The sequence below is a fragment of the Acomys minous genome, assembly GCF_964271855.1.
Source record: "Acomys minous genome assembly, chromosome: 14".
Lineage (NCBI taxonomy): Eukaryota > Metazoa > Chordata > Mammalia > Rodentia > Muridae > Acomys > Acomys minous.
Window position 1 is genome coordinate 86,350,488 of NC_140496.1, and position 267,700 is coordinate 86,618,187.

General features: G+C 45.3%; 4 protein-coding genes across 10 annotated transcripts; 1 reads left to right on the plus strand and 3 right to left on the minus strand.

Moving 5' to 3' along the window:
• Positions 1-24,566: 24,566 nt before the first annotated feature.
• On the minus strand, positions 24,567-53,520 carry LOC311582923 (uncharacterized protein). The gene is made up of 5 exons (XM_084756245.1): positions 53,489-53,520; positions 52,094-52,194; positions 29,196-29,244; positions 26,506-26,640; positions 24,567-26,013 (listed from the first exon to the last, which is right to left on the minus strand). Exons 2-5 carry the CDS (start codon positions 52,161-52,163, stop codon positions 25,878-25,880), a joined length of 390 nt encoding a protein of 129 aa, XP_084612371.1. The 5' UTR covers positions 52,164-52,194; positions 53,489-53,520; the 3' UTR covers positions 24,567-25,877.
• Positions 53,521-56,451: 2,931 nt separating this feature from the next.
• LEF1 (lymphoid enhancer binding factor 1) lies at positions 56,452-171,740 on the plus strand. 6 transcript variants are annotated; one of them, XM_084756227.1, is made up of 12 exons: positions 56,452-57,824; positions 60,061-60,127; positions 61,463-61,596; positions 133,451-133,583; positions 138,906-138,996; positions 140,671-140,754; positions 142,692-142,814; positions 144,033-144,195; positions 149,196-149,303; positions 153,906-153,954; positions 154,570-154,610; positions 170,534-171,740. In XM_084756227.1, the coding sequence occupies exons 1-11, from the start codon at positions 57,618-57,620 to the stop codon at positions 154,602-154,604; spliced, it is 1,194 nt and encodes a 397-aa protein (XP_084612353.1). In that variant the 5' UTR covers positions 56,452-57,617; the 3' UTR covers positions 154,605-154,610; positions 170,534-171,740. The 6 variants fall into 6 exon arrangements, with proteins under 6 accessions (XP_084612353.1, XP_084612352.1, XP_084612354.1 ...); XM_084756226.1 differs by lacking the exon at positions 154,570-154,610; XM_084756229.1 differs by lacking the exon at positions 140,671-140,754 and having other exon boundaries at positions 56,453-57,824.
• Positions 171,741-180,884: 9,144 nt separating this feature from the next.
• On the minus strand, positions 180,885-223,982 carry HADH (hydroxyacyl-CoA dehydrogenase). The gene is made up of 8 exons (XM_084756241.1): positions 223,781-223,982; positions 202,803-202,931; positions 199,297-199,454; positions 197,103-197,229; positions 193,146-193,235; positions 190,436-190,508; positions 183,180-183,296; positions 180,885-181,768 (listed from the first exon to the last, which is right to left on the minus strand). The coding sequence occupies exons 1-8, from the start codon at positions 223,913-223,915 to the stop codon at positions 181,650-181,652; spliced, it is 948 nt and encodes a 315-aa protein (XP_084612367.1). The 5' UTR covers positions 223,916-223,982; the 3' UTR covers positions 180,885-181,649.
• Positions 223,983-236,451: 12,469 nt separating this feature from the next.
• CYP2U1 (cytochrome P450 family 2 subfamily U member 1) lies at positions 236,452-250,639 on the minus strand. 2 transcript variants are annotated; one of them, XM_084757838.1, is made up of 5 exons: positions 250,118-250,639; positions 244,533-245,171; positions 242,086-242,247; positions 240,416-240,583; positions 236,452-238,150 (listed from the first exon to the last, which is right to left on the minus strand). In XM_084757838.1, exons 1-5 carry the CDS (start codon positions 250,563-250,565, stop codon positions 238,116-238,118), a joined length of 1,452 nt encoding a protein of 483 aa, XP_084613964.1. In that variant the 5' UTR covers positions 250,566-250,639; the 3' UTR covers positions 236,452-238,115. The 2 variants fall into 2 exon arrangements, with proteins under 2 accessions (XP_084613964.1, XP_084613963.1); XM_084757837.1 differs by having other exon boundaries at positions 236,452-238,842.
• Between the last annotated feature and the right edge of the window lie 17,061 nt (positions 250,640-267,700).

Genomic DNA, 267,700 nt, shown 5'->3' on the forward strand with positions numbered 1-267,700 from the left:
CAGGCCTCAAGCTTCCTAATGCTGCAACCCTTTAGTATAGTTCCTCATGCTGTGATGACCCCAACCAAAAAATTCTTTTTGTTGCTACTTAATACTTGTAATTTTGCTACTGTTATAAATCATAATGCAAATATCTGTAAATATGAAGGATATCTGATATATGACCCCCAAAGGGTCTCAACCCACAGGCCAAGAAGCACTGCTCTAAAAGGAACAGTAACTTCCTTCCCCCAACTATGTCCCATCTTCTAACTGTCCATCCTGCCCCAATGTCATTGACTTATGACTTCCATCAGTGTTAATCCCTGGGTGAGGCCAGAGCCCTCAAGATCCAATTTCTTCTGTAAAGTCTTTATTGAGCCTCAGGGGACATGTCAAATTCAACTCATGACAAATCTAACTAGTGGGTTTTGTTTGCTTGTGTTTTGATAAGTAACAACAATAAATGGGATTTATCCACAAAATAAATAAATAAATAAATAAATAAATAAATAAATAAAAGGTTAGAAGAAGAAATTATTTTCTAATGGCAATAGTATAACTGCTATACAATAAGTTTCTCAGGAGTTCTGAAGGGTCCTTAGAATGGATCAAAAACCCAATATTCCATCACATACTGAGTCTGTTTGCATGAAAATGGTCCCATAGGCTCACAGGGTCTGGTGCTATTAGGAGGTGTGTCCTCGTGGGAGTAGATGTGACTTTGTCAAAGGAAGTGTGTCACTGGGTGTGGGCTTTGGGGTTTAAGGTGCTCAGGTCAGGCCCAGCATGACTGTTACTTTCTGTTGCCTGCTGATTCAGATGTAGAACTGTCAGCCATCTCTCCAGCACCGTGTCAGCCTGCATGCCACCATGATGACAATGGACAAACCCTTTGACGCTGTAAACCAGCCATGTTTTCTTTTTCTAAGAGTTGCCATGCCACGGTGTCCCTTCACAACAATAAAAGCCCTAACTGAGACACAGGCAACCACCACAGAAAGATGTGTCAGGTACTTTCCCTGTACTATTTTCTTCAGAGCTTACCAAATCCCTGAAAAGTTCCAACACCACTTTTAAAGGTGAGAATTCTTCCCAGAGGTGTCAGCATTCACTCAAGAACCCACCATGAGGGAGTTAGTGGTAGAACGACAGTTTGAGCCTAAGATGAGCATTTTGTCCCATTACCTAACCTCTCCACAGTGTAGTGTTTGTGGCATGTCTACACCTTCAAGGCTCCAGGCTCAGAGCCACGAGGGACAGATAGATGAATGTCACCAAGTCCCCACTCTGAAGCTATGGTCCACGAGGCACCTATTTTATGGACTTATTTTCAGAAAAAGAAAGTCAGCAGTTTTCTTCTTGTTAGTAAAATTTAATTAGACCAAGAATCCGTGAATCAGAAGAAAAATGTTCTAATCCAGGTGCATTTTCTACATTAGCATTTAGGGCAAACTGCCCAGAAATCCAATACTAATTTACCCCCAAGATCTCAGCCCAGAATTACTGTTGGAATTTTGGCAAGTAGACTTCCCTGAGGGTAACAGTCAAATTAAGGAGTCTTCTTGAAGAAAAGGTGTTAATGTCTTGGGCAACAGTTCAAAGCCTGGCGTTCAGAGGTGGGGAAGGGTCCCCACCCAGGCAGTGCTCAGTGGCAAGTGAGGTGAGCGTGCCTCTCCCTCCCCTAAGCTGCTGCCTGACAGGCTCAGTGGTGGAGTTCAGTGTGTAGTGGCAGTAAGCTTCACTTTGCACTCAAAGTTAGAGTAAACTGTATTTTAACTTTGAACTGCAGAACTATTATAGCATACTTGGGAAGCAAACTCTCTAGGGTCAAGCTTGAATTCTCTGCTGGGTACAATGCCATCATGGGCTGGGAAGCTTCGAGAAGCATCTCTATATCTCTTCCACTCATACTTTAGAACCCAAGACTGTGAGTTCTGCTCCCATTGAACTGAGAGGGAAATCATCATGCCGGGAGATGCCTTTATATATAATTTTTTAAATTAAAACTTTATTTTATATATATATATATATATATATATATATATATATATATATATATATATATATATGAGATGGAGTGGTGGCTCAGCAGTTAAGAGCACTTTCTGCTTTTCCAGAGGACCAGGGCTTGACTCCTTGCACCCACATGATGGCTCACAACCAACTATAACTCCAGTCCCAGAAAATATGATGCCCTCTTCTGGCCTTCAAGGATACCAGGCATGCATAGACATACATACAGCAAAAACTGATGCACATTAAATAAATGAATAAGCGTATTTATTTACTATTACTATGTGTGTGAGAGGTGTGTGTGTGTGTGTGTGTGTGTGTGTGTGTGTGTGTGTGTGTGTGTGTGTTGGAACTGAGAGGACAGCTCTCAGTAATCAGTTCTCTCCTACCTGTGGGTCCCAGGTATCAAAGTCAGTTCACCGAGCATGTACACCAAGCACCTTTATCTCATGCCCCACTGGTTGAGAAACATGGTTCTCAACTTGCAATACTGCAACCCTTTAATACGGTTCCTCATGTTGTAGTGACCCTCCAACCATAAAATTATTTCCATTGTTACTTCATAACTAATTTTCCTACTATTATGAATTGTAATGAAAACTTCTGTGTTTGACAATGGTCTCAGGCTACCCCTGTGAAGGGATCATTGGGCATCCCCAAATGTTCCTAACCCATAGGTTGAAAACTTTTGTTACAGAACATTGTCCATGTGGTGTGTGCACAAGGGTTTTACAATTCATTTAATCTTTTAAAAAACTCTAAGCCTATTGTATGGTATGTTATCTTATACATGAAAAACTGCGGTGCCCAGAAATCCAAGTGATTTGCCAGAGACTAACTGAGCACACACCAACCGCTGCTGATCATTTTGTCACAGCTAACCAAAAGGGGGAAATCCCCTTCATCCTTTGGTTCAGTTCTGCTCACATTGAGTGTCTGTTTCATTGAAAGAATTAACTTACCATAGGACTAGTCCCCTCAAGGTTAGCCAATGACCTTTGCAGACCCTGTGGAGATTTAAAAAAAAATGAATGAAATTTAAATGTCCAAAGAGGATATTGTAGAAACCAGTGGCAGGACATTAGGAGAAAGCTACAACTGAACAGTTTTGTCCCAAATGCAGCCAATAGCAATGAGACTAAGGCGCATCTTGTACCTGGTCAGACAAAGGTACCAAACCTGCTTACCACCCGGATTCAGGCTGCTTTAAGAATTTGGTATAGCTGGCTGTGGTGGCACATACCTTTAATCCCAGCACTCAGGAGGCAGAGGCAGGTAGATATCTCTCTGAGACAGGCCAGCTTGGTCTACAAAGCCAGCCATGACAGCTAGGGCTCTGTTACACAAAGAAACCCTGTCTTGAAAAACAGACAAACAAAAGAAAAATTGATGTGACTGGGCCTACAAATGGAACGAATTGTGAGGGAAGAGCTGAGAAGCAAGAAGCTAAATACTTAAATAAGCATAAAAGGAACAATTTTCAAGTCCATGTCTAACCCCAACCTGAGGAAACAACTAGTTATAATTTCCCAATATGAATAAAACTCCTACTGTCAGGATATCTGGTCTACCTGAATGTTTCCTTGTTTTGTGTACTGCATGGAAGAAATGCTCAATGCAAGTACTCTGATGTGTTACAAGTGCATGACAGGAGGTTAGACTGTTGTACCTCCTTTCATTTCTTCCCAGACACTCTGTCGAGGAAGCTTTCCCTCCATTTTGACCAGGATAAGAGACTCTTGCAGGTGTCCTCACTGTCAGGCTCTTGGCTGTGTCCCAACACCCTCAGGAAGAAGCAGTTCTGCATGATATCACACACACATACACACACACACACACACACACACACACACACACACACACACACCCTTCACACTCTTTAATCTTAAAACCAGAAATGCTCTTGTTATCCCAAGCTGGCCTCAAATTCCCTCTCTAACCAAGATGACCTTGACATTTTCGTCCTCCTGACATTTTCGTTCACCCCTCTGAAGTGGTAGACTTACAGACATGTGCCACCATATCTGTTTTTGCTGTTGTTTGGTTTGGTTTTGCTGTTGTCATTGTTTTGGTTTATTTTTCTTTGTCATGCTAAGGATCAAACTAGGGGCTTCAGCCAGTCTATGCAGACACTCTGTCAACTACCTCATCCAAACTGAATTTCTTAACATGGATCTTTCACCCTACACTCAAGAGCTGGTCCTCCTCTGAACTCCCCTGGAACTCTGTTTCCTACAGTCACCCACGGTTAGTCTTTGAAGCTCCCTTTCCCCACTTTCTCAGTCCTTAGAGACTGGATTTTAGACTTCCTCTGAAGTAACTGATTCCACAAGCCAGATCAACTGTCATTTCCACATTCTTTTGCATGGAAACATGGCCAAAGGACTCCGCTCTGCTTCCCATGAAGGCCCTTCAATGCTATTTTAGAATAAATATGGCTAAGGGGAGCTCCATGGCACTTAGAAATTGCACAGTTCCTGGTATAAAGCCCCCAGGGACCTTGGAGACCTGTAGGAGGGGTCAACCCACTTTTCATGATGTTTTGCTGCTTCTGTCAGTCTACAATGGTCAGTTGTCTGTACAACCTTGCCTAGGCTGATGTACTCAGTTATTAAATCAAATACAAATTCAAGGGTTATCATGAGGGTATATCCTAGACATGTTGACATTTGTAATCTACTGATGTTAAGTAAAGTAAGTCATCTTCAGTAATGTGAGTAGGCCTCACTCAATTGGTGGAGAGGCCTAATAAACAAAATCTAGTCTTCTGTAAGGGAGGACATCTCTCTCGTCATCAGCAACTGTGGCTCCTGCAGAGACTCCTTCTCCTGCTGGTCCCAGAACGGTGGAAGAACTCTGGTCCATACATTGCTTGTTGTAGAGCTTTCTCGACAGCATCCTTGTCAGGCTGGACCTGATTTATACCAACACCCATCTTAAAGACAGTGTGGAGCCATTAGGGGCAGCAATAACATTCTCTCCTCAGGCAGGATAAAGAGACTGCCTCCATTCCATAGGGAGATAATACTTCAGAACATATCAGGCTGGGCATCAGTGACAGACAAGTCCTTTACCTTCTTCCTCCCTGGGCAAACTCATGTGCATCATGGAGTCTGTTTAGTGTAGGATTGAAGGTGATTGTTCAGTGTTGGTGTATTTCTGTGCCTAGGCATCTCTTGGTGAATTAATTTCTAAAAAAATAATGCTTGCCTTCAAATTTAATTAATTTTCACAGTTTAATAGTATCTCAGGGCATTTATTTTGCATTTAAGATAGAGAGCACAGATTTGTATATATTATGGAAATAGACTGTAGTTCTTATTTTGATAAGAAAATGTAGAAGGCCAAGTTGTTCACCAGCCTTGATAAGGAGTGGTGGGATATGCTTATCCACACACACATGGGGGTATGCTTACACATATACACGGGTATTTGTCTGGTAGTATCTACAGAGGACTTTAACTTTCATAATATATGCTTAATACCTTACAGTGTGAGCATTCAGCCTTCTTACCTACTCTAATACTTTATTCTAAGGGCATATGCATTCGTAGAAGGTTTCATCTAAATGGTTAAAAATTGGAAGACATGGACTAAAAAGATGGCTCAATGGTTAAGAACACTGGCAGCATTTTCGAAGGACTGGGGTTCAAATAAAGTCCCAACACTCACACAGAGGCTTGCAACCACCTGTACCTACAACTTCAGGCGTTACAGCACTCTCTTCTGACATCTGAGGATACCAGCACACACATGGTATACAGACACATATGCAGGCAAAACCTTCATATACATAAATATATCTAAAATATTTTTAAGCTATTTTTTAAATTAGAAGGCACATGAATGTTTAATGGTAAGATATTAGTAAGCTATGGGATATTGATATGACTAATTAAGATAATATTGCTATCCTACATTGACTTGGCTGCCTAGCTTGTTGTATAGAGGCTGTGCTTACATTAACTCATTGCATTCTCACAACCCAGTGAGTTAGATCCTATCATTTCCTTCCACAGAGTCTCAGAGGAGTGGGGTAAACTGACCAATGGCCTAAGTTAGTGAGGCTAGGAGCCAGGGTCTCACATGAACTAGCTCCACAGCCCACACTATGAGCCTAGGCTATGCCATGCTCTCTAGAAGCATGAAGCCTTTTAAAACATCCACATGTCCAATTACATATACACAACATCAAGGGCAGAAATCAAGAGTCCTCAGACTGGGGAGATGGCTTTGTTGGTAAAATGCTTGCCTTGAAAGCATGAAGACCTGGGTTTGCATTCCAAGCACCCATGAAAAAAGCCAGGCATGGCAGCACAGTACCTATAAAAGCCCCAGCACTGTGAAGGCAGCAGAGCTAAACCAGTGAGCTCTGTGACCAATGAGAGACCCTGACTCAAAAAATAAAATGTAGATCAATAAAGCAAGACACCTGAAGTAGACCTCTGGATTCTACACGCACCTCACATAAACATATACAGAGGGGGGCAGTGTAAAGTTCTACACTTGAACATCAGTGATTTTCCGTTTATCTTCTTGCTTGACAATATTTATTGTTTGCTATAAAAACATCTACTATTTCATAATTCAAAAAGCAAAGACAATAACAGTGCTGTTGCTATCTTGAGTATAGCTAGTGTCTACTCAATACAGAGAATGCTCAGAGTTGCCACACAAACCATCATATCTGAGAAGAACATGCCTCAATAGCACAGAGAGACCTGCCGAAGTGTACAATTTCTAGGCTTGTTAGTTGCACACCTCCCCAGTGAGTCAGTAGGTCACCAGATTCTGGTGTGTGACAATATTCCCAGGGAGTTGTGCTGGGGTTGCTTACAGGAATATGGAGCAGAAAAGGCAAAAGCACCAAAGCCCACACCAGCACTAGTGACTGAAAGCTAGAAACTTGGGGTGCAAATGCGCAGCCTACAGACAGCCCCACAAGTTGGAGATTATCTCTTCTAAGTATGGCCGGGTCTCTGCTTCTTTTAGGCAGCTCAGCTGGTCTAAGTCTCTTCTAGGCAGCTCAGTTTGCCTGAGAATCTCTCTCTGACATCCTTACAGTTTCTATGTGCTTGGGGAGGGAGGGACTTGCTATGTGGTTAGTTTCAGGGACTTCATGAAGCATGTCGCTTGTTTAGTCTCTGTGGTGGTTAGAATGAGAACGGCTCCCTGTGGGGTCATATGTTTGAGTAATCGGTCCCCAGGTCATGGAACTGCTGGGGAAGAGGAGGATTAGGACGCGTGGTCTCGTTGGAAGGACTATGTCGCTGGGGGTGAGCTGCAAGGTTTCAGAAGCCCACAGCAGCTCGCTCGATTTCTGTTTCTCCTCTCTTTGTCTCTCTGTCTCTGTCTGTCTGTCTATCTCTGTCTGTCTGTCTGTCTCTATCTGCCTGTCTCTGTCTGTCTGTCTATCTCTGTCTGTCTCTATCTGCCTGTCTCTGTCTGTCTGTCTATCTCTGTCTGTCTGTCTGTCTGTCTGTCTGTCTGTCTGTCTCTATCTGCCTGTCTCTGTCTGTCTGTCTGTCTGTCTGTCTGTCTGTCTCTATCTGCCTGTCTCTGTCTGTCTGTCTGTCTGTCTGTCTGTCTGTCTGTCTGTCTGTCTCTGTCTACTTCCCTCCCTCCTTCCTTCCCTCCCCATCTGCTGCCTGCAGATCAGGACAGAAGGAAGCTCTCAGCTACAGCTGCAGTGCTGTGCCTACTTCCCATCATAACCATCATGGGACAATCCTCTAAAACAATAAGGAAGCCCTCAATGAAATGTTTGTGTGTTTGTTTTGTAAAAACTGCCTTGGCCATGATGTCTCTTCACAACAATTGAACAGTGACTAAGACAGTTCCTGAGTTTAGGAAACTTCCCTGCAGGATGGGATGTTCCACCTTTTTTCAAACATCCTGTGTCTTAAGGCGCTTCCCTCCAAGACAAAAGGTTTTCATCTCGGAGGCAAGTGCTATATACCGTGTTCTCCCCGTCGGTGACAAAGTCAGGCACAGAACATCTCCTGCACAGACTTTTACTTGCTCTCAGAGCTCACTTTTCTCAACCCAGCTAAGTTGCATGGTGACCGACAACTGACCATGAATTTCAAGTATACCATCTTTTCAAAAGTGAGAAAATAAAATATGTAATAAATGTGGTGGGTTTGACTCCCACAGAATTCTGTCTGTGGTGGTGCCCTGGGGCTCTCATATGCACCAGGCATATTAAAGGTGTGAAAAATAATCAGAACTGGGAAGGTGAGAGCTGCATGGACTCTTGATGCAAACATCCATGTGTCCTCTCCGAGGTTCAGGATGGATGGGTAATTTGTGCTCAGCTACTTGTTCTTCTTAGCTCAGCACTCCCTCACCTACCCATACCACCTCTGTAGTATGAGCTCCAGTAAACAAAAGGGGGGATACTGAGCTGAGAACAACAGACTTGTTCTATCTACTATTATACCAGGAGTATATTTGAAAATATAAGGTCAAGTCCATTTCCTTACAGCTACCCCTACACCCCAATGGTGATTCCACAACACTATGGGGTGTGACCTTCCAAGCCCCTTTCCACAGATGTGTGTGTGTGTGTGTGTGTGTGTGTGTGTGTGTGTGTGTGTAGGATCAATTAAACTTTCAAGAATACATAGACAAGCTATTAAAAATAGTCATTAAAATTTAAATTGGCCAGTTATATGGTGGCACATGTCTTTAATCCAAGCACTTGGGAGGCAGAGGCAAGAGGTTCTCTATGTGTCTGAGGCCAGGTTGGTCTATACAGCCAATCACACAATGAAAGCCTGACTCAAAAAGCAATCTCTCCCCCCGCCTCTCTCTCTCTCTCTCTCTCTCTCTCTCTCTCTCTCTCTCTCTCTCTCTCTCTCTCTCACACACACACACACACACACACACACACACTCTTTACATTTGAGTTGGGTGTACACACCCACAATTCCAGCTCTTGGGAGACTGAAGAAGGAGAATCATGAGTTGAAGGCCAGCCTTTGCTACATAGTAAGAATCTACGAAAGAAAAGTCTGTAAAGAAATTATAGTAAAAGCTGACGTGCCACATACACATGGCTTGGCCTTGACTTGACTCAGGCTTTGAGGAAGTGATGAAAGAACAGACAGGTGTACAGAAAAGTTGGAGTCAGGTGGGCATGTTCACTCTGCTGCTGCAGCACCAGCTACAAAAAAAACTGGAACCACGAACTCTGGTGCCCCATATTTGACCATGTCCCCTGGATGTGGGGTGGGGTGGGGCTGGTGGCACTCAGGAGGATAGCAGGCTACCAAGAAGAGACTTGATACCCTATGGACATATACAGGGGGAGGAGGTCCCCCTCAGTCACAGTCATAGAGGAGGGGAGTAAGGGGAAAATAGGAGGGAGGAAGGAATGGGAAGATACAAGGGATGGGATAACAATTGAGATGTAATATGAATAAATTAATAAAAAAATATTTTTAAAAACCGGGAACCTCGGTGGATTCATTATGTGTGCATGGGGAAAGGAGTTAGCTACTTTGGAGGTCTCTGCAGGTGAGTAAACTCAGGTTGCAGTCATCCCGGAAGAGGGAGCTGCAGTTTCTGGATTTTGTTCACACTGATTAACTCCTATTTGGACCCGAGGAAGTCTTTGCCAATTCCCTTGGGTCAGAGGCATTAGTTCTCCACATGGCTGTGACCATGTCAACAATACACATCCACTCAGTCCTTCAGCCGCTCCTTACATGTTCACTTGGGCTTCCTTGGCTCTGCACCCCCCCCCCCAACCGGTCCACAAAAGTGGACCAGTGAGATGGATCAGTAGGTAAAGGGGCTTGCTAATCAAGCCTGACAACTTATGTTCAATGACTAGAACCTGGCAGCCAGGTAAGGAGCAGGAGACTTCGAGAGGTCGGTGCTTGGCTCTAAATACAGCGAGGCCAGGTACCTGAATGGGGCTTGTGAACAGTGGGTAGCAAACAGAGTGGTTGAGGTCACCCATGCTTACTCCAGCAGGAAGACTGGCTCCAGCCTATGCCTCTAATAAAATGTACCACTTTTTTGCGTATTGCAACATAAAGCATATTACAGGTACACCACATAATCCTATAGGACAAGCATTATAGAAAGATCTAATCATACTTTAAAAGAGATGCTTAATAAACAGGAAGGGGTAACAAAGACCCCCCCCAGAGATAGATTACATAATGCTTTATTAACTTTAAGATTTTTTTTAATGTTAATGAACAAAAAACAGCATATGCTGAGATTGGATTATAGGGCGAAAACTGATGAATTAAAACAACCTATTTAAAGGATATCTTAACTTCAGAACGGAAGGCAGGAAATATATTGTGTCAGGGAAGAGGTTTTTGTCTTTGTTTCAACAGGAGAAGAAAAGCTATGGATTCCTTCAAAACTGATAAAAATTAGATTTGACCAGGGGAGACCTCCTGAAGTTCTAGAGTGCAGACATGAAGGAAGAAACCAAGAACAACAGCAAAACAGGTGACGTATGTGCTCATCTCTCTACATGGGAACAGCTCTGAGGCTGCCTGAGACATGCCTCTGCATAGCCAACAAATCTTTTGGCTACGGAGTCCTCAGGACTTATCATGCCATCTTTTCATAGGGCATGGATAAAGTTTTATATTGCAGTTTGTTTATATAGTCCAAACTGACTTCAAAGAAAGACAGATGCCTTTCACTTGCTCAAAGTCCAGAGAATCATCGTTAGCTGCTTTGTGCACACCGCACATGCCATATTCATGGTAGTGAAAAAAAATGTATATTACCTTTACAATTTTTATGTGTTTATAGAGCAAAAGGACTAGACACCAAAGAAGACAAGTAGCCCAGGTGATCCGAACTCACAGACTTCCTCATAGCTGTTTCCTTAAAAATTCTACATCATGGATAATTTCAAAAAGGCTAGCTAAAATCGCTCCGCCTCACAAACTGTTCCCACCAGGACTTCAGTTAAGCCCTGTACTTTCCCAGCATACAGAGCCTGGACAGCAAACGATACAACTAGCTCTCTTAGGGCTTGGCCATTATCCCAGTTTTCTTAGGGCTCCCCAAAAGAGAACATCACCCCCCAGACAGCAGGAAGCAATTTTAAGAGAATGACACCTCATTCTGAAAAAAGTGTGGTGGGTGGATTTTGGTCATTTGTTTGGGTGATGGATGTTTGTCCTTATTTAAGGGGGTTGGTTTCAAGTTGTTAATGGTCCTGGACAGGGAAGAAAAAAAATAAAGGCTTTTAGAGTCGGGCATTTCTTTCTATTTTTCTTTAGCCTTCTATCTCTCCTATCTAATGTTATTGGGGACGGTGGGGAGAAGGAATGGGAAGATTAAAGGGGGAATATAGGAATGATAGGATAAAAGGGTAGATTATTGAATCTACTTTTAAACTAAAGAACATCAACAAGTCAAATATTTTACATTAGTATGGATCTTTGTATATGGATACAAAGTTAAGGTTAAAAATAACCTTATGACATACTGTACTATAAGTTTCAACTGTTGTATAAGGTATTGTACCTATGCAACCCATTCAAAAATACAATGTAAAGGTCTAACCCATTTGAAAGCTACTATTATAAACTATTTAGGATAGTTAGAATTGCAGGTTAGGCTGGGCACAGTGGTACATGCCTGTAATCCCAGCACTCAGGGAGGCAAAGGCAGATGGATCTCTATGAGTTCAAGTCTACAAAGCGACTCCAGGATAGCCAAGGCTACAAAGAGAAACCCTGTCTTGAAAAACAACAAACAAATAAGCAATGTAAAAGAAATGCAAGTTAACAATTAGTCACCTATAACAATCCAACTTATGGTCATGTTAGGCACTAGTTTAGTTAATTACAGTAATAAGCTTTATTTAGCCTCCAGTAGATATTTTCAAACTTGAACAAAAAGTAAATAGCTATAGTTAGTAGTAAATAGAAACAGGCAATGTTTGCCTAATCAGATGTACTATAGACAGACAGATGGTCTTCAAAAACCTCAGAGATCTGTAGAATGTGGCATTTAAAGATATTTTGTTAATAAAGGGATTTTCATGACAGTGAGAGTTATGCTTCTGGCAGCACCCCCATTCTAATTCAAAAAAGATGATAGACATTGAAGAACCTCCTTATGGAGTTTGCTTCAAATGTGGCAAGCTACGTACCAGACCAGAAAACAAAAAAATAAACAAAAACAAAAAAAGTCCTTGTTTCAACTGCTGACAGAATACTGTCTAAGCTGTGGACAAGCAGGACATGGAAGAAGTCAACTGCCAAACCTTACAAGGACAAGACAGACCAGTTCTTTCTAATTCCTGCTTCAAAGAAAAATTGGTCATATACTGGGCCAGGAGGCTGAAGATGAGGCCTCAACATTGCTGAAGACTCTTGGGTGGCTGTCCAGGCAGCCAATAGGCTCTGTCATATCTATAGTTTTGGAAGCTGCTTGCTCTGCACTTTCTGTTTATTCATCTTCCTCAGGTCTCTGCTGGGGTTGAAGACTAGATAGTTACAATCTCACATTAAGCTTAAGTTGTTTACGATTAAAGAAAGTATTTTTAAGGCCTAAAAAGATATTTATAGGTTGATAAATGCAAGTTATGATAAAAGATGATTCAAGAACAGAACTGTGAACTCACCAAGATGGGATAAAGAGTAATATAATTTCTCCAAGGTTACCAAATACAAGTGGACTGGACATGGTAAATGTACATCTTACCTGATAGTTTTCATAATTATTCTTATTGTACACTGTTTATTAATGGATGAGAAAGAGCCTTTTCATTGGACAGAAATGGGGAGGTGTTGGAGGATGTTTTTGTGCACTGTGTATTCAAATGCTGATTTCTGTACTGAAAGATCTGGTTGCAGTCTGGCCTTTGAATTGTCATTATTATGAAGCATCTCCTGTTTTGGTATATAGTAAACACTGTTCCCCATCACCTTCTGATTGGCCAAAGAAAGAGCTGAACAGCCAATAGCTGAGCTGGAAAGATAAGCCAGGACTTCTGTGCCCACAGAAAGAGTGGGAGGGTCCCAGGTGGGGACCAGAAAAGAGGGGCGAGCAGTGACCATCAGAACAGGGGTGAAGACTTAGGTACCAGGGCGAGACAAGACAAGCAGATAACGGGCCACGTGGCTGGGAAGCAGGCTAGGCCAGTATCATTGGCTGAGTGTCTGTTGCTTGAAGCTTTTAATAAATATAAAGATCTCTGTGTCATTATTCAGAGCAGGGGTGGACATAGAAAAATTGTACTTTACAGAACTAGGCCTATAAAAGTATCCTCTGACTTCTACACATGCTGTGTTTCATACATATTTCACATCTCCACATATACAACAACAACAACAACAACAACAATAATAATAATGTTTTTTAAAAGTATATGTTACTCTTGGGGGGGAAAGAAAATAAAGGAAAACAAACAAACAAAAGGCTACTTTTTATTGTTGCTCATGTTCTTGAGGTTCTGTAGGACCACTGTGCCTCTCTGATGTGTCACTGACTTGGCTGTCTGTGATACCGTGAAAGAACGTTTACACTATGGAAGTAAACAACAACAACAAAACTACAAACCAGGTCCTCTCCTCTCCTCACAGTTAGGCAGTACCTAAATTTTTGCAAACACACCACCGTTTTCAAATTGTTGAATTTTTTTAAAACCATAAACAGATGGTTGAGTGTGATTCAAAGTCTGCTTTATGTATCCCTGGATAAAAGAGAAGTGGAAGACACTGACCTAGGAGAAACACCTTTACCGTGAACCCCCTTTTTAAGCTGCCGTTCATCGTTCCTTGGTAATCTGGTCCTCCATTGTAACTGAATCCTAATTCCTTTTAGCTTTCCTCTTTCAGGTAAGTTCTGCCTCCAGCCACTTCAGCGCCACACACCTTTCAAGAGTCTTTAATGGGAAAGGTGAGGGGTTTCTCCAGCTAATTACTTAACAGGTAACAAAGCACAGGCTCGGCCAGGGAAAGCTCTGGCTCCTTCCAGCGGCTGTGAGACCATTCTTCCCCCCATCTGAGCATCAGGGGGAGAGCCATATACTTTTATTCACACACTGAAAGATCAGGCTTGTTTAGATTCCTTGGGAATTTCAGAAGATTAACTTTTAGATAGGAAACTTCATAGGCTGAGCAGGCTGAGGAAAGGGGGAAAAAAAAACCTGTCGCCCTCCAGCAGTTTCAGCAAGGGATGAAATTTTAAGTCACATCATGTCTCACACCCATTTCTTAGTGCAAAATAAATCACTTGAACAGAGTGCAAGCCAATTTTTTTACTTTAAAAATGTTGTGTCCTAAGGCTGTCCTCTTGAACTTCAAAAGCACACTTCGTAATGACTCTACCTATCAAAGGGAACCCCACACTTCACCTCCAGTCTCTTCCAGCTTTCGTTATCATTTTTAATTGTTAATAAAACCACATTAATTTTAAACTGATTACTCTGTTTGGGAATTCAGTGTTTTCAAGTGGAATGTCCTGGATTGTATAAATAAGCTTTTTTTTTTTTTTTGTAAAGGCTAAAGCTATGCGAAGTGGTTTTTTTTTCTTCCTCTTTTACCTGTTGTTTTAGTTATTTCTGTCATCTTGAGACCCCCTCAACATTTCATGACTCAGTGTGTGTGTGTGTGTGTGTGTGTGTGTGTGTAGAAGAGGTCGGAGTCAACGAGCTGTCTTCCCCTCCCCTTCTATTCTTGAGACAGGGTCCCCTACTGAATTTGGAGTCAATATGTAGGCTAGACTGGCTGTCCTGTTGAGCCCCAGGGTCCCCACTTTCTGCACCTCTCTAGCATTAGAATTCCAGGTGCATGCTCCCGCCACGCCAGCTGTTTACATGGGTTCTGGGTGCACAAAATTTGTCTCGCACACAGCAAGCGTTTTACAGACTGAGGTCAACCCCCATCACTCTGAGAATGACGCAAGAAAGGTCAGGGACTGACCTGGGTCTGGGCCTAACGCCCACACTGTGGGTACATTGTCAGTCTGCTTGGGACTTGTTGCATTCTTGTTTTCATTTGGTTTAGCTTGGGTCTTTTTTTTTTTTAAGTTTTTTAAAGATTTATTTATTATGTATTCAGTATGCATCAGATCACATTATAGATGGTTGTGAGCCACCATGTGGTTGCTGGGAATTGAACTCGCGACCTCTGGAAGAGTAGTCAGTGCTCTTAACCGCTGAGCCATCTCTCCAGCCCCTTAGCTCGGGTCTTAAAGGAAGTAGGAAGTTAAAAGTAATAATAATTTGTTAAGACTCAGACCTCATCACCACACTGTATAATTCATTCAAATCAGCTCAGCACTTTTATGGCCAAGCATCTTCCTCGACCCAAGTTAACTGGAGAAGGGTTTCTTTGTTACCAGTCTCACTATACTCCAAGTGCCCATGACACCTACTTAACAAAAGCATTTGCTTGAAAACCGTACTTTCCCCAGCCCAGACAATTTCCCCTTGTGCTGACAAACAGAATGTTCTAGAAACAGAAGCATATCTGGTTGTTTCCTCTTTGCCATGGGGCTCTGACTTGAGTTGCTAAGAGACTTGGCATCTTGCTGGAGAGATCGCAGAGAACTCTTCTCTCCTCCCTTGCATACTTGTGTGCTAGTGCACCCCAAAGGTGTTCCCTGTCCTCTGCCAGGCCCGTTCTGCAGTGCCATCCCCACCTCCTGCTATGGCTGGCACACCTTCTTTTGCCTCCCACCTGGGAGCACCTGTCACCACCACCCCAATGAGCCTCCGTTAGGGATCTGGGGTGCAGGCAGTGCTTTAACATAGTCTAGATGTTTCAATAGTAGCAAGCCTTATCCCAGGCTGTTCAGCGAGAACCACTATCATTTTCACTTGATGGGTAAATCAAACTGAGGTTGGGGAAGATTGGTGGCAAGCTCCTTCAGCTGAAGACTGACAACAGGCCAACTCCTGGGGCTGTGCACACAAGCTCTACTGTACTGCCTCTCATGCCATGCTCTTTAGTCCCTTTCACAGTTGTTTCTGCACAGGCCCACTGCATGCCTCAGGCAGAGGCCACATCTTACTTACTCTTGATTGCCCAGAGAGCCTGTCATAGCGGCAGTAAGGTGATCATTAATCGCTTATGGAATGAATAAAGAGATCATGCTTCCACCTGTGACAAAGCTTAATCTTTCCCACATCATTCGTAGTGTTTCGATCCCATGGCCCATGTGAATTGAGAGATGTGTCCTGCAAGCAGATGGCTTTGGGTGGCCTCCAAGCAAAAGCCCACAGAGATGGTGGTCCTGGACTGCATGTGGACAAAAGGCTAGAGCTGCCCGTGCCCGAGCTGAGTAAAGTGGCCAACATAATTGATCTTGGCAGCCAGGTAAACAATGGGCAAGTATTACCTCCCCCCTAACTCCCAGAAGACGGAGGTCAGAAGGGGGTCAGGGTGGTACTTAACATACCACACGTAAGAACTGAGGTCAGCTAAGCTAACAAGGCTGCTCCTGAGTTGCCAGGAGGGAGAGAAAGGTTGATACTACACATCTCAGTTCTTTAAGCTTACAGTGAGGTAATAATGAAAACTATGTAATAGTGCCATTCTGTGTCTGTTATGGATGAAGTGAAGAGTGAAGTGAATATACGCAGTACTTTATTATGTACATCCACAAAGATGGTGCAACAAAGTGACAGAGAGACGATGCCCACAGCTAATGTGTCGATGTCTAGGTTCTATCTCAGGGCTTTCAGGGAGCTGGATTGGCCTTCCTTGATAGCCACTGTGGCTAGAACTGAGTCTGAGCTCTTTTGGGGAAGGAGCCAGTTTTATAACCTCGTGCCTGATCAGCCTCACAATTTAACCACACCTAAGCCATCTCTCCTAAATAGAAACCTTAACCACCAATGGTCAAACACTCACTTGTCCCTTTACCCTAAAGAGTACTGGAGCTTGGTGAGGTGTGGGTTTTATTCTAGAACTAGTGTTTAGGGGACTTCACAGTCATCAGCCTTCCTTCCGGGGAAGATCGCTGGCACACCAGCTAGACACAACTCTTACATTCATCCTGTCCTCCTCATACTTGAGCACTTGATACCAGCTTTCAGGGCTTTGGAGTTACAGTCGGAAGCTCACTCTGCGCTCTCAAACCTCTGGTGCCTGGGAATATACTAAAACCTCTTAGAGGGCATGGCTTGGAAGAAGGGAGTGATCCCTGGGCAGAATGGGCATCTCAGTGTACAGGACATGAGGGTATATGTAGAATAATGTTCCCACATGCATAACCCCTCCCCCATTATATTGGGACCCAAATGTGGATCAGGAGGCTTCAGAAATGGGCACCTGAAAAATGCAAGAAGCAAGCCAAAGGGATTTCTGATAAAAAAAGATTATTCACAGATAGGTAATTTCTGAGACAGTTAGGCTATCATGGTGTGTGTGTGTGTGTGTGTGTGTGTGTGTGTGTGTGTGTGTGTGTGTATGTGTGTGTGTGTGTGTATGTGTATATATGTGTGTATGTGTGTGTATGTGTGTATATGTGTGTGTATGTGTGTATGTGTGTATATGTGTGTGTGGTGTGTATGTGTGTGTGTGTGTGTATGTGTGTGTATGTGTATATATGTGTGTATGTGTGTGTATGTGTGTATATGTGTGTGTATGTATGTATGTGTGTATATGTGTGTGTGGTGTGTATATGTGTGTGTATGTGTGTGTGTGTGTGTGTGTGTGTATGTGTGTGTATGTGTATATATGTGTGTATGTGTGTATGTGTGTGTATGTGTGTATATGTGTGTGTATGTGTGTATGTGTGTATATGTGTGTGTGGTGTGTATATGTGTGTGTATGTGTGTGTGTGTGTGTGTGTGTGTGTGTGACAAACTCTGATCTCTGCCCCTTTCATTCCCTCTATTTTCAGCAGCCACCCCCATTACTACCACTGTCACCGCTATCTACCTCAGGATTGCTCCCCACAGGGACAGCCCTAAGGAGGGAGCCTTCCAGAAGTGTGCTTCTGAACCTCCCTGACATTGTCAGCATCCACAGAAGGCCCCACCGCGGGATTCCAGTCAACACCAGGAGGAAACATAATGCCATCCACTTAGATGTAGGATTAGTGTCCGCCAGACGCACTAAGGAACGAAATTCCATGGCCTCCTGCTGACTCATTGTGTGAGGGAGAAGTCCAGCAGATGCGCTAGCAATCTTCCTTGAACAATACAATCATCTAGCACTTTCTATGTGGAGACAGAATTACCACTAATGGGATTTTTGCCAGTGACACAAACGCAAATGCAAAACCCTTTTCTAACCTTCATAATGTGCCCTGTTTCTGGCTGAGATAATGTACCAACACGCACAAACATAGACACTGTCCTTTAGAAAACTAATCATAATTCCAGAAAGAAGAAAAAAAAAACCCAGCATCATTTGGAGACTATGTAGGTCCAGATACTTTGGCTGTTAACCCATCTATAACTAATAGTTTAGATTTTTTTTAAATGCCTGTGAAGGATCATAAAGTAAAGCAAAGAAATAAATACCTTTAGAAAGAAAAGACTTTTTAAAAAAAATATTCAATTGCCTTCTTGTGGAAAACTTTGACAAAACCATCACAGCAGTGCAGACAGCTCATTTTCCTGGAACAAGTTTTCATGATGCCCTAACCTTTGCTTTGCAGATAGAGACAACAAGGCCCAAAGAAATAAAATGAGTATCCAAAATTCATAGTACAAGTTAACATTTAGCCAAGAAACTGAGCAAGGCAGGCAACAGGAAAAAGAGACCACGAAAGCAGCTTGAAGAATACAAGAGTGCTGGAGTTATGCAAATCAGACGCACACCCTGTTTCCCCTCCTCGGATTCTTAAGGACTCCCCACTACCTGTCCCAATTTTGGGGCCTCTCCTGCTCACCCTCAAGAAGGGATCACTGTGCAGAACACTGTTTCTCAACCTCTTGGTCTTGACCTCCTTGGGGTCACATATCAGATATCCTGCATATCAGGTATTTACATTATGAGTCATAATGGCAGTGAAATTACAGTTATGAAGTAGCAACAAAAATAATTTTATGGGTGGGGGCCAGCACCACATGAGGAACTGCATAAAGGGCCGCAGTGTTAGGAAGGTGGAGCATCACTAGTCTAGGACAAGGACGATGGACTAGTCTTCTGAAGACCTTGCCTCACTGTCTCAATGGACCTGCCTCACTCTTTGAATGGATATAATGGTACAGCACAGGGAACAGAGGTGGTTTATTATCTTCATGTAAATATGCATACGCACATTGCAGACAGAGTTACAAGAGTTATTTTCTTAACACTTAAACAAGATATATATATATATATATATATATATATATATATATATGTTCATGTTTGTTTTGTTTTAAATGCCACAGTGAAATCTTTGCTCAGAATGTCTTCATTCTCTCTGGTTTGGGGAGGATCTCCCCGGCACCCACCCATCCTCAATAGAAAGTGAATAGCCAAGCTACCTCTTTGAGTTGTTTGCAAAAACAAAGAGGAAATTGGAAGGATTGTAGCCGATGCTATTGAGTCTTTGGTGGGTGGAATGGGGTTGGGGAATTGTTTGGTTTTGCTGTTATAGGCATAGTGGCTTAGGCCTGTAATCCCAGCACTCAGAAGGCTGAGATAGGGAAATTGCCATGGGTTTCAGCTACAGAGTGAGACCCTGTCTTTGAAAAAAATAAATCAATATTATCACTTAAGAACTAGCTGCCCGTTTACTACTGTCTGGGACCTGTAGCTTGAATTAACAGTTGGTCCTTGATGTCAGTGCTCAATAAGGAAGCCGCAGCTGCCTCTCATGATGCTCAGGGCAGCTGGAGGCCTTAAGGAAATCCCAGAGACGATTTGGATCCTAATATATTCACTGTTGACTTATTTACAGACTTTACACACACCCCCAGTCCCTTTGTGATGTTTAATGATATAAAAGTTTTACCATGGAAATTAAACTAGCCACCTTTATCAAAGGTAGCTGCTAAACTTCAAATCTTGGCCAGAAAAAAAAAGTGAGTCGTGTGTGTGTGTGTGTGTGTGTGTGTGTGTGTGTGTGTGTGTGTGTTGTGTGTAAAAGACGGGTGGGGTGTCTGCTCTGAGTATCTATTCAGCAGGACACCATAACTGAACACAGCTGGGAAAGCAGCTCACTGCAGCTTGAAAAAGCTACTCCATTCTCTATCACATCTCTGAGCAATTAACGAACCTGGTACGCAATTAAAATTCAGGTCAGCACACAGCAACAATGGAGCTCTTTGATGTGAGGGCAGCTTTGGCCACTCTCGTATACTCATTAAACAGGTTAATCAACTTAGCGCAGGATATAGGACAGGAGTAACCAAAAAAACTGTATTTAATTACCACTACCCCAAGAGTTTCTGCCTGAAGCTCTGTCTGGGTGTTCGATGCTGCAGCTACTGGTCCAGTCGTCCTGGTAGAGTAAAGGTGGCATTTCTAGAAGTTTGTAATTTTTCTAGTAAGGACATCTAGATGTTATGCAAATGTCTTTATTTTTTTTTTGTTCATTTAAATGCTACAAAATAGATGATGGTGTGTGTGTGTGTGTGTGTGTGTGTGTGTGTCTTTGCTTTCTTCCTGTGCATTTTTCTCCCTTGGTTCAGGTAACCAACTCTAGATGAGGTTTGTGCTATGTGTTCCTTTCATCCTTTGCACAGAATGAAGAAGGTGACAATGTGATACTTTGTGCTCCCCTGATCCTTGTTCCCCTAATGCACTTTCATAGGTCAAAACAGCATTGCCTGCCACAGGAGAAAAGTCCCAACATCATGAATTTTAAATGTGGATTTAAGTCCAGCTCCTGGTCCTCTGTTTAGCAGGTACTCATTTGGAAAGACAAAAACCAACCCCCCCCCTCAAAAAAAAACTGACTTTCTGGTTGTGAGCATACACACAATGAGTTCTGCAATTCAATGCCTTCAGTCCTGGGGTCAATAACACAACTTAATGGAAAGGACTCCACCATTTAGAAAATGTTTTCCTGTTACTGAGATCTAGAACACCATTAATCAGGCAGCGGTCTTTTCCTAAAACCTTTGTTCAATACTTCTTGTAATAAAGAAATTGAACACACTACATGTAAATGTGAGGCTAGAGAATAAAAATGTTGGGGCTGGAGCGATGACTTGGTGGTTAGGACCACTTCCTGCTCTTTCAGAGGATCCCAGGACCCACTCAGAGACTCATATCCACCTGTAACACCAGCACTAGATGATACAGTGCCCTCCACAGACCTCCCCGCCCCCACCCCCCCACCCCCGGCATCTGCACACATGCAGCATACATTCACACAAGCACACACATACAGATAAATAAAAAGTGCAACATTTAAAATAAAGACTAAAAGCCTCCACTGTGAAGAGCCAGCTACTCAGGACTTTGAGGCAGAGACAATAGTATCCCAAGAGTTAAAGACTTAACCAAGAAACAAAACGAAGCACCTCTCACTACTGCCTACATCACAGTCTACACAACCTCAAGAGAGAAGCAGCATAAAGGGGTGGCACATATGCTCATATGCCTCTTCTTTTGGGTTCAGAATGACACAAAAGGCCCTTTCTGTAGGCAGGGACAGATGGCATGAGTACAGTTCTGGCAAAAAAACAAAAACCACAATTAGAGCGGAGAGTAACCAGGCTCAGCAGGTATTGGCACAAGTCTGCAGACCTTGTTTGATTCTCCAGAACCCACATAGTACAAGGAGAGAACTGACCTCTGCGAGTTGTCTTTTGGCCTCCCCCATACACACCGTGGCATGTGTGTGCCCTTGTGCTAGTTGATCTTATGCCAACTTGACAGCAAATAAGAGTCATTTAGGAAGAGGGATTCACAATTGAGAAAACACCTCTATCAGATTCACCTGTGAGCAAGCCTACGGTGCATTTTCTTGATTGATAATTGATGTTGGAGGGCCTACCACATTGTGGGTGGTGTCAGCCCCGGGCTGGTGCTTCTGGGTGTTATAAGAAATCAGGCTGAGAAAACCATGAAGATCAAAGCAGCACTCCGCCATGATACTGCACCAGTTCCTGCCTCCAGGTTCCTGCCTTGCTTGAGTTCCTGTCCTGATTTCCCTCGGTGATGGACTGTTACCTAGAAGTATAAGATGAAGCAAACACGTTCCTCCCCCAGGATGATTTTTGGTCATGGTGTTTATCACAGCAGTGGAAATCCTAATGAAGACAGCTCCCCATCAAATAAGGAAATGGAGTCTTTTTAGAAATGGAAAAAAATGAACCAAATAACTCTCGAATTTCCAATAAGAAGGTGTGCTAGATTCCTTGACTATGAAATTGCTCAGTCCTTAATAGGAAAGCTAAGCAACACCTCCATCCACACACACACTGAAGACTCAAAGAACATTGTGAATGAAGGGTCCAGAAAGACAATAAGACTTGTTGCAGGAAGGAGCTGAACAGATGACTCAGTAGGTGAGAGCTGCTCTGCCGGAAGACCTGAGTCCTATTCCCATACCCGCAAGGCAGCTCAACACAATCTGTAACTCTAGTTCCAGGGGGAGTTCATGCCTTCTTCTGCCTTCAGTGGGCACCAGGCACACCCGTGGTACACAGGTATGCATGCAAGCAAAATACCTGTCTGTGCATAAAATAAAATTTTAAAATAGGAGGGAAGATAAGTTAGGGCCAGAGGGTAAGAAGAAGTGCTGTTAAGCTATCGCCCTCACAAATTCACTACCGCTGTGGTCATCTTCACACAATCTTTGGGTGATTGAGGCACTAAGATGAGTCAGCATTGCAGTAGGCTGTGCTCACTGGACACAGTGGGCTATAAAATAATAATGAAAAAAAAAAAGAGAGGGACAAGAAGGTAAGAAAGGGACCTGTTCAGGGGGCCTGGTGGGTGTGGGAAAGGAAGATTGAGGTGGGTAAGATCAGGAAACATTATATATATGTATGAGAGTGTCAATGAATAAAACAAAAAAAATTTTTTTAAAGAAAACGCATCTGATTCTTGGCCACACCAAGCACTGAATTAGTGAATACTGAGTTGTTTCTCTGAAAAGAAGTGTGGGTTAAGTTCCTTCAAGCCTCTGGGGACATCGGTCCCACCAACCCATCAAAGCACAGCGTGTCTTAAACGCACTTCTGTTTTGAGTTGCCTTGTTTAATATAAACTGTTGATTAGTGAACACCAAACTCATGGCCCACAGGAACTTACAGCTTTGGTTTACTCTGATAGTTGGTTGTTGCAGATTATTTTTGACAGCTGCGGGTATGAACATACAGTTTTCTCATTGACCGATTCATTTGCATGTTATTCACTAGCTGTGTCACAAAACCTCTTTCTTCTGTTTGCTGAGACAGGGGTTTATGTATGCCAGGCTGCTGAGGATGCCTTTGACTTAGCATGCACAGGTCTTGGGTCTGTTACTTAGCACTGACTGCCATTGCTGTGAGCAGCTTCCACGTCAGTGGTGAAAAATAAAAGATAACAGTATTGAGGTCTGGAACAATGCATGTTGGATATTTAAGAAATAATAGCTGTCATTATTAGCAAATGGATAAAAATTAGAAAGCCAATGTGTCTATTGGATTAACACGTCGATTAAATAAACCAACAGGGAACAAGGCATCCTAAGGCACTGACTCTCCCCAGCCATCCCCAGTACACACAGATGGCTGGGTCCTTATCAGTGTGACCTGACCATACAGAATCCACACTTTCTTTCTCTCTGGTTTTTGGAAGAACATAGCGCTGTGTCCAGTTGACCTTTGACCTATGCTAACCAGAAAGAACACTTTTTTTTTTTTTGGCATTCCTACATATGGAGTAACAAAATAAGTATCACCAGTGGTTGGTGGTACCAAAATAGGTCTTCCCAGACAATCCTATCCTCCCTTTGGGACACCCCAGAGCAGGGGTATGTATGGGCTTCTGGAAGGTGTGGTCTAGGCGGCGTTACTCCCTGATTGCCCTGCTAAAGCTTCCCTTATGGCAGAGTCTCCAAAGCCTGGCCTTTTTCCTCCACCTCTGCTAGCCTCTCCAAGCGTCTTTCCCACTCTCTCCCGTGTCACCACACTCCAGCCTCAAGTTTCCTCAACTGTCTCCCTCCTAGGTTCCCAGGGTGATGTCCTTGGCTATGCATTAATTAATTCCCACTCTCCTGCTAAGTGACGTTAATCTCCCTGCCCCCGAGATCAGATCTTGCCTTGCTTTCCCATAGCACCCACCACTGAGTCCACTGGAGTGACTCACTTAACACCCATCCTTTCTAGATAGAGTGTAACACTATGGTCCTCCATCGTATCTGTTTAGGGCATGACCGTATGTATCCTTAGCAGCATCCTCTCATAGGATTTCTCAGAACATACTTTTTGACTGAAGGAACAGTTTAGTCTCCAAGGGAGAAGTAGAGTGTGGATGTGGAATGTCCTCCAAAGGTCCTTGTGGTCCTCGTTGGTAGTGCTGCTAGGAGGCAAGAGGGACTTGGGGAGGGTGTTAGGGCTTTGTAAGCACAACCTTTCATTGCTATTTCATTTTTTAATTAATTATTCAGATTACATCTCAACTGTTATCCCCTCACTTTTGACTTTCCATTCCTCCCTCCCTCCCTCTTTCACCCTTTTCCCCTCCCCTAGGTGTGTGACTGAAGGGGACCTCATTCCCCACCATATGGTCCCAGCCTATCACTTCTCATCTTGGTAGCCTGCTGATCTTTTCCCTGAGTGCCACCAGGCCTCCTCACCAAAGGGAAGTGGTCAAATATGAGGCACCAGAGTTCATGTCTGAGTCAGTCCTCACTCTCCACACAACTGTGAAGAATGTCCTGTCCATTGGCTAGATCTGAGTAGAAGTTCAATGTTTACTGCGTGTATTGTCCTTGGTTGGTACAGTAGGTTGAGCAGACCCCTGGGGTTCAGATCCACCCGTCATGATGTTTTTCTTGTGGGTTTCTAGGACCCTCTGGATCCTTCTGTTTCGCCATTCTCCCATATTTCCCTCACCTAGAATCCCAGTAGGAAGTCCCCTCATCTATCCTGATCTCCTGGTAAGTGAAGACTTTCATTGGACATTCCTTTTGGGATAGTGTCCAATTATAAGTGAGCATATACCATGTGAGTCTTGGAACATATCTAGAAGATGTTCCACCACACAATAAGGTCATATGTCCAACCATGTTCATAGCAGCCTTATTCGTAATAGTCAGAACCTGGAAACAACCTAAATGTCCCTCACTCGAAGAATGGATAAAGAAACTGTGTAAGCACCACCTTAAATGAGACTTCCAACCCTTGCCCCACCTCCTCCATTTTTCGCTTCCTGACTAACTAGGTAAATGCCACACACTCGCACCATGGCATGTGGCCTCTCCTTAAACCCACAATAACAGGGCACAAATGATCACAAAATGTGGAACCTCCCAAACCGTGAGCTAAAACAACCCCTAGGTTAATTACCTAGGGTATTGCCACTGTGAGGCGAAAGCTGACTAACATAATGACAGATAAAACGCAGAACTACAACTCAGTATCAAGAATCATCCTCATTAACTAAAACAGTGTGGCTTTGGGGCCTGAGGGAAACAGTGCACAGCTAGCTACTGTGTGCCTCGGTTGCTTGTCTGTGAATTGGGCTGGGAAACCCACGTGACATGGTTTGCTGTGTGTGCTGGGGGGTGGGGTGCTAATGCAAAGAAAGCACCAGAATGGTGCTTGGTGGGGGTGGGAGGGTTGGAGGGGTGGGAGGGGAGGGAGGGGTGGGAGGGTCCCCTCACACTGTGTAAGCACAGCATTTGGTCGCTCACTTTGGCTGTTTTTCCTGGAAAGTGTAATGCCATGCTACACCGTGGGAAGGGAACTGCTGAGCCAGACATGTGTTGGAAGGGACATCTGTGGGCTGGGATTCCCATGCCTTGGTCTGGAGGGGCTACAATGGGAAGGGCTAAGGCCGCTACTCTGATGTTTCTGTCACCAACACCGTGATGCAGAGGAGAGGGTCTTGTGGAGAAGTGCACGAACCATCAGTGCAGTTTTCAGCCGTCTGCAGAGGCTGGCCAAATGAGTGTTTCATCTTTATCCCCAAGTCCCTAAGAAAAACACATCAAAGAGCATGTTTGCAACCTTACAACAGATAACAGCCCTGCCACAAGCTTCGGGGTCCATACATGCTACAGATAGAATGAATTAATCATTCCATGTGTTTATAAAATATGAATTAACCCCGGAAATATACAACTCCAAGTAATATCCCTGCTTTTAAAAACGAAGAGGAGAAAAGCATTTTGAAAAATGAAAGTCTAGTAAATTTCCATTTATGTGGTGTTACCAGGCTGGCATTTCTCACATAGAGTGAATCATTCCTGTGTGACAGGTACGTGCTTATACAACAGAAGTAACCAGGCAATTGCAAGGGAAGGGGATTCAGACAACTGACTTTTTAATTACATTTTCTTAGTTGGCTTTATTATTTTTTTTTAAACAAAAGAGAAATAAGAAAATAGGATCAATGAAAATTGTAGACAGCCTAGTGCCTTTCTTTAAGCAGAGTAAATTACTCTTGAAAACCATGGTGCATTTACCTCCATCTTTGTGTATAATACCCCATGCCTGTGTGGATGCAGTCTCTTTGATGGTAAACAGCTCTCCTCTCGGAAACATTGCCTGATCTTGCTCGGCTGCACTGAGTGGTCCCCTTAATAGCCGAACTGGTTTTCCTGGGGGGCTGGGGGGGGGGGGTGGGGGGAGAAAGAAGAAGAAAAGAAAGCATTGCAGGAAATGTATGTATTAGACTCCTTTCTCTTCCGTAATATTGTAATGGTAATTTATATTCACACTGGGAGATAGAAAGAGCCATATACTGGCTCTGCAGAGAAGTGGTGAAAATGTTAAACAATGCATTATATACATGTATGAATCTGTCAATGAACAGATTAACTAAAAAAGCAAAAGTATATCATACCAAAGATATCACATCAAAGATAAGAAATCATTCCACCATCTCCTGACCATGTTACACGATGTGTGTGTGTGTGTGTGTGTGTGTGTGTGTGTGTGTGTGTGTGTATAAGGATGTGGTATGCACAGACACCATTTATGACTGGCCTTTGGGATTGTTTTGCTGCTGAGTGGGCCTGTGATGCTGTGGGCTCCCACCAGATGTTCCCACGCATGAAGAAGAGAGTCATCACGAGAGAAAACAGCTCTTGAGCTCCAGGTGCTGGCTTTCTCACTGGGATTTCCTACTTGTCAACTGGAATAACACTTTAAGAAAACTGCCTACATGGGGCTGGAAAGATGGTTCAGCTGTTAAAAACACTGGCTGCTCTTACAGAGAACCTAAGTCCAGACCCCACCACCCACAAGGCAGCTCATGACCATCTGTAACTTGAGCTCCAAGGAATCTGGCCTCCTCTTCTGGCCTTCATGGGTACCAGGCATGCGTGTGGTATTCATACATACATGCAGACAAATATTCATACAGACACACACACAGAGAGAGAGAAAGAGAGAGACAGACAGACAGAGAGACAGAGACAGACAGAGACAGAGACAGAGACAGAGAGACAGAGAGAGAGCAAAACAGAAAGGAAAGAAAGGAAGGAAGGAAGGAAGGAAGGAAGGAAGGGAGAAAGAAAGGATGCTGGGCAGTTTGCTCAGCGCCTAAGAACACTGGCTGCTCTTGCGGAGGACTCAGGGTCAGTTCTCAGCACTGACATGACTCACAACCAGTTCCAGTTCCAGGGAACCCAACACCTTCTCTAGCCTCTGTGTGCACCAGGCACACAACTGTCACACATAGATACATGCAGGCAAAACACTCATGCACATAAAATAAGAATAAAGTAATGTTTTTTTTAAAAAAAGAAAATTCTGCATATCTGTATATAGAGATATATAGTATAGGATTTTATAATCGTGGTAGGAAAAAGATTATAAAAAGTCGTCATCGGGTCACCCCCAGGTAAAGAAGTATGTGAGCTGAGATGGAGTGCTTCTCTGTGGAAAGCCAGGGACATTTATTTTCATATTGTAAAATCTGTCAAGTTTTGCAGAGATAATGGTATTGACTGAAAAATGTTAATTACAGTAAATCTCCCAGAAACACCTTGGGCTAGAACAGCCCAGAGACCGGGCCTAAGCCACCCCTTCTCACACCCTTGCCAAGTGTCCTCAGGTACACTAAAAAGTTTCCCTTTCGTGTCAAAGCCTAGAAGTAGCATCCTGGACTGTTGGCAAAGCCCATCACGATAGATGTGCAGGCAGCGATACACACAGCCACCTGAGAGAAGGGAGGTAACACTTATTGTCCTTCCCTCTGGCCCGTCTGAGAAACCATCTACAAATAGAAATATGTAGAAACAAGTTAGAAGTAGCAGTGTGTGGACGGAGAAGCCAGAGGAATGGATAGGCTCCCTGCTTGTCTGGAACCAGTGCTACCCTAAATCAGTCCTTTTACAGCCCAGTGTTTGCACTGCCAGTCTCCAGGCTGTACTCCGAGCGGATGTTAGGAGAAAGCTGACCCGAAAAGAGTCAGTGATGGGCATTAAGTACGGTAAAGTTTTTTTTATTAGAAATTTCTATTGTTCGACAGGCAGCATGCAAATCATCTCCATTCTGCAGGAGATGAAGCTATAGGTGGCCGTGTACAGTAACTTGTCCTGGTTTGCATAGCTGGCACCTGAGCTAGGAATAGAACGCCCTTCCTTTAACCACCAGCCAAACTGTAACTGCTCATCTGTACCACTCAGGCCAAAGTACACAGAATGAAAAAGAACACTGGGACCCTTCCACTTAGAAGGCAGGAGGATCTGAAGTTGAAGGTCATCAGTTTTGTTTTTAAGGTTTTTGAGACAGGGTATCCCTGTATAGTCCTATCTGGCCTGGAACTCACTATGTAGACCACATGGACTCAGTCTCACAGGCATCTTCCTGGCTCTGGAGTGCTGGACTTAAAGACATGTACCGCCTTACCCGTTAACTTGCCAATGGCTTCATCCTAGTACTTGTAAGAACCTCGTCAATAGTGTTTAAAAGACAGCCATCTCAAAGGCATAGAAAGCACATTGGTTTCACACACACACACACACACACACACACACACACACGCACGCACGCATGCACATGCACACTTGCACACATGCACACTTGCACACATGCACATGCACACCTACAGACATGGAACTGATGAGGCAGTACACCCAGAACATCATGTAAGGTGAGTTGATGGGACAGTGCAAGCACGCGAAGGCGCAGGTAGTGGTACTGATACCCTGCAATCACGTGACGGGATTCTGCGGTTGTCTGGGTTTCTTCTGGCCCTGTGGATGCAGACATGTACAGTTAACCCCGGGGGCTGCAAAGAGCTGCTTCTCTGTGTAAGGTAACGGCAAAGTAATATTGCCAACGGTGATGTGGCAATCTGACTCAATCCTGGAACAGAAAAGGGGCGTGGATGGAAACACTAATGAAACCTGTCCGATGTCTGAAAACTACTGTGCCTAGAAATAAACCAAACTCATGATGTAATTTAATATATCATACCAAGTAATCAAGACATTAATTACAAGGTGTCTTATCCAATATTGTTCTGAGGCTAGTGAGTGGCAGCTGGGGACAGACCACTAAGACTGGTGTTTTATTTAACCTTCCACCAAGACAAATTCCAGATATTTAAAAAACTTTATAGACAAAGTAGATAAAATATGAAAAAAAAGTTTAAATAGTCTGTTTTGGAAAATTCAGCTTTCTTATATATGGTGGGAAATTTCTAAGTCATAAGAGGTATGAAAAACAGTTTCTGCATGGAAAAAAATCTAAAAACAAATAGAAACCACAAACTGGAAAATATGTTTAAGATTATAACTCAGGGAAAAATAGTATTCTTAATATAAAAAGAGCTTGGCAAATCAATAAGAAAGAATAGTAACTCAATTTTTATTATTTGTTTGTTTGTTTTTTGAGACAAGGTGTCTCTGTGTAACAGCCCTAGAACTCACTCGTTAGACCAGGCTGGTCTCGAACTCACAAAGATCTGCCTGCCTCTGCACTCCGAGTGCTGGGATTAAAGGCACACACCACCATGCCTGGTTAGTAATCCAATTTTTAAAATTGGTAAAGACGCTAAACAGGTTATAGAATATAAAATACAAAGGGCTTTTCACACTTATGCAAAAAAGTACATTCTTCTAAAAAAATAATGCAATAAAAACATTAAGGCAGCGTTTCAGACTGGCCAAGGTTTTGAAGTTTGATAAATTGTGTTATCAAGAAATGAGCACTCTGAGGCCGGCTGGCAGAAGCGTTATTTTGAGCTGTGTGGAAAACAACTTAACAGTGTAATTTCAACCCAGAATACACATGCCCCTCCCATCTGACCGAGTAGTTTAAATCAAGCACAGTCTCATAATCATAAAAGCATGCAAACAGAATAATTAATTGCCATATTCTTGGTGAGAGCAAAACTGTAAAAATCTCTAAAGGATATATTAAGAAGGTAGGAGAGATAACCTAGGGAACACTGCTACACACACACACACACACACACACACACACACACACAGTGACTATACTGATCAAGAGTGGAAGGCAGATCTAGACTGGGGGGGGGGGGCCCAACTACTGCAAAAGTTGCTGCAGTTCCAAGGAACCCAATGCTCTTCTCTGGCACCCGAAAGCCCTGACATGACTATGTGCATGCACACACACACACACACACACACACGTACAACCATACACACAAACACAAATAATAATAGTAACAAGATAGTGGATGAATATTGACATTTGGTGTGTAGGGCCACTCTGTGTGTTGTGTGCACATGTGCACGTGTCTGTGTGTGTGTGTGTGTGTCTGTCGTCTGCATTTGTCTGAGCGTGTGTGCCTGTGGTGTGTGATTGTAATTGGATATAGAAATCTGCGTAGGGGACATTTCCTGGGGAGAAATATACAGAATAAGGCTCAGGGATGGAATGTGTAAGTTTTTCCCATTTGGTCTTATTTATATAGAGAAATGAACATTAATTTCATTTGAGATGAAGAAAATAAACAAAGTTAATTTTAAGGAACTCGATCAAAAGCCTCCCAACTACTCAAACTCATTTCTGGGATGAGAAAAAGTGAAAACAAATAGAGCCACCTGGTTCATAGCCCTTTGCTGTGATCCTAAGCAGTCCCCGCCCGCCTGCTAGGAAAACAGTGTGTTAAACCCCCTAAACCCTCAAAGCCTCCGAGCTCTGTTGTTAAGGTAATTGTGTTTACTGTTTTCCAAACAGAGTAATTTGAATCAGAAAAGTAAATGTGCTCTGTCTTCAGGTTCTTTGATGTCATCTTCCTCCTTGCCGGAGTGCGAGTGTGGGTCCACGGCTCCACAGCCGGCTGCCCTGGGCGGGACACACAGATTCTTTAAGCAGTGGCATAGCCACACCATTCTGCGTGAGATAATGATGCAAACCAAGTTATAAGGAAAACCAAATTGGAAATGGAACTGCGGGCGAACCCTAGGGAACACAAGCTGTTTTCGCTGTTTCGTTTTTTTCCTTTGAATATGTGTATGCTGGTACACATGGGAGCCTTGTAAAAAAAGAAAAGAAAAAAAAAACTTAGCACGTTTTCACTGTGGGTGAGATCTTCCCCGAAAATAACAGCTGATCGCGGCGGATGGTACGTCTGAGACTTTGAGAGCCAGGCTCTGACCCTCTAAGCCTATCAGGTGATTTCCCTCCCCCATGACCCTTGCTCGACCTCATATTAGCTCTAAATGTGATTTTAGGATTTCAAGTCCCTAAGACTCTGAAGTTGGTAAGTGCTTAGTCATTGGCCAGATCTCCAGGCAAAAGCCTGAGCCACCAGCGGCGTTAGAGGAGCAGGCTGAGTCAGCCCAACACATCCCTCCAGAGAGGAGGTCAGCTAACCATCTCCACTGGCCCCAAAACCACCCACAGTCACTCCGTTCTCAGTGATGTCACCTAAAGCTAACTCCCTTTTAAACAACCCCCACCTCCTGCCCTTTCAAACTCTCCTTGCCCCCTATTTTCTCGTAATTACAAATTTGGATTTGGAAATTATCTTAAGAAGAAAAGAAAATAGAAAAAAGGTTTAAGAGAAATTTGCTAAGTTAGCCTTTGCTCATTTCATGCCCGAAGTCTAAGCTTCTATAATGGTGTCCAAATCCTTGGTGGCTTTTTCTTTTTCTTTTCTTTTCTTTTTTTTTTTTTTCTCCCATTACTGTGTGTACTTGCTATAAAAACATTCCTTTAGACTTTAGAAATTCTAAATAAAACAAGAACAAAAGAGTACTCCTTCTTTTTAACTCTCCACCCAAATGTTACCATTGTAAATCAAGGTAGCCAAGTAAATTAACCACTGGCATTTAAATGCTTGCTGTCCCAAATATTTATTCCTTCCCACTCCCCCAAATTTGTTTTATATAAAACAATGATCATAAAAACAATAAATATTCATTCTTTGTCTACTTAAATTTTTAGATCAAAGCACTGTGTGGCCCAAATCCTGAACAGGATTTGGCAACAGGAAGCCGTCCACTTCCCCACAGCAACCTGACCAAATTTGGTTTCCATTTATCTGTGCCCATCGGCAGTGCTAAGTGTACACATAATAGTGTGCCTAACCCTGTACATGTGCAGGGCACACCTCACAGTGGGTAGTTCATTCACCTCCCCTGACTGATGAGTGGGCTAGAATCGGACACATTTGGCATCCAACAGACCCGTATTTGCATTGAGGCACTGTCACCGATGGCCAGAGCTCATAGGAAGCTACAATTTAGTTTAGTCTTGAGTATGAAAAACAAGTGTCCACTTCATGGAATTTCAAGAACAGAAAGGTGACCTGTGCCCCTACAGGCATGCTTGGTCCTAGCTAAGAGTGCTTTTTTGGGAAGTTCAGGGACAGTTAGGATATGGGGCCCAGCTGCAAGTAGGAGGTCACAGAAAGAGGTACACTTACCTGTCATATCTTGACAATCTCCTTTTCCACTTGTTCCTGCCATCACGACATTCTGGTTTGCCATGGGCCCCAAATCAATGGAACCAAAGCAGATGGATGGATGGGACCCCCTGAACCAGGGGCAACCTTGACAATTCTTCCTTGTAAGCTGTGTAGTCTAATACTTTGGTGACACAGGAGTCACTGAGGCGGGAGCACACACTACTCTGTTGTTTTTCTGTGTTCTGTGCGTTCGCTTCCTTCTGCGACCAGTGTCAGCTTCTCTCAGCAAGTCCCAGGTCTTCGCGCTCTGTAGCCTTCAGACAGGTTCCACACGAGCTTTTGGTCAATTTGAGAGTCTTCCTCTTTCCTGGAACTCACAATCCTGCTTCTGTGCCCCAACCCTTGTTCCCCAGGAAGAAGTGACTAGACCCTTCATTTCCCCTACAATATTACTACTTTTCCTTAGCATCAATCCAACTCTCTTCCATCATTTGTACTCCTCATCAGCTCTCACATAAGAAACATGAACATACCCAGGCAACACACACACACACACACACACACACACACACACACACACACACACACACAACCTCCCAGTCTTAGAGCACTGTTGGCTGGTGAGAAAGATTCCTATGGCATTCATACTTTTGTACTGAGCCAGGGCCATCCCCACCCAGAAGCTTGGCCTTCCTCTTAGCCTTGTTTAGAAAGAACATTTCTGTCCCTGGGGGACATGATCCTGGGTAATGAACTTGGTAGACAGCTTTAAAGTGACTCCCAGTAGAGCCTTCAAGAGGGTGCGCTTGCCTCCAAGCCAAACAGCCTAGGTCAATCCCCAAGACCCATATGGTAGAAGGACAGAACCAACTCCTTCAAATTGCCCTCTGACCTCCAAATGTAACACACACACACACACACACACACACACACACACACACACACACACACAGAAGAAACGAACAAACAAACGTTTAAGAACTTTGAAATGCAGGTGAGCTGGCCCCACAACTCATCTGCATGAGGGAAAGAGAAAGGCCTCCCTTCACCCTTTACCACCTGTGGCAGGAGGAAGAACTGGCCCTGAGGTCATGAAAGCAGGCACTGGTGGTGCATGACTTTAATCTGAGCACTAAAGAAGCAGAGACAGGCCGATCTCTGTGAGTTCGAGGGCAGCATGATCTACAAAGAGCCAAAGCTGCACAGAGAAATCCTATGTCAAAACCAAAAATTTAAAAGGGGGGGAGCAGCAATGAAATTGAGAGGAGTACATGTGGGGTAAAGGCCGAGGGAGATGAGAGGCAGCTATAAGTCAAGATACATTGCAAACACGTGTGTGATATTATACTAAAATGATGCCATGACTTGACTGTATGTTCATGACATCAGATACAAATGAGTATGACAAATTTATAGGAGGAACATAATTTTGGGCATGGACAGGATTTCCAGACTCTAGAGCTGAGGAGAGAAATGGCGTTCAAAGAAGTAGGTGTGGAGGAGAGACGTGAGCAAGGCTAAGACAGCTTCCTGGCGTGATGCAGGAGCACCCTGGGGGTGGAATAGGGCTGGGGTGCGACCAGCCAATCAGAGAACACATGGAAGGAAAATGTCTCAGACACTGTTCTAGTAACAGGGAAACTTATTAAAGGAAACCAGCTTTTCTGGTGGACATCATAGCCAAATAGGGAGCTACCCTGATATGAGTTCCATGTGTCATTTATATGTATTATTTATGTATAATAATATGTATATTATTATGTGGAGCCAGGAAGGAGACATAACACAATGCCAACATAATTATTTTGGACTGATAGGGTTTGGGTGATTGCTATTTTCTCCTTTTCCTAGAAAATGGTGGGATAATGGAGGAAGAGAGTGCACTAGTTCAAGAGGAAACTCTGCGAGGCAGACAAAAAAAAAAACATTAATGCTCAAGACACTCAAAAATTTAAACTCATAAGGGTGAGGTCAGCTTCATGAGGATGTGGCATAAAATACTAACCTGGCTACCACTATTACTGCTTGCATTTGGAAAATATACCACATGTAACATGGTGTGGAAATCACACCCCATCCCATGCCCCAAACCCCCAGAATCCAGCAATGCCAGCTCAGAATGCAATGGCAGCGTGGTCTCCAAATGCAAACCACTGATTCAGTGCCTTTTGCCAAATATTTTCCCCACCAGCTCCGCTATCTAACAAATGTTTTGTTTAAGCCAACTCTTTGTTTTGTTTTGTTTTTTAAACACAGTAGTACGTAGAAAGTTATAACAAAAGGAAAGCCAGTAAGGATATATAGTGTAGAAAAAGGAGCTGTAGTTCTAGCAAGATGGCGCTCGACAGCTCAAGCTCTTTAGTGTGGGGCTGGGTACCACTAGCCTAGTGAAGGCGGATATGAACAAGCAGTGGGGATGGTTAAAGGTTAGGTCCTGTGGAGTTTGAATCTCTCCAGACCTGAAGGCTGAGGTTAGACGACTCACCAAGGTAGGAAAGATGTTTTCTTCAAGGCTGTCAGATATAAATAGCCAAAAAACACTACGAATGTAACGTGTATATAATTCCTGATTGTTTCGTGGTTCTTCTTGCTGTAGGTGGTTTATTGTATATATGTGTAATAATATAAATGTATATGTAAAAATATTTAATAAATATGTAAAAAAAAGAAAGCTATCAAGAGCAACATTTAAAAGAAAAAAGTTTTATATATATATATAAGAACTCTTGTGCGAGTAGTTAACTTGGTAAGAGTAAGAAGCTAGGAAGAGAGGTGGGGAAAAAAGCAAGATGATGATTCCTGTACAGACTCCTGGGAAGCCAATATCAAGCACAGCTCAGAGACAGCCTATGCAGAGGGCCAGAGAGCAAGGTGTTCACAAGCTATCTGCTGTCAGCCAAAGGCTGGAGGTTCATTTCTGGAGCAATATTAATTTTTCAGCACTCATGGGCTCCCTTGCCTTAGAAAGCAGGGCCTCAGAGGCAAGAGCCAGCAGCCACTGACAGACTCACCAGCAATGGAGAAATGTGGGCCAGGGCTCCAGCACAGGCTTAACTCTAGGCCTAAACCGAGACTCAAAGACAGAAGGAAATGGCTTTCTCGTTATTCGAGTCAAAGGAATTTATGGCTGGGTCTGTAAACCTCTCAAAAGCATCTCCTGTACTAGCCGAGGTTCCCTGACCCCAGAACCACGCAGACACTGGGAGGCCTGGAGCAGCTCAGCAAGAAGAGAGCCTGTCCTGAGGGGCCTGGCTTACTTCATCTACACCAGGCTACCTTTTAAGATATCAGTAAGGGAAAGACCCATCAAGCTAGTGTGGCGGCACATGTTTGTGACCGGAGCACTGCAAGGCTAAATAAAAGCAAGGCGATTTTGCTTTGAAAGTTTGAAGATGGCTATGGGCTACACAGCAAGTTCAAGGCCAGGCTAGGGCCTCGGGAGACTCATCATGATGCTTTCTCAAAGGTGTTTCTTTTCTCTTTTATTATGGTGTGTGCATGCATGTTCATGGGGGTGGGGCGGGGGGACATCTGCCTTTTCTTTTTCCGTTTCAGGCTCTGGCATAGACACCTCTGAGTGGCCTAGGCAGAGAGGCCCAGGACTCATCTCCCTCTGCCTCCTTAAGTGCTGGGATTATAACAGCATGCTGCCATGCTTGGCCTTTTTTTTTTTTTTTTTTTTTTTTAGTTCTGGGGACTGAACCACGATTTTTAAGTTTACAAAGCAAATGCTTAACAACTTAGCTCTCTCCAGGCCCCGATGAAGTTTCTAAAAGACTCAGCTCCATGGAAGCCAGTCATTAAAATAAAAACATATTATTTACAACACAGACAAATACAAGTATACTTTATGATTATTAATAATTAGGCCTGGCGTGGTGGTGCACGCCTTTAGTCCCAGCACTCGGGAGGCAGAGGCAGGCACATCCCTGTGAGTTCGAGGCCAGCCTGGTCTACAAAGTGAGTCCAGTACAGCTATGCAGAGAAACCTTGTCTCGAAAACAAACAAACAAACAAACAAATAAATAAATAAATTAGTGTATGTGTCTGATATCTTCATGTAAGTGCGGGTGCCCAAGTGACAATTCTCTCCTTCTTATAGGAAATCTGGAAATCAAACTCAGGTATCAGGATTCCTTGCTTGTCTAGCACTTTAACCCACTAAGCCATCTTGCTGGACTGAGAGCTCCATAACCCTTAAGAAAAAAAATTTTAGGAGCCAAGTGGTGATGGTGCACACCTTTAATCCCAGCACTGGGGAGGCAGAGGTAAGTGGATCTTTGAATCGGAGGCTGGCCTGGTCTACAGAGGGAGCTTCACAAGAGCCAGGGTGACACAGAGAACCCCTGCCTCTAAAAATAAAAACAAAAAAGAAAAAGAAAACGTTGTAGGATTTTAAAAAGGATCTGTGGATGTTTGTCTGTGTGTCTGTTTGTGCACATCTGTGCAGGTGCCAGACAAGGCCTTTGGATTCACTGGAGCTGGAGTTAAAGGCAGTTGTGAGCCACAAGGTGTGGGTGATGGGGACCAAAATCAGGCCCTTTGGAAAAGCGGCAAACATTCATAACTGCTGAGCCATCTCTATGGCGCCCTAACTTTTTGAGATATAATATGAGTATAACATCTTTTCCTTCCTTCCCACTCTCCAACCTTTCCTGTACATCCCTCCTTGCTCCCTTTCATATTCATGGTTTTTTAAAAAATTGATTGTTATTTCATATATATATATACATACATATATATACATATTGCATTTATATATATATATATACATACATATATATACATATTGCATTTATATATGCAATACGGCCTGAATATACGTTACTTGTATGTATGTTTTCAGGGCTGACCACTTGGTAATGGATAACTAATTGGTGAGCTCTTCCTTGGGGAAGATAATTTCTCCCGCTGTCAGCATTCATTCATTGCCTGTAGCAATGGCGCTTCGAAAAAATAATCTTTACCCTTCTAAAACGGCCATCAGGTTCCTTCTAGTAATAGTATCCCTGGTGCATTTGGAATGACTTATTGTTGGGAGTTTTAGGGATCACAGTGTTAACAGGGAACAAAAGTATCTTGGTCCCATTACTATATTTATATACTCATATTTTTGTAGATATTCTTTAGTTCAAAAAACCATTTATTTGACTTTGTTTACATGTCAGGAACTGTTGTGGGTACCTGAATTTACAGTAATGAAGGCAGAACAACAACAAGAATTTACCTCCAGGGAGCTGCAATCTAGAGGGTGAGGTAATCAATAAATACATTAATAATGCATATGTGATGTCTGCTAGCTGTAAGTGCTGGACTTAAAGCAGGGACAGGAGATAAGAGATACCACTGCTGGGGGGCAGAGGGGTACTCTGTTCAAAGAGTGTGAATAGATAGGATCTTACTGGGAGGGAAGTTGGCAAGGTCCGAAGGAGGTGAAGGAGAAAGCCTAGGGAAGATCTCAGAAAATCTACATATGGAGAAGATCTGATACAGGGGCATTCCTGAATGAGAGGTGCAACAAACACGCTCACGTGGCTAGGCAGAAGGCTGGAGAGACTGCAGCCCACACAGAGCCTTGCTAACCACGGGGGAAATGGTAAGTTTCTAGAGAGCTGAGGGAGGAGGCCAGCCGTGAACTGACTTAGGTTTGAAAAGGTCCCCGGTGGCTCTTCAGACAAGAGGCAGGAGGGGTAGGTGGAAACTGGGAGATCAGAGAGGTGGCTGATAGTAAAATCCAGAAAGAAGCTGAGGGAGCTTACACTGAGTCAGATGGAAGTGGCTGACACATCTTGCAGGTAAGTGTTTTTGATAGACTGTTTTGGGTGAGTGAAAGACGTGGAAAGGTGAACTGTGCTTCTGGCCTGAGCAAATGAGAGACTGGATCTCCTATTTCTGGAGACAGAGAAGACCATGCATGGACAGACTGAGGAAAAGACTCGAAGCTGCATTTGCACACAAAGAGCATTGTTTTCTTGGGAAAGGGTCTTCGTCTACAGCCCAGGCTAGACTGAGCCTGCTACACACTCCCTGCCTCTGCAACCTAGGAGCTTGGATTACAGGGCTGTGTCAAACTTCCTGGCTTAGGAGTTGGGTTATAAACATGCGAAGTTTCAGGCAGTTATTGGACACTCAAATGGGGAGGTGGTCACCAGCTGGAGAGAACTCTCGGGTGGTGTTAGCAAATACAGAGCACATGGAAGCCACCAGAGTGGACGAAGTCATCAGGGGGAATGGAAGGTACCAAGCTGAAGGTGATCCACCTACTGACGTGCAGGGGATGGGGAGAAAACAGTGGCCCAAAGAGAGCAGGGAGGATCCCCAAAGCTGTGATAGAGCCCAGGAGCAAGGGTAGAAAGTAACCTGCTATGTGAAATGCTAGTGGTGGGTTAGCTGGTGGGTCCACAGCTGATCAGCTGACTGGGAGTAGGAGTGAAGAGGGACAGCCCCGGGTCATTTAGATCTTGCTCAGGGAAAAAGAGAGAAATGCACACTCCCTTGCTGTCTTCTTCTTGCCACTGGTTTCAGTTCTGCTTAAAACCTAAAGAAGTGTCTAGTTTTCGGGGCGGGAGACAGGGAGGCTAATTTCATAGAACTCTACTTAATTGAATGGGTCAAGCTCACTCTTTTCACAATATGGCATCCTATTTAGTTAGTGAGGGGCTGGGGCTGGGGCACACTTCAGGCGTTGGCACATTTGGAACACGCCACTGGGTTATACTTCCACCTCTGCATAAATTATGTTATTCATATATCTATTTCTTTCACTTTGTGATATTGGGGCTTGCACCCAGGGCCTCATGCATCCTGGGCAAGTGTCTATCACTGAGCTATATCCATGTTTAACTTTCCTTTTTTAAAAAATTTGCGAAGGGCTCTAACTTAGTTGCTGAGACTGGCCTTGGACTCACTACCTGGCTCAGGCAGGCCTTGAACACGAAGGGATTACAGACCTACACCACAGGCTACTTACAGTTCTTGGCTCTCCTCTTTAAACACTGGACTTGCTGATTTTCAGCTAATTTGGGGCTGAGGGGGGTGGGCATTGGAGGTTGAACCTCCTGCCTCGTATATGGCAGGCAGATGCTCTATCCCTGAGCTACAACTGCAGCCCTCTGCTTTACTTTTTTTTTTTCTTTCTTCTTCAAGACAGGGTTTCTCTGTGTAGCCTTGGCTGTCCTGGACTCACCTAGTAGACCAGCCTGGCCTCGAACTCACAGAGATTCACTTGCCTCTCCCTCCAGCATGAATGAGACATTGGCTATGTCCTACAGCATGTGAACTGTTTGGTAGCCTTTGTGTCTGGTCTACATGGTAAGCAAATGATTTGTAGTAAGTACAATAGTAAGTTTCTCCCTTCTTTCTCTGTCAAGCACAAGTTATGAAGAAAGCAGGCTAAAAGGAGAGACCATAGGAAGAAAGGGAGGAGCCTGCGGGCACCCCAAGCCACCTGAGTGATGTAGTCCTGTTTGGATCTAGTCGCAACGGGAACGGAGACATGAGGTCAAGTCACTTTGTCAGCGTTCACAGGGAGGCTGGCAGCACAATTACCAAGTCATGGCACAATATAAATTGAGTTAGCAAAATGAAAGGAGAAACTGCCCCCTTTTCCTTTTAAATTAAATCTTGTGTCATGTTCCCAGTCAGATTTGAATACAATCCTGGGATTTTAACTATATAAATTAGTCGTAATGTTTGCAGTGCCACTTTCATTTGATTATGAATTTCTCTTTCATCTCAAACGGGAAAAAGCTACAAGGAAATACAGCACCAGCCATCCCTATTAACAACGGGTGTGAGGGCAGTTTTACTCACAGCCTCATGGGACCAAGGTATGGTGAAATTGCCATTTCTTTTCTTTCTTTCTTTCCTTTTTTGTCATTTCTTTTCTTTTTCCTGTTCTTTAATAATAAACAAACAAACAAATAAATAAATAAATGAGTAGGAAGAGAAGTTATGGCTGAAGTAGTGCTTCTTTCATGAAATGTTCCTTCCACAGTGCTGGAAACCATAAGATAACAGCCTTGTATTCAAATATGAGAGGCAGAAAATGTAATTTACTTGATGCATTAAGTGAAACAGAATAGAAGATTTAAAAAAAAAATCCATAGTAAGTGAAATGTTCGCAGTAGCTAATGTACAATGTTCACTTGATTTTTTGTAGTTTTCAAATTTTAGTAACCAAAAATAAATAAATAAATAAAATACAGCAGCGATTTCCGATTAAAGATCATTTCTGCTGCCATTGCTAGAATAAGAAACGTAGCTAATCACGGGGGATGGCTCCTGTGTGGAAGGCAGACACTGTCTCGGCTTACTAGGAGAGAAACAACAGCAAATATGTAGTTGCATCACTTCTCTCTGCTGCTTTCCCTCTAAGGCTATGGTAGGACGTGTTGTTCATCTCTGTCCAGTCAGTCTTTGCAAGAAAGTGATCATTTTTATCCTAACTTTCAGCTTCATTGTCGCTGATTTCTCTAGATATCCTACGATGGTGCTTCCCCCTTAGGTGTCTTTTTGGAGACTAATTCACCTCTAAGGGCACCAAATCATCCCCAATATCAGTTTTAATTCCTTCCATTTTCAGGGGTCAAACTATGAAAAATCTCATAGCACACCAGTGGAAACAGTTTATCAAGTGATTTCACACCTTGCATGCTGCGGGGCCCACAGAGATGTGTGGGCAGGGATGGGTTGAAAAAGCTGAAAGCAAGACTCAAGTGCTGCCTGCTCGGAAGGCCACATATGAAGTAAATCCTTAAGGCTGATATCAGTGTTTTTATTTCCCTCACAGCATGCAATGGTCTTCAGGACTCGGGAGAGTAGCCCAAGAAATTCTGACACCGAGTTAAGATATTTTTTTTTCTGATCTTACCCCACGCTTCAGTTTCTCCTACAGTCAGTCCCCTCCTGGACAATTCCGATATATGTATTGATCAGATGTTTGGGGATGAACCTCTGAGGCCCCATTTAATATTTAAGCTGCTTGGTTTTGCACTTGTTTGGGACTGGAGAACTCCTGGAAGTGGTGGAAAAGAGAGGGAGGAACTTTGGGTAATTTATAATGTGGGCGAGGGCCAAGACTCCATTGTATCTGTATTTTTTTTTTAGCACTTCCCTTAAGAGAAATTCAGAAAATGCTTTTTTTTAAAAATGAGTACAGTTTTGTGCTGTAGCCAAAGACCTTTGCTGTCGCTCTGTTTAACGGGCTGCATGTGTGCACTTGAAGGAGAGGGCGGCTAAGCCTAGGTGTGCTGTGGCCTGCCATAGCTCACTCTCTTGGCCCAGTCTATTCCGCATGCCCCAGAGTCCCACAGTTCTATCTCTGAGATGTAGTTACCTCTGGAAATCACCTCCTCACTTGCTGCCAGAGCTTTCGTCCTCCAATGCCCACGTCAGGAGAGCCTAAGACCTCTTCTAACTGTTGGTATCTGGGGCCCACTGCCATTTTTTCATCTATTCTACTGTAAACACTTGGTAATACTTATTATCTCACTGAATTGACTTGGCTGGTGTTTCAACACGTCAGCTGCCAAGCCAATAACCTGATTTCCACTGCTGCCTTCTCTATAAAATATATGATTAGAATAGTTTCTAAGAAGACAGACTTTACTTCCACAGGCTTTTTCAAATAGAGACGAGAAATTATAGAATTAAAAGGATCTATTCAACGCAACCAGAGGTTCGCATCAGGGACATCTTTCTTAATCACAACTCTGCTTTAATTTTGTAAAAGTCTCTCACAGAACCTAGAGCTCAGATTAGACTAAGTTGGCTGATCAACAAGCCCCAAAGATCTACACATCCCCACTGGATCTGTCACTGGTGTCAGAGACATGAGCCACCATGACCAGCTTTTATGTGGGTGCTGAGGATCCAAGCTTATGTCCTCATGCTTGTAAAGCAAGCATTTGCCCATTGAGCCATCTCCTCAGCTCAATTTCTATATTTCATATGAAAGAATCTATAGTTTATTCTAATAGCTGTTATTGTTGTTGTTGTTATTATTATTATTATTATTATTATATGATGGTTTAAATGAGAATTTCCCCACATAGGCTCATGTATTTGAATACATGGTCTCCGGTTGGTAGTATTGTTTGGGGACACTTAGGAGGTATATGGCCTTGCTGAAGGAAGTGTGTCATTTAGGGTGGGCTTTGAGCTCTTAAGGCTTCTCTCTACTCCCAGCTTGCCTTCTCTGTTTTGTGCTTACAGTTCAAGATGTGAGCCTTCAGCTTGCTGTTCTAGCAGCCATGCTTGCTGCCTGCTGCCGTGCAGTTCCTGCTATCTGGAACCATAAGCCAAAAATAAACTTTTTTCCATAAGTTGCCTTGGCATCTTACTGCAGCAACAGAAAAGTAATCTGTAGGTGCTACTTTTTAACTCTATTTTATTTGAGGTTCCTTATTCCTCCACCTCCCTTCCAACCTCCAGGACCGAGGTAGGAGAGAAAGGTTAGAATAGACAGGGGATGTAGACCTCTTTAGACTTAGTTCTCGCTGCTTAGAGTCATCGGGTTCTTTGGGAAAATACCAATCTCAGTCGTCAGGATATCCAGGATATGCAGCAAGACAAACAAGCAGCCTTCTTGCTCACTCCTCCTTCCGTCTCTTCAAAGTGTTCTTCCTCTCTTTGGCCTCTGATATTTATACTCTCCCAGAGTCCTCAGAATTACACTAACTCCAGCTGGCAAAGACCACGCCCCTCTCTGAACTGCACAAGGCAATTATCAGCTATGGATCAACTAAACGCAGCCCATATCCCACACTCGGGATTAAAACAAAAACATAACATAACTGGTTTTTTTTTTTTTTTAAAGAAACCAAAACTTCCACTACAGTAACTGATATTATGTCTGTGTCTATCATCCTGATGTGGGTCCCAGGAATCAACTCAAGTTATCAGACTTGCCTTTACAGCAAGCACTCTTGCTTGGTGAGCCATCTCACTGGTCCCTTTTAAGTCATTTTTAATGTCACAGTAAAGGATGACACACATCTAGTTCTCTACTGTAAAGGTAAAGCCTTAGGAGTAGCCTTCTCCTACTCTTCTTCATCTTCTTCCTCCTCCTTCTGTTTTTCCAGACATGGTCTCAAAATGTAGCCTGTGTTGTCCTTCAACTGACTTTCCTCCTTCCTCAGTCTCCAAGTGCTTGAATTATAGGTATACATCACCAGGCCTGGCACAAAGCTTTTTGGTCTTTTTTTTTTTTTTTTTTTTTTTTTTGGTCAGAAATGACCCTGCTTTCTTTTGCTTACCTTCATCTTATTTCACCGAGTTGATATCTTTGAAATGGGGAAAAATGGTTTATGAAGGAATTCTGGTGAAAACTTCCGGCACAGGCCAGAGGAAATCTACTCCCTCACCTACACATACATACTAAGACACGGATGAGAAAGTGTAGCTGAATATGGATGGATTCTGGAGAGGGGAACAGATACCCTCCATGGTATAGATTCCCTGAGAAAACTTTCATCCCAAAGGACTCACAGAGCTGTGAGTTTGGCAGTTTTTGCAGGGCAGAAAAAAACTTATCCTAGAATATATAATACAGAACACCATCAGGTTCTATGCTGCCTCACATTCAATCATAAATTCATTATTTAATATGTGGAAGACATACTCAAGCAATCCAGCAGCACACTGAACCACAAATACTTGTCTCACATCTTTTACGGGTACAGTCCTGTTATAATACTTTTAGACAATTATTACAAAAGCTAGGCATGGTGGTGCATGCCTGTAATTCCAGTGGGAGGCTGACACAGAAAGATCACGAACCAAAGGTCAGCCCAGGTTACATAGTGAGACTCCATTTCAAACAAAAAGCAAACCCAAAAAAATCCATAAATGATTATTGCAATTTTGAGCTATTCACAGAAAATTATTTTGCTTTCTTTTTTTGTTTGCTTGTTTTTTAATTTTATTAATTTATTCAGATTACAACTCAATTGTTATCCCATCACTCCTATCTGCCCATTCCTCCTTCCCTCCCGCTTTCACCCAATTCCCCTCCCCTAGGTCTATGATCGAGGGGGACCTCCTCACCTACTATATGGTCATAGGCTATCAAGTCTCATCTTGGTAGCCTGCTTATTCTTTCTTTGAGTGCTTTCTAATGAAACAGAAATTCAAGTAAATAGTATATAAGAACATACTGGGGCTCCAATTATAGGTGGAAATATTCTGTGTCTGTATTGAATATGCAAAGGTTTGTTTTCTTGTTATTTCCTAATCAATACAATATAACAGGTATTTACATAATCTAGAACTATTTAAAGCACATGAGAGCAACCAAGTTTGCTTTATTCCAGGATGCAAAGATGGTTCAATGTGCTCAAATCCATAAATACCTTAGCCTATAGACTTGGGGACAGAAATCACATTATCTTATGAATAGATTCAGTAAAAGCCTTTGGTAAAGCTCAACATTCCTTCCTGATAAAAGCCCTGAAGAAAGTAGAAAAAGAAGGGACACACCTCAACATAGTAAAAGCTATATACAAATCTCTGGCCTGCATTACACCTAATGAGGAAAACTTGAAAACAGCCCCTCTGAAATCAGGAAGGAGACACTCTCACCTCATTTAAAACAGCACTTGAAGTCTTAGCCACATCGATAGGGAAGAGAAAAAAAAAGGTAAATGGTAAAAAGTCAAATTATTTCAATTGCAGACCATCTGATTCTATTCTTAGAAGACTGTCAAGACCCCATCAGAAGGAGTCGAGCTGTTGAGTCCACTCCTCAAGGAAGTAGGACACAAAACCAACATATAAAAATGAGTATCTTCTTTTAAATCCTAGCAAACACACTGAAAAAGAAATCATGAAAGCATTCCATTCAAGACAACAAAAACAACAAACTACCTAGGAATAAACCTAACAAAGAAGATTTAAAAGAAAAAAAACTCTACTGTTAATGTTATTTTATATAACTGTGTTTGTTTCTCAATTTCTCTCTTAACCTAGCTATCCCATAAATAATTGAGACTATTATTTAAACAAGTTTCACAGCACAAGAACTGAGCAGTTATTACTCTATTCTTAACCCTCTAAGCTAATATGGCTTCCTCCCAGCTTACATCCCAGAGATACTTGCACTTTGTAGCTTTTCCTTTCTTTCTCTCCGTCTCTCTCTCTGTCTCTCTCTGTCTGTCTCTCTGTCTCTCTCTGTCTCTGTCTCTGTCTCTCTCTGTCTCTGTGTCTCTGTCTCTCTCTCTGTCTCTCTCTGTCTCTCTCTCTCTCTCTCTCTCTCTCTCTCTCTCTCTCACTCTCTCTCCCACCTGATGTCTCCTGGACCTCTCTCATGGCTGTATCTTCTAATTCCTCTTCCTCTAGCTGGCAGGAAGTCCAGGCCTACTCTCTTTCCTGCTCAGTGATTAGCTGTAAGCTGCTTTATTGTCATACCAAGGGACAATTGAGGCACAGTGTTTATCCAACACTGAAACAGGAAAACTCTCAGAACAAGGATTGCAACTAGATATGGAGGGTACAGAAGTTAGCATTGGAATTACACAGTAACCTATGTCTACACCCTACAAAACTTCAAACTGAAATTGACACTAGATAATGAAAAGACCTCTCCCCCCATTTGGGGATTAGCAGATTAATTTTTCATGGGAGGGTAATGGCTATGATACCAAAAGTGATCTAGAGATTCAAAGCGATCTCTACCAACATTCCAGTGGCATTCTACAAAGAAAGAGAAAAACAACCATGCATTGTTATAGAAGCACAAAAGACCCTGGGTACCAAAGCAATCCTGGGCAGAAAGAGCAGCACTGGAGGCAGCATGATGCCAGACTCTCAGGTTATACTACAGAGCTAGTATCAAAATGCTGTAGCACTGACACCATAAGGCAGACACACGGACCAATGGCATAGGGAAAAAGCCTATAGCTACAACTCCTTTTTTTTTTTTTTATAACAAAGGTGCTAGGAAACTGGATAGTCACATGTAGACAAATCAAACTACATCCATATTTCTCATGCCATACAAAAGCCAACTCAAAATAGATAAAAGTTCTTTATTCGAATTCTGAAACTGACAGAAGAAAACACAGAGAAGATATTTCAAGATTTAGACATGGTCAGGGACTCTTGGAAAAGGAGGCCAACAGCTTGGGAACTTAATAGCAAGGCTTGAGGGGTGGGATTGCATGGAATCTAGTCACTTCTACACAGCAAAGGACAATGCGGAGGGAAGAGGCAGGCCACAGAATGGGTGGAACCTTTGGCCAGGCGTACGTCTCACAGGAGATTAATATCCCTAGACAGTTAATGAAAAAAAAAAAAAAACTGAGACAAACCAAGTCTAGACCATCCAGTCAGGAAACAGGCAAACAAGCTGACCAGGCAGCTCTCAAAAGGTGAGGTACGATGGCAAGTAAATACATGAAAGAAGGTTCAACATCTTTGGCCATAAGGAAAATGCAAATCAAAATACAGTGCAATTTCAGAATGGATCAAAACACACACACACACACACACACACACACACACACACACACACACACACACACACACCCCAAACAAAAACAGCAACAAATGCTGGCCAACATCAGGGGTTGGAGGATGAACCTGCTGGTGGGAACTAAATTAGTCTTTGAAAATCAGTATGGCGGACCCCCATGGGGAATCCACTCAAAGGAATGTACAACAGCACGCTACAGGGACACCTGTGCGTCCATGTCTGATGTTACTGCTCCTGAGGAAACATCCCAGGTATCCACCAGTGACCGAGTGGGAAAAAGAAAAATATAGCATGCATAAACAATGTGGGTTTATTCTGCCACCAAGAAGTTATGTCCTTAGCAAGAAAATGGGTAGAACTGGATAGAACCAGACTAGATAAAGCCAGCCAGCATCAAGAAGACAAACACCGCATGCTTTCTTTCAGAAACGGGATCTAGACAAGCAGACTGTTTGGGAAGCCGGAAGGGAAGAGCAGTGGGAGTGGGCAGGAGAGGGTGACACGATGGTGCACGTGCTAAACGGCCATGGCATTCTTCAGAGAATTTGCCGCGAGGAAGCGCATCACTTTGTACAATGAGTTTCTGCTCATTGACTTTTTTTTTTTTTTAAATAAAGCAATATGGAAGGATGCATAGTGTTAAGTTTCAAACCAGACAAATGGGCGAGGTGCCTATTTAACATTTCAAAGTGACCTGGCCTCCAGGTTTTCCCAGCATCCCAAACTGGGATGCTATTGCCCGGGTATGGATAGCATGCCTGGCCTCTACCCTGAACCCTACACCAAGAGGCTCTTCCTTTTGGTTACCTGCCCTTTTCATACCTTTGGGCTCCTGGCTGCTGCACCTGGTTCTGCTCTTTCTTTCCCCTCCCCCTCTCCCCACATGGCTCAGGGTCACTCTGGACTCTCTGGACTCTCCCAGATGTCCCTGCCTCTGGCTATGCCCTCTCACATATCTACAGTAAATGTTTTTCTCCACCATACCTAGGAACAGTCATGTCCTTTCCTTTTTATTTCTTTTTATCATTCACATAGGTTGTATGTAAGCACACCAAGCAGTTGTTTTTTATACAAGGCCATGAGCATCCTTGGATTTTTTGGGTACTGGTGGGGGAGGTGGAGGTCGACAACAGGGACACTCCAACCAATCTCTCCTGGAAACAGAGGAATAGATGCACTTTGGATATTTGATTTAAGTAAACTATATTATTAAAGTTAATTTGATGTGTTGCTTTCTGGATTTTTAGTGTAAAACTATATCTGTACCTTTCATCTGTATGTGCACTCGTGGTAAGGATCAAGTTAATTGTGGTTACTATCAACTGCATGCTGGGTAACTTTGTATTGCCTTTCTAGTTTAATTTCCGTGATGTTGAAGACGCAGCAAAACAAAGTGCCCGCTTCATGAAACACGTGCTCCAAGGGGAGGGACAGCTAATAAATGAGGACGAAAAAGATGCTGGACAGTGAAGGGAACAGAGGGATAAAGGCAGTGCTTCTCAACCTGTGAGTCACCACCCCTTTGGAGTCGACCAACCCTTTCACAGGGGTTGCCCAAGACCATCCGAAAACACAGATATTTGTGCTATGATTCCTAACAGTAGCAAACTTACAGTTAGGAAGTGGCAACGAAAATAATTTTACGGTTGAGGGTGACCGCAACATGAGGAGCTGTATTAAAGGGTGGTAGCATTAGGAAAGGTGAACACCACTGGATAAATCCCAAGTTTCTGCTCCTGTAATGCAAAGCAAAAGCAGTCTAAAGGCCACCCCCTGGAACCTGAGGGACAAAGACCACGTGTCTGCTTACGTGACGCCCTAAAATTCACTGAGGAGTCTGGAGAGTTATTGGAACTGGCAGTCGAAATTTACTGCCTAACGTGATAGGAGAGTAACCAATCTCTCTGCTTCGTCCTCTGCCAAGTCCACCTAAGGGAAGTGGGCTTGGGATCTGGAATTGGCAGAGTAGGGTACAGGACCTTTTCAGTCAAATCCAGACAAGGCAATTAGACTTATTCTGCCAAATAAATGTTTGCTCGCGCCAGATGACAATGATGCGATCTAAACTATTTGTATTGGCACCTTCAGCCTTCTGAATTCTCTCCCTAATTGATCATTCTGAGCGCTGAGTGTAGCTGCGCAAGACGCCATCAAGAGCTAGAAACAGTATTTCATCCGGTGAGTCTGCTTGTATTGGACAGGAGCAGAACAAAAGCTTTCTCCAGGTCAAATGTTAGAGAGGCTGGCTTCCCCCTTTGGAGAAATAAATACTTTGGAAAAGTTACCCAATTTCTAACAAAAACAAGCACCAACTAAGGGCAAGGATTCGCCGCCGCACCACCCCCCCCCCCAAGTCATATTATGAAAAACTGGAGGCTTGATCCCAGGCTTCCAGGTTAGTTTATTGACTTTGATGAAACCCATTCAAAAAGCTGCTCTGATATCGTATAAAGCAGTGCCTGTGGAGATGTGTTTTCTAAGCATTGGATGTTGAGCCTGTCAGTCAGGCACTTTCCCAGAACACCAAACTGTACAGATCATACACATCAAAGGCAGGCTGACAACCCCTGTAGGTGAAATTCCTATCACTGTGTGCTAAGAGTAACTGGGTGGACAATGAGCCTAATGACCTTCTGCAGTAATCTCCCCAGGGTTCAGTTGGGTTCCACTGCTGCCCTTAGGCAAGAAGGCTGTGGCTCTGGCTTCAATCTTCAAACCAGGGATTAGGGCCTTGCCCAATGCTGACAGAGCCCTGGAAGCCACAGAATACAAACTAAGGCTGACCATCCTGTGAAGCACATTTACCAACATCTAACAGGCCCCTCCATTACTGTGTCCACCAAGGAAACAGATTGACAGTACGAAGTAAATCCCCTTAGCCACCTTGCCTTCTTCACAGTTTCTTTCCTTAAGGGGAAAGCCAATTTTTGTTGTTGTTGTTGTTGTTGTTGCTGCTGCTGCTGCTGCTGTTTTAGTATTTTCAGGGCTTCCCTACTGCCCACTCAAATAAGAGAGTCCTAGGATTCTCAGTACTTCGGTGAGATTCCTCCTCTGGCAAAAACTAAATTTTCAAAAAAGTGTGTGTGTGTGTGTGTGTGTGTGTGTGTGTGTGTGTGTGTGTGTGTTTAAGGAAAGATTGCTGTTGGTACCACTTCTAATTTGTTCTAATTTGTGACTTTTGGGGAAAGGTACTTTGTACAAATAGAAGACACCTCCTACGTGCCAATCAACCCAGATAGCTGGGGTGGGGTGGGGTGGGAGCTGAGGGGGTGGAGGGGTTGGGGGAGGTTGGGGGGTGGGGGGTGGGGTCTCCCTTCAGGGAGGCTTTTCAACGCTGGAGGCTGGAATGGCAGGCAGCAGAAAGCTGAGCATCTCAGGATCGCGGTTCCTTTGCCCTGGAAGTCCCCAGCCGTTGGACCACACTGTCATCCATCTGAACACAGTCTCCTTTGAAAAGTTTATACTGAGAAACTGAGCCCAGAAAATGACTCCACTGGTGGGTCTCCTCGGGATTAGTTAGCGTCTTAAGTACTACGCTTGTCCTCCTGCCATTTCCTAGTCAGCATCTTCACTGCACTATGAACTTGGGATGCTGAGGCCTGTGACACCATATTCTAAAACACAGCTGATGGTGAGGTTTACACAGTTTCTCAAAACACCTCTTGCATGTCTTTCTGCACTTCCTCCCACCACTGTGCCTGAATTCTTACTGCTGATCTTCCCGAGTGTTTTCTCCATGTGTTCATTGTCCCCACATACACAGTTTGACTCCATTCAGGTAAAAGTTCCCAGGGCTTTTTAAATTTTGGTTTTGTAAATAATCAGCATTCCCCTTAAATAAGTATTTTTCATCCTAATAGCTTCCTTTTGGCATATTTTCATATGAGTTATCTCACTGATTACTACACACCTATTTGCAGAGAACATGAATATTATGAGCGGTTAGATGCCATATCTAACCTCACCCTTGGCAAGGGAGGCAGGGGCTGAGCCTGTCTTGGGCCTGGGATGTCTTGGTTCTGCATGACACTGTTGGGAAATTGTCTCTGTAGGGAACACCTTTCAAGAAGTGAAAACTTACAGGCTTTTCGCCATAGACACAAACGTTTCACGTGGGCAGACCCATCAACACAATAACTTCACATCATCTAGACCAACCAACCGGGAAAGCGATTAAAAATGGCATTCACATCGGATTTCATGAATCTAATTTCTGTGGAAGAGATATGCAGTTTTCCGTAGCTGTGTGTTCAGGGGTTAAAAAAAAAAAACCCGTGTGTAGAGAGGTTAAGGAGCAGGACACACAAACAGCACGGCCACACGTGTTGTGTCAGCGCTCCCTCACAAATGTGGCCACAAAAGAAAGTGTGAAGCATGCTGGAAGAAGACAATATTTATGGCTGAAGAAATTCGGCCTCACATAACGGTAATTATGAACAAGATATTTTCCCTAATAAAATTACTGCAAAACAAAATCTGGAGAATATAAGTGCTTCCCTATGTTGTCTTTATTTTATCCCATGTGCTCAAGAGTGATTTCGAGAAGAAAAAAAAAGAAAAAGAAAAAAAGAAAAAAGGGGGCTGGGGCAAAACGGAGCTGAAAGAAAGAGCACCATAGTGAGATGAGCTCTGCAGAGGGTTGGTTTTGCTTTAGAAACTGGAATGTGTCCAGGCTTGATTTTTATTTTCAATTCACATTTCAGATCCAGCTCCCCAAACTCTTTGATCTTTCTCCCTGTCTCCTTACCCGGAAGAGAACCCTTGGCCTTCTCAGCTGGGAGCTGGGAGCACACGTGGAAAGACTGGCTGGGATCCATATTCTTGCCAAATTTAGTCACACAAAGGGGCCTGAGAGGGAAAAAAGAAAGGATGAAAGCAGGAGCCGCCGCGACTTCAAAGGCCGCGCCGCCGCGCCGGGCCCTGCGCAGGCGCCGCCCTTAGCCGATATAAGGCGAGACCAGCGGGCGCGGGTGGCCCTTCCGCGCGCGTCCCGACTCCAGGATGGACGGAGGGGGCTGCAGGGTCCGCGGGTGAGGGGCTGAAAGGGCGCGCGTGTTTTCCAGAAATCGCTGTCCGCGCCACATTAAGGCGTAGGAGAAAAGTTTTGAGAAAGGGAGAAAAAGAATGTGATGTTTGCGCCCCCTAAACTAACGGTTCTTCGGCCGGCACGTGTATTCAAGAAGCCCACGTTTGGCATCCCCCCTGTCCCGATGTCACGCTGGCTTCTCGGTGCGGGATCTCGGATTCCCGATACAGAGCCAAACCTCTGCACCCCCTTGGGGTCATTCTGTTCCCCTGAGATCATCCCCGGTCCCATCCACTGCCCGTCCTCAGCCACCCTCAGGTCCGCGCTGCTATGACGTTGGGACGGGCATTCCCTCCTGCGGTTGACAATCCACAGAGCAGAGTGGACCGTGCTTCCTCCACCTTGCGAGGCGGGCGCACAGGACTGACCAGGCTGCCGATCCCACGCTGGAATCGTCCGCCCGGGAGACCGCGCCAACGGGCGCCGGCCGCGCGGAAACCGGGCGTCTACGGGCACCGGATTGAAGAAGGTTTTCACGGTCCCACGAGTTCCCTGACCCTGGAGGAAGGGGCTTGGGGTTTGTTTGTTTAAAGCGGAAGAACCCCTGGGACACAAACTGCCACTTCCCTCGTCCCCTTTCTCCGTGACGTCGGTTAAACTGAAGGTGCCCACAGATTTAGACCCCTGCTGAAGCTACGGTGGGAAACCGGGGTCTCGGTTCCGCCCCTGGAATCACATGAGTTCGTTTTTCTAGTCCTTTCTCGGCTGTCTGGCGGAGCATCCTCTTCCGTAGGCCCCGCCACCTCCTTCCTTTGGGATCCCACCTAGGTTGCAGCTGGCAGAGAATCTAGGCCACACAAAGGAAAGACTTGGGGCCTGGGCTGGGGTTAGGACCTAGGGGGCGGAGAGGCTATGCGGGGGCACTGCGTTTCTCATCCCTGTAATTAAGGACTCTCTGGACCGTCTGCAGCGGACTCCACTTGGCTGCAAAATCGCTAAGTGGGGGAGGGAGGGTCTTCTTGTGTGGGTATGGGTCAGTCCCTCTGTTCCCTGCCCCGCCCCCAGCTCCCACCCCCATCCCCAACCCACCCGCGCGGCGCACTGGGCTATGCTCACCTCGGGGCAGTGGGGCCAACTCTGCTCCCCGCAGCCTGGGTTCCGGCTGGGGTTGGGCGCCTCGCCCCTCTACGCCCCCCCCCCTCTATCCCCACCCCCACCCAGAGGCACAGCACGGGAGACAGCGCCTTGTGCAAAAGGAAGTGTTGATGATAAAACAAGTTCACTCACAAACTAAACCCAAAGCCACCAGGAGGGGGGAAAAAAAACAGCAACGCAACCAGCCCCTAGCAATTGTTTCACGGTCGGAATTAAATCACATCAAAACGCCCCCCTGAAACCCACATCCTGAAGGAGTAAGCCTACTACAGCCAACCTCCAGTGGTTCGCTAGAGTTCACACGAACAACCTGCCTCTACATCCGAGGAAAGGGGGCGGCAGGGCTGCTCCTGCACCGCACCCACCACATCCCAGACTTAGGATCCCACTCGCCTAACCCCGAGAAGCGGAGAAGCTGATGCTTATGCTAATAACAGCCCAACAGGAATTAGGAGAGACTGCCCGGCGACTGGAATGCTTTTGCCAGGAAGGCGAAGTCCAGAGACACCACTTCCTGGGGTTACTTTGCCCCTCCTGTGTCTCCTTGCTTTTCTCTCTTAAGAGAGACTTCACAGGGAAATGCCAATCCCCCTTTACCGACAAGCTTTAAAACGTGTGGGCGCATGGTTTTAAGGGTAGCCCCCATTTAAGATTTGCAACACTGCTAAAGACAGCACACTGAGGAGACCACTCACCGCCAGGCGAACAGGGCGAAGCCATTAGGTGATTTCGTTAGAACCAATGTTTCCAAAGAGGGTTATAGCAAGGTATCAAACGCAGCCACCTATCCCAAGCCCTTTACTAAACCATTCTCACTAGGTTTTGCTCCAAATATCTCCATCTTCTTGAGCTCCTAATCTCTGGGACACCTGGAGCTGAGCTCCGTATGACTCACAGAGTCCAGATAATTAACGCGAAGGAGAAAATGGGAATCCGAATTAGTTGCAACACTTAAACAGGGGAGATGTAGAGTCGTCATTTAATCTCCTCTTGGCTTTCAAAAAATACCCTCTGGCTATTCTTCTTGCCCCCTCCCCCTTCTGGGATTGATGAAAAGGACTCGTCTACTCTGGCTGCTTAGAGGAAACTGCATCTTCCAGGGTTCTTTTGCTCAGACAAATTGGCGCACTCGGAGGAGGAATTCTGACTCTGTTAAATGTATGCTAGCAGGAACTCTGAATGTCTGAAACTGGTCCCTCTCTCCTCGCCTGCCACGTTAATAGCAATGGAGGTTGCATAGCATCACTATAAAAGTGAATTTAGTCCCAACCTTTCTATTATTCTCCCTGACACCCTGAAGTAAAATGTCATTTAGGGCTTCTGTAAATTATAGCTTTGGCAATTATTTAAATTTAAAAAACAGTTTTCGTTATTCTGAGTTCTTTAGCCAGCTCCTTTATTGCGCCTAAATCTATCGGATTACATATGACCAACTAGGTCCTGTGGGGCCACCTGAACTGATAACTATGAAAACCACATCCTAGCAAGCTCCCAAACTGGCAGTTATCAGTAAGCAAAGTTTTAAATGTTTACTTAAATAACAGTTAAAGTCTACAATGTTCAATAGCCCACAATTTCACCTTTAAAGGAGAGACCTTTGCCTAAGCGTTCTTATGTAATGTCACTAAGACATGATTCTGTGGCGTTTTATTTTCAGTTTAGGGAAGACGGAGGTACAATTCTGTCTCCTGTTTACTGCTCCCAGGCTTTTACAGATGGCTGCCGCATTGGTGTAATAATTTTGCCTGAATATTTGACTTGAGGGGAGGGGTTGAACGCCAAGGGACAGAATGTAACGTGTTCCCTTAAGCCTCACTTACACGGTAACTTTCACAAAGCATCGCCCTTAAGAGTTCTGCCCTTTTACAAAATGCATCAAAGAGACAGTGGGAACCGAGGAATTTTTGAGGTTGGATTCCGATTTACGTCCTCAAGGGTCCTTTTCAGCGGAGTGTCCAGGATGTCAGCAACTGCCCAGCCCTGTTTCCCTCTCCTAGGTCCTTTTGCATCCTTTTGGGAGGACACACTGAGTCGTGAATGTACGTTCATTCGGTAGTAAGGACACAAAGCAATGGTTTTTTTTTTTTTAAGCGATAATTAAGGCTGTCTTCATTCCCTTCTTCCCGGTCTTTTCCCCTTTGGTAAGCCTGGAGATTTTATTTTCGCTAGCGTGTGCGCCCTTGTCTCCGAAGAACGTGTGATACACGTTAGTACAGCCACAACTCTGCTTCCTTGAGCTTGCTGTGCCTCTTCTCTTTGGTTAGGTAAGCAATGTGTTACATTTTCTCCCTTTCCTTCTCCTAGTCCCTAATTCTCGCCTCGTCCCCTGTCAGAGCATCTATCAATGTGGTGTCGACCACAGTGCCGGCGGCTTTCTCTTTCATCTTCCTCCCCTTGCCTGAGTGGGGGGCGGGGGGGGGGAAGCTAGAGTGGGCAGCGGAAAGGAGGTTGAAGAGAGACTGGCAAAGGAGAAGAAGTGAGTGGGGGCAAGAGAAGAAGAGATGCTTGGATGATGAAGTTAAGTCATTCCGGCAGAGTTTCTCGCCAATTTCACGTCTGCAACAGCTTGCCTTGGAGTGGGTTACAAGCAGCACCTGGTCCTTCTCTAGGTTGTTTTTTTCCCAACCAGGGATGAGCGCGCACGCACACTCAACATACACATACACACACACACACACACACACACACACACACACACACACACACACACACACACACACACATCCCCACGGCGCCCCTCAAACTATGACTCGCCCTCCAGGCGCTAGGAAATGAACTAGGGCTAGGGAAAAACCTGGATCTCCTCCTCCTCCTTCTCCAAGCAGACTCCCATCTCCCCACCCCTCCAGCCCTCAGCCAAGGAGATCAGGAGGCGGGGGAGGGGCGGGGGAGGAGAAGCGACGCAATTGAATAGCTTTGCAGCGCCGGCTAGGCGCGGTGAGGAGAAGCGGTGGGAAGGCGCAGCCGCTCACCTGCGGGGCAGCGCTCACAGGAGGGACCCGGCTGCGCTCTCGTGGGCCCTGGCATTTGGACTCGCCCGGAGCCTTGCAAGCGCCCCACGCTCCGGGTGTTCCCCTCCGGTCGGGCTCGGAGGAGCCGAGGGGCCACCAGCAGCTCTTTGCTTTGACAGAGGGGAGGCGGGGAGAGAGGCGAGTAATAGCTCCAGCGAGCCAAGCAGAAACTCGAGCCGGGAACAAAGAAGGATCGGGCTCGAGTGTGTGTGTGTGCGCGCGCGGGTGTGTGCGTGTGTGTTTGTGTGTATCGGCCGGAGCTGCGGGCTGGACCATTTGGGCCCAAGGCTCCTGCTGTGACTCTCCAAGACTCTGCAGTGCCAGCCACTGCCGATTCCCAGCGCTCACCAGCACAAACTTTATTCTTGGCAAACTTCTCTTTTTCTCCCCTCCTCCTCCGCCCCCCCCCCTTCCTTTAGCAGATTAAATGCTTCTCCAGAAGGAACACCAAAGCGAAAGGAAAGGAAAGAAGCTCTAACACAGACGTCTGCAGCTCTGGTGGCTCTTTATTGTTTACCCTTCAGGAAGTGGACTTTTCGGTATTTTCTGATTCTCCTCGCACCTCGGCTGGGCAAACGGAGCCTTTTGGCCCACTTCTCCTCTTCTCAAAACAAACACCGAAATCCACATCCGAGGAATCCACGGTAGAGAGGTTTTGCACGACGCGCCACGGGATCCTCCTTTGCACTTTGGAAAATCGTGTCCCCTCCAGAGCCGGCGTTCGCGGCACACAGACTCGGGCAACGAGGGCCGCGTGGGGTGGCCACCCAGTCCTGGCAGCCTAGCCTAGTGCACGCGGAGCGGCGCAGACGCTCCCAGAGGCGCCGGCGGCTGCCGCCCTCGCAGTCTGGTGCCCTTCGCCCCAGGGCCGGGCGCCGGCGTCCTTCTAAGTGAAGAGGGAAAGCGCGGCAATCGCAGCGGCTCCTGCAGCTGCTCTGGCCGTGGGCCCCACATTTGCCCAATCCGCCTCCAGTCGTAGTCCTCCGGCACACAGTCTTCTTACTCTCACTCCCCCCGCCCCCTTCTCCTGCTGTCGCCGAGCGCCCCTGCAGCGGAGCGGAGATTACAGAGCCGCCGGGATGCCCCAACTCTCTGGAGGCGGCGGCGGAGGGGACCCGGAACTCTGCGCCACCGATGAGATGATCCCCTTCAAGGATGAGGGCGATCCGCAGAAGGAGAAGATCTTCGCCGAGATCAGTCACCCCGAAGAGGAGGGCGACTTAGCCGATATTAAGTCATCCTTGGTTAACGAGTCTGAAATCATCCCAGCCAGCAACGGGCATGAGGTGAGTGGGCCACTGTCCCGAGAGGCGTGGCGGGTCTGAGGGGCGCAGAGAGGAAGCAGGCAGAGCGCGCGGCCACTGTGGCCGCTGCGCCCCGGTCCCTCGCGGGCTGGGCGGGGAATAACGGCCGCTGGTCCACAGTGCGCACGTGTGTGAGCAGCGGGCAGGGAAATTATTCCAAGTGGGTCTGTGGCTAAATGGTGAAGAATATGCAGGAAACACTGGCCTTAGCCCGTCCCGTTTAGTCCTCTGATGTTTCAGCTGGTCTGAGGGGCCGATACATTAAAGCAGTCATGTCTAAACACAACTGCGAAGTCCATCCTTGAGTGGAAAACAAAGTGCATCCGCTAGCTCTCTCGGTACAATGTGCAAAAGTGCGTTACACCACCGAGGGCTCCAAGGAGAGAAGTCCCAGGCGGGAGGAAGGAGAGGCGGGCGTGGGCCTGGCAGAAGGGGCCGCCCCAACCGCCGTGGAGTAGAGCGCGCGCCCGGACTGCGGGGGCGTTGCGGGACCCGGTCCCCACACCGGGCGAGGCTGCTGCGGGGAGCCGTGGGCGAGCCGAGCGGAGCCGCCCAACGGCACAGGCACCGCAGTCCTTCCGCCTGCAACCCGGGCATTTAAAGTGGAAAGAAAAGCGTTTATTTGGGGTTAGGCTGGGTTGGAATCAGGCCCTGGATCTCTGCTGAAGAAAGGCAAGCCCTCGGCGGAAGCCCGGCCGCGGCTGGGGAGGAGGGACGCACTTTATCAGATCTCCGGGCCAGCTGCAGGCGAGCGCGCTGGTAACCGGAGTAGAGTAAATAGAGACACGTGGGTGCCGGCGCGAGGGAGCGGAGAGCCGGGCCACGCGCTAGCTTAGGATGCGGATGGGCGTAGAGCCCCAAAGCCCACACTTTAGCGGCCACCCTGGCTCAGCAGCTGGGTAAATCTCAGGGGAACATCCAGTAGAAAAGTTCCATACCCAAATGATGTCCCTAACGTTTTTCCGTCCCAGAGAAACTTAAAGAGTTTACCCTTTTCCTTAAATGGCAGCCTTCTGCCCTCATCCCCACCCCCACCCCAAAGAAAGGGTGGTTTCGGGGGCGGGGCATTTTGGGTTTAAAGAGTACTTTTAAGAAACACCTCAGAGTTACCTTCTCTATCCCGATGGCAGGGGTGAGTACGCATCTAAGAAGACTGGGGGCCCGATTCCTAGCATATAAGGGGCTCTCTGTTCCCAAAGTCCAGCAAAAAGTAGAAAGGGGGAGGGAGGGTGCAGTCAAAGTCAGGTAAAAGGAAAAAAAAAAAAGGTTTGTGTGCCCCGAAGAATGAGGTCGTCTGGAGGGCACTGGTCCAAGGAATCAAATACCATGTAAACTCTGGGACTTCTGGCATACTGTAGAATAGCCTCTTTCCATCTACTGGAGTAGTTCACACATCTCCATCCACCTCACATTTCTATGGTTTCCTAGTCTGAAGAAAGAAAGAAAGAAAGAAAGAAAGAAAGAAAGAAAGAAAGAAAGAAAGAAAGAAAAAGCAGTGCTTTAGAAACCGAAAACTACCTGGGTTGGGAGTTTGAACTGTTCATCCTTCCTCCTCGGTGGAAGTGGATCAAGCAGCCCCACAGAAGATGGTGAGGGGTGATACCACTGATTGACACGTGGTTGAGTTTGGTTGAGTCGGGTCGGTGGCGCTTACCAAAACGGATATTAACTGGGCTACCTTTTAGGTATCTATTACTGGACTCTCAATTTACCCTCCCTTTAACCACAGACCAGTTCAACTCTGACAGCCTACTAGCACTGAGGCCTGTAAAAGTGGAGGCAGTTCCAGCCGGGACCCTCTCAGGCAATTTCTCCAAGACCTCATCAAAATGGTCCTTTTGTGTATGTTCCCAGATCTTATTTTCAGTTACAAAATGTTTCTGGGGGCGTTTTTAATCAGCTCTTGTCAAAGTGAACTGAGGTTGAAGGGGCTCAACTTGTCCTTGAAGTTGGGCACCCAAGAAGCATTGATGGATTGGTAGAGCATCACCAATTCACTTCCCCCCCCCCAACATTCATTTGATCTGAGTATTTAGTAATCACTCAAAGAGACATCCTGATTGGGAGATTTTCCAGTACTCAAGCCTAGCTTGTGTTTAATTTTAACCAAATGGGTAGACTGGGTTTTACTTAAATCTTGTGCCTTGAATTACCACAGACTCATCACAACGGTTACAAACTCTAAAATGGTCTTCTTTCTTTTGGGGGTGGCCATTAGGTGGTGAGACAAGCACAGTCCTCTCAGGAGCCCTACCATGACGAGGCCAGAGAGCACCCCGATGACGGTAAGAAGCCAGATTCTCTTTCTCCCCACTTAACCATAGGACAAGTGCGATTTGAATATCTGGTTCTATTTTGATACTTCTATTTGAGTTAGTTGGCTGGAACCAGATATGCAAGCCTGTGCCCACATACTGTTTTAACAGCATAAGAAAGAATGCCCAGAAACTCAGGGCTTCTTTCTCACTGTGTGTAGCAATCACATCCCTTAGAACCCTTCCTTAAATGAGTCTGAGCCTTTGGATTCCCATTGGCATCCAGAGTCTTACAGAAGGAATGTTTCTGAAGAGTATTCTTCATTTCATTCTGAAGAGGGTTTTTCATTCCCAAAATGGCTGTGTGTAGGTTCTCAGTACAGTGAAGAAAAGCAGTGTGTGGGCAGATGGGTCAGCATTCAGTAAAACTGAACATAGCTTGTAAAATATAAAAGATGTTCAAAGTTACACATATCATATGGTAGACATTTCCCCCATTGCTGATTCTTGTCAATACTTAAAAAAAAAATCACACGTGCGCGTACACACACACACACTCAGTCCTTTGCTCATTCCAAGTTTAATCAGATCACCATAGGGTTCACTTGTCAATCAGTTGGCATTTCTGGTCTCTTTCAGTTGCTTAACAATTGGCCCGTCTAGAATGGAGTGTTTGTATACTTGGTGCATGGACCAGGGGCAGGGAGAGGGCTGATGCCTTCCTTCTTGGCAACAAGTAGTTATTCAGATTAAAAGCAAAGGGACATTTCTTTGGTAGACTGGTGTAAATTTAGCCATGAAATTAGGACTTCCAAAGGTTAATTCACTACAAATTTGGGGTTCAACCATACACTAGATGCAGTTTTGTTTTGTTTTGTTCCTCAGTAAAAATCCAGCATTCGGTAGAAATCCAGAGGCACAGGTGGAATTTTTAAATTTGTCTAAAAGAAAGACACTTCAAATGTATCAATGTGTATGTGTGTTGGGGGTAGAAGGCCCCACGTTAACATTTCTGCTTTAAGTTTGTGTGTGTTCCCTTGTGTTTCTTTATTCCTCAGTCCAGTTTGTTAGCATTAGAGCAAATTAAATTAGATGAATAACACTTATTTTTGTAAAAACATCAGTCAGTAGTGGGAGTAAATTGAACCATATGTTTTTTAAACATCTGGTTTGCTGTTAAGCCATGGAAGAGCATAAACACTGTCAATCTAAAATAGAGCATAATAATCCAGTTACAGTATTTTATAAACAAATATTTTACTTAAAGCCTGGCTTTTCATAGAAGCAAAAAGGTTTTCTGATGAAAAATGGTGTGGTATAAAAGGGAAGCTGACGCCTCTTTGACTGTTCTTTGGATTCTCCCAGGAAAGCATCCAGATGGAGGCCTGTACACCAAGGGAGCCCCCTACTCCACTTACTCTGGCTACATCATGATGCCAAATATGAATAGTGACCCATACATGTCAAATGGATCCCTTTCTCCACCCATCCCGAGGACAGTGAGTAACATGCTGATGTTGAAAATGATTTCCAGACGTGCAAATTAATTTGTGTTTCAACAGAATGCTTATTTCTTCCAACACATTGGCAATGGTTTCATTGTATGTGACTAGTCATCACTCAGTAAGGGCTGCGTAAGGAGCGGCAGGCCTGAGAACAGTGCTGTCTTTATGTCTCCCGTTTGGATTTTTTAGATTTAGGCTTGATGGGCTAAGATGAATAAGCAGAGGATCCCAAGTTATGAAGTCAAATGAAGCCGCGTAGCTAATCTATGGTTTTTATGAGTGCTATGTTTCTGTGCTGGTGACCGGAGGAAAATGGATTTAATCTTTCAGGATCCAAGGAGCTGGGTAGCTCTCAAAACCCTAAACTCTTTAGAGTCAGAACTACTGATGCTCGTTTGGAGCCACACATTCAGAATGTTATTTTGGCTTTGGAAAAATGTCTTTATTATATTAGCTTTTGTCTTTAAGGGGGGGGGGGGCTAGGTGAGTCATTTCACTTTATTGTCAGTTGGGAAAATGTCTGAAGACCATATAATGAAAAGTTGTTGTTATTTTTAATCTTTGGGTTCAATTTTCTTAAAGTTGTAAAAAATGCAGTATTGTAGAGACTACATTATGCTGGTATACACAATATTTTGAAGAATTTCGTGTGTGTTATTTGATGCTATTTCTCTTTAACTGGGGGGTAGAGACCTCACCTGTTTTGAGAAAACAACTGAATGGTAGCTTGCAGAGGATGCGCACGTGATCATATTGATGAATACACTGAATATCCCCATGTTTTTTTAAGCTGCTGAGATGATTGTAGAGCTAGTTAACCTGTTCCCTGCCCCACTCCTCCAGCATTCAAGCCCAGTGAGAAACACTCAGAAATGGGTCTCACTGACGTGTTGGAGGTGAACCTCCAGCCTCCGTGGGGCTCAGTGGTTCTACAAACTGAAAGGTCTGTGAGAAACACTTGGGGGGAAAGGAGTCCCACTGATACCTTAGTTAGTGACAGAATCTGAGAGCTGGGTGGTTCACCAAAGCAGCAGAGAGGAAATGGCTGGTAGTCAGCTGGAGTGCTTGTGGCTACACAATCGTCTGAGGCCTGGATAGTTAAAATGATAGGTATGTGAGGTTGGTGGGCCTTGTGACTGCGGACTTATTGTGGTAATTTTTCTACAAATTCCAGATGGATATTTAAGCTCAGGTAGGGAACCACGATTTTTCTCCTTTTCATAAAGCAGCTTGTGGGGATCAAATCTTGGAGATGTTTGTGGTGTTTGTTACAAGGAACATTCCCTCCCATTATTTTAAAACATTTCAAATATTTAATGTCTGTGCAGTGTGAGCAACCTTCTACGTAAAATGTGGATGAACTAATAAAACAATCATAATGTATTATTTATAGATTAATCCTCCCCCCCCCCCCCCGCCACACTCACCAAAAATGCTTCTGGGTTTTAAAACATGTAGAGGACTTGTTGAGCCAGATAGAGAAATATATCTGATTTTTTGGGGGTAATAGTTGTGCATTTTTTAATGGGGGGCACATTTTGGATAAGAAACAGTTGATGATTCCTTTAGAAAGACTAACAGGTGAACACATAATCTTTTCTAATGAAGTTAGAGTTTTGGTAAAAGAAAATCATTTCCAAAACTGTTTGTTTAATTTATGAGTCCAGTTCGTACAGAATTCTGGTTTATTCCATAGAAAGGCCAAGTGCTTCTTTCTTCACACAAGAAATTAGGGAAATTAGTGTGATAAACTTCCTGATATTTATACATAGCGCCTACAAATATTGAAAATTATCCTTTCCCTTTTAAGCTATTCTGTTGTAAGTCTCTGTAGCCTTTTCTCCTGACTTCTCCAGTATACTCATTTTGGTGTGTGTGTGTGTGTGTGTGTGTGTGTGTGTGTGTGTGTGTGTGTGTATGCACCATTGTGCCCATACACATGCATGGACATATGCCTCCCTACCCTGTATCTCAGCATCATTTTGAAATGTCAATAGAATGAAAGACATTTATTGTTATCTATATAGTTAAATGTTGACATCCGTGAGCCAGTCATTCATTGCTTAGGAAAGATTTGTGGGCTTCGTAAATGTCACTAGGTGTAGACCGTGTTCAGAGAACCAATCCTCTGTTTTCTGATGCCTGTGACGACTCCTCTTACATGTTAAAATGCATTCATGTTAGTTATATTTTATTGAGAGACCTTGCAGTTTGCACAATTCCAGAAGCCTTTCAGTTTTAACCACAAGGCTATGGCAACTTTTTAGAGTCCAACTAAAGTGAGCTACAATCTTTGGTCCTTAATACCTAACAGCTGTTTGTAATGTTTCTGAGATCAAAAACACTCTAACCGGAAGGCAGACTGTCTTCTTCACCCTAACCACACTTCTGCTCTCTTTCTCCTTCCTCTTGGCCTCAGCAGGGCTGTTTGTGTCACTGACATCAGCAATGGTAGGTTTCTTAAGCTGGTGTCAGGAGCTGGGTGACCATTTGTATTTGAGTTTTAGGGTTGGGGCAGCTGCGTGACTTGAATTTGCATTACAAACAATTCCTAGTTTATTGCATCTGCCGCCTGTGAGAACTAGGGGGAACCATCTGTGGGAGGGTGAGGCATCTACTGGCCCCTCTCCTCCTCTCTGTGTCCAACCTGAGATTCCAGCTGTGGCCAAGTGGCACTCACAGGGATGCCTCTTCTGAATTTTCACCATAACCATATGCTGTTGCTCCAGTTTTAAACCGGGTCAGGCATCCCGGCACCTACTAAGGAGAACTGCCTTCGCCCCTCCATCTTCTTCCATTCTACAAGGACATTTTTTTGGGGGATCTCATTCTAGAACTGGAACCTTTAAGGGAGTGCGTGTTGTATTTTTTTTAAAATACAGAGAGGTTGCCTATATGCTAACAGTGTAAGCATCTATACGAGCTAGCTTATAAACGAGTCTGTCCTGGAGTTTTTAAATACGAGTGTTTAATGCGGACAAATTGAACAGTCAAGGAGAAAGCAGCTATGACGACCCACTTGGTGTCAGTTCAAGCTCTTCAGGCACAGAGGACGAGAAGATGTGCAAGCCTGTTAATATTCCAGAGCCAGGACCCACAGAGAGGTTATTAAAAACATATTCCCAAACCTTCTTTCTCTGAAGCTTATTTGTGAAAATAGGATCAACATGGAGGTATTAAAACAACAACAATGACCAAAAAAAAAAAAAAAGCAGTGCTCCATGACCCAGGCTCAGTGGTGGAACTGAGTGTCCAGACCCAGCAAGTGAGCTCAGCTGCTTTAACACAAAAAAGTCCCCTGTGGGGTAAGATTAGCCTGTAGTCAGTCATCCTAGGTGTCAAACTTCCATCTGTCCCTCCTGCAGCCCAAATGGTTAACACCTTACAAGAGGCACCTTCCATTTCTCTTCTGATGCCTAGGGAGGGAGAGCCAGGAAGCGGCCCATGGCCCCTGACCACAGTAGCTCTGAGTCATGAGGGCTTCTGGTACTCTGTGATCTCCCTCAGAGTGACCTTTTGGGTAGGAAAGGGAAGATGCTTATGGTCTCACTGCCTTTTAAATCCTTATTTTTAAAGTAGGGATTGCTATGGAAATGTTATGGGTGTTAGTTTTTAGTTATTTAGAAGAGTTCCATCCTCTTGAATGATTTATTTTTCTTTAGGGAGTCAACATTTCTATTTCTGATGAGCAGATCTCTGTCTATTAGGTCTATGACTCCTAGATTTTCTATTAGTTTACAAACAGCTAAGATTTGCTTTTTGTCAGAGTTCACTTCTGGGGCAAAGCAACTGAGGTGGATTTGCCTAACCATGAAGCTTCTGTATACCAGTATGCCAATGACGTATGGCTTTGAAACAAATGATAAAAATAGTAAGTGGCTCATGGAGCGAGTGACTATGGCTTGTACTTCATATGACTGAAATTTTTTGAGCAATCAGATCCATTCCCATTTAAGGAGGAGGCTATTTGTACCTAGTTTGACTTCCTGATAAATTAATTTTAGTTTTCTGATTTTAGTTGTTTAATTTCTCACAGCTAAGTAGGCTGGCTTTTTCCTCTTTACTCTCAAGCATAGGGTTTATTTTCAAAGCGTATTCTGTGTAATATTTGTATGTGGCTATCAGGAAAAGGTGTGAGAAGATTCCTCTTTGGAGTCCTCGGGTATTCTGTTTGGTCCTTCTTCACTACAAAATTGGGAAAGACTCAAAATGACTAGAATCTGGAGCGATTGCTTACTGTTCCTCCCACCAGATATCTCGGATGTCTGATGACTTTGCTTACTCCAGTGTGCCAGGGAGCCATGTTCCACGTGCCCCTGTAGGAGTGAGTCCTATATTTACACATCACTGACCACTCCTCAGTCATGTCTGTTGACTTGACCCTAGTAGTTTCTTATTCGTTTGTTTGTTTGTTTCAGAGAGACATATGAACAACCCAAAATATAGTAACTTCACTAACAGAAGATCACTCAGTCAAGCTGGGAACAAATCTTTTATCATTGGTTGGTTTTGATTCTTTTGAGACAGGGTGTTAAGTACATAGAGCCTCGAACTCACAGAAATACAACTACCCCTGCTTCCCAAGTGCTGGGATTAAAGGCACGACAGCCAGCTGAACCCTACTGGTTTTGAAGCGTTCATACAGCTCCGGGCAGGTCTCTGCTTTAATCTTCTCAGCCTCCTTGTTCTAAGTCAGTATGCAGTCCAGCCTTGCTGACTTAGAATGATTGGCAGCGCCAAAATCTCACAAGTGAGCCTATCTGGCCTTGAACTTGGAGCCTCACAAGCATGCCAGCTGAGAACATTCGCAGCTGTTGAGTCTTTAAAAGTAATTCTGTTAATTCTGTAGGCAGACCCATTTTGGATTTATGTGGCAGAAATTTTCTGAGCAGTCAGATCCACTCCCTTTTTTATTTTTGTTTTTGTTTTTGGTTTTTGGTTTTTCCCCCCTCTGACGCCTTTGTTCTCCATTTACATATTATGGGTAAGATCAGGATTTTATAAACTGGTTTCCCTTTGATTTTGGAGAAAGACTCCAAATATGCGTGTAAAAATAAAGCATCCCAGTGCCGTCTGTGGCCAGCAGAAAAAAGCATGTGAGCGTTATTTCCAGGTCTGTGTAGCACTCCGTTGCTGGCATACCACAGGAGTTGCTGTCATAGGACTGATGGTTGGTCTCTAAAAGGGGGTGTTCATTTAAAACTTGTTCTCTTTAAAGAAAGCATATAAGCAACCTTGACAAGCTGGTCCAGTCTGTGGGAAGTCAGGACCCTGGTAGTGGAGAATTAGCTCTGCTCATGCTACCCTCGCAAGCTGAAGATGTAGCTCACTCGTCAGAGTGCTTACCCAGCATGCATGAAGCCCTGGGTTCTGTTCTCAGCACCCCACAAACCAATGCAGTGGCACACACACAGCTGTAAACCCAGGACGTGGGAAAGATGGAGGCAGGAGGACCAGAAAGTCAAACTAATCCTTAGTGACATAGTTCAAGAACATCCTGGGCTACAAGAAACCCCATCTAAAAGTTTAAAAAGCTGGAGGTGGCACGGAGGTGGGAGTCAGGGTGGGGGAGGGGTGGGCAAGGACAACAAGTAGTAGCTACAGGTTTCATTGAAGTAACTGTTAAAAATACACTCTCAGAACCAAATGGTGGTGGCACACACCTTGCAGTCATAGCTGCTTGAAAGGATGAAGCAGGAAGATTGAGTTGAGGAGTTCAAGGCATAGCAAAACACTCTCTCTCTCTCTCTCTCTCTCTCTCTCTCTCTCTCTCTCTCTCTCTTCCCCCCCCCCCCCGTGTGTGTGTGTGTGTGTGTGTGAGAGAGAGAGAGAGAGAGACAGAGAGACAGAGAGAGAGAGCACACAAGCATGTGCATATATACACTCATAATTGCTTTTTAAATATTGCCACTTAATTTTTTTAAAATTAATTTTCTTCGTGTGTGTGTGTGTGTGTGTGTGGTCTACATAGTGTATACCAGTGAATACCGTTGTGAGCATGCCAAGATGGACACGTGTATAGATATCAGAGGACAACTTTGGGATGTTGTTCTTTCCTTCCACTCTGGGTCATCAGGCATGCACAGCAAGTGCCTCTTCCTGCTGAGCCATCTCAAGGTGGCCCTATTGTATTTTTCTTTTCCTTCTTTCCTTTTTTTTTTTTTAAGTGAAATCACAAATTAGGAGCTGTAGACTTTCCTTAGATCCCCTTTCCTTAGATCCCCATAAATCATTTTAAAGGTATACATGAGCCAATCTCTAGAGTCTGGAGGCCCAAAGCCCAAAACTGAGTTAAAGCCCCCGACAGCAAAGACTGGAAATGAATAGGGGTGAAGAAGTAGGGCTTCCTAATCTGAGGGGTTGTGCAGCAGGTAGCAGTTGCTGGCTCAGGAACTCCCGCAGCTCGGCTGTGTGCGCTGATGATAGAGAGGAACGCGCAGTCTGCAGCGAAGACATGGCTGTTCAGTGTCCTCTCCAGTGAAGCCCACGGAGCTCCTGAACTTACCTGTGTGCCTCATACCAAAGCTCGCTAGAGGATGACAGTCTGTACAGCAGGTTCTTCGTAGCAGCACCAAATAAGAAGACTTTAGGATGGCTCTCACACTTTGCCAGCTGGAGGCCAGGGAGCTGCGCCATAGGACGTCTAGAAATAGACATTTGCATTTTTGTAACTGTCTATGGGCAATGAATCTCTCAAAGCTTTAGCATTGGTCATTATGACTTCTCCTACCCACCAATAATCCTATATGGCACCTGATGACGGCTTTGCAGAAATCATACTTTGATCTCCGTCAGAGTAATTAATTACTGAGATGATATAAATTTCACTTCAATAAAGACGATCAGCCAGGTCTTGGGCCCGGTGGCAAAGGCCCATAGCCCCATTTACTCAGGTGATTGATACAGGAAGATTGTAAGTTTCAGGACAGCCTGGAAAAATTGTAATATCCTGTCTCAAAAAAAGGGAAAAGAAAGCTAGGAATATAGCTCCAAGGTAGATGCTTGCCCAGCATGCATAAGGCCCTGAGCTCAGTACCCAGTACAGCAGTATGAATGAATGAATGAGCCCATTGCAACTCAGTACTGAGAAAGATAGACTGAAGAGGGAGATGGGGGAAGCTCTGTGATGTGCAAAGAGCGAGCACCTTTAGGGAATCTTCACTTGAAAAGAAAATGTTGTCAGCCTCTGAAAGTCACCTATCTACAAATTGTTAAATCTGCTCTTTTTAATTTTTTTAGATTTAAACTTGTATATGTGTATGTTATGTGTAGGTGTATATGCATGTATGCAGATATGTATACATGAGATCAGAGGCATCACGTGTACTGGAACTGTAGTTACAGATGGTTTTGAGCCACTGGATGTATAGTTGCGAGGAATAGAACTTGGTTCCTCTAGAAGAACAGTAAGTGCTCTTAACCACTCAGCCCTCTATCTCTCCATCCCCCAGTCCCCTAAGCTTTGTCATAAACAGTGCCAAGGATGATGGCCATTGATCACTTAGTCATGAATTCATCCAGGACTGAGATCGTTACATCAGCCTAGAACAGAAGAGATGCTCTCAGTCAGATTGCCCAATCAGTAAAGCACCAGCAGGAACTGTATACACCCTTGCATGTTTTTAAATCCCTAATATGCTCGCTCACTATCAAACCAAGTTCCTTATGAAATATAAGGCCCGAAAGTATCCGCTAAATAACGCTGTCTTGTAGTATTTTACTAATTAGACCACGGCGCTTAATGAACATCCGTATCTCACAGAATGTTCTGTTTCAGGAAATAGCTAAAAAAAAATAGCTCACTGGAAGAATAAACATGGGTGAGACCAGAGCCTCAAGAGGATTCTTGTCTCTTACTGATATCCTAGAAACCTAGAACAAATGCATATGGTAGAAATGTGGTATTTACACACACACACACACACACACACACACACACACACACACACACACACGTATACTTGAGATGAAAATACAGCAACATAAAATAAAAACCATCCCTCATCACCTTTCAGTGCCATGTCACTAATGCTTTGCAATTTATTTCTACTTTCTCCAAGCTAGAAAGGACAAGGTTTTTACCAACAGTTGGGGCAATTTTAGATATTGGAAATTCAATATAATCTTCATGACACATGTAGCTGAGGTGGCTTGAAACAGACGAGCCGTGTGCCATAAATTGATCGCACTGTCTGGTGACATTGAGAACCTAATTTTGAGTTTGTTAGGGCAGTATTGATGGAGGGAGGCCCCGGGGTAGATATCAGAAGACCTGAGGCCTAGTCCAAAGTCGCTGCCCTCTCTCTTCTGCGAGTGTTTTTAACCTTCCCCAGCCTTTGCTTCCTCATTTACAAAATGGCACTATGCTATGTGGCTGGCCTGCCAAGTGGAGTTCTGGTGGCACAAACCCCATCAAAGTGCTGTTTCCTAGCCATGGCAGAAGATGGGAGTCTAGGATGGTGTGACAGGTGCACAGCTGGACCACGAAGCTCTGAGAAAGGAAGGACACTTGATTCTTCCTGTGCCCCCAATGCTGGCTCAGAACCCAGACCTTGGGTGAAGGCCTTACCCTAACCTTTGGGAAGCATTTGCACGACTAAGTATGGGGAATTCAGCAGCATCCATGTCTCTTTGTGGTGTGTTTCTTGGGCTCCCTTTCTCTCCTGGATGTTGGGAGAGAGGAGAGAGTCCTTCTCAATTTTAACACTTCCCTCTCCTCTAAGGAAATGGGATGAGTAATGGATGGGCTTCCAAGTTAGTGCTGACGTCTCATATCCTTCCAACATTTGATAGGGAGTGATCAAATAACCTGTACTTCCTTGCACAGCATAAGAGCGAGTATATTTTGAGTGTGAAGGGGGGGGGGGGGGTTTCCACTTAACCCTTTAGGTCCTGGATTTCTTTCCCCCATTGCAAAATTACATGGCAAGGAGCTTGAGGCCACGGGAATGTGAGGACAAGGGGCAAGTTACATTTTTTCTCATGACATTTTCTTCCGGCTTAAATCTTTCTAGATAAGCTCCAAGGGATGGGTTAGCTCGCATCAAGTGGGGAAAATCAGTCTGGGAAATCCTAGCTTCCATAATGTCTCTTACAATATGGTGCTTTCTAACGTTGACCATATTGCCCTTGTGGACTAGCTCCAATGACTTGGATCATAGAAAAGACGATGTATGAGATGATGGGTTGGCTTGATGTGAGACAGAGCAAGGTTTACAACCTGACTTCGAAACAGTACTGCAAAAACCAAAAAACTAACAAAACCAACAAAGCAGACGTAACAAAAGCAAAGAATGTTTACCACCTAACACCATGGGGCAAACTAGCCAGCCTGCCTGGAGGGTTAAGGAAGAGATTCAGATCTCTCAAACACTGCTCAGTGTGTTTCTATGCTCATTTTCATGAATATATTAAAATCCTTAGACTAATATTTACTGGTTTTTATTTTAGGTTAATATATCACTGTTCTCTTTTTACTTTAAAGTGAAAATGGAGAAAAATTTTATTTTAAAAACTACTGCCTCATACCTTAGTTTATTGTTCATGTGAAACTGTGGTGTGGGTTAAAATCGCTGTGCTGTCCTCTGGATGGCAGGAATCTACCCCAGGTTAGTAGACACTGTACAGTTGGGGTCTTGTCTTCAGTGTACACTTCTTTATTGTCATTAGAAAGAATAGAAAAATGTTATTAAATTGATGCTAATATTGATAAACATGTAAAGCAAACAGGCTACTTGATTTGGTTAGAAATTTCTTTTCAAAGTGCTTAACAATTTTTTATGACAATAAAAGAAATATTTTAACTAAAAAGCCTTGCTATGCAGCCTTCGAGACTGCTTTCTTTGTGCATATATTAATGCTGCGGGGCCTGGGCTCCATCCTTGTCAGGCCCCTTGGCCCACAACCCTGATCAAGCCCAGGCGGAGGGTGCTAGTGTGCTTACCTGCAGTCAGACCTGGTTCTCCCCTGGTGCCTCGCCATGCTGAACCCCAGAGCCAAAGCCACACTGTTCAGCATCCTATGGGTAGCTTCCTACAGTCTAGAACTGCTGCCTGGAGATCTCACCCCTCATTTCCCTTTGCTGCAACTACTTTCCCAGGATGTGCATTGTAAACCTTCCTCCAAATCCCAATTTCTGGGTTATTGTGGCCCAGTGTCCCTGAAATACCCAGCTCATCTTCTTATCTATACTTAAAGGTCCAAGTGCCACCCCCATGAAACATCTGGCCAGTTCCCCTCCAATGAGGAATGACCTATTCTCCTGTGCATTGCTGGGTCTTCATGGTCCTCTATAAATTTTAAAAATAGATTTCTTTTTTTTAATTTTGTGTGTACTTGAGTGTCTGTGTATGGTTACATGTGTGTGTATGTGTATATGTGTGTAGGTATGTGCATATTTATGTGTATGTGCATGTGTGTGTATGTGTTCATGTGCACATGCATGGGAACATGCTCGCACGTGCATGCATGTGTGTGTGCATTGGTATCTGAAGAAGCCAGAGGTGTTGGAACCTCCTAGAGATGAAATTATAGGCAATAGTGAGCCACCTAACATGGGAGCTGGGAACTGAACTCAAGTCTTCTGCAAAATCAGTAAGTTCTCTTAACCTCTGAGCCATCCCTCCAGCCATTGTGTATATGTTTTGTGTGAGTTGGGTATTTCTGTGTTGATTTCTTACTGCCAACTCCTTTGAAGATAGGTCGTGAGTTTTAATCTTCTGGTACCCACAAGTTTTTATACTATATGCCATGGCACAGGTCATTCCCCAGATGTTTAATAGAATAGGTTAGGAATTTTAAACTTCAGTAGTAAAAAGTGGCAATACCAGATACCAGTCCACCTTTAAATGAGAGCTCTTAAACATGTGTAGATTTGTACTGAATCATAAAGCTGAGATTGAGCTTAGACATTTTCATACCATTAGACAATATTCATGCACTTGATTTTAATCCATCAGTTTTGAGTATGCGGTCCATGCCAGAATTTCTCTATGCTCCATCCACATGAGGTCATGTCATCCTCAAGGCAACTCACTGCTAGCCCTAGCACCCCACTAGGCAATGGATGAGGGAACTGAGGCACAGAGGGAGGAAAAGGTCAAGAAGTGGAAGACCGTATGAAGAAGGTAATTTGCGCTATGGGTCACATGGCTGGCCTGTAGATGGACTGTGAGTGTGGGACCTAGGCTTGGCTCTGATTGCTGGCTGCTTTCTGCATCCTCAGCCTGTCTTTACTGTCATCACCATTGGTACCCAGAAGATGTTGGAGGAGTCTTAAGTCAATGGACTTATCACTAGAAGTGATTCATAGAGAGGTGTGTGATGCTAAACAAGATACTGTGTCAAAGTGTGAACCTCCTCACATTATCTTTGGTGACAAGAGTTGCTACAATGTGAGTGGACAAGAAACTAAGGGACAAAGATGGAAGAAGTTGGGGGAGTGCTTTAGAGTGTTCTAGCTTGAAGGCTGAGGGGAGTGTTAACTAAATAGAATGAGAGGTAGGTTCTAGGACATATCCATGAGTTTTACTTAGGCATTTTTCTATGTCTTCACTTTTGTGTCAAGAAAACAAAGCAGTAGCAGCAACAACAAAAACTAACAGACCAGGAACCAAGTCATCTGTGTCAGGAACATTCTTTTGGTCCATCTGTAAATATAAGCAAGCAATGACTCACAAGATCACCCCACTTACCTGTGACATCTCCTCGTCCTTGAGCAGAAGCTTCTGTCTGACAATGAGAAATAAACATGCTGCCCACGGTTGAGGAAAGAAATGGGCTAGTAAGGTAGTGCACATACAAGCTAGTGCTCGTGTTAAACACATGCTTTGTGTTAAATCCTCACTACAAACGGTGGAGCTTGCAATGCTAGTCTCATGTTTCCCATGAAGAACCTGTGGAACAGAGCAATTTCTTGGTTGTCTGTAGAGCTGAAGTTGTTCAGCAAGTAGGAAAGCCTGGATTTGGGGACAGGCGTCTCTGATTCTAGAGACAGGACTCAACCCATAAGCTAATACTCCCGCACAAAAGGGGTCTGGGAGGAGTTCCGCCATCAGGGAGCTACTTTGGAGACTGAGGATGACTATTGTGCTTTGGAGCACTGTAAATATCTAGGCTTCAGGGGTGGCTTAAGTAATAGATGCTAAGAACGTTTGAAAATTGTCATCTGTGCTACCTCAGGACCCAGCTCTACCACTCCTTGCATATACCTGAAATATGCTTCAGCACACAAGGATACTTGCTCAACTATGTTCATGGCAGCTTTATTCATAATAGCCAGAATCTGGAAACAACCTTGATGTCCCTCAACCGAAGAATGGATAAAGAAACTGTGGTACATTTACATAATGGAATACTATTCAGCTATCAAAAACAAGGAAATACTGAAATTTGCAGGCAAATGGATGGAACTAGAAAAGATCATCCTAAGTGAGGTAACCCAGACCCAGAAAGACATGCATGGTATATACTACTCATTTATAAGTGGATATTAGCCCAACGTAGAAGTCCTCTGAGAAACTCTACCCAGCAGGGGTTCAGGACAGATACTGGAACTTGCAGCTGGACCTTGGGAGGAGAGCTGAGAGATGTGTGGAAGAGTAGGGGGCAGGGAGGATGGAAGGACCCAGAGGGGTCAGGAGCTCCACAGGGAGACCACCAAGGCCAGCAGCCCTGGGCCCAGGGGCGGCCTGCACAAACCCATGCACCAACCAAGGGCAGTGCCTGCAGAGAACATAGACCCCCTGTTCAGATGTAGCTGATGGACAGCTCATGCTCTATGTGTGTGGGGGAGGAAGGAGAGAAGGCACGGCCTCTGACATAAACTCTGGTGTCCGTGATTTGATCACTGCCCCTTGGTGGGGTGGCCTTGGGGGCACACAGAGGACTGTTGAAACAGGCTATCCTGATGAGACCTGACAGACTGTGATCAAACAGTGTGGGAGGAGCCCCTCTCCCCCATCAGAGGAGTAGGGGAGGGGAAGAGGGAGAGAACAGGAAGGTAAGAGCAAGGGGATAACAATCCAGATGTGATATAAATAAATAAATTAATAATAATAATAATAATAATAATAATAATAATAATAATAATAATAATAATAAAATTTTTTAAAAAGAAACTTGTCATCTGGTTCATTCAACACATAACTGTTGTCATTGCTCCATATGATCTTGAAAGTTCCTAGGGATTATTTGTTGTTCTGCACTTAATTTTTTTCACTTATTATTTTAAGGGAATCTTTATTGATCATTTCTAAGGTGGCCCACAGTACTAGTACTAAGTAGGTTAGTCAAATAGCTGTGTGCCTAGACATTATATAAAGCTGGAATTCGTTAGTAAGTGATATGACTTTTTTTCCCTATCACAGCCAAGCATTTACACACACAGGCGCACACTTGTAATCTCAGCGCTCTGGGAGGCAGAGGCAGATGGATCTCTGTGAGCTCAAGGCCAGCCTGGTCTACATTGTAAGTCCAGGACAGCCAAGGCTACACAGAGAAAGCCTGACTTGGGAAAACAAACAAAAAGAGTGGTTTTTGTGCAGTGCGTGATTATGTTGTAGGATGTGCATCACTTCCAGAAGTTAGTGCTGTTTTTTTTTTTTTTCTGGTGTCATCATGATAAGGTAAATAAAAGAAATTAATAACAATGGGAATCGTGGTCATTCCTAAGACATTACAGCAGTGGGTTTTCTGTAAAAAGTGAAGGAACTTTTTTAAGGACATTTTTTATTAGGACATATTTATTAGGATCAATCTTTTCTCTCGCAAAAGGAAATTTCCTCCTCTTCTTCTCCCCATCCTCGACTCTCCCTTCCCTCCTCTCCTTCAACCCCTCCCCTCCCCTCCTACTACTTCCTGTTTGTCCTGTGTGTGTGTGTGTGTGTGTGTGTGTGTATATATATATATATATATATATATATATATATATATGTGCATATATATGTATATATACATGTGCATATATATATATACATATGGAGAGAGAGTGTTTGTGTGTGTGTGTGTGTGTGTGTGTGTGTGTGATGTCAGGGGAAAACCCGTAAAGAACAGAAAAATAAAGAAAAAGTACCTAGATTTCTGTCATTCAGACATAAGAGTTTTACTTACCTGTGTCTTGGTAGATACTCATGAATTCACAGAATTATTCTCTATTAATCATTTTGTTTTTATTAAAAATTCCGTGTGCTTATTTTTCTCTGTGAATCAATATAGACCTAGTTGTGGATGTCACCTTGTTATGAATATTTTTTATCTTCAGTTTTGGCTGTTAAGGGATTTGTTTTAACTAATGCCTCAGGGAAGGCATGTTAAAATAAATTTAGAACCTATTTTTGTCCATGTCAGCTACAGTTTCCTGTCTTTCTTGATTTAATAACTGTTGACAATTTAAATTAATTACTGTTTTTTGTTTTTGTTTTCATTTTAAGGCAGACCTTTTTATGATGTAACCCAGGCTGGCCCAGATTTATAATCCTCCTGCCTCAGCTTCTTGAGAGGCTGGGATTATAGGCCTAGGTTCCCATATCTGATTCCCTCAAGTACTCTTAATAAATGATTCAAAACTACTTCATGCGAAATGTATGCTGTTTCTCCACTTCTTTCCTGGTGCACAGTTGAGGGGCTCCTGTATTATGCAGTCAGCTAGGTCCTTAACAGGAGAGAGGCCTCCCATCCTGTTTGGCTCACTCTTTACACTTTATCTCGGGAGAACCAGGCTATGAAAGATCCTTTGACCTTGGTAGGATGGAACAGAAACTGACAACACATCTTAATTCCAATTTGCCAATGCGGAAAAAGAAGATACCTACTGTTATAGTGACGTCTGAAACAACCGAACAGTTTACGATTAGGCCGGCTTCCTGGCAGAACCAAGACAGGCACCAAAGACTGCTGTGTTTCAGGAACCTTCTTTTTCACCCCCACGATATTCCATGAAAGAGCTTTTCTTGACAGTAGGATGAGTCCCATCAGGGACACCCTCAAGGGGCTCACAGCTTAGGACAGAGCCGAGAGGAGCTACCTGATGGATCTGGAGAGGCAGCAGGGAGCAGAGAGAGACATCTGTACCCTGGAATGCAGCAGCCTGTTACCATAGGCTCGTAGGACTGTAGTTTTGTGTGTGTTGCCCTTAGCCTGACTGTAAGTCAGTGTGGTTAATTGGAAGTAGAGTCAAGAATATTTGATTTACTTGTTGAAATGGTTTTGTAGATAATGAATTTGAGCCTCAATTAGTAAAGCAGATTGATGGTATTTTTTATTATTGCTGTTGTTGTTGTTATTGTTGTTGTTATTATTATTATTATTATTAGTAGTAGTAGTAGTAGTAGTAGTAGTAGTAGTAGTAATAGTGGTAGTAGTGTGACATGCATGGGACTGGAGAGATAGCTTAGCAGTTCAAGCACTGCTGCTCTTCCAGAGGGCCTGGGTTGGATTCCCAGTACCACATAGTATCTCACAACCATTACATTTCCAGTTCTAAAAGATCCAGTACCCTCTTCTGGCCTCTGGGCACCAGGCCTGTGTGTGTGTGCGCACAGATATACATACAGGCAAAGCACTCATATACATAAAATCATATTTCAAGAAAGGACATGCCTCCTTAGTAACCTAAGATGACTTAATAAAATAACTCGGAGGTATTTCTAGAGCCATTGAACAGGGAACAAGTTTATCGCTGCAAGTTAACTGGGGCCCCATTTCGTTTTCTTTTGAGGGCACCATGTGGTAGGGTCCAACCTAACTATGGTTGGAGCTGGGTGTTCAGACCCTCAGGAGGGAAAACAGATGCCACGTCCTTACGTTGTGACTTGCCTGAGGGCCCCTGCTGCGCACCTTAAGTAAGTGATCCCAAACCAGCTCGAGCCCTTTGTCAGTTGGTTGAGCATATAAGCTGTTTGCTTCTATTTCCTGATGGTGAATACTTGACTAAAATGTTTGATATCCTACATATGGTTGGAAATATAGGAAGAAATGACTGCTTAAAAATGGTGACTTAGCTACTGTTAGTTAAAAAAAAAAAAAAAACTTGATCAGAATCCATGCCAAGAAATCACAATACTGGGAATAAAGTAGCAGCCTTGGCCTATGAACTAGAGGTCTGAAGATGTTTCATTTTATGTCTTCCATACTATTTAATGAACAATGTGAAGTTAGCGTGGAGAGATGGTTTAACAGTCAAGAGCACTTGCTCTTGCAGAGGACCTGGCTTTGGTTCCTAGCACACTTGGCAGCTTACAACTTTCTATGACTACAGTTCCAGGGGATCTGATGCCCTCTTCTGGACTCCCTGGGTACGGGCACCAGGCGTGTGCATGGAGCACAGCTATACATGCAGGCTTTGTTGTTGTTTAAAACAACAACAAAAAAAACCAAAGTGAATCTAACAGCAAAGTCTAGTAATGCAAGCTTAAATTAATTAGGCTCCATGAGGGACTTTTCTATTCAGCTGTAGTAATTACAGATTTGGGGCTTCCAAAATAAATCTCTCCTAACCTGTCTGAAAATTTGGAAAGAGCAGAAGTCCCTGGAATGAAGGAAGTCTGACATTTGAGGTGCTGATGAGGGGCCAGGCCATCCTTCAGGCATATCTGGGCTATTCGTTTTCATTCTTGTTTGTTATTTTAATAGTCCTTAAGTCAACTCAGTGATGTCTATGCAGTATGAAAATTGAAAATACATAGCTGCTTGAAAAAGTCTTTTCAAAGGCTTTTTGAACTTTTTAAAGTTGTGCTAAAGACCAGAAAGACCAGAGTAGAACTGGGCAGTGCACTGGCTCCCTGTGTCTTGAACTAGTACTTTCTTTGAGCTGCTTTCTCATCTAGAAAGGGGTCCTAAATGGATTAAGGAAGACACAATCTAGCCCCCACGCTTTCCTGTTTAAAAGCCCCTGGTCTCTTGGGTACCAGATATTTGAACCAGTTCACGGAAGGAAACCCATCTGTTTTGTTTCCCCACCCCCTTCAAGTTATTTCGTCATCGAGTCTTTTGTGAGATGGAGGTTTTCTATGCTGTGGAGGGGAAATCCAAAGTCTGCTGGGAGGAGCAAAGCAGAGGGGCATGGAGTGGGGCACAGACCACCTGCCTCAGTGCCAGTCGTAGGAGAGAAGTGCAGGCAAGGCACCTGCATCTAACTTGATACCATCTAACTGCTGCATGGAAAGACCCACTGCCCCATCTTCCTGCCTGCCTCAGGCTGGTGCTGGAGTTCCTGTGGGCTTCATTGCTTCGTTTTCTTAAGAAAACACTTTGGAGTTTTGTTGTCACAGGTATATTCATCCCAGGAGTCAGCCACATGGTAATTTTACTCTTGGAGACCTTGTCCAGGAGAATTTTCCTTACACTTCTTTATTTTCTTTAATTTATTATTATTATTATTATTATTATTATTATTATTATTATTATTATTATTATTTAAAAGAAGAATTTCTTTACCCAGTTGGTCAGATCAGTAGTTTGTTTTGGGGGGGTTCTTATTTTGTAATTGCTCGGTTACATTGAGTTGCCCACATAATGAAGGTTTCACCCATGTGAAAGGACACACTTTGGGGGGTTTAGTGTATTCAGGGTTTGAAAGTGATGTCTCTTTCCCCTCTGGCCTCTCAGGGCTGCACCTCTCTCCTGAAGGCCCGGGAGGCAGAGATGTACAACAGTGTGCAGTGAGGGAAGATAGCTTAGTCTGTATTGGGAGGGGAAAAAAACCAAAGCTAGTTGCTGTTTCAGATGCCTAAACCTATAGTGGGAGTATTTTTTTTATGGAAGATCTGTATCTATTTTTTTAATTGGATACTGTATTTTTACTTATGGGGAATGTACCTTGACTACATAATTATCTTTTAATCTGATTACAGTATGCACCTATGGCAATGCTACTGATAGAATGTTAAAAATTCTTATTTTCTATAAACTTGATCATTTTTTTTTCTTTCTTTCTTCTTTTTTTTTTTTTTTTTTTTTTGCCTCGTCAGGTCTCATTGTCCAAAGAACTGTCATCTTTGCCTCTTTCTTGATGATTGGCTTGGGCCACTAATGCTCCCACCCACTTCATCCCACACTTGGCCATCTGAGGCAAAGCAAAAGGGGGTGGGGGGGGGAGAAGGAGGCGGTGATAACCTACCTATTACATATTTGATAAAGTCTACATGTTCCATATGGAAAACTGGGATGGTAACAGTTTCTTCCTGTGTCTCAGTGGACGGTGCCGTGTTGAAGGAACTTTTTAAAATTTGATTCCAGCAACTTACAATCGTCAGGAGACTGCTCCTCAATTCACCTGGTTGGGTCAGTGCCTCAGCCCCACTCAGTTTTGTTTTGTTTTGAAGATTGTCTAGGGTCACGTGGGTTGGTTCCAGCTCGCTGTGGGCCTAAGGTGCTTTGTGCTGGTAGAGTCCAGCTGAACCCCATCCCTGGAGAGTCTGCCTCACACGGACCCCAAGGCGTTCACAGTTCACCCTTCTCAGGGCCCTACCCTCTGTCAGCTGTGTGGAAGTCCTGCCGACTGCTTTCTCTCCGGATTGCTGTCAGCCCTAGGGTGATTCTCATTTTAAACCAGAGATGCGCTGTGCAGGTGACACAGCCTCTGACTGACAAGGAGCCAGCTCACGGTCCTCAGGTTTTCACAAGCTGGTTGAGGCACTGCAAGCTAGCTACTTATTTTCTAAGCCTATATAATCCTGTTTTAAACCCCAGACCTACATAATTTATTTTATTAGTGTGCATTACATACATAAAACAATGCCTCGTGACATTTTCATATGTGTATTTAATACATTTCAAATATATATCACTGTCTTCCTTCCTCCCTCCTTATATTTCACCTTTTAGTTTCATGTCTTTAAAAAGAACATCTAGACTACATGTAAGAGAGCATGTTCCATGTATTTCAGAGTCTGGCTTATTTCATTTACGAAGATGATCCCTGGTTCTGTCTGGCTTTCCTGAAACTGATGCAATTTCATGCTTTATGACCGAGTAGTATTCCTTTGTGTGTGTATATATGCCACACTTTTCTTTAGCCATTGATGGTAACACTGAGCTTAATTCCCAGCATGCTTGTTCAGACAGATACCTCTGTGTCTTTGGTTCCACTGGGAAGACACCCAGAGGTGGCGTAGCTGGATTATATGTAGTTCTAGTCTTGGCTTTCAATGTTGGACCTAGTCTTGTGTGCCCTGATGGCAGAACCTAGTCCCCAGGGGTGTCTGCCTTAACAAGCAGCTTGCCACCTGCACTGGAGAAGGTAAGAAGGCAGGAGAAAAAAAAATATGGCTAACCAGAAAGACTGTCTAACACGGGTCTGTGTGCAGCTTTCTTCCTCACTGGGGAAAATAAAAAGGCCAAAAGAAATGAGGCTTCAGTTGTTTCAAGAATTTAGGTTGGGAGAATTACTTCTGAGGGCGAGGCTAATAGCATTGCAGTGGGTTATGACAGGCAAGCAAAGAACCGGGTTGTCTGTAGGTTTTAAGGCTCAGTATTTGTCTAATGAGATTGCAGTGCCTCACCTGAAGGGTCCTCAGGCTTGGAATGTATCTGCTGCCTTTTCAAAACCCCACGCCCTGCTTTCTCATTTCTCACTTTCCACAGCAGCACTCTAACTCCACCCCCCCCCCCCAGGCCCTTGAAGAGATTATATTCCTTCCTGAAGGGGACAATAAGTAGGCAGGTATAGACATTATGCTATATGCCGAGGCTCCTGTGGCATATTACACAACTGTCATCCCCGTCCCCAATTATGACAGTTTCTGCTGAGGGGGGCGATCCGAGGAATGTGCCTACAACCCCGAGGTTACTGCTCCTGTGTGCTTTCGCTTTGTCTCTGCCTAGCTCTGTGAAGTCACAGGATTAGTAGCGGAGCAAAAGGTGTGGCTTTCTGCCACATAGTTAAGTGACAAAAACACCAAGTACAGATTTCCCTGAGGCGAGCCCCGAACTAACTAACCCTGAGTGTTAGGCACATAGGGAAGAACTTAGGGAAAGCCAAGTACGTGTATGTTAGCAGCCAGATAGCGTTTTTCCTCAGGTGTCAATGAGAAGCGCCCATTGGCTCTTCTGTTGGCTGAAGGAGCTAATGGTAGACTCGTAAAAGCAGTGATTTTTGCCTGAGAACCTGAAGTTAGCTTGAGGTCCTGGGTTGCCAAAAGTCTAATAAGATTATGAGAAATGCAGCCTTGAGAAAAACATTGAGGAACCCTGGGTCTTACTTTCAACGTTTCGGATGATAAATTAAGAAATTATGTCTTTTTTTTTTCTTTTCAAAAGAGAAAGATCTAGTCTTCGAAATACTATGGTTCTTGCTGAAATTTGCTTTTGTAACTCCCAGTTCCTGCAGTGCCATGCCTCTAGAATCTAGAGAAAAGCCAAACAAAATAGTATCGCCCAGTGAAGCGAGTAAACTGAGGTAAGCAGGTGGTTCAGACCAAGTGTTTTCCGACTCAGCACAATTGCAGGCAAAGAAAATTTACAGCTGGTTACCTTACAGGCAGGCCTGTTGCTTCAGAATTCCACCACACAAAGGCAGCATTTGTTTGCCAATTACTTGGTATTTCTGAACTAAGAGGTTTTGTTGGGAATGAATGGAGCCATGTACCACAGCCATTTCTTCGATGTCAGTGAGGCTTAGAACTTAGCAGACATAGAAAAGTTCAAACACCAGTGGTCCATTGGCTACTGCCTCTGTAAAGAGCATCAAGACCGGACTTTATTGAATGAGATACATTTAATTTCAAAAGTCCCTTCTGGATTCTGCCTTCTCACTCTTTTTACAGAAAAGTGTTATTTCCTTACATTTGAAGTCCCCTAAATTGAGGTAGATGTGTTCACTAGAATGTTCTCCAAAGCATCAATTCAAATGTTGGAATTGCAGCATCAATAGGTTGTCTTGTGATTGGACAACATAAATCAAGCCCCATGAGTTTCTATTGGTTTTTTTGTATGCATGTATGTATGGGTATGTATGTATGCATGCATGCATGTATGTATGTAGTTATGTTCTCTTGGGGTGGGTGTCATTTTTTGAGGAGAGGAAGAAATAAACCCACAAAGTTGGGAGAGAAGGGAGGGGGAGAGTCAGAGAAGAGTTAGGGGAGAGGAGAGAATATGACCAAAGCACATTGCATGGAATTCTCAAAAAATAAATAAGAACATTAAAAAGAAGGCTGTCTAACTAGAGAGTGGCAGTTATAACAGCACTATATCTAACGCTAGAAACAGCATTTGACCTGCTTGTCTGTGCTGATTCTAAATATAATGATGGGTTAAGCACATTGTAATATACTTGTCCACAATGCCTTGAAAAATAAGAAATAGGCGCATCCTTGTTTCCTATCTTAAAGAAATAATAGAATGTTAGTGTTGATGTCTTTTGGTCCCTATGATGTGATGAGGTTCCATGCCATCCATAAGCTTCCAGTTGTGCCGGGAAGGTGTGATCCTCGCAGACTGATTAGCGGCTTTGCATCTGGAGCCAGGGACAGCTTTTTACCCCACTCCTCCTCCTGATAATCGAGGATTGGGTTGGTTTGCAGTTTCCCAGAGAAGCCCTCTGATGTACTCAGAACGCAGATCTCAGCTATGTTTCCTTGATTGAAAAGAGAGCAGGTTAGGGGGAGGGACAGGTCCCAAGGTTCCACCTTGCACCGGTGTCTGCAGTCTCGGTCCCTAGTGCACGTCAGAGTCCCTTCCCCAATTGGAATCACTTACACCATCATTTTCATTTTACCCTTTTGGCTTGAAAAAAAAGTGTGTCTTTAGCCATCAGTTCATTTTGTGTGGTCTGAGTTATAAAATGCCCCCGCTGGTTTTTTCCATATGAAAAGCATGGTTTTCATTTGTGGAAACTTATATAATTTTTTTCCCCCTGGTCTCTCTTTTGTGCTGCTTTAAATTAAAAGCAAATGTATTCCCCTCCCCTTCGCTCTGGCTTCCCCACCCCCCACCTTTGCATGTTCCAATTACAGAGTTGTGAAAATAAGTCATCTTTCGGCTTTTGTTACTTTAAAACAGCTATCGGTGATGTCAGAGTCAATACTAAAAGCATTAAGAATGCTGGCAGAATGCAGTGCAGCTGCAGTCCAACATGATGCTGGAAATGGGGTTGAGAGCATAAAGGCTTTCCATATTCCCAGGGCGCACAACTGCTCGCGGCCTTGGCTTTGATCTCTTCAAAGGCTGCTGCCTCCTCCTAGATGGGGAGACTTGGCTGCCACTCGCTTACACTGAAAAAAGGCAGAGGTCTCTATTCAGGCAGAAATCAATCACTGTGCAGAAACAATTATGTGTAATTCAACCATCATGAAAACAGGACGAGATTACCGGTTTGTTACCTGAGTGACTGTGTGGAGACGGGGAGCAGAGAACACTGGAGTCCTGCTGACATGCCACATCTCGATGACAATTATAGACATATGAATGGTGTGGCAGGCGGGGGAGGCCCGATGACAAATGCTGGTCACACTGTCCAGCAGAGCAGAAAATGAGGTTACAATTGGGAGATAATGTTTGCATATGTAACCATATTTCAGCAAGCCGAACAACTTTAGGGAAGAGACCCTTAAAAACTCCTGTGAAGATCTGTGCGTGTCTATGTGTGCACTAGCATGTGACTTTAATATCAGCAGAATTAAAGATCAGAATAATCCAAATAATTTAGAATTGTGCCAGAGGAAAAGAAAGAAACTTTAATTCTGGGTTGTTGTATTTACCGTTTGGAGTGTGCTGTGCTTACTTGGGGGTCCTGAGACCACAATTTTTAACGTAATATGTGAGTCTTTCTTTAGACACCCCGTTCACAAATAACATTTTGTTTTGACTCCGCTGATCTGTCTTACAAAGGCGTTACGTTTGCTCTTTGGTGTGAGCCTTTGGGAAAGTGTTTTTTTGTTTTTTGGTTTTTTTTTTTTGTCAGTTGTACCATCTTCCCTTGTTTTCAAGTGTTGCTTTTATAAAGCAACCTTGTGAAAAGCCTCTAAATTTCCTTTCATTGTGAACAAAAACAAGGCCAATTTTCTACATAGGAAAAAACTTTTTTTTTTTTTTTTTTTTTTTTTTGCCTTCAGTAGAGCTCTATTTAATCTCCCTTCCCTGGCATGCAAAGCCGTCAAGGTATTTATTTTTATTTTAACTTGTTATTGACACCTAACAAAAGCGTAGGGGTCACCTCACACTTTGCTAACTAGCCTAGGTGTGGGGGGCGGGGCGAGGAGGAGAAGATGAAACCCTAGATGGCCGATTATAAAACGCAGTCCTGCTGCTGCGCAGTTTGCTACCCAAGCCCTGGGTTTACCTTTTATGCTGCTCCAGCTTAGACATCAGAGGCGTGAGAGCTGCTTTGAGTTACAGATCTTCAAACAATAAGTCAAAACAACAACAACAAATAATAATCAATCCCCTCCAGTCCCTGGGAGCAGCTACGGAAAGATAAAAGAGAAAAAGTAAAGTTACGCTAAAGCCAGATACAAGAAGAAGGGAGCAGACAGGCCAGGGACTCAGGGAGGGCAAGTCGGAGTTGAAGTGGGCCTCCTGTGAGCCAACATCAATGGATTTTTATCTTATCACAAAGTTTGAGGGTTGGTTCCCTTCAAGCTGGATCCAGTCTAACCACAGGCCGCCTGGAGCAGTGGCCTCAATAAAGTTACAGTCCCCCCCCCCCCAATCTTGAATATAATCACCTCGGAATTAGGTTGCATTTCTCCCAATGTATAAAACTCACCACTGGCTTCAGCAGCAGCGAGTTCGAGGTTTTGATAATCCCTTGGTATTTTGAATATAAATTAAAGGGAGTAGGTCTGTGTGTTTTGTGTGTGTGTGTGTTTATTGAAAGCTGAGGTTTCCACGAGGAGTTAGGCAAATCTCCATAGTGTGTGTTCATTCTGTGGACACGTTTCTAATAGCTGGAAAGCCCCATGCATTCTTTTGGGGGTAAGGCATCTGTGCTTGCCCTGTTTCTTGTGGCTAATATCAGATATATATGGAAAGTTGCCATCTGAAGCACTTTGACCAGCATTTTGATCCACAGGCCAGTATATATATATTTTGATGGGTCCAAGACAGGGGGGAAAAAAAACCAAACCAAAAAAAAAAAAAAAAAAAAAAGCCCAAAACCCAAAAAAGGCTCATATTTTAAGTATAGTCATGTAAAACAGCAGTCATTTTACCTAATAGTTTCTTAGCTAAGCTACAGTGCATTTATTCTCCTCCCTAAGGGCTCACAGAGGGTCCCCCCCCCACCCCCCCCCCAGGCTTGAGTCTCCTCCTCCTTTCTACTCCGTGAAGAGTGGTGCCCTGCGTTACCATGGGCACAAGCAGGGTGGGGCTCTGGCTTGACATCCACCTCTTTAGCTACTGCCCAGCCCACGTGTGTGAGCTGAGGGAAGCAGTGGCATGTCACAGCCCTGCAGGATTTGGGTTGCAGGCTTCACAGGAGAAAAGGAAGTCGGCTTGGCACTGTGGAGCTCCAGGCTGCTATTTAAGGAACTGTGCTCTCTATATAACTATAGTTAATCATTTGAGTAAAGCCGTCATAACTTTCGTTTGCATAGTTCAGATGACTCACTGTTTTGAAAACTAAATAAACTCAAATGGAAAACAACCACCACACACTGTCTACTGCAACTTTTATTTCCTACTGTGGAGTTAATGAGCAGAAAAGTAGCAGAGCCATTTCCATACGTCTAAGACTTTAAAAAAAAAAAAGCATTAATGAATGTTCTTTACCGTAAACATTGAGGCTTAGCTGCATGTGCCACAGGCCTGGAGAAAAGAGGTGTGATTATTTCTGGTTTCTTCAACAGGAGCTGTGATAAGGCAGTCTCGGGCTGTATTTTTAGGTCTTTGTCCTCTGACTCTCCTTCAGGCTGGCTTCAGCCAGCATTTCCACGCCAGTCTCTGTACCATTTCCTATCCTTAATCCCTTCTTGTTATCCTTCCGGGCCGCTTACAGGATGTTGTTATAAGTGGCTTCGTGTTGACATGCAAGGAAGGAAGTGAGGCAAGATGGTGTGCCCGGTGCATAGGTGCTGTCCTAGCTTGGAAGCACCTTCAAATTCCTCACATTCTCAGCCCTAAATATTCACTGGTGTCTCCAAAGGGGTTGGGAAGAGAAAGTGGAGAGCTCCCATGGTCTCCAGGGGTCCTGGGCCACCTCCAGTGACTGCTAACGAAAAGCAGTCTTCAAGGTACACTGCCCAACCAAGTTCCTACCCTTAAGCTCTCTGTAACTAGAGATGTGCAAGGTAGGTACACTGTCATACAAGCTCACTCGTGTATGTGTGTGCATGTACATAAGCGTACCTGTGCTTTCATATATAAATGCAGCATTTGAAGCTCATGAACCAGACTGCCAGCACTCATCAGATCCCAGCTCTACTCCTTAGCAGCCTTGGAAGCTTACACAAACTATTTCTACTCCCGCTTCCTTAGCTAGATAAATGCGAATAATAGCAGTGGTTACCCACGGGCTAGTAGAAGGTGGAGATTAAAGTGAGAGAAATGCCGCCATCTTGCCTATTTAGACGCTGGCCAAGTGCTAGTCATCCTTGTTGGAAAACACAAGCCTGTTTGCCATGCAATTAAAAATGTTTAGCTTGTGTTCTATGTGTGTTTTTCATTTCATTACTTTAAAAAAAAATGTGTGTGTGTGTGTGTGCCTGTTTGTCATTATGTGTACTATGAGTGTGCCGTGCCCACAGATACCAGAAGAGGGAGCTGGGCCCCTGGGATTACAGTTAGCGGTGCATCGAGCCACTCAGTGCAAGTGTAGGGTCCTCTGCAAGAGCATCAAGCCCTCCTAACCAATGAGGTGTCACAGTCTCCAGCCCCATCACTGTTTGTTTGCTCTGAGATAAACTATCTTTTATTTTGTTTATGCTAATATTTGACCTGTTTTCAGAGTAGAGCCAGATGAGGAGGGAAGTGTGGAGTCCAGCATGTGCCGTCTGAGCCTATCTTGTATTGAGGAAGAAAGAACAGATATTGGTTTTGTGTTCCTAGGGGCTGCATGATCATGAGGGAAAATGTGGGCCCCAAAACGTGTTAAACTTTTAGAGTTCGGCAGTTTGGATTCAGGGAAGCCTAACCATTCTTTATATTTCCCTGCTACCTTTTTTAATACACCAAGGAGAGTTAGCTATATATTTCAACGTGGCAGATAGTTTTAAAGTTGCACAAGTGTTGGATTTTTGCATGTTATATGTAGTGGGATGTATTCTATAAGACAAGGTTAAGTTTTCTTTACTAGCATTTGCAACAGTTAGAAAGAAAGCTGTCTTCAAATTTTTTAATAACAAATAAAATGCAAGCTTAAGATCTAAAATGTACCCTAGTTGGGGTCTGGCAGATATCACAAATGAAGGGGAAGTCAGTAGGTTTTCATAGTCTTGTGAGATGAAATCCTGTCCTGGACCCGAACCTTACTTAGCTTAAGCTGAAGCTTTCCTATAGCCTTAGCTGTAGCTGTAGCCTTCCTGTGGAAGGCTCCCTTCCTACCTCAGAAGCTCCTCCCCTCTTCCCCAGCAAGCTCCTCCTCTTCTACCCTGTAACCTCTGCCCTAAGAGTCAGCTGAGGGTCTACTGGGTCTCAGTCTCACTGTTGTCATCACTTTTTTTTTTAAATTGCCACAACAGACTCCAAATTCAAACCCTTGCAGTGTAAACATAGCCTGGTGGTGATATTGAAACTACGATTTGGAGCCTCTGTTTTAATGAGAACTCACCAGCTTTGATGTGTATTGTTGTTATTAAAAAAAAAAAACTAGTCTGAAAAACTTTTCTTTGTTTAGCTTGCAAATTCTGTCCTGTTTGGAGAATAATTGTAATTATTTAGGGGAGGGGCACCAACATATATTTTGATTAGTGTTGAAATTAACTTTGTAGTATTTGAAATAAATAAAAGACTGAGGGGTTTTTGTTTTGTTTTGTTGTTTCGTTCTACATAAAAATACACTTGGGAACTGGAGAGATGGCTCAGCGGTTAAGAACACTGGCTGTTCTTTGAGAGGTCCGGAGTTCAATTCCCAGTAACCACATTGTGACTCACCACCATCTAAAATGGGATCTGATTTCCTCTTCTGGTGTGCTTATACATAAAATAAATAAATATTTTTTTAAAAATACACTTAATATAAATTAAGCATCTATATTCATAGCAAACATTATACCAGAAAAACCTGTCATTTTAAGAGGAGACTTAGAGTTTTTATTGGTAACAATTTTTTTCAGTGACTGTATACGCCTATAATAACTTCATAAAAATTATTGGAAATGAATTCCCCTTTGCCCTTGCATGTTTCTAGTTTCATTACTAATTTTTTACAAATGTAGTATGATTGATAAATAATCATAAATAATAATGCTTTCTAAACAAAAAAAAATACAAATTTTATGGGGGCAAACAATCCTAGATTTTAAATTTATTATTCATGCTCTCTAAGAATTAAGGTGTTTTCTGTATACAACATGTAAGCCATAACTGTGGACTTGCTATTGCAAGGCCTAGAAGAGGCTGAGCCCCAGCACTGAACATATGTATGCATTACAAGGCTTTCGTTTGTGGGCACAGCATCCTACACTGAGCTCCGGCACTGAACATATGTATGTATTACAAGGCTTTCCTATGTGGGCAGAACATCCCACTCTGGAACTGTGGCTCCACGGCAATGAACCTAGTACTGTTTGATGAAAAGGAAATTTCAGGAGGTGTATGTTGTTTTATTAGAAGTATTTGAGATGGCATCATGCTATGCAGAACATACATGTTTAAAACAAACAAAAAGAAAACCAGAAACTCCCACTCCTCCCAATCCTTTGATTTTAGGAGACATGCTTGAATAGCCAAGAGACTTAATCTTTAAAAGTTTGGAAAACTATTCAGTAAAAGGACAAAGCAGAATAGTCAAAAAAAGTGGAACTTCTATAAAAGGCCAGTACCAAGTGGCAGTTTAATAGGTGAGCTTTCTCTATGGTACACAGTGTTGGCTTTTTATCAGAAAAGATGACTTGCAGTTTAGAACTTACAACGTTTACTATGATAGTCTCAGAATTCTTCTGTGTTTAAATTTGGAGTCTTCCCCTGTCCTTGTTTACCAGGCTTGGCTCCCTTGGCCAGCTGGGAACCCAGCGTCTGAAGGATTAGCCTCTTTCCACACCTCATCCCGACCTCGCTCTGAGCATGCGTGGCGCTTCCCGGAAAACCGAGGCCAGTTTTATGTTCATTTGACCAGTCGATTTCATGAACGATTTTCTTTAGGCTGAGTAAGAAGTCAGCTTCGAGGATTTTTAATTACACTCTTTGATGTACTGCTCCCATCCGGGAAGGGCTCAAGAAGGGTGTGGGGCCAAAATATAAAGATTCTTTGGAGCCAGCCCACAGTGGGATGTGGGGAAAGGAGAGGAAGGAACAACCATCCGAGGATCCAAGCAGGTCAGGCCCTGAAGGATGGAAGGAGTGGATAATTAGCCAAACTAGATGGCTGGAGGAAGCCTACAAGTCACCGCTTGCCTAAAGCCCTCCCTCCTGCTGGCAGGCCATTGAAGTGTCACTCAGCCTGCTTACTTGCCTTACTTGCCCTCTCCCCAAGTTCCCTTCCCACTGGTCCAGGCTCTCCACAGAGAGGGGGTTGTTGCCTTACAGACCCCTGCTCAAGCCTGCAGGATGCACACAGCCTAACCTAACCTCTTTACCTGGTCGGCTGCATGTCCCCCAGTGAGAGAAACCAAGGCTGTGCCACTGGGGCTCAGGTCGGGAGCAGTCTGCATTTTTGGAGCCATCACTAAAAACACTGGAGGCTGTTGTTCTTTGCTGCCTGTCACCATTTAGACAGAACAAAGCCAGGCCTTCTAGACCCTGGTGTTTGTTCCAACCCCAATGCTGCTCTGGCCAGCCTCTTTGTCATACCCTCTGTTCTGCCTCACACGTGGCCATCCTGTGCACTTGAGAGTGGATCTGACTACTTCCAGGGCAGGGCTGTTGAGTGTCCCTCCCTCATCTGGAGTGTAGAGTTTTGTTGACGCAGTTGCAACCCATAGAATCCTAGTCTTAGCTCCTGGCAACTCTGACACATTGCCTCACAGAGTGTCACAGTATTCGCGTTAAAGGCTTCCTGCCTCCGTGCCACTTGGTCATCCTCTGCAGCCACTGATTAAAACGTGTGTTGCAGCAAGGCTAACAGCGGATGCTGAGGACCACTAAACAGGAGAGTCCCGGTACATCTTCAGAATCCTGGATCCACCTTTGGCCTACGGTATGGCTTTGAATAACTTCACTGCCCAGGCTCCTAAGTTTCTCAGATAAAGAATGACGTCACAACCTTCTCTATAGAGCAGTGTAGAGATGAGATGCATGTATGTAAATCATCAAGCCGCCTAGCACAGTATAGTAGCCAGGTATTGGTCTTTCTCTTTTCCTGTTTTTGTAATCAGAGCGAGTGACTCACACACATGTCTAGAAGTATTAAAATCAGTCCTATGCCCGTCATCATCACAAGGCTTCCCGTTTCCACATGGGAGGCTAGTTCCCTTGGTGGCTCTTCTGTGCCTGGCTTCACTGCACATTTGAGCTTTAAAGACACCAAGCTGATTTGGGCGAAGCTCTGGCTTGCTCTCTCATTGTGTTTAGCAGTTGACAGATAAATCAGAAGGAGGCGATGTAGGGGCTAGCATGTGATGGCCATCCCCGCTAGGTGCAGGACCCCTAAGGTGGTGAAGAGGTAGGTTGACTAATGTTTTCACTGAGGGCAAAACAGTAGCAGGACACGGTTCTCTACTTGTAACCTTGCAGTTGATGGATAATCTGGAAATTGAAGATTTTAACATTTAGCAGGAAAAGCCTATGCTAATCAATGTGAAATCATTTATATATTTTTTCCACTAATTGTGAGGACCCATACACTTCACTCCAAAAATGTAAATGCATTTGATAGTAAAGTGATGTCCTGAACCCCACAAGGGGCAATATATACTATAAAGCATGCTGGTCATGTGGCTTTTCCTAAAACTTGAAATTTAAAACTCTGTGACAAATGTCCCCTGAGGGTATGTGATTAGAGGTTTTGGGTCCAAGCTAGGTAAGGGGACACCTTGACAAGACAAATACCCATGCCTTTCAGGAAGACTTCCCTGACTCATTTGACAATAAAATGAGGTGATTTCCAGTGTAAGAGGTTATGTATGGGCTTGCACTGGGTAGGTGGGCATCTTGACAAGACAAACACCAGTATCTTTAAGGAAGACCCTACCTACACAGTTGACAACAAAATGAATTGATTTTCCAAGGGGTCGGTGTCCAGGCACAGACCATCCACGGTGGGGATTGGGAGCCCTGTGAAACTTTCCTTAAGGGTGGTACCAAAAGAGCTTATTGTAGAGGAAGGTAGACCTCCAAGGGCACTTCTGGCCTGTGTTATTAATCTAAAAGACAATTTGTTTAGTGTAGAGGGATAAAGCTCAAGGAAGGTTAGTCTGGGGGCAGAGGCGAGAATCAGAGCAAAAGTCAAGCCGCCCCCCCCCCTGCACCCTGTGCTGCAGAGAACGGCTCCCCACGGAGGAGCCCGGCACCTTCACATTTGTGCTTTATTCCCATGGCTCTATTGTCATGGTAGAGTTTAAATGGAAGTCTGATAAACTTCCATTCCAAAGCCTATCTCAGCGTGGGTCTCAGCGTGCTGTCTTCAAGTGCCTGGAAGCCACTTCAGAAGCCCGCTCTTGGGTCTTCTAAGAAACGCTATAGGTTGAGGACTGGAAATGGTGTTTTACTAATCCATACAGGTCATCCCGGCTAATTTAGCAAACATTGTAAAGGATTCTTCATGAGTCTTGAAATTTGGGGAGACAGGTCTAAGTTACTACACTGTCCTCGGTGGAGGAGGGGGTGTGTGTTGGGGGAGGGGGCAGTAAGCAACACTCAACAACACTCAACATATAGGAGAATGAAAAAGAAGAAAGCTTAATTGGCCCAAGGAGGAGGGGCTTTGGGGAAGTATGAGCATTGAGAAGAAGTAGGTACAGATTAGATTTGAGGGCTCAGACATAGAATAACACCCCTGTGTTGCCAGGATTGAGATACAGTGCTAGATCCTATGGCCAAATGACTGTCATCTCCCATGATGTGGATACAGAGTCAGTTCTTTTGGGACCGGGGAAACTTACCCTATTATTTCTCTTTGTTATGGGCAGTGCACATCAGCAGGCAGATCATCAGCAAGAACCTTGAACTTCTGTCTGAAATTTCCCTCCAGCTCTACCTAAATCCAAGCAAGCCCTGTCTCAGTGCATTCACTAAGTACACCATGATTTCTCTCTCTTTTTCCTATTTTGCGCTGGTGGGATGTCATTGTAAAGACAGCATCTGTTGAACCTGGGCTGGCTTTGAACTTGCCATTCAAACCACCAGCTGTTGACCTTCCCTCCCGGCTCCATGTTCTTTGTACAGGGATCACAGGCCTACGCCACCAGGCGTGGTTTTAGGATGCGCTGGATACTGAACCCAAGGCTTTATGCATGCTAAGCAAATGGTCTACTAGCCAGCTGTGCCCCTAGCTTCTCCTGGAAGGTTTGTAAACACTGCTTTCTATGAAAGCCACCTCTGAATTTCTTACTGGTTTTTAAAACGTTTACACTCTAGACTGTTTATCAGCGGGTGTGTTTTATATTATGATAAAGCAGCATAAAGGCATGACTCTGCCAAGGATTTTAACCTGTCAGAACTTTTTAAGGTTGATGCTCCTGAAAAGCCCATGCTTCACAGTCTGCAGTTGGTGTGTCTCTTTTCACCGATGGCAAATGCTATCAGGCTAATTTTATTTCATATTTATTTATTTATTCATTTAGCAATCTTCTGTATAGACCACATGGGCAATTTGTGGAGATTGACTCTGAGTCAAACACGCAAGAGTTTGATGCTTCCAAATGTCTTTCCTGCAGCCACGGTTGTGTCTAGGGCTACAAGGTGACATGACTTTCTGGTGGTTTTTTGCAAGCATTGTATAGGTATTCTTGAGTGATATAAATTACAGTGCCTATAAAGCGTGTCACTATCCACATCACCATCTGGGAAGAGTCCAGTATCAATCAAGACAAGTAAACTTACTGTATTTTATATTGTTTAGACATAGACTTCAATTTCCACTCTTCCCTGATTTAAGAAAGCCTTGAGTTCTGAGGAGGAGTTCAGGGAGTTGTTTTTACTTAGCTAACTGATGGGAAGGTCTTGTTGCGGTGAGGTGAGCTGTAAACGCTTGATCACATGATTATGGGCTGATTACACTCAGTACTGTGAGACTGGCAGACACCAAACAATAGCCTCTTTGGACTTCATATCAAAGTTATTCAGGCTGGTGTGATCAGCTCCCTCCCTCCCTCTCCCTGCCCCGTCCCCTGGGGTGGGCATGTCTACACACACACACACACACACACACACACACACACACACACACACACACACACACACGCAGGAGCTGCATTGCATAGCATCATTAAAGGACAATCTCCGTGTTACCCTCAGGAGCATCCAGCTCCTTTGAGCTCCTTCCTGTCTCAGCCTTGTCAGTGCTGCGATTATAAGCGTGTGCCAGCGCACCAGCTTTCTAAAACTTGGATGCTGCCAGGGATTTGACTTGGTCCTTCATGATTGACGGCATCAACTTTAGCAGCTGAGTCATCTTCCCAGCCCGTGAGCAGCAGCTCTTTAGCATTTTGCTAAGTAAGATTTCTATCAGCTGGCTTAACAATTGGTTCTAGACATCAGTGTTGCCTGTGTGTATGTGTGAGGTGTGTGTGTGTGTGTGTGTGTGTGTGTGTGTGTGTGTGTCTAAGTGTAGGAGAGTGAGTATGTGAATATATGTATTGATGTGTGTGTGTGTGAGAGTGTTTGTGTGTGTGTGTGTGAGAGAGAAAAAGAGAGGGAGGATAGGCCAGCAGTCACAGCAGTCAATGTGAGCTCTAGGTAATCCATCTACCACTCCAGGCCTCCCCAGCACTACGGTAACAGTTGTACACCACTGATCCCAGCTTTTACGTGGGTCCAAGGGATCCAAACTCAGGTACCGTGCTTACACAGCAAATAAGCGCTTTGCTGACTGGTCTATCTCCCCAGCCCTTCTCTCTTTTATACCCTTACCCTTAATAGTTCTGACCCCTGCCTCTAAAATGTCCTCATTTGAAGGGAGAAATGCAATGGGTTATGTTGGCTCATTCTGAAATTCAAAGAGAAGTATTATGAAGTAAGTTTTGAGATGTGATCATCGGAGCTGAGGATGTCATGGAAGAAAAGAAATAAAAATGATCGCTGTTGTTTCTGTAAACAGCAATGCTGCCCTAATGTGACATAAGAGGGTCACGTTTCTTTCCTAAGTAGATACCGTTTGTCATCTGCACTTCAGGTACACTAGGTAAATTGTTCAAATAACATACAGAATGATTAAAATACCCACCAGTGAGCCAACAGATGTGTTGCATTTTTGTGTGTCTGTTGCTAACAGATACTATAACCATATTCTTCACTTTGCCAAACAATAACAACAACAAGGTCTGGCCCTGTTAATATTAAGTACTTTATTGTTGGAAATTTAGGATAAAGGAAACAGTCACAGGGCATTTGTTTGTTGTTTTGATAAATAGAGCCTCCTCGTGGGAATTTTTGTTGAGGATTTTTCTCAGAATTAAAAAGAAGCGATGTTTGACCTGGATTGTTTTCTCCTGCTTTCCTATCATTCATGAACTGTGTTTTTTTTTATTTTTTAAACTTTTTTGTTTTAGGGCAAAACATGCAAAATCCACACAACCCATACATAGTGTGAGCTTCCGACTTCTGTTTACTAGAAACAGTAGGACTTCAGAGTTCAGAGAAACTATAATTTAGTGATTATTTTTCCCCTCCTAAAATGACAATTTTCTTTGGAATTACAGTTTTCTTGGAACACTGGGGATAAGGAGAGTATGGAAACTGCTTCTTGGAAATGGGAAGTGTCTGTGATTTCTGCCTCCTGGTTAATTTGTTAGCTGGCACACGGACTTTATAGAGACTAGGTACCAGACCAGCTGGTGCATTTTGCAGTAGAACCATCTGGAACTGACCAGAGGTATCATCAGAAAGACGGGAACAAAGGAAACTACTTCTCCACGCACTTCGCTCCATCTCCTGAGCCAGCAGGCGGTGGGAGGAAGGTGAGGGAGAGAGAGTAGAGCCAGAAGGGAGGTCCTGGTTCTACATCACAGGTTACTGAAAGAGACTGTAAAGCTGGCATCCAATGGGCGTGCTGCGCCTTTATTAGACTTTATTTTCTGAAGCAAAAATGGCTCATGACTTGGGAAATGCCCTCTTATTTTATGTCATGATATCCGTCTGTTGCCATAACAACCATTTTTGATAGTCACTTTGTGAGTTTCTTTTCTTCTTTTTGTTTTTCTCTCTTTTTTTTTCAATCCAAAATAAAATTAGCTCCCATTCTCGGCCCCCTCACTCTAATAAACCGGCCACACTTCATCATTCAATCTTTTAGTCTGTGCCAGCAAGCGTCAATTTTGTATATTTTGTGATCTTACCGCATTAAGATGATAATAATGAACAGGGTATTATTATTAAGACAATAATAATGAACAGAATTTGAAAGATGTGGGTGTTGCACCTCAACCCTGAATATCCCTTGCTTGTTGATATTTGCCTGGCCACATAAGGGACCGCCACTGACTTACAGCCCAAATGTTCGTATTGCAATCCGTCAGTCTTGGTCCCGGTTAGGAACTAACAGGGAAATGTTCTATTACAGAGGTTGGCACAGTCGGCTGAAACGCTTCCCGACAGACCCACACTTTCCCATGATAGCTCTTTTTCACTATTATAAAAAAAAAAATCTGGAGTTGGCTTCTTCTATGCCTGTGCATATCAACTACATAAATGTAGGACAACTGACCTTTACGTTCTTAGAGGAAACAGAAGCACGTGTTTGAATGTGATGATTTTAAGGCCACTGGACTCAGGGCAGGACCATACTCTGGAACGGCCTGTCCTAGGAGTTGCTGCTTCTCTTGCCACCGTGGAAGCTTATGTGTTCTTGGCTGGAAGGCACAGCTTGCTCTTGTGGGCTTTGGTGGTGAAAAACCTGATGAGTGTTAATACAGTTAGTAACTTTCTGAATTTAGAGTTGTTGTTTTTTTAAAGTGTGACACATTTAAGATTATCTCACATGTAGATTACAGTAATCATCTTTTATAGATTGCCCTAAGTTCCCAGAGAAACTGTGGCCTCCTAATAACAGTGAGACTATACAGCCAGGCATGGCACTTACACTATATATTGTGGGTCAGTTCCCAGGATTTCACTAATAAAGCATAAACATTTTTTTCTTAAAAACTTTATATGGTGCGGTCATGTTTATACAGCAGGTGATTTTTCTGCGAGATCTCAAAGTCATACACATACCAATAACAGACAAACTGTCGATATAATTGTCCCATACCTGCTGCTCTTCCGTAGCTATCTGCTAGTTTATACAGTGAGTTCTTAAACAGTTAAACCTGTGAGCATCCTACTTGAAATGGTAGGAAACTGAAAAAAAAAATAGTGTGGGAAGAGACAAGTTTGGAAGAACTGTAGCTCCATCTTTGCCAATGATACTGATACTTTGTTGGTTGAATTATATTAAACTGATTACTGCACTGAATACAAATCAATTCAGTGACAGAGAATAGTCACTGATCTATGTTGATGTGTTAATGTTCTCAGTCAGGAGGAACTAACTCTTCCTTGTGGGCAACTCACATCAGATTTAACAGGCCCAGAGCAATGCCTTCCACAGCTTAGTGCCATCATTGCTACAATAAAGTACGTTGGACGTACCTGACCTGTCTAGAAAGCACTGTCTTTCTAGAGATGGAGGTTGTGGTCCTCGGTCCAGATTTAACTGTAGGCAGACCGCTTGCAGAGAAAAGAAGGCCAAAATCTACAAAACTCTGAAATCTAAAATCGTCTTCAAAGGTATTTCATGGTGAAAGCGAACGCCACCCCCCCCCAAATTGTCCTTTATCAGTGTCACTGAGTGTGATTTTTTTTTTTTTAGTGACTGTCGCTAAAAAAAAAGTTGAAGTATCTGAGTGAGGGTGAAACCGTCTTGAGCAGTGGTTCTCAACCTTCCTGATGCTGCGACCCTTTAATACAGCTCCTCACATTGTGGTGACCCCAACAGCAAAATGACTTTTGTTGCTACTTCATAATTGTAATTTTGCTACTGCTAAGGATTGTACTGTTAGTATCTGTGTTTTCTGACGGTCCTGAAGGGGTTCTGGGGTGTTATACAGTGTGTGGTTCTCAGTCTGTTGTCCTGGCGTGTATGAATATTCCAAAGTGAAATCTTTTGCCTGCCCCTAACGGTTCTTTCTTAACACACAGTGAACAGAACATCAATTACCTCACATAGATCAGAGTAATAGTACTAGATGGCTTTTCTGGTGGGACAGTCACAGACTTTCCTTCTGCTTTTAAAAAACTGAATACATTTGTCTATGTGTGCACGCATGCATACGTGTCTGTCTGCCCATGTGTGCCACTGCGCATGTACGGAAGCCAGAAGAAAACTTGCAGGAATCAGTTCTCCCTCCCACCTCACTTGGGGGCAAGCACCCAACCGCTGAGCCATCTCTTTGGCACTTGCTTTTGAGACAAGTTCTCAAAAACAAAAAATCTCAGTCTAGCCAAGGCTGTCCTCATAGGTGGTAGGACTACGGTCGTGCACCGCCATGCCTGCTAGAACAGAAAAGCGTATGGTATCAGACAAAATTGGATTTCTGTTTTGATTTTGTATTTTACTGTGTGACTGTGTGTGGGCTATTTAACTTCAGAAATAATATTTAGTTTTCAGGGTTTTTCTTTTAAGTTTCTAAAATACGTTGTACTGTACCCACATATACACTGGTTTACAGCTATACATATATTATTGGCTGCATTCTGTATATGAGGGAACCCCCTGTTTTTCTTTCAAGGATTGTATGGTCACATTTAGTATAAATTCGAAGTCTAAGAAAACAAGAAAAGCTAAATATTAACCGATGAGGAAGGACTGTGTTCAGGTAATAGATGTGTTATGAAAAGGGATATGAAGACAGCTGTTTTTGTCATTCTGTCATAGGCTTTGGGTGGTGGATAAGTGCTTAAAAACTGCATTTGATAGTAAGACTGGGAGGTGCAATGGGATGCGCCACAGCCTCAGAATGTAAGTTCACTGAGACGTAGTCACAGGCTTCGGGTCTGCTTAAATTCACTATGTGGTGTGTCTTATTTTCAAGCTGTTCATAGTAAAGCTTATTTTTAAACAAGAAAGCTTCCAAACCAATGGTTGATATGTAATAAGTCAAGACAGTTAATTTATGGTGGCTTTATTAATTTTAGATTTAAAATTGGTTCTAGTGCCTTAAAATTTTTTGTGTGGTCTACCACCACGGCAGATGAGATAAGTTAGCATTCCACAGAAAAGACAGAAATTGCAGAGGCATAGGCTACATACATGTACACAGTTACACAAACACACAGCATGTGCATATATGCTATATAGAGCCAGAAACATGACTATACATATCCAATCTGCAAAACCTTTTTCTCAAAATATACATTTTGAGTGCATCCCAGAGCTGACTAGAAAGTAAAGGACACTAAGAGACCAGTAAACAAGGGATGCAGGAGCCCAATGGTGTAACTGGACCACTGACGCTGGTATTTGCTGAGTGTGATGGACCAAGCTTCATCTTCCATCTTGCATTGTCCAAGGAAGTGGACGCTTATCGGGGAAAGTGAGAAATGAACTCTAGCAGAAAGCGAGGATCCCCAAGGCTACAACCACGAGGTGGGGACAAACGAGATACAAACATGCTTTGCCAGGGAAAGATTTCCCTGTGTCACACATTTCTGCCACCTGGAAGAGGAAGGATGCGTCCCTGAGAGTCATACAGCTGACTCACACTGAGATTTCGCTCCGGGTTCATGCATCTTGCTAAGGCAGACTCAAAGACTTCAGCCTGGAAGTTGTCCATAAGAAATATCCAGTTTGATGATGATTGCTAGCCTACAGGGGAAAAAAAAACCCCAAAAACAAAAAACAAGTCCTTGCTAGAAATACCATTAATGGAGGCTTCAAAGAATGTCTGCAGATAAGCTGATCAGAAGTAGACACTCAGAGTTAAGAAACTGCAAACATCGCAGCACACAAGAGCCACCACTCAGCTGAGTCAGACATAAGAATGTTATATCAATGTTGTCTTGCCTCTCAGGTGGAAGTGGCCACATGCATATAACTACAAAGACACAGATAGTGGGTGAAATTTAAATGGCTACATGTTAGATAGTGTAGCTTTATAAAAATGGCCACTTAATTTTGAAAAAAAAAACAAAAGAATTCTATGGCGGAAAAAATAAAGTATAATAAAGGTGGATGGGTTTAATAGCAGTTAGACTTACGTGAATTAATGAAACGGAATAGAGATTGGAACAAGACAGCCTATAGCGAGACAAAAAGGAAAATTATGAAAACTACGGTCTGGAAAGTATTATCATGATAGAACCGCGATATCATACAAAGGAAAATGTGGTTCTGAGTTGTTACGTACAGTACATAGCTTCAAGGTAAGTGACAGAACCGCACGGAAATACAGAGAAACCTACTTTCTAGTAAGGAGTTTTAACTCGACTCTACTAGTAAGTGATAAGTCACCAAGCCCTCCCTCCCTGCATGTTCTCTGTGAAATAAAGCTGCCAGCCACTAGTCACATACATTGTATGGGTTGCTGTGCCCGAGCAGTTCAGAGCAGAGAACACTGGGATGCAAGTCAAGTGTTGACAAACTTGAAACAACTAACTGTAGCAAATCACATTCTCTGGTCACAGAGTCATTAATTTAGGAGAAAGGAACCAAAGACACCCTTTTGTCAATGAAGAAAACTCTTCTAAGGGTCCCTGAAGTCAAAGCAAATATTCTGGTCTGAATGACAATAAGAAATTTATGAATCAGAACCAGTGGTAAGCAAGGGTGGATCGAGAGGGAAACTTGCTGTCTGATATGTTTTAGTGGCAAACAAACGAACAAACAACCCCAAGGAGTCTCAGTCCGCTAGGTCAGAGGGAGCGATTGAGGCAACAGAAGTGATCGCAGATCATCACTGTCAGCATCCTTTCTGCTGCTAGCTGCAGGTCCCTGCTTATGACCTCACTGTAGATCATCCTTCGTGGTCTTGGCCAGCAAATGGTATCCATGTTCATGGCAGTAGGAGGCCTAGAAAGGAAGGGACAGCTCTGCCCAGAACCCAGAGCACAGTTGGCTTATGCTTTGTTGTCTCTGTCCTTTTTTTCAAGAGTGGGGAGGGGACAACAAAATTAAGTTTTTGTTCTTCTTTTTTTGGTGTGTGTGTTTGTGTCTGTCTGTCATCCGTCTGTCTGTTTATATGGTTTATGTATATATGTATGTATATATGTGTGTGCATCTGTCTGGTGTGGTGACTGCATGTGTGTATATATGAGTGTGTATGTGTGGGGTGTGTGTATATATCTGTCTGGTATATGTGTGTGTATATATGTATATATGCATGTCTGTATGCATGTCTATGTGTGCGTGAGTGTATATGTGTGGTGTGTATGTGTGTGGTTTGGTGCATATGGGTATGTTGTTTGAGATCAAATTCCAGGGCTTCTGATGCGCTAGGCAAATAGTTCTACCAGTGAGACCCTCCCCCAGGCCTGACCTGTGTGAGCAGGTTCACTCTAGGACGTGGATTCTCTAAGTCTGCTCTCTGAACTTCTGGGATTGCTGAGACGGTCTCAGGGGATCCGTGAGATCAAAGCTGTCTTCACAATAATCTGATGTCATCGCGCCCCCTTCCATCTTCCGTGTTGACATCTGCACCGGTGTTAAGAAAGCAATGATTAGCCAAACTGCTGCTCTGAGCGTGGAGCATGGCAGTGGCCCCAGCTGTGAGAATACTAGTGAATTCTTTATCACTGTGGACTCCCAGCTTAAAAAAAAAAAGATAGTGTCACTTAACAAATCAATGGAAGGTACCAGGCCCTTGATCCCATGTCTTTGTATTGTCCTGGGGAGGTAATGGGAAGCCATGTGGAGTGCCCCTGCAGGTAGGAATAAGCCACCACTGTCTCTGGGAACACACACGCATGGGCCTAGCTTTGTGTTTTGTAAAGTGATTGACAGGTCAAATATGGGTGTTCAGTTGTTTGGTAGACTTTCTATCAAAACCAAGTGAAAGGAGCCTGTCTCTTTAAAGGTTGCAATTATCACCACCACCAAACTCCTGGCTACAAAGCACAGATTTAGCAAACAAGTTCTAACACAAAGACTCACTTTTCTCTTCAGTGTGTGGTGCTCTGTGGCCTGACATTTGGGCCCCTGTCCTGTGTGGGGGAGTTGCCTGATGCTAGGCAAGGCGGCAATCACACCTTTCCTCTTGGCCTCTAGACCACAGAGTCCTACAAAACACAGTTGCAGAGGTTAGAGAAAGAGAGAAAAATCACCGTAATTACCACGTAGTCCTACACACCAGAAAGGAAGAAGAGGCCGCTATAACATTGAGCTGCTTTAAAGCAAATTCTATGTAGGTACCATGCATGAAGGGCAAAGAAGTTCAAGTAATCCTCCCACTGTAAATGTTTGTCCCTCCCCCACTTTGGTGCAAGTGTCCAAAGTAGAACTGACCAGACAGTCGATGTTGTGGCTCACTAGCCATTTCATAATGGTGTATACCTGTCAAGTATTCACAGGAGAATCTGTTTAAAAAAATAAAAACTGCCCATTATTTTTCTTCAACCAAAAATAGAGCTCAAGAGTGGATCAGATGGAACAACAAACAGGTGAAACATAGCCCAGAAAACAGGTCTGGTGAATGTTGTACTTTGCAGCATCTCATTAAAGAAAATGAGTCAAGACTGATCTAATTAACTACACAGATTGAGCGCATCCTACCCGCAGAGCAGGTGGCTGTGGCCTTCTCCTGCCTGCCACAGCTGTTTGCTTAAACTGTTCACATGAGTCATTCTGAGAAAGAGCCTTTAAAGAAAAAAAATAAGTAAACAAACTACTTGAAATCTTCACCTTCCACCTGCCAATCACCTAGGAGAAACATAATTATGCACACAGCGTCCCCAGGCCTCTCCAGACCTGAATTGGCCTCACAGAGATGGTCAAAGGACGACTGTTGTCTTATCTGCGTGCTGGTTAGTTCAGCAGTGACACTGGATTTGGCGGGGGCCCCTTTCAGGTGACACGCGGCCCGTTCCCAGCATCAGGACCCTCTCGAAGCACAAGAAGACTGACCACTCTTCTGATGCCACATTTTGAGCAGATTAAAAACCTGGAGCACGGTGAAATGGCGACCAGAGAAGGGAGCGTAGATTCTTTGCCACCCCTAAATCATCAGTAAAGACTGAGTTTAACTTGTAAAAAATAAAAATAAAAATAAAAATAAATAACCATTCATTCTTAAGCTTGATGGGGCACAGGCTTCCATGAGAGGCAAATTGGTTCTACCTCCTACCATGGGGTCTCAGGCAACTTGCCTCATTTTTGCAAGGCTCACTACTCTCCTTCCCTAAAAGCAGTGAGATGGCAGCGATAGCTATCCCACGGGGGGTTGTCACTAGGAGTAAACATTTGTTGCACACTGCTGCTTGGCTCATGGTGCCCCAACTGTCAGTAATTGCAGGTCTTACCGTGTCTTACCGTCTGCTAATGTGAAGTTGTCTTTCACACGTGCTCATTAAGTCTTGCTGTCTTCCCAAACCTTGGTTCCCTGATCTCTGAAACTGGAGTTGGTAAGTGAGCGCTACCATCCCCGCCCCCCCCCACCTTGCCAGCGGCCATTTCCGGTCAGCCCTGAGTCAACCTCCCAGGACCTCTGTGGCTATGCTGAGGAGGGTCCTTCACACTGCCATGGTTCCCTCCCCACTCTTCCTCCTGTTGTCTGTGCAGCTTCCCCAGACTAGTTACAGCTCTGCAGGAGATTGCTAGATCAAAGCCTGCGAAGGGTCAGGCCTTCCTCAAGTTCCCCAGTGGCCTAGATTTGCCCACCCCGCCCCCTTCACCTAGCTGTGTGCAGGCAGTTCCTGCTCTGAGGGAAAGGAGGGCGGGGGAAGGGGGGGTCTGAGCTGGGGAGAAACTTGAACAAGCGGGGAGGTCTCCGTTAAAAGCTCTGCTATATGCCTTTGTTTTCTTTTGGAAAGAAGATAGTCAAATCTCACTGTAGAGACGGTAAGCAGCTTACTTGCCTATCAAACAATGCAACCATCAAAAATAGGTCATAAAATACATAGTCGAGGGAGAATGTGTAGAGTGTGACACCAGATAACAAAATAGCATTACAGTGTTTTGCTTTTGTAGTCAGGACTTAACAGGCGTTCTCCCGCCTCAGTCTCTCAAGTAACTGGGATTATAAGTGTGCAGTGTATGCCCTACCCAGCCTCACAGTTTTGTTTTGTTATTTGGATTGCATGTACAAAGTTATAATGAAAATCAGAAAGGCGTTTCTCTCTATTTGAAATTGCTTTCCCTTAGTGAAGGGCCAAGGTTTTTCTTTTCTTTTTAAATTTGGATTTTCTACGTGTTTTACATGAATTAAGAAGAAGCAGCTGAATTTTCACTTTTAAAGAGAAAAACCAAATTGTCTCAGATGGAAGTGTTCACTTCTTCAGAGTAAGGAGGATGCAGGTCAGTGTGTTGTGCAACGTTATCTCTAATTGAGGGCACCTGTGCTCACAGGCGCATACCTTGGGGGTTTGTGGGCTTGGAGCTGTGGTATGTAACCCCTCCCTTCCCTGGGGGCCCTGCGGGTGCTAGCACTGTTCTTAGGCTCACCATTCCTCTACACAGCTCCATGTGGTGAGGCTGCCCTCACTTCAGAAACGGAGCCAAGGTGAGGTGATCATAGCTCAGGGCAACACAGCCTGCAAGAGGGAAGGCCAAGGGCTCACCCCCAGGGTGATCTAGCCCCAGACCCTACATTGCTTCCCCACAGTTGCATAGTGCACACTGAGCTAAGATCCCCCACAGTTCCATGGTGCACAGTGAGCTAAGATCTGGGTAACAAGCAGCAGGAAGTTTTCAAGTTAGATTTTTTTTTTCTTTTAAATGTGCAGCCATAGTGGTGATTAATCAGGGTACCAAGCTCAACTGTCATATAAGTGGACATGTCCCTTGGGTCCTATTACTTATTCTGTCACTTGGGTCTCTCTCCTGGCTCCCTCTGTCCTCTTTACTCTTCAGGTCCCAATCCAGTCCCCAGAGCCACCTCTGTTGCCAGGTTCTTATTTCTCCTTAAGGGGGAAACAAACTTCAGATTGCTTTTAACTTACATGTTGTCTTTCATTCTCAGTCTACAGAGTGGGATTTTTTTTCTTTTAATGAGTTTGGAGTTCAGAGCTAAATCTTTACAGCTAAAAATAGAACAAATGCACTTTCAACTTGTATCTTTCTGTTTTTGACTCTCTGATTGTTCCGAGCCCGGTGACGTTCGTTCGGATACAAGTGTGATTGTGGGGAGCTTCCTGCTGCCCGGCCTCTTGCCCCTAACCCTGACCCTGCTCTGCCACAGGGTCACAGCCACCATGCTTGACCCGTCCTTTGCTTTGAAAAAGAGTACCAGAAAATTCTTCAGAGCCTGCTTGAGGATGTTTGGTATTTTGACAGCCCGGGAAGGCAGTCTTGGGTTTGGGGTGCCTGTGAAGTGTAGCAAAACAGGATGTTTGGGGTGAGTGTGCCTGCAGGCTGTGGGGTTGTGGCAGGATGGGTGCCCCGACTTTGCTCCTCAGTTCCCTCACCTTCACACACCGATCCATTTTCTTTGCGTATGGGCTTGTCACACTGGGACCTGTGTGGCTTTCCTCCCCGACATACACTCAGTAGCCACACCTCTTACCACCTCCACGTGGGTTCCATCTGTCTCCGTCAAAACATCATAGGGCAGATTTCCGTGTTTCTGAAAACTCAGTGAGGCACAGGCCTGAGCCCACTCTATATTTTTCTTTGTATGCTATCATCCTTCTTGCTTGCCTTGCGTTCCTCCTCCCCACGCCCTTTCCTCTCTCACTTGTTATTCAAAAATAAAGGAACAGTGAGGGCTGAGTGGGAGCGGAGGAAGTGGGGGCATCCCTCTTCAGAGCCACCACTTGCTTTCCGCTCTGCCTCCCCTCTTCCCAAAGCATCTGTGAAGACTGCAGCAGCCGGCCTGCTTGGTACTTACTGAGCCATCTGAGAAGTCTATGGCTGGGTCTCGGAAGTACTCAGCAGGTGTTGCTCTCAAATATCAGCCCGTGGCTGGCTGGGCTGGAGAGATGGCTCAGAGGTTAAGAGCACTGGCTGCTCTTCCAGAGGTCGTGAGTTCAACTCCACATAGTGGCTCATAACCATTTAGAATGAGATCCAGTTTCCCTCTCCTGGTGTGCATACATACATGCAGTCAGAACACTATATACATAATAGATAAGTAAATCTTTAAAATAAATGCATACAGACCGTTAGAAGTTACAAAGCTTTAGACAGATTTAGACATATTCAGGGGAGAAATGGGGGAGTTGAAGGCAGAGATGGGACACATCCCATCCATCTCAACACATCTCAGGAGGAAATCCCGTGCTGGCTCTTACAGGGCTCTGTTCAGGTCACTGTCACTTTTGCTTCTTAAGTTCTGCTGGTTTCTTTGGAGGTGGGGGAGGGGCATTGATTATCCCTCAGATTCTGAAGTGCTTCAAGGAGGTTACTGTTCCTAACTTGACCTGGTTGATAGGCCACCTTTCTCATGAAGTTAATCACCTTTCAATTCATTGAAACGTCATAAAAGAAACTGCCACCCAGAGTCTGGACAAATCTCAAAAATGCTATGGCGATAGGACCCACCCAAGCTGGCAATAATGTGAAGCATAGTCCTCATTTTCTTCTCTGTTGCTGGGACAAAACACTGACCAAAACCAGTTCGGAGAGGAAAGGGTTTATTATATTTTGCCAGATAGGGCCCATTATTGAGGGGAGCCCGGAGCTCGAGGAAGAAATAAATGCAGAAACCACTGAAGGAGCACTGCTTGTTTGCTTGTTCTCCATGGGTTGCTCAGGGATGGCACCGCCCACAGTGGGCTGGCCTCTCCCCCATCAATCACTAATGGAAAAAAAAAGAGCCCCCACAGACATGCCAACAGCTGGTTTGATGGAGGCTCTTCCTTAATTGAGACTCCCTTTTCCCAGGTGACAGTAGTGTGTGTCGAGTCAACAGTAAAAACTAACCAGTAGAGAAAGCCAGCCCTGTCGCTACTGTGAATGTTTTGCATTTCTTGGTTTATTTCCGTGCTTACTTATTTATTTAGAAACAGAGTATCACTATAGCACTGGCTGACCAGAAACTCAGAATGATGACCTTGAATTCACAAGAGTTCCCCCTGTCTCTGCTCCCAAGTGCTATGATTAAAGGTGTGCGCCACTAAACCTGGCTCACCTGGGAGTTTATATCTTTAGAGCTTCCTGTATTAGCAGACGTCGTCCTCTCCATTTACAGTGGAAGACGTGGAGTTAAGTAGAGACAAGGGTTCCAAAGGAAGCCACTCACACCACCCATTTCAGGAGCCTTGCTAGGAAGGAGGGGCACAGAAGGGGCTGGGGAGACAGTCACCAGAGGCTGAGGATCGTTTTTAGGAGGGTGAAGAAATAGTGTTTGTGTTGCTCAGTTCTGGAACACAAGTTCCATCTCAAAGACAACTATGATTTTTAAGCGATCTTTTAGGCAACAGACAGGCAGTTGTACCACCGGGGACAAACTAAAGCTATTACGTTGTGGAGACGGTGAGTGGCTGTAGTATACGGTGCTTAAAGGAGATTCCAACTTCAGAGAGATGAGGATAAAATCGTGAGGCACATTCCTTTTAAAAAGTGGAAAGGGGGGTGGGCTTCCATTGCTGAGCTGCTGCTGTCCCTGTACTCGAAACAACAACAACAACAACAACAACGCACACACACACACACACCCTCAGCACTTAAGTATTGTTTGGCAGTTGTTATTTCTACCTGGGCAATTATTTAGCCAGCAGGGCTACAGTCTTTCTCTTCTTCCTCCCCATACCTCTTCTTCCCTGTCCTCTCTCCCTCCACCCTTTTACCCCCCCCTTCCCCCCCCCCACATGCCCCAATAGAGGCTGCAGCCCCTAGCTGAGGAGAAGCATTGGAAAGGAAGAACCTTTTTGATGGGAATCCTCATTACTTTCCCTTTCACACCCCTCCCCCTCCAGCCTTTAAAAGTGATAATTGCTTGAAAGACTGGTGGGAAGTGATTTGTATTGGTAAAACTCCAGAGAATCTCAAAGGAGTATGTGTTGTCCATCCGTGGCTTCTGTTTAATTACTGGGGACTGAGGCCTGTGGTACCTGCCCTCATTCAAGCCTGGGACTTGGGGGTTAAAAAAAGAAAAGATAAGAAAAAAAAAAGACTTCCCTAGTTTTTAAATATCTTGTATGAAACAACAGGAAGCCATGGTGGTAACCTCAGAGAATGTCTTCAAATGCTGAACCTTTGAGCTTTGCCTTCTGGATTAAAGTGTGTACCAGTGCAGAATAGTTAGGACATGTGGTGCCCGCTGGCCCCAGGTCTGGGCATTTCACATACCTTGACTTTAACGCTGACAGTGCCAGCTGAAGCTGCGTTGTAAGAGGCTTGTACATATTACCATCTGTACTCCACACACTCCTCCTGGGGCACCCCAGTTCTCCTATTTTCCAAGTGAGGGAAAAAAAGACCGATAACGGAGTGACTTGCCAGAGGCCACCCTATTGGGACGTGACAGCAGTGACACTCACACTCCCGGCAGAATAGGTGTGGAGTTCATGCTTTCCTGTCCTGTGGGGCAGGCTGTACCTCTAGAGTGTGAGAAGCCTTCACAGGCGAGGCAGCCCCTGGCAAATCACCCATCTTTGTCTGTTAATGATGGAGACAAACAGAGCTGGAAGAGTTGCCCAAGGCTCCCAACGCCATGGCCCTGTGCCTGGTCTCCCTCGGAGCGCGTCTCTCCTCCTGCTCTTTATCTAATTGGCTCATCCACACAGGTGTACCTGCAGATGCACCTAAAGGCTGCAGAAATGGAGATAAACAGAGTTAACAAGTTGCCCTTCCATCTGCCAAGTGCCGTTGTCAACAAGACGAAGTACCCAGATAGAAATGTCAAGATTTCAGACATCCTGGTCCCCACGCTACACCTGGGACCGGGAGAGGCCTACCGAGCCCCACAGCTGGCCTGCTACCCGTCATGTAGTCTTGGTTGCAGAGAGAAAATGAAAAACACACACCAGTCAACCCTAATTATGTGTAAGATCTCACTGCAGATTCTTTTTAATGCAATTAAGAGGGTTAATAATGGCAAGAGTGGAAGTGGGGGCGGGGGCAGAAACCTGAAGTCCAGCACAGAGGGGCTTGGATGTTTCTTTTTGGTTTATATTTAAAGCTTTCTGTTTAACTGTTCATCCTAAGCCAAGGTCAGTGTTTTACAAGCAAGGGACCTGAGGAGGGTGGACTTCGTGCTGCTGTTGCTAGTCACCCTGTCTGTCACATGGGAGAGGTCTGTCATCTGCCTTACAAGCTCAAGGCTTCCTGAGTGCGCTTGATCTTGCTCTGATGTGAGTGCCCCCAAGATCCGTGGCTGTTTGCATATAATTCATTGGACACACAAGGAAGAGAAACAGGAGTGTTCCTCATCCTTTCGTTTGGACAGGAGAAACTGAGTCCAGAAGAATATGTCCTTAGGGCTCTCCTTCTTAACCATGGTCAGGTTGTAAGAAGAAAGAATCTGAAAGTAAGAAAGAGGCACAGTGACGCACTAATGGCAGGTAAAGTGACAACTGACAGGCAGCCTTTCACCATGCTGCACTCAGTTGTCATTCCTGGCAATGCTCCTGTGGCTGACACTGAAAACCTGAGCAGTGGAAAGGATGGCCAGGGCACCATCACACCCTCACAGAGTCTGTAGCTGTTGCTGCTGGGTTCTTCCCAAACCAGAGTGGGAGGTGGGAGCCACCTTCTCTCTCTTGATATGAAAATGAGTGCCCTCTCCCTGGTCCCCCCCCCCCTTCCCCTTTCAGGCACCTGCCACTGTGTCACCAGCTATAACTCTGAATATCTGCCTATGCATTGCTAACTGTACTTTTGGGGTAGCAGGTGGCGGGGGGGGGGGGGGGCGGTCCTGGCTTCTGGATCCCACTTGAAGAAACCTCACCTGGCAGTTGTCCCTGCGATTGTGTGCCCATGCTGGTTTCTGTCCCAGTCAAAGACACAGTGACAGCAAGAAGGCAGCAGGGTAGGAGATAAGTGGAGTTTGACCAATGGAGTCAGTGCTAGTCCGCCTTTTCCATTCACTGAACTGAAAGCACATCATAGCTGAATATGAAGGTACTTGTCTATAACCCTAACAGGCTGAGGCAGGAGGATTGCAAGTTCAAGGCCAGCTAGGGCTATGTAGTGAGACCCTCTCATAAAACACACATTCACTAGTTGGGTGTGTTACAAGAATAACACATGTTTTAGGTGACAAGCTTTGCCTATAACCTAACAAACTGACAGTAGCTGACCATTTCGGTGCATTTATTTCTAGGCCTTTTCCTCTTTGCTCTATTTATACAAAAATTGACTTTCCCTACAGCCAAGTCTGTTCAAGCTGTATGGTCTGCTAGAAAGCCCTGAACCCCTTCCATGTGCACACCCTCCGTTGTATTTGTCCCTGGCCCCCAGGCATGGATCTGCCTTCTTGTGGAGCACGGGTGATGGCGTCCACACTGGACAGAGGCCACGAGATTGCTGGAGGTGCAGGTCAGTGGGCTTAGGGGAAGGGGAAGGCTTTCTCTACCTTCCGGTCAGGCTCAAGTTGTAGTGCCCACGCCACCGTGGTACCGAGTTGAGGGCGAGGGACTGCGGATTTAACTCATACACACACACACACACACACACACACACACACACACACACACACACACAGCAGGTCCTTCATGCTAAGAGAGCAGCAGCCGCAGCAGCGGTTTACTATTCTCCTTTCAGAGTTCCAAAGAGCCTTCTTATAGGCAGCAAAACAGGAATCCTCCTCCCAGGTGAAGTCCCTCAAGGGGTGATTGCACACAGGAGGACAAGTCTCAAGGAAGGGAGGGGTGCATTCTCAGAACAGTAAACATGACTAGCTAACCAAGATAAACACAGACATGGAAGCTGCTAGAAACAGGACATGAAACAGCAAGACAGGCAGGCAGCCCAGTTGGGCCTGGTTCCTACAATCCCCCATCCCTTCTGCCAGCCCGTGTAGGTCCATAAGCATCCTGGCCATTCTCTAGCATCCTTCCCATTCTCCAGCATCCAGGCCATTCCCCAGCATCTTTGCCCTTCTCCAGCATCCTGGCCATTCCCCAGCATCCTTGCCCTTTCCCAGCATCCTGGCCATTCCCCAGCATCCTGGCCATTCCCCAGCATCCTGGCCCTTCTCCAGCATCCCGTCCATTCCCCAGCATCCTTGCCCTTCTCCAGCATCCTGGCCATTCCCCAGCATCCTTGCCCTTCTCCAGCATCCTGACCATTCCCCCAGCATCCTGGCCATTCCCCAGCCTTCTCTATGCCCCGAACAGAGCTTATGCTTGAGTACATTCCTGCAGTCACTGCCTTTCTCTGCCTGGACACTCGTTCCCTAGGTACCTGCTTTTGCTTTCCATGGTCCAGTTCTTGGGGGCAGCAGTGAGACTGTGCTTATCTCGTCCCTTCTTTACTTCCCTGGCACAGAAGGTGTCTGATTCAACGTTCATTGAGTTGGCCAGAAACAAGCTGTGTTAACTAGGCTGGGCTCACTTCTGCTCACTTACGGCAAAGTCAGGAGGCAGCTTGGAGTGCCTCATGCAGCCCTGGGTTCCACCTGTGCACTCAGCTGCCCCACTTATGTGAACATTGCTCTTCTGCTCCTTGGTTGGTGGGAGGATGGTATAATAGAAACGCTCTCTCAGGCTCCAGAATCCTCCCTCAGTTAAACTGTTTTACCCCTCATCGATCTGAAAGGGCAGTGTTGGCTCTTTCATAGCAAATACTTGGACGGTTTATCCCAACCTCGAGGGTCACTTTGCATACCTCCCGAGACAGGCAGCTACGGAAGACCTTGAGAGAAATCTCAGACCAGAGAAGGAGATCTTAGCCGTGGCTTGGTCAGAAGAACTTAGCCAGAGCCTCTAGAAAAATTAGATGACGATTTAGATCCCATTCATGTCCAAGAGGACTCAAAGCGTGATTTGAAATGGTACTGACATTCATTTGAAACTAAAGGGAAAGTGGAAACAGTCAAGGTAATTTTATTTAAAATCCCTAAAGAGCAATTTTTAAACTTCTGAGTCTAAGTCTAAGACTTAGACTCTGTAGTTGTCTTAGGGGACAGGCATTTGCATCAGTGTGGAGTCTGTGCTCTTTTCGATTTAAAAAGTGCTCTAATGGCCAACCGTGGGGAAGGTGAATCATGGCTCTAAGCCCTCAGGTGAGTGTGTATGGCTTCAGGGTTGATGAAGTCTATGTGCACCTGGCCCATGACTGTGGCCTGCCTGTAATCTGGGTATTAGAATGTGTAAGTCCTGCTCCCTTCAGTTCCCATTGTGTGTGTCCATCCATCTACCTGGCAGAAAACAAGGAGTGCGCATACATGCTGTCCTGCAGTAGACAGGAGGTGTCTGAAGAGGCAGCCTCCCCCTTGCCTTTTCCAGTTGCCTGTTGTAGGAACCAGGCAGTCAGGGTATATGAGGAGCAAGGAGATTTTATGCCACCCCTAATATATAGGCCCAGGAAGTACAAATGGCTTCTAGGCATGTCCTCCATGTGGTAATGTGGGGCCACTGTGCCCCTGGCACATGGTATGCCATCTGTGGGTTGCGCTTTCGTTATATATAAACCAATTGCAGCCTGCTAAGATTCCCTTGTCATCAGTGCATGTAAAATTACAAGGTTCAGAGAGTCAATATGTGTACGTAATCTTGGATGTCTTCCTACAGATACAGGAAAATAAGCCGCCTTTTTAGTCCAAGTCCATTTTTACCCTTTAAGTTTTTTGGACTCAGCCATAATTTGCTTAAGCTTAGAATCCACTTAAAGTGTACAATTCGGTGGGGGTCATTACAGTGTGTATGGTTGGGCATTTGTCAATACTATCTAATTTCAGAACGTTTTCATCAGCCTTCCTCTTGGGTAATGATAGCTCTTTATCCTTTCTCCATGGATTTGCTAAATCTGTACACTTATATAAAGGAAGTCATAAATATGTGCTCTTTTTTGTACCTGGTCTACTTTGCTTAACATGCTTTCAGGTTCATCAACTGTAGGTCAGTACATTGTTCCTTTTTATAGCAGAATGATATTCCTTTGCATGTATTTATCAAAGTTTGCTCATGTGTCAGTCTGTGGGTCTCTGGAGGTTGTTTGCACTTTTTGGCAGTTATGTGTAGTGATGCATATGAATATTTATATACAAGTATTCACGTGAATAAATGCTTTCAGCTCTCTTGGATCTTAGGAATAAAATTGTTGGATATTGTAACTTGTGTTTAACTTTTTGAGGAAACTATAAAACAGTTTTCCTGTCTGCTTTGAATTTTTTTAAAGCCTTAAACATCAACTAATTGATAAAAATAAACAAAAAGATGAGGATTTAATCAGCACATTTTTTTTTTAGAGAGACACAACTAAATGAACCATTAACCGTAAAAAAACAAACAAACAAACAAAAACAAAACAAAAACCAAAAACCAAGTTGAAGTCATGTTAGACAGGAGAATTGTTAACACTGCCTTAAGGTACAGTCACGTTGAAAGGTTGAGACTGTATCCCCACAGGGTCCTTTGAACACATGCGGACTCTGGTGATGTAAAGGCTGAATTATCTTAAAACTAACAGAGTTGACCAGGAACCTTGAGTGCCGCTTTCATAGAAAGCCTGAAGAACAGTCTTAGCATGAACTGGACAGTTCAGGGAAGGCGAAAGTTTCTTGGTGTCATTGCTTTGTTCAGTGGACAGGAATTGTCTGAACAAATCAACCCTTCTTGATGTTCACTGGTGAGTTTGACTCAATCATGGGACTTATGAGTAATTTATTGAATGGTGATCTTGGCGGTGGCTGCATTCAGATGACCTTGCATGGCCATTTCTTGGGCATAAACACAGATGACAGTGGCACATCTGAGGAAGGGGCTGTGATTCAATTTTGCCTCTGAGGCCCCGTGCCCCTGCAGGTGTCCTAGGGAGACCCTTGTGCTTGAGAGGGGCTGCTGCCTCTAGATGACAGGCAGCAGACTGTGTCATGGTTTGGTGAAAAAGAAACAGGGTTGCTCTAGCCCTTGTTTTCTGTGAGGGTTTTTGGACTTTGGGGCTTTCATCTCCGGAACATGAGCTATTAGCACCTTCTTTATTGAGAGATGGCACAATCCAAATGAGACAGTGTTGGTGACTTTTCCTTTGGGACACCTGAACAGATGTCTTTTCACCCCAGACAGGGAACCAGTGACAGACCAAATCAATGATTCTCCACAAAGTAAAAGTTGCCAAACCAAAATTTGTTGAGGATACCTAGGGGGGTATGGTTGTCAGGTTACTTACAGGACCAAAGCCAGCTGCATCACCTAACGGCTGCCTTACTGTGGATGAGGCTCATGGAGGCAGCATCCCCGCCCTCCAGGCCTTCTGCACAACTTGGAGGTGGCAAAGAGTATGGGAGTCTTTAGCTGTCTTTATTGTTTATTTTAAACTGGGGAGGGAAGGACTTGTTAATCTTGTAATCGTGGGGACTTCTGAGACTTGTAAGTTGTTTATTTCCAGAGTCTTAATTAAGTCTCCTTCTGGGATGGAATGTTCTGAGGAAACTGCTACCCAGCTTCTCTCTGAAGTGTTGTATTTCTGGAGGTGGTGTTGCGGTTCCTTTCTAGCTTTAAGACCAAGTTTTTGTGCTGCCTTTCTTTGAGATGGCTGTTTTGTTGATTGTAGTTTTAGCTTTCTGAGACAAGATCTCTCTCTCTCTTAGCCCTTGAGAACAAAGGACTCAGATAAGACCTTCAGGCTAGGTTCCTGGGATGTGATGGGGACTCTTCCTCCACAGTCAGCTTCTGAAAGTCCTGGTGCTCCGCAAGCATTCAAGTCAAGGAGTTTATTAGCCTTGCATCTCAGATCAGCCATCTGTGCCACAGGCTATACCTGCTGTGATCAGCTTTGCTGAGTGTCATTCCTTCCCCTAACCCCTCCCCTGCATCTGAGCAGTGCAGCTCCCTTGAGCTACAGACTGTCAGCTGGGTTTGTGGGAGGTCAGGTTCAGTAGAGATCTGAGTAGATACAGGGTACAGGGAGTCCTGTCCAAAGTGTGGTTCCTGTTGCAGTTCAGGCAGGATGAACGCATCTCATCTGTAGGTCAAATCCCTCCATCCCTCATCCTTTGGGGTAAGCACAACCTCACAGATTTTTCTACTAGACGAAATTGGGCTTTTTTCATTGTAATGACAATAGAAATAATTTTATAGCAATTGGAACACACATCCCCGATGTCTTATGTCTGTTCTGTAAACGCCACTAGACTCTTTTAGGTTATCAATGCTCGCAGCCATCAAGTTGTGGACCACCTGGTAGCACTGATCTGTCTTAAAATCAATTTTTAATATTCTCAGTCCTAAAGTCATTCCTCACCCAAAGCATCATTTCCTCCTTTTGGGATCTTCACTTCTGTGTGTGGAGACAAACTCCCGAGTATTAGATGATTCAAACTGGGCTTTTCAACAGATCATGGGGCCACTGGAGCTAGAACGAGCATGGCAGATATGACAGGGGTCTGTGTGTTACCATTCCTTGGCCTCAGGATTTCAGCACTCACCAGCTGCAGTCACAAACATTGCATTGTTGCACTCGAGTTCATGCCTACCTACTTCTTCTCCAGAGCGTTTCTTTCTTGCAAGCTGGTATGTTCATGGCTTATCTCAGTATTTGTTACTCTCCCAGTATTTAAAATGTTGCCACTTTCTGATCAAACTTGTCTGGTTAGTCGCCCATTCAACTGCCTTGAAAATATTGGCATTCGGTTGGACCAGCTGACGCATAGCAACGGGGTAAATTGACGGAGCTTGAGGTACGGAGATAGACCATATTGTTCCATAGGAAACACGTTCTCCCACAAAGTTTCTTAATAAGAAAGCAGGGATTTCCTATAGGTTGCCAGGCAGCAGTGAGGAACGGGGCTGATAAGAGCCTTGAGGCCATTATAGCGGCTTCAGAAAAATGCAAAGTTAGATGTCCTTGGCATTCATTGAAGCTATACAAGTTGACGGTAGTAAAATGCTCTCGGTGTGGGGAGTGACCTTAATGGCTTCCGGTAGGCCACAATGGAATGGCTACCATATTGACTTGGAGCTTTCCCATTCTTGCAATGTGCTTTCTGTATGTGATCATACTTGCTTCTAACACAAACCCGGTGCTCGGAAAGTGCTCCCCTCACTGAGCGGAGAAGGTGAGGCACGGAAAGGTAAGGCGTCATTGAGTGGAGATTACACACACTAGCGGGTAGGACCAGGAATGACACCTGGGTTCCTGGCCTCCAAATCCAGTTACTGGTCCAGTAACCTCTGATCCTGGCCACAGATTAATTTGGCTGTCTGTCCAAGATACAAACCTTGAGAGTTTTGAAACTCCTCCACTCCTTAGAGAGAGAGCATTTATTCTTTGGGTCAGCATGCTGCAAAGCAACAGCTTTTCAGCTTGTTCTGGCAGACTCTAGACAATGGCAGCCCCAGTGCCTTCAGCCAGGGCGCCTGCTCTGAGGCATCGTCCCCCACCCACCCCAGGCTTAAAGTCCCATCCATCTATTTCTCGCTCAAGTGAAATAGTCTCAGGTTTGCATTTTTATGTAAAACTCATTTCCCTTTCTTCATATGTAGCATGTATGTGTGTGACTCTCTCTCTCTCTCTCTCTCTCTCTCTCTCTCTCTCTCTCTGTGTGTGTGTGTGTGTGTGTGTGTGTGTGTGTGTGTGTGTACATATGAGTGCATGTGTGGGTAGATGTGTGTGTGGAGACAAGAGGTTGATGTCAAGTGTCTTTCTCAGTTGGTCTCCTCTTGCTTTTTGAGATGAGATCACTCACTGACGTGGTTAGGCTGGCTGGCTAACGAGCAAGTCCTTCTGTGTCCGTACCTCCAGCACTACAGATATGCTTTCATGGCTGCTATCAGGTCTCTCCTCATAACTGTGGCCAGCACTTTCCCAACTGACTCATCTCCAAAACTCTAAACCTTACTTCTATGGGCAACTTTAAGATATGTATATTACTGGGCCTGAGAGCTGGCTTGGCAGCGACTCAGTGGTTGAAAGCACTGACTGCTCTTCCAGAGGACCCAGGTCCTTTTCCCAGCACCCACATGTCAGCTCACAACTGTCTGTAACTCAAGTTTCAGGAGATATAAAACTCTTTTCTGGCCTCTGAGTACCAGACACCAATGCAGTATGTCCATATGTGTGCACAGATTCACATGTGTGTAGTGCATGCATGCATGCATGCACATGTGAGTGTGTGTGTGTGTGTGTAGGGGGGGCAGATACATGGAACAGCATACTTGTAGAGGTCAAAGGTCAACTTTCAGGCATCCATTCTCCTCCCATGGTCCTGAGGTTCTAACTTGGTGTCTTAGGCTTGGCCAACACAGGGTTGTTTTTTTTTTTTTTTTTTTTTTTTTTTTTTTTTTTTTTTTACACACTGAGATGTCTTTCTGACCCTCTCACTTGCATCAAGTGCTTTTCACTGTGTTTGGTCTATTTTTAGTCCCCTGATAAGTTTTTAAAAAGAGAGAGAGAGAGAAGAAATTGCCCATAAACCTGAAAACCTCATCTCACTGTAGTGCACGGGAGCTTGCACCTACAGTGCAACTCAGACTCAGTGCTGTTCAGCCCACCAGCAGTGACCTGGCAGAGGAACCAGTGACCGGAGACCACAGCCCCCACAGCAGGGAGTGGGGCGTTCTAGGTCTTGGCAAATGATCATTTCCATGACTCTCTGTTCTTGAATAGTTTAGACAAAGGTCAAGATTTTGTTCCCGTTGCTTGTCACAAAGAGAACGTAGAGAAAGAGTGTTACGTAAGCGCCACAGTGAGGGACTTAGCATGCCCTGGGAAGGGCACTTCACATATTCTCCAGTTCCCAGAGTGTAGACAGTCCTGAAGCGACCAGTTCCATTCTGCACAATAACTGGCTCTTAAAATTGCTGAAAGTCTAGCAGTTTCCTTGCACTGGAAGAAGTCAACATCATCTCCAGGACGATGCTGTACATCCAGGGCTATGCAGATTCCCCCTAAGAAAGATCCATGGACCAGGCCTTCAGTGTTGCTCTGAGTTCTTCAAAAGGATGGAAGCCCAAAGTGGGATCCAAGATGAACATTTCCCATTGATGCTCAGTGACACAAGATAGAGCTTGACTTTGATTTTTATAGTTACAGAAATCTGTCCTTTTTTACTAGCACACAATGACACTATTGTCATTTTTTTCTGAAAATATATAAATAGAATTAAAAGTACACACACACGCACACATGCACACATACACAGTGAGGAGTATGCTTTGGCTTGGCTTTGGACATTTAAGATGGCTCAGAGAGCACAGAATTTTGTAGAACCCCGATGATGGGATCTTCTCTGTCTGTTTTAAGTTTTCAGCCTCAATTTCTAACTCATTTCAGGATTTTGTTTTTAAATCCAAAACCAAAGGTGCTTTTTCCTTGACTCATAAGTGCATCCTGAAAGCAGTGATGATGGTAACATGGACAGGAAGGCGCCTTCAGTTCCCAGAAGCATAAAGCCAGCTGAGGACCCTCCACAGCATACACCGTTTATTCTTGAGGATTATTGGACTGGCCCAATGTAGAATATATTCTTTCCATATACATAGTGAATTCTATGTAGCTTTGTGTAACTTGTTATATCATTAGCTTTTTCACTCTTCTCCTCTTTTCTCCACTATCCTATCCCACCTCTGCCCCTCATTCCTTGTTTTTTTCTTTTTTTGTAGATTTTTCTTTTGTTGTTTGTGTATTTATCTTGAGACAAGAGTCTTACTGTGTAGCCCAGCTTGTCCTCAGCCTCTTGGACCTCCCTCCTCAGCCTCCAACTGTTTGGGTCACCAGCATATGATGCCATGTCCTGCCGATTTTCAGTTATTTATTCATATTGTTCCTTCTCCATAAAAGAGGAACCTAGAAAATGGTTGTGTAACTATTTTAAATGTTATTCATCCACTCATTTATTTACTTTGTGTCTGAGTGCTGTGTGTGTGTGTGTGTGTGTGTGTGTGTATATACACCATGTGCATGCAGTACCCACAGAGGCCAGAAGAGGGCGGAGAGAATCTGAAGGTACACATGGCTGTGAGCTGCCTCCTGGGTACTCTTGACTGCTGAGCCATCTCTCTATATAACTACTTTTTTTGGAAGTCAAATTGGAGATCATGAGGCAAAGGTCACACTCTCCTCCTGTATACTTAGATCGCAAGGGGAGCTTCCTCAGGGAAAGAAAATGCAAGTTAGAAACACATAACATCTTTGTCATTTTTCATTATTTCGTAGCCACACCAAAAGTGTGACAGCAAACAAGTAAAAACTTATTTGAGTGATTTTCGTTAATGAAGTATATTTTAAAAAATGAAGCTGAGTGCGTGGCTCAGTCACAGAGCACTTACCTGGCTTGGGTGAGGCACCATGTTTGATCCTCAGCACCAATACCCCCAAAAGATTTTTGTTTGAGAAAGGAAAAAAAAAACCTGCAGCCTCAACACTGCTTGAAACTAGTGTGTATTTTATACAAACAGCACCTCTCAATGTGTAGTGGCTGCAGGTCACAAGTGCCATTCAGTGATTCAACTGTAGCATGGGTTCTGTAGGAGTGTCCCAGTGCTGGCCTTGTGAGTTCAGCAACACATCTGGGTGTTCCTAGGAAATGTCTTACGTTTCCCTGGGTTAGCTTATAAGTACACTTTTTGGCACTAGACCTTCTAATGAAAGCAATCTGTGTGGCAATCCTTCCCACCCTCTACCCCGCCCTCCCCCATCACCCATTAAGGCTCTTCAGCAACATCTCCACAAAAGCATCCCCTCCAGACTGGAACTTGACTCTTTCCTCTTGTGAGCGGCAGAGATGGCTTGAAACAGCACTTTTAGCACCGACAGGAAGGCTCGATGACAAATTCTTACATAACCATTACTCATGTCACCATCTTACACCTGACTTTGAGACAAAAACCAATTAGAGTAAAGCACATTCTTTCTATGGCTACTTCAAGTGGGAAGGGCCCATCTCACTGTGACATAATTAGGTGTAAGTCTGCCGGCTTTGCCCCTGTGGAATTTTGCACCATGCATCTGCAGTCCAAGCATATAAACACTCTCCATCTGGGTAGCTGTGGGATTTCTCTGACCTTGACCCTGAGTAAGCTCCAGCTGGCTGCCCCACCCCAGGGGGTCTATAGTCCTCTCTCAGGCTTGGAACATTCTTCCTTTCCCTGAACGTCATACAGAGGTCTTCCTACCCTTCCCCGTTGCCCAGTATCATTATGAGCGGTGATCACTGGATTGCAAAAGAAAACACAGCCCACTGCCTTTGCACAGAGCTCTGTGTGGAACCAGGAGGAAATCTGGATCTGGATTGCTCCCATAAACCATCCCTAATTTGTTTATCTTGTTATTTCCCCCAGGCTGCTGTATTAGTTGCTTTCTGTTGCTGTGATATAAAACAAACAAACAAACAAACAAACAAACAAACAAAAACCCAAAACCAAAATCAACTTCGAGAGGAAAGGGCTTATTTGGCTTGTATGTTGCAGTCCATCATTGTGGAAAGCCAGCAAAGTAACGGAGAGACAGTGAGGCATGCTCAGCTTGCTTCCTTACACCACCCAGGACTGCTTGCTGGGGTGACACCTCCCACAGTGGGCTAGGCCTTTTCACAATAGTCATTAATCAAGAAAATGCCCCACAAGCCAGTCTGATGGAGGCAGTTCCTCAACTGAGTGTCTATTCTAGGTGTCTCTAGTTTGTGTCACATTGACAAAAAGTAACCAGGGCCTCTACAAATAGTGTTGTCGCCAAACTGACTAGATTTGAGCAGGTCAGTACTAATGACTTCCTATGCAATGAAGAGCAGAGCACTTCTCTCTTGGGATAAGAGAATGTGTTTTTAGTCAAGGGACTGTGGACCATTCTGTTCCTTTTCTACCCCTAAGCAAACTATAACCACCCACCCCAAAATTCCAATCCATAGATCTGTGATTAAATGATCCAGTGTTCATGATCCAGGAAGTGTTGTGACCTTTTGATATCTTGTTATGCCCCGAACTTGCCCTGTAGACAGGTCTTTATATATAGGCACCCTTAAGTCCCCAGTCCTCTCCCAGCTGGGGATCCTGTTGACCTTGCCTCCCAAGATACTGGCCAGCCTTCCACCCATGATGCTTCATCCCTTTATCTGGCCTTAGAATTGGCTATATCGCCTTAGTTATAATGTTGTGCCTCAAGCGCAGTAAATCTCAGGTCTGTTTTGATTTGTCTTTGGCTGATTTATCTTGACTGACTATGGCTCTCTTCTTCTCAGAGGGCAGTCTTCCACATGAAAAAATAGTGGTGCATGCACAGGATTGGGGAACGTGTCCAAGGCTGTAAAATCATTTCTATGATGGGACGTCACAATGTCACAGCACTAAATGTCATTCTCATGTCTACCCTGGTCCTAGTTTCTAGCCTTCATCCCACTCTCTTTGTTTACAGAGTCCGGTTACTGCAAACAGTGGGGCCCTTTTGGTGTGAATGTTTCCCCCTTGTCATCTTTCCCCAGTGAATAGCCTAGAGCAGACGTGACCTCAGCAAAGCCTTAGTCCTGAGCCTAGCTTCCTTATCTGCTCACAGCTGTGCTGGAGGTTGGTACAGGTGCTAAGTAGGTTGGGGAGAATGGCCTTCCACTTTGTTTGTATTTGTTGTAGGGGGAAGGTTATCATAGAAAGAGGGACAGTTTATTAAGAAAAATGAACAACTGAAGGCCCTCCCAAGAGTGGAAGTGGGCTTGTGAGCTGGCAAGACAAGACACTCAAGGGAACACCTTACCAGATGAGCTCTGAGCCTTTGTAGATTACTCACATAGTCTGCCCTCTCTGTGTATATGCTATGGACTTTTCTCACACATACTCTGTTGTCTGTAGCCCAATCGAGGAGCGCATTTTCTGTCAACTGACTTCTCTCTTGTGTTAATCCTGATAACCCTCTCTGGACCTCAGTACTCTCTTGCCACAAATTCCCCCAGAGACCTTAGATTGCAGAAATCCTCATCCTTCGTTAACTTTTGTGATGATGACACCACGCTCCCTGTCTGAGAGGCACCACGAGACCCTTCCCCTACTTTATTGGTTAGAGAGAAGGCTTTGGCTTTGCCCCACCTGTAATAGGATTTGGCTGCAGGATGAGGAGTTTAGTTTGAAATCTTCATATGCTCGAAGACAGAAATTTTACAGGGTTGAAAATACAAGGTCTAAGCAAGAGTGACATGATTACATCAACCAACAATCCCAAAAAGAGAACCAGGAAAGCCATGGCCATGCTTGGTTCAGGAGAGCCATCCTTAGGTGGCTTGTGGGGTATGGTGGAGTAAGTCCTTAGACTGTTATAGAGCTATTACGTAGTAAGATTGGAGTACGATACAGTAAGGAACAGTTTAAAGGAGGGATCCAATGGTAGATAAGAGTGAGGTTGTACCCACTGAACACGGGACTCCCTAAAGAAAAGTAGGGAAAACTTACACCTCCTCCTGCCTCATTTACCCAGCAGGCTTTTTACTCCTCGGCCCGCACCTCCTCTCTTAAAGCGGCAGCTCAGTTATGGATCTTTCCCTAACCACCCTAGAGCATAGTTCTCAACCATCCTAATGCTGCGACCCTTTAATACAGTTCCTCATGGTGTTATAACCTCCAACCATGAAAATATTTCATTGCTAATTCACAACTGTAATTTTGCTAATGTTATGAATTATAAATTATCTGATATGCAGGCTATGTTGACCCAAAGGGGTTGAGACCCACAGGTTGAGAGCCACTGCCCTAAAGAGTCAGATCATTTAAGTTAGAGCTTAAGCAGCTCTGATAGAACTTTTCCTAAAAGGCAGACAGCTGCCCCAAATGCTGCTGACTGGTAATGTTGAAAGCAAGATAAAGCAATGTTAAACTTTTTCTCTATTTTTTTTTTAAAATAAGGCTGTGTTCTGTTCTGTTTTGTTTTGTTTTTACTCTCAACTCTCTTTAATGACTGTGTGAGTGGGGTGTAAGCACATGTGCGCGCGCGTGCGCACACACACACACACACACACACACACACACACACACTCACAAATACCCTTCTCCTTGTATCTATTCAGCCCTGATCTTGCAGTTCCTGTGGAAGGCCCCCTGCACACAGTTCTACCTGTTTCCCAGCTGTGGGAAGAAAAAAGGGCACGCACATCCTACCTCTTGTTCCTTCTTTCTGAAGTGTAGCTTTGGTGACAGTGAGTAGCACATACTTGAATTGAACAGTGACAAACACAAAAACTAGGTGACCTCAGAACTTTATAGAAGAATCAGAATAATTATAGCATCAAATGGTGTGTCATAGCATTTCATCTGCAAAAGATGGTAACAGGGAAGAAAATGAGAAACTGACATTTCCTCTGTGCGTGTTTACATGTATGTGGGTATACATGTGCTCAGGTGTGTGTGCATGTGTATGCATGCATGTGTCTCCCTTGATTGCGCTCTACCTTATGTATTAAAACAAACCTCCATGATTTCGCTAGCTAGCTAGCTAGCTTCTTTCCAGGATTCTGTTTCTCTCTCCTGCTTGCTGGATTACAGGTGGACCTCCATGACCACCAGAACTTTATATGCCTGCTGGGGATCAGACTGTAGACCCCATGATCGAGCAGTGGGTGCTTTACCCACTGAGCCACCTACCTGGCCTGCTTTTTATTGGTATGGCTACCCTTTTCCTTCACTAACAGACAAGAGCGTGGCCTGAAAAAGTCACATGAGCTCTTTAGACAAACATGGTGATAGAAAAGGATATCAGAGATTTAAAAACCTGAATGATTTAAACACACTGTCACTGACTTTGGGGTTGAGAAGACCATTTTTCAAGAAATGTGGGTGTTTCCCCTGCAAACGTCCAGTAAGGAAATGCAAGCAATGGAGGAAAACTGCATTCTATTAACAACAGAACTCTGCGCCCAGTACCAAGATTTGGCTTCATGATACATTGAGCAGAGAATCTAATCAGACTGGCCCAAAGTCCTTTTTCTTGTAAACTGCAGCTAAAACATGGTGTTGTAAATGCTCATGCAGCAATAGAGAAAGAATATAGGCAAAAGACCCTGTTTGTAATAGAAAGGTCTGAATTAATTCCTCCTTAGAAGGAGTTGACTCGACAGTGTCGTGAGCCTGCTCAGCAATCACATGACAAAGACACTGACAGTCTTGGGTTTGCCAGAACTTGAGTTAAATGTTAGGAATAAATCACTTAGTTACACCCTCCTCCTAGTGAGAGAAAAGAGCTACAGACACACAGCGACAGTCATGCAAGGAGCCCTTTCGCTAGCCAACACCATTCCAAATATGTAAACCATGGGAGCCATTGCTTCCTGAAGTCACCTGAATAGTGCCTTTCACCTAGCTGGCTTGCGTCACTGGCACACAATGTCTTGTCACATGTGGTTACTTCACAAGACATCAGTTCTCAGAGTGTGTTCTAAGCCCTGAGTCAACGACCCATGAGTCAAAACAGCTCCTTAGGAGATGGAGACCCCTCTATGTCTTTATTTTTGTGTGTAGGGGGGGTGTTGCCATGGTGGCCTTAAAACAAGGGTGGATAAAACAGCTGGTAACTGCAGGGTTAGCTGCTGAGGTCTGTGCTCTGTTGCCAGGAAAGTCAAATGTCACCGATTTCCTTAAGAAATCAGTTAAAATGATCAACTTTGTTACCTTTGACTCCTGAGTGTATTCTTCCGGTTTTGGTGTCTGACATGTGTTTTCTCACAAATGAGCAAACTGCATCTGTTCCTTCGGTGACAACAGTTGGCATCATTTACTACCAGAGTTTTTTGTTTTTTTTTTAAGTAAGCTTTCAAACAAAAATTGGAATTTTCAAAATTGATGCTTCACTACTGTGAGCATGAGCATGGTGTCTCCTCTCCAGCCTTAAAGTTTTCAAAATGGGATCATTAATGACCAGGGCTTTCACACTATGTTAGGAAGTGTTTTGACCCAGTAACCTCTTCGAATGCTTTCCTTTTCCAAATGACCTCTGCACCACACTACAAAGTCACACGAGGGAGAGTTTAGGGTATAAGATGGGGAGGCTACCTTGCCACAGGTATTGAAGTACATTGTGACTAACCTCCAGGAAAGTCTGGCTACCTGTCAGGTTTTGATCTAGTATAGGAGAAGGGAAGCCTCTAGAATAACCTCTCACAACAGCATATCTGTTAAATTGCACTGAAATATAACATATCACAGAGAACACTGGAATCTAAAAACAGAGGCAGACTATTAAGGCAGACACCAAAGAGAGGGGCCAAAAGCTATAAACATTGACAGTCTTCTCGTTTCTTATTTTAATAAAAGTTTTTATATAAAATGTTTTACCTGATAGGTTTGCTACTTTCAAGATGAGTTAAATATTTTTAGATTTTTATTGTGATTTTGAATATGGTGACTGGTTCTGGAAAAAATCTGCATAAACAAAGGTTCCCCAGCATCTCGTGGTTTTTAAGAGTGTAATGGTTACCTGAAACCGCCTACAAGCTAAGCATAGATGGGATCTGCTGTGTTAGCTGCCAGTCTGAGAGATATAAAACAAGCGTGGTGGCCAGCTATGCAGCTGTGAGATCCAGACCAGCATGGACAGGATTGGTTAAGGTTGCACACACGGGGTGCCACTGATCCTGAGGAACAGGGGAGGTACTTTAGCAAGCAGCAACCAGAGGAAACTTCTTGAAACTTTGGTACAAATTAAAAGTATCTTAGAGCAGGAAATGAGAATCTTCCGTGGGAATTTACCTGAAGGAAAAAAAAAATCTGAATTCTAAAACCCATGGTAGCCTGTCTGTGAGGTTGGGAGCATACAGATTTATTTCCGGGTCCTCTTTCCTTTATCCACTCCACAGAGCACTTACTGAGCAGATGTGGCAGGACCTGAGTTCAAGGCTTTAGCTACATTGCTCCCTAATCCTCACTGTGATCCTGGGAGCTAGTATCTTCCAGTTTTGCAAATGAAGAAACAGATTCTGAAGAGCTGAACTGAGTGGGTTACCAAGTATAAGAACTGCTCACACTTGCACGCCAGGATTTGAACTCTGCCCCAGTGCCTTCATGTCTTTTTTTTTTCTTTTTTGAGACAGGGTCTCTCTGTGTAGCCTTGGCTATCCTGGACTCACTTTGTAGACCAGGCTGGCCTCGAACTCACAGCAATCTGCTTGCCTCTGCCTCCCGAGTGCTGGGATTAAAGGCGTGCGCCACCAAACTGTACTGTTATTGGTGGCTGACACATGACAACCAGAGGATGCCAGGACCACCTGGTTTTCATCCCTTGGTATACAAGCTGTGTGGACTCTGGACACACGGATTCGGGCCCAAATTCTGTCTTGTGAGTTAACTTTCTGTGCATAAATTATCTTCTCAGAACGTCAATGTTCTCTGTGAAACCGGAAGCTTAGCATCCAGTGGAAGGCCTGTTTGGATCAAGTAACCGGGCTCGTGCCCTCACCTCCTGACAGCCTGAAGAATCATGGCTGCTTGGCACTCTTTTCCTTTGTCTTAAGGTAGCTCACCCACCAGTCTGTTGGAGATTTGCTGGTAGTACCAGCCCTCTCCAAGCTGCCATTTGCTCCTATCTGGATGTTTTCACTAAAATAGATGCATGCACGACGCATGGCAGGCTACGCTCACCTGGCTGATAGCTTGGAACCGAGGTGCCGAGAAAGGAACTGTCAACTCGGCAGTGTGTGTGTGTGTGTGTGTGTGTGTGTGTGTGTGTAGGAAGAGCAAGGCTTTTGGTATCAAACCAACAGCAATACAACTCATCTGTCCACTAATTATTACTTAGCTCTGCGTTCAAAAGGACTCAGCCCCTTCATCTGTAAACTTGTGCTAATGATAGCCACTTGGGTGGAGGCATGCCAGCGCACATCTGAAAGCATTCTTGTAATGACAGGCACTCACAGGGCACCCAGTCCATAGTCATTGCTTCCTCTCAGGGGGAAGAAAAAAAAGCCTCTCTATCTGGTGATGGTGAAGGTCTCTAGACGGCCCTTTTGCTCTGGAGCTGATGAGAGAGAATGACATGCTGAGAATCTGGGTCTCCCTCCTTAACCTGGAAGAGGCCGCTGGCTCACAGGATGCTCTCAGATGTGAGAGGCCACACTGGACCTGAGCCCTACACTCAGCGTGGAAAGATGGCTGAAAGTTTTGCAGACAGAGCACTACCTAGTTGGTGAGGAATTCAGTGTGCCTCTGTGCCTCATCCCTCTGTAAGGAGGCTGGGACTCTGGCTCTCGCAAGGGTGCGGAAGACACTGAACTCACACAGCTCTAGTTAGGGAATCCCGGGGTTTAATCAAAAGTAAAATTCCCACCCTCAAGATTGAGGTCAGGTGCGTTTTCTCACCCAGGTCAGCTGGTAGAGTGTTTGTTCACGTTATCCCCGTGTTCACGTTACAGTCGGGAGCCCTGCTGCTAAAATGCGCAGGCTGCTGTAATGGCGTGCACCGGTTTTGCCCATGGCTAGATCCCAAGCTGTGGGTTTAGCTGAAATCTGGAGATAGACTACCAGGTCGGCCAGCTGCTCACCCAGTTCTCCCACTTCCGCAGCAGGCCCAGGGCCCCAGCAGGAAGGGAGGTAAACCACGGCCAGACCTTCCCAGGCCACATTATCAGAGAGTGACGACTTTCGGGACACTCTTGTGCCAGCCGGTGGTGAGTGGGTCATTTCTGGGAACCCGGCTTTGGAGACGGCTCTCAGATCCCTAAGTGGCACCCACTTCATATCCACAGGAGGTGTGGGTTTTATTGGCTGTGATGCCAAAGCGGTTCCTACCTGCAGGGTCCAGCCTGGGCGGCAGCCAGCCTGCCTGCCTGCCTTGGGATGTTTTCCAGCTGTGGGGAGAAATGCGGCTGTTGGGTGTCAGCAGTGTCTGCTGCTCTGACCACCTCTGCTGAGATGCCTCTTTGTCTGAGGTAATTCCTGGGCCCAGGACAGAGACCACAGAGTCATCACATAGGTGTCACTTGAGGCCGTCAGCAATGACCAGGATGGTCAGAATCCAAGGCCACGCAGTATGCTGGAAATGAACTTGGTTTCCAGAGCTAGGCTCTGTGTGCTTTGCCACACTAGCTGCAAGCCCTTGGAAAGGTGTTGAGTGTTCCCCCCACCCGCCCCACCTCCACCCTACCCTTGCCCCATGCAGTGTCTCATCTATAAGAGCCTAAAAATCACACCTGCCTTAGAGGGGCACTTGATCAGCTTTAGTTGCCATGACAGGTATGTTCAAATCATAGAATGGCCCGGGGCTGAGCCCTCCAAGCTTGGAAAAGTACTTCCACCATTTTCCGACACAGCCACGTCTGAGTGCTGAGCGCAGGCAGGAAAACTGTTTTCGGCCCTGCCCTCTAAGCTTTCTTATTTGGTTTTGGTTTTGGTTTTCGAGATAGGGTTTCTCTGTGTAGCCCTGGCCGTCCTGAAGCTTGCTCTCGACCTTGAACTCGGAGCTCTGCCTGCCTCTGTGCCAGCGCCACCCCCTCCCCCTGAAAGTTCTTGGATTAAAAGCGTGTGCCACCTCCACCCGGCTCTGTCCTTCTCTAGAACCTGCTGTCCTGTATTGATTACTCTCCCTCTGTTTACCACTATGTACACTTAGAACCAGTTCTTGGTCTCTCTCTGCTACTTGCTAGCCCTGTGGACTTAAGGAGGTTGCTAAACATCTCCAAGTGGTAGATTGGGGTGACATAGTGCTTCTAGGGTGCCTCAGGAAGATGGAGGGATTATGTACCCCAGCCATTGGGGATAAAAAAAATTAGAAATGCATTTTGGGAATATCTGCTGATTCTTTACTGGAAAATAAGAGTTACGTGACTATACCCATGAATGAAGAAGAAGCAAATGTCACCCTTGCCCCTCCTACCTCTCTTATAGCAGACTGGAGAAAACTGGATTATATGAAGGAAAGTACTGTGTGCACACCGCTGTAGCACAGAGTATCAAAGGATCTCTTGATTTCCCTGCAACTTGGAGCCGGTGTATGGGGGAGCCCTACTGCTGCTGTGCTTGCTGGAACTCTTCCCTACCCCTGGTGACCCCTGTTTCTCTTTCCTACCTTAAAAAAAAAAAAAAGATTTATTTATTGATTAAATATACAATGTTTTGCCTGCATGTACACCCGTAGGCCAGAAGAGGGCATTAGATCACACTATAGATGGTTGTGAGGCACCATGTGGTTGCTGGGAATTGAACTCAGGACATTTGGAAGAGCAGTCAGTGCTCTTAACCCCTGAGCCATCTCTCCAGCCCCTCTTTCCTACTTTTTAAGAGGCCTGGAGCTATAATTGTTCTTTAGGTTTCTGGCAACTTCCATGCTGCCTCCACCGTTGCGCCCTTCACATCACTCGACACTTGCCTTCCAGATCCACCTTGTCTTTGTTTTTTCATCCTGTTGTCTATCTTCAGCACACACTCCCCACAGTGTTAGCTGTCCCCACCTCCAGGCCCCTAGAAGATAGCAGAGACTGCAGCTGTGCTATCGATGCTGGAACGGTACACATGTGTCGCTGCATACGATGTCGCTGTGGAAGTCTATGTCAGAGACTGAGGCAGTGGGTCTGTCATTTTCCCCTTTGCGGGTTCTTCACCAGAACATGCTGTTTGCGGGTGGGAAGAGCAGGATTCAGAATGGTAATATTTGTTTCCCGTCTTAGAATTTAACCAAAGTGGCAAGACTCGGGCTCTGACAATGTGTGTGTGTATCATGTCACAAATTTCAGACTGAGGACAGCAGGCCACAGGGGCACTGTGGCAGAGACAGCCCCTGTGTGGCTCGAATCCACGTTGTTTCATTTATACATGTCGTGGAGATGGTCTACAGGAGGCAAACCCCTTAGAATTCTGCTCACACATAGTATTGAGACTAAGTGTGACTTTTATTTTTGGCCACAAAAATGGACGTAATCTGCGCTGGCTTTAACACACCTACCAGTGCTGCTTGAGCTATCCATCTTGCAAAATATAAGACAAGGCCAGAGCTTAAATTAAAATCCCCAGCCTTCTTATCTCTTTCCCACAGGAAAGCAAATTTGTGTTGAAAACCGTAAAATTAAGAGGAGAGCAAGGATAGCATAATTTAGCAAAAAATTCACGGCCCCAGATTCTGAGCTGTATGGCTGGAGGGACAGGTCAGGAATTAAGAGCCGCTGCCTGCCAACTCGAGTTCCTTAGGCTGCTGTTCTGGAAACAGGAACGGCACGCAGACTCTAGAGATCCTTCCAGAAGATCTCGGCGGTGCTGATGCTAACAACCCTTAGAGAAGATCTCTGCAGATCCCTTGGCAACTGCCTATCACGCTGCTCCGAAGGCTTTCAGTCTAAGGCTTGGAGTAGTCGTTTTAAACAACAGTTGAAGTGTATTCATTTTTGCGTTTGGGAAGCCATGGTTTTGTAATATTCTACTTAAAAATAATAATAATTTACGGTTTTGTCCCCAACCTGCCCACCTTATCTAGCATTCCGAATTCCCTTCATTTTAGAGGCCCTTCTTATATATTTAGGAAGTAACCTCATTAACACCTGAAAAGCACTGGAATAGTTTTAAGCCTTTTACTTGTATACGCATAGATGTGTGTGTTAATATATGTACAGAAAACTTGTGCGGCTTTGACAATGATGCTCTACTTAATAAAGGCCAAGGGCTATATGAGCCATGCAAGGGTTGCCATTAGATAGGACCTGGTCATTACCAGGCAGAAGCATAATTGCCTAACAATTTACAAAGATACATTTTTTTTTTTTAGGGCTGTTATAGTAAGCACTTTAGAAATCCTATTATGGTCCAAAAAAAGTGTAACCTGCCTTCTTTTCCCGTGGTTTTTTTTTTTTTTTTTTTTTTTTTTTTGCCACATGAGTTTCCTTTGGGTGCTGGCTATAATGATAGGTGTAAGGCGTGTTAAGGATCGCCAGGAAGATTGCTCCTAATTTTCCTGAGGGTAACCTTCACACTGAACCACATCCTTCTGGCCCTTAATTGGTAAAAAGCATCCAATTCGAAGTGTGCGCCATAGGTGCAGGCACCAGAAAGGTGTGTTGTGGAGTCCCTTGGCCAGAGATATGGCCAGACATTTGGACAGTTCACACCGGGACACACTTCCTTGATTTCTTTTTTTATATGAGTATTTACTTCTTGGGAAGCTCACTTCACAGTAATCTTAGCCTGGCACAGTACAGGAAAATGTCGCTAATTCAAACTAATTACGGTGAAGGCATGCCTGAACTAGTGAATTCATTACACTCGGTTCCTCTTAGATCTGAGTCGCTCATTACTGTACAGTCTCCACACGGGCATCTTCCCGAGGCTGCTTCAATTAGTAGATGGTTTAAAATCAGAGCCACCTTTTACATCTGTGTAATCGTGTTACACTTCCTTTCTTTGGGGGCAATAGGGAAATGTCTTTCTATTTTAATTGTTGTTGTTTTTATTTGTGAATAAGATTGTATGTACTTACCATATGTAACATGGTTTGAAGTGGAGTGGTTAAATCCAGTTCATTACCATATGAATTACTTTATGAAGGTTACCATCCACTCACCAGGTTTTCAAGGAGACAGTAGACTAAGGATGGGGTATGGCGGCATATACCACTAAGCTTGGCCTGGTACAAGATGATCTAGGCCAGCCTGGTCTACACAGTCAGCCTGTCTCTCATTCCTTCTCATCTCCTGTTTGTCCTTCCCTTCTTCCTTTCTGTGTAAACACACACACACACACACACACACACACACACACACACACACACACACACATTATATTGTCAGTAGCTAGAGTTTGTTTTAAGATGGTCATCCAAATGTTGAGCCTCTCTCAAGTCTTCATTACCCTACTGATTTATCTAGTAAGCCCTTTCTTGAACAGGGAAATGTGTATTTATTCTTTTTTAAAATTTTTTATTAATTTATTCATGTTACATCTCAATGGTTATCCCATCTCTTGTATCCTTATTTATTCTTTATTTTATTTTTTGAGATGCCTCTTACTATGTAACCCTGGCTGGCCTGGAAGTTACTACGTAGACCAGACTGGCTTGAACTCACAGAGACGTGCCTGCTTCTGCTTCTCAGAGGCTGGGACAAAGGACGTGTGGTGCCACCACACCTGGCTTGGGTAGAGAGAGGACTTGTAACTTTGCCACAATCAAAATGATCACAGATTTTTAAATAAATAATATGAAATAGATAATCTGAATCCTTTTAAAAATGTACTGGTATATTGAATAAAATATGTTTGTAAGTTGGACCTGGTGGTGTAAACTGTCTGGGAGACAGAGACAGGAGGCTCATTGTGAGTTCAAGCACAGCCAGGGTAACTTTGTGAAGCCCTGTCTCAGTATCTAAATATCTCTTGGCTCATGGATCCCCAGCACAAAAGAACAAAGTTTTCTTGTGTAGGTATATATGTGTGTATGTGTGTGTGTGTGTGTGTATATATATATATATATATAACGTGTGGTTTTGTTTGTTTTATGTGCCTATGCAGGCATATAGTGGGTCAGCATCAGGGTCTTGTAATCACTCCCAATCTCATCTTTTAAGACAAAGCCTTTCAGTGAACATGGACCTCATCATTTGGGCTGGACTGGCTGGCTAGCAAGCTCCAGAATCTGGCTGTCTGGTTTTCCCCAGTGCTGGGATTGCATACGTGCTCTATCATACCAGGGGCTTTATGAGGGAACCAGGTGTCATGATTACCCACTGAGCCATCTCCCCAGCTCCATTGTTGTTTGTTTGTTTGATTTTGTGATGAGGTCTTTTCTGTAGCTCAGGCTGGCCTGCAATACCTACTCCTTCCGCTTAGGCCTTTTGAGTACTGGGGCTACAGGCATAAGTCTTAGTACCCTGCTGAATGTTGTCAATTTAAAGTGTTCTTTCAAGGTGTTATTTTTAATGTTGTGAAATTAAACACAAGATTGGTAATTCTTTGGAAGCCAGAGGAGCAGGAGACAACTGAGGAACAGCAAGCAAAAGCAGCTGGTCCCATCTGACAAAGTAACAAGATGTGAAAAAAGTTGTCGGAGCATGCCTCTGAAAGACGTGCTAAAGCATTACGGACTTGCAAATTATAAATATGTGCCTACTATGTTTTTTAGTTTGGCAATATTTAATCAATAATTTGTTCAAAGGACAATTTTTTTAATCAAGTGGTCTTTTACAGCTAGATATAGAATGAATGGAAAGCTTATAGATCACTTTTCGCTCTAGCAGCTCTTTATCAAACAGAAATTAAGGTGGAGATTGGGAGTCATGTGCAGAGGTTCAGGTCACAGGAAGCACGCTGGCTTGATAACCTCTGCAGGCCACTGGGGAAGCTGCCACCAGCCTCCTTGTGAAACATTCCTGTACTTAAAAGAGTATTTGCATGGAAACGCTGGTACCTTCGGTGGCCAGGACTTCATGGCTCTTGTGTTCCCTTCATGGCTGCCTACTGCTCCTGTGTGACTTTTTTTTCCCCCTTGGGGACAGGAGGGAAGAAGAGTCAGGAGGCCATATTAACAATTGGCCTTGTGGTTACTTTGCAGTCAAATAAAGTGCCGGTGGTGCAGCCATCTCACGCGGTCCACCCTCTCACCCCCCTCATCACTTACAGTGACGAGCACTTTTCTCCAGGATCACACCCGTCGCACATCCCGTCAGATGTCAACTCCAAGCAAGGTAAGCACCCCTGGCCTGCCCAGGCCTCTGTTGCTAATCCAGCCGCCAGCCTTGATGCCATTCCAGGTATGCGGGTGTCTCTGTCCCACGCGAGTCAAAACGCACCTGAAGATCCGTACGGTTGGGCAGCAATTCTTCAGACACCCATAAAAATTTGTTGCTTCATTTTTTTTTCACGAAACAGAAAATAAACAACAACGAAAGTGCAGAAGAAAAACATAATGCTGTGATGTTGCAAGTGTCATATCTAAAAAGCCTATGATCCATAATACAAACCAATAGGCTGTGCAAACAGACAAAAATCTCCACTCTCTGCCATTCATTCACTAGAGTAGTCACAGGGGATATTTTTTCCAAGCCCCACCCCATGCCCGCTGAATAAACATGAGCCCCACACTTCATCAGTTTTCTCCATCATTAAGCCTTTATCACAAACTGTGGCCATATCTCTTGGAGTTTGAGGAAGAGCGGCATGGCTAGCAAAGATTTCTCTTTCCTACTTCACAGGTAGGAAATTGGCTCTTATCTCAGATCTCAGAAATTGAGACCTGATTTCTTTCAGCTCCATATTAAGTCCAGAACAGCCCCTCCCCACCGAAAGGAGGAACTTTATAGACTTGCCTTGGCACATCTTCCTTAAAAGAATAGCTGCATGTGTTCTCCAGGCCTTATTTATTTATTTGTTTGTTTGTTTGTTTGTTTGTTGTTTTTAGAGACAGAGTCTCTCTGTGTATAGCCTTGGCTGTCCCGGACTTGCTTTGTAGACCAGACTGCCTGCCTGCCTCTGCCTCCCGAGTGCTGGGATTAAAGGCATGCGCCACCATGCCCAGCTCCAGGTCATTTTTAAATAACACCAGGGTTATTTGGACACAGAAAGTGTATTGCTAGGACAGCAGATCAATTGATCCAACTCCCCAGACATCTACTAACTGAATAGCGGGGAGCAGTGTGTACAGTGTGAACGTGGGACCTAAAGATAGTGTGCGTGTCCTAAGCAGAGGACAAGAAGCCAAAAAGCTCAGGTAAAAATGTGTAAAAACGATTTGTTCCTGGAATTTTCCATTTAAGAGTTTAGACCTTAGTGGACAATAGAGAACTAAAACTGTGGGGAAAAAAAGGATCCATGACTTGGGGTGGGAGATGGTGACTACCATGTAAGATGTTGGTGGTCTTAAAAGTTTTGATTAATTTAATTTTTTTTCTGTGCTGGGAATCAAACTTGGGGCCTTGCAGATTCTAGGCAAATACTCCACCACTGAACCACATCTCCAGCTACCATTAATGTGTGTGTGTGTGTGTGTGTGTGTGTGTGTGTGTGTGTGTGTGTGTGTATATATATATATATATATACATATATATACATGCGCGTTTGTGTGTGCGCGCGTGCGTGCATGCATGTGTATTACAAAAGGAGTAAAGTAGGAATTTTTGTTTCAAGGGTCATTCTTTTCAGCCTCTTGAAATTTCTTTATTGCATTATAGTTCTACTACTCTGCCCTCTTTTATGTCCCATCATCAGCTTAGACATTATAAATACAAAGCCATTGTATTTATAACCCATACTTGTAGATTTAGATATTATAAGTAATGTATGAAACCATCTCTGCCTAGAGTCAAAGCCACACAACTTGAGTTTGACTTCTCTGCATAAATAACAAGCTCCACTTGTTCTCCATTTTCAGAAAAACACATGACAGTCTGAATAAAACTGAAATGCTTGCATTTTGCCTGTGGTAAACAGAGGGCCTGGGCAGACCGGTCGCTGGTTCTCTCACCCCAGGGCGCATCCTCTCAGCCAGTCTGGAGGGCAGCGTGCTCTCAGCACAGCTTGTCAGTCTTTCCCTGTACAAGCAACCTTGGGATTCAGCAGGGCTACAAAAGCCAAAATGGAAAGCCCAATAAAACACAAGAAAGCCCAGAGTGCAGAGGCCAAAGCATGCCACCACTTGCATTTTGCCCTCTGACCTGTAGTGGACAACCTCTATTGACGGTCTGAAAAGAGTGGCGTTCTGAGCCCACTTGTTGTTTTTCACTATTTACCGCTTAGCCATCAATCACTAGGGCTCTCAGATCCTTGGCAGTTTAACTAGAGCACTTAACTTGAACGCTTCCTCTTGGACTTGGACTTGAGGAGAGCCCGAGTGTCCCTGTGTAGGCAAGGGAACTGGGCACGTAGCTTAACGACAGAGCATTTGCCTGACACGGGAGAGCCCGGGTTTTTGTTTTGTTCTTCTTTTCAATTTGTAGTTAGTGCTGAGGATAGAATAAAGCAAAGAAACAACGCCAGTGTGACGTTGTCTGTGGCAAATTGGAGTATCTTTGAGCTTTCTCCTGAGGGACATGAGGTAAGCTGGCTAGTGTGGGTCACAATCTCAGAGCAAGTCTGAACCGGAATACATATCTGCAGACTGTGCCGAGATAAGTGGGGAAAAATGGAGATTGAAAGTTCGCAGCTATCAAAAAAAAAAATCCACCAAATGTGTGTTATTAGTTTTATTCATTTAAATTTTATGGTGAATGGCCAATTATTTTCTGTGTGCTGCTTGAGCATTTTGAGGGTTTTTTTGTTTTTGTTTTATTTTGGTTTGGTTTGGTTTTGGTTTTGGTTTTTCGAGACAGGGTTTCTCTGTGTAGTCTTGGCTGTCCTGGACTCACTTTGTAGACCAGGCTGGCCTCAAACTCACAGCGATCCACCTGCCTCTGCCTCCCAAGTGCTGGGATTAAAGGTGTGCGCCACCACCGCCAGGCTGTTTAAGCATTTTGAGACCAGCCACTGTTTAAAAGAACAACACATCGCTCTTGAGTGTTTTTTCTCTGAAGAATTCTAGGACAGTTTATAACCCCCCGAAGGCATTTGATTCCCTTTTCTTTAACTCCTGCCCCTCTTCTTCCTCGCCTTGCATAACTGTTTTCTCACTTCTCTAGGCATGGTTAGAGAGAGGACTAGTGGTGTGAGCTCTTAGTTCTTGGCTTTCTTTAGTTTTTGTTTCCTTTTTTTTTTCCAAATTGTAACTACTGCACAGTCTATTCCAGCTATTTCTAGTTGTTTTAGTGTGGAGACCTTGGTTTTAAATAACATTTGTCCACAGCTTCATGTACTTCATCATCCTGTACCTCTGGGGACACATAAACTCTGGTTTGAAAATGCTCATTTACGTAACAGTTAGTTTATATAATTTCATTTGCATACTTCTATTGCTCCCTGCCCCCCACACACACCTCAACAAACTTATTCTGTTGCTTTACAGTTTTGCTTTCCTCAGTGTGCATCATGTAGCTCAGGTAGAGACCAGAGTCACTGATGTTCCCAGTAGGCTAGTCAGCTTTACTAGTGGTGGGGAAAGCAACACTATTATGGCCAATACAGTAGCCATAGGCAGAAAGACCCAGAAAACAGAAACTGTCTTTGGAAACCATTCTTATTTGTAAGTAGTAAAATCCACCTTTCTAATGCTCTAAGTTGGTCTGACCTGACTTTGGTCAGGGAGAAGATTGTTAGTTTTTTAACTTGAACCTCCCAGAAGACCCTGAGATTCGAGGATTTAGGAACAAGTTGGAAAAACTTGTCAAAAGTCCTGAGACATCTACCTCAGCCCACCCCTGCCCTTTCCCAGAAACAAACAAACAAAAAATGTTCCCAGGAAAAACAAATTTGAGGAGCTACTGGGATGGGATCAAAGGAAATTAAAAAAAAAAATTATAGGAGATTTGAAGTGATTTTTGAAAACAGCAAAATTTCTATTGACCTGAGATAAGAGCCATATTGAGTGTGACATGAGGGGCGTTTGGCTCCATGCTGCTCTGTGTAAGAACCAAGAGGCAGTTCTAATAACACAAGCAATAGGCAGCAAGAAGGCTGGTGTTCTCGCACGCCGAAGTCCTTTGGCATCTTAAGATCCAATGTGAAGTCCATGTGCACCCTAGGTAGTAAAATCTCACACTATTTAAAGAGCCTCTGCCATGTGCTCATCTGGTTCCTCATAGTAACCAGTGTATTTATGGTCAATGCCTGGTAAGCTTACATAAATGATTCTCAGCCTTCCTGATTCTGCCGCCCTTTAATACAGTTCCTCGTGTAGTGGTGACCATCAACCACGCAATTATTTTCCTTGTTACTTTGTAACCATAATCTTGCTACTGTTATGATTCAGATGTAAATGTCTGATATATGGGGTATCCCATATGCAGCCTCCGAGAGGGTCGTGACCCACAGGTTGAGAACCATTGCCCTGCATGGAACTAGTCTTTTTGAAGCTGTGGTCATCTCTATGTAGCAACTTGCCTAGCGCTTTTCAGAAACACCTCTCCTAGTACATTAAATTTCTCATTTTACATATTGTGCATTTGTCCTGTCAGTTTTGTTCCCCCCGCCCTCCCCCTTTGTATCCAAGGTACGGTCTAAAAAGGGATGTCACCTGGGACTAGGATTAGGTGGGTTTCACAGTTACAAGACACTGGGCTCCCAGGAGAACTCAACCATGAGAAACAATTTGGTGGCATTCCCCTTTGCTGGGGAGTACAACTAATGCGGAGCAGCGTGACCTTGGAGCCCAGAGGACTGGAGTTGATGAGGAGCTTAGAGGGAGCTGAAATGGCAGCAGAGAACAAATGAATCATATCAAGTGTGACCACTGTGGGTCTGAAGATGATTCCTAATTAATCTTTGATCCTCTGAGGTATCACATTTCCCAAATCTATGTGTCCATAAGGGAACTGATGAAAATGGCAATTTACCTAATCTTTGAGCCCCGTGGCAGGCCATCTTCTTATGGAGGCCTGTCATTTTCTTCTACACAAAAACACTTGGCTACCACTCTCTTCCAGTGAAATAATGAGGGCAGAATAAATCAAAAGACGATTCAGATGGCTATTTTCTTGGACGGGTAAACATCCCTGCATGGCTTTCCCCAGCTACAACTGTCCATGTGAAGACCCTGTTCCCTCAGATATTGAAATCCTACGAAAGACTTATGTCCGTTCACTAGATCTGATGGACAGTTTCTTTTTGTTGTTGTTGTTGTTGTTGTTGTTTTGGTTGTGTGTGTGTGTTTTGTTTTGTTTTGTTTTGTTTGTTTTTTGAGACAGGGTCCCTCTCTTTTAGCCTTAGCTATCCTAGACTCACTGGCCTTGAACTCACAACGATCCACCTATCTCTGCCTCCCAGGTGCTGGGATTAAAGGCATGCGCCACCATGCCCAGCTGATGGACAGTTTCTATTCTGAAAATTCCAGCAACATGAAATGTCTTCTGCTTTTTCTCTTGCCCTTCTGCATGGTTGTCCCGTGAATATAAACGCCACGCCTTTTCTGTTCCTTTTAACAGCCATGTCAAGACACCCTCCAGCTCCCGAAATCCCAACCTTTTACCCGCTGTCTCCGGGCGGCGTTGGACAGATCACCCCACCCCTTGGCTGGTAAGAGCCCATATCAGTTCATACAACCTTCTGTGCAGAGCTTGGACACGTGTCTTTCCATTTACCATTCACGGAAAGCGGTTCTCTGTGTGTGGTTGCACTTGTGGAATGGAGGAGATTTTACAGCAACAAGCAAGGTGCTAACTTTATTTCATTTCAATTTGAAAGATTAAAAAAAAAAAAAAAGCATACAGACTTTGAAATGGATTGAATCCGACCACTAATATGTGTAGAAAATGACTGCATCGCGTTTGCTTTGAAGCTTATAGTTTTATGGATTCAATTTGTGGCTTTGGGCATTCACTCTGCCATATGAAGCTGGGCCTCAGTGGAGGCTTTTTCTCTTCCAGATTTTTTTTTTTTTTTTTTTTTTTTACAACTCATAGTTTTGAAACATGAACTTAGAGTTATTGGATGTCTACTTTTGCTTCTAAGTGATCAAGTAAGGCAAATAACACAGAACTAAGGAGCAATCAACAGAGCACAGGCGTCTTTGGAGTGTTAACAAGCGTGCACCCAAGCTCATTCTGGGGGCACAAGAATCATATTTAGGTGGTTGGGTTCCTTCTGACTTCAAACGCTAACATGAGCTCCAGAAACATTCCTGCTGCTGCTGCAGCGGCCGCCCATTCAGTTTTTGTTGGTTTGTTTGATTGGGTTTTTTGTTTTGTTTTGTTTTGTTTTGTTTTCTTGTTTGTTTTGTTTTGTTTTTATGAAAGTAAAGGAAGACCATGATGAGAAGAATAAATCTGGCCCGTGTGGGTGACGTCACAAAGCTTTGCCCTCCAGCCCCACGCACGCCCCGCCCTCCCCGCTCCCCAGTCCCAGTTGTTGAAGTGGTGCTGCCACTGCTGTTCTCTCCTGGTTCTCTATTCAGTATGCTGTCCCTACAGCCCCTACACCACGGCAGGCATCACCTCTACACCCAGGCATTCTGGCATGTTCTCCAGCAAAGCCAGAGCTCCCACTCCCTCCCTCTTTGTCATGAAGTCTCTCAGGGTTTAATTGGTTGTGTGTATACTTGAGCCCTAGCTCAATTATTCTGTCTGAACTCACCTACTCGGGGAGCAATATGCCTATGCCATCACTGGCAGCTCGAAATAGACTGGAAAAAAAAGACATGAGAGAAGAGAGGGGGAAGAGGGAGCTCTCAGGGAGGAGCGAAGTCATCGCAGTGAACCGGTCTTTGATTTCTTCACTCTAACAGGCGTATATAAGGGGGAGGAGAGGCACAGTGTCTCTGAAATGTTTATTTATTTGTATGTAAATAGAACAGTCGGTGCCCTTTCTATTTCTAAATTCTCAAAGGTTTGGATGAAGGCTTGGCTAAGCTGCTTCTCTAAAGGGACGGTTTGCCATTCTGTGGGCTGCATTATATTCAATAAGCGTCTTTAAGTCCTACTTTGCATTAAAGGTGTCGGATGGGGGAAAAGGATAAAAGAATCATTGATGGGCTAGCTTGTGTTCGGAGCTGAGGGAGGGAGGGTTTTCTTTAAGGCACACGGGTGCTTTGATGGGTGAAATGTGGGAGGGTGAGGAAGGGAAACAGTCCCGTGTTGTAAAAATGCTGGGGTTGCTGCCTTCTGGTACCCGTCCCTCCTGTCACCAAACTCTTACTGCTAGTTTGTAACTCGTGTTTTGTCATTGATGGGTTCCTCTCTTCTGTGACCTCAGGCAAGGTCAGCCTGTATATCCCATCACGGGTGGATTCAGGCAACCCTACCCATCCTCACTGTCAGGCGACACTTCCATGTCCAGGTAGGTGGAGGTGGACCGGCCAGGTCGATCCCCCTGCTCGCATTGTGCGCAACCCCCGCCCCGCTTGCCTCTGGGCTGGCTGGCTAGGAGCCTCATAACCCAGCCCCCGCGCGTGCGCGTGTGTCTGTGCAGTGTGCCTGGCTCCCACACTAGGTGTCACAATGACTCCAGGGCACCAGCCACACCAGGAAACACTGCGACTCCAGAGTTCACTGCCACCTACCTGTGGGATGGCAAATATCCCCAATGTGGACTTGAGAAGACCTTGATTGATGTAGATCATGCTGGGGGCGGGTGGCCTGAGAGGGAGCCATGAAAATGAGTTGGGTTTGAGTTGTAAGGTTGCTCCCTTTTGTGGAAACCTCAATCAGTTTAAAGCAGCAGTACTTGAAAACAGCCCCCATAGGCCAGATCCTCCCTCGACTGGCCCTCTGCTTTTTGCAGGGGAAGGGGACAGTAACCACAAGCCGTCCAGCTGTGACTGTGATGACAGCGTGTACATCCTAGTGTGTGAATCAGGCCCTGTGTGGACATGTTTTTGCAAGTGAAGCCCTCTGGGGCTGTTCTGTGTGGCGCTTCTGCTTCTGGAGGGGATGCCTTCTGTGGCCTGTGCTTGATGTACCCAGTGTACACACAGCTTTGTGCTGTATCATCTGTGTGTGCCCGTGGCTTTCTCAAGGAAGCCAGTGTGTTACTGTGCTGGAAGTCAAATGGTGAGATATTAGCTGGTTGTGAATCTGTCTTTTTTTCTTTCTTTCTTTTTTCTTTTTTTTTTTTCTTTTTAATGTGGATTGGATGTTTATAGTTTGTGTGGTAAATTTCAGCTTCAAAAAAATACATATATATATATTCTTTGTTCAGTGAAGTATAAGTTCTAGATGCCTAGGATGGTTAATATTTCTCATTTTTATAGTTTTTAAAACAGAGCTGAAGACAAAGATTGCCTCATAGGGACATAGCCACCGTCAAGCACCATATATCTTAGCAGGGCATTGTTATTTGGTCAAATATTTGTATTTTTGTCTCCTTTATAATTAAGACATTTGTTTCTGAAACCCTAGGTACCCTAGCAGAGGTCCTTTTCTCCTTTCCTAATGAGGGGCTCTGGGAAGGACCACAGAACATTTTCCTTGTGGAATTAAGCGTTCACTCTAAAACAGATCGGAAAAAGAAAATCTCCAAGGCATATCCAAATTTACCCAGTGTTTGCTGAGATACGCCATTGTTTTTTCTAGTAGGGCAGGTTTCTTCCTTCACCATGGCTGGCAGGAGATGGGCTGCCTTTTTGAGTGCTGCATACCCATGCCCAGGAGAAAGGCAACAGGAGGCAGAGATGCTGCCTGAGCACAGAATCTCCCTCCCTTTAATTTAACCCTTGCCCTTGATTCCAGATTCTGCCCCTCCCCAGACCCCATCTCCCAAACTTTACTGCTGTGCAGAAGATAATCTCAGATGATAAGAATGGAAATCTCACAAAGGAGGGGCCAAGAGGCCTCTTCCTGTCCTTGGTCTCAGTGGTCCCCTTCTGACGTCAACTCAACAGCCAGCAATATGAGAGAACACTACTCTTCGTGTGCAATTTTTGAAATGTGATATCTTTGGTTGAATCTTAATAAAATACCATGTTTCCAGTCATTTCTCTTATCGAAATTTTTGTTGGAAAGTTGCTTTGCAAGGAAACGGATTCAGCATCCCCTAATCTTGTGTCTGCTGCCCTCCCAAGGAAGGATGCCAGTTTGAAAACCTACAGGGAATAATTATATTTTTCCCAGCTGAATTCAGAAAGAAAAAAACCAGTTGTTACTCCAGACCATAGTTAATGCTCAGGTGCACACAGCTTCCCCATAGCTGATCACAGTCAGTGAGTTGCCTTCTTATTCTACCTAGGTTTGGCCATAACAGCCAGAAGTGCATATTGTTTCCCTCTCTCTGTATAGGTTTTCCCATCATATGATTCCTGGTCCTCCTGGCCCCCACACAACTGGCATCCCTCATCCAGCTATTGTAACGCCTCAGGTCAAACAGGAGCACCCCCACACTGACAGCGACCTAATGCACGTGTAAGTAGAGCACTGCTCTCCCCCCCCCCCACCGCCATACACATACCTTGTTTCTCTGAGCCTCTTCTTCTGTTGTGAAATTCCATGTAGCTCGGCCTGGAAGGTTCTGTCCCTGAGGGCAGGGACTTGATTCTGAGACTGTAAAGGACGGTGAGACAAACAGTTCATGGGCACTCACCAGAATGGAGCAGTGTCCTGCATGTAGCTGCAAGGGATTCTGAACTATAGGCCACTTACCACACAAGACGTTCCTTTAGTGAGGTAAAACAGGGTGGCAGGCTCAGTGCGCACTACTGTGCAAATGCAGCGCCCAGGTTGGAGTCCTCAACAGCAAAGGAATCCAAGAAATTGTGGCCATCTGTAACCAAATTCCCTATTGGACCAGCATTGATTCAAACTTTCAGAGCCAGGCTACATTAGCTTGTCTTAGAAGAATAAGAAACAGTTCCTCTTATTTAGAATTTGTGGATGTGAAGGATAGGGCAAACAGTGTTGACAGCCCATAAAGCTCCTGAAAATATATTCAAAGGAGACTCTTTTTTCAGCAGGAAGGTTCAAAATCTCATTCAGGCTAGGGAGCATGGGCAGTCATAAAGAGCTTTGCGTTGTATGAATAAAGACTTGGGCTTGGTCCTTAGTAGCCATGTAAAAAGAGCCAGGTGTGGTGGCACACGGCTGTTATGCCACCACTAGGGAGGCAGACATAAGAGGAACCCTGGGATCTGCTGCCGGGCCAATGAAAGACCCCCTTCTAAGTTTTCTAAACAAACAACCAAGATTGATGTCAACTGAAGATCAATACCCAAGGTTGACTTCTGACACGCACGCATGCACACACAGGCGCGTTTTGCTTTTCAACATGTCTTTCAATCCTCATCCCCAAAAGTAAACATCCACTGTACTAGAAGATCACCCATACTTTGTGTCCAACTTCTTTGGGGATAACCTAGAGCCTCAGCTCCACCCTAGATGGAGCTTTCTCAAGAGTAAAGGAACCGTATTCACAATGTGACTGTGTAAATGAAGAAATCCTGTGGTTGAGTTGTTTGCAACTTGGGTTTTCATCAGAGGAGCCTCACACACTGTTCTTCCAGGCCGAAGGTGTCCCTGGGGCTTGCAGAGAGCTGGGAGGGTCATCCTCACATTTGGCAACGGGAACCGATGTTCTCTCTCTTCCCGACCCTTCTGCCCCCTTCCCCAACCACTGCCACCTTTTAGGAAGCCTCAGCATGAACAGAGAAAGGAGCAGGAGCCAAAAAGACCTCACATTAAGAAGCCTCTGAATGCTTTCATGTTATACATGAAAGAAATGAGAGCGAACGTTGTAGCAGAGTGTACGCTAAAGGAGAGCGCAGCTATCAACCAGATCCTGGGCAGAAGGGTAAGTAAAGGAATCACAATGATTATGGCTCCCACAGCATGGCTTCTTTCAAATGTGCTGAGATTTAGTTACCTATCAAGTGGTGTGTGTGTGTGTGTGTGTGTGTGTGTGTGTGTGTGTGTGTGTGTTCGTGTGTGTTCAGGGAATTGGAACACAAGATACAGTATGTTGTAAACAATTTTGACTATATTTGGAACATAGATAACTGCTTTTATCACCATTCTTTAAACAATACTTATCAAATATCTTTGTCTATAATGATGCTTGGTAATCGTTGCTGAATAAAACAGCCATGGCCCTTACCTTCCTGGAGTGTGGTGTTTTGTGACCAGATATAGACATTAGCCAAATAAGGTTACCTGGTAAAATTAAAATCTGTAGTAAATACTGTGGATGTAATTAGCAAGACTGTCTAAGAATAAACAGCAGGGCCAGCAAAGGCTGGTCTGAGGGCATTGCATTTATGGTCAGACCTGAGAGACGGGTTAGTGGGTGGATGGACACCTGGAGGGGCGAAGGACTCCCTAAACCCACAGAAGGAGCTACAGGGGAACTTCCGGGAGACTACCGGAAGCCCCACCTCCCCTCCGCGGGCAGAAGCAGAGCTGTCTGTACTGCTTTGAGACTCCAGGAGCGCTTTAGGATCCAAAGAAGTCATGTGTCTAGTGATGCGCTCTACGGCTTAAAGCCAACGTGTAGCATTTTTCTGGCTTGTACTCTTCCCTTGCTCCTTCTTTAGCCATGCAGTTTTATTTCTTAGCCCTTGTCATATACAAAGGTCCTAGACTACATCCAGGTTATGGGCACTCTTAAAATTCTTTCTCCAACAACTATTCAAAAGACTAACTGTTCCTTCCGAGTATCTGTAGAGCAGGGCCAACTCAAATTCACCTAAATCAAAAGTTACATATTTACTGACATTGTGCTACAACTTAGCAAAATACTTCATCTTTATGCACCACATGTGTGCAGCCGCTTCTTAGTTTATAACCCCAGTATATGTGTTTTTGGCTCCCCCCCCCTTCCCCCGCTCCCAAGTTCAGACAAGGTGAGAAGCCTCTAAGCACCTTTGGGAAACACAGAGAGAATTATGTGTTAGCTGCCATTGATGACACTCCTTTACTGTGCGCCTAACTCAATACATAGGAACATTCATAAGACATTCAGGAAGCCAGCAGCCTACCCAGAATACAGAAGCAAGCCTTGAGTTACCTGTTCCCACCAGGAGCCTCAACCCATTGCCAGCTCCCATCTGTGAGACACCGGGCTCTTGAGGGCAGGGCACAGCGGCAGATTATAGTCTTTGCTGTTCCGAGTGCGATGCCCTATCTCCCTATGGATTCTTAAACACTTAATAATTATAATTACAGTAATTCCCAAGCCAGATCTCAGCAAAGGGGTGAGTCTATCAGCTTTTGAAGGGCTCCACCTTAAAAGCCCAAAGGCTGGTGACCACTTTCTCTATCTTTCTAAACCAAGAGGGCAGGCGCAAAGAGGGCTTGACGGTTTATTTTTTATGCCAGCTCAAGTACCTCTCTTAGCTTTTTTTTTCCCCTTTTTTCCTTTTTTCATCTCTAAGTCAGATGCCTTCTGGGCCTGCAGCAGGAATTATTTTCCTGCTCAAGAGGGTAAGGATATGATCTCTGAAGTATGCTTCCTATTTTTAATGCACGTTTCCAACAATTGCTACTTTCTCAGCTCCCTGAATGGTCCCCAGATCCAAGCATGTGTGTCTTAAAGGATGGTTCTCATTTGAGGTCTCTCTCTGTCTTTGATTTAGACACCTGTTTCTATTTATAGGCCCCTGGATCTCTGATTAAGATCAGGTTTTCTGTACTTTGAGCACTCCCCTCTGGCAGAGCCGTGCTTACCGGCTCTTTAAAGTTCTGGCTTTAAAAATCATGAAGTTTTACACTAGCGTGATTAGACTGCTTAAAAGTGGATGTTAAATCCATCCTGGAACATTTTTATCTCTTGATTTTTTTTTTTAAATTTAACCTTTACTGCCTCTAAAATAGAAATGCCCATTCATATAAATGAATCAAAGTTTTCTTAATATATATCATAAATAGCATTGGCACAAATCTTATTTCAAAACAACCTGACTTGCCAGGCTATTGGTGGAAGTCTGCTTGCTACAGATTTGCTACAACTTGACTATTAGAATGCCTTAGCAGTTTCTTAAAAGTGAACAAATGTTTCTCCTACAGCTTGGCATTTTAAACAATAAAATTTGATTTTTTAAAGCATATATTCAGTAGTCAAAGAGTAAGGAAAATGCTTTTTTAGTCTTATTTTTTCTTCCTGTGTTTCTGAAGCCCCTGAAAGGCAGGCCATCTCTCTACTTTTTACAATTTTTTTATTTTTTTTTATTTTTTTATTTTTTGGTCTTCAATGCAAAACTCCAATATCGCTGTGGAACCTACTGTGTTAGTCTGCTAAATGACCTCTGATTTGTGAGCATGTGTTGATGCTTTGAGCGTTAGGAATTATCAGGGACTCAAATCTACTGCAAGCACTACAAGCTCCTATCTTACCTCCTAATTGCTTTGTCCCTCACAGTACATACCTGGCAGTTTGGGTAAAAGATCCATCCTGGATTGCTTTCTTTGGAGTTCAATTTTTATTTACCATTCTAGATTTTTCTCAGGTTACAATGCCTTCATAAGCTACATACAAGTATGCCAACATCTTCCTGTCATACAAGGCAAGGGCAAGGGTCTTGCCAGATGAGTAGAGTGACAGATTTAAAAGAGGCATAATTCTTGTCTTTGTCTTTTGACTTTTTCCTCTCTTCACCCAGCTTAGTGATATTTTCCATTTCGACAGTCACATGTATTTATCATGAAAGTTAATAAATATCAACCAATGATCAGGGATTTGTTAATATACATATATAGAAATAAATATTTTACAGATGCATGCATACATATATACATATGTATGCATATATGTGCATGTGTGCCTATAGTGTCCAGCTTTTGCCATATTTCCCTACTTGGTTTTTTTTTTTTAAACAAAAATGTATTACTATGGGCCAGCAAGATGGCTTAGCAGGTAAAGATGTTTGCCACCAAGCCTGACGACCTGAGTTTGATCCCTGAGAACCACATATTGGAAGAAAAGAATCAATTCACATAAGTTGTCTTTAAACTTCCACATGTGTGCTGTTGTATGTGTGCCCACAAACACACACACACACACATGTACACACACACAAGTACACACACACACATGCACACAAACACAAAGTATACCAATATAATAGAAACATTTTTTAAAGCATATCACTTGTTTTGCCTTTTATGCTCACATCAAATCCCTTTACCTTTACATTCTGCACCTCTAATTTTAAAATAACCAAAACCAAAACAACAACAACAAAACCATCTGCCTGATCCAACACCAACGGCTCATGTCAAAGGGGTTTTCAAAAGGTACAGATGTAGCTCACCAGCCTGCGGGTGCTGCTACCACGGCAGCAAGGTGCCAGGAGCCCTGTGAGGTTGGCTCCCTCGTTTGTTCCCTTGTCCTATTAGAGCAGGAGGCATTCCTGTTTCTGTAGCAAGGATGCTGAGCCACATTTTCCAGTCCAAGGCCAACCTTGGTGAGATCTTGTTCTTTCATCAGCCTTTCTTCCTGCTTCTCCATTCTTCTCCTCCCCCAACCACCTACAACAACTTCTTCTTCTTCTTCTTCTTCTTCTTCTTCTTCTTCTTCTTCTTCTTCTTCTTCTTCTTCTTCTTTTTCCTCTTCTTCTTCCTCTTCTTCTTCTTCTTCTTCTTCTTCTTCTTCTTCTTCTTCTTCTTCTTCTTCCTCTTCTTCTTCCTCTTCTTCTTCTTCTTCTTCCTCATCTTCTTCTTCTTCTTTTTTCTTTTTTCTTTTTAAATCACTGTGAGGAAAAAAAAAAAAGCCAAATCAAACAAACAAGGTAAGGGGATTAGCATCAATGTGCGGGACAGCCTGGTACAGAACGAGAGGATGCAGAGGCTCCTGGCTACCTAAGAGGCATTTTCAGGGAGGCACTCTTCTTCCTCCTCGTTTGACCACATCACCTTAGTGTAGTTATCTCGCAGTAGGTGGGTGCCTACGGTTCTTTCAGCAGGTCCTGGCACTGGAGAAATGGGGAAAATACTAGAAAACTGTCTGCTGGGGACCCAGGCAAGTGGTTTACAAATATTTGCAAAAAAAACAACTAAACAAACAAAAAACAAACAAACAAAAAATCCTCAAAGTCTCAAATAGACACCTTCTTCCAGAATAACAGTGTTGTTACTTGGAAGTTATGTTTTAAAATGAGAGAGAAAGGGAACCCAAGGGTTGTCAGCAGCTGCATTTTCTGTGTAGATACAGAAACCCCAGTCTCATAGATGACAAATTTAGATGTTGCTTCTTGCATCCCACTGGACAGAAGCTAACCCACAGTCAGCGTGAGTGGTGTGAACGGTGTTACCAGTATCCTATAGACGTGGGCCTGTGTGTAAGTGTGACGCCATGCCTGATAGGATCACGTGACTCAGGTTCCAGGCTTCATATGACAGAGTTGGGAGTGTCTGGGTGGGAAAGGAGGCATGTTTGTCCAAAAAAGGCATCTGGAACTTATCACAGTCTGCATAAGTAAAGTGTGCTTGGGTTCAGTTAGCAGTGTAAGCTCCAGACGATGAAAGGAAAGCTGGGTATCGGGGTTCACCCAGGAGGGTTCTTTTTTATTTATATTGGCAAAAAGAAAGGGTGGGTGACAGATCTTTATACTCTGAGTGCTTTGATGTGTTGCATGTGGTTCAGGACCACAGGGGCAGAGAAAGCAAAAATGTGAGCTTTACTCCAGCCACCAGACTGCGAGGAGGTTCCTGCAGCACCAGGTCAGCTGCCCTTTAGTGGTGGACAGAGTTTAAATGCTCACGTTAAGTCCCTCTGTCAGGGTTTGAAACACAAGCTGGACTGAGGCTGCTTTAGTTACCTTTTCTCTCTCTCTCTCTCCCTTTGCTTTTTGTTTTTAGTGGCATGCCCTCTCCCGGGAAGAACAGGCCAAATATTACGAATTAGCACGGAAAGAAAGACAGCTACATATGCAGCTTTATCCAGGCTGGTCAGCAAGAGACAACTACGTAAGTCTCTTCTCTGTCCCATGGCTTTCCATCCTCGCCCGACCCAGTCCTTCTGTCCTCCCACGCCCACCTTGCACTCAGTCTCAAGGGGGTGTTTGGAGGGTACGTGGTGTTGGTACTGTTTCTTGTTTTGGGAAATTAACGAACTGTGTAATAAAGATTTTACAAGTACATTGTGTTCTGAAAACTTTTAAGCTCTTATTTTGTTGCTGTAAGCACTAATTTATTTGTAAAATACAGCTCTTTTAAAGATCAAAACATAAAACTTCATATCATTAAAATACCAGGAGAAAAAGATGTAAAACAAACAAACAAAACCCTATAATTTCACCATGTAAAGGCAAAATTAATGATAACTACTTATATTCCCTTCTGGAACCTTTTCTGTGCATCTTTAGTTTCACATATAGGTAAAATAGAAGTGTGCATATGTACATATATTTTATGACATGTTTCCTATTCTTATCTAAAAATGTGGGGTTTTTTTCCCCCCGTGAAATAATGTTTACATCCATATTCTGTTTGGTAAATGTCCTAGTTTCCTGGTTTTTCCTGATCTTAGATTTTGAGTTCCCCTCCCCGCCCCCTTTCAGAGACACATAATGCACCCTGCTGTGCGTACGTCTGTGAGTAATAGGATGCTTTTCCTGTGAACAGGACCGTTGTTTCTGCAGGAAAGAGTCAAAGTAGCAGGATGTTGAGTTAAGAAGATAAAACATTTTAAAGTTCTTGTCAGATTTCTTACCAGGTGATGATTCCTTTACAAATCTTCCACCATATTTTGGTGACTGTCTTGGCACAGGATTAGAACTGCATAGTTTTTAAAAATCTCATATTAATATACCCTGGCATCTTCTATGTACTTTGAATAAAGACAAAGTATGGGTTGTCATTGTCCTAGGATACACTTGCTTTATTGTCAAGAACTTCCTCACTTATATTGCCAGCCCTTTTCTTGCTGAAGGGGTTGAACATCTTTCTGATATTGTTTTGACTCTTAAATTGTCTTAATTGATATAGTAAAGACCCTTGCGTAGAACATATACCATGAATGATACATTTGAAAGTCTGTCATTTTGTATAAAGTAACAATGTTGGTTGTTTAGATTTTTAATAGCTTGAAAATCATTCTTAGTTCAGACAGCTACAAGAGAATGCCATAACCAGGTGGCTTATAAAAGCAAAAATGTATTGCTCACTGTTCTGGAGGCTGAGGCATCTGAGACCAACGACACCAAAAGATTGGGCGTCTGAGAGGGCCACCTCCAAGCAATTGGCTGTGCTCTCACCAGGCTGCCCTTTCTCCCAAGGATGAGTCCTAGTCATAGTTCCCAGTCGCCACTTCCCAAAGGCTCCACCTGACTCCTACACACTCTGGAGGTGGCAGGGGGTGTTAAGATGTCAGTGTAGGAGTTGAGGGGGACACATTGGCTGATAGCAGAAGACCAGCAGAAGGAAGGGCATTCAGGCCAGTCTTGATTAGGAGGAACTGTCCCTTCAGCAGCACATGTGAAGCCAATGAGTCCGTGTACAGTTTGATGATGGTCTTTGTTGTAGAACCTTCAGTTCTCATAGAGACAATGACAACAATGTGTGTCTAAGATCACATGTCCCATAATCGCAATTACAGCATTTGAACACATATGTATCTTTCTGGGAATGGCTTGAGCATTTTTGCCCCCCCCCCCCCCATGATATGCTCCTCTGAAAATGCCACTTTACTATTGAGGGTTTGAAGCCACATCAGATATAACTTTGACACAGGAAATAAGAGTCCTGTGGGCAGCTACTTGGAAGCAACGGCACCGTCACCTCCCAAGCTGCTGTTTTGGTTGTTCTAATAACTACCATATGCTGACTGTAGGGAGCGCTTTCCATTCTTTCTGTTACTTTCTAATCCTTACAACTGCCCAATGGCATCGTCATCGTTAATTCGCAGGGCAGGGCAGGGCAGGGCAGGGCAGGCCTGAGAGGTTAGGCAATTTGTCCGCAGCTGTGGAGTAGGTAGCTACACTGCAATTTAAAGCCACATGGGCTTGGCTTGAGGATCTGCATGGCTCCCCACCGCCACCCCGAGGATTAGCTCCACATCTTACTGGCTTCTGTTCCCTGGGCAGTAATTACCATCTGCATGTATGGAGCCTCTGCTATGCCCTTTTACTGGGGAAGATCAGTTTCCAAAGGCGTGCAAAGAGTCCTTTTCTCATTCTGCATTGCATGCCCTTAGGCTGTGGCTTGCCTGGGAGAGAACCAGCGACCTTTACTCTCTGGCCCCATGTAAGAGCTTTGCCAAGTTTATGCATACTTAGCATTGCTTGCTGAATGTCTTGAGAAGTTCAGTTCCAATCTTAAAATGATAAGTCTTAGCATTTAGAAAGATGTAAAAGCCGTCTCCTTCACCTTACCCTAGCTCCTTGCTGCCCCTACATGTGAAAAGAGAAGAGTTTTGAAGAAAGCTGGTGGACTGCGAGGTTATCTGTAAAGATTTTACTGTACTCTCCACGATGGTTAAAGGAAATTGTTCTGCGTGTGCCTTGCTTGAACGAAGGGAAGCCCCAGCCTTGTTTATACTGTTTTGGTTTTGTTTTTTAACAATCCCATCAATTGGCTGAGGCAAAGCAGAGTTGGGTGAGAGCGCCTTCGCTATCACTGTTCCTAACAGAAGTACAGCATCAGGAGCAGGATGTCCAATCAGGACGCCTCCTGATCCGCTGAGATCACTAAACATACATCTGGGTTCCTTGTTAAAATGGCCTGCTCAAGGGCATCACTGATTTTTACGGTTGAAATTTACTTCCATAATTGGGGCTAAAAAAATGAAGCTTTTGTGAATCAGCAGTTCATGGATTTTCTTGAGTGAGGGTATCCTGCCTCCCAAGATCATACAGTCTATGGAATTTTGACCAAAAAAAAAAAAAATCTTTTATCAAAAGGCCAGGCCTGGAGGTGCACACCTTTAATCTTAGCACTCAGGAAGCAGAGGCAGATGGATCTCTGTGAGTTCAAGGCCAGCCTGGTCTACAAAATGAGTCCCAGAAAGCCAAGGCTACACACAGAGAAACCCTGTCTCGGGAAAAAAAAAAAAGCAAGCATGAATTAGTCATCCAAACTGGTCTCTCTTTACCTGCCATAAATCCTACGTATATTCGCACACCTCACTGATTTATACCTAAACTACCACACAGGCAATATCAGAAGCGAGGCTTGGAGCCACACATGCTGTCTGTGTGCCTGGTGTGGAGGGTGGAGGGAGGCTCCGGACAGAGCTCTTGGAACTCTGGTGAGGTGGGCCATGGCCCTGAGCTCGGAGTCATGAGGGAGTTTGTTCATCAGAAGAATCCCAGGTTTGTCTAAGGAAGAGGGATGAGACAGAGAAATGTCTGGAAAGAGATGACACTTGGGACCCATGCAAATGGAAACCAGGAGAGGAAAGAGCAGAAGGCCCGAACACACGAAGCTGCCACTCAGGAATGTGGTTCCCAAACTGCAGGAGATCTATTTGAGTGAAGGGTCAGATCTCTATGACTGTGGCATGCTCTCTCCTGCCACTCCCTTCCCCCTCCTCCGACCGGGAACCCCTCTGGTCACATTAAATATCCCCTTATTTTTGATGAGCCATTTCCCAGGTCACTGATCCAGGCTGTTTGCCTTAGTGTTTAGAAAAAGAGCTTCAATCACCTTTCTAAAACTTGAAGGCCTCGTTCAGTAGCCATGTGACCCAAAGTAAACAGCTCTGGGGGACATACATATATTTATACTTTTATAGAGTCACAAGACCGATTCAGGAAGCTCTGATGGACTGATCTGGTTGGTGTTGCTTGTTGCTACTGTTATCTCAGAGCTGTTGACTACAGAGGGTGAAAGTATGGGGCACAAGCCAGGTGCTCGAGGTGGCGCACGCCTGTAATCCCAGCACTCGGGGAGGCAGAGGAAGGCGGATCTCTCTAAGTTTGAGACCAGCCTGGTCTACAAAGGGAGTCCAGGACAGCCAAGGCTACACAGGGAAACCCTGTCTCAAAAATAAATAAATAAATAAATAAAGGAAGAAAGAAACTACCTGTCACAGGTTCACCACTCACAACTCACGAGAGTGGGCTGTGGCTGCAGCCATAGTTAAGTGTTTTTATAAGGCAAAGAAAGAAAGAAAAAGAAAGAAAGAAAGAAAATGAAAGGTAATTTTGAAGAGAAAATGTTTTAATTACTTATAATGTGACTTTTTAAAGTTTATCATTGAGATGTTTTTGAAATGTACTTTAGTTGCTCCTATATCGGTGTCATGTCTCTAAAGAAGCAGAGGCCTCAGTTTCCCAGGCCTCTTCATCCTCTGTCTTTCTCCTTGGTTGTGTCATGCTTCTGCCACAGGGATCTGGGCACTCAGGTGACACCATGGACATGCAATATCGCGCAGTGCACTTCCCAGCAGGGTCATCCCGGGCACTACCAGGGTGGGTAGCTGCCGAGCATGGCAGTCCATGAGAGGAGTGCCCAAGGAAGCAGGAGTAGAGGGCTGACTCTCGGAGTCTCTCTGGCTGGCCACCCTCTGTCTGTGCTTTCCGTGCAGAGGGTACCTGCATGCCCACCACCTGCTCTCTGTCATTCCAGGGCAAGAAGAAGAAGAGGAAGAGAGAGAAGCTACAGGAATCCACGTCAGGTAGGTACCACGTGGCTCTCTGTTGGCAGGCATCCTTGTAAATAGTCCGCATCTTCCTAGACACTGCCTCGTTATGCGACTGCCACACATGATGCCTTAACTCACCTTTCTCTCCTGAAATTCTTTTAACACTTCCAAAAGACTTTTCTTTTACGTGTGAAGGTGCCTGTAAAAAACACCTTTCCCATCCCTGTGTCCCGGAGTCACAGGAGATATGTTTGATTTCCAGGACCCCTTCTGTTGTCTGTGTCCTCTTTGCTTCCGCCTCTGCTCTGTCTGCGTAGTCTTTAAATATGTGACTGTTATGATGACAGCAAACCATGCTACCTTGTATCCCCTTGAGCATTGTTCATGTGTTTTCAGCGTTTAATACTAAACAACACAATGTCGGGCCTTGCCTTGCACTGGTTGCAGGAGTCAGTGAGGCCCCACGTTAGTTCCCTTTTGTCTCCACTGGAAGGGCCAGCACAGGCACTGCACAAACAGATATGGCTGCTCCGAGCTCCGTTAAAAGCAAAGCGAGCAGGTCCACATGATGTTGTAGCTACTGCGTGTTTGGAATGTACAGAAACCTACCTCTCCATAAAAGTTTGTTAAAGACACCATTTTCTGCAGGTACAGGTCCCAGAATGACAGCTGCCTACATCTGAAACATGGTAAGACAACTCTCGGGCCCCCCCACTGCTGACTTAGCGCTAACAAGAGGCACTTGCTTGTGGATCTTCCTGCTCTCACGAGTTCCATTCAGCATTGTCCCTGAATGCGGGGGAAGAAAAAAAAAAGTCATCCAATTCAATCTAGTCTTTTTTTCTCAGCTATTTCTTACTGACCTGTGGAAAATCTGCTTTAAGAAACAAAAACAAAACAGGAAACAGCTTGCCACCCTCCTCCACCATCCGGCATGAGTCTGGGGCCATCTTGGTATCCCATTCAGCCCTGTTGTTACGTGGTAAAGACTCGATCGAAATGATATGTGGACAGTTTGTTTGTAATGAGAAAGATTCATGTGATATATATATATATATATATATTAATATCACATAGGCATTGAAGTGACTGATTTACTTCTTCTACGGGGTGTTTTTCTTTATTGGTGCCCATTGTTATACCTCACCCTACGATCTGTAAGTAAAACCCAGTTCACTTGTCTTTTCGTTTCTGTCCACGTGACTCAGGAAAGCTGGCTTCATAAACGGAATCTGGGTCTTAAGTTTGCAATGGAGGGTGTAGCCCTTCTCCACAACAGTTGCCTTTGTTTCTGTACTGTTCTTTCTCCACAGCCCTGTGCCGTTAGTCACCCAGCCCTGTTGGGCTCCCTTTGGGCCTTCTTTACCGCTTGCCTTTCGTGACTGCCCGGCCCTTAGTCCCTTATTATGTTGCTTTTATTGTAGCCTTTGGGAGAATTGTTATGGCCACAGTTCCTCCATATTGCTCTCAGAGGGATTTTTTTTTTGAAACATGAATGACGTCACTGCCCAGAACCATCCAGCTTTTATTGCCTGAAGGGTACAGTTACATCACCTAGTGGGGATCTGCAACCCGTGCCCCATCCCTGTGCCCGTGCCTCAAGTCTTTTGCCTACTGGTTCTCCTCACTTCCAAACTGGACCACGTGAGACCGTGTTCTGTCCAAACAAAATTAGGAGTTCCTCTGGTAGATGGAGGGCACCGCCTATGATATCCACCCGTCCCGGTGCTCAAAAGGCCTGCACACTCCGCTTACAAACACACCCATCTTGGCAGCATTCCTTCGAATGGCTCACAGTGTGGATGCTCTTGACTTTGCCAGGGAGCCTCATCCAAGCTTAAGCATTTACTTTGGGTCCTGAAGCTTCAAGTGATTTTCCCTACAGAAATCTCCCAATGGCGGCTCTAGCACCAAGTAGACTTAAAATCCAATCAACTACCTGGGCCCTCTATGTCAGCGTCTTACTCTTATAAGAAGTGGAAGGACGCATGTAATGCATGCCTTGTCTTTGGCTGGTAGGGACTGAGAAGGGCCCCTCTCTCCTTCCCACAACCCTGTCACTTCCTCTCCTGAGGAACTTTCTTGCTTTTTCTTCATCCTGAAATCCCAGGTTGTCAAAGCCCCGTCTGTTCATCCTGATCTAACCTGAGGCTCGGTGGCTTCTTCCCCGTTAATAGGATCGTTTCTTCACAGGGTTGTGACCATCCATCGTAGCCAAGCACAGCACAGTCACAGTGGGCGGCCACACGTAATTGAGTGGGTGTTCATTAAGGTCTTCTGAGCCAGCCAGCTAGCTTTGTTCTTCAGTTCCCAGGGTGATTCACTTACAAGCTCAGCCCCAAGGTACACCTGGCTTGGTAGACGACTACCTAGAAAATAGTGTGAGTGTGCACACACACCTTGTATTCTTTCTGCTCGGTTGTTGTTGTTGTTGTTGTTGTTGTTTTGTCTTTTTAAGTCAGAGGCTCATGTAGCACAGGCAGACCTCCAACTCACTTATGTAGCCAAGGTTGACTCTGAACTTTGATCCTCCTGCCTCTACCAGCTGAGTGCTGGGATTGCAGGAACCATGCCTCCTTTATCTGGCACTGGAGACTAGACCTGGACCACATGCACGCCAGCATGTCTCTGGACTTGGGCCTGCATGGGGTAAGAGAGAAGGGAGAATCCAAGCCTCAGCGCCTTCATGTACTGTCTGGTCTGCCCTGCCTCACAGTGTCGCCACAGGGACCCCATGTAACCCCCTTTCCCTAACTCACCACCACCCAGAGGGTTTCTGTGTAGCAGTTACGCTCCTGTGTGACTTTGACCGTGACGTGTGCCCACCGTGGTTCCTCACTTCCTGTGAAGAACACCTCTGAAGCCTCTTCCCTTCCCGGAACGGCTTTCTGATGCCCTGCGGTATTCACTGCTGGTTGTGTGGGCTTGGTTTCTCCCGTCGGGTAGGAAGGTCCTGGCTTGCCCGCCAAGCTGCCTTCCCCTCAGAAGCAAGCCCAGGTGAGATGGAGTACTTGATTAGGACCAAGGCTCTGTGTAGAGCAGTGGTTCTCAACCTGTGGGTCTCGACCCGTTTGGCAAACCCCTGTCTCAAAGAACGCTTACATTATGATTCATACTCATAGCAAAATTACAGTCATGAAGTAGCGATGGAAAGAATTTTATGATCGGGGGGTCACCATAACATGGAGAGCTGTATGAAGGGGTTGCAGCATTAGGAAGGTGGAGAACCCCTGCTCTAGACAGAAGTGAAATCCCCCCACCCCTGCAGCTATTTTTCAGTTCTGAGAGGCCTGAGCAGGGGAGGTGGCAGAGGCTCCGCCTCCAGGAGGCCTAGCTCCTCTCCTCTAGCGCACCCAGGGAAACAGTGCATCTTAAACTCAATACAGTTCAATTAATAGATTTTACAGCGACACTCCAGTACACACACGCCTTGCCTCGTCATATCCACTGTCCCTTCCAGTCATTTCCACCTCTCATCTCAACCCCTCTCCTGGTCTCCTATCCTTTGTGGGTTTTTTTCCCCCTAGTAGTTCTTCTGAATTTTCAAGGTCTTTTTTCTTTCTTTCTTTTAGAAGAATAAAAATTTTTTAGTCAAAATTTTGGGTTAGTATACAAAATAATGGATTTGATATGGAAGATTCTTGTTTGGTTGGTTGGTTTTTGTTTGTTTGTTTGTTTGTTTGTTTTTATTTTCTCAAGACAGGGTTTCTCTTATAGCCCTGGCTGTCCTGGACTCACTTCGTAGACCAGGCTGGCCTTGAACTCACATAGATCCACTTGCCTCTGCCACCACGCACCAGCAATTAGCATTTTCTTCTTAAAATGTTTTATTTTTATTGTTAAATCAGCTAACAAAGTAAGAGATTTCCATGGGGAATTTTAATAATTTCATTTTGGTTGATGCCCCTTACCCTAACCACTGTTGTGCCATATCTGTGTGCATATGTTAGCTTTGTTCTGATCTGTTTCCTCTCTGCCCCCCCCACCCTCCCTCCCCCATACTCTCCTCCCCTCTCCTGGTCCCCTTCTTCCCCATGTAGCTTTCCTTCCCCACTATTGGAAGCTTCTGGCTTCCACATTTGAGAGAAGACACATTGTTCTTTTTGCCTGACATAATCACCCTGGTTTATTCCATGGTCCTACAAATGACTCAGTTTCATTATTCTTCAGAGCTAAATAGTACTCAACTGTGTATGGCTATCTACCAAAGTGTCTTTATGTAATGCATGTGTTGCCAAGGCCCTGGGCTGGTTCTGTAATGCGGCCATTGTGAACAGTCCCTCTGGAGTCATGGGTATGGAGGCATCTCTGTCATATGCCGACTTTGGGTGTATATCCAGAAGCTAGGTTATTCTGTGGGTCTACTTTTAGTCCTTTGGTAATCCAACATATATGGATTTCTGTATGGTTATACTGACTTACATTCCCGCCAAAAATATGCCCACTTGGATGTGCCGTGACTAGTGTGTGTGCCTGTTTACCAGTGCCTATCCTGAGTGGAGTGAGATATATTCTCAGTATATTTCTAAGTACTATTTCCCTGATAGCTAAAGATGTTGAACATGCTGAGTAGGTGGCGGCGGCGCATGCCTTTAATCCCAGCACTTGGGGAGGCAGAGGCAGGCAGATCTCTATGAGTTCCAGGACAGACAGGACTACACAGAGAAATCCTGTCTTGAAAAAAAAACCAAAAAGGGAAAAGAAAAAAAAAATGTTGAATGTTTTCTCAAAACTATCTGTTCGGGTAATTTAGCCATGTATCAGTTGTATTGCTTGCTTTTGTTTTTGTTGTTGTTGTATTTGGGGACTGGGTGTTTGCTTTGAAGTCATTTTTTGTTTGTTTGTTTGTTTTGGGTTTTTTTTTTAATCAGGGTTTTATGCATGAGTGCAGTGTCTATAAAGTCCAGAAGAGGGTGCTGAATCCCCCTGAGCAAGAGTTACAGCAGGTTGTGAGCCACCTGATGTGGGTGCTGGGAACTGAACTCAGCTCCTCTGTAAAAGCAGTGTGCGCTCTTAACCTACAGTGCCACCTCTCCAGCCCCCAGAGGGTTTTGTTTCTTTATAATATTCTGTGGATATTAACCTCTGCCAGGTTTGTAGTTGGCAAATTTTTCTCCTGTCGTGTAGGTTACCTTTTTTGCAGAAGCTTTTAATTCAACGAAATGCCATATATAATAACTACTTTCTCTCTGTCTATTGAAATCCTGTTCCTGAAGTTGATGCTTATGCCAATATCTTCATGTTTTACGTTTTCCTTTAGTGGTTTCAAAGTTTCAGGTCTCACATTAGGACTTTCAGCCCACAGAGAACCAGACGTTGGTGTGTAGCTTCAACCTTCAAGATGTGGGTTTTCAGCTTCCCCTCCCCCGCTTCTTAAAGTTGTCCTGTCCTCAACCTCTATTTATGGCATCTTTGTCAAGAATCAGTTGTTTGTAGATTCATGGGTTTGGGTTCATTTTTGTCCTCCCTTCCCTTCGGCTGCTCTCTGAATACACAGCTCAAATGCTAAAAAGCTCTTTAAACTCCTAAAACTGCATGAATTCGATTTTATGCTTCTCTGTTGGGGGAGGGGCGCTGTACCCTAAGTGGACTCTTCAAGCCCCATATAAAAGTTGGGGAGGACAAGGTCAATCAACCAGAATGAAACATGTGTGAAAAGTCCACATGCAAATTCACTCTGAAACTATTGTGGACCATCTCTTGGTGCCAGAACATCTTTTTGTCCAACTGGAAACAGGAGCAGGGAAAGCCACTCCTGAGGGCTCTTGTGAACAGTCCAAATGCACCCTGTGCTGTACTTGCACTAACCCGTCCTTTGTTGGAAAGCTGAGAACCCGGGCCTTGGGAAGTAAGACTGGCCCACTCTTCTGTGCCTTCTATGTCATAGACACTAGTGGCTTATCCACTCAACAAACCGCCAGTAAGGGTGGCTCCCACAGGGTCAGAACCACCCTGGGGAGGGGGCTACTTGCCAAATGAGATCCTTTCCTTTCCCAGAGGAATCTCCCTATGTGCTATGAGTCACATATAGCATGTTATACATAAAGAGTATGTAAAATAAACATGTAAATCTGAGTAGGATAGTGGCGGTTTTCTGGGTGGCTGTCCCTTGGGCTGTGGATAGTGAGGGAGTACCTAGATTCCACGGCACATTGATTATGTTGCTGGGAGTTCTTTGGGCTTTTGCATGGGTTTCATTTAGAGCCTATAGCACCTCAACAGTTTGCCAGTAGTTAAGAGATTTTTACCGAAGGTTTGACTTTTCTTTCTTCCCCACTTAGGCAAGATGCCCAAGACAGTAGGCAAAGAATCAGAAGTTTCCAAACATCAGGAAAATTGATCACTTGAGCTCATGAATTAAAAAGCAACCCTGTAAACAAGTTTATTAATATTCACTGTAGTAAAACAAACCCAAACACCAAAATATATAGAAATACGGTTTCAATGTAATGCCTCTGATTATATAGTACCCACAAACTAATTTAAAAGTATAAACAAGATACTTTTAGAAGGTAGAAAACTTCCTCTGGCTAAAGGCACCGAACTACACCTGCTGATACAGATGTGTACACAACCCCCTCACATCCACCCCCACCCCACCCCCACCCCCACCCAGCCCACCCCCATTTTGGCTTTGGCCTATTCTTTATCTCAGAACCTGGCTAACTAAATGAAGAAGTGTGTTTATCACTAAGTAGAACCTTCAGGCTCCACTGCCCCGCGGTCAGGAGCTGTGTGGGAGAGGTAATTGCAAGGGCTATACAGCCTACAGGAGTTAATTGAGCAGTGCTTGGATTTACATTGTGGGGGAAAAATGTTTCTGGCTCCTGTCTGATGATGGCGTTGGAAAGGCTCAAGGCCCTGGGTGCTGTGGTTCCTCCTACAGGGCCTCCCAGCTGCAGGGCAAGAACTGAGTTGTAAGGTTGGATGGAGAGAAGGCAGAACCCCAATGGTCTTGGGGAGCCTGCACTGCAGCCCCAGCTTTATCCGCGTCTTCTGACAGTTGGGAAGTACTCACACAGTCTCCGTGGTCTTTAAAAACAAAACAAAACAAAACCCAAACATTTACTTCCTATGTAGTTTGACGCTCACCCGATTGTACTCACAAGTGTGCCTATAGCCAACCTCCTTAGGCATCTGAGCCTCTAGGTATCCTTCTCTGGGTTGTTGTTTAGTTAGAAAACAACGCCAGGCCTTTTTCTTAATGGTAAAATTAAAGGGACGTTGGAGGTAGCTTAAGAAATCCTAACACTTGCTCAGAGTCTCAAAGTGAGAAAAAAAAAAAAGACTCCTTTCTTTAGCTAGAGTTAAAACAGGCTGTGCTGCGCTCTTCTTCATCTTGTAACACACAGGAAGTGCCCGATGAGGAAGTTAAAGACTTTGGGAAAGAGCTCCTAACTCTGGAGAGGAGTGCCTGGCCAGCTAGAGAGGCTTGTTGCGGCCCTAACCCTAACCCTCTGCACCCAGCTGGAATTAACGCCACCTCCCAGGCAAACAGCTGCTCTGTGCTCGGCAGCGCCCCTAGTGGTCGCTGCCTTTTGCCTCCCTTCAGGATGCAGAGTCTAGATCCCAGGCAAGAGGCTCCAGGCTGCTGTGTCTGTCTTGCCTGAGATTCCTGGCTTATTTGCTTGAAGCTGGGAATCTTGGTGTCCTGAAGGGGCTCTTCCACAGCGCTTCAGTCCCTGGCTTGCCCGTTCTGAAGGGATGACCCTTCTATGACTTTCCTCCTCTTAGAGTGCTTGAGTGTCTACAAATGGCTGCCACAGCCATCACAGCTGAGTAGAAGCCTGGTAGACAATCTGTAAGGCACCACTCTTGACTGTAGTATTCCTTAGGAAGTTCAGACCTAGGACAGGGAGGGTGAGGCCGGGACAAGCTGTTTTAACATAGAGATAGTTACAAAATGACAATGTGGCTAAGGCAGCTGCTGTGTAAAGTGTAGGTTTTTAAACTCCGGCCCCATGGCCAGGGTGCCTGCCATCATTGTTTCAGCTACTTTCTGCTGCTTTGATAAAAGCATTATGGCTAAGGTGACCCACAGAGGAAAAAGTACTTGTGCTGTTGTGGTTCTGCCACGGCAGGGACACATGGCAGCAAGAGGCAGGAATGGGGCAGAAGCAGGTCGCTGAGGGCTCACATCTTGAGCCACAAGCGTAAAGCAGAGAGAGGAAACCAGAAATGGTAAAACTCTGAAGTCCGGCCTCCAGTGACATACTTCCTTCAACAAGGCCACACCTCCTAAGCCTCCCCAAGCAGCCCCACTAACTGGAGACTAAGCAGTCAAGAGGCCCAAGACAGTGGAAGACTTTTCTGGCTTAAATAGCCACAGCCGTCCAGTGAGATAGGATGTTTTTACACATCGAAAGGCACAGTCAGATCTCCAACTCTTTGCATCCACAGTGGTGGGTGAAAACAGCTGTAGATTAAAGACTCTAGGGGCAAAATTTTAGAAAGTTCCAGAAAAAATGAAACATGTTTTTGACATGTATTTAGCACTGTGCTCCCTCTGTGAGGGTGGTGTCAGGTAAGACTGCCCTGCAATGGGCTTCTCCAACACTCCTTCGAGCATCCGTCTTCCTTCTCAGTAGTGCCCAGTGCAGCTGAACCTGTAACAACTGTGTCTGTAGCAGACATGTTATGCAGGTTTTCTTCTTACACTATCCCCTCAACAATACAAAGAAACAACCCTTTGGTGGCACTTGCATTGTTTTAGGTGTTGGAAACAACCTAGAGATTATTTAAAGTACAGGACAGATATACATGAGTAATATGCAGAGGTGTGCCATTTCCTTCATGTATGACTGGAAAGGACCATTTATGGATACCAAGGGACAGCTGTACCAGAAGGGCCTACAGTTGGCTTACACGACCATCTCATGGGACCAAGGACCACTGTGCTGTGGGGCCAGAAAGGCAGAATTAATTAGCAAAGTAGAACTCAGCTAGCAACCAGACCTACTAGTTAGCTGCTACTAAAATGTAACCAAAGGGTAGATGGCCGAGTGGTTAGGAACACGGGCTGCTCTTCTAGAGGACCCAAGATCAGTTTCCAAGAGGAACACAACAGCTCACCACGACCCACAGCTCCGGTTCCTGAATATAGTAGCCAAGGCCCCTTCCTTGCCTCTGAGATACCAGGCACACGCCTTGTACACATACGTGCATGCAGACAGAGCACCCACATACTAGAAGTAAATATTTGAAATATAACAAGGGATGAAGAGATGCAGGAAACTCACTAAACTTGCTGGAGATAACATAATATCTAAAGTAGCCCCAGTACTAAGGAATTGCAGTTATGTCTGTGCACTAATATAACTTCAATAATAAGAAGGAATTGCCTTAGACAAACTTTAATGGAATCCTTTTCTCACTGGGGTACCTAGAGTTATGGAAAGTGCCACCTTCTGAGTAACAAAGTTTTCAGAAACCTAAAGTTTTAATGCCTTTAAATATCAAAATGTAGAATTTGGCTTGTGTGGGGGACTAGGACTGGAACCTAGGACCTTCTGCTTGGTAGGTGCCCTGGTTAGTTTTTTTGTCAACTTGACACAGGCTAGAGGTAATCTGAGAGAAAGGAATCACAACTGAGAAAAATGCTTCCATAAGACTGGCTTGTAGGCAAGCCTAAGGAGCGGTTTCCTCATCAGTGATTAGTGCGGGCCGGCCCAGAACACTTGGTGGTGCCTCCCCTGGGCAGGTGGTCCCAGGTTGTTTAAGAAAGCAGGCCAAGCCAACCAGGGGTAGCAGGCTGCTAAGCAGCACTTTTGTTATCTGCATCGGCTCCTCCCTTCCCCTCCTTTGATGATGGACTATGCAAAGGAGGTGTAAAATAAAAATAAACCTTTTACTCCCCGAGCTGCTTTTGGTCATGGTGTGTTATCATAGCAACAGAAACTCTGAAGGCAATAGGTTCTACCACTATGCAAAATCCACCTCGCCAATCATGGACTCTTTATAAAGGGTTTAAGGTGGTGGAGGAGATGGCTTATCCCAGTTAAGAGCACTGGGTGCTCACACAGAGGATCTAGTGTCCACATAGCAGCTCGCAGCCACTTGTAACTCCAGTTCCTGGGGATCCAGCATCCTTCTCCGGACTCTGTAGTGTACCAGGCACATGGGTAACGTGAGGACATGCATGCAGGCAGGCAACATACACACATAATGTATGTTTTTAAAAAAAGACTTTAAGTATAATTCTGCCTCCAACATAGTACACTGGAATTTATTTCTTGGTACTTTATGCCACCATTCTACAGAGTGTGTAGCATATTGTATATGCTGCAAGGAAGACGATGGTTTGTCATCGCTGAAAATGTCTCCAAGTAATTTGTGAAAGTTTTAAATTGCCGTCTCTGATTTTTTTAAAATTTTTTTATTAATTTATTCTTGTTACATCTCAATGGTTATCCCATCCCTTGTATCCTCCCATTCTTCCCTCCCTCCCATTTTCCCCTTATTCCCCTCCCCTGTGACTGTTCCTGAGGGGGATTACCTCCCCCTGTATATGCTCATAGGGTATCAAGTCTCTTCTTGGTAACCTGCTGTCCTTCCTCTGAGTGCCACCAGGTCTCCCCCTCCAGGGGACATGGTCAAAGGTGAGGCACCAGAGTATGTATGAAAGTCATATCCCACTCTCCACTCAACTGGGGAGAATGTTATGCCCACTGGCTAGATCTGGGTAGGAGTTTAAAGTTTACCACCTGTATTGTCCTTGGCTGGTGCCTTAGTTTGAGCGGGACCCCTGGGCCCAAATCTGCCTATCATAATGTTCTACTTGTAGGTTTCTAGGATCCTCTGGATCCTCTACTTTGCCATTCTCCCATGATTCTCTCATCTATAGTCCCAATAGGATGTCCTCCCCTCTGTCCCAGTTTCCTGGTAAGTGAAGGCTTTCGTGGGACATGCCCGCAAGAATGCTTGCGGTTTTGGCTTCTGTTCAGCCTTGGTATTCGCTAAGCTCTTCTATATATTCTGTTTGCCGGAAACACTTTGGCTCTGCCTCTCAGACTTTCTTAGCTACCACTGTTTTAGAAGGCATCCTGTACCCAGGAAAACCCTCTTGCTCCTTATTTTACGCCAGACATTCCCCATATGGTGTCATCTCGTTTCCTCGGTGCTTAGCCTCGGTTCTCTATTGGTTGCCCTACCATAGCGCCTGCTGAACACTGGAGTGGAGTTCACGCATGCGTGTTTCGTCCCACGTCAGTAGGCTTACTGTCTCTTAGAGAGTACCAGGTGCCACGAACACCCTTTGTCCCTCCACACACTGGGAGCCAGAGCTGGCTGCCAGCCGCTCCTTACAGATGAGGAACTGGGACTTGGGACACTCTAATGACTTCCTGAGTAAAGCCAGGTGATGACGGCAGAGCCTGACTCAGGCCTGTCTGTCCTGGGGGGGGGGGTCTTATCTAACACACATTGTCACCTCCCCACCCTCCATGTCCTTATATTACTATGTTACAAGCCAGTGTAAAAGTGAAAGGCAGCTGATCTGAAAAGGAAAACACTGTACACAGATCCTGTTGCCTCGTTTTCATAGTAAGTTACATCTGCCCTCTCTGGGTGAATTTCTGTCAAGATGAGAGAAATGTGGACTAAGTAGAGAATTTAGATTTGGGGCTAATAGTCACAGAAATAAAACTGGCTTCTGATGCTTTCTTAATTTAGAAAGTAATTCTTAATTTCTCTAGAGCAGTGGTTCTCAACCTGTGGGGTATGACCTCTTTGGGGGGTCAAAAGACCCTTTGGTAGGGGCTGCACGTCAGATATCCTGCATATCAGATGTTTACATTACAATTCATACTAGCGGCAAAATTAGAGTTATAAAGTAGAAACAAAATAATTTTATGGTTGTGGGTCACCACAACATGAGGAACTGTATTAAAGGGTCCCAGCAATTAGGAAGAACCGCTGATCTAGGGCATGCCCCATGTGTGCCTGCAGATTGTAGACCCAGCAGTCACTGGAGCTGCAGCCCTCCCCACAGGACGTGAGACCAGGCTGGTCTGTGTGCATAGATTGAAGACAGAAACTACCCTGCAGTCATCGCTGACAGGCCCCAGGCCTGCCTCAGCCACTTCGGAACCACCAAAGTTTAGTTTAACCGGTCAACCAACGCAAAGGAAAGCTGCACACTAGGGCTCCACCTTGGTCTAATTGGAGTCCAAAGCCAGGGCAATGGACGCCTTCCTGACTCCTCCCACATCTCTATGGTCAGGGACAGACGAGTCCTGAGTGGAAACCAAACCAAGGACTAACCCAGCTGCAGGAACACAACTCAGTGCCAAGCTCCCTGACCACACATTTCTATTTGTCTTTTTCCCAAACCCCAGGTTGTGCCTCACAGCCAAGGATCCCCGGGCAGGCTTACCAGGTTATAACAGACCCTCAGAGAGCACTGGAGTTGTGTTGTTGACTGATAAGCTCAGGCCTCTCTACTACTGGTTTGCTTTCAACCAGCGTGGCATCTTGGGTTGGGCAAAGCTACAGTATTCTAGATATAGAGTGCAGTGTCAGGACAAAGGGGCTGTTGCCTAGTGATGGACAGACAGATGGACAGAGAAAAAGCAGGCGGGGGGGGGGGGGGGTCAAGAAAACGAATGATAATTTAGTAAGAGTGGTGCAAAGAGTATGTGTTGAGAGTTCAGAGGCATTTCCCTCACCCCCCCACCCCCCACCCCACCCCACCATCACCGCTGTGGGTTGTATGACGTAAGACAAGCTCTTCACCTCCCTGGGCCTTGATTTCATCCTCTGCAGATAAGTGAGAACACACTGTGTTCTGTCCCAGCAGTATGAAACTATGTAAAGTTTGTCCCAGTGCTGGGGCTTCTGGCAGGCACAGTCACCTTGAAGTCAACATGGAGAATGGCCACAGGGTCACCTTGGGCCAGTCACGTTATAATCTGTCTTAGACTCTTTTGCAGAAAGACAGGGCTAGACAGCTCTGCTCTGCTTGTTTCCTGCCCTGGAATCCTGCACAGCCCCCCTGCACACCAAATTGTGCCACACAGGAGTCCCCGCCCCGCTGCAAGAGGCAGAGAAGAGCAGGCTGCTGGCATGAGGGCTGTGGCACGTTGCCACAAGGCAACTCTTGCCGTTCAAACCTCTTTTCACCTCCACAGAGCTAGTTTCTAACACCATCTCCCCGTAGATGATGTCACAACTGAAAGCACACTCGGGTCCCTACTTCCTGCTAGTGGCATTTAGGCTGAGGCAGCACAGAGAGGGGGGTTGTGGGTTGTCCCAATTTAGTCCTTTTGGTTGCTTACCAGTTCTGAGCATGCTGTCAAGGACACGAGAGTTTGCATCTTGTCCCTAGACCTGCTTTCCTAGCCCTGCCTTAGCGTCTATAGCTGCCGAGCCCAGGTGCTCAGGGTTACCAGCTTCTCCCATCAGAAGATAGCTGGGCTGCCCAAGTCTCCAGGCCTTCAGTAGAATTCCACATATGTTTTCATAAGGAGGGAGTTCCTCCTGCCTCCCTCCCTCCCCCTCCATCCCTCTCAATTTTGTGCCAAGGCCAGAGGCCCAGTTTGTCAGGGTCAGCTGCAGTTCACCAGCCAGGAGGAGTCTTCAGGCTTGCCCTTTCTATTCGGGTTCCTCATAAGCCAGAAAGAGGTCTTGGTTCCATTCCAGTAGAGAGGTGGTAAGTCAGCTTAGAGACTGTTTAAGAAAAGCATCAGTGTTCCAGGTATGCAGGGCATTGTATTTTGTGCTGCTGACAATGCACTGCACAAATGGCCCCATGGCAGGCCACTGGCCTTAACATCTGCAGGAGAGAGTTGCTGGCTCCCTTTGAAGCTGAGGGCTTGGTAATTGCTTCTTTGATTGCAAAAAAAGGCTTCAGTGGGTGGACCCTGTCCCTTGCCAACAAGCAACCCAGCCCTTCTGCAGACTATGGCAAGTCTCCCATCTCTGGAGCTTGGTTTCTTCAAAAACAATCTTACTTGACCCGTTTTATACCTGTAAGACAACACACTCAAGACCCGATTTCTCCCCAGGGAGTAAGAGATGGTCTGCCCCGATGCCCTGTATTTTAACAGGGTGGTCAAGAATCCCCCTGGCTACTTTTGGGGACAGTCTTCCACCAGGAATGCGCCCTGGGTTGGTAGGCTGCCGTACAGGGGACCTCTGAAGGTAGCCAACTTGTCAGGGAGAGTCAACTAGGCAGCAGAGTGATGAAATAAAAACAGCCAAAAAATGCGTGTGTGGGAAAGAGTGACTATTGGGAGACAGAGATTCTGTCGGCGTAACCAATGTCCTGACAATGAGGAATAATGCTCTAGGCAGCCATGTTTGTTTTTATGACTATTATAACTGAGCCCAACTCCAAACGGGAGGAAAAAGGGACTTGTAGGTAAGACAGGCAGGCAGGAGAAGGAGCCCTACTTGGCTATACAATTAGAGCCATAGCAAGGCCACAGAGGTCGTCTGTATTGCATAACTTGAGAGTTTCCTGCTGCACCTGGGGTTGTGGTCAGACCTCAGCAGAGGGCCAGGCTGTCCCCCATAGTAGAAGACATTTCCAGACCCTTGTGTCCACTCAGATCTAAACCCCAGCAGTCTGGCCTGGGCCAGCAGCCTAGACCTTCAAGGCCATACCTTCTTAGGAAACAATATTTTCCTGTCACAGACCAAGAGGAAAACTGCCCAGGAAGAACAGCATGGACCGAGCCTTTGAACAACCTTGATGCAAAAGCACAAAGTAAACCGGGGCCCCTGCGGGGCCCACGCCCATGCAGCCTTCAGGCCTGTTCCTCTGTCATCGGAAAGGCCTTGCCTCTCTTAGCTCTTTGATCTTCCGTGGGAAGGGCTAGCAGGTTGCTCAGTTGATAACAAAGGCTTGCAACTGAACAGTGTACTAATAGCAAAAGGCTAGCTTTGTGGAGTCAGGACTTTAACTCTTCTTTGGAGACTTCATAGTTATAGATGGTGCGGTGGGGAGAGCGGGACGGGGGAGGTATTCTTCCCATTTTCTTGGTGTGTCTTATCTCTCAGTCGCTACTTGGGATATTATTGCTTCACAGTGTGGTTCAGGTGTTTGTGGGGACAACTGTGGTGAGAGCAGTAGTCCTCCACACACAGGCATGCTGTCCTCCAGACACAGGCGTGCTGTCCCCCACATACAGGTGTGCTGTCCCCCACACAGGTGTGCTGTCCCCCCCAACAGGTGTGCTGTCCCCCCAACAGGTGTGCTGTCCCCCCCAACAGGTGTGCTGTCCCCCCCCCAACAGGTGTGCTGTTCCCCCCCCACAGGTGTGCTGTTCCCCCCCACACAGGTGTGCTGTCCCACACACACAGGTGTGCCGTCCCACACACACAGGAGTGCCATTCCCCACACACAGGCATGCTGTCCCACACACACAGGTGTGCTGCCCCCCCCCCACACACACAGGTGTGCTATCCTCCTCACAGAGGACTGCTGTTCTCCACCCACAGGCTGGCTGTCTTCCACACACAGGTGTGCTATCCTCCACACACAAGCTTGCTGACCCCCCACTCACAAGTGTGCTATCTCCATGCACAGGCAACCACTCCCCACCCTTCTCAGCACAGCTTGTGTGCAGGCGCCCTCTCCTACTCTGAACCACAGTCCTGTGGAAAGCTCTCGGCCACCCAGGTTGTGTTTTTATTTTTCAAATGGTCACAGGTTTCCTTCTGTCATCTGATTATTCTGATTCCTGTCCTCTTCACTGAAAACATGAAGGGGCCACCATTTAGAATTAACCCTTTAGAGGAGCACTGTACTTGTAAAGGGGCTATACCAACCACAAACAGAGAGCTGGGTTCATCTGAGGCCATCACAGGCTCCAGGTGGGACACAAAGCCATGGAGACCAGTGCTTCCTGAGGCAAAGGAACTAAACCGTGCCTTCGCCTTCCTCTGTCTCCTTTTGTCATGGCATCTCATTTTAACCTTTAATTACTTTGTAAAGTTTCAGGTCATTAAGAGTTTGGGGACTAGGGCTCTCCGTTTTGAAAAGCATGAGCTAATTACTTGCAGCGTATTTATTTTCAGCTAATGTGAGAGGCCTTCCTTGGTATGGAGGGACTCATCTTGAGAACTTAAGTGAAAGTAAAGGCGCTCCCACCCCTTGGACCATAAGAAGGGGCAGTTTATCCTGCGTGTGTGGGCAGCATGCTGGCTGTTTGGAATGGTCTAGTCCTGTGTAGAATCCTGCAATGGCTCCTTGTAGTGAACTAAAAGCACTGGTAATACTTCAGCATGGCAGATCTCCCCTGACGGGGCTCTTGCTCACCTTTCCAATTCATGTCTAGCTCAGTCCTCCTTCCTACTGATATTTTCTCAAACATGGTTTTGTTTTGTTTGTTTGTTTAACTAAGACCTAACACTTTAAATACATGTTATGTCATATCTCTGCATATACATATTCAGGGCCAAGTAAAAATTCAGTTTTATGTAGCTGCCCAGGGATAGGTTTGAGAGTCTTTTGCCTAGTATGCAGCAATCCATTTTAGCTGATGTGAACTCAAGAAAATTGATAATTTAAATGTGTAGGTGAGACACTGCTACCTGTAATAGAAGGCACTGTCTTTTAAAGGCTTGTGACAAGTTCGTATTAATAGTATTTCATTTGTTCCTTCTCGAGGTGGCAAAAGAAGCTCATTCCCAACGTGTAAAGCCAAGGCAGCAACCCCAGGCCCTCTTCTGGAGATGGAAGCTTGTTGAAAAACCCAGACTGTCTCCACAGCTTGTCCGGCTGACCACAAGGAGCACTGACAGCAACTTTACCCTGAGGTCACTGCTAGCGGATGCTGACCCACAGAGACAGTCACTGCCAGCCCTTCCCTCCTCCTGTCTACTGCAAGCACCGACTTCCAAAAGAAAGCTGAAAAAACGGTTGCTTCTGAAAAATAAATAAAATTAAAAAAATAAAAATAAAAAAGCCCTTGAGAATGCTAGCAGGCCCTGCCCCCTGAGCAGAATTGCTTCCGGTCTCTGCCTGCACTTCTCCAGTCTCTTCTGCGCAGGCCTGTCACCCTTCAACAAGGACAGTACCTTGGCTATGTTTGCCTTGTCATGTGCAACTAGAGCCAGTGACCAGAGCAGGCATTAGCATCCTGGTGTGAGAATTGTGGAAGATTCCTCCTGTTTCTGTCTTCATTTTCCTATCTCTTCACGTTTTTATTTAACAGTAAAAAAGGATCAAGCTTGTGTTTGCTTCTTCTTTTTTTTTTAACTTGAATTTTTAAATTTTTTTCTTAAGTTTTTATTTTCCTTGTATATTTTGCTAGCTCTGAGCTTTTCAATGAAATTCATAGGTCTGGAAGAGTTTAGTATAAAAACAAGATGAAAAGAAGCCTTTTGTTGTTGCTGTTGTTTTCTTGAGAGATCTTGTCCAGTAAGTGGCTTCTCTGTGACATACAGTGGCCTCTGCCCTGTGTAGTGTCTGATAAAGCTAAACAGATAGCCAAACTCACTGATGTCAGAGGTAGCGATTGGCAGCCCATCTCCCTTCCTTCATTTTCTGATTTTTTTTTTATAACAGCAAACCTTAACACATACTTTGAGCAAACCCATTTGCAGTGGATTTTCACTTCTTTCCTTTCACTCGTGTAAAAAGCCCAGCACTTGAATTATTACTTTCAATGTTCTGTATTTGTATCTGTTTTTATTAGCCAATTAGTGGGAATTTATGCCAGTTGTTAAAACGAGCATTGATGTACCTGTTATTTTTAAATAGCAAGGCACAGCCTTTGCCCCAAACTGTCATCTGAACGTCTGTCATTCCAGTTTGAGTTAACGTGCTGAGCATTTTTTAAGAAGCTTTGTAATAAAACATTTTTTTAAAAGTGTCATTTTATTAAGAATAATAAATGCTGATGATTGAGAGAGTTGGTAATGAACTGAAGCCAACCAAGGCCAGGACTGGGTGGGGCCCAGGAGCGGCAGCTCCCGGAAGAAAGGGGCTGTGTGGGTACAGGGCCGTCCCTGCCTCCCATGCCTACAGACCCCAGGGTCTCCGCTTCTGTGACAGGCACAGATGTGACACAGGTCAGAAAGGGAGTCACCAGAGCCATGTGGCAGTGAGCTGCTCCTGCACAACACAGGCTCCACACGTACCCCAGCCCTGGTGTGGCGAGGCTCAACAGCCAATGCGCGTCCTGCCCTCTTCCCTCATCAGAGCTCATCGAATCTCAACCCGATCCCCAAAAGTCCTGGGGCCCAAGTAGTGAAGAAAATCATCAGTCCTCAGAGTCGACATTTTCTCAGTGTTTAGTGACAACCCATAATTTCCCCACAAGGCCGTGTCATATAGTACGTGTTATCTCATTTAGCAGAAACTGCATACATTAAAATGTGGTCCTCCACCTTTTGAGTTTGGTATCACCAGCTAACTGAAATCCCCACCCCCTTGAAATTTCTAGCTCTCCTCTTTCAACTGTGGGCACAGCTGGGGAACAGCTGGCTCCCATGCTTGCAATAACCCTCCACGTACTGTACTGAAGACGGCCATTAAATCACCCCTCAAATTTCTCTTCCCCAGGCTAAGTAATCCCAATTCCTTGAGGCTTTCATCATCAGCCCTTTAATCATTTTCATTACTGTCCTCTGGCTCCTTTCCATCTCCCCTACATTTAAGCCTAAAGTTGAACCAGGAGAAACCGTATTATGTTCTGGGGTCCTACTTGTTAGGAAGGTTTCATATTCAGCCCCTTCATCCAGGGGTGTCTCCTCACCATACACGGTTCAAGGCCCTCCATCCAACAGCCACCATGATGATTAGATGGGGCGTTAGCTACAAAAGCAAACATGATGACATGGTGGGCTACTTTTCTGGGGGAGGAGGATGGGACCACAGCCATGTCTAAGGATACAGCTAGCAGGGTAAGGCTCATCCCCACCCACTCTGTCAACATGCTTTCTGGAGGCATTTGTACTGGGGGAGGAGAATCAGGAAACACACACACACACACACACACACACACACACACACACACACACACACTCCTAGAGATAGATCACAAAGGCTGCCCGTGGCTGGAGAGATTTTTCTGGCCACTTCCGTTTGATCTAAAAAGTGATGTGGCTCCCCTGCCTGCAGCTAGCACAAAGCCCAGCCTTCCTGGGAGCCTCGCCTTGCCTGAGGTCACAGTTTGCACACACCAGCCTTCGAAAGGGGTGTTTTCCTCCTAGTTTGGGTTTGGTTGGGTTGGTTGTCAGGGTAACCAGCAGTACCTGTCCAGTTGGGAGGGACCTTTCCAACTGTTTCATGAACATGGCTGTCCTAATGTACTCCTTTTCTCCCACAGCTCAGCATAAGGCTTGCAACAATGTGGAAACCTCTGCTGACCAGCAGTAATAAGACACGTGTGTGACTTTTCCTTTTGAAGGAGAAGGAATAAAATGATGGCTAGCCCCAACAGGAGGGGAACATTTAAATTTCACAGCACGTAGCCATGGTATAACAAACTCCCCACACCAGTTCTACCAAGGAAGACTTTAGACAAAAGAGCTAATAGGAAATTAATGAGTGACAGTAAACTTGGCATCTCCAGTGGACACCACATTCCTGACGCCAGGGACTTTGAAGAGCTGCCCCATGCGACCTCCACATGTGAATCTGAAGCTGACCACTGTAATACTACTAGCAGAACTACTAGAATTTCTGTAAAGTATGACCAAAAAGGGTGCCATTGGTTTTCTCAGGTCTCATTGTGGAAGCCGCTATTTTAAACTTATGCTGCTGGTTAATGAAAAAAATGTCATCGTCCTCAGAGAGAAGGAAGAAGGGAATATAACCCAATGTATGATATAAATAATAACACAGAACTCTAAAGCTCAAGAACCCAAGTGAAAAAAAATCATTTTTGTTTGTTTGTTTGTTTGGTTGGTTGGTTGGTTGGTTGGTTGGTTGGTTTTTCGAGACAGGGTTTCTCTGTGTAGCCTTGACTCTCCTGGACTCGCTTTGTAGACCAGGCTGGCCTCGAACTCACAGAGATCCACCTGCCTCTGCCTCCCGAGTGCTGGCTGGTATTAAAGGCGTGTGCCACCACACCCGGCTCAAAAAGGTCATTTGTATTTATTGAGGAAACGATGCTACACGTCCATGTATCAAGTGCTGTGGGCCACAGAGAAGTGGTTTTAAGTAATCAGCCAGGCATGTTAGTGTCAGGCTCAGCACTTAGGGCACGGAGCACACAGTGCTGACTGACCCCCAATAGGTATGAAACAGTTCATAAACGGACTTCCCCCTTGAATTAACTTATTAGGAGATACGTATTAGTCCGTTGTTTAAAAAAACAAAATGGCCTGTGTGGATATCTTGTGGCCATAATGCTGGTGCACAGTTTATTTAGGGAAGTGTTTATAAGAATCAGCCTGTTTTGGGCTCAAGAACAGTATGGCACTTAGACAAAGGGGACGTAGCGTTGGTATATTAGTCACAACACTAACGAGTGTGCATTCATTAAATCTCAACATCTCTCAATTATAATTGCCTTTTGCATGTGTTTGCATGGGTGTGTGCCACAGAACTGTGGGGAGGCCAGAGAACAACCTGCAAACGCTTTCACCTCTCACCATGTGGACCCCAGGCATTGAACTCAGGTCATCAGGCTTGGCAGCCTTTACCCACTGAGCCATCCTGTGCGCCTTGGCATATATATATATATATATATATATTTTTTTTTAAGGCAGGATCTTACTCTGTGCCCTCAAGCTGGCTTCAAACTCATGATCCTCCTGCCTCCGCCTCCCCAGTGCTAAGGTTACAGAGGAAATATTTTGCTGAATGTAGCTCGAGATGTTAATAGCTAAATTAATTTACCTCTGTATTAGATGTGTGGGAGAAATTGACAGAAAACATCCGTGCCAGATGGAAATAAGAATGGTTCACATGAACAGCAGATGTGGCCACATGTCATCTCTTCGCAGTCACAGCAGAATTAGTGGAGTAGCCATATTTCCTACCTTTGTCACAGAATGTAAAGTCAGTGGCATTGCTGAATTTATAATCTATGCTGGGATGTTTTCTCCAGGAAAAAATAAAGTATACGAGGTAACTAGAATAAAGCCCCACAAACCGACCTCGTTATTGTTGTTACAGGCCTTTAAGGGTTTTTTTAAATTATTATTTTATGAGTGTTCTTTTATGTGTTTCACCTGTATGTATGTGTGTGTGTGTGTGTGTGCCTGGTGCCCTCGAAAATCAGAACAGGGAATCAGAGCTCCATGATCTGGGGTTACAGGTGGCTGTGAGCCACCATGTTGGTGCTAGGAACCAATCCTAGGTGCCCAGTAAGAGCAGCAAGTGCTCCTAACCCCTGAGCCATCTTTCCAGCACCATCAGCTTTTCCTTCATTCATGTGCTCTGTTTAAAACGGGCTCCCAAGTCTGGCTTGCCCAACTTGTATGCCTCCCAAGACAAGGTCTGGGTGGTGTTCATTTAGGGAGCTTAACACAATCCACAGGTAACTTGTGGATGATCTTAGTTTTCTTGACACTTGCCGGCATCTGACACATATAGGCTGTACCTGCTGCCTTCCTCGGCTTCCATTTAGCTGTCTGTCTCTCTGTTTCTGGCCCAGAGCATTCACACTCATCAGACGCCCTTGCAAACGTCACTTTACTTCTTTATGAGGCACTTGGCAATTGCTACTATTTTAAAAGTTTTTTTGTTTTGTTTTGTTTTTTTAATTAAGCATGAAAGTGTGTGGATTTGTACCACACCTGCAATGCCCAATGGGTACCAGTAGATGGCATCCTCTGGAGCTGGAGTGACAGGAAGTTGCAAGTGGCCTGACAGGGCTGCTAGGAACCAACATGGGTCCTCTGCAAGAACACGTTCTTAAATCACTGAGCCATCTCTCCAGCTCCACACTTTTAACCTCAAACTTTCTTGCCATGACTTTTTGGATTCATTTTTTTCATTCATATCTCCCTCTGTCTGTCTGTCTGTCTGTCTCCCTCTCTCTCTCTCTCTCCTCTTCCCTTCCCCCACCCCTTCATAGAATAGCATCTCAGATTGGATGATGAGGTCTTCAGCTGGTTGAGATGCAGGATGCCAAGCGTTACTAGACACTGTGGGGTACATAGAGTCTCAAGAGAGGAGGAAGCTGCTAATTACAGACTACACGAGTGAGCTCTATTGCCCCTTCTGACCTCCACATTTGGGGTCCTTTTGATTTTAATACAGGGTGGTGCCAAGCACTGCTCTTCCAGCAAATCATCCCCAACACAAGTGTGCTCCCCCAAGACTTAAGAAAGGGCACACACCCAGGCGTGCTGGCACATAGCCATCCTAGCAACTGAGAGGTAAAGGCAGGAAGAGTGCCCAAAGTTCACGGCTAGCCTCATCTACATAGTAGCACTGAGGCCAGCCAGAGCTACACAGAAAGACCCCATCTCAAAAAACAAACAAGGAAATGGAAAGTTGTATTAACAACCTTCCCTTAGGTCTGTGATTCTTACAGGCATAACTTCAGTGACCCACCATGAGGCCATGTGAGGAAGAGCAGCTGGCCTTCCAACAAAGTAGGTGTGTCCAAATACTAAAGACTCCTGCAAACAGAGACTGGCACTGGGCAATGGCTTCTCTACTCTGTCTTCTCTGGTCCTATTGGAAGTCAGTGGGTGGGGGTGGGGGGAGTCTCCCAGTCTGCCTCCCTACAGCTTTAAGATGGAGGCCAAGGGCTCTGAAAATTGATGATCCCAAGTGAGGCAGAATGGTTCATTCACCTAAAGTTGCCTGAGTTTTCTCCCAGTTTTTGTTTTGTTTTACCTTCGCCACCTGGTAATTCTGAGTCAGTGGCTGTTTCTAAGAGACCAGCAAGGGCAGTTACTGGAGGTTTTCCCTGGTAAATGTTTGTTCACCTGAGAATGGGACATGCTTTTGGTAGGATGATCTAGCAAAGGCATCTACAGAAATGAGGTTGAGGCATCTCACCAAGAGCTGGAGACAGTATCTAGACCCCGCAGTCTCTGAGGACCCCAAAGGCCTGCATCACCACTCTGACCTGAAGGAGGGGTTTTCCTTCCACACACAGGCTTCTGTTTCTGGTGTTACACTGCCAAATCCCCTACAATATGAGCCAATATCAGCCTGAGTTAGTGTGGACACTAAGGACAATACTGCCTTCTCTCCCCTGTTTGAATATAACTACAGGGGACTCATTCCCATAAAATCCTTAGCGGCTCATCCAGTGTTATTTGAAAACACAATGGGAGTGTGGGGTGTGTGTGTGTGTGTGTGGAGAGAGAGAGAGAGAGAGAGAGAGAGAGAGAGAGAGAGAGAGAGAGAGATATCACTGAATAGTTAAGAGCATTGGTTTGGGCACCAACATGGCAGCTCACAAACATCTGTAAATCCAGATGCAGGGTAAGGACACCCTCTTCCTGTCTCCACAGGCACAGGTCACAAGCAGAGATATGTGCAGGCAAAACACCCAACATGTAAAATACATGGAAATTTTTGTGAAAGCTATAAACCACAACACAGTAGGATAACGTGCATGTACTGCCTCATTTCCATGCATGCCTAGACACCCGAGGAAGCCTCCACCTTTGCCCTGAAGTCTTAAGTCATCTACTCTACTGCCTATATATAAACTGTAACTTACACACATAACAGCCACTCCTCCAGCATACCAGACTTTTCCACATCGCTGATCCACCACCTCTCTACGGACTTGGAGAGCCCTACCCTGGTAGGCATGGGAGTGGAATATGCGCCAGGAGGTCCTGTAGCTCATTCCCCTAGGTATAAAGTACTCAGCGTTGTGGTAGCCTCATGGCTTCCTCCCCAGCAGGCCTCTCCAGCAGACATGCAACATCCTTCACTTCAAGATCTGCTCACCAGCATCCTCAGGGATACTGTGTCCATCTTACCGGATATATCCAGACAAGAACCCCTCTGGGTTACTGAGGCAAACAAAGTGGGGCCAAAGACCACAACCCAGCTGCTTCCTTTCAAAGCCTAAGGCATGAAGAGAAAGGACAATCCTACAGCAGCTACAACTGGTGGGTGGAGATAAAAACCCAGCAACATTGCCATGGACAGTGTTCTGTCCTCAGTGGATTCGCCTTGCTTTGTCATCATTAGGGTAGCTAAGAAAAAAGTGACAAAAAACATGGGAGGGAGAACGCCCGTGATTATGAAACTTTGAGACCAATTTTAAAAAACGCAACACAGCTGGGCATTGTGGGGCACACTTTTAATCCCAGCACTTGGGAGGCAGAGGAGGCAGGTGGATCTCTGTGAGTTTGAGGCCAGCCTCCTTTCTTCCAGGATCCAGGACTACAAGAGAAATCCTGTCTCAAAAAAAGAACAAAACAAACCAAACAAAACAGCAACAACACACACACCCAAATGGGTTCTTTCAAAGGATGGTTTTGAGAGTGACAAGCCTTAAGGATATGGCTCAGTTGGCAGAGTCCTTGCCTGACACACAGTATGTCCTGGGTTTCAAGTCCCAGTACTCAAAAGGTGGAGGCAGGAAGATCAATGGTTCAAGGTTATCTTGGGCTCCGTAGTGAGTTTGAGACCAGTTCAGGCCACACGAGGAGGCTCTGTCTCCAAGCTAAGGGGGTAGGAGGGAGCACAGCGGTGACTCCATTGTTCGAGCATTTTTAGATTATTATTTACCTTGCTCACTGCTTCGTAACGTGAAAATTAATCCCCAGAATTATAGCCACACCTTGTATCTTTAATAGACTTACTTGGCTTGAGATGTTAAGGGGATTAAAACTAAGATGGGACAAAACAAAAGCCCACGTCACAGGTAGGGACAGCTGTTGTGTGAGCCAGCACTCATACACTGTGGTGATACTTTCTTCAGTGACAAACAGCTCAATCTCAAATGAGTTTCTGAAAGCTGACATTAGCCAAACATAACTACCTGGCACAATCCAGTGACAAATGCCTTTATGACAGGCTTTCAGTGGCTTTGTAGGGCATAGGATCTGGCCCATGTGGCCCAGATCAGTCTTGAACTCCCAATCCCCGTCTCCACCTCCGCAGGGCAGGGATTACAGGCATGCGCCACCCCACACTTGGCTAACACCAGCATTTCACAGGCTCAGCACTGCTTCCCTGTGACCTCATGCTATATCACCCAGTGGAACCAGACCTCAGACTCAGTGTTAGCAAGTTAAGCAATGCTTCCCTTTTAGTCACTGTATTAACAATAAATCTTATGGGCATTAAAGGACCATAGGCTTTGTTCTGTAACATGTTTTCAAAATAATCAGAAAATTTCCTTTGAAAATTCCACTTCTGTTAGAGGAGTGAATGACCCTGAGGGGCAGAGGAAGAACAGTTTTTGTTTTGTTTGTTTTTTTGTTTTACCAACACCCTGGTAATTAGGAGGCAACTTCAGAAGCTGAGGACCAGGCTCATCCACCGCAACGGTGACCAAAACCAAGGTAAGAAAGCACAGGAGCTAGGAATCCTACCAAGGTCAGGCACAGCCACAGGAATGTGTTAGCAACCAGACATCTCCCCCTCCTGCCCCAGGCACCCAGTGACAGCAGGATACGTCATCACTAGCTGCGGAAGACAACACATCTCCCACTGTTGACATAGCCTCCCTTCTACACATGCGCTACATCCACTTGTAAGAGGCCAGTCCCTCCTCTTTTCGCTCTCCTTTTCTCTCTAACCTCGCCCAGAGGTAGCCCCTGGATACCGCCTCCCAATATTGCTGTGTCCACCACTTACATCACAACAAAGGGGACAGAAGACCTCTCCTCAAGTGCTAACTTGAGAAGAGGAGAAGACTCCAGATCCCTCTCTAGTCAATTCCCCGGAACATAACATAACGCATGGGAAAGATAAAATGGTAAAGGTTCAGAGGCCAAGCCTTCTGAACACATGGCAGGATCAAAGTGCACTTAAAAATGCCATCCAGAGACAGTGTTGTGTCCTTCCCGATTCTGGAAGCAGCTGATTGCCCCACTGAGCGCACGCTTCTTCCCTCCCTCCCTCCCTCCCTCCCTCCCTCCATCCTTCCCCCCCTCCTGTCTTTGTCTCTCTGTGCCTGTCTGTCTGTCTCTCCTCTCTCCCCCCCTTCTCTCTCTCTCTCTCCCCCCTTTCTCCTGTGTCTGTCTGTCTGTCTGTCTGTCTGTCTGTCCTCTTCCCCACCCCCTACTCTCTCTCTCCTGAAACTTAGTGGTTAGGAAAGAGCTTGGCCATTTTCAGGGTAAGTGCCCACATCCTCTACAGGCTCTGGTTAGAAGGTGACAAACTGAAGCCCATGGGCCAGGGGTCAGAGCAAAGGTTAAGAGCTATCCTGAGACCAAGCAGGGCTGTGAGGCCACGGTTGACCTAGAAACAGGGGTGAGGGCAGAAGCCCAGAGCTGCCCTCCTGGGATCAGGCAACAACCGGGTTCTAGAGTGTTGCTGCCAAAATGCATGTAGGTGTGCATTTTCTCACTCTGTGAGATGCTCAGAGCATTTTAAATTAATAAATTCTCTCTTACCAACCGTGAAATACGGAAAACAAAAATACCCTGATAGGACTGTGACCTAAGATAACACGTACATGCTTTAGGGGACATACTATCTGAAAGTTTAGATTTGAGGTTTCCAGATTCACTCTTTTGTATTTATCATCAAAAATCTAGATCTAATCCGGAATCTGCTACTAAATATCTAATGACCTTGGACACATCCCCCTATGCTCTCTGCTAACAAAGCCACCGGACCTGAGGGCTTCTGATGTCTTTCCAACCCCACATTCTATCATGGAAGACACTCTGTCAACCCAATGATTAAAAGAATCTTATGTTACGTTATTTTACTTTGTTGGCAAAGAAGAAACAGATGTTCTTGAAAACCACACTTTGTGCCCTTATTACTATTTTACTGGTAAGAGACGTGGAAGGGCCAGACACAGGCTGGGTTCACACAAATGCTCTCCCCCCTCCCTGCCATGCTGTCCCTTCAGTTCCGGCCAGAGGTCGGAGAAGATGGGTCCATTTTTATAATTACTGAAGCATTTTATGAATTTAAGGTATACATGTTTATTTATCCCCATTCCAATTTTTGACAGATTAAAAGACTGCATCTTGGTAGTCAATTCATAGGCACTTTGTAGCACTGATTTTTCATGGAAAAAAACAAGAGATGGATAGCCATAGTTAAGATTTGAGCGACCAGAGATAGGCCTTTCCCCAAAACCCAAGCTCACAGGTTCTTGCCCATCACTCAGAAAATCCTGGCCTGAGGAGGAATAAACAAAGACGGAACATTTTCTGTCATGCCCAAAATGTAGGCTAAGGCTTGGCGGCTGCAGGCTGCAAATGTTCCCGGACAGGCAAGGCCTCGGGATAATCCTGCCTGCTGCCCTTAGATGCATCTGTAGGCACAATGGCTCCTGCTCCCTGGGTTCAACCTGGAGAAAAACACAGCACACTCCTTTTCAGAAGACATGAGTGAATGAGTCTGAGCAAGGCTCTTACAAGAAACGGCAAGGTTCAGAAAAAAAGATGTTTGCTCCAAGGCACCAAGGCTTTTTCTAAAGCTTTTTAGGAAAAAACAAAACAAAACAAAAACAAAAAACGCAGAAGAGAACAGACTAAACCAGAGAATTAGATTTCAGTGGAGGAATCTCGTTATTACAACTAGTCAAATGATTACTTCAGAGAGCCTGCAAAGGAGGGCCCACTGAGCAGCCCGTGGCAAGCCTCGGAAGCCCCTCCCAGAGCGCGCTCATGCTTGTCCCGTGGCTGGCTGGAGATGCCGCTGAGGGGCTCCCGCGGCTTCACTTGTATTTGTAAAATCCCTCTCCCGTCTTCTTGCCCAACTTCTTCTGGGCCACCAGATCATTCATGGAAGGACTGGGCTTAAACAGGGGGTTCTCTGGGTCCATCTCATGCCACCCTGTTGAGAGGAAGGACAAAGGTTCACTTCGGTTTTGGTATTCTCAGGGCGTGCCAGGAGCGCACGACCCGCACAGGCCACCACGACAGACACGTGAGGTAAGCTCCAGTACAGAGCTCAGTGCTGCTATTTGCCTGTGCATCTAGAAGCCTAGCTCCATTGCAGGGCCCCCTTGCTACCCAGGACTCCCTGCAAAGCCAAGAGAGCACAAAGAGACTCTCCCACTAACTGTCAAAAGGCAGGCAGCTTTCCAGATCCATGTTAAATCCTGGATTGTTCCAGCTGGCGTATTTTGCAGCCTCAAACAATTTCAAATTACGTAAGTCAACTAAGACCCTTCTCCTGCCTAATATTTAAAAGTTTTTGGTGAGCCAGGCGTGCTGGCGCACACTTTTCATCTCAGCTCTTGGGAAGCAGAGACAGGCAGATCTCTATGAGTTGGAGGGCAGCCTGGTTTACAGTTCCAGGGGAGCTAAGGCTACCCAGAGAAACCCTGTCTTGGAAAAACAAAACAAAACAAAGCAAAACAAAAGCTTCCGGTGAAATACTGGAATAGTACACTACACTAGACTTCAGAAGTCTAGCTTTTAATGACTTTTGTGCTGTCTTCTAAACCGCTACCCTTTAAAAGAAAATAACTGAATAGCTTGGTTTTAAGGGTGGTAACACAAATCAGCCTGCGGCAGCATGACTCAGCGTACCTCGGTCAATGTCCTGACTTGCATTTTTGTGCTGCGGTTATTTAAGATACAACTATTGGAGGAGAAACTTAAGGACACACCGGGCCTGAGTTAGACTAGAAACGCCTATGGACCTATGACTGTCTCCAAATCTCCCTCTTTCTGCCATCTGTTAATACGAATCTCTGGCCTGCCGCTATGGCTGGATTTCCGTTGTTCCCCGAAAGCGTGATTCCCAGTGCAGCAGTGTGAAAAGTGCTGGAACCTTCTTCAAGAGGTGGAGCCTGGAAGGGAACTCATGGGGCTCCACCGACGCTAGTGCACATCTACGTTTCTCAGGAGTGGGTCAAATTTACTGACTAGATTACTTCTTGAGAGAGTAGACAATCAATAACAAACCGGGGTCATCCCATACCTATATACTCCTTAGACCTTTTCTACTTGGCTGTTTTGTGTTTTAGGCTCTCTTCATTGTTGTGACAAAGCCAGGAATGTCTTGTCATTTGGGACATCTCTGGCTATCAGAACAAAGAAACGCAAAACTGTTTTTCCTTTATAAAGTATCCTACCTCAGGCATTTGGCTACAGTAACACAAAATGGACAAGGTAAGGCAAGACTTTGAAAAAAGTCTTAACATTCCTTGTAATTGTTTAATTGACATTGCAATTTATAGTTCTTGGAGACCAATTGAACCCAGTTTACAAATGAAAGAGAAGGATTTAGCCCCTACCATCCAAGATGAACTTTGTAGTATCCAGCCCAACATAGTCAAGAAGCTCAAATGGGCCCATGGGGTACCCAGCTCCCAACTTCATCGCCGTGTCGATGTCCTCCTTAGATGCATCGCCTGTGGAGAAAGGGGCCCTGAGTCGCCACCACTTTCCTTCACCTCTCCCCATCCCTGGGACCACCCTGGAACTTCTAGAACCACCAGAGTTGTGTAGACACACACATTCTAGAAAGGTCTGAAAGTCCATGCTCCCAGGGTGGGTAAGAGTTCTGTCTCAGATCACATGCTACACAGGTCATAAGCTTGTCAAAGCAACTGCAGCAAATGAGGAGACACCTAGGCCCTGCTGCCCAGTTTAGGGAGCGAGCAGCCCCGCCCTCGGGGCACTAGCTCCCTAACAGCCTCAGATTACCCAGGTCTAGAGCCATTCACCAAAATGTCATTTGATACTAGAGAGTTTTCCTTTATGAATGGGCTTTACACATATACACCTACATATACAATGCATGCATAGACATATTTTCATATGCACACACATACAAACATGCACACATACATACACATGTACATGTACACCTATACATGCACATACGTGTATATGCATGTTCACATTCATACATATATGTATGCACACACATACAAACATGCACACATATATACACATGTACATATACACCTACACATGCACACACATATATACATATGCACATATAAAACATACATACATATGCACACATATACATACATACACATGTGCATATACACATATATACATACACACATACAAACTCACACCTGCACACAAGCTTAGGTTTCTGTTTCTGTGTTGTATGTGTATATTTTTAAACATTCTGTATTTTACAAAATGAGCATTCTACTTGGCCTGCATTCACACAGTCAAGCCAACTGCGTAAGGACCATGCATTCTGCCTCCAAAAACAGAAACAGGAACCACCTATAAAACGTGGCTATCCAGAATTTTGCTTCAAAGCATAAAGGAGTGGCCAGTAATACCAGAGCTGAAGGAAGTGTTAAAACAGTGCATTCTACACCTAAAAATGTTGGCTGTTTCAACTAGGAGCCTCTTCTTCAACAATACAGACCACAAACCATAAATTCCACACTTAAAAACACTAAAACAATGTTGGAAGATGTCAGTGCAATCTCGGGTGATTATAATACCACACACCGGTGGCACAGGATTACAAGCCTGGAATGTCGGAAAGAGAAGAGTGAGTTCCAGACCAGCCTGGACCAAGTGGGACCCTATAAACACACACACACACACACACACACACACACACACACACACACACACACCAAGTGGGACCCTATAAATACTCTCTCTCTCTCTCTCTCTCTCTCTCTCTCTCATTATTATTACTAATTAGGGTTAGATGAGCTTCTGGAGAGTTGGCTCAGTGGTTAAGAGAAACTGTTGCTTTTGCAGAGGACCCAGGTTCGATTCCCAGCTCAAAACCATCTACAACTCCAATGCCAGAAGATCTGACACTTCTTTCTCATCTCTGTGGGAACCACGTACACACTCAAACACCTTAAACAAACAAACAAACAAGCAAGCCAACGAATCTTTTAAAAATTAGAATTAGAGGCCTCTAAGAAGTCACACTTTAAATTTGTAAGAAACAAGAAAGCAAAAATAGTCATACACACAAATCCCACCAGGTGGGCCCACAGCCCATTCGCCCTCTCGACCCCATGGCAGGGTGGGGAATCGAAGCCAGGGTCACAAGCCTGCTAAGCGAGTGTCCTACCGCTGAGCTACAGCCTCAGCCCTGCTTCACTCCGCAGCAGTTTGCATTCATTAGGTACCAGGCAGGCACTAGACACTTGCAAAGAGACAAAGGCCAAGTTTTCAAGGTGCTGCTGGCACAGTGGGAGGAGCAGGAGAAAGCAACACGGCAGCATCTGAACCAGCTCACGACGTGTGGGTAAAGGCGAACAGGTCCATTCCGCCTTCACCAGCCCACCCTTGCCCCTTGAGGCCCAGGTTCTGAGGTGTGAGGAGAACCGCAAAAGAGCTGAGACAGACACTGCAGCCCTTGCGCAGAGGACAAGGGAGGGCACAACGGTGTAGTACGGACAGGGTTCTGACTCCACAGATCACGCTTGCATTGCTCAGGATGTGGACACGCCAGGCTTCCATCATGCTGCAGCTGCCTCCAGATGCCAGACCTAACACCCTCACGGGCTCCTGCCCCAGGACTCCTTCCTGCATGTCATGCCCTGGGTCTCGGACAGTAAGCCTTCCTACGTCTTCAGGCCTCAGCTTCTTCCTTCCCCCAGGCTTCTGTTCAGATGGCTCTGATCATCCCACCCCCACGCCCACCCTGTAGCGCAGGAAACAGTAGCTGCTAGGACTGGGAGCCAGGGCACGCATCACCCCTGTATGGCCCCACAGTTGTCAGTCAGAGCCTTACTGACTGCTCATTTAAATAGGCAGTGTCCCCACAAAAGAATGCACATGCCCCGGGGACTGAAATCTAACAGCATCTAACTTAACCCAAAACTATTTAATCAAACCCAGAGTCAAAGACTATGGGCCCCAAAGGCAAGGCTATAATTCCCAATTCAGACCCTCACTGGAGGATTATTACTATGTTTCCAAAAGTATTGAATAGTACAAAGTACTTTAAAAAAAAAAACAAAAAACAGTGTTTGTATACAAAGTCAGCACAATTCTTTAAAAAGAAAAAAAAATCTGTCTTAAGTAAATAGGGGAAGAGAAAAAGACAGAAAAGTGACACAACAAGATGTTGGTAATTCCTAAATTCTGAGGTGCCCAGTGCTTGTCCAAGAACCTAATGGTCCCTCCATTTAAAAAAAAAAAAAAAGAAGAAGAAAGAAAAAGAAAAAAGAAAAATCACAAAGCTGTGCTTCACTCTCTCTAGCTCCTCTGAATATGGGTCCCTAAACTCTACTCAGGACAGTAAGAAGCTTCCTCAACAAACCCCAAACCTGGCTGGCTGGAGGCCTGAGACTGGAGCCTGCAGCCAGAGACCTGCTGTCATGGTTGAGTCTTTCTCTGGCTTTCTGGCGCCACCTGCTGGCCAGTCTCAACATTACCAGCAGGAGCTCCAGGTCCAAGGACCAGCAAGGAGAGGAGGCTGGCCAGACACTCCTTCGTTGACAGATGGCTGAGTCCTCACTCCCTGTCTGGAGTGAGCTGTTGGGGACACAGAGATGAGGACTCTGACAGATGTGTCATGCCACAGGAAGGGTGGCAAATGGCCCAAGGGAGAGCCACCGCAGAGATCAATGGCAGATTATGCCCGGTTTGGTCCTCAGGGAGACCACGTAGGGCTCTGTGAGAAAGATGGAATGAGGTACGTGGAGGTGATGGCAGAGTCTGAGGATGAGGCGGAAGAGTTTCCAGCCATGGCGTGCATACAAGTTAGCAGAGAACAGCTGTACTTAACTTGAGGCTGGATGAGGAGGGAATTTGGGGGTGTGGAATTTTTATGAGTGAATAGGACGCACTGCAGGGAGGAGAAGGTAAGCCCATGACTTCCCCAGCTATGGCACAACCTTCTTACGAAGAACTAACCATGCACCCTGGCCACCGTCTTGGAGCTGAGTGAGGGGACAAGGTGGAGGGACAGCAGGTTCCCCAGCCGACACCACTCTGACTTTCAGAGCTGGGACTTCACCAGCTCCTCCATCAGCCTGAAGGAGTGAAGCCATGGACAGCACACAGCTAAGACACACAGAAGGCCTTCCACAGGAGGCTCTCAGAGGTCAGAAACACGGTGAGCCTCCAGGAGATTCTTTCTACACGGAGTGTGGGAGACGTGGTGCGCACTCATGGTGTACTAACTGGCAGCTCGGCTCTCTAAGCCCTTGACTAACCAGTCTGCCGCACATCCTCTACAGGTTCTACCATCACAATAGCATTCGCTAACCTGCAGGGATCCCCCAACACACACACACACACACACACACACACACACACACACAAACATATACACAAGAGACAGACACACACATAGACATACACATACACACAGACATATACACAGAGACACAGACACACACACAGACATATACACATACAGACATACACATACACACAGACATATACACAGAGACACAGACACACACACAGACATATACATATACAGACATACACACAAACACAGACATATACACAGACACACAGACACACACACAGACACACAGACACACACAGAGACATATACACATACAGACATACATACACACAGACATACACAGACATATAAACATACAGACACACACACACAGGCAAACACACAGATATACACACATACAGACATACACACACATACAGACATACACACACAGAGACACAGACACACACATATATACACACACATACACACACACACACATACACAGAGGCACAGACACATACACACAGACACACATATACACACAGCATGTCAATAGCACAGAACAAAAAAATCCTCCCCAAAAGAGGCCAGGCCCCAGCGGGGTGCACAGACAGAAACAGGGAGCAGTGTCTCCTCCACTTTCTTGGCAACTTAGCACTAGCACAGCAAGCATGGTGGAGGAGACAGACCTAAGAAAGACATGTAGTAACCAGGATGGCTGCCTGGCTGAGCCTCCTGGCAGGAGGAGATAGGGCTGGAGGAGAAAGGGAATAAAGAAGACAGCCAAGCATCAAAGGTGACAAGCGGCAAGAGTCGGAGGATCTAGAACCTTCAGTGAAAAAGCAGAGATGTGGATGAAGCCAGGGGTCTGGGCATGCGTCTGATCACTTGCCAGTGTTGGCCAGGTTTACAGCGAGGGGCAAAGGGGATGTAAGAGCACATTGTGAGGTGCTGCAGACCGGTACCCACATGACACTTAGTGACTTCAGGAAGGACAGAGGGTCTGGCACAGGATCCAGAAAGCTAGAGAGAGAGAGAGGCCACAGGACCAGCAATGACAGACCCTCTCCCCCACGCAAGAGCAAACTGAAGCATCCCCTGGGAGCCAGGTCCTGCTTTTCCTGAGGCAACACAGAGGTGGCTGGTACTGGCAAGAGGCAATGGGACTGAAGAGCAGGGTTTTCAGATGAGTCTCTGATACCTGGCACATGGGAATGGTCTGAAAGCACAGCGTGCTTCAGAGAAAAAGCCACCATGAGGAGGTGCTACATTCTGAAACATTACATTTATTAGGGGACACACACACACACACAGAGAGAGAGAGAGAGAGAGAGAGAGAGAGAGAGAGGGAGAGGGAGAGAGAGAGAGAGAGAGAGAGAGAGAGAGAGAGAGAGAGAGAGAGGACAAAACAAAACAAAAAACCAAAACAAAACAAAAAACCAGAATGTCTTTCAAGGTAGGCCAAAATGCCACATACTTTCTGTGAGGTGTAATTAGACACATTTGTTGAAGATAAACATAGAAGTGTTGGTTTCATCTTGGAGTAAAAAGTAGGCAACTGCTTCCATAAAGCACGGAGGTGAGTTTAATATTTAAAGTCAGTTTTGAGGAGGCAAACGTGCTTTCATCTGCTGGGAAGAGCAGCTGTAAATGCTTTGTTTGGGAAATGGCATTCTGGAGAGTATTTGTAAATGAAGTCACTGGCATCGCATTGCATGGCACCCGTGGTAGCACAGTCCTTGCAGCTTGCTTGCCTTCAGGAGACATAACACTTTCCCTCTCAGAAATGAGAAAGAAGCCAGGCAGGGAGAGCAAGCATCCATCCTAATCACAGTGTCCTGAACCTTCTGTTGCTACAGCAGGCAAAGTCATTCTTTGTCAACCTTAGAAAGGCCGTAGGGCCAGAGAGGTGGCTCAGCAGGTAAAAGTGTTTGCCACACAAGCCCGGAGACCTGAGCTTGCTTCTCAGCATCTGCATAAGCATAGGAGAGCACTGACCCCACAAAGTTGTCTTCTGATCTTCACACGTGATGCACCATGGCATGATATGCAGGCATGCGTGCATACACATACACACACATATGGACACACATACACACATGTGCACAAATAACCAGTATTTTTTTAAAGAGCTGGAGGCATTTTAGATCATTCATGAGGTGTAGAACAGTGCTTCATGACGTTTTTTCTTTCCTTTTTTTTTTAAAAAAAGATTTATTTATTTATTATGTATACAGCATTCTGCCTGCACCCCAGAAAAGGGCACCTTTGACAGCCCCCATGACATTTTTCACTAAGGACAATGTCTTTGCCATGCATTACCTCTGTCATTCATTTCCCATCTCCTGTCATACAGTCAGTCACAGGTTTTCTACATTAAGAAACCTTAGGGCTGGAGAGATGGCTCAGAGGTTAAGAGCATTTGTCTGTTCTTCCAAAGGCCCTGAGTTCGATTCCCAGCAACCACAGGGTAGCTCACAACCATCTATAATGAGATCCGGTGCCCTCTTCTGGCAGGCAGAATACTGTACAAATAATAAATGAACAAATCTTTTTTAAAAAAAAAACATAAAAACAACTTCTACTCTGGTTATTTTTCCATTACTATCAGTTTTGTGTTTTGTTTTGTTTGTTTGTTTGTTTGTTTTTAATTTATCAAGACAGGGTTTCTCTGTGTAGCTTTGGCTGTCCTGGACTCACTTTGTAGACCAGACTGGCCTCAAACTCACTGAGATCCACCTGCCTCTGCCTCCCAAGTGCTGGGATTAAAGGCGTGCGCCACCATGCCAGGATACTATCAGTTTTGAAAGCAGTTAACTCTTACTATTTGTAGTAGTGTGTGTGTGTGTGTGTGTGTGTGTGTGTGTAACATGCCTCATGCATGTGTGTGGGTGTGGGTGTGTGGGTGTGGGTGCACGCGCGTGCGCGTGTACACAGGCTGAGAAGAGAATTTCAGATCCCGTGGAGCTGGACTTACAGGTAGATATGAGCTGCCCACCATGGGTGGTGGGACTCGATCTTAGGCCTTTTGGAAGAGCAGGACACATTCTCAACAGCTGAGTCATCTCTTCATCACCCGCCCCCCACCCACCCACCGCCCCCGCCATACACAGTAAACTGAAAGCAGAGTTCCACAACTGAGTCCTGCACCACCGACTCCATTGCTGCAGTCTGGATTAGCACAGAGGCTCACAGGGAGGTCTGGGACCCTCGGAAGACAGTGACAAAGATACTGGGTGACAAAGGCAAAGCTTAGTCATGCAGAGCTGGAAAGCAGAAAGCCCCTCCCGAGGCCCTGCACAGCCCACCCCTCCTGCGCACAGCCTGAGAGCTGCAGGCCTTAGCCTGGCCTGGGACACGTACCTCGCTCATGAAGTCTGATGGCCTCTATGAGATACGGCACCAAGAGACGGTTCACAATAAAGCCCGGAGTGTCCTGTGGCAGAGAGAGAAAGACAGTGACTTTTTGATAAGCTTGGCCTTTTGTTCAGTACAGACACCGCCTCTCACGCTGGCCTGTGCTCCCTGTGCTTATGCCAGCTGTATCTTCAAAACATGCTGGGAAATCCCTTCCTGTCCCGTACAGCAACACTCCCGCATCTGCCCTCTACTTCCCTCTCAGGCATCAGCTTAGTTTCAAGCATTCCTCCAAGGAGTAGCATTGCCCAGGTTCCCAGCGCTATCCCTGGGTCATCTCAGTGTACCTCAGAGCTAACCCAGCTGCACGCTGCACTAAGTGGCCATCACGGCAACAGAGTCCAAATGTTCCTTTGCTCCAGCACACAGACAGCAAGGCCTGCCACTGCCTCCACAGGCAGAGACACCCAACAATTCTAGCACCTTAGCCAAAAGAGTACTAATGACACCATGATGTTCTCATAACAGCCGAAATGCACCTGTCAACATCAGCTTTACTGTTGAGGGCAACAGAGGGCAGGGAACAGGAAACACACCACACACAAAGTGAATGTGAGGCCTGTGTGACAACTGGCTTGAGCCGGAAGTGAGTTTTCCCCTCCAGAAAGAGCACCCAAGAGCCACCTGAAGCTGCTCTACATGTCTTCATTCAAAAAATAGAAAGTACGAAAAGTGTGTTGTGACAGACATGTAAACCAGTAATGCCACTGTCTGTTTTCAGGTAATGAGCCACACACAGTGGTGTGTACCCTGCCTCTAAACAACTGGAAACACCATCGGTCCCACTGTAGCACCACTGCACAGTGTTAGGATGGCTGTTACTGCTCTGAGTGACAGGGTCTTCTCGGCTCTTGTGTATTATGGGGTCAGTGGTACACACACCATGTGTCTCTAACAGGAATATTTTGTTACGTCACATGTAATTGTATGTATTGTCTTTCACAGAGCATTATGATCCTTGTTCTATGTGGCTACCATATATGTGAAACCCAGGAAGAATTAACACAAGAGGAGAGGCTCACGTCAGCAGGCGGGCTCATCCGGCCCAGAGTTATGCAGAAGCAAAGCACTCAGAGCCACAGGGTCTCTTAAGAACTGGGTGGTGTGGTGTGTGTGTGTGTATGTGTGTGTGTGTATGTGTATGTGTGCATGTGCATGTGTGTGTGTGCTTGTGTATGTGTGTGCGTGGGTGCGTGCATGTGTGTGTGTGTGCGCGCGCGCGTGTAGGTCAAGTTTGTATTCTATACAATCTTGTTTTCTTTCTTTCTTTCTTTCTTTTTTTTTTGTTTTGAAGATCTATTTATTTACTATGTATAGAGAGCTCTGCCTGCAGAAGGGGGCATCGGATCACATTATAGATGGTTGTGAGCCACCATGTGGTTGCTGGGAATTGACCTCTGGAAGAGCAGCCAGAACCTCTGAGGGTTCAATCTTGTTTTCTTACAGAAAAGCTCCACATACCACTGAGAAACACCTCCTTAATGCTCAGCCAGGTTGGTGTCCTCCTGTCTCAGCACCCCCATAACTGTCTGCAGTGCTCTTTCCAAAAGCCAGCCCTCTGTTTTCTGCTGGGGTTTTATGTCCACTAAACTGTGTTTGACAGACAAGCTTCTAATTCCCAAGGGTCAGAAACTGCTAAAACTGATAGAGGCACAGAAACTGTTTATAAATGCACAGATGCTCAATAGGCAGTGTTAGGATTCTGCTTCAGCCCGCCTACCTGTGATGTCACTGCTTACCTGCCATGGGGGCGTGGCCCTGCCCAGAGCCATATAAAAGAACAGACCCTCACTGAGGTCTCTCTTTCTCTCTCTTATCCCTCTTCCTCTTCCTCTCTCTTCTTCTCACTCTTCCTGCCTCTGTCTCTGTCTCTCTCTGGGGTACGCCTCCTCACTTTCCTTCTCTCCCTATGCTCACTTAATAAACTCCTCTACAACATAGTATCTGTTGCCTGGCATCTTGGTATCTTATCATCTTATTTTCTTATATACTTTATTAAACATAATAGGCAGGAGTCAGGGCCCAGATGGATCTCTGAGCCTTCAGTTTAACCAAAGCCTGGTTCCACTCAGATCTCAAGACACATGTGGTGGCATTGGGCTTGGCTTTGGAGTCTGGTTTCTTGGCCTCCAGACTACAATACAGCACAGCCTGGCCCTTCCAGGACATGGGGAGGCCTGTTGTCAGCAGAGCCCAGGATTCACATTGTCTATGAGCACCGTTCTCCTGGAAGCATCCACGTACAATCACCTCCTTTCCAAGCTAGTTGAAGTCCAGCCCCCAGGGCTTTATGTGTTGGGAGTCTGGCCTCCTGGGAGAGATCAGCCCCAGAGGCAAGATACTTAGATCACTTAAGACTCGGGCCCCAGAAGAGACCACTGCCTTCTTGGAGAGTTCCTCCCAGTTACCTGAGCCGAGCATCCCTCTGACTTGCTATACAAAGATGTGCTCCTTCCTCCCGAGTGATCTCTGGCCACTGTGACTCCACTAGCCATGAGGTCTTCACTAGAGCTCAACAGATACAGGCATCCTGCCCTCGAAAGCTCTAGAATTACAAGCTAAAGAATATTTCACCAGGCCCACCTTCATAGTTACCTGCCTCAGGCATTTTACTATAGTAACAGAAGACAGACAGAAACACAAAGCCATGCTTTACCTTGCAGGAAACAGGGTGCTTTCCTAAAGTTTTACAAAAGTCCACCAGAGATTCAAAGGTCTTCTGGCTGGTCATCGGTGTTTTAATAACCTGGAAATGCAAAGCAGGGAATTACGACCAGGGAGGACAGAGAAGCAGTAGAATACTTAGAGGAAGCTGAATCAAAGGTTAACATGAATGACAAAGTGACACAAACATCTTTAGTCTTAGCACAGTAGATGTCTCAAGTCAGAAGCAGAATGTTGACCCAAAAGCCCATTCAAGACCCTGGAGTCTGCAGAATACACAAGCCCAGGGGCTCAAAGCCAGTTATGTGCAGCAGGAGGGGGCGGGGAGGGGGGAGGAGGGAGGAGGGAACCTTTGAGGCATTTCAGTGATGCAGGTGTCTCAAGAGTCAGACCCCAGCTGCACCACTTACCACACCTATTGGCATGGGACACGGGGCATGTTTTCTCGAAACTGAAGTGACACTAAAACCACCCTGTCCACATCAAGGAGCTGAGGTAAGAAAGGGACTAAGGGTAAAGCGTAAAGCACCACATCATGGTGCCTACCGGAAGAGCGAGCCCAGGAGACACCAGGTCTAGTTGCTGTCACTGTTAAAGGCTGCAGGGTGGAAACTGGTGCCATGGTGGGGAGGGTGGTGGGGAGGGTGGTGGGGAGGGTGGTGGGGAGGGTGGTGGCTGTTCTTAAGGTTCTCTGCATGGAACCCACCTCTGCTGCAGATGAGGGCTGACATACCTAAGTCACAGCCTCCTAGATTCTTACGTGAGTTCCTGTCTCACTGTGCCACTCGCTCCCACAGAGGACCCAGTTCACAGGCCCCTGCACCTCAGAGAGGAATGCTTTCTTTCCCCTTTTTCCCCCCATAGGACCCCCTCAACTGGGGCTGCCACTGGGGCTGGTGACTACCTTCCTGACACACAGGGCACAGCTGCTAGAAGAGGTGACCCCACTGGAATCTAGAAGAGGTGACCCCAACTGTAGCTCTCGGGATCACTTGTCAGGAATTAGATTTGGTACATGGGGAGTGCCGGACGTGAATTATACACAACACATATCACACAAGTATGTTAACTGTCAGTAAGGAGCGTCAACTAGAGTCATAATGAGGCGTCTTAGCTTGTGTAGCAGACCCTCAACAGGTGTCTCCTTCTCTTCTCCCATGTAAGAAGATGCTCTGACTAAATCAACAAGTCTGCGCGGGGATTAAGGGAACAATATATAAAGAATAGGAGAGCCTGTGCTGCAGCGGGCAGTGCGACATAACAGCCCAGCAAGCGGCTGGTTGGGTAGAAACAGAAACAAGCTCCAAGAGGTGAGGAGGACAGAATGGACCAGAAACACTTCAGACTCTTCTGAGGGGACCAGAAAAGGCCTGGTATCAGATCAGAACCTGGGACAAAAGCTGCCAGCCTCAGATCTTCAAGGTAAGTTGCTGACTTAAAGGAGGCAGGGGCTGAGGTCTGGGAGTTTTGTAAAGAGGAGGAATGCATCATCGCTCCTTCTTTTAACAAAGGGCAGCCTCCAAGAGTAACCTACAGCCCCAACACAAGCCCCGCCCCAAGGGAAGGGAAGGCAAGGGAAGGGAGGGGAGGGGAGGGGAGGGAAGGGGAAGAAAGGGAAGGGAAGGGAAGGCAGGGAAGGGGAGGGAAGGGAAAGGAAGGGAAGGGAAGGGAAGGCAGGGGAGGGAAGGGAAGGGAAAGGAAGGGAAGGGAAGGACTCCCGGGCTTACTACTCTGTTCTTTCTGGTGCTCGCCATCAACAGGGAGTTGGGCAAGAAGTCCCAGCCCTAGGGGAGGGATTAGTGGTGACTGACAGCTGCTGGGATCTGGGGAGTCGGCTTTCTTTAAGGGTGTGGCCCCTGGGAAGTCAATCATACTCCAGGGGGAAGCCGCACACCCAAGAGTCTATGTACTTCAGTGGGAAGCCATACGTGTGCACGTGCGTGAGCACTCACGCATGCACACATACACACAATGTATTTGCACACACAATGTACTTGGTGGGTTTTATTTACAAAAAAAAGAAAGAAAAAAGACACAAAATTGAGAAGACAGGGAATGAGAGCTGTGCCTGGAACAGGTTGCAGGGGTTGGGAATTAGGTAAATATGATCAACATGCATCACATGAAATTCTCAGAGAACTCATAAAAATTAATAAAAACTATAAATACTCAATAGAGTGGAACACTTCCACAGAATGTTTTCTAGAAAATGATAACATTTGTTAAGCGTTACCTGCTAACCAATACATTCCCTTTCTCGCAAGGATGCAGGAGGAAAGAGTCCTGCTGTTTACAGTGGCTCTACAGAATGGGTACTGTCTGCAGAACGCAAACAAACACAACCTGGTCACTAGAACCCCCCACTCCCCCGGCACCCCCTGCTTCTCTGCTGCATTTTGCATAGGACCAATCGCACCTTCTCCTCCCCATGATTTCCCCTGCCTCTTCTTTTCACTGTACACTTCCTCTCTAAATTTTAATTTATTCTTTTTATATGTATATGTATTTTGCCTGCATGTATGCCTGTGTACCATGGGTATGCCTGGTGCCCACACAGGCCAAAGATAGTGCTGGATTCCTTGGGATTGGAGTTACAGACAGCTGTGAAATGCCATGTAGATGCTGTGGGAATTGAACCCAGGTCCTTTGGAAGAACAGCCAGTGCTCCTAAACACTGAGCCATCTCTCCAGCCCCGCCCCCCTTTTTTTTAAAACTTCCTTAATACCAGCCTAAAGGAATAGAGGAGCAATGTCAAATTCCCGCTGCAGAAAGACTGGACCTGGCACTTGAGAAAAAGCGGATGTGAAGCAGCCAGAAAGGATAAAACATGTTTGTGTTGGGGATCGGCAGTGAGGGGGATGGAAGGCAAAGGGCTGGGAGAGAAGGCAGCCACAGATGACTCCTAGAGAGGCCTCAGCCAGTGTCGAGGTCGGCCTGGCTCCACATGGCAGCGTCCCCCACACTTCGCACAGCAGTAACTCCACCACCTCAGACCAAATGCTGCCTTAATAGCAGTCTCTCCCAGAGACCCTGTAATTAACCCCCAGAAAGGGCACGCTGCCACACCCCAAGCGCAAATTGTCTATCATGACTCCATCTCCCTCAAGCGAGTTTCCCCGTGAGGGAGCTGAAGCAATCCGAACAGGAACGCTGGCAAGCCCTGCCTGGCCCTTCCCTCTACCGCCCCCTTTGAGGTCAGTAGGCTCGAGGCTGCAGGAAGCTGCTTCTAAGAACTGTTCAAGCCGGGCGTGGTGGCGCACATCTTTAACCCCAGCACTCCAGAGGCAGAAGCAGGTGGATCGCTGTGAGTTTGAGGCCAGCCTGGTCTACAAAGGGAGTCTAGGATAGCTAAGGCTACACAGAAAAACCTTGTCTCAAAAAAAAAAAAAAAAAAAAAAAAAGAATTCTGTTCACAGCATGGAGCTGTGCTTCACATGAGACAATATTAAAGTAATGCTGCTTGGGACCAGAACTCAGGCCAGGAGTGACAGACAAGCTAGTTCATGATGCCAGACAAGCACTGCGTCCTTAGCATGGAGCAAGTTGATTTCAGTAAGACAATATGGAAGTCTACAGGTCATAGCTCTCTCATATCAGTGACCCTTAGTGTCCCTCTCCGTCTGATGTCCCTGTCAGCACTGCCACTGGCCCTTATATAAAAGCAATTCAACGACAAACACCAGAACACAAAGAAGCAAAGCAGAGGTGCCTTCCTAGATACGAGCAGCTTTTTCTTTCTTTGGTCCTGAGGAGGCCAAATTGTGACGAGGGAAAAACAAAGGGGTGACCTTCCAGGCTCCGGTTCAGTTTCACACAACATAATCCCCCAATGGGAAGGTCAGCAAGACTCGGTAAGCCAAGACTGCAAAAGGCGGAGAGCGAAACGTGCAGGGCCGGGTGCCCACTGACGGTGCCCACTGACGGTGCCCACTGACGGTGCCCACTGACCTCCACAAGCTTCATCATTGGCACTGGGTTGAAAAAGTGGAGGCCGGCAAATCGGTCTTGTCTGGTGGTGGCATTGGCTATGCTTGTGATCTGCAAAGAGGAGGTGTTGCTGGCAAAGATTGTGTGTCTGTGGAGAGAACAACCGTGGAGAACCAGAGTGAGTCCCATGTGTCCCCCCCCCCGCCCCCCCTCATCAGCACCAGAGCGCTGCATCACCCCAGAGCACCGCAGATCTGCTGGACCCCCCCTGCCTGCTGAGGAAGCCAGTCAAAAGGCAAGTCTACACGAGCAGCTGAAATCAAGTCATCACATTTGTATTTAAGTCCCGGAATTTTAAACTACCTTACCAGCTCCCTAGACATAATCTTCATCAGGTTTTCCTGAATTTGTAGAAAGTCAAGCTCTCTGGTCTACACGTACTAGTTAATTTTCACGGTACGTGAGGGAAAGAGAAGGTAGCGGTTAGTGGGACGACCTACCCGATCAGACTAGTGGAAGAAGGATAAAAACTGTAAACATTAACTTATCAACTTACAAATTCCATACTCACTGACCAAATCCAGTTCTTTTCTTCTTTTCTCCTTTCAAAAATTTAATTTGTTAAGACCAGAGTAAAGTGAGGGTGCCAAAGGCACCCAGGTAAAGCCTCCGGCTGGACGTTAGGCTTTCCTACAGCGCCACCTTGTGGATAACTAACAAATCGGCAGGATGCCCTTCAGCAGTTGGAGCTGGTCAAACAGCACTCAAGGACAGTGGCCCTTATTGGCCAGATTCAAAGTCAAGGGCAGGCAGGAAGAAGCCAGCTGAGAGGAAAAGAAGTCAGTAATTTGGAAAGGAGAGAAGGGTGAGGTGAAAGGAAAGGACAGCCTGAGAGTGCTCATATGTACATGTAATCCTAGCGCGTGAGTGCCTGAGGCTGGGTTGTGAGATGGTGGCTGTCATCTTAGACTACAGAAGAAGACACTGTCTTTGGCGACGGTGGGAAGATGCTGAAGTGGGCAGGCAGGTAAAGGATGAAGACCTCTGAGGCCTCAGCTCAGCAGAGCCTGCTTTGTAGATTTACTCTTCTCAACCTTCATGGCAGGCTATTTAAAACCTAATTCCCACTGGGAAGATGGTCAAAATTTTCTACCCCAAGACCCTTAAGTGATACGGGTTTTAAACCTCAGGACTTCCAAAGGTCAGACAGAAAACGTGGTGGGACGGGGTCAGCATCCTGACCCCATCCCACCCCCCACCCCCATCCCCTCTTCTCATTACCTTCCACGGACACCAGGGGGCAGTTGGACCTTTCACGGCCACTAAGTGACCTCCTTGCATCAAGTCCAAACTGCTTACAGAGAACAGTGAAGGACAACTTTTTGTAGACCAGCCTGAGTTTGATTACGTTGCCAGGCTCTGTGCTGACTTGAAACCCAACCCTGGTACCAGGAGCGTCCTCTTTGTCGCTGTTTCTGCAACGCTAAATGCACATGAGCAGCAGAGCGCTGTACAGAAGGCAAGACAGGAGGACGACGCAGGGCCTCCCAGCCACGGGGACATACAGATTTACAGCCCTGTAAGCTAACATGCAAGTGTTTCTCTAGAGCCACAGATCACCAGCATTTCCCTGAGAGTTACTTTTTTTTTTTTTAAATAATCTTACTCCGTCATTCAGCTCTAAGAAGGGAGAAATGTGGCCAAGTAGGCCATGGGACTCATAGGGAGTGGCCTTGTTGGAGGTGTGGCCTTGTTGGAGTAGGTGTGGCCTTGTTGGAGTAGGTGATGCTTTGTTGGAGTAGGCGTGGCCTTGGAGTAGGTGTGGCCTTGTTGGAGGAAGTGTGTCACTGGGGGTGGGTTTTGGGGTTTCAGAAGCTCAAGCCAGGCCTAGTGACTCACTCTTCCTGCCATCTGTAGCTCCAGATACGGAACTCTCAGCTGCCTCTCCAGCACCATGTCTGCCCACACGCTGCCATGCTTCCCACCATGATGGTAATGGGCTAAACCTCTGAATCTGTAAACCAGCCCCAATTCAATGTTTTCCTTATAAGAGTTGCCCTGGTCATGACTTCCCTTCACAGCAAGAGAAACAGAAGTGTCAGGCAGCGGAGAGATGGACCTGCTGTCAGGCAGAGAAGCTCAAGAGGTGGAGGGGAAAAGCTTTCAGCCTGCACCCGGAAATTTCAGCATGCACCCGGAAAAGCCAGCCACGCACTCTGCAGCAAACTTGTCCAGCCTCTGGAACAGCTCATTCTTCAACTTCAGGTTCTCCACGACGGCCTCCACCACCAGGTCCGTGCTGTGCACGACGGAGGCTGCATCCGTGCTGGTGGAAAGGCAGCTCAGGGTCTTCTGCACAAACTCATCGCCAGCCTAGGCAGACAAGAAGGAGAAGAGAGCGTTCACTGGGCTCTGCCAGGCAAGATGACAGGGCCCCGCTGCTCAGGCAGAAGTGGGGAGCAAGGCCCGAGAGACCAGCACACCCAGAGCCGACAGAAGCCACCTGGAACTCTGCAACAGCAAACTCCCATCCTCCCTGAGAAGGGACAAGAACATCCATGTGGTTCCAGACACGAGGGCAAGAGTCAGCCTCTGGGCAAACTCGACTATTCACAGAAAGTAATAACAGTTTACTGGGGGCAGAGGACAGAGGGACTATTTTGTTAGCTGCTTAATGAATACAGTTTCTGTTCAAAATCATGAAATATTAGAATAGTGCACACACAAATGTAACCGAGGCCACTGGATGTAAGTGGGAGGCAGGAGAGTGGAAGGGAGCAAATCGGATTGAAAGGCACTGTGCCTGTGTGTAAAAACACCGCAACATAATGTAGAACGCACCGTGTAGAAATCATACATGCTAATAAAACATTAAATGGCTAAGATGGCAAATTTTAAGTTGTATATATAATACATCCCACAATAAAAAACATGTAAGGCAATTGTTGGGGGGGGGGGGAACACAGAGGTCCCCGTACTCACAGAGAAGCACCAAGAGAACCAGGAATGTTAAGCAGAAAGGGTGTCTCTTCAATGGAGGGGATAAGAATCAAATACCTGCATTCCACCCCGAAAGCTGAGTAGACTTTGTTAGTGACCCGGTGACCTCTGTGCTGTCTGCGGAGGCAGCCTTCACCCACCTTTTGCTATAGAGATGGACCTAACCAAAACTGCCCAGGCTGATTATCCCACGCTCTTCCCTTCCCAGATCATTACCCATCCTTAGGGGAGATGTCGCATGTACCTTATGACCTGCTGACCTCTATGCTACCGGTCAGAGACCACACTGGGTTCTGGGACTTTGCCTACAGCACTCACCCTCATGGTCACATGTACTTTGTAAAGGAGTTTCTTGTAGTCACCTTAAGCTTCCCGTGCATCTGGAACTGTCGCCTAGAAACCTTTCCCCAAACTGTGCTGTGTTTTATTTGTTTATTTATTTATTTTTATTGTTTTGGTTTTTCCAGACAGGGTTTCTCGGCATAATAGCCCTGGCTGTCCTGGACTCACTTTGTAAACCAGGCTGGCCTCAAACTCACAGAGATCCACCTGCCTCTGCCTCCCAAGTGCTGGGATTAAAGGTGTGCGCCACCACGCCCGGCCCCTGTCCTGTGTTTTAAACATGCTAACAACCAAACCACCTGGCATTAGACTGCCTGCAGTCTGATCCAGGCTGACAAAGTCAATTTGCACCAGGTTGTTTTATTTTTTAACTCTTCCTCAGGGGTTTGCTTCCCTGCCTGGATGCCTGCAGTGACTCCCTCACACAGTTACACACACTACTGTAGATGCCTCAAGTAAAAACATAGCAAAAGTCATCCAGTCAACAGATGGGCTAGTGAATGACAGTTTTCAAAAGACACCAAAGTGTTTAAAACGGTTTTAAGTGGCTGCTGGGCAGTGGTGGTGCACATGCCTTTGATCCCAGGACTTGGGAGGCAGAGTCAGGCAGATCTAAGTGAGTTCGAGGTCAGCCTGGTCTACAGAGTGAGCTCCAGGACACCCAGAACTGTCTTGAAAAACAAACAACAACAAAAAGCAATAAAATCGTTTTAAGATTCCTTCTCATCCCAGACAGAATGACCAAGAAAACAAATGACTGACAGCAAGAAAACAAGTGACATCAAGAAAGCAAGTGACAGCCAGTGTTGGCAAGAATGTGGGAAAGGGGACCTAAAACTGCTGGAGGACAAGCATGGAGGTCCCTCCCTTGCTACAGCACTGCAATGAAAAGCCCTAAGCCTACATATCACAGAGGTCCTTATGAAATGATTAAAAAAATAAGATGCCGGGCAACAGATATTAAATGGAGACGTTTATTAAATGAGCATGAGGAGAGAAAGAAAGGGGGAGGGGTACCCCAGAGAGAGAGAGAGAGAGAGAGAGAGAGAGAGAGAGAGAGAGAGAGAGAGAGAAGTAGAAAGGGCACCATGAGGTGGGTAGAGAGACCTTAAAAGGTGTGTAGAAACAGAGTAATGGAGATAAATGTGGTGGCACAATCCTTTAACCCCAGCACTCAGGAAGCAGAAACAGGTGGATTACTATGAGTTCGAGGCCAGCCTGGTCTACAAAGCGAGTGCAGAGGCTAGAGAGATGGCTCAGAGGTTAAGAGCACTGGCTGCTCTTCCAGAGGTCTTGAGTTCAATTCCCAGCCAACCACATGGTGGCTCACAACCATCTGTAGTATGTATGATCTGATGCCCTCTTCTGGCATGCAGATGTACATGCAGGCAGAACGTTCTATACATACATAATAAATACTTCTTAAAAAACAAAAAACACAAAACAAAAAAACCAAAGCAAGTCCAGGACAGCCAAGGCTACACAGAGAAACCCTGTCTTGAAAAAACAAAAACAAAAAGCAAAACAGCAAAAGGAGGTACTATTTGGGAGGAGGGAGGGAACTAATAAGAGGAGAGAGGGTGCAAGAAACGATAAACAAGTATAAAAATGGCCACAACAAAACCCTTTTCTTTGTAGGCTCACTATGATGGTTATCTTGCCAACTTAACAGAGCCCAGGAGGCTAGCCTACGGGCATGCCTGTGAGGGACTATCCGGATGAGGTTAACTGAGCTAGGAAGACCCACCTCATGGGTGACGCCCTTCCCTGGGCTGGGGTATCCCAACTACATACAGTAAGAAAGCAAGCTAAGTGTGGACTGCTGCGGCTCTCTGCTTCTGCCCAGCACACCCATCTAGTCTCCCGCTCTTGCTATCCTTCTTCCTCCATCTGCTTCTGTCCTCTCAGCATGGTTAAGAAGCGGTTTCCTTAAACTATTGTGAATGCCCAGGAAAGTGCTGGAAGCAGGAAGTTCCAACGAGCAAAAGCCCCCATTCTCTCGTGGTCTTCTGGTTTTTCTGCTCAGGAAAAGGAGAACAATCAGCCCTAGCTTTCCCTAGTAGGGAAAAGATAATGCCCACGCCACCAAAAATGTCCCTAGATGGGGAGACCTGGTGGCACTCAGAGGAAGGATAGCAGGCTACCAAGAAGAGGCTTGATACCCTATGAGCATACACAGGGGGAGGAGGTCCCCCTCAGTCACAGACATAGGGGAAGGGAATAGGGTGGGAGGGAGGGAGGAATGGGAGGATACAAGGGATGGGATAACAATTGAGATGTTATATGAATAAATTAATTTTTAAAAAAATTTTTTAAAAAGAGGGCCTAAGGAGCACTGATTAAAGAATAAAATTTTTTTTTTTAAAAAGAAGAATTTACCTTAGGGTTTTCTGTGAACTTCTTCTTTGCCATTCTCCTTAGACTGTCCTCAATCCCTTTCTTGGATTTTGCCAGAATGTCCTCTGTTTGGTCCACCAATACTACTGTATGCCCAGTTGCTGCAGCCACCTACATTAAAAAAAAATTTTTTTAAAGAAAAGAAAGAAAAAGAATCAGTTTCATATTCCACACTACTTCTACCACTATTCCACTCAAAATAGCTCAGGAAGGCTAAGGATCAGCCAACATTAGACAGGTACTTGTTGCCTGGAATGGTCCCACAGGAAGTGGAGGCCACAGAAGGCCTTCCACGCAGTGGCCTGACTACCCAATATTCCAGAAAGGAGCTTGCAATTTCACCTTGGAGTTGGAGACTGATTGGGTGCAGTTCCACCCCTCCATCTCCCTCTGTCCCGCTGTCTCGCTTCTGAGGTCCTTAAATCAGAAGTAAGTGAAGCTTAAAATTCTAATCACTAAGCCAAAGAAGACCCTGTCCCCAGGAGCTACTTAATGACAAAACTTAAAGGACAGCAAGGACTGTGACAATTAGCCAGTGTGTGGGGAATGGGGCTGAGGCATTCCAGACTTCCCCACTTCCTCCATTCCATCCTGTGTGGACGAAGCCCATGAGGCGCAGGTATATTGAGTAAAGCTGTTTCTCAAGTTCACAAACAAGCAGCTTGGTTTATAGACGGTCAGTCTCAAGTCTGTCTGCTAAAGCACAGACCACAGAACAGGAAGTCTGTCTGGGAAATCAGCCATTGGCTCACCTACACAGTTAAGTGACTCAATTCCAGGCAGGAGAAGAAAGACACACCTGACCTACACAGCCATGATGTGACAGCCAGCACCAATGAAAGACCCCTTGGGACCCGGGAGTACTCCCTAGAGCCACTGCTTGAGGACCAGTGGGCACTGGTGGTGTGGAAAGAGAGGCAGGCTAGCTGGAGATCTGCCCAAGCAAGTCTCAAACCACTGTCATCCTGTAAGATGCTGGAAGCCAAGCAACTAAACCTCAAAGCAGAAAACAAAGGGGGAAAGAAACAGAAACAAATGAGCAATCCGAGCAAACAGGTTTAAAATGCTAAAGTAAGAGTTTCAATGCAACGTCAAGTTTGAGATTGCAGGTTTCACATTGCAACTACACCTGGGGCTTCTCCCATGCAGTGGTACAGGACAGGGCCTGCGCGGCCTGTGGGCAGCAGCTTCCGCAACCCAAAACAGGAAGAGCAGAAGAGAAAGTCGCTGAGCTGACAGATCAGGGCAATGTGGGCAAGAAGGACAAATCACCTTGACAAAAGACAGGAGCACACAGTGAGCCCAGTTGTCAGCATGAGGCCAAACTGTTTTCCAAAGTAGAACAGCCATGGACCCAGCCCAGCATTTCTCCTGCAAATCAAGGCCAAGGGGCAAGAACTCTGATGATGCACAAATCTGAGTCTCCAATTCAGTGAGTTCAAGGTGAATGGCAGAGCAAATTTATAAACAGCATAGAAAGGAGTGAACACAGCAGGCCCAGGTCTTCTGTCTTCAGGAAGGCTGCTTGCAAAGCTGACCGTGGGGCTGACATCTGGACCTTGTGTGGGAGTGAGTCCCTACCATTGTCCAACAGTGCAGCCTATGCTGCTGTGGGCTTGCCTTCTGAGACAGTGCAATTTTGGAATGTTGTAGGCAGGTAGGAAGTGATATCGTGGCCGTCCCTCAGTAAAAATCCTGGACACCAAGTCTCTAGCTGGTGCCCCTATAGACAACCTTCAACACTTTCTGCCACACCTTGCTGCTGAGGGAACTGCACGTGTCCAACACCACTGTGATGGGAGACGGAAGACGCTAGTAAGCTCTCGCCTGGCATCTAACATTAACCCCGAGGCCCTTCCTCTTTGCTACTTGTGCTTTATACTTTTGCAGTAGCAAAGCGCTGCATGAGGATGACGGCATGTGGGTCCTGTGGGCTCTCCTCAAGAATCGCCGAACCAGGTGAAGGGAAGGGCTAGGAGAGACGATTTCACAGAAATTGGTAAATCTCAACGTCCCGCTAGGGCCAGGCAGGTAACTGAACTGCTCCGGGTTTGGAAGCTGTCACTTGACAAGCAGGAGTGATGGACCCCACTTGTGACCTTCAATGCAGGGACAAGTAAGGGGCCGCTTTGGGGACTTCTCGCCCTTGTCTGGGCCCCTCTGTCATGCAATCCCTATGGCATTTGAAACAAGTGATTTTTCCCATAGTTTCTCTTGACTTCTGTTTTTGATCATTCCTTGAGGTGGCTAAACAGGATTCCTGGACTCTTAGCCACCTGGGTCCCAACCCGTATTTCCCGCCTCTTCATCTCCAGTGGGAAGCTGCTCGGGTCTCTTCAGGTCTCAGAGTTAAGATGATTTAAATAGTTATGGCACATCATACCAAAGCTGATGGGAACGGCGGCGAGGAGCGATGACGGTGACAGCCCTCCTGCATGAGTTTATAATCTCATTCATGAAAGCAGAAAACTGGTGCTGAGGAAGCCTCCTGTCAACCAGCAAGCCGGGGATGGCCCAGCATCCCAGGGAGCAAGCACCTATCCTTAAGGAAGTGGGAGAGTGCATTCGGTGAGACTGCAGGTGACACTTCTAGAAAACCACCTTCCCAGTTAGTACAACCTCATCTCAGTGACGTCACCGAGCACTTTTTGCTAGGGTTCAGATGAGGTGCTGTGCTCGGCTCACATCTTTCAGAAGATGTTAAAAGAAACCCATAGGTGCTCCTGTGTGCAGACCATGGCCAAGCACAGCTACTCAATTGGAGGGCAACTAAACCTCCAGGCAACCTTCCAGGAGAGTGAAATGCATGTTACATGTTCACATCAGAGGGACTCTGTAAATCATTGGCTTATTTCCCACTTTGACCATAAGATACAAGAGATGTCACTACCAAGACCATCACCAGCTGAATACTCAGGCTCCGTGTAGTCACTTCCAGCAGACGCCAAAGGGACACAGGCCAGCAACTAACTTGAGGGCAACAACATGTCTTAATCGTCTTTGAAAACATCAAAGCCAGACCCACCAATAGCACACGGCCTAGTATATATCACATGCTTTGTAAAATAGCCATGGGGTTACGGGACCAGTGTTCCTTTGCTTCTACCATTCCACTGTACACCAGCTTCATAGACCCCTTACTGGTAAGGCAGCTTAAACGTATTACAACAGAGAGGGATGCTGCAGCGAGCAGTCTGGCTCTTGCCCCAGAGAAATGCACACACTCAGGGCAACTTTAGGTATGGTTAGATAGCCAAGGCCTTCTGAGAGCCAATGTGCTTCTTCCTGAATTATCAATGGACTTGCTTTTTTTTTTTTTTTTTTTTGCATAAGCCAGTGGAGTGAACGTTCTGCACCTACTCTTAACCAACAGAAAAATGTAAAAACCCTTTAAAAAGAAGAAAACTAACAAGAGCTAGAAAGGACATGAACTGAGCACCTAGTGAGTGCCGGGATCAAGGCTGCATTTTCCCAAGACTGCTTCTGACTAGCCCGACAAGTCTTGTGAGGCAAGCAACAGCCGTTTTGCAAAAGATGCCACACTACAAAAGAGGCTTGACCACTTTACCACAGCCACTCAGTTAAGATGGGAAGCCAGAACTAAGTTCTGAGACTGTTTGGCTCCAGGCCTTGTCTTCCTGTAATCCAGTTGGAGGCACACATGACACTGGGACTATCTGCTGAAATAATCAGCTTTCAAGATATGGTCGTTATAAAGTAGCATTTATAGAATACAAACTAAATTTATATTCTCTTTCAACATCCCCCCCCAGAGAGGGGGGGAATAAAAATTACTGTAGGCTTGGTAACAATATACTAAAAAGTTCTACTAAGTAACTAACAAATCAATACTCCCACTGATGCTCTGATAGACTCTCATATATTTATGACAAATCAATTCCCCCTACTGATGCTCTGATACATTTATAATGAATCAATTCCTCCACTGATTCTCTCATAGACTTATTACAAATCAATTCCTCCACTGATGCTCTGATACATTTATAGCAAATCAGTTCCCCCACTGATCCTCTGATAGTCTTACTACAAATCAATTCCCACTGATGCTTAGAGACATAAAAAATCAACTCCCCAATGATGATCCAATACCTTTTAACAGTGTTTATGAAAGTAACCTTATCTTTCATTTGATAAATGAAGAAAACTAAAATTTACCAGTATGTGTAACAGTTTCCTCTCAGATTAAAACATTCTCTCCTATAGGAAGCTACTTTAGCAGGAAGTAAACAACTCAAAATAGCTTCAGGAAGTCCCTGAAACTGACCAGAATCTCTAGGTTCCTTCCTGCCAGAGTAAGCAATAAAAGCCCAGAGTCCCGCTCAGATGCAGCAAAGCCAAGCTGCAAAGAAGATCAGCCAGGCCAGATCAGCTGCCTGGAGGACGCAAAAACCAAGAGAGCTGTGGCTAAGAGGGTCAGACCAACTGAGGCACCTACAAAGGATGCTCTCTAACCTGTTACACTGCCTGCAAACTGTGCAATGTAATCCAGGTTCCTGGTTTTGTTTTTTCTTGCTTTCTTTGTTTGTTTGGTTGGTCTGGGTTTTGTTTTTGATGGAGACAGAGTTTCTTTATATAGCCCTGGCTGTCCTGGAACCAGGTCCCTAGCTTTGTGAGCGGTCACCTGTGCGGGGGTGGGCTTTGGTAATGCAGCTATCTCGAGTCGTTTCTGTAAGTAACTCATCACCCATATTCCTGTAAGTAACCCCAATAAAACTCATGGGCTGACCAAGTTGGACTTTGGTTTGTCATAGGTTCTCATCTCGGCTGAGTAAGCATTGCATCTCCCCAGGAAAAGTCTTGTTACACAACAGAGAACTTAATGAGAATGACAGGTCTACAATCATATGGCACCAATCAAGCATAATTACGGTAATAGCCAAAATTACTTGTCAGGGCTAGGGAAATGCTAACGTGTTCACTCTGAAAGCAAGAGGACCTGAGTTCAGATTCCCAGCACCCATATAAAAAGCCAGATACCTGGGGGTGGGGGAAGGTGGAGACAGGAGGATGCCTGGGATTCACTGGCTAGCTAGTCTGGCCTGCTTGGTGAGCTCCTTGTTCCATGAGAGAAGCTGTAAGGCAGTATGGGACCAGTTACAGTCTGCATCTCTAGGGCAGGGGACCTCCAAGTGCAGGTCCTAGACTAGTAGCAATACTGTCGCTGGAGACTTGTGAGCAGTTTAGATGCCTCAACAGACCCAGCCCTTCTCAGTTTAGGTGGGTGCCGGGCATTGTGGGTCAACAAAGCCTGGCAGGTGATTCTGATGCTTGCTGAGGTCTGAGAACTACTTCTCAGGATCAGCGCCAGAATGCGGCTGCAAACTCGACCCAACTGGGAACTTAAAAAGACCAAAGGGCAGGCACCACGGGCGGGTATTGTGAGCCATCCAGGCTGCTGAGTGCCCAGAGAATGGATTTTAAAAGTCCTGAGGATGCTTTTACATAGTCCCTTACATAAAGGGAACATCTAAAGTCTCCTGGAGACTAAACTCTTTTAGAAAGGCTCCGCCCACTCCTATTGACCTCAGCCCTATTGACCTCAGCCCTGTTCTTCCACCTACACATGTCATTGTTACATTAAAAATGCATCGGTTCGGCCTAAGATTGCTAATAAAAGCCAGAGTCTGAAGCGTACTTCAAAGCTGCCAGCACAAGGCTGAACAGAATCTAAACTAATACAAATCTTCTCCTAAACTGGTAAACAAACTACGCTAAACTGATATATAATACATATACCCCAAGCATTTGCCACTAAGATGCTCCTTCCGGCCATCCTCCCCTTCATCCTCCTACACAGTCAACCGTCTCCTACCTCCCTATTAACAATCCTCTTGCTCTCCTCCAGGAGGTCCCGCCTTCCACTCCCTGTTCTTCTGCCAGCTGATTGGCTAAACAGCGCTTTATTGACAGTTGTTACAACCGCTCAGCATTCCTCCACATGTCTCTCCCGGGTTGTCAAGTCTCAAACACTAGAGTCAGGAAACCTCTGTCAAACAGGTACCGCTGAAAAGCCTTCCTGACTCTGCCCATGAAAATGTTTCAGGTGTTGTATCATAAAGGGACTGCCCAAAGACTCCCCCAAAGTCGCCGTCAGCCCAGGCTTCTTGTACCGCCCTCCCCTAAGTAGACCTTGTTCGATCCTTTTCTCAAAGGTCGGGCCCTGTACTCGTTAAGTTCCTGTCCCCTCTCCTTGACCTCTGACCCCGAGTATCCAGCGCGCCTGTGCTGATTCTTGCTCACTCACCTTCTCCTGACTTCTCTCCACCAGCCTCAAGCTAATGGACCTGGCTTTAGTTCTGCACACGCCGTAATGCTAGGAGAACATCTAAAGTCTCCTGGAGACTAAACTCTTTTAGAAAGGCTCCACAGCAAAGAAAAGCAGAGTCCACAGAGACTGACCACCCTAAGAACGGCTTCCGTGGGAGAATGCCTTCCCGGGGCTGGAAAGGTGGCTCAGCGGTTAAGGACACTATTGCTCTTGCAGAGGACCTGGGTTCGGTTCCCAGCACCTACACGGCAGCTCACAGCTGACTGTGGCTCCAGGCCTAGGGGATCGAGTGCTCTCTTCTGATCTCCTCAGCCTCCTGTACACACGTGGAGCACACATACTAATGCAGACTTACACATGTACACATAGTACAAAATAGGCAAATTTTTAAGAAGTTTAAAGAGTACTTTCCCTATGCCAAATAGCAGACCTATGGAATCTCATTTTGCCTTGTTTAACTCATTCTCAAGCTTTGAATGCCAATTTTAACAAAGTGTTAATGTATATAGTTCTACAGTTTGCTTTCCTGAAAATGTGATAATCATGACATTAAAACCTGAACTTGATGAGCATATGTTTGCTTTTTGATTTTTGAAAAGGAAAACTCACCCAAGTAAGTACTGATCCAAGGAGACAGCACAGGTAACGGACATGTCTACACTGTAAACACTGTGCTGAGCAGGAGAGGCTCAGATCTATGGGCCAAATGTCCTTACAAACTCGTTATCATATGCCTGTGAGTGCCCATTCTCCCTCTGCTTTTCTTTCCTCAGCCTATGACAAAATGTCACTGAAAGAGCATCTGTGATTTCATCTGGCACAAACAAGATTCTACATGTAAAGGTAGAGAGGACACTGATGCCTCATGAGTCCTGAAAACACACACCCATATTATCCATAACATGCCTACATTTAATCCAGAATCACTGATTTTAAAAAAGGAAACCCAAGTTTAAAATGTTCTTTAAAAACTTCTGGGCTCCGTGCAAATTAAGCCTGAAGGCCAAAGTCAAGAAGCATTGGGTATTTATTACTAGTCACTTCTCACGCTCCTGTGGTGAAGGCTGCCTAAGACGGGTAGGCCTTGTTTTGGAGAAGTCACAACAGGATGCCGACGCAGCTGCTCACATTGTGTCCTGGTCAGGAAGCAACAAATGGAAGTGATCAGTGCACTTTCTCCTTCCTGTGCGGTCTACAAGCCACGCCTAGGGAATGGTGCCACCCACTTATGGTGGGTCTTCCCACCATAATGAGCCTATCCATGACAGCTGCCCACAGGAATGCCCAGGGCGCCACACCCCCTCCCCTGGCCCCCAGGAGATTCTGGACCTCATCGAGTTGACAACTGAGATGAAGCATCACACACCAAGCTCCTCTCTATGGTTACTGGTGAGAACCGGCTATACTGTGACAAAACACCATAACCAGGGCAACTTAAGGAAGAAAGAGTTTATTTGGGCTCACAGTTCCAAGGGTTAGAGTCCCTGATAGTGAAGAAGAGTGGTAGCAAGTGGCAGGCGTGCTCACATCTTAAACCACAAACATGAAACAGAAAGTGAACAGGAAACACTGGAAGTCTTTAAACCAGTGGCTCTCAACCTACGGGTCATGACCCCTTTTGGGGGTCAAGTGAATCTTTTATAGGGGTCGCCTAAGATCATCTGCATATCAGATATTTACACTACGATTCGTAACATAAAAGCGGCAAAATTACAGTTATGAAGTAGCAACAAAAAATAATTATATGGTCAGCGGTCACCACAACATAAGGACCTGAGTGTGTTAAGGGGTCACATCATTAGGAAGGTTGAGAACCACTGCTTTAAATTCGCAAAGGCTGCCTCCAGTGACAGACTTCTTCCAATAAGATCAGCGCCTGCTCAAAACCTCCCCGAATAGCACCACCAATTATGGCTCAAATGTTCAAGTACATGAGCCTATGAAGGACATTGGCAGCCAAACCATCACACCAGGAGATCAACTGTTAGGAAAGAGATGCACTGACTTGTAGGATTGAATGCACATGTAAGCTGAACGTAAATGTAATTATACTTGGTTCGACATTCTTCTTCCACACTATGGGAGACAACCACATTCTAGTTTTAGAGGCGTATTACTGTAGCAATAGCCTCCCATTTGGGCTTCCCGCCTTCAAGTTCACTCTCCCACTCACCAGAAGAGGTTTGTTTCATCTTCTGATGGTGTATTTCAAATACTGTCTCCACGGGCTCATATCATTTCCTGCCCCAGACAGCCAGGTCTCTACATATGAAACATGAACCAATTGGCCTTAACGTTTTCACACCAACCCCAAAACGAACAACTCCCCCCCCCCCACTGCTGCAAAAAGCCCAACAACTCTTTTCCTTCTAATTCCCTCCTCATTCATTCTTTTCTTGAGCTAGCTGTCATTTCGTGATGCTGAGGTCTCCAGTACAGTATGGATGCTCAGTCACCTGTCTGGAAAGCCCCAAGTCCTCTGGGTGATTAAGTCTTTCATCACAACGTTCATCTACATGTGTTTTCTTGGCAGCCAAGCAACTGCAGTGGAGTACACAAACAGCCTGCAGAGTGGAGATGCAGAGCTCTCCACAGTCGGGATAAAATGCAGAGGCTACTAGAAATGCCCTCTATCAATGATTAAAGGTCACAGATAAAATACTTGGCTTCTAGGGTGAGTGACATCCTGCCCCAGTGCCTCTGCACTCCCGTCACGGACTGCAACTACCACTGAGGACACCACGCAGGGTACCATTCTTCACCGACCACCGCCTGTCGTTGACCCCAGACATAGCTTGGACCTTGTTCCAAGCCTTAGTAGGATAACACGGTGAACAGCCAAATCTGTCTTCAAAAGTCATGGACGGCTCACAAACCATCTCATTGCATCCTAACGGCCTTTGTGGAGAAGTACATTGCTTTCGTTGCAGCAGTAAGGAAACTGAGAGGCGACATGTGACTGGGATTTGAAGCTGGAACTGCTCACTTGCTCACACGTCCTTACCCCGGCAAGGCATGATAGGGTCTGGGGCCACGGTCTGAAATGGGCTGGGCAGGGGCCAAACTCTGGTGCCTGAGAGCCAACTGGAAGCTGAAAACTATCCCTTCACCTCCCCCACCCATCTCCTCATCTGCAGAACTGGGGCAATAGAAGGGCTGGGACCAGTGCACCTGGGCATGCAAGCTAACCCCTTACAGCATGGTGGCGCATCGTCAAAGAGCACTCACTACCTGTACACGCTAGGCTTCCCTTCCACCTTCTGTAAGAGCCTAAGGACCGGACCAGGCTCAGCCTACTGTCGTCAAGCACAGCAGAGCTTGCTGCACAGCTTCCAACTGACTGGCTACATCCGCACAGATGCCTTTGGGAGATATGCAGCCCTTCCAAAAAGCACAGTTACCAGAAGAACCAAGAGAGACTCTGATATGTCATCAATGCAGAAAACATATATAGGATGATCTGTTTTACCATTTGCTACCATGAAATACAAGCAAACCTATTTGTTATAAGAAATTGTATCTGTTTCTCCCGGATGGAAACATTCCTTCCTGGAAAGAGAGAAGCCCAGGTTACAAGTCTCAGAGGCTCAAAACACTCCTAAGACTCACAAGGCTTTTTTCCCTGTGAAGTTATATGAGCCGTAAACAACTGGCTGGGGAGTGGAGAAGCATTTGTGACGTAGCTGCTGCAGTTTGCACAGGGAACTCTGGTGATACAGCTTTCATCATCTACGCTAGGCTGGAGAGAAGCCAATGCAAGCTCCTGTGAGGGAAAAAAAACCTGTTAAAGCCATTGGTTGGCCAAACTGAGTGTGGGTGGAATCACATCTTTGGTCTATCACTACTTTCTATCTGGAAGTATGTCCGTCTTAACATATCTTATTACTTTGTTTGTCCTAGGACTCAAGAACCTTCTGGAAGCGACACTGACCCCCAACAGCTACCAATATCAGTGTCAGGATAAAATGAAATAGCCAACTGGAGTTTCCGCTCTGACCCTGCAAGTTTCTCACGTGTCTCCCTTTGGCACTGTGAACTGACTCTCCTTAAACAAAGATCTCCTTCAAGTCTCTGCTGTCCATATTCCCCTGGCTCTACATGCCTTCCTCCTGAAATGCTAATCAACCCTGTAATTCCAGCCATACCTGAAACCGACACGTTCTGGCCTGAGCTCAGTCATCATCTGAGCCCTAAAGCCAGATCTCTTGTCATTACTGGTCTCACCGTCCTGCAGAACAGAATTTCCTGACAATACTTTTTCCCTTAACCCCATCATTAAATTCCCTCCTTTTTAAAAAATGTATATGTGTGTGGTGTGTGTGTGTGTTGTTGAGCGCGTGTGTGCATGCATGGGGGCAGGGGAGAGTTGTGCATACATGCAAAGGCCATAAGCTGACACGGGGTGTCTTCTTCGATTACTTTCCAATTTTCATCCTGAATCTGGTTCTCTTGCTGACCCCGGAGCTCTGATTGATCTGCCCAGCCTGCTTGCAGGTGAGATTGCTGGAACTACAGGTGAGCTGACACACCCAGTTGGGCTTTATATGACTTCTAGGGATTCGAACTTTGCTCCTGACCCTTGCACAGCAAGCACTTTCCCTGATAAGTCACTTCTCCAGCACAGACATCTTTAATTTCTGTCCAACAGTTTCATCCAGTACTACAAGGCGATTCACTTTACACACTCTGCTATCTTGGATGGGTTTTTAATCTGTCTGCTTTGATATTTAAAATCTCTTAGTGACAGAAATCGACTCAAATCTTTTACCTTAGGCAACTGTTCAAGCTCAGCATACTGCCCAATTCCTCCCCCTCTACCTAGTCCACAACTCCACACCAATGAACACAAAATAGCAGGGAACTGATTGTGGGGGGTTTGGTTTTTTCACTAAAACTTCCAAACTTTGGTCCTTAAGCAGCCAAAGTGAGGGAAAAAATTCCAGCTGTAGAAGATACGTGAGGATACTTTAAAACTTGAGAGGCTGGCCAACAGTCATTCTCAGCCATGAACTCGAGTTACTGCTGTGGGGGTTAATTCCACGGTTGTTGCATCATCTGCTGCAGGTTCTGAAGTTGCTGTTGCTACAACCGAGGCCCCAAGGCAGTTCAGAAACACCCCTGTCCACAGAACAACCGGAATTTCCAGTAACTGTAAGGTACATATAGTTAGAGCTATGTGTGCCATCTTTCTTTACACACACACACACACACACACACACACACACACACACACACACTCCATGTACTTTAGTGTCCCTTTTTCAATATCATGAGAAGGAACACTTAGTATGTCACACTACCTTTTAAGGGTCTCAATGGCTTTTGGGTTTGTTTCTGTTTTTTCCTGGTGAGTCTTCTTTGGGAAGTACGCACCCATGCTCTCTGCACAGCAGCCCGTCTCCTTCCTTGATACCTCTTTCTCTTAACCCTTGCACTTCCAATCTATGTTTAAAATGTTTAAAATGAGACTCTGCTACAGGAAAGAACTGAAAATAAATGTTTCCGCAGCCCGAGGAGGACGAGGATGCTCAGCAGCAGGGCCCATGCTCCGCTTGCTGGAAGGTCTCAGATTCAACCTCAGAACCCCGCCCCACACTCCATCAAAAAGAAAAGCAAAAAAATTATTTTTATGTATGTGTGTGTGTGTGTGTGCGCGCGCGCGCACACGCGCGTGCATGTGCGCTTGCACGTCTATCTGTTTATATGTGCACCATATGCATTCGGGTGCTTGCAGAGGACGGGAGATGGTGTGGGAGCTGGAGTTATGAACCACTCGATGTGGGTGTTGGGAACCAAACCTGAATCCTATCCAAGAGCAGCAAGTGCTCCTTGCAATTGACCAATCTCTCCAGGCCCCCAAAAAATACAATTTAAAAAGAACTGTAACATAGCACTAAGCTATTACAACTCATCTGTGTTGACCCATCCTGGGTCTGTAAAGCCCCTACCTGTACTTCCTCCTCAGCAGACAAGGAGTTCCTCATGGACAACAACCATATCTCACCTGCCGCCAAACACAGGAGAGATGCTTCATAACAACAACAACACGGGGGTGACACGAGCTGCTTTTCCAAAGCCCTGGTTTGTAAATTACTTTAGAAATGAGTGCTTAAGAAACCGTAACTGCCGTTTATGACTAGAAACCCTTTACAGCCAACCGTAGAAAACGTGCACGTGTTTTAGAACTGTGAGACGTCACATCATTAGCTTGCAAAGAATAGTAAGAAAAGAGAGGTGAGCTGAGAGCAGAAACTATTTTAGTGTGCTGGAGAAAAGCAAACAGCGGGGCAAGCGCTGTGTGCTGCCTACAGAGAACCCATGTTCTTTGTGCCCTTTGACCGCCACACCTGTGATTTCCAAGTGGACAGTGTCAAGTTCATATTGGTCTAGCCGGTCAATGTGTCACAGCCCCTTTATCAAAGGGACCCTGTCTGTCAGGGACAGAGATCCAGTGATTCCCTCTATCCCACAGAGGACTAAGAGACTGTAGTTTCTTCACTATAATAAGATTAGAGATTAGCAAGACTTTTATTGTTTGGGGTATTAATTACAGATCACCTGGCACACTGGCCAACAACGGTACCTTTCAAATTGTTTTTTAGCCAGGAAGCCCTTCTCCATAGAAAAGCTCACAGTTAACCAGTAAACAAAGCAAAGGTCAGAAAGAGGAGCAACTGAGTCCACTAGGAGACTCGTGGACCTGCTAAAGTCCATCCAAGAGCACACCGTAAGAAAGCCCTAGCTATTGCTAATGTCACGTCCATTCGCTATTGCCGAGCACGGCTGATTCAAGTTTTTAAACTTGTGTGTCTAATTCAGAGTGTCCACAGAGGTCAGGAAGCTGGAAGGGGCTCATGAGAGAAGAGAGGGAAAGAAGGCTTACGGGAGCGATAGGATAGGGTACATGTGATGTGAAAGTCGGGATGGGGAGCAGGGAGGAGGGAGGAAGGATAGGTGGGAACGGGGGTTAACCAAAACTAAAGATGTATGAAAAGGCCTTATGGAAACATACTACTTTGTAAGCTAATTAAAAATGAATTCTTTTAAAAGAAGAATTTTGAACAGAGGTACCCTGCCCGGGTAGACAATGCTTTGCTGAGAGGACTGGTTGTTAAGTGAAACCCAGCACCAGGTGTGGGATACCTGGCAAGATGTGTCCCCTGGTACAACTGTGGAATGACTACTATTGGGATAAGCAAGTACTTTCTGGTTAGATTTAAGACCTGCCCTATAACAGGGAATTCATGCCTCCTGATGCTCTAAACTTGGTCAACAGCCCATGGCAGGTGACAGGCCCTAGGTGAAAGCCTACTATCACTTTGCTAAATGTCATTGTCAACACCCTTCTACATGTGATGCTTATGCCCGTAAATCAGTCCTGCTCTCAACTTTCGTCAGGGAAACCTCCCCCTCAGTTAATACGGACTGAAACTGGTCAAAATGCAAAGAATAAGGGGCTGTTAAGTGCTCAATCCTAAATAGGGCATCTATACTCACACCTCACCACCACACACACACACACACACACACACAAGGCTTGGGGAACACGGCAGAAGATGGAGGGGGGGGAGAAACAATGTGAAAACTGGAGGCTGGGGAGGAATGGCGTCCTGTGGACATGGCACAGCCATCGCACTCAAGAGATCACATCAGCTATGGTTCCCTGCACAAGATCAAGCCAGAAAATATCCCACGTGGATGGATGATGACCTCACGAGGCTCCATACCTCTGGTGGACCGGCTATTGGCAGCTGATGGCTACTGGGGATGGAGGAGGCCCTTGCCATCGGAGTGCCATGGCTGGTAGGTTCCCTAAGCTCTGCTGGGCGGCCTCCCACCCTTGTGCACACAAGCAGCTCAATAAGCCATTCAAAGAGAAGAGGTTATGAAAGCGGGAGAGGGAGCTAGGGTAGAGAGGATCAAAACATATTGTCTACTTGCATAAAATTATCAAATAATAAATGAAAATTTTAAATAACAGCTATTATATTCAACAATAGTATAGGCAAAGAGATGGAGAACGACTCTCATGGATTGCTGAAGGAATGCAAAATAATACCTTTGTGGAAAAACATGGAAATCTGTCAAGAACTAAAACACCTTATTACTGTATAATCCACATTTTCAGGGGCAGAGGTTAGGCTTATGAGATTAAAAACAGATAAAAGCCATCAGATCTTCCTTTGGAGGTGGATGAAGACTTCTCCTGATAGTTCAAGAATAATTACATTACATTAATTTAATAATAATTAATTACACTAAGGGGGGGTGGTATTAGAAAAAGATTTCGGGCAGCAGGCAAGATGGCTCAGCAGGTAGTAGAGCTTGGTGCCAAACATGATCATCTTAGTTCAAATCCCCAGGACCCAGATGGCAAAAAAAAGAGAGAACTGACTCCAACAGGATTTTTTTTTCTTCTGATCTCCATATGCAGTCCCTGGCAAGTACACATGTACATATGGACATGCTTGCATGCACACACACACACACACACACACACACACACACACACACACGTTAAAAAGTTGCTTTAAAAACAAAGCAACAACATTCGGCTTCCTGAGTCACATAAACACCTGGACTCCTACTGTCTGGAAAGGCTGGAGCTGGGAGTGTAGAGTGAAACACCGGAGGACAAAGGTCATTTTTCATTTTGTTTTTTCCACTGTGTATTCAATATTGTAATACACAGGACTTTTTTTTTTTTTGCATTTAGTTTGAATTTATTTTTATCTTCTTTTTTTATTATTATTAATTCATTCATATTACATCTCAATTGTTATCCCATCCCTTATATCCTCCCATTTCTCCCTCCCTCCTGCTTACCCTCTACTCTCCTCCCCTATGACTGTGACTGAGGGGGACCTCCTCCCCTTGTATATGCTCATAGAGTATCAAATCTCTTCTTGGTAGCCTGCTATCCTTCCTTTGAGTGCTACCAGGCCTCCCCATCAAGGGGACATGGTCAAATATGGGGCACCCGGGTTCCTATGAAAGTCAGTCCCCACTCCTCACTCTCCACTCAACTGTGGAGACTGACACAGGACTGTTTTTGATTCTTTAACTTTAGTGATTATTATTTAAGCCATTGAGAACTTTAGTCATATTACAGTGGCCTGCACACTCACAGTAAGACATTGAGGGCAAACACTCTGGATAACACACAACTGTTTGGAGGCTATGTCCTTAGCTCCATGGCTTTCCTAGGCCAGGGGAAGGCAGGCTCAGCCAGAGAGGAAATATTTTTAGACAAGGGTGCTTCAGAGCTGTAAAAATAGGTCCAGTGAATAGCACACTTGTCAAAGCCCCCAGTACTCCAGCCAAACGACCGAGCAACTGTGCCAAGCAGAAGCAGGCTGGATTTATATATTTTTGCTAATGCATCATAAAATTTGAACCAGGTCTCTGAAGCATAACTACATCGTAAATCCAAGAGACGAGCATCGACTGGCCCACACCCTCAGCACATCTCCAGTGACTGTGTCTTGGGACCCCACACCAGGAGGGAAGTACTTCTCTAACATCACAGTCTATCCACAAACTCCCAATGCCATGACAATTGTCCTCCCGCTGACTTCTGACTGTTTCCAATCCCACCGCAAATACTCAAAGATAGGCACTGTCCAGAGGTTCCCTGTGGCATGGATGATGTGTGTATACACTAAATGATAAAATCATGTAAACAATAAAACACACTCCTGCAGGGAGCTTGGTGTCTTCTCTGTCACACTTCGAGCACGGCCCACCAGACACCAGGCGCCTTTTCCAGCAGTACCTGTGTGTACATGTTCTCGTACAGCTAGCAGTGAGGACGGGATGTGTGCCTAAGCAAGGGACAGGTGACAGGTAAAGCGGGATATCACTATCACAAAGAGAAACTGACAGCCCAACTGCTTACAGCCTCTAGGAATGGCAGAACTTCCAAATACGCTTCATATTGGAAGATAAATACGTCATAGAGCCATATTTCGATACCAGAGAATAACCCAGTTTAAAACAACAACTCAGAAAAGCATGGAGATGTTCTGTTCAGGAAGTTGTCTCCTGTGCCAATGGCGGCACTCAGAGGAAGGAGAGCAGGCTACCAAGAAGAGATTTGATACCCTATGAGCATATACAGGGGGAGGAGGTCCCCCTCAGTCACAGTCATAGGGGAGGGGAGTAAGGGGGAAATGGGAGGGAGGGAGGAATGGGAAGATACAAGGGATGGGATAACAATTGAGATGTAATATGAATAAATAAATAAAATATATTTTTTTAAAAAAGAAAAGAAAAGTATGGAGAACTTCATGACAAGCGAATGGCATGCCCTTGAGCAGAAAAAAACTGCCAGTGTGCTGGGTACGAACATACCCTCCTTGAATCTCAGCAGAGGGAAAGGGACTTCTGTAAATTCAAGGCCAGTCTGGTCTATATGGTGAGTTTCAGGCCAGCTAGGACTACATGGAGGAACCAGGAAGGAAAAGAAGGGAGGAGGGAGGACAGAACCACTAGGAATAAAAACATGACCTTCATAAGGAACAGTCAGCCGAAGCGTCCACAGTCCGGGACTATGCCAGTCTCCTGGGATGTGCCAACTTCTATGTTTCTACATCTGTCCGCTTACTGAGCACTGCACAAGAACAGAAGACTCCAGCAAATGTTCACCTGCAGCTGAGAATGCTCCCCCTATAGCCATTTCAAGACTTTAAAGAGCGCTGAAAAAAATGTTCATTGTTGGTTTGTGTGTCTATGCGTGTGTGCGTGCACGTGCTATATTGTGCATGAAAAGATCAGAGGGTAACTGCTGGGAGTGGGTTCTCTCCTACCATGAGGCAAGGTCTTTCTTGTGGCTGCTACCATGCTACATACTCCAGGCTAGCTGGTCCCTGAGCTTCCAGGTAAATTCTCCTGTCTTCGCCTCCCATCTCACATGTAAGAGTGCTGGGACTACAGTCACACAGCCTCGTCACTGAGCTACTACTAGCCAGCTCACCTTTGGCTTTTTGAAAAGGACACACATGCTCTCACACACACACACACACACACACACACACACACACACACACGCACACAAACCACACACTGTGTCAGAAAGTCTCTCAAACAGTCTTGCCAGTCGGCACAGTGGCTGCTCGCCAGACAGGTAATGAGGCGTGTGAGCTTTGTGGACTCTGCATATGAAAACACATGTTCCTACGGAGCAACCCTTGGAAAGATCTCCTCTTCCATCCTGAGAAGCACAGAGCTTGCAGCCTCCTCCTTCTTTCTTTACAAAGCAAAAAGCAATCTTTGTCCACTCAAAGTTCATTTAATGCTACAGGCCTCTTTGCTTGAAGATAAAGCGGCAGCCATCAGCAAGTATATAACAGGCAAACACATAAAACAAGTCAGTGCACTTAAATATTAACCTGCAGTCTAAGAGGGCTCTTTTTTTTTTTTTTAATTTAAAACAAACAAAAAATGGCAGGCAATGTAGACGCTCTTAGAAAGTACACATGCACTAATGGCCTATACTCTGGCCAAATGTACCTACACAGGGACCTCACTTGTCTGAAATTACTTAACTGATTGATAAATGCATTGGGTGCATACAAAATCTATTTACACCTTTTTTTCCATCTTATTCAGCACAGACTGGAATACATCAATTAGGTAAAACTATAAACAGAACTGCCACTTGACTTCAACCGACTCATATAGTGCTCAGAAGAGATGGCGGCTCCAGGTGACTCACGGAGGGACCCTAGATGCTAATTTGTGTTTGTACTTTCGTGGCTTCATTCAGGTAGAATAATGAAATAAGAGGCCCAGGCCTTTGCAGCAGTCCCTGGGTAAATTGCGCTGTCAGCTGGTACCTGTGTCAGGGACCCGGAACCTGGGATCAATGTTCTCCTCCACCTAAACCCAACAAAACTGTCTCAACATCAAGGATCGGGGACAAAAGCAGATGTGAGGCTGGGCAGTGGTGGCGCACGCCTTTAATTGCAGCACTTGGGAGGCAGAGCCAGGCGGATATCTGTGAGTTCGAGGCCAGCCTGGTCTACAAAGAGAGTCCAGACAGCCAAGGCTATACAGAGAAACCCTGTCTTGGAAAAACAAAAACAAAAACAAAAACAAAAAACAAAAAAATTAGACAAGAAGCTAAAAGGACAATGGGACAGCATCACAGCAGTGATGGCAACAGTCACAAAAGCAGTTCTGACGTCTTCTTGGGGCTCTACGATATGTGTGTGCTAATTAATTCACTTGTTCCCTTTCGACGCTCCTACAGAGCCAACACGAGGCCTATTCTAGAAACAGTAAAGTGCAGAGAGAAGCAACTTCCTTATGTTTTCACCAACATGTACACCACCCAACTCCCTATGTTCAACACATTAATTAATAATTCATCACTTGTACCAGGGGCAAAAAAAGGTTTATTACCCTGTACAAAAACTGTCCACTATGGATTTCTTTTTTCAAAAAGAAAGAAACAGCACAATGGTTAAGAGAGATGGCTCTGCACTTAAGAGCCCTGGCTGCTCTTCCAGAGAACCTGGGTTCAGTTCCCAGCACCTGTACGGCTGCTTACAACTGTCTGTAACTGTAACTCCAGTTCCAATTTAAAAAAAGGGGGGTGGGGAGTGGGGGGGGGGAAGATAGTACTACCTAGAACCGCATGCTACAAGGCTAAGTGTAAGAAACGGACCAGCTAAACCACTGGATACATAGGATAGACATATGCAGGAAAGCAGTTTGCCCTGCAGCCTCAGAGTTGCCACCTAAGGTCACCCAGAGGAAAGGCTGGTCCTATAAGTGCCTACTATTTAGACCTTGCATCTTTGTTTCTTCTTCTTCTTCTTCTTCTTCTTCTTCTTCTTCTTCTTCTTCTTCTTCTTCTTCTTTTGTTTTTTATTTTTTGTTTTTTGAGACAGAGTTTCTCTGTGTAGCCTTGGCTGTCCTGGACCCGCTTTGTAGACCAGGCTGGCCTCGAACTCACAGCGATCCACCTGCCTCTGCCTCCCGAGTGCTGGGATTATAGGCGTGCGCCACCACGCCCGGCTCTCTTCTTCTTCTGCTAGGAGGTAAATCATCCTTTTTCCTCCCCCTTAAGTTTCCATATGCACACCCTGGTCCTGCACTCAAGGGTTTAATCCACAGGTCTGTGATTTCCCTATCCTGTCAATAACTCGCCTTCCGCTGTTCTCAGGTCACAGTTCTAGCACCTTACCCATTTAATTTTAAGTGCTTCATGAGTGAGTCCTCAGGCAGTTCAACACATTTATTTATTTATTTATTTATTTATTTATTTATTTATTTATCAGTGGTGGACACAGCATCCACAGAGCACAGCAACCTGTATTCGCATAAAAGCTTTCTACTTAGTTGCTGATCCACAACTGTTTCTGGATCCTACATCATTACTGGAGGCATAAAACCCTATTATCTTGTTACTAAGAGGTTGCTTAAACATTTCTTAAGGGATACATTGTGTCATTGGACCTGGACAGCCAATCTATTCTCATCGCCTCCCCTTTTGGTGGTGCAGAGGGATGCAAAGTAACTGTACTTTCTCCAGTTTAGCCATGTATTTAAAAAAACAAAACAAAACAAAACAGATTTTAGCCAGGAATGGTGGCCTTTAGTCCCAGCACTAGGGAGGCAGAGACAGGAGAAGATCACTGTGAGTTCAAGGCCAGCCTGGTCTACAAAGAGAGTTCCAGGACAGCCGGGGCTATTACATAGAGAAACCCTGTATGGAAAAACAAAAACAAAAACGAAAAAACAAATTTTAGAAGAAAATGCAATCAATCAAGGTAACTGGCTAATATGTTTAAAGTAAGCATGCATGTATGCATTTGGTTGGGGAAAGACCATGATCCGAGGATACCCTCCTTACTTATTTAAAATTAAGTAAGCATACTGCCCTCCCACTGCTACAAAACTCAAGTTGCAAAGGCCTAAAAAGCGAGGACTTTTTTTAAAAAATCGTGGTTCTCCAGTGTATGCAGGAAGGTAACTATTAACAGTTAAAGACACTATATGCACTGTAGTATTCGAACTGCACAGTTGATCCAGAACTGTGCCTCAGCTGGCACCAGGTAAAGTCCTACAGAAGCAGATTAGAGATTAGAGACTTTTCAGTGCCCTTTTATCTGTCTTCCACTCTCCTAAAGTGCAGAGCTGGGCACACGTCCAAATTTCTGCCCAGGGCACTAGGTCAAAGGTCAAAGCGGCTTAGCCCAGCCCTAGGCAGAGTCTCAACAACTCCACACTCTCCCACTAGGTGACTTTCCAAATTGTTACAAAAGTGAAGGCCAACCAACGAAGGAAACTTGAGGAAGAGGCAGAACACTTGGAAAGAAAACTGCCCAGACAACAACCAGAGAGCTGAAAAAAAAAAAAAAAAGATAAGAAAAACTAAAAGGAATCGCAGCCCAGGTCTTGGCAAGCAGATTTCTGTCAGCTCCGGGCAATGAGGAAACACACTCTGTAATTCTGCACGCAGAACTGTGCACAGTCCAGCTCCAGCGTGCACGCGTGCACCAGTGCTCTCCACCGAGCCTTCCCGGGCTGGGGACAGCTGGTTCTTAAGCATGCACGTAAGCATCGGGCCAAAGCCTCTAGATCTGGGACAGTGGAGCATGCTGCACCTTCTCGGACCGTTTCGAACTACTTCTATCACACCAGAGGCGCTTGGCCCGCTCACCTGCGCAATGCCCGCGCCCATCAGCCCGCCGCCGATGACTGTCACATGCTTGATCAGGATCTTCTTGGCGGCAGCGGACGCAGAGGAGGAGGAAGAGGACATGGAGCGCACGAATTGCCTGGTCACGAACGCCATGGCGCAGCGGAGCAGCCGAGAACAAGCTGGCGGGACAGCGCGAGAGGTCCTAGAGCTTCGTGGGCGTGGCCGGTGACGTTAGAGGCGGGGCCTCGAGCACGCCCCACCCACCAGCTTGACAAACTGCTGGTCTAGCCCGAGGGTGGCTCCAGGACTCAAGCAAGCAAACTCAAGGCAGAGCCAGAGGCCACCTGCTGTTGCCATCGCAACCTTGTGGGCTGGGGAAAGTCGTGATCCTGAGCATTGTTTAGGGTGAGAGCGGTAACCCCTGATAGAGAAGGCTGGAAAGGAACGTCTGGCCATTGGCTAACCTTCTGCCAATCATTGCGATAGTGTTACAGAATTGCGGTTGACTTTACTTCTAAAGGTTGATCTGCCCCCACAAACTCACCATCCACAGGGAAGCAATCCGTCCCCGTTTCCCCTCTGGAAGCAGCGATAGTTAATCCTGTGTGTACTGAATGACTGAATGTCCCTGCAAAAGCCTCATCTGTGTCTAATATTCTACAGAATAGAACTAACTTCTTATCTGTGGAGAGATGGAATGTTGGAGATAGTTCTCGCCGGCTGTTCCTAGTTACCTACCTCTGTATCTAACAGAGACAACTTTAGGAATGTGTTGCTCAGCAGGCTGCTCGCTCCCACCAGTCCAAAACTGAGACTGTTTGTTTTTCTTTTTAAGGCACAAAAAAATTAAAAAACAAAACAAGAAAAAGAGTCCTTTGCTCCAGGGCAACCTGCCTGCCCAGGGTCTTCACCAACATTCTGGCAAACGTATGGATTTACGGCTTTCTTCGTTGTGTCGCTATAAAAGTTTACGTTACCCTTCCTGCAGTGGAGCTTATCCTTCAGAACTGCTTCCACGCATGCTCCCTGTCGCAGGCGCTTGCACGTGGCTGAAAAAGATCGCTCCCTCATTCCCTTTGGAGCAAGGGCTTTATTTTGCGTTGATGCTTTGAATCTTGTTTTTATATTTAATTCTTCAGAATAAGCAAAGACCACTGAGTGCGACAAGTTTATATATATATATATATATATCTAGGAACAGAAGTGGAAGGTTACCCACAGAAACCTAACCGCTTGAAGAACAGGTAAATTTATAAAGAAAGAAATGTGAAGCAGCCATATGAAGAAGAATGCAAGACAGAGAGGAGAGGCCAGAGGCTCAGCTCAGAGAGCAGACTGGGAGAAAGAAGGCCCAATAAGGCCATGAAGTGACTTTCAACTTTGTTTTCATTTAGAAGTCATATCCAATGAAAGGCTAATTATAATCCAAGTTTGGTGCTGTGCCAGTATAATTTTTTTTCTTCCTTCTTTCTTCTCTTCAGTGTATGTCTGTGCACTACATGCAGGCCATATCCAAGGGGGCCAGAAAAGGGCATCAGATCCCTTAGAATGGAGTTACAGACTGTTGTGAGCCACCATGCATGTGGTCCTCTGGAAGAGCAGCCAGTGCTCTTAACCACTGAACCATCTCTCCAGCCCTACAGTGTATTCACAAATGGCATTTGTGTTGTAATCCCTGAGGTACGGAAAGTTTTCAGATCTCTGCTTTTCCTTGAGAAATAATGATAAACGTGTTGCAGTCCATTTGTGCTACTGTAACAAAATGCCCAAGTTTCTCCTGGGAGCAAGGAAAGGCCAAGTCAGGGTACTATCAGGCACTCTACCTGATGAAGACCCACTTTTGGCTCAAGGGTAGTTTCTTGTGACCTCAGATGGTTGGAGGGGCTAAACAGTGAATCTTGATTGTCCAGTTGAATGACTCTGGAACCAACTAAGAGAAACACCTCTGAAGAGCCCATGGGGGCATTTCAGAGAGGAGAAGATGTCCTACCAGAGTGGGCAGCACTTTTGGCCGAGTTGGGGGTGGGGTGCACCCTAGCTACGAAGAGATGCGAGAGAAAGAGTAGACTGCCTGGCTGCCTTCTCCTGATGGAGAGTGCCTCTACTCTGCAGTAGCTGCTGTGCGCATCTGTCCCTGCTCTCAGAACCTCGCCGAGGCCTTGCAACATGGCTGCAGCCCAGACTTTCTAGGATTCCAGGGCCAGACCGGGACTGCTGAGATGGCCAGCCTTGTGGACTGAGCAGTTATGAAATTCTCAGTGAGATTCTCAGCTCTCCAGCAGCAGACACCATTGATGGACATGCAAGCCCCAATTGTGTAAGCCAGACTAAGAAGTCCTAAAGCTTAACATCGATTCCTCTGTCCGTTCTATGCCTCTAGCATAGTGGTTCTCAACCTGTGGGTTGAGACCCCCTTTGGCCACCATGTAGCTCCAAAAATATTTACATTAACATTTCTAACAGCAGCAAAGTTACAGTTATAAAGTAGCAACAAAAATAATTATACGGTTGGGGTTACCACAACATGAGGAACTGTATTAAAGGGTCACAGCATTAGAAAGTTCGAGAACCACTGGTCTAGAGGGAGCTCTCTGGGATTTCTCTTCTAAGCCACTAGCCCCACCCAATTATCTCCCAAAGACCGTTTCCAGATGCTCCCACATTAGGTTTCAGTGTGTGAATTTGAAGAGGGGTCAAACACTATTGTAGTATTCCCTAGTGATTCTCAAATCCAGGGCTATCTATCACAAAGCAAAGTGCTGTGTAAAGACAGGAAACAAGAGGACTCTGAGTGGAAGGCCAGCCTGTGCTACGTGGCAAGCTCCTGTCTCAAAAAACCAAAAACAGTGGTGGCGCACACCTTTAATCCCAGCACTCAGAAGGCAAAGGCAGGCGTATTGCTGTGAGTTCGAGGCTAGCCTGACCTACAAGGTGAGTCCAAGACAGCCAAAGCTACACAGAGAAACCCTGTCTCAAAAAACCAAACCAAACAAACAAAAAACCCCACCCCCCCCTCCCCAATAAAACAAAAGAAAGAACAGCTGCAGGGCAAATTCTGGAATTCTGAAGCTGGCAGCTGAGGGCCATGTGACCTATAATGGCCTACTCTCTGTTTGATTTTTCCTATGTCAAGAGAAATGGTCCAAGAATAAAATCTTCAGATCTTCAGCAATTGTTCCCTGAACGTCATCCAGTGTAGTCTTGAGAAACAAAAAAGATCACCTCCGCCCTCCTCCTCCGTGCCAGCCAGATAACAGTTACAATGGAATAGTTCTTTTGCTGGGACTGTCGGCCTTCAGTGTTTGAGAGCCTGAGAGCCGTTTCTACGGACCCTGACTTGCACCTTCATTCGAATGGTGACAGGACTTTAAATCCCTTCTCTCTGCAGAAAGAGTGAGGCGCTAGCACTGGGCAAACAGGACCCTGCTTGCTTTGCTGAAGGAAGGGCCTGGCACAGAGGACTAGCTAAGTAACAATGGCCCCGTAGATGGATAATTGTAATACTTAGAACACAGCCAAACAGCATGAGTTGGGGCTGGGGAGATGGCTCTGAGGTATTTGCTGTTGCAAGCATGAGGACCTGCAGTCAAGATCCCTAGCACCTATGTAAAAACCTGGGTGAGGAGGTGTATACCCCTGATCCTAGCCCAGGAGAGGCAGTGATTGGAGAATCCCCGGGGGCGGGGGGATGGGGGTGGGGTGGAGCCCTTGATGGACAGCCAGTCTAGCCAATTAGTGAGCTCCAGCTTCAGTAAGAGACTGTATCACTGAGTAAGACAGAAAGAGATAAAGCAATAGGAAAACGCATTTTGCATCAACCTGTGGCCCCCACGTGTGTACTCTTTGACATGCGTGCTCACATACCTCATGGGCATACACACATATGCCCCCAGATACACAAAAGCAGCATCATTTGACAACATACCAGTAGGCTCTAAGAACAGCAGAAGCAGGTAACAGTAGTCCCTGTGCTTTACCAAGGTTGCATGGCCAGGCAGAGAAAGCTGGGCAGACAGCCCTTCCTAGGCACATACAGGGGCAGGATTTGGTAACAATCAAAAGCATTGGCCAGGGAGCAAATGCATCAAACAGGTTGTAATTTTCCTATTGTTTATGGAAAGTGAGTGACCTCTGGCTTCTGGGGGGAACAAATGGGAAGTAAACGTTCTTGTTTTATTGAATAAGTTTTAGGTTTCCTATATCAGAAAACAAAAAGTTGTGCTCCTTGGAGTGGTAGAACACCAAAGCCCAGAGTGTTGAGCCAAAGTTTCACTTACTGAAGAATACTTGACAACTGATGTTGACTGAGGTTTCGTGGGAATAAATTAATGATTTGCATAGCTAAGGAATGTAATCAGTGTGAGAGGTCACAGTCCTGTGTTCGCACAGCCCAACTGAAAACATCCTCCGAATGACAGACAAGCCAAGAGTTTGAACAACACTGGGTATTTTTACAAATTAATTTTATCAATTTCAGCTTTTAGGGAAAAAAGGTCATGGCTGACTTCACGTATGCGTCTGAGATTGTCTTATCATTCCAGCTGTTGCCCTTAAACCAACCACTCTCTAGCCACTTGGAAAACCTTTCTCTCTGTTCCAAAGCACAGGTGGCATTTCCAGCTCACACGATAAAACTAAAGTCTAGAAAGCCTAAAACACACAGCTCTTGAGAACAAAGCGGTTTCACTAAAACAAACCAAACACTTAAAGTGGCTGTTTACAGAAAATGCTGAATCAGGAAAATAAAATGCTTTGTGGAAAGTTGATGCCGTGTGGATTAAAACTTTTGAACCCTTGCATGCGTCGCCTGTGAACTCGTGCCTGTGGGATTTGTATGTCAGGATTCTCCTATTTTATAGCGGCAGGGGGTGGGGGGGAGGGGCGTCTGAATTGTTGAGAATGGACTGCTCTCATGCTCTCAGCCAACTATCTGTGGCATCTTTGCTTGAGATACAAGAATAGGCAAGCAGACCAGTGAGAATGGGGCAATGTAAATTCCTTACCACCCAAAGGGGAAATGGCGTGTGGACTATGTCTTTACAAACGAAAGGCTGGAACTGTTTTCTTAGGATTTCCATGGGCAAGGTTGTACGCTTCGAAAGTGAGTCATTTACTCAGCTTTAACTTTAAGGTGTTGCGTTTGGTTTCTCTCTCCCAGCATGCCAGCTAGCTTACCTTGTTGGAAGTGGTCCCAGGGAACAAAACGCAGAAGTCACAGGGTTTTTTGTGACCTACCTTCAAAAGTCTCACACTGTCATTTCCACAGCAGCCTGGTGTTTACATTGGTTCGTATTGATCAGCGTGGGAGGGAGGCGTACCAGGACTGTCTGGGTCATCCATCCTGGGCTCTGGCTACTGCGCTATCCCAAGGCCATAGAGAACTGTTACAAGACTCACTGTTTACTTGGCAGCATTGCAGTGTCCCTTTGTCACACACCACAGGTGCTTACATGCTGGGTCTATGAACTGCTCTTTTTCTCTGAGCTAGCGCCACACTGTCTTGCTCACACAGCTGCATGTAAGTTTGGGTACCTAATATGTTTTGTTTTTTTAATGTATGGATTTTTTTTTTTTTTTTTTTTTTTTTGCCTTGGCTGAATTCACTCATTGGTACTCAGGCCTGATCTCAGTGAGATTTGTGTTTAATTGATCTTAAGCGAACCATCAGTGTCCATATCTCTATTGAATGCCTGCGTGGTTCTAAAATCCTTGTAGGGCTGAGAACAGTTATCTAGTTAAACTCTACTCTGTGGAATAAAGGGAATCAAAACCCAAAGAAAGGGCAGGCACGCCAAAGTTACACAGACAACTGCAGGCATAGTGCTCCACCACAGACACCCTCTTGCCATCTGTGTCCCTGAGTATGTCGATACAGAAGCATCTCAACTTCCTACATCTAGGATCCGCACAGAGGTAGTTTTGGTAATTTGGCGGTGGGGATTAAGATATTATCTGTCCTTGGACACAGCCCAGTTGTTCAGTGGGAATCTATGTTAGGCAGAGCATCTGAAAGATGTCTTTCCTAATCTGGGACAGGGGAGGAAGGCAAGGCCTACAGAGAGCAGGACTCGGGTCTGAAGGATGCTCTGGAAGCACTCTGCCCATCTGCAAGTCACCTCTGGCCTCCATTGTGGTCCAGCTTTTCTGTGTTTACTTTCGTGAACCTGTGCAGGTGCTTTCCTTGCTATTACACCTCGCACCAACGAGGTAGAGAGAACACACAGCAAATGCAGTGCAGTAGCTCTAAACTAATCTCAGACCCTGAAAAAGGCTTTCATTTCCAATGTAGCTTTTGCCTTTAGATTTTTTTTTTTTTTTTGAGACAAGGTTTCTCTGTGTTTCATTTTGGCTGTCCTGGAACTCACTCTGTAGACCAGGCTGTCGTGGAACTCACAGAGACCCACCTGCCCCTGCCTCCCAAGTGCTGGGATTAAAGGCATACACTACCACGTCCCAGTTTGCCTTTAGATTTTTAATGGGAAGAATTTTTGTCCACAAGAGGGCAGCCAAGAGCTTCTTCAACCCACTTCTCTCAAGAGGGGGAGGGGGGCCTTGTTTAGACCTGATTGTGTTGTTTATTTTAACTGTGTGTAGGAGGCACATGTTCACCTATTTTTGTGGGTGTGGGTGTGGGCACATGGGTGCCACTGTTGTCAGCGGGCATGTAGAAGTCAGATGACGACTCCTGGGAGCTGAGTCTCTCCTTCCACTATGTTGAGGCCCAGGGATCAAACTCAGGTGGTCAGGCTTGACAGCAATCACCTTTGCTCACTGAGCCATCTTGTACACCCTGTCTATCCTACTTCTCCACAAATCTCATTCTCACATCTCTGTTTGTTTTGTTTTTGCGAGGACTGACTTTCATGAAGACCATCTACTTGACCATGAGTTTTGAGCTAGCCTATTGGAGCCTGGTGGGATCAGCAGTGGGCACACAACTGAAAACAGTGACACCCCCACCCCGGTCCCCCAGAATTTACCGGTAGCCAGCAGTTCAGCAGTATTTAGCAGTAAGGAGTATGGCTCCATGAGCCCTTCCCATGCATGCTTGGTTGTTGATGGGTAGTCCGTGCTGGCCCAGTGCAGGCAACCACAGCTGCTCTGAGTCCATGATTACAATGGGCATGCCAGCTCACAGCCCTTCCTCTTCCAGGGCTTGCATTCACTCCACCCTCTCTTCTACAGTGGTCCTGAGCCACTGTAGTTTTCTTTATATTTTTAAGTTTTATTTATTTTATGTGTATGACTGTTTACCTATATGTATATACACCGGACGTGTGCCTGGTGGTCCCAGAGATCAGTAGAGGGCATTGAATCCCCTGGAAGTACAGTCATGGATGGCTGTGCCACCATGTGGGTACTGGGAACCGAACCTGGGTCTTCTGCAAAAGTTTCAAGCGCTCTTAACCTTTGAGCCACTCCTCCAGCTCCGAGCTTTGTTTTTTTATTCAAAATAATCTTTTGAATGGGTGGATATTTAACCACATGACGTCATTGGTAGGAAGAACCATACTTCCGTTGTTTCTGCTAAGTCCTAAAGGTTGCTTTCTGGGAGTCTTGAGCATTTGGTGCAACTAGAGCAAGGGTTAGGGTCGGAACATGCAGATTTTCTTTCTGGACCTAAGGGCCTTTGGACTGCTCTGTTCATTTGGGATCTCCCCACTTCTTAAAGTACTAGGAAACTAAAATAGGTCAGCTTTAAATTTCCTTTAGTTCAAAAATTCTGTAATTAAAGAATCTGAGCCTATCATTGTAGCCTTCTTCTTCTTCTTCTTCTTCTTCTTCTTCTTCTTCTTCTTCTTCTTCTTCTTCTTCTTCTTCTTCTTCTTCTTCTTCTTCTTCTTCTTCTTCTTCTTCTTCTTCAAGGCAGGATCTCCTGTAGCCCAGCTGCTCTCAAACTCTATATGCAGGCAATGGATATTTGCTATGACCTTGAGTTCCTAATCCTACAAAGTGCTGTGATTATAGGCGTGCACACCATATCCAGTTCATCTTTGTGCTAGGCATCGAACCCAGGGCGTCCTGCATGCTAAGCAAGCAACCTATTAACCGAGCTACATCCCAGCTCCTTTTAGAACATTTTACTGAAAACGTTCAGTTTGACTCATGAAGAACAAGTAAGGCTTTGACCTTCTAGATGGTTATTAAAGTATTGTGAGCCAAACAGGCTCTTGGTTATCACGACCTTGTTGGTTTCAGGGGAGCAATCCACACAACCTGACAGGACACCACTCACTTATTCCTACATGCATGCTTATGAGAGAAAACTTGAGAAGCACAGAAAAGACGAAGAAGAAAACAAAACCCAGCCACATAAACTGCAAGTTGGCCCAGGTCCCTTTTCTGCTCATAACTCTGCTTGGTTAACAGCCAGCCTGACTTCAGCTCTCTCTACAACACTGCCCCCTTGCGGCCATGATTGCTTCTTGTCACTGTGGACTGATTCCGGGTCTGCTCTTCCCAGGAAGCTTTTGGGGACTGGGTGGGGGGTGGGGCGTAGGAGGAGGGTGGGAAGGGTGTGGGGGAGGGTATAAGGGAGGTTGGGAGGGGTGGGAAGGAGGGGGAGGGGGGTTAGGGATGGGGCGGTGTGGGGTTTTTTCTGTCCGGAGTCGTTCTTCCTATATATCCTCAGGACTCACCATTCTCTTCCTGTTTGTTTTCTCCCCAACAAAGTCACCTTCCAGGACGACTTTCTTTACCTCTTACCTAAAATTACAACCTCTCCCTGGCATTCTGCATTCTCTTTTCCAAGTTTTTTTTTTTCCTTTTAACCTTTCCTTAGCACACTGGCCATATTTTATCCACCTTACTCATGGTGCCTGGCTTGAAGGGCAGAGGGTGTTCCACTCCCTAAGCCATAGACTGCCGATGTCTTTCCTGCTGCCCCAAGGCCTAGATCAATCCTCTATGCGTGGGTGAAGGTTTCATCCATCCTATTTCATTGAGCTAAGACTGGGCGTCCAGAGCAGTGCTTCTCAACCTTCCTAATGCTGTGACCCTGCAACACAGTTCTCCATGACGTGGTGACCCCAGTCATAAAATTATTTCTGTTGCTACCTCATAACTGTAATCTGTGACTGTTATGAATTGTAATATGAATATCTGTGTTTTCCAATAGTCTTAGGCAACCTCAGCAATAGGGACTGTTTGACCCCCAAAGGGGTCGCAACCCTCAATTTGAGAACTACTGAACTAGGGCAGTATGGAGAATATCTGACACCCTATTTTGGCCTCTCATAGTCACACACAGGTGCCTGAACCCCTCCTGCACCCCCAGGTGCATAACACACACACACACACACACACACACACACACACACACACACACACACACACAAACTACCACTCTTTAAAACCTCAGAGGGTGTGGCTATATGCTGTGTTGTCTCATTGGCTGATGTGAATATTCTTGAACTATATTATTTAGTGACTTATTTCCATTGTGATTTCTGCTGAGACTGTTCAGCCAATAGCATTGTTCCTAATAAGCAGCTTTAAGATGAGGCTGAAGTTAAGATGAGCTAAGAGGATGTTTGCAGAGGAAATCATCTGTAGTGACTTTCTAATGCTGGGAACCTTGGAAAGAGTAAGCACCGTGAAGGGGCGGGGGGAGCTGTGCAAAGTTGAATTCACCTTCAGACAGGAGCTCCTGCTTCTAGATTCCATAAGCAGACAGGTGTCTACTCAAAATCTGGCCACTAGCAGGCCAGGAAGACAGTTCAGCGGGTAAAGGTGCTTGCTGCTAAGTCCAAAAGGATGTGCTCCGTTGAGCATTGGGAAGAGGGATGCTATCATGGCATCACGGTGCCTTCTGGGGCTCTGATTGTGACATTTTTCATTTGAGAGTTGGTAATGTGAGTTTGATACACTGTATGGAATTTTAGTCAGATATAACTATACATAAATAAATGCAAAACGTGCCTCTTTTGTCACATGAACATCTTTCTCATGAGTGTTTTGGGGCTAGGGTGGACAGTGTCTGGACAGTGGTCCCAGGGCTCCAGGCGATATGGCAGGCTCCTTGAGGATCTGAAGTTTTAGTTCGGCAGACTCTGCTTCTGGGGAAGGAGGCAAGCCAAGCCTCGGAGATTTCAAAACACTGGGAAGTGGGTGTGAGAGTTATGATGAGCAAATAGATGTTCATTGCTGGCACTGTCATCACAGTCCCAGAAACAACGCCATCTGCAGAGGAATCTGAGCATGGCGCCCCAGACTGAGACGATGCTTGGGGACCATCAAGCCTTGCTGCGTTAGCCTTTCCCCTTAGTGAAGACTTACCTCAGTGGGATTTACCATTCTATCAGGCATGGTGGTGCAACACTCAGGAGGCTGAGGCAAGGGGACTGTCATGAGTTCAAGGCCAGCCTGGACTACATAGTAGATACCAACCTTGGTTACACTGGGAGACTGTCTCAAAAAGCGAAAATAACAAAATAATCACTTAGCTAACGTGGTGGTTTAAGTAAGAATGGTCCCTAAGGTTCATGCACTTGAATGCTTAGACACCTAGACACTAGGGAACGGCATTGTTTGAAAGGATTAGAAGGACTAAGGGGTGTGGCCCTGTTGGAGGAAATGTGTCATTGGGGGTGGGCTTTGAGGTTTCAAAAGCCCATGCCAAGCCCAGTGTCTTTCTCTTGTCCTGTGGATCAGGCTGTAGCTCTCAGCAACTTCTCCAGTGCCATGCACGCCACCATGATGAAAATGGGCTAAACCTCTGAAACTGTAAGCAAGCCACAATAAATGCTTGACTTGGTCATGGAATCTTTTCATAGCAATAGAACAGTGACTAACACAGCTAATGAATCATTTATTAAACAAATGCCCATTTTAAATAAATCTTCTTTCTCGAAGCAACATAACAAAACTAAAGCAGACTCGAGGGTGCCAAATAATTTAATTTCTTTTCTTTTCTTTTCTTTTTTTAAATTGGTTTTTTAAAGACAGGGTTTCTCTGTGTACTCTTGGCTGTCCTAGACTTGCTTTGTAGACCAGATTAGCCTTGAACTCACGGCAATCCACCTGCTTCTGCCTCCCAAGTGCTGGGATTAAGGGCGTGCGGCACCACCGCCTGGACCAATTTAATTTCTTATGTGCCTTTATGCTGCTATTGCTTTTCCAACTGAGATGCCTACAGTAGGGCCACAGTCCCAATTAGTGGGAGACAGAGCTCAGTGGAAGGTTTGCCATGTTGCCCACTTGACCATCTACAGGGTCAAACCATTGCTTTCCCACAGAGTCACTTCATTCTTCATTTGCTCAGCAGATTCACCCAGCACTTGCGCAGTATCAGATGTTTGCTCCAGTGAGGCACAGGTATAGCTTGCACTTTGTATTCTGTGGACCAGCGGTGGGAGAGATGGGAGGTGGGAGGTGGGAGGTGTGGGAGATGGGAAATGAAGGAAGTGGGAGGGAGAAGACGGGAGATGGGAGGGATAGAACACAGAGAATATGAGAGGCAAAGGAGAATGGGGATGGGAGAGATAGGAGGGGGAAGATGGGGAGGGAGGAGAGGGAAGGCGGAGGGAGGGAGAGATAGGGAAGATGGGAGGGGAAGATGACAGGCACTAAGTTCAACGACATAAAGATAGTGGAAAGGCTCTGGAGGAAATAAGCTGTGAGGTCTGGGAGTTCTTGAAAATTCAGTTTTAATAGGAATGTGGGATGGGTCCTCTCTACAGCGCTGGTCCAAAGTGTGACCTACAGGAGGAAGAATGGCTTTGAAAAGGCTGGAGGGAGCTAGCTCATCCACTGACGATAAACGATGCTTCAGGTATTTAAACTTTTTTTCTGAGTGAAAGGAGCATCATAGGAAGACCATACAAAACCTCAAAACCACAGAGGGATGTATATGTGTAGGTATGTGTGTGATTGATCTATCTATCTATCTATCTATCTATCTATCTATCTATCTATCTAAGAAAAAGAGGGAGATGGGGCTGGAGGCATCTTGAGCAGTCCATGACTTTAAGGAGAGGGACAGATAGTGTGCTGAATAAACTTCCTCTGGGCCCTACACGCATTGTTTCATTTCAGTCTCTCCCTCTGACGTAAGTGTCATCTTCCTTGGTTAATGGCATTTCAGCAGGAGGACTGAAGGCAAATGGCCTCCATTTTTCTGGCTCCAGTCTTCAAATAGGCCTGGGAGCTTCAGAGAATGCACCAGGCAGCACTGCAGATGCCCAAACACCACTGTCTCAAACGCTAACTTCTAGGGACAGGCACTCAATAATATGCCACAAGACACATCCTTTTATCTGTGCACGGGTTTGTGGTGAGATGGAAGAAAACTGGGCTCAGCAGTTAAGAGCCCTTGTTCTTACAAAGAACTCAGGTTCAACTCTTAGCACCTATATGGCAGCTCACAACCATCTGTAACTCCAGTCCTAGGGGTGACATCCTCTTCTGGCCTCTGTGACACTAAGCACACATGTAGTGCACAGATGTGCATTCAGGCAAAACATTCACACACATAAAATGAATTATAAGAACATCTGGCTTGCTTGGGCATCTGTTTGTACCAGGTCCTCCGAGTGTCATATTTTAAAAAGAGTCACTCTAGGCCATGCCTGCACGACATTGTGGAATCTTTTCTGTGGAGGTCTGCTTCCTCTTTCATTTTGACTAAGATTTCATAAAACCAACTGCTAAGCAACTAACGACAAACACAAACCAGATATGACACCCTCTTCATTAGAATAAAAGGTTTAATAAGAGTTCCAAGAGCTCCATTAAAGATGAGGTCTAGACTTTGTTAGGCTTAGAAAACTGACTACAGTTATTTTTCACATTTCAGGTGAAGTGCAAAATGGTAAAATATCAGCAGGTTTGGGAAAAGCACAGGCCTTTTGTACTAGACATGTAAAGGGGTTTTCAAAGTGCTACAGCTTGAGGCACCGGATATTAAACTGCTGGGTAAACTTGGAATTCTGATGTCATCTCACTGAAGACAGAAGTCCTTTTCAAGTACGACATGAAGTCTTTGGTTAGGAGGTCTAGAAATCTTTGTGTGAGTCAAGGAAGACGGGGCTTGCAAATGCCAAGGTTTAAAAATCACACGACCTTCAGATCAGGACAAAGTATGATGCTCAGGCAACAGTATAACCTATTCGTGCACCACCTCATGCGCAGCGTATGCTGTCTCAGTCCCTCTACACGCAGTATGCTGGCCTAAAAACGATCTTCAAGACACCTAAAGATCAGCCTGTATTTCATTCATCTATCTATTTATTCTAAAAATGCTTATAATGTATGAGAAGGAAAAGTGTGGCAGAAAATACAGAAAATGCAGGATCAAAAAGTTAATCAATACTTGGTTATATAATATTCCACACTTCCTTTCTTCCTCACATGAGACTCTTATTCGGCAGCTGTTATTTTCCCTCAGTAAGCATTTAGGGCACCTGGGCAGAAGCCTGTGGGTGTGGCCAGCGGGAAGCTACTGGAAGCTTTCATTGTGTATTATGTTTCAGCAACTAAGGCATCATCCTAAATTTGCCTAAAAGGGTTAAACGATAAACGAAAGTTTAGTACAGTTTTGAACACTGGCTTACACAGGTAGGGCAAACTATACTGTGTTTTAAAACTATCCTGGACTGACAGTAATGAACCCAGAGGTGGGCATTTCCCCTGACCACCTTCACTGACTCACTCCCAAGTTGTCTGGGCATCCACATGGGTAAGGCATAGTGAGGAGGCAGCAGCGTGAAGCCTGGCCCAAAGAGTCCACTGGGATGAGGGTGAGCACAGGCGCCTGAGGCCAGCTTCAGGACCATATGGAGGCAATACTGAGAGGGGCTCACAGGCTGAGTATCTTAGAGACCTGGTAATGGCACTTCTTAACGATCGGCCTTGGCAATGCAAAGCCTCAGCTCCCTTGGTGTGAAGACTGCACCAACACACTGAGATGTACACTGTTGACTGTGAAGGATGGCTTCACCACCAATCAGCCTCATCCTGGGCAGCAAAAGGCCAATATGATAAATACATTTCCACAATCCCACACGGCCCTTGAAGGAGCCTTTAGAGGGATGTCCTATGAAGAAATGGCTTCTTGTTTTGGAGAGTATTTGAATCAGTAATACTATGGCTGGTGACACAACAGGAGATGAGGGTTCAAAGTCATTGGAATGAGAAATCACTTCTTGACCAATTCCACAATTCCATTATCAAATTCCTGAGTCCAGGATCCAGGGTCCAAACCAGGCAGAGCTGTACCTCTTGTACTCAGTTGAGCAAGGTGGACCTGTACTGTGTAGCCAGGCTCGTGGCTCACACAGCAGCAGACACACGGGTAGACAATAACCTCAAGAGATGCTTTGCTTTTCCTCAACAAACTGGGCAAGGGGTCAACTCATCTTAGCTCCATAAAAAGTAAAGAGCCCAGCCCTAAACAAAAAAGATACTCGTAAGATAAGCCCAAAGAAAGTGACACTGAATCTATACTAAAAAAAAAAAAAAAAAAAAAAGACAAGATAAGACAGACAGTAAATACGTCTGCCTCAATATTAACCTAGGTCTGCATCCCTTTCCAACCAGGTGTCCATGCTGAACACACTCCCCATTGTCAGGGGCATCGAAAGGTCTGAAGGAGGTCTACTCCTGAATTGCATTTGCTAACTAACAGCAGAGATGCATGATGCATTCAGTCCCCTCAGAGTTGAGAAGTGGACAGAAATCCCGTTATCCTCTTTTTACCATGGGACAATGGAGGCTGCTTCCATGCTTCCCTGCGGGCCGTGGGCATCCCTGCCATGCGAGGAGTCCTGCTGAGGAGCCCTCTCCGTCTCTCATCTGGAACTTCTCACATGCCGAGTTGATGGGCCCGGGCTCACCAGCAGCGGGAAGGCTGTCTAGGACACATATTGGCTGCCGTCCCCTCCTCTCTTCTCAGTAGCATCTTCATCTCTTTGAGACAGTTACGTTAAATGGGTGTGGGGCTAGTGTTAGACCAAATCTCCCAGTCATGGCGGGCTTCTCGGAACCCTCGGGTAAAGCAAAGGTGAAACTCTGCATGAGGCTCACGAACACCAGGAATAATTCCATCTTTGCCAGCTGCTCTCCCATGCACACCCGCTTCCCTGAAAGTGAGAGCAGGGAAGGGACAATTATGACACATCCTGTTCTTTCGTAGCTGGTGTCTAACTGGAGTCTGTGGAGGGTTTAAAAGCAAAATCACCACATAAACCACGGTCTCCTTCAGTTTATCTGTCCACACCGGTTCACCTTTGACCTCCTAGTCACAAAGACAGGAACTAGGCATGGATCTGCAGCGGCGGCCACCCTACCTTCCCACTTCCTCACCTTCCCTGTCACCTGGAGGACTACAGGGAAGAAAGTGAGATGAAAGTTTCTGGAACTTTCTTGTTACCACAGAAAGCACCCTGTGTGCCTTAGTCTAGGAACCTAAAGAAAGACCTGACTACCTGAGCCTAGCAGATGTGGGGGTGGAGGTGGGGGCAGGGATGGGGGCGGGGATGGGGGTGGGGGAGGGTGGCAGGGGGTGGGGGTGGGGGGAGCTGTAACATGGTAGAAGCGCTTGCTCAGACCTGACCACCTGAGTTCAATCCCGGGGACCCACATGGTGGAAGGAGAGAGCTACCAGCTTTGAGTTGTCCTGTGAGCTACACGTCCCTCACCGCCACAAATGCACAAATAAAATAAGTAAGTAAATAAACAGTAATGTTAAAAAAAAAAAAGCTGTTCTTAACTCCAATAGTTCCTAACCTCCCTGCTTTTCAGGCCCCAAAGAGCCTAATAACCAGGAAGAGAAGAGCTCTAGTCATAAAGAAGCAGCCCCGCCCCGCCCCCTTCAGCCCCGCCCCCTTCAGCCCCGCCCCCGGCCTTCCTTCCTTCTTTCTCCCTGGGGATAGAATTGGAGCTCACACACGCAAGGCAAACAGAACACTGCACTGTTGAGTAACCTCTGTCCATAGCTCCACTTTTGGTTTTAGTTTTTGAAGAAAAAAAAAAAAGGTAACTCAGTAGATAAGAACCAGTTCCTTCAAGCTGTCTTCTGATCTGATCCCTACACCTACCCTCACATATACACATCTCCAACACGCACTGTTGGAAGACCCTGCTATTAAGGCTGCAGTCCCCCATGTCTGGATAGCTCTTCCAGCTTGCCGCAGAATGGAGGACTTCCTTTCCCAGTGGGGTTTCCTCTTCTTTGCCTGACCTTATCTGACGAGCACCTCTCGGTACAGATGCCTGCCTGACCTTACTTGGAGGATGGCCTTGCAACAGAGCCTCTTACACTTTGTGACGAAGCATATGAGTCCCACTCTTTCCCCCTGACCATAGAATAAATTAGGTACTGTGTCCTTCCTACCCTAAGAACCCTTATATACCTCACCTCTGAAACAATAAAATGAGCTGCCTCTCTGAACCTGATTCCTGCAAGTTTTCTCTGTTGTACTCAGAGCCATCCAAACCCCATTTGTTGCCTCTGCTCCCTTTGTCCTCGTGGGTAGGTGGCCAACAACACCTAGGGGAAGGGAAGGCCACAATACACACACACAGACACACACACTTGGGAGAAGGAAGACCACAACACACACACACACACACACACACACACACACACACACACACACACACACCCAATAATGATGAATTTAACACCAAATATTAAACCAGGGTATAACTGACCTATCCCAAAAGGAATAAAAGTTTCTCTTTTCAAAAGTTGTCCTTGGTCATCCAGAAATCGATCAGGGCAGAAGTCATCTGGCTTCTCCCAAATGGCTGGGTCTCTGTGTACTGACCACAAGTTGGGTAGGACCACTGTGCCTTTAGGAATGGTGTATCCTTGGAGGACTGTAGACAACAAGCGAGAACCAAGTCAGTGCTACGCTCTCGCTAACAGTTCTCTTCAAACCTCACTGTGTGAGGGTGAAAATATTTACCCGCTTAACACTGTAGTTGGCTGCGACCAAACTCTGAGATGCCTGAGAAAGGAGATAAGATCATATGAACTAGGACTTTTTCTCTGCTCCACCCAAGACCCAACCTGAGACAGGAGGAGTGGGGCTAGGTGTTGAATCAATGAGCCTAGATAGACTGTTAAAATCTTGGAAGGGTGCTGCTTACTGGCTTGCTTCTTATGAACTGCTCAGCCTGCTTTCTTATAGAACCCAGGACCATCAGCCCTGGGGATGGCACCACCCACAATAGGCTATACACCCCCTGCCCCATCAATCATAAATAAGAAAATACTCTATAGCAGGGTTTCTCACTTTGTGGGTGGAGACCTTTTTGGGAGTCCAACAACCCTTTCACAGGGGGCGCTAAGACCATCAGAAATATCAGACACTGAACTTTTAAAAAAAAATTACAATTTCTAATGGTAGCAAAATTAGTTACAAAGTAGCAACAAAAATAATTTTATGGTTGAGAGGTCACCAAAACATGAGGAATTGTACTAAAGGGTCTCAGCACTAGGAATGGTGAGAACCACTGTCCTACAGGCTTCCCTACAGCCCACTCCTACGGAGGCATTTTCTTAATTCAGGTTCCCTTCCCCCAGATGACTTTAGCTTGTGTCAAGTTGACATAAAACTATCCAGCACAGAATAGGGAGGCAAACTAAGATGAAAGCTCTGCAGAGAACTCAGCTCCCAAGCACTACCAGCTGGCAGGCTTAAGCGGTATATGCTGCAGGTGCTCTCTCTTCACTGGTGCTTCTAATGTGCACCCGGGGATGCCTCCAGAAGCCTTAAACCTGCCCTCCCCATCAGCCTCTACCTCTCTGCCTCTTGGAAACAGAGTTGTCCCTGAAGTCACAATTCTCCTGCCTCAGTCTCCCAAGGGCTGAGATTACAGGTGTGGGGCACCCCGCCTTATAAAGGGGAGGATAAAAGACACCGTGGACTCCACCAGGTGGACAAATGTCCCAGCCGGTGACAGGTTAAAGTTGGTGACCCTAGAATCAGGCTGGAACATTCCCACTTTTAAATAACTACACTTAGGTTACAGAATTTTAGAAACCAAAGGGGGCTAACTTCTAGCCAAAACGCTGAGTTCTACATTTACACTGGCTGCTCCTCTGACATCTAAGGACAGACTAGATGGGTCCCTTCAACGCCAGTTTCTCCTGCAGGACAGCTGACTTGAAGGACGGCGTCATCCGAGTTGGTGGCATAAGTATTCGTGCCCTGGAGGCCAGAAGACTCCCACTGGTGACTACAGTTCCTGAGCCAATGATGGCAGTTAAGGGTTGAAATAACCCCTGACCTAGCTCTGAGGTGACCACACCCCCTCCCCACAGTCGGAGGAGGACTTCCATGAGGGGCATGCAGCGACAGCAGATCCAGACTTGCCTGTTTCCTCTGAGGTCATGTGAGGAATGGCGAGCGGCACCACCATGGATAACCTCTGTACCTCCATGATGGTGGCTTCTGTGTACGGCATCTGGGCCTTGTCTGTGAGGGAAGGTACGCGATCACGACCAATGACTTTTTCAATTTCTTCATGAACCTTTTCTATGCAAAAGCGAAAGAACAAACCACAGGAGAGTTGAGTCAGCAATGTTATGCAAACTTTACCCACCAAGGGCTCAGCTGGCAATGGTGGCCTGAGTTGGGGTTGGTGGACAGGACAAACCATTGGGGGTGGGGCTCTGGCACACTGGGGCTTTGGAGGAAAGCACAATAGACTGGGCAAAAGGAACCACACTCTACACTCAGGGGCATTCAACGTTAAACTCTCATGTGACTCTTTTAAGCTCTAACACTATGCGAAAGTCCAAATTAATACCCAACAAACCTCCCCTTTGGGTTTACTATATATAGTTGAGAACAGCCCTCAAAAGCCTATGGTTGCAGGACTGTTCCCTACAGTGGTGTCATTATGGGGGGGGGGGGGGACCTTGTGGGAAGATTTAGGTTGGGGAGTGTGTCCTTGAACAGAATGGCTCTACCATGGCACCTCTGGTTTTTTCCTGCCCCAAGGAAACTCCTCACCACAATGCACTGCCTTACCACAGGCCCCGCTGCAAGAGAGCCGACTAGCCACAGACTGAAGCCACGAGCCCAAACGCTTCTCTCTGGTCACCTAATTACTAGCCATGCTTTGTCACAGCCTTTCAATGCTGGTCAGCACTGGGTTTATAGACATGTACCCCTCACCCACGTGGACTCTTGATATTTCAACATCTCATAAAATAATAAAAGCTGTTGTTTTAAGCATCTAATTTTGGGGATAGTCAGTCTGTGGCTTAGTAGTAGCTCGTTAAAGTAGGTCGCCACCATGACGTCCGTGGTAAGAAAAAGAAGACAGAACCTTCACGGAGTTCACCACTCCATCCCTGGCCTCTCTGTGTTCAGTCTCTGTAGCAGAACACTTGCAGCTGGGTGTTTTGTAGAGAAACCCTTAGCTCACAGTTTCAGAAGCTCCTCTTTGGTTACATCATAGCATGGCAGACAGCATGGTGGGAGGGAGAGGTCATATGGCAAGAAGGAATCCAGAGGGGCCCCGGGTAGGGGAGGGGGGGAGGCAAGGCCACCCATTTTACACTAACCCATGCTTACGGGTACTGACTAGGTTCCCATAAGTACTACATTAACCTGTTTGAGGATGTGAGAGAGAGCGTGGGAAAGGCATTCAACCATGCCTTAATATTTCTTCCTTTACATACTAGAACTCCTAAAAAATCTTGGGGTGCAGACTAAGCTTTCTCAAGCTCCTATGACTAATTGTCTTGCTGCAGGTTATCTCAAAGATTCTATGGCCTCGATATGACACCACTGAGGACCAAACTTATAGCACATGGACCTTTGGGAGATACTTTCAAATCATATCACGTGACAGCACATGGCACAAGGGACTATACTAAACATGGGGAACACATCCTGAGGTGTATCCCCAGCTAAGTGCAGTTTTATGCTGCGGGAAAACATGTTAGTCAATCACAGACCACATCAACAGGCGTGGTCCTGTAAGGTTACGTTGCCTAGTGACCCTGCGGTTACCTTAGTTTATGTGTACTCTGTGATGCTTGGATAATGATGAAATCATCTAGTGACATAGTCTCAGGGCATGTACCCATCACCACGTAACATGGGTGTTACAATCAGATAGTCCTGCCCAGCTGACTTTAGTCAGAAGGAGATCATAGTGGTGCAGCTCCCTGGCTCCGAAGATGGAGGAGATGAGGACCCGAAGTTGGAAAAGCCTGAGACAGTAAGGGAAAGAATGTTCCTCTGGGGCCTGCAAGATCAGCACAGCCCAGGCAACACCCTACCTTTACGCCAGTGAAGCAAATGTCATACTTCTGACTTACAGCAAATTCAGGTTTGTTTAAGTGACTAAGTTTGTAGTGAACACTTAGGGCTGAGGTAGAAACCAGTATATCTCGCTCCCCTATTGACCCAGCATTTACTGCCATTGCCACCCGCCATCTCCTGGGGGCTAATGTGGCTGTTCCAGCTGCGACTTTCACTGACTCTTTTGGGCTTGTATTCTCCATTTTTACAGCAAGATGAGCATTATGATGCCCTTAGCTCTAAAACACCCTACTTCCTTAACCATCCCTTACTCTCACAGATTTCACAGGGAACCGAACTCCAGAGCTGGAAGCAGGGGCAAGCAAGCTATGGCACTAGCCCATCTAGAAATCCGAGGCTTTACTGTTCATGTCTTAAACTTCCTATAAAATGCAGGTGCTCGTTTTGTTTTCCCAACCTGGAGCCCTGAGTACCTGGAGCCAGCAGATCACAGAGGCTACTACCTGCCTTTACCCTGAGTAAAGAACAAATCTATCAATTACTTTGCACGCTGGGGTTCAGTGACATATACAGCAGGCACCAAAGCAGAGAGTTGGTCGTGGTGTCGGTGCCGGCGATGAAGAGGTCCCCGATGATGTAGAACAGGTAATCCTCGGTGAAGCTGCTGCCACCGCCGCCGCTCTTCCTCTCCTCTGCCATGTGCAGAAGGTACATGTCTATGAAGTCCTGGGGGTTGCTGGCATCCAGAGACTCCTGATGCTCTTTGATGATGTTTTTAAGGAAGCAGGTTATGTCCCTTTCAATTTGCCTGAGTTCCTTAAATGGCCCAAAGGGAAGGTAGTAAAACCAGGGGCATATGTTGATGAGGAAGAGCTGGCTGTGCAGGCAGATTTCTAACCCCCGAGACATGAAATCCAGAACCTTTTTAAATTCCCTGTTGGTGTAGTCAAAGCGCTGGCCGAAGCACAGGGAGCAGATGATGTTAGAGACGGCATTGCTGATGATTGGGAAAGGGCTGAAGGGGGCGTCGCCATACTTTTCCATTTCTTCTTTTACGTACTTGAGCTCCTCAATAATCTTGGGCTCCAGGCTAAGCTTTCCCAAGCCAAAATGGCGAAGGGTTGAATGGGAGAATTTCCTCTGCTGTTTCCATATTGGACCATAGTGTGCAAACACAATTCCTGCAAAGGGCAGAGAGGAAGGTGAAAGCAAGGCCTGGGAAGAGCAAACGGGACCTATCAGGAGGTATATTTTGTATTTCCAAGTCTCCGGACCAAATGTAAATAAAGACAACCAGTCAAGCTTCATTAAAAAGACATTTGTTTCCAATAAAAGCTGAGTCTAAATTAGGATAATTTGCTATAAAGTTGTTATTATTTATTGTAACTCTTGCCAAAATGAAAAGTAAAGGGTTTTGATGTCTAAACTTATTGTACACTTAAATAGCTTTACATTTCAAAGCAGTAGATTCAGGCTTAGAAAACCTTTCAAACAAAAAGCACCCATACTCAAAGCACACATCTTCCAAACCCTGTGAACAGAAGTACAACCACAGCAGCAGACAGACACACGAGCAGAGCCCACACCGTTCTGGCCTCTGGCACAGTGCTGGCTACTCCAGCTGCCGGAGCTTGTACTCATCACGAGCATCAACAGCTGCATCCTAGCTGATCCTAACATATCTGTCTCCCAACACGAGACCCAACAGAGCTGCTCCTGGAGGTGCCAACTGTTACCAAATGCTCCTGACTTCCTGCCACCCACTTCATCCCTCTCATTTCCAAGGTGTCCTTTATCATCTTAGCCTGTTTTCCTTCCTGCTGGGAGCGGATGAAGTCCTGAGCAAATGTGTGTTGCGGACATGAGCATGGCCAAGTTAAGGACCCGGATGTCTCATACTAAGAAGCAGCAAAGCCTCCCCACTCCCCCCCAATCAGGTTCAAAGAAACAGCAAAAGCCTTCCTCTGGTCCACGTGTGGATGTGTTCAGGAAGTACTGAGTACAGCTTCCTCCTTCCTGATGCTGACAGCCTGAAACTGCTCCTCCATAGAGACCTCTTAGCAAAATGAGCTGATCCTGCCTCCTTTGCTCCTCTGTGTGCAATAACCCTGCCTCCTCGGTTCAGAAGCATAAAATAAATAAATGCATTGAGATTCCTGGCAGCTGGCTGTGCATCCCCACCGCCAGATCCCCGCTCTACACTACGAGTGTCTGTCCTTTCTTCATTTGTCCCTAGCCCTAGTTGGGTCAACTCCAAAGCTGTGCAGGTCACAGCATCTCTCTTCCCACACACACTGGTTACCTTGCTTGTCGCTGTGAGCAAATACCTTAAAGGAAGTTCCTTAAGGAAGAGAGGATTTCTTTTGCGTCTGGTTTGAGAGGGGACAGCCCGTGGTGGCTGGAAATGTGTGGCGGTGTGAGCACCTTGCAGCACAAGTCACAAGTGTTAGCTTGCTTGCTTAGACCTTTGTCGGGAAGGAGAAAGTTTGGACTAGGGGCTAGACTGACTTTAATCCACACTGAAGGCCCAGGGACCAGCTTCCTCTGACTGGGACCCACCCCCTAGAGGGTCTACAACTTCCCCCAAACACTATCACGATTTAGGACCAAGTGTTGAAACACACGAGCCCATGGGGGACAGTCCACACTCAGCCCACCCACACCATGTTCTGAATCCTTAGCATGGGGTGCGGAGTACACAACTGTTAATAAAGAAAGGCCTGGTTCTGTTGTTGAGTTCTTTCATACTCCAAGTCCCTCTATAAGGTGTCTTCCAAGGGTGGGGGTTCAGCTCAGCAGTACAGTGCATAACTAGCATGCAAAAACAAAACAAAACAAAACAAAACAAAACAAATCCCAGGGCTCAACCCCTGAAACAGGGGGAAAAAGAAGCATCTCAATCAATATAAACATTCATGTAGACAAATGCATGGATGAATATGGACTTCCTCCTCCAAAACTTTACAGACATCAGTAAATATCTTCAGGGGTGCAGCGATAAGCCATACAATATGTAAATCTTCACATAAATAGATGTAGGAACCAGGCCTGACTGGGCTGCCTGCCTGTCTTGCTGTTTCATGTCCTGTTTCTAGCAGCTTCCGCGTCTGTGTTTATGTTGGTTAGCTAGTCATGTTTACTGCTCTGAGAATGCACCCCTCCCTTCCTCGGGACTTTCCATCCTGTGTGCAATCACCTCTTGTGGGATTTCACCATCGAGTGGCATTCCTGTTTTGCTGCCTACAAAAAGACTCTTTGGACACTGAATAAAAGCTGCTGCCACTGCCACTGCTGCTGCTCTCTTAACATGAAGGACCCACTGTTTGTGTGTGTGTGTGTGTGTGTGTGTGTGTGTGTGTGTGTGTGTGTGTGTGTGTGTGTGTGTCTGTGTCTGTGTATTAAATCCGCAGTCCCTTGCCCTTGACTCAGTACCGTGGCGGCATGGGCACCACAAATCGACACTGCCAAATTATTTTAAGTAGGTTAAGAGTGGAGGTTAAGTAGGTTAAGTAGGTTAAGTAGGCAAAAGTACATCCACAAGTATATAAGCATCATCTGTTTAAAACAGCTGCCTGCTTGGTACTTGCAATTTTTATTTTTGCCGCTAGAGGGAGGAAATGTATCTCGTGTGGTTTTCATTAGTGGTTCTGTGATTGTCAGTGTGGGTCACAGAAGCTTTACACAGACAGCTTTCTTATTCAGGAGTCACACTACTGCATGGAGATTTTCTTCCTATATATTTTAAATTCATAGCCAACTTCCTCTCTCATCATGTGTTTTTTTTTAACTTTTAATGGTATTATTTATAAGCATAAGTTTTAATTTTAAAGATACCATGTGTGAATTTAGAAATAAATCTATTTATTTATCGTGTGTATGTGGCTGTGTGCCATGTGTTCATGCGCATGCCTGTGGGATCCAGAAGCAGGCACTGGGTGCCCTGCAGCTGGAGTTAGAGGTGGCTGAGAGCCTCCTGACATGAGAGCTGGAACTGAAGGGTCCTCTGAAAGAGCAGTATGTTCTTCTAACCGCCGAGCAATATCTCCAGCCCTCATGTTGCAGCCTACACTGGCCTTGAAGTTACATCAACCCTCCTGCCTCGGCCTCCTAACTGCTGAGACTAGAGGTGTGTGCCACTGTGCCTGTCCACGTCATCTTCGTTATGATTTGTGCTGAATGTTTTACTTTAGAAACCCTTTTCTACCAGAAATTCAGAAACATGCCGTTTTCTTATAAAATTTTAAGATGTTGACTTTGAGAACAGATTTCTGTTTGTTTATTTTTAAGCATTTATTTTTATTTCTGTCTATGCATGTTTTATCTGAATGTATGGATGTGCACCATGTGTGTGCCTGGTGCCTACGGAGACCAGAAGAGGGTGTTGGATTCCCTGGAACTGGAGTTACAGATGGTCGTGAGCTGCCATGTGGGTGCTGGGAACTGAACCTAGGCCCTCTGGAAGAACAACAGCAAACGCTCTTACTCACTGAGCCATTTCTCTAGTCCCCAGGTTTTGATTTTCTTCACATTTAATTCTCTATGATTTGCCTATAATTCCTGTAAGTGAACTATAAATACAAAGTATGTTTTTCTGTATAGATAACTGGGGGGTGGATAACACGTGTAGGCGGGTACATGAGGAGGCCAGAGGACGGGCTTGGGGTACCCCACTCTCTTCCTTATTCCACTGACTACCTCCTGCTGAATCAGAAGCTCAGCCCTACGCTGGTAGGCAGAAAGCGGAAGTGATTCTCCTGTCTCAGGGCTTGGAACACAAGCCAGAACGCTGGTCTGTTTACTGCAGCCTCTGGCTCTAAAGACAGGGAGTTGCCTCTTAAACTGGGTGAGGGATGGAAAGAACACTGGAGGTTGACGCCAAAGACGCATCTCCTGGTCTTCCTTCACTAGCGGACACAGCAGCTGGGTATTCTTGGTCCAGATTTCATTCAGAGTGAATTTTAATCTAGAAGTATCTTTCATGGTGGCTGTCATATGCCCATCCTGAACCCATCCCTAGCCAAGAGCCCAATAAGATGCAGTGTAGTCCAGAGCAATCATGTTCTATTTTCTGCAGAGGCTGGAGCGGTCTTAGGAACAAGAACGAACTATACTTTACACAGCATTCAAATTCTCCCTGCGTTTAGCCCAGTGCTCGCCGGTCTCCCTAGATCACAGGTGCCTCCAATCCCAGGGCCTTTCTGAGGCCCTGAAGGGAGCAGTTTCCATAGGAAAGTAACTAATGGGGAAAAAGATAGGATAATCAAAGTGTGAAGTCTGGGGCCACCCTCCTGAACGGAAGCACATATGCCATTTACAATGAAGTGATGGCTTCAGGCTTGGACTTCGCTGTGTAAAGACAGAATACAGGATTGACAGGTGGCTGAAGGATACAGATCAGCACCCTCGTTTCTGCTGAAGGAGATACACGTGGAGTACGGGGACAGAGCGGAAGTCCTGGGGCATAATAAATAGGCTATTTGAAATATCTATCCTCTTGCCCCCCCCTCCCAAATTAGTCAATATCTTTTGTTTCTTGAGACAGGGTTTCTCTGGACTCACTTTGTAGACCAGGCTGGCCTCGAACTCACAGCGACCCGCCTGCCTCTGCCTCCCAAGTGCTGGGATTAAAGGCATGAGCCACTACGCCCAGTTTTAGCCAGTATCTTTTAAATTTAACCTCAGGCAAATTCTTTAGACAAGAGCAGACAGCAGCCACATTCTTTGCCAAAATATTAGTGCCTTGAACCAACACATCCAGTTCAATAGTCTCCTAGCTTAGTTTCTGGACGTTCTTAAGGAAACATAGCTTCTTATACTTTTGCAATGGAAAGTCTCTGGGTGAAAAGAATGTTTTCCCCCTTTTCTAACATGGCCAACGTTTAGAAATGTTGGGGGTCAGACTTCAGTGGGGAGGCCTTATCTGAGACTGAGAAAGGAAGGTGGCCCTGGCTTTCACACGTTGGTAACCCCTCCCTCACTTTCCTATGCGTCCCCGACTTTAATCTAGAAGCCACGCCTCCCGCTCCTCTCCCAGGTCCCGGAGCAAGGCTGGGTGCAGGTAGGCAGGAGCAGGTGGTCACCTGCAACCCCAACCGTCCTGGGGATCCGGAGCCCACAGCGCACTCACCCTTCTCCTTGGTCAAGATGGATATGAGCGGCATCTGCGGGCGGTCACTGAACACTTCGGACTGCTGCACTAGCGCCTCGCGCACGCTGTGGAAGTCGCTGAGGACCACCACCAGGCGGTGGCCGATGAAAAAGCTGAAGACTTTGCCGTAGACATCGGCCAGCTTGGCCAGGAATACGTGCTGGCCCACAGACTCCTTCTGGCTGCCCGAACCCAGCCAGTACTGCAGCCGCAGGAAGCGTGGCACCAGCAAGTGCCCGAAGTTACCCACGAGTGGCCGGGGTGCGGGTCCCGGAGGGATGCCGCATGCGCGCTGCCACCGCAGCCAGACCCAGCCTAGCAGTACCGCCAGCCCGCAAAGCAGCAGCGCGCCTCCGGCCGCCCACCCCTGCGGCCCAGCTCCGGGCAGCTCCCCAGCCACGGGACTCGGGTCCCCGGGCGAGGACATGCTCTAAGTGCGGCCGGCGGCTAGCTCCGCAGCAGACGCACCGCGCCGGCATCTCGCCGGCAGCAAGGCTGGAAGGTCAGAGGCGGGGCAGGGCAAGGCGGGCACCCCGGATTGGCTGAGCTGCGTGACCCTCTCCGTGTCCTCCAGTCAGCTGCTCCGGCGTGGGTTGGGGGCGGGACGTCCTACCGGACACCTAGTGGTCCCAGGCAGATAAAGGCCCAGGGCAGCAGAACATAGCTGTCCCAAACCGTTTTTTTTTGTTTGTTTGTTTGTTTGTTTTGTCACGTTAGTGCTCTAGGCGTGGCAGGCTCCCCTGAGAGTGAGAGCTTTCTGTGGGTTTCTGCACGTGGCCTGATTATATCAAAACACTCACAGGGAGGGAAGGCTGACAGCTTAATTTATTGGCATTAGACCAGACCTGAGATGCTGTGCTCATAATACAAAATGTGATTTGTGGATATTCCAACAACTCGGCCCTTGAATCTGCTATTTGATGTCTCCTGAGCGATTTGCCTTCCTGTCATTTACAGGCCCAATGCTGGTGGTTTCTTGGTTAGGCCCTAGAATTGGCAAGGTTATACCAATTTTTATTTCTATTTTTGACAGCCTGGAACTCCTTATGTAGACCAGAATGGCCTCAAATTCGGAGATCCATCTGCCTCTGCCTCCAGGATGCGCCTACTAAAGGCATATGTACCATGTCTGCCCAAGGTTGAACTATTTTTTTATTTCTCTTTATTTTGTCAGCTGGAGGTCAAATGCTAGGTCTTGCTCGTGCTATTAAAGTGCTCCCCCCCCCCCCAACACACATACATTTTGAACACTATGGTGCATTATAAAAGTGGCCAAAGCTTGAAGGATGGTAACTTCTTTTCCAATTATTGTTTATTTTTCTACAAACAAGTGGTGTCATTCAGCATCTGGCGGATTGGCCTGGGTTCTGCGACAGGCAGGTTGGTCCAGGCACTGCTTGCCTCTGGACGAAAAGAAAACTGTCAGACATCCGGATCAAAGGTCCCAAGGCCCCGTTTCTCGCTTGGGGTGGGAGGTGGGGGCGGTGCTAGAGCACTTTAGGGTGAGGCTCGTCGCCTGGGCGCTAGGCCAGGTTCCTGGTCTCTCTGGGGAAGATGGAAAATGAGTTTTCCATGGAGTGTTAGACAGTTTGGCTCTTTCAGAATGAGACTGCAGGTCTCAGATGGCAGTGGAGACTCGGGAGCTCCACGAGCCTGTGATGATACCAAAGTCTTAGCTCATTGTTTGTGCAGCTGTGCTAAGCAGAAAAAGCAGGCAGATGTCCGAAACTCTCTGGCAGGCAGGTATGGTGAGACACAGGCTTGGCAGTACTTCACAGGGGTGAGGTGGAGGGGTGGAGGGGTAGAGGAGTCAGCACTGAGCTAGCAACAGTGGTGGAGCAGGCTCCAGGCAGCTGCAAAGGCAGTTCTGGCATTGCTGCCCTCCCAGAATAAATGGAGTCTCAGGCAGTCATGATGGAGTAATGGCAGGCAAGAGAGCCCCTGGAGCATGCCAGCCAGCCATTACTTATAAACCTTGAGCAGTGGGGAGGGGTTTTGAGAGTGAGCATGTCTGATTGGATAGGGCTAAGGATGCCAGGAGGATACTTAATCTACATACAGTGGTACAGTACCTCATTTATATGCAGTAACATGACAGCCCTATCACAAGAAGGAGAAAACAGCATTTAATTAGCCTATGGATGAGAGGATAACTTTTAGGTACAATTAGAGGTCATTTGCTGGAGGCTAGGATCTTCTCAGCATAGAGTAGGGGTACTTCCAAGAATTCCCTGTGCTTGTACAAGTTCCTTATCAGAAAAGGGTAGGATCTGTAATTTTCCTTTACCCGATCAGGTGGAGTGGGAACCCTGCTGAGAAAAGGGAGTCCACCTTCATAGACTAAGTCTACAGAAGTCAGACTTCAACCTTATCCAACAGAGTCCCCCAGAGTGGGGCAAGCTGAAGTCCAAGCTTCCTGTTCTCATGCAATTTTTGATATATTTGTAAAATATACAGATACTTCCTCCCTTCTCCCCTCTGCAAACTAAAAAGCCCACTTCACATTTTCTGTAATTAGCCACTATCAGATTCCTCTGTGTGTGTGACTTTTAAAAAGGTTACTAAGTTAAGTTAAAGACATTACAATTTTAATTACTACTTTGTTGTAATTAAAGACTGGGTCTTCCTGTAATTCACAAACAATCTGGCCCTTAATTTGGCTGTCCACCTTTTTCAACCTCCCAGGTGTTGGGATTACAGACGTGCACCAGTATACCCACGGCACACTGTGACTTTTTAATTGCTTGTCTTTCTCTCTAAAACACTCACCACTACTATCTTTCTTACAGGCAAGTTCAGTTCACTAAACTGTTTAGTCTTTTTTTTTATGGCACTGTAGGAATCTATTGGACACATTTGTTTGTCTTCTGCCCTTTCCCTGATATCAAACACCCAGACCCATGCAATTTTGGAATTAAGAAACTGGTTCCAATCCTTGCACAACTTTGTCCTGATAAAGCTGGACCCTGTTACCTTTGAAATTTTGTCTTCCAATAAGATTTAGGTCTTTCAAGGGGGTTCCTCCTTTAATCTCCCCTAGAACCACCAAAGTGCATACGTGCAACTAATTCTAGAGGGAGATTAGAGATTGACCCAATTTAACAGCTAACCGTCTCTATCTTGTGTAAAGTATAACTCCATTCATGACGTTTCCTAAATATTCTCTTGTTCTCACTGATATCTCTGTATGGTAGAGAGTGTTATACCTGTATACCCCGGCTCATATATTAAAGAACCAATCCTCAATACCTGAGAATAGGGCCCACATTTCTAGGAAGGGTTGTATATGTAATTAAGTTAAAATGAGGCTATGTAGTGGCCCTAAGGTTAAATGGGTGGGTCCTAATCCAATGTAACAGGAAACTATGAAGGGACTAGGGCCCAGAAAACAGGCCATCTGAGGAACCAGCAAGAAGACAGCCCCACCCAGCCTCAGAAGCTGGAACGACTTTGATCTTGACTTCCAGCCTCTAGAACCATAGGAAGTAAATTCCTGCCATTGAGCTACCTTGTCTAGCAATATCCCTTGGTAGCAATCCTATAAATTCATACAGAAAGCCATATTCTTCTTCCTAATGCTGGGTACCATTTAAAATGTAGGACATTCTTGCCAGGTAAAGGGATACTTTCTGCTTGTTGTGTAGTAAAAATTCCCCTGGGGAGATACAATGCACACATCTTCTCACTCCAGGGAGGGAACCCATGACAGACCAATGTATTGATAACACCAAAGTCCAGTTTGGTGGACCCATGAGATTTACTGGAGTTACAATAATATGGGTGAGGTGTTACTAAAAGGCCACTGTTGTCACCAAAGCCCACCCCAGCATGAATGACAGCTCACAAAAGCTGGGGACCTAGACTACACTGCACAGCTGGCAAGCAGCTCAACGAGTTGGAGAATGTCCTTTGCAGGTGCCTTAGTTGGTCTAAACCTCTTTCAGGCAGCTCCTCTGGTGTCTACTTCTTCCATGTTTGTAAGTCTTCTTGGCAGCTTGGCTTGGTTGCATCTTAGGGGCAAGAAAGATGGTAACAGCATTCAGAAAAATGATTGGTTTTATTGAAGCTCCAAATATGAATTTTAAGCCAGTCAGTCAGTTGCCTCCTGAAATCCTTCTGGTTTTACACGGATTTTGGCCGGAGCTGCTGGCAACTGTATATGTAAACTATCTATATAAGCTTGTTATCAAGAGCAGTGTTAAGTCACCCAGTTTGCAAAAGCACAATTGTGCAACTGGTTTTTAAGTCCTCAGAGAAGTATACGCCACACATCATACTCTTTCAGGGTCAGTGAGCAAGGACAGAGAGGATTCAGGGATTAAGAAGGTTCTCTGAAATACAATTGAAAAGAGAAAGTAGGAACGCTGTTAATACTATTTAGTTGTTCACAGTTACTGAAATTTACCTCAACACCAGCTCCACTTCATGTTCTTATTTTTTGATTTGCATATACTCCTTCGAACAATGGCTATGTATTAACACACACACACACACACACACACACACACAATCAGGGTTTTTCATGTAGCTCTGGTTGGCCTGGAACTAGGTATGTTGACCAGGTTGGCCTTGAACTCACAGAGACCCATCTGCCTCTGCTTCCCAAGAGTTGGAAATGAAGGTGTGTGCCACCGTGACCAGCTGTATATTTCTTTAGATGCATGCCCTCCCATGCCTTTATAGGCTGAAGCTGAGATTCTACTGTTCCTCCATCAAATGTAAGGATTAAATGAAAGAATCAGCACAGTGTCTACTGGTGGCTGAGGCCTTATAATACCTTGAGACAATGTGCTGCCTGTTACTGGCCATTGGCAACTCTGCCAACATGTCCTGATGCCGGCTGCTAAGCCGAGCCAATGTACCGATTGCTGCATAAAGCCTTTACTGCTTTGTGTGATGGCTAAATAGACATGGCCATCTTCTGCTAGGTACCACTTTTATCCATTCCCTCACCCCTTAGTTGAATATATTTACTGTAATGGATCTTGAGGAGATGGAGGCACTCCGCCTCCCCACCCCCCACTCTGAAATGCCTAAATGCAAGCAAAAAGGCAGAACTTTGGTGGTAACAGAGTCCAGTTTTATTTTGGCAGAGTTTTGCTAGGATTGGGACAAGTACCTTGTTTGATTCCAAAATCGAAAGAGATCAGGTGTCCTACAACCAGGACAGAGGGGACAGGAGATAACACGTTCCCACTATGCAGTAGAAAAGAAGAAATCATGATGCACTGCACAGCATGGATAAATCTCAACACAACTGTCATGCTGAATGAAGAAGCCCAACAAAAAACAGAGTGTATATATGCAAAGCTGGCAAAACTAGCCCAGGTGATCAGGATCAGAACTGGCAATGGAAAGGCAGGGAAGGAAGAGCTCTTCTGGAGTCTTCAGGAATGTTCTGGATATAGGCATGGTTGTTACGTGGCGTATCCATTTTAACAAATGCAAATGGAAGCACTTGACTTTAGGAAAATTATATCTTCACAACATAAGTTAAAAAAATAAAAACTAATAGCAACCAAGTGTCTGTGGGAAAAGGGCATGGAAGAAAGGTTAGAAGACACAGCAGGCTTGACATTGCGATGCATCCACTGACAAAGGGGTAGCCAGAGTATGGTACGTGATGTACTGTTGTATAAACAGCAGTGGTCAGTGATTTAATATGTGAGTAAAGAAGGTAGAAAAGGTGATTAGAAAGTAAAATTCCTGATGTTTCCTGTGCCCCAGCTCAACCTGAATCCCAGAGGCAGCAGCCATGAGGGTCTACCAGCAGCGGTGTGGTTAGCCCCGTGCTCTCCATACACCAGTTCCCCGGCCTCAGCTCTACCTGCAGTCCCAGGGGTGGCAGCCATCAGGGACTACCGGAGGCCTACTGTCATTAGAGACCTCCAAGCCTGCCACCACCAATGACAATCACATGGCTAGATGCCAGCATAAGAATATGCTCAACAAAACCCGGGGCAACATGGCATGACCAGAACCCAGCTATCCGACTACAGCAAGCCCTGGATAGCCTAACACAGGTGAAGTACAAGAAAACGTCCTTATAATCTAATCTTTTGAAGATGATAGAAGCCTTTAAAGAGGAAATTAATACACCCTTCAAAGAAACACAGGAAAATACAAACAGGTGAAGGAAATAAAATTAAACTGTTCAAGACCTGCATATGGAAATAGAAGCAATAAAGAAAACACCATCTGAGGCAATCCACAATAGAAAACCTAGAAAAGAGAACGTGAACTACAGGCTCAACTATCACCAACAGGATACAAACAATGGGAGAAAGAATCTCAGGTATAGAAGATATGACAGAAGTAATTAATATATAAGTCAAAGAATATGCTAAATATAATAAGTTCCTAACACAAAATTTGAGGAAATTTGAGACACCGTGAAAAGACCAAACCTATACTGGCATAGCAATAGGATGATTGATCAATGGAATTGAATCAAAGACCCAGAAATAAATCCACACACATATGGACACTTGAGTTTTGACAAAGAACCCAAATCTATTCAATGGAAAAAGGATAGCATCTTCAACAATGGTGTGGGTCTAATTAGATGTCTACATGTAGAAAAATGCAAGTAGACCCATATTTATCACCATGCACAAAACTCAAGTCCAAGTGGATTAAAGACCTCAATATAAAACCAGAGACACTAAATCTGATAGAAGAAAAAGTAGAGAAGAGCTTGGGATTCATTGGCACCGGAGACAACTTCCTGAACAGAATTCCAACAGCTCAGGCCTTAAGGTCAACAATTAATAAATGGGACCTCATGAGGCTGAGAAGCTTCTGTAAGGCAGGAGACACTGTCAACAGAACAAAGTGACAGCCTACAGACTGGGAAAAGATCTTCACCAACCCTACATCTGACAAAGGTCTAATATCAAAAATATATAAAGAACTCAAGAAATTTAACACCACCAACCCAAATAACCAAATTAAGAAATGGGGCTCAGAATTAAACAGAATTCTCAACAGAGGAATATCAAATGGCTAAGAAACACTTAAAGAAATGTTCAATGTCTTCAGTCATCAGAGAAATGCAAATCAAAACGACTCTGAGATTCCATCGTACACCCATCAGAATGGCTAAGATCAAAAACTCAAGTCATAACACATGCTGGTGAGGATGTGGAGAAAGGGGAACACCCCTTCATTGCTGGTGGAAGTGCAAACTTGTACAACCACTTTGGAAATAAATCTGGCACTTTCTCAGAAAACTGGGAACAGGGCTTCCTTAAGACCCAGCTATTCCACTCCTTGGAATATACCCAGAAGATGCTCCACCACACAACAAGGACATATGTCCAACCATGTTCATAGCAGCCTTATTCATAATAGCCAGAACCTGGAAACAACCTAAATGTCCCTAAGTTGAAGAATGGATAAAGAAACTGTGATACATTTACACTATAGAATACTACTCAGCTATTAAAAACAAGGAAATCTTGAAATTTGTGGGCAAATGGATCGAACTACAAATGATCATATTGAGTGAGTTAACCAAGACTCAAAAAGACTCACATGGTGTATACCCACTTATAACCAAACACTAGCCCAAAAGGGATGTCCCATGAAAGTCTCTACTTACCAGGAGATTGGGATAGATGCGGGGACCTCCTATTGGAATTCTAGGTGAAAGAAGTATGGGAGAATGGGGAAATAGAAAGATTCAGAGGGCCTTAAAAACCTACAAGAAGAACATCATGATGGGTGGATCTGGACCCAGGGGGGGATCTGCTCAAACTACTGCACCAACCAAGGACAATACATTCAGTAAACGTTGAACTCCACTTGGATCTAGCCAATGGACAAGATATTGTCCACAGTTATGTGTAGAGCAGGGACTGACTCTGACATGAACTCTGGTGCCCCATATTTGACCACTTTTCCATGGTGGGGAGGTCTGGTGGCACTCAGAGAAAGAATAGGCAGGCCACCAAGATGAGACTTGATAGTCTATGACCATATAGTGGGGGAGGAGTTGCCCTTTGGTCATAGACCTAGGGGAGGGGAATAGGATGAAGGAGGGAGGGAGGGAGGAATGGAAGGAGACAAGTAAGGGGATAACAATTGAGATGTAATCTGAATAAATTAATAAGAAAAGAAAAATAAATAAAAAAGAAAAGACCAAACCTTCAACAAAATTATAGAAGGGCTCGGTGTGGTGGTGCATGCTTTTAATCCCAGCATTCAGGAGGCAAGGGCAGGCAGATTGCTGTGAGTTTGAGGCCCGCCTGGTCTACAATGTGAGTCCAGGATAGCCAAGGCTACACAGAGAAACATTTTCTTGAAAAACACAAACAAAAAAAAAATCAAAGAAGAAAAATTTCCTAATCTAAAGAAAGAGATGCTTATAAACATACAAGAAGCCTACAGAACACCAAATAGATTGGGTCAAAAAAGAAAAATCCTCCAACCACATAATAATCAAAACACTAAATGTACAGAACAAAGAAAGAATATTAAAAGTCATAAGGGATAAGGGCCAAATCACATATAAAGGTAGACCTATTAGAATTACACCAGGTTTCTCAATAGAGACTTTAAAAGCCAGAAAGACCTGGGCAGATATCTTGCACACCCTAAGAGACCACAGATGCCAGCCCGGACAATTACACTTCGCAAAACTTTCATTCGCCATAGATGGAGAAAACAAAATATTCCATGGTAAAACAAAATGTAAACAATGTCTTTCCAGTATCTCAGCCCTGCATAGGATACTAGAAGGAAAACACCAACATAATGAGGGTAAATGCACCTGAGAAAAAACAGAAAATAAATAATTTCACACCAGAAAAAAAAAAAAGAAAGAAAGAGAAGAAAAGAAGCACACACTCTCACACTACCACCACCAATAACAGGCATCAACAATAACTGATCACGAATATCTCTCACTATCAATGGACTCAATTCCCCAATGAAAAGACACAGGCTACAGAATAGATGCAGAAAAAGGATCCATCATCTGCTGCATACAAGAAACACACCTCAGCAACAAAAATAGACATTATCTCAGAGTAAAGAGCTGGAAAAAGGTTTTCCAAGCAAATGGACCCAAGAAACAAGCAGGAATAGCTATTCTAATATCTATTAAAATAGACTTTCAAGCAAAAGAAATCAAAAGAGATGAGGAAGGACACTTCATACTAATCAAAGGAAAAATCCACCAAGATGACATCTCAATCCTGAACATCTATGCTTTAAACACAAGAACACCCACATTCATAAAAGATACACTGGTAAAGCTTAGATCATACATTGAATCCCACACATTAATAGTGGAAGACGTCAATACCTCACTCTCACCAATGGACAGGTCAATGAGACAGAAACTAAACTGAGAAATAATTAAACTAACTGACATTATGAGTCAAATTGACCTAATAGATATCTACAGAGCGTTTCACTCAAACACAAAGGAATATATCTTCTCAGACCGTATCCAACCGTCTCCAAAATTGACCATATACTTGATCTCAAAGCAAGCCTCAACAGATAAAAGAAGATTAAAATAACTCCTGTTATCTTATCAGACCAACATGAATTAAAGTTGGAACTCAACAACAACAGAAAGCCTACAAACTCATGGAAGCTGAACAACTCTCTACTCAATGACCAATGATTCAGGGGGAAAATAAAGAAAGAAATTAAAGAATTTCTAGAACTCAATGACAATAAAAGCACAACATACCCAAACTTATAGGACACAATGAAACCAGTGCTAAGAGGAAAGTTCATAGCACTAAGGGCCTTCATGAAGAAATTGAAGAGATCTCATATTAGGAACTTAACAGCACACCTGAAAGCTCTAGAACAAAAAGAAACAAGCACACAAAAGAGGAGTAGATGGCAGGAAATAATCAAACTCAAGGCTGAAAGCAATTATTTAGAAACAGAGAAAAATACAAAGAATCAACAAAACTAAAAGCTGGTTCTTTGAGAAAACTCAACAATATAGACAAACACTTAACAAAACTAACTAAAAGGTAGAGAGATAATATCCCAATTAACAAAATCTGAAATGGAAAGGAAAGTCAGGCATGTTGGTGTGTGCCTTTAATCCCAGCACTCTGGAGGCATGAGCAGGCAGATCTCTGTGAGTTTGAGGCCAGCCTGGTCTACAAAGTGGGTTCAGGACTGCCAGGGCGATTACACAGAGAAGCCCTGTCTCAAAAAACCAGAGAGGGAGAGAGAGGGAGAGAGAGAGAGAGAGAGAGAGAGAGAGAGAGAGAGAGAGAGAGAGAGAGAGAGAGACTAAAGAAATCTGCATATAGAAGAATGCAAATATATCCATATTTATTATTATTACCTACACAAAACTCAAGCCTAAGTGGATCAAAGACCTTAACATAAAACCAGATACACTAAATCTAATAGAAGAGAAAGTGGGGAATAGCCTTGAATTCATTGGTACAGGAAACAACTTCCTGAGCAGAAAACCAACAGCTCAGGCTCTAAGATCAACATTTAATAAATGGGACCTCATGAAACTGAAAAGCTTCTGCAAGGCAAAAGACACTGTCAATAAAGCAAAATAACATCCTGCAAATTGGGAAAAGATCTTCCCCAACCCTGTATCAGACAGAGGACTAATATCTAAAATATATAATGAACTCAAGAAATGAAATACCAGATAATCCAATTTAAAAATGGAATACAGAGCTAAACAGAGAATTCTTAGCAGAGGTTCTTGAATGGCTGAGAAGGACTTAAAGAAATGCTCAATGCCCTAGTCATCAGGAAAATACAAATCAAAATGACTCTGAGATTCCATCGTACACCTGTCAGAATAGCTAAGATCAAAAATTCAAGTGACAGCACATATTGAAGAGGATGTGGAGAAAGGGGAACACTCCTCCATTGCTGATGGGGGTACAAAACTTGAATAATCACTTTAAAATTCAATCTGGGGATTTCTCAGAAAACTGGGATTAGTTCTACCTCAAGACCCAGCTATACCACTCCTGGGTATATATCCAAAAGATGCTACACCATTCTTCAAGATATTTGTTCAACTATGTTCATAGCAGCTTTATTTGTAATTGCCAGAAACTGGAAACAACTCAAATGTGCCTCAACTGAAGAATTAATAAAGAAAATATGGTGCATTTACAAAATGGAATACTACTCAGCTATTAAAAGCAAGGGAATAATGAAATTTGCAGGCAAATAGACAGAACTAGAAAATATCATCCTGGTTGAGGTAGTCCAGAGCCAGAAAGACACACAGAATATGTGCTCACTCATAAGTAAATATTAGCTATATAGTATGGGATAATACAATCCACAGATCCAAAGAAGCTAAATAACAAGGAAGTCCCACAGAAGGATGCTTGAATCTCACTCAGAAGGGGAAATAAAATAAACCTCAGAAGTGGAGAGAGAGGGGATGGAGAGGGGAACAATCTGGGGACTGGATGTGGGGAAAATGGGGGGTGAGAGGCATGAGGTTTGGGAGAGAGTACGGAAACTGAGTGAGGAGGACATCGCTGAGACGAGCAGAAGATCTGGGACAGAGTAGGCTCCTGGGAGGATATAGGGGTGACTCTAGATGGCACTCCCGGCTGTGAGGCACATGGAGACTGAAGCAGCCAGGCAGGACTTCCATTGGAGGGAGGGGTCGCCAACCCACCCACAAAATCTTCTACTCCAAATTTATCCTGCCTACAAGATGTGCAGGGATAAAGATAGAGCAGAGATTGAGGGATTGGCCAACTAATGACTTCCTCAACTTGAGACTCACCCCATGGGAAAGAGCCAACCCCTGGCATTATTAATGATGCTCTATTGTGCTTGCTAACAAGAGCCTGGCATAACTGGCTCCACACAGTAGGAGGTTGAAACAGATAATAAAGACTCCTAGCCAAACATTAGTCAGAGGTCAAGGAGTCTTGTTGAAGGGTTGAGAGAAGGATAGAGAGACCCGGAGTGGACAAGAATTCTTTAAAAATACCAACAGAGTCAACTAACCTAGGCAAATGAGGGCTCACAGAGACTGAACCACCAGCCAAAGAATATGTATAGACTAGACTTAGGCTCTTTACACATATGTAGCTGATGGGCTGTTTGGTCTTCATGTGGGTCCCCTAGCAAATGAAGTAGAGGCTGTCTACGACACTGATGGAGTTGCCTGCTTTTGCATCACTTTCCCCTAGCTGAGATGCCTAGTATGGTCTCAGTGGAAGAGAATGGGTTTAGTCCTGATTTGAGTTGATGTGCTGGGGCGGGTTGGTTTCAGGGGAGGGCTCCCCTTTTCTGAGGAGAAAGGGAAGGGGGAATGGGAAAGAGGGTGTGGCAGGAGCCATGTTACATCTCTTGAGAAACATACTCGAGTCTTCTGCGAGTGATGTCTTAGAGGCAAGGCCCTTGGAGCTTTTCTTCCACTTGGCGAGATCCAGTCGCAACAACACCCAGAATGACTTATGTCAATCCTTGAGAGATGGATGGAGCCATGATTCCTGCTTATGACCCCTGCTTGCTTATTAAAGGTCAAGTAAAGACATGATTGGCCAAGACCTTTATAATGAAGATTCCTTAGTAGATGGTCTTTAAATATTGATAAAATATTTGAGGAAGAAAAAGGGCTTGGAAAGGTCAACTACTTCTTCTGAGGACGTAAGTATGCTAATACACTAGACTGAGAAAAATATAAAAACCAAGAGACGATAGGGCCTAAAGAGATAGGACCTACTGAGATGAGGCCCTGAAGGTCAATAGTGAAGAATTCATTCTTAGGCCAAGTTAATTTGTTTTCAGGAGAAGCTAGTAAGTAAAAATTTGTTATTATCTTAAAAGAAATTGGATAGATTCATTCCTACTTTGGACAAGGAAGAAAAAAGTATTGAATAATGAGAAAGTTGTAATAAAGTAGGACCGTATTGTATAATTAGATAAAATTGGCTTATAAAATAACTTAATACATATTATGAGTATATTGATTCAGATTATAAAATGTAAAAGTTATTTTGCTGTTAAAGGCTTATTCTCAGATTTTGATTGTTTTTACTTTGAAACTGCATGTCTGCTCCCAGCCTGTGCATAAACCAAACTGGCTTGTGCCTGGCTAAATGTAATCATCTGGCTTGCAGAACTTAGGTGTATTTAGTTATTACATAATCATTTGGATTGTAATACTATATTGCTTAGATATGGATAAAGGCTAATTGCTAACTGGAGGGAACAAGAGAAACAGTACACGTTGAGATTTTTGGATAATTATTAAAGGTTAATCTGATATTGTCTATGTGTAATGCTTTAAAATTCTGTATAAATAAAGACTGCTCGAGCTGTTCGGGGCCACTTGGTCAAACTGCAACAAATGGTCAGAGTTTTCATTTCCACCAACTCCACACATATTTGAATGACCGTGGCTATATTTCAGTAAAAAGATTATCAAAAGAGGCAGAACTAGCACCTAGCCTCCAAGCACTGCCCCCCCTGACACACACATGCACTCTCTAGCCAGTGGTTAGCAGAATTTCAAAAATTATCTGACCACCCGTCTTCTTATTGATAGCATTTTCAGCTACTACTGTGATCTCGGCATATGGGCTAGGCAGCTGCTCTACCACTGATCTAGCTAGCTATCGGCCTGTCTTTACTGAGGCTTTGCATTGCATTTTTCTGCTGGTTATTGATGCCGAATATCTTTTCATCTACTTTTTGGTCATTTTTAAATATTCTGAAGATAGCTATTCAAGTTCTTTTTCCAGCTTTGAACTGGGTTGCTTTATTGGTGTTGATTTGGGGGCACATTAAATATTTTGAGTATTAATTCTTTACCAGACATGTCACACACACACATTTTGTCCTAGTCTATGTAGAATATATTAGTGACCTTTAAATACTCAATTTCAATAAAGTTCATTTTTTTTTATTTTAATGCTTACTTTTTGGCATCATACTTGAAAAGCCCTATGTTCCCTCTAAGAGTCTCATAATAGTAGCTCTTAATGTCTTTGGTACATTTTTAGTTAATTTTCAGATTTGGCAGGAGAATATAAGGCATTGGTTCTCAACCTTCCTAATCCTGAAACCCTTTAACACAGTTCCCCATGGTGTGGTGACCCCAAGCACAACATAACTGTAATTTTGCTACTATTAAGAATTTTTCTTTTTTAAATAATTTATTCAGATTATATCCGGATTGTTATCCCCTCACTTGTATTTTCCCATCCCCCCCCCAATTCCCTCTTTCACCCTATTCCCCTCCCCTAGACCTGTGACAGAAGGGGACCTCCTCTCTCATCATATGATCACAGCCTATCAAGTCTCATCCAGATAGCCCGCTTCTCCTTCCTCCCCACCAAGGGGGAAGTGGTCAAATAGGGGGCACCAAAGTTCATGTTAGAGTCAGTTCCTGCTCTCCACACAACTGTGGAGAATATGGCTGTCCATTGGCTAGATCTGAATGAGGGGGTCTAGGTTTACTGCATGCATTGTCCTTTATGCAGCCTGCCTCCCCCCCCCCCCCCCCCCCCCCCGCCGCCAGGACCAGATCTGCCAGCCTTCATGGTCTTCTTGTAGGGTTCCTAGACCCTCTGAGTCCTTCTAACTCTTCCTTCTCCCATTCCACTCTCACATGGAGTGCCAGCATCTGTCTCAGTCCCCCTCTGAGTGAAGACTCCCAGAGAACATCCATGTTGGCCTAGTATCCAATTATAAGTGAGTATATACCGTGTGTATCCTTCTAGGGCTGGGTTTTTTAAAAAATATTTTTATTTAATTTTTAAATTTATGTGTGTTAGTGTGAGGGTGTCAAATCTTGGAGTTACAGAAAGTTGTGAGCTGCCATGTGGGTGCTGGGAATTGAACCTGGGTCCTTTGGAAGAGCAGGCAGTGCTCTTAACCACTGAGCCATCTCTCCAGCTCTCTAGGGCTGGGTTAACTCACTCAGGATGATTGTTTCTAAACTGTTATGAATCTTCATGTAAATATATGATATGCAGTATATCAGATACCAAACCCAACCAAGTCATGACCCATAGGCTGAGAATCACTGGTCTGACGTCAATGGACATTTAGCCAGTTTTGTGGTTTCCTAGTTGATTGTCAGTTGATTGACAGTTTGTATGTGTGCTTGCTCGCTCATGCTGTGGGACACATGTGGGCATCAGAGCATACAGGTGGAAGCCAGCTCTCTCTACACCATATGGGTCCCAGGGCTCAAACTCGGGTTGTCAGACTTGACAATAATCCTCGTTACCTGTTGAGCCACCTTGCTGGCCCCCAAAGCAAACTTCCCTTGTTTTCACTGTTTCCTTTAGGTTTTCATCATCACCTCTGACATTTTCAGTTTTCCCCTGTGATTTTATCTTTCTCCTTTGGTTATTAATTGCATCTCCATTGAGTAACTCTGAACTTTGGCCTTGCACCCCTGACATGCCCAGCAAACATTTATTTATTTATTTTTCAAGTTAGCCAAATCTGAAGGTGAAGGGCAGAGGGTGAAACCGAGGGCCTTATGCATGTTGGCAAGCACATTACACCGAGCAAAGCGCCCAGCCTAGGCAGCTGTGTTTTAAGCAGCTCTGGCAGCAGGCTCCTCACTACCTCATTTAGGAAAGCTGTTTGTGTTACAGTATGAACTTTAACACCTATTTCTACCTTTGAGCTTAACTACCTTTGATATAATTGAACCTTAAGACAAGTGGAGAATGGCCAGTCTCTAGTGCTTGTCTCGATACACATAAGCAGGTCTTTCAGGTTGGCTCACTGATTAACAGTAAGCTACAGTAACCCTGCTTCTTGTGTGACACCAGACAGCTTCAAGCACCAGAGGGCAAGGTAAAATGACCATTCTTCCACAGTCAAATGCAATAGGGCTAGGGTGAGACACAGATTACTTTACTGAAATGAGTAGTTCTTGTTTTGTTAGGAAAAAAAAAACTACACTAGGAATTTCCTGCGTTTCTAGAAGTTTCTGGAAAAGTACAGCAGAAGCAATCCATGCATCAAGTTGGCATTCAAAAATGTGGAAATGGCAGGCATTGTGTCGACAACTGCTTTATTCTTAACAGCCTGTGTGCTCAAACCTTGGGGTTCTCTTGAGTTCAAGGCCATTTTGCACAAGTTTCTCCATTTGGAATGTAGCCAGGTGTAACTTTAACGAGCTGTGATTATGGTCTTGGAATTATGACAAAAAAAGTAGCAAAGTACAGCCAGTGGAAACAAAACTCAAGGTCCAACTGCAATATCGATCAACTTTCTCATCTCATGAGATTTGGTTACCCCCTTTCCTGTGCTGCTGTTTTGGGAAAATTAAAGAATATATATCAAAGACTATGTATAAAATGCTATGCCTCATTAAATGTGCCACATTTGAATTAAAAGTTCATTTTATAGCTGGGCAGTGGTGGCGCATGCCTTTAATCCCAGAATTTGGGAGGCAGAGGCAGGCGGATCTCTGTGAGCTCGAGACCAGCCTGGTCTACAAAGCGAGTCCAGGACAGTCAAGGCTACACGGAGACCCTGTCTCGAAAAACAAAAACAAACAAACAAAAAAGTTCATTTTATAGGTATACACACAGGTGTGTAATCCATTAATCTTCCCAGGCAGTAATCACTTTACACTTCTGATATTTTTGTTTTATTAGAAGGAGATTAAACACTAGCTGTCACATCGGTGATGTAGCTGTGACTGTTTAGAAAGCAAACAAGTTAGTATAGGTTCCTGGGCCAGAGACAAAGGCCAGTGTCAACATGGTTGCTTTGGATACCCTATTCCCCCAAGTTCCATGGCGAAGGACACTGAGGAATTCAGGATGGATGCCACATCAGTATTGTTTGCATCTCCTCGAAGTAATTATGACCTTTGGCTTTGCATCCCTGAGATGCTCAGCAAATATACGCTGAGGGCCTATGGTTAGGTGCATTTGGATGAAACAAAATCTAGGCCGAACTGTAGTTCGTCAAAAATGTAAAAAAAAAAAAGGAAGCAACATAAAATCAAGCGACAGTTTAGCCCCGGAAGTAATTGCCTCCCTGCTTCCTGGCCCCCGCTGTTGGTTAGTGATCGGAACTTTTCACTAGTTGACTTAGCAGCTGTATCGGTTCTTTCTCTAACAGCACGACCAAGGCAACTTAAAGATTTGTTGTTGGGTTTACATTTCCAGAGGGGCGAGAGTCTGTCATTACGTGGAAAAATGGCATAAGCAGCAGGCATGGTGACAGGAGCGCGCCTTGAACCTCAAGAATGAAGCACAGAATGAACTAGAAATGCGGCACATTTTTAGCTCCCAAAGCCATCCCCCAGTGCCCTGCGTCAGCTCTGGTGAGGCCACACCCTCCAGCCTCTCCCACCAGCACCACCAACTAGGGGCCGTGTGTTCAAATACCCAAGAGCGTGAGGGACATCTCATTCAAGCCCCTCCCCCCAGCTGTTATGGGTGAGTTCTGCACTGCATCCCAGCGGCAGGGCTTTCTCTATCAGCAGCTCTGGGGCGTGGCACAAACTGGCACTTCGGTCGGTACCTAGTGAACAAAGCTTAGCTTGCTGTTTTCCTCTCTCTTTGGAGATGAATGTCATCCATTACAACTTTGAGTCAC

Coding starts and splice junctions, on each gene's coding strand:
- HADH (XM_084756241.1), bottom strand. CDS start 223,915: ATGGCGTTCGTGACCAGGCAATTCGTGCGCTCCATGTCCTCTTCCTCC. Junction 183,297..190,435: donor CATCAGACTTCATGAGCGAG/GTACGTGTCCCA, acceptor CTTTCTCCACAG/GCGATGCATCTAAGGAGGAC. Junction 181,769..183,179: donor TACAAAGTTCATCTTGGATG/GTAGGGGCTAAA, acceptor TCCTCTCAACAG/GGTGGCATGAGATGGACCCA.
- LEF1 (XM_084756226.1), top strand. CDS start 57,618: ATGCCCCAACTCTCTGGAGGCGGCGGCGGAGGGGACCCGGAACTCTGC. Junction 61,597..133,450: donor CTCCACCCATCCCGAGGACA/GTGAGTAACATG, acceptor GTTACTTTGCAG/TCAAATAAAGTGCCGGTGGT. Junction 153,955..170,533: donor GCTACAGGAATCCACGTCAG/GTAGGTACCACG, acceptor TTCCTTCTCGAG/GTGGCAAAAGAAGCTCATTC.
- LOC311582923 (XM_084756245.1), bottom strand. CDS start 52,163: ATGGATCCCAGCCAGTCTTTCCACGTGTGCTCCCAGCTCCCAGCTGAG. Junction 29,245..52,093: donor GGCCAAGGGTTCTCTTCCGG/GTAAGGAGACAG, acceptor CTGCATCCACAG/GGCCAGAAGAAACCCAGACA. Junction 26,641..29,195: donor TCCCGTCACGTGATTGCAGG/GTATCAGTACCA, acceptor CCAGCCCCCCAG/GAAAACCAGTTCGGCTATTA.
- CYP2U1 (XM_084757837.1), bottom strand. CDS start 250,565: ATGTCCTCGCCCGGGGACCCGAGTCCCGTGGCTGGGGAGCTGCCCGGA. Junction 245,172..250,117: donor CATCTTGACCAAGGAGAAGG/GTGAGTGCGCTG, acceptor TGCCCTTTGCAG/GAATTGTGTTTGCACACTAT. Junction 238,843..240,415: donor TTTTATTCCTTTTGGGATAG/GTCAGTTATACC, acceptor TCTCACTTTCAG/GGAAGCGGGTGTGCATGGGA.